We start from the raw sequence: 243,793 nt of genomic DNA, 5'->3' as shown, positions 1-243,793 counted from the left end.
GCAGCCTACTGACAGCACGATGGGGAGGATTTCATAAATCAGAGCAGCCCCTTGAACTGCTGTGACTTACGCCTACGGGCCACAGAGCCCTAAACTTCACCTAAATGCAGAAAGCAGCAAAGGAAAACTTGAGGTCACTTTGTCCTTTCTCTCCGAGCTACACTTACTGCAAGTTTCCTCCTGAGACTTACAGCAGAGAATCTGGCACATCAACATCACGTAAGCATTTCAATTAACCTAGATTCACAGTTTCACTTCTGTCTTCCCAATGCATCCAAGAAACCACAAAACTACCTTATTAACAAAAGCAATGTTAGTTAGCTGGGGAGAATTATGTAACCAATTAAAAGACAGGCAGAGACCAAGTCCTGCGTTATCAGGACACACCCAGGCATGATGCAGCCACTTTTGTTTCACACCTCCTTTTCTTGATCCTCTGGTATTTGTGTTTAAGATACTGAATTCAACACAGGACAGACAGTACCAACTAATATTTCCGCATTTATCAGCTGTAAATGCTGTTTGAAAGAGTGGGAAGCAATGATATCTGGCATACCTACCAGAGACAAAGATATATTCCCTCCCAAGCAGAAACAGTAGATGTAGGCCTTTACCTATAAAGTTTACCATATGAAGATATTTTCTTTAACATTTGCTTGATTACTTTGGTTTGCATTTAATTATACAGACGGCTGAGTGGTTTTGTAATTTTATAGCTGGCCTGTGCTAGTGATTGATGTGGTAGTGTCACTCTTACTGAGGGCTGGTTTGGAAATACATGGGGTTTGAAAAGCTGCTTGTATTTAAAGCCACTAGCTGCAATGCAACAGATGCTGTACTATGAATTAAACGAAAGAATGTTAAAAAATGTTTTTTGTGGACTTTACATAACTATAGCATTTGCACCAAGACAACACTGGAATCAGAAAATCAACAATGACGATGATTGTGGCTGACTTCGTGATTCCTTTAAAAACATGTGCTTTTGTATCTCCTAGATACAGAAGTCATGTACCTTTCTTCCCATCTGTTTTCATTAACCTAAAATGAAGAAAAAGGGGTTTATTTTTAATCCAGAAAAATAATTTATTAACCCTTAGACTGATTAAACACTAGCATGTCAGAAAGGAAAATAAAAAAAAACAAACCACGATAAACTTATATTCCTTTCCGTCCCCATTTCATACTTACGAATCTAAAAATAAAGACACCCTTATTCTAGTGAAGTAAACGTAAATTATTTTCTGGAGGTAGAATGACAATCTTTAGGTACAACCTCCAAAGTCTCGAAACCTCATTATCTCAAAAACCACCTCTTGTCCTATTTCCATCACAACAACAATGATCGACTCTGACATTCAAACCCTCAGTGCGGCATCCTGGCCGCCCCAGCGGGGACGGACGATGGTTATGCACCTTTGCCCGTAGCACTTTGACATGGCTTAATTTTGGCAGCTTTCAAAGACTGTGTATTTGCTTGGACTATTTGGTTTTTTGTCCTTCTTACTCTGTTGCCACAATTTGGTTATCATTCAGGATGAGAGTCAATTCATGTCTCTAGGCAGAGATAGTCCATGAGATCACTGGCAACTAACTTTTCTATGCATCTGTTTTCCCATATGCGAAACAGAAAAATGGACTAGATCCACATGAGATGCTAAATCTAAATTTTAGGGACCCTACCAATTAGTAGAATCAACTCCCTCATCAGTAGTGCTCTTATGCGCTCAATAAAATATCTGCAGAGAGTGGGAGCCTAAGAAGAGGATTTGCAAAAGCCTTAACTAGCCAGCAGCAAGTGCTAAAAACATAGCAGCCCTTTCTCCTAAAACAGATGCACAGATGGGTAGTTTGCCTCCTTTTTCTTCTTTTGCAATAGCTAGTAGTGAAAGCATGCCTGAGGTCCAGAGCTAAATCCCTCTTTTTCCTGAGAAGGCTTGATCCCAATGGAATACCGTAAAGGAATGACCTGAAGCTGATGACTTTTAACCAATAAGCCCAGTTTACCAGCTTCTTACAAACCTGCTCATAAAAATGCAGCCAGTTCTGAAATGGTCAACAGCAAATTCCTGACTACCTCGGGACACCTGAGACATATTTGGACCGTAGACACCTAAAGAGTTAAATGGCATTTCAGGGAGTAGAGAGAGAGGTGAAGGATCCAACTGCGGACTCACAGGCTTAAAGCTGCAGCATGCACGCTGGAAGGCTTGGACTTTGCCTTACAAAACACGGTAAATAACGTTTGACAATTCACTGCATCGGCCTTCAAAACTACCTTACACGGACCAAGTGAAAACAGTTCTTCCTTAGACGGTCATTGTTAGGGATAGGTGTTATCCTAAAAGACATGTGCCACTATAAGCAGAAAAGGCAGAAATGTAAAAAGACCGCAGAAGGTGGTGTTATTTTTCCCTTAAGACATGTTAAAACACTGTTTTTCGCAAATACCGAGGGAAGGATCTGACTTTCTGGGTACCCTTTTTGCCACTTAATCACTTATAACCAGCAATAAAGCTTCTGCTGATGATTTTCTTGAGGATTTGTGTCATACAAAGGAATTCAGCTGACTGCCCTTGTCAATTTGTCCCTGTAACAGAGTAAAACTTGTTTCGTCAGTAAACAGATATGTCCTGAAGGCTGGAGGAACAGATCTATTGGGCAAGAATTTCAAGAAGGTACTGTTTCTACACACTTGCTTTTGAAGTCACAATCACACTTTTTTTGTATGCAAAAAGGGCTGTTATACTTATTTAAGAATTTGTTACCTTTGTTTAAATAGCGCCCTGAACAATGTCACTAAATCATATAAGCCAGATAAAGTAAAGATTAGTTTTTACAAAGCTTATTTTATAGATAAGAAAAATGAGGAAAAAAGAAGCAGGTTGCCTATAGCCAAGGGGAAACTGAGAAGAGAGCTCAGATCTTCACATCACCTGGTGCTCGACTCAAAGCTCATTGAAATCACCCCCAAAATTGCTGTTATTAGCAAAACGCAGCACAGGCTCCTTAATAATCACTGGAGACACACTCCCCACATTTGGTCTCTTGTCCAAACCTATTTTAAATGGCTTCTTACAAAAACCAAAACATTTCTGCTGTGCCGCTTACAAGAAATTAGCCAATGAGTAGGCTGTACATGAAGAAATCATGTTTCTTTTAGTTAATTTAGAGCTTTTAATAGTTGACATGCTAAATGGTGTAAGTTCACGATCCTACTAGTACCCAAGTCCTAATCCTAGTAGCAACCCTACTAGTTGTTGCACCTACTTCTTTTATCTTGTTGTAAAGAAGTAAACTGCTCGAACAAATTATGTGATTTTTTTGTTGGTGTTGCAGTAAAGTGGATCCTAATCTGTTTTGGGGATGAAGTAGTCCTACGATATAAATAAACAGTGCCTCTCCCAAACAGATTTTCACCAATTCCTTCAGAAAACTCACAAACTCAATGTGGTTCACTGAAAGAAACGTGAGCCACAACGCCCAATTTGACTTTTCAAAACGTTCATGTGTGTGTGTGTTTCTGTCAGGTTTGGGGATTTTGATTCAGTGGACTGTAAAACAGAATCCAGTTATGGGGTTTGGGTTGATATTCAGACCTGACCTTCCCTTGAGTTGGGGGTTGTTCAGCGCCAGGGCCCTGACTCAGAATATCACGGAGAGTGATCTCACTCAAAACCATGCAAGTGACTCACGTATTTACTTCTCTTTTGACTCCCTCTCCTCTTCCTTTCAAGTTAAAATATTGGTCCATTTTTCTGACATCAGCTCTCTGACATCCAGCTATCAGCTGAAAGTCAACACAATAAAACTGTTAACCTTTCCTCCCCAAGGTCCCTCCACCTCTGCGGATGGCACTTCCATGGTCTCTGTCATTCTGCCCAGTAACGTCAGCCACATCTCCGGGCTGCTGGGACCACAGTTCAGACACAACCTCACTGCGTCGACCCATGGAGCATCCCTGCCGTCCAACTCGCCTCCTCCATCCCCGGAGCCACAACTCGGGCCGTCAACAGCACTCTCCCCGCTACAGCCTGCTCTTGCCTGGGTCTGATAAACAGCATCCTGCCCCTCTCGAAGTGCCCGCCGAGCGCGGCAAGGTGGCCGTAACCATGTCCAGCACAGCGCGGGGAGGTTCATCTTCCTCAGGGTGAATGAGGGAGGTCTGCATCTTCCCTGGCGCAGCTCCTCACCTTCTAGCTCTCCATCTTCCTTCTTGTATGTGTCCTGAGCACTGCCGCTCTACCTGAAACGCTGCTCACCCACTTTCTCAAATGTTTTTTTTTTTTTTTTTTTGGTGTGCTTTACGCTATACGGGCAGGATGATGTCTGAGCCAAAATTCACCCAGCCACCAAACAGCCCTTTCCCTCGCCGGCTGTTGTGCCCAGGCCCGGCCCCTCCGCGGGGCCTTGGCCGCAGCGGCTGCCTCGGGGACCGGCGAAGCGGGAGGTCACCTTGGTGCTGCGGCCGGGCGGCGGGCTGAGCGCGGCGGAGCCGCTGCGGCCCCGGCCCGGGCCCCGGGCCTCCCCTCCCGGCCGCGGGGCGCTGAGCTCAGGGTTATAGTTAGGCGGTGAGTGAGCGCTGAGCTATGCGCCGCCGCTCGCAGCAGGGCCTTGTGGGTAAGGGAGGCCGCCTCCGCGGCGCGGGGCCGGGGGAGGAGGAGGCCGGGCCGGGCCGAGCCGGGCGGGGGGCGGGCGCAGCGGCAGCCAGCAGCGCGCCGCGGGCGGGCGGCGGCCGCACCATGGAGTGAGCGGCGAGGCGAGGCCGGTGGGGATCGCGGCTCCCGCCCGAGCAGCAGACGAGGCGGAGGAGAAGGGAGCCAGAGTGCGAGTCCGAGGCGGCCGTTTCCCCCTTTCCTCCCCGCCTCCCTCCGCCCTCGGAGCGGGCGCTCGGCCGGTGCCATGGCCCGGCCGGCGGCGCGGAGCGGGCAGTGAGCCGGCGCCCGCTGAGGGACGCCCCGAGCAGGGGGAGAGGCGGGGGCACGGCGGGAAGCGCTCCCTCCCTCCCTCCCACCCACCTCTCCCTCCCTCCCACCCACCTCTCCCCTCCCCTCCCTCTCCCCGCGCCCGGGCGGAGCAGCGGCCGCTTCCCCGCGCCCTTCATGCCCGGGCGGCCGCGAGGCGGCCAACGGCGGCGCGTTGCCCTCTGCCTCCGCCTCGCTGCCCAGGCCCGGCCCGCCGCGGCCCCCGCCCTTGCCCCGGCCTCTCCGCCGCGCTAGGCCCCGAGCCGGCCCCGCCGGGCGACCCCGCTCAGTCCCCTCCTCCCCGGCAGCGGGGGACGGTCTCCCGCCGCCGCTAGGCGGGCCGGAGGATGAGCCAGCAGCCGGCGGTGAAGATGTCGGCGGCTCCCCTCGCGGCGGAGGCGCTGGAGTCGGCGGCGGGGATGCTCGAGGGCCGCCAGAGGAAGCTGGAGTCCATGATCCGCGACCCGCGCTCGCCGGTCAACGTGGAGAGCCTGCTGGTGAGGGGGGCGGCCGGGCCGGGCCGCGCCGCGCCGCGGGGGGAAGCGCTTGGCGGGGTAACAAAGGGAGCGCTGCCCTCGCCGCGGGCGGGCGGGAGGGGGAAGGAAGGAAGGAAGGAAAGGGCTCCCGCGTCCTGGAGGAGCTTTCCTGGGGGAGGACGAAGGCTCCTTCCCCGGGGGTGGGGGGGTGGCGCCTCTCCACGCCCCCGGGCCGGGCCGCCGGCGAGGGGGCGAGGGGCGCCCGGCCACCTGAGGGGAGGGCCCCGCCGGGCGGGGAGCGGGTGGGGAGCGGGCCCTCGCCCCGCGGGGGCTGTTTTTGGCGGGGGGGGGGGGGAGTGGAGGGACTGCGCCGTGAGCCGAAAGCGAGCGCTCTCCGTTTAGGTGCAGCTTATTTTGGGGAAAGTGAGAAGTGTCTCTGGAAAGATCTGACCCGGGGAGGAAAGCGCCTCTTTTTTCTCTCCCAGCATCGTTTACACCATTTACTTTCGCGCCTCGTAATCACAGCGTGTCCGTTCCCAAAGTACCTGCCTTTGTGTGCGCTGCCGGGCACCCGGTACCCATCCTTTCAACCCCCCTGTAAAACCGTCCTCTGGTATAGTTGAGGTTTGCTGTGCGGTGTGGAAATAATTCAGGAAGAGGACACACCTAAGGGAGACATGTAACTGGGGGGTCCTGTGGGGTCACGTTTATTTTCCATTGGGGCAAATTGATTCGTCTGTCTCCTCTTTCAAATAGCATTTTCCTGTGTGAGTGTATGAAATATAATTTCCTTTAGTAAGAAATCCATGCCCTCAGGAAGGAGTGGGAAGGGAGTTATATTTCCCCATTTAAAACATCCAAACCCTGGAAAGGCAGTGATTTTTTTTTTTTTTTTTTAACTGAACTTCAGGGTCTTCAAACCTTGTATTTCCAGTCTGTTCCAAGTTTTCCAATGTGTCCCAGTTATGAGGAACAGAAAAGGGGGGGAAAAAATCCCAGTCCTTCCAAGAGTTGCTCAAGGCACTTACACTGAGTCTTTTTTTTTTTCCTGCTTTCAAATGACTCAGTTCTGTTTGGCTAAAAACACAGGAACTGACTGAACAGTATGTATGCCTGTGCTGTGTGGAGAATATAGGAATTTCCTATAACATCTGAAAAATGTTCTTCTCGAGGCTTTAGTACTGTATTACTCCTCTCATTGATGTTCAGAGGCATAATGACACCCATAGTAGTCAATGAAGGGGAGTGGGAAACAGTGCTACATATCTAAGTGGATTCAGATAAGTTTTTGCCTAGGCCAAAGCAAAGAGAGCTGCCTCTGGGCTTCGCTCCCAGCATTTTCACTTTGGTATTTTGCTAGGAAAACTTTGACCTGTGGCCAAAAAAGACCAGTTAAAAATAGTACAGTCGTTCTGAAAAATGCATCAGGTTAATACTTAACCCCAGTAGACTTTTTCACACTCTCTACTTTTATACTCAACAGTTTGTTTCTTCTATTCTCTCGCCTCCCCTGCCTTGGACATAGATTAAATACTCTAAAAACTGTTTATGTTTCTGAAGAGGAATTGTAATTGCAAAATTGAGACTGGGCTGTTTAGCACTTGATTTTTTTTTTAATGTTTTGTATGCTTACAAGGTAGACCACTTCATATAATACATTGGACAAATCAGCAAACTATGGGAGAGTGTTAGCTGGATTGTAAATGCATATTTTTTTAATGGTAAAGGTCATCACTTCGCTCTCTGCACTCTCTCTGTAAGAATTGTTTAAAAAATTAACAGCAAGTAAAATATAATACTAATCAATCAAATTTCCTAGCTTGTGCATTTGACACATCTATGTATGAAATAATGAACTACTTCAGGTTTATTTACTTATTCTTATTTAGGAAATTCACAACAGATTTCCTTTAAAAGCCTTTTCTTTTGGGCTTTGGTATTGTTGCTTTATGCTATTTGACATTAATTTTGTATTGGCATTCTGCTAGGCAGTCTCAGTATGAAAACATATTCAAATTGCAAAATTTACTTGTTTACTAAACAGCTCACTTTCAGTGTAAATTGTCATAAGTGGAAATGTGTTTTCAGTTAAAAGTAGAAATACAGCAACAGAAACTTAAGAGTCAGGGAAAACGTCTTAAAAAGACTAGCTGGAATGCCACTATTTCATCCTCCAAAAATAACATAACCAAAACTAAAAATGTGGAATGGAATTCAAAATGGAATTCATTTCCTTACACTGTAAAAAGTCATAAACAGCTGCTATTCTGCATTTTGTGTGCATGCTTTATTTTTGGGAAGCCGTAAAAAGCAAAAAAATAACTGTTGATCTACAACACATGGTGCAGATTTGAAAGATGTGAAAAGCTGAGGTAATAAGCTGTCTTTCTCTAGATACCAGTTCCACTGCCTATCAAGAGATAATTTATTCAGCGGCTCTAAATGAAGAGATTTTCTTTGTGTACCTTCCTGACCACAGGATGGCTGACCACAAGCATCTATTTCTTTAGCAGGAGAATCTATGAAGCCAAATACATTGACTGATTATTTTCCTCCTATGCCTCTTTGGGGCTCAGGAGAGACCATTAGATTTCCTAATATGATTTTTGCTATATTGTATGCCTTAACACTTGTCTATTTATGCCTGTGTTGAGCATAATCATTTGTGTTTGATTGAAATGTATCTTTGAAAAAGACATGCAGTCTCAATTCAGAGGCATTAAAAGATGGAGAACTCGCCATTTAGTTTGTCCTGGTAGTTATGAAGGCAATGTTTTTGAAAAATGCAGATTGAAATGTGTGGCATGGTTATCACTATCCTTTTTCTGCTAAAATTTAAAAAAAAAATCATGGAGGACTTACTACTCATTAGCGTGGTTCAAATGCATACCCTGCACTTGGTGGGTTTCTTCTGGTTTTGGTCTGATAAAGAGATGAAAATGGGAACACTAGGACTGTATACACTGTTCCATGGTAGGTTTCAGCAAAGACGTCTACTAAGGGAAGTGGGTTTTGCAACCTCCTTTAGACATCCACCGAGTGCTCTTTTTCTCATTGTATCATGTTGAAAGCCCGTGTTACGTTGCCTATGCTAAGATAAATAACTTTTTTATTTGTCACAGCTTTCTGTGATACCGTCTTCTCTTTTTGGTCGTCTAACAATGTATTTGTGGTTATGAAAACCTGTTTTGTGTATTACATTTAGATTGTGCAGATCACTTTGTAAAACTACTGTATTCTTCTTATTTGCTCTTCTGCCAGTTTGTGTCATCCACTAATTTAATGAAGTGACATTTTTATGTGTACTGCATGTACACATTGATGATAGCACTAAATGGTATTTGACCTTGGGTGATCTATAAGAAACCCTTCTATAAATACATTCCTGCCAAATAGTTCCTAGTTGACAGCTACATTTAAGAAGAGCTTAACGGTTCTCAAATACATTTCTGTATTTATTCTTTTGTATATATGCTCTATCCACAGTATTAACTGAGTTGTTTTATATAGTATTAAATACATGTTATTTAAGCATGCGTTGGTAAGTGTTAGCTGAACGCTTAATGTGCTCTAAAACTAGAGCAGATAGGTCCATGTAAGCTGTGTAAAACTAATCCAGACCTCCACTTCCTTGCCATGTGTAACTGTATCACTTCAGCACATGCTGAAGTCAACTTTAGAGTTTTATGGTGGTGACAAACAGCTCTGATAAATCTTGTCATCCTTCTCCCTGCAGTGGTCTGCCTGGTCCTTTTGCTGGAGCTGCAGTTGAATGTGGTTGGCTAGAGAAAGGAACTGGTGCCTGCCCTTGCTCTTGTTCAGTGCAAGCCTTAGGATTTTAGCGTTAAGCTTGAACCTTGAGATTACACTAGAGATGTAAAGTGTTGGGTATCTTCTGCCTGCTCTGCTATGGTTGTGTCAGCCTTTGAAAGAAGGAGTTCTTAAAACTTTTAATTAGGCAGCAGCAGTGAAATTGTGAGCACAGTGCTGGGCTATGCTGGGAACGCATTCATGGTGGAATAAGAAATGGAGAGATGATTAGCAGGAGAGGGCTTAAGTGTCTCAGAATATACATACCTTAAAACTTAAAAAAACCCCCAAACAACCAAACCAAAACTGAACTAATTTGCTATTTATTTCTTTGTTAAAATAAAGCTGACAGGTAAACTGTGTATTTATACTAGTTTGAACATGAATAGATGTTCATCTAAGTTGATCCCTGCCATCGAGACCCTAGAATTTTACTCCTAACAAAAAGTGGGTTGCAGATACAGCTGTGACTGATCCTTTCAATAGGTGCATCTATGCATAGCAATCTCATCAACTGGATAGATACCAAGTTTATACCAAGAGTGTTAATTTAGCAGATCACTAGGCTGAGCTCTGTTAATACAGGGTCTCCAGGTCATCATGGCTGGCACACATGTATCCCTTTGCAGGGTTTTGGCCTTACGAGCTTTCAAAGTGTTTCATATTTAATATGAAAATTACATATTTAATAGGAAAGTTGTCTCATATTCCTAAGTTTATTGTCACATAATTTTGAATCAGTAAGAACAATCTGTTGTGTTAATTTGAGCCAGCAAGCACAGGGAAAAGCTGAAAATGTAGCAGTTAGCAGGATCTGATCTGAAATTCATTGCCCAGTAAGCAGTTGAAAGGCTAAATGATTCTCTGTTCTTGAAGATCATTTTTTTTCTTGTTTGTTATAGTTCTTGTGCTGTTATTTCTCTCTTAGCTTCTGACTCCTTCTATAAATTTTCTATTTTTGGTCTGTAATTTCAGAACATCTACTGCAGAGTTGAAAAAGATGAGCTTTAAAGAAACAGAATTGTCTTTTGTTCATTGTTCCCATGTGATGGATTTATATATAGCAATATAGTTAACTGGAAAAGGACAGTTCTATTTTCTGACAGTTTTACATGTTCTTATATTCTGTTTTATTCCACACTAGGATTAAAGCATTTCACTTTTAGTTTAAGAAAGGAGAAAAGCCAGTTTGCTCAGTTTCAATACTTTTACTGCCACACATGAGATGCATGTGAATTTTGTGTGTGCGTTCACAAGAGGAATGTTCACTCCCAATATTTCACCTGTGTTGATCAGATTGCAGAGTGGGTCATTAGTATCCTTTAGTTGTTTGGTCTCTGTAACAACTTACGAGAAGCAAAAAAAAAAAAAGGCAGCCACGCTATCAAATTAGCACAGTTCTCTTCTGCTTTATATGTGATGGAATAAAATTTCAGGAACTCTTCACTTTTCCAAATATTAGTAGTCTCAGTGTCAGTTGGGGAATGTGTGCAAATGCTGATTAAAACCTGGTTTTTTAAGTACATTTTCAGTTTTCAGCTAATGGCAGAGCAATGCCAAAGCGTTTGACTATTTGTCTAGTAATGCAATCCATAATAAAAGCTGCCTAATTTAAAAAGAAAAAAAAATGCTGCCACGGTAACCACTCTCTGCAGCTATCAGTTGATGATTTCTTGGCAGTGTTTGATCTACAAAATATGACTGGAATTGTATCACTGCCACAGAGGAAGTGACCTTGGATTTTAAGGATGAAAGTGACTGAAACTTGGTAGTAGAGTTTTACATAATGAAAGAATATTAAAAATTTTAAAAAAATATTTATGTTTTTATAGCCCATAAGGATGGGGTTGGGGGGGGGGAGGATGCTGTACTGTGTCTAAGGTTGTTCTCAACTGTTATACTGAAAAGCACCAAATGTTTCTGGTAACATTTATTTAAAACACTTTTTTCTTGGTACGTCCCATTGGTTAAGAACAAGAATACTATGTTTATATTGGCAGCCTTTGCTAGTAATAAACATATTTTAATGAGTCTTTCGCTATGTAAACAGAACGTTGAATGTAGTGCTCAGTTCCGAAGCCATACCTACTGTGTGTGAAGCTTTTGCTGCTACAGTAGTGAAACGTCAAAACACTCCCCATATTGCCAGCAGCAGTACATCTGCACAGCCAGCGACATTTAAGCTTCTTTAGTGCAGGTGAAGCGTCACTTGCATCCTTATTTTGGAACATTATATTAATTACCTGCTAACAAAGTTTTAAGACTGTATGCTTAAAACAGTGATTTGGCCACCTGGTACTGTGTAGAGACTCTATATTTGGAAGATTGTGATTCTGTGAATTTTGTCCAAATTTCACTAGGTTGGATAGTCTCAATCAGTAACAGCTGCTTATGTGGTGTGGCCTTAGCTTTTTCTTTTTTTCTGTGTTCATCTGCTATGGTTACAGCTATTGAGAGAGGGGCCTTTTTTTTCGTCTATGAAATATCATGGGGTTTAGTTGTTTTGTTTCACATGAAGGGATGGACACAAATTTCTTCGTCGGCTTGTGAAACATCCCTCCTGTTCAATCTCTGCTTCAGTTGTAGGATGTGGAAGGTGATAGACATGAAAAGAAAAACAATCTGGGTGCCACATACAAGTGGTTTTTCATTATGCCTGTCTTTCATTAATTTTATTTTATGTAGAACGACTTACCGAAGTCAAATATTTTGCAGACGGTCACCAATCGCATATTTTATGTTTTCTGTGTGCCCAGATGGAGACTACTGGGTTTTGATGTTAGTGCGCAGCATTGCTACTTTAATGCCATAGTCATATCATCATTAATTTTTGTTAGTAGGACGGTGTTGTTCAGATGGTACCAGCAGAGGGATAAATAAAAAGGATGGGAGGGTCTGAAGCCTAATGTAGTGCTGGCACTGCATGTCATCAGACAAATCTTTCTTCATTTCCAACTATATGAAATGGAGATCATGAAGCTTTTTTTTTTTTTTTTTTTTTAAACCTGTACTGGAGAAGAATTTAATATTTAGAATGAACTTATATGGTCTAAAAAATGTGATCATGAGGAAACTTTATGTCAAAGTGTTTAATTCTGAACTTTAAGGATTCAGATAACTGAGTGGTTGCTTTATTGCCTCTTGACTGTTCTAAATCATGGGTACTGATTTTATTAGTCTGTATTTCAAGTACAGAATAACAGGATCCTGCATAAAGCAGCATAAAGTTTGGGTGACTCATCCAAATACAAGAATTTTTTTATACTTTTCTTCAGGAGGAAATGAGGAGGAGGTCACATACAGACATGAAAGAAGGTTTGAACCACGATGAAAGAAGAAAAGCTAATCTTTACCAAATATTCCTTTTATTCTTTTTTTTTTAATCTCAAAACAAATAATGTTGACTGTTACTATTACCAAATAAATAAATAACGAGAAGGAAAAAATGCTGAAGTTCCACACTTTCTTCTGAATGGTATTTAAAGTTTAACTAAAATCTTGATTACTATTTAAAGGCTGCAATGCATAATTGTTCTTTGTCCATGTCTGTCACTGCTGTTACAGGTAGTTGTCCAAAGTCTGTAGCTTAGTTGTTGATTAAATATCAAACATTGCTCTCTCAACAGCGTAGATCTACCCAAGTATGGTACAGATATAGAGAAATACCTTTGGGTGTTCCTTGGAAATTACTTTTTAGTGAATGAGCTGTGAATTTGGAACACTTAGTGTACTTGTGTTTGTTGGTACTGCACAACTTGATTGACGCTCTGCATTTTTCTTTTGTTCAAAATGAAGAGTGCTGCATTGATAAATTCACTGTAGTGTGTATGTACATATCTTCAAAGAGATTATGCTCTAAATACTATAATAGCACAGGTTTTGGTCGAGGGGTATACAATCATTTGGCTTGCCTATGGTATGAAAATGTTCTGTTTCATATGGAGACTAGTTTTAAACTGGTTTTCCCTGTGGTTTCTGAAACTGGTTTGTTTGGGTCTCCATTTTCAGTTTAGCGCTGATTATGTTGAGTGCAAGATTAGGGAAGCAAGTCTTGTCGTTTGTTGCATGTATAGGACACAGGTTTTTATTTGTAAATGACTTTTAGCACCATCTGGTATATGGGGAAGTGTATGTTATGGTAGACTTCTAATATGTGCAGCTAAAGTAATTTGGAACAAGCTGTAGTAAGTAGATATAAGATGTTATGGGGTTACTTAATATTGTTTCTGCCCCTTCTTACACAATTTTATAACCATGCTTGAGTTCTGAACGCTTTTTTTTTTTGGTGGAATTTTTAAACTTTTGTGATAGAATAACCATGAAGTCTCTCGCCTTAGGAATAGAACTGTTCCCTCTAATAGTGCCAGAAAATGGAGAAGAGCAGGAAATAATACTGTGTTGGAAGCTGTTGGTTTAGTGAATAATGAAAACCTCTCTAATGCCAGCTGTATGCATGCATGATCCGTTTCCGTTAGTGAACATTTCAGGACCTTTTCCTCCAACAGTAAAAGTCAGCCCACTTAGGCATTAAGCCATAGTTTTTATTTTTTGGCCTATTCAATTTAATGACCTCTTTAGGGTGTATAAGCCTGGACTGTAAAGTACACCCCCCCCCCCTTTTTTTTTTATTCTTTCATATGAAAAGTGACTGAAAACAACTACTTGAATTACTTATGTGGCAGGGAGGTACTGACAGTTTATTATTGTATTGCAGCTACTGCTATTAATTTAAACATTATTCTATGTTTAATTTTTTCTCTGTGAGTACAAAGTAGTAATTTTGTTAAACTTAAGAGTTGCATCCATGCTGGTATTATAAGCACCTGAACTAAGCTCTAGATCTGATAGGGAAAGCTAAAAATAACTGCTTTTTCGAGATAAAAAAGTATTCCTATTACTAAATTGTAAAGTTTTGTAAACCCCTGTTTTTTTAATTGCTGTCAAGTTCACTGTTCAGTATTACTATGAATAAATTACTTCAGTTATATGAAATGTGCTTCTTTTTTATTTTATTTTTTATTTATCTTCCTTAATCCCCATCCCTATGGGTTTCCCCACTGTTCATCTTCCCAGAATTAAAGGGTCTGTCTTGACTCTGGAAATGGTGGCGCTTATGCCAGTGAGGGTGGGGAGCAGCAGAACTCATTGTCAACATTCTGGTGGCAAAACCTGAATGTAGCAGCAAATAAGGTAGCAGAAATACTGTTTTGTATGTGCGTAGTGTTTGTTCTGTTTTGGGAATATTTTAAGCTTGAATTAGAAGATAAATATATAAGAAATAATAAATATACTAATACAAGTTGCATCTCCTGAAAAATACTGTGCTGGCAAATCCTTTTGATTGTAGACATCTGGCTAGTTCTCTGTTTTGACAATAATTTCTAAATGTTAAGATTATGAAGAAAACCTCTAAATACGGACAGTATGATGAAGAACGGTTCGTACATGTAGAAGCCTGAAACAGTAGCGCCATGAGGTGTGAATCACTTCATCTATTTTAATGGTTGGCTGCTTCTGAAGAAAGTCAATTTAAGTGTCAAAATAAACTATTTCAGTGCTCTTCATTTTTTTAGAAGAAATACCAGTATTTTTTCCCACGTGTGCACTGCAGTGTTTCTCAAGTGCCAGAAGTCCCAAATGTCCCCTCTCTACCTGTGAAAACATCTTTGCCAAAATTTGGCATATTAAAAATGGAAAATGTAACTTTAAAACCAATTCTGTAAGGTATAACATTGCTCATTATTAAAAAAACCTTCTAGATTTATTTTATATGACTCTACTGCAGGACTTATTTCACTCAATCAGAAAGCCAGAGACAATGTTGAGCCTAACTGTCGAGTTTATTTTAAGTTTTCTATACAGTATGGTATGTTTTGGTTAGACTGTATTGCTAAAAGTATGTTTGGTAATACAGTATTCATGTTTTGAAATCACACTGTCTAAATTTATGAGGGAAGATGCACAGTGTGTCTTTCAGACTTAGATGTAAATTGGTGAAGTTTCAGTATACTTGCAATCCAAGTACTTTTTTATTAAATCAAAACCAAGCAATGTACAATGAAGTTATTTCTGTTTATCAACATGTAACATCAAATGGATGCTGAATGTGAGGGGGGAGAGGAATGGCATTATGTGTAAGCTGTTTTGTATTTTTGTAGTGTGTAGAAAGCAGGGTTGAAGAAAAGTCTTATCCACATTTTATTCCAAGGTAAAACTTTTTAGTTATATTTTGATTTCAAGCTTGATTTCTGGAGCATAGATATGATGTGATTGGACGCCTTTCTTGGCACATGGGAATTGTTCTTGGTTTTATACACCGAGTAATTTTCTGCATTGCAGAATTGGTATTGTTTTTACTGCCATCATGTCTTGATTTATTTTCTAATGTATGAAATCTTACCACTATTGGGTTAGTTGTCCTCTAAAATGGAAAGGGGGGGGAGAAAGAAACATGCTTGATGCTGTAATATTGTAGGGTCACTGATGCTGAAAATACATACAGATCATGAGAGGATCATAACATTTTTTTTCTTTGTGTTTGATTGCATGCAAAATAGTCATGAAAGTAAAATATTGCTGTAGCCTGTAAGTCTGTATCTATAACAGTAAACCGGACTGTGTCAGGGTCGTGCCGTGCTCTAGCTGGCATGGTATTGCCCGGTCCCTAGTGTTGTTTGGACAGCCTGTGGTTGTCCAAAAGCATGCCGTGGTTACAGCGTGGGGAATGGGGGTCTCACACCGGGGCTCAGGTGCTGCTGTTGTTTCGCTACAGATGTGGTCTTGGAAACCGTCATTCATGCTGAGCACTGTCAAGGTTCATTTTAAGCACAAATTGCTAGATTAGACATAGTGTGACAGAACAGACTAAGAAATACTGTGGTGAAATTCGGTATAACCATTCTTGCAGCAGAGCAAGAGGTAATAAAGTAGAGGCAGGAGATCTTTTAATCTAAAATAATGCAACTCCATTTATCTGGTCTTATTCCTGTGTTCACTTCTGAAAATGCTAGTCTGTGAGTAAATGGACGTAGCCCTATTCCATAATCAATTATTTTGTATGTTTGAACTCCCTTGGACAGTGAGGTGCGTATAGGTAGTTGTATGCAGATTTTCCATGAAGGGTAGTAAGGAATGACAAGAAACCCAAGTCAATTAGGGACACAACTTTGTCTGGAATGGCCTGAAACATTAGGGTCATGCTCTTACCTAGAAGATGTGGAGTGAAGCTGATAAACTGTTTTTTTGTTGATGTAAGGACTTTGTTTCCCCAGATTTAAATACTGCTTTAGCAGACAACTAGTAATAGTATCTGCTTGCTGTAGGGTAGTGCCACACTGGTGTGGCTGCCCTGTTCCTAGTTAGCTCATGGGTCTGTGCTCTGTACTTGTGTATATACATATAGGATGTGTGCTGCAATACTCTCACAAGAGACACATGTAAATTTTCTTCGCCCCCACAACATTTAGCCAACTCCATACACCTCTTCTGACCCTAGTGATCTTGATGCACAGGAGTTTTTCCTTCAAATGTAAAAAGTGATTCCTCGAGGAAGCATTGATTCCTTGGGAACTGATCTGCTCAGGTCTAATGGAAAGATGAGATAATATTTGCCTATCAGAATCACTTGTTGCCAAAGCTTAAGGAAATTTTAGGAAACATCACGTTATTATCTATGGGAAAACTATTTTCCACTTACAGAACCATGATGAACTTGAAATCTATTTTCTATTTTGCTTTGTTTTCCTAAGTAACTTGGGATATTCACTTAGCCCTGAATTTCTTGCCATATTTTTGTTTCACAATCATGGCTTTTTATTCTTTGTATTCCAAAGACAGATTTGCGCAGAAAGGGGAAACTGATCACGTTGGAATAAACACAAGCTAAATAAACTGAACAATATTCTTCCATTTTAAAATTTCTTTTGGCTACCATAATCTCAGCTGATACTTTTAATATCAGTATGTAAACAAATTCTGATAGAATCGTAATTTAACTGTCTCATTAAAGGCAGACATGCCTGTCTTCCGTTAAATGACATGGTGATTAAGGCAACATTTCATTGCCCAAATGTATGAAGATAATACCACTACCTTGCAAAGCTATTATCTATTGGAAGAAAATTTTTATACCTGGTTTAAGTTTTACAGTGCCTAGGAGTCTTTCCTTGTAATAGCTTTATCTTGAAAAGACTGTGAAATAGTCCTACAGTTCTGAAGATATAAGGTACTTAATTGTCAGACTGAGACCAAAGTTCCTGAGGATGTGGGTTCCTTTGTGAAGATCTCTATCAGCCATAGACAAAGACCTTTAGAATGTCTTTCTGTCTTTTCAGATAAACTCTGTCGTCATCTTTTAAGAGCCATGAGTAGTCAGGGGATTAGGGAAACCTTAAAATGCCATAGGATGCAGTATCTGTTTCTGAATGACTTCTAGAAGCAGAAAGATACGAGATTTTGCAGACACGAGCTTATTAAATAGGCGAGTATAGTCCCTGGGTCAGACAACTCTGGTCTGCAATGTGGAGGTAAATACAGCAGCAATTAAGACTAGCCTAGCTATTCTCAGGTAGTCTATAATGCTCTGAAGGAAGGAAGATACAACAAAGAAGGTCACCCTTTTATTTGTAAAAAAAGGCGGGCACAGCAGAGGACAGACATGCATTCTCAGTGGTTTAACCCCAGCCAGCAACTCAGCACCACGCAGCCGCTTCCCCCTCCCTCCTCCCAGTGGGGTGGGGAGGAGGAAAGGAAAAAAAGTAAAACTCGTGGGTTTAGATAAGAACAGTTTAATAACTAAAGTAAAAATAAAAATACACTACTAACTAAGAATAATAATAATTGTAATGAAAAAGAATACCAAAAAAAAAAAAAAAGACAAGTGACGCACAATGCAATTGCTCACCACCTGCTGACCGATGCCAGAGCCGCGATCCGCCCCTCCCGGTCAACTCCCCCCCTGTTTATATACTGGGCATGACGTTCCATGGTATGGAATACCCCTTTGGCTAGTTCAGGTCAGCTGCCCCGGCTCTGCTCCCTCCCAGCTTCTTGCACACCTGCTTGCTGGCAGAGCATGGGAAACTGAAAAGTCCTTGGCTTAAGATAAGCGCTACTTAGCAACAACTAAAACATCAGTGTGTTATCAACATTATTCTCACACTAAATCTAAAACCCAGCACTGTACCAGCTACTAAGAAGAGAGTTAACTCTGTCCCAGCAGAAACCAGGACAAGTGGTATCTATGTGCAAAAATTATTATTAATGGAGCCAACTTGGCTTTTCTGCCTTAGGAGTAGCATGTTTAGAAGAGGAATAGACATGATGGTCTCGATAATTGAGATAAGGTTTTCTGGGTTATTCTTTAATAGTCTAGATTTTGATTTTTTTTAAAAAAAAGGTGTGTATATTTTTGTATTTATTTAAGGGCTTCAGTCATTAAGGATAGTCACAATCAAGTTTTTATATATTTAACAAAAATGTATTTATCTTCCAAGAGTTTGTAAATGAACCAATAAAGTGGTACACTGTTGGAGGGAGATACCAAGCAGCTTTTAATATTAGAACAATAAATGTTCAGAAATCTGAAGAAGACAGAAGTTTTTCAGTATGGGAAACTGAACCTGAGTGATCTCAGAAACTTTTTAACCTGTGTCTTTCTCCTTTAGTTATATGGATCCATTTAAAAACAAATGGCTAAGAGTTCCACAAATAGTTTCACTATCAGTTAAAGAAGTAGCTCCACCTGCTTCCATGGGGCACCACCTTGATGGTGACACAAATGTTTGTGCTGGTGTATTGTGAATTGACTTGAGTAACTAATCTGGATTAAAACTAACCTGAATCATTTTCCCAGGTAATCCTGGCAGATTTGCAGAACACAATGATAACTACCACTGTGACATTTGAAAAAAAAAACCCAACAACCCACAATCCTAAACCTGTCCAAAACAAACTAAAAAATCCACAGTGTATCTCCTTTCCTCAAAGAACTAGGTTTCAAATGAATGGTGTGCTTATTCATTAAAATACGCAGCCTACTTTTTTTGAATGCGGGCCATCATCTGTGTGTCCTACCATGATGTCGGTAATGAAACTTTGAAGGGAGAGTGGGGACAAGAGCAAGGCTCTGTGTACTGCTGTGCAAATACTGTAGCTACTTTCAACATTGCAGAGAACTTCAATTCAGGTAGAATCTGCTAATATAAACTTAAAAGAAAAGAGAGTTAGAATAAAAGAGTGAAATAAGTTCTGCTATCACATTCAGACCTATGTAAGAAAGTAATGGGGTAGTAGCACACCATCTTACTAGCCTATGTACAGAGAAAATTGTAGAAACTGGAAAAGTTGATTTTTTTAAAGAAACTTGTTAAAGGGCAATTCCTATTAGTACTTGTCTATGTTTGAATTGAGGTAACAAACCTATTTTTTGTATTGTAGTCTGTTGCTTTAATCTGTTGTATCTTCCCCTCTGTTTTAGGAAAAAACAGGATTGTGTGTGTAAACAAGCTTGTTTTGAAGATGAATACTGGCTCATATTTTCTTCTGAAAATAGCTGAAAATAGTGAAATCCATCAACGTACGAAATGCCAAAATGACTAATTTGAGGTCTTAGCTGCCAGTGCTTATTTGGAAGTTGTTCTTAGTGCCATGTTACTATGGCTCCATCTCTAATACATGTGTTATGTTATACTGGCACGAAGCAGACTGATACCAGTGAAGCCTGCTTTGATACCTGACTGGATGAAATTATATAAATACTAATTTGACTTTACGCTTATGCAGTATTTTCTGATTTCATATTCTCACATCAGGGCAACAACATCAACTACATCATATTGAGTCAAGATTGTTTAAAGAAAAAAAGAGGTCACTTTTAGGTTGTTAACGGAGAGGTGGGTATGTTTATCACAGATAAAACTATTCTGAAGGTTCTACAGAAAATAAATGTTTAATTTTACAGTTGGTAAAAGAAAAAAGTATTTTTAATGATGGATACCATTTTCAAATTATTAAGAAAATAGCTGATTATTGATGTAGACAGTCTTTTTCAGTACTGATGACAGAAGTCTTTCAGAATCACAGAAGTGTTTGGGTTGGAAGAGACCTTTAAAGATCATCTAGTCCAACCCCCCTGCCATGAGCAGGGACATCTTTCACTAGATCAGGTTGCTCAAAGCCCCGTCCAGCCTGGCCTTGAACTTTTCCAGTGATGGGGCATCCACAACCTCTCTGGGCAACCTGTTCCAGTGTCTCACCACCCTCACTGTAAAAAATTTCTCCTTATGTCCAATCTAAATCTACTCTCAGTTTAAAAATGTTACGCCTTGTCCTGTCACCACAGGCGCTGGTAAAAAGTCTCTCTCAGTCTTTCTTATAAGCCCCCTTTAAGTGTTGAAAGGCTGCAATAAGGTCTCCCTGGAGCCTTCTCTTCTCCAGGCTGAGCAACCCCAACTCTCTCAGCCTTTCCTCACAGGAGAGGTGCTCCAGCCCTCTGATCATCTTCGTGGCCCTCCTCTGGACTCGCTCCAACAGGTCCATGTCCTTCCTGTGCTGAGGACCCCAGAGCTGAATGCAGTACTCCAGGTGGGGTCTCACCAGAGCAGAGTAGAGGGGCAGAATCACCTCCCTCGACCTGCTGGCCATGCTTCTTTTGGTGCAGCCCAGGATACAGTTGGCCTTTTGGGCTGCAAGCGTACATTGCTGGCTCATGTCCAGCTTTTCATCCACCAGTACCCTGAAGTCCTTTTCCGCAGGGCTGCTCTCAATCCCTTCATCCTTCAGTCTGTATTGATATTGGGGATCACCCCAAACCCCGGTGCAGGACCTTGCACTTGGCTTTGTTGAACTTCATGAGGTTCACGTGAAGGAACAGGCCAATAGTTTACTGGAGTTACAACTGGAATTGGTATTCTTGATTCTTTGTCTGAAAATCGTACAAAACTATGTCAAATACCGTTTATGGGGGGAATAGACACTTGCAGTGTCACCACAGTCAGTTTTATGTTCAATTTGTTTGCTATTTGTAGCCTGATATTAAGCAATTCAGAGCCCTGTCTTGGTAACAAAACAGATTGAGGGTGGTACAAAAAATATTTTTTCACCATTAGAGTGCAGGAACTGTGACAGGATCACTTTCTGTAGATACCAAATCTCCTGGTCAGACATGCTAAAGGAAATTTTTTTTCAGAGAAGTATGTATCCCAGGGGATGGTATTAGTCAGTTATTTTCATAAAAGTTCCTTTTTTGACAACACTAGTGTGAAAAATCAAATACAGCAAATCCAAAATCTGTATTGTTATACTGTGCAGATGTTCCTAAAACATGAATTTATCGTCTGTTCACAAAAAAGGTGACATGAGTTTCTCTATCACAGTGGGGAGTTTCTTTGAGTGTTTGTACATTCTCTCATATCTCTCTTTTATCATAAATTCCCTTCCCCAAGATAAACAGATTGGATAGCTAGACTAGGATGGTTTTTTTAATTATTTAACAAATCATGAAAGTGAAATGGATCCTAGAGAGATGGACTCCTGAAAGTCTTTTGAAAGGCACTTTGGGGCAGGGGGAGTGTTTTTCAGAAATATTGTTAGTGTGCAGTTTTACAAGCACTTACATGCATGTTTAGCTTAAAACATTTTTCGTAAATACAATTAAGTGGGTAGGACTACTTATGGGCCCAGAATTAGACATGAGGTTGTTTTAGTCCAGAGGACCGTGGATTTGGTGATTGTTGCCAGTGACTGTGTATTTTTTTTTATCATCTCTTTGATATGTAGGGTACTTCATGTACCCACTTCATGTTAATCTTTCTTGTCATCTTAGGGCAACATGGAGCCGTTTGCAGTTGAGACTAATAAATGAAGTCTATTTCCTAATAAAAATGTGTTTTGTTTAAGTGGATTCCTGATATCTTAGACCTAATGTTTGAATGTGTGTTTTGTTAGCATGTAGTTCTGTGAGCTTGGTCATTACTGCTTTGAAGCCAAACAGTTTACCTTATGTGAAATTTAGTAATACGTTCAGTAATTTCGTAATACATTCAACTTATTTCCATGGAATTCCGCCCCTTCTTTCTCAGGTATTTCATTGTATTTTTGGAGTGAGTTTGTATGCCTTACAGAGAAATAATGGGAGGAAGAGGAAAAGGCAGACATCCTGGGCCCAGTGATGATTTTATTTTATTTTTTTCAGACTCCAGATGTTTTATTCTTCTGTTACTAGAATATCCGGGTGAAACTTGGAGTGTAACTGGAATATTTGCAACTGTGCCACTGTGATGAAAATCACAGAATTAAAATTACTGATTTATCACATCTTTCAATATGAACAGGTTGATAGAACCTTTTTATTATTTTTCTTAAAGGGTTGTATTTTAAAGACGTTGAACATTTTCCATGGTACTGTCAGCTTTTCTTTGAGATCATTGGTAGGAGCTACAGCGTGTCTTGTTATGCGTATATATATATGTGTATTTGGAAGTTAATATTTCTTTATATTACTGAAAGTGAATTTTGGCCAGAGATTTGTTTTACGTGCATGACTTGAGTAGTTACAAAATGTGTTACTTTTCATATCCCCTATGATTATTTAAGTAATTGTTTATTTTCGGAGTTACTCATCCACCTTAACAAATATGAATATGTAACACTGGAAATAATAATAAAAAGTATTTTCAGTGGTTTTAGTGAGGAAATACATACATTACCTGTCTTTCCTTTCCTCTGAGCTTTTCAGTAGGTTTAATCAGGTGATATTGGCTGACAGATGGTCTGTCCTGTTCATCTCATTTTGCCAAGCATTTAGTGAAAATTACTTCAATTTTATGTATAGTTTGCTCATCTTAGTGCGAGCTGCTCTACCTTTATTAGGCTAGTCTTTGAAAAGCAATTTCAACCCAAACTGTCAAATAATAACCAGCTATTATCTCTTTTTCTCCCCTTTCTCTCCATATGCACACAGGTCATCTTTAAAGAATAAATATATTTTAAAATTTTGAGATAAATTATAGTATTTCCTAACCGCTTATTTTCTAAGTAATTGTGGTAACTGCTAACCTCTTTATTGTATGTAGGAGAAACTTCTTGCAACAAACTTCAGATGTTGTTGAAAGAACACACTTCAGTGTTATGAAATGCATTTTAAAAATGAGCTCAACATAAGCGAAGAGAACTACAGTCTGTCTCAGACTTGCGGGGCTGGCTGCCCTCAGAGCTCCTGCAAGCTCTTTGTCTTTAGAGTTTGGGGAATTATATTCGCTTTTCCATAAACTGTTATGCTGTCTTCCTCAACTATGATATTTGGAGACAAATCTTGTAGCGAATAAGCAGCATCTGACTAGGAAATGCAGCTTGCACTGGAGAAGTTGGTGAGCTTTTCTGTGATCCTTAATTTGTGTGGAATTTCATTACCTAGTTTTGGACCAGTCTCTCAAAAGCTTAGGCTTCTAGATAGAAATGATAAAACTCATCTCTGTTGTAGAAAGCCTCTTTGCTCAAGAGGAACTTAATTATAGACCAGGATCTTCAGGTGGGAGATTTCACCAATGTCTTGATACTGTAAGGTGCTGTTCATGACGACGGTGTTTCTCGAGAAGTCTAAGATCAGTCTTCAAAGTCTAAATCAACTACAGGAACCAAAGGCAAATGTAATGAGATGGCTAATCTGGCTATGGAGGAATACTGCAGTGTTTTGTACAGCAGGACTAGGCTCCAGAAGCCTTCATGTCCATAAAATTGTATGGCAGTACTCCAGCCAAGATTATGATAAGTGAATAACTAAGGCTTATCTGCAGAATGGGATAGGAAGTTGAGGAGGAAAAGTATCATTCGGATTTTTGCAGAGTGGGTTTTTTTTTGAAGGGTAGGGAGGGAAGAGATTTTCAAGTTGACAGCGCAGACACACAAAACTCAGGATAAACATTCTTTCAAACTACTTAATATAAATCCAAACAACACTTTTGAGAGGGGTCATGACCATTGTCTTCAATAGAAAAGGAAAAACTATTTGACAAGGTGAAATGATATTACCATTTCTCCATAGAGGATGAATCAATTTAAAATGGAATGATTTAAATGATAATAGTTCATGATTAATCTTTTCCCAAAATATATGCTTATTGACATAGCTCTGTGTGTTAATTTACAGCTGAATGTGACCCTTGTGCAGCATGTAAATATGACTTTATTACAAATTACCTTTCTCTTTTTCACTCTTTCTAAATTTCCTGCTCTATTTCCTAAGCAAAAGAAGGTACTATATTCATGTTTGAACAGTTTTATGTTTAATTATATAAATACTCACTATTTTGACATTTTGCTTTTTGTGTTTGTTTCTTTGTCAGGAAATAAAGGATGAACTTACTGGATGACTCTTTAAAATATGTAGGGAATGTTTGTTCTTGAGACATCTATCTGTCCACTTGGATGTGAACCATAACTCAGCGAAATGCAAAACATTTTCTATGGATAAACTAATAGCTATTGATAGTATGCTTAGCATATTTTTATTACAAAGTTATGAAAATATTTTCTGTTCTTAAAATAGATTGATTAGTATGACCAGAAACAATCAGTTCTAAAGACTCGATACATCTTCTTTTCAATTGAAGTTTTATCGGTAGAATAAAAGAAACAAGTTCTTTACAGTTTTTTGAGTTTGGGTTTTTTTTTTCCTCCCTCTCAGTTTTTCAAGTTTGAATGAAATGACATTTTCTCAGGAGTAATTCCCTGTGCATCTAGCTGATCTGTCTTCATTGCTATATTCTTTCTGCTGCCTTTCCACTGATTATTTTACGTATCTGACCCCGCACTGAGCAGGTTTAAGGAGCTAAATGGCCAAAAATGAAAACTGCAAAAGACCTGTCAAGTTTAGCTCCCTAAACTGGCTTGCTCAGGATGAGAAAGGCATCGCTACTGAGTCAAAGGAGGGGTGGGGATTTTTGTTTAGGGGATGGGGAGACTGGTTTAGACTGTCCTGGAACTTCATCCTCAGACCTTGAATAGATCATTGCTGTATGCAAACATATGCTGCTTGACTGGTTAATCTGCAGCCCTGAAAATTACTGTGGGTTGCTATAATTGATTTACTCATTGTTAGATGCCTGCAACTTACACAGCTTTGGAAGCAAATGATAATGTTAACCTGCTTTCGAAGTTTGTTTTGAGAAGAGTCAGGTGGAGTAAGTTCTTGAGGCATCTATCTTAACTGCTGTGGATATCACATTTCGCTTAACTGTAGCATAGGCTTGAGCTTCCAATTTCTTTGCAGTTTTTATTCAAATGCTTCTTGATAGTGTCAACAATGTAATGGCTGTTTTCTACAGTTTGGGGCAAATGGAAAGAAATAAGCTTCAAAAGGTTCTTTTACACTTGTCCTTGATACCGCACATATATTAGAATACCATATAATGATAATTACTTTATATGAAAATTACCAGAATTCATCAGTCTTAATGAAAAGTACAAGCTGTTCGCTAAATTCCATCTCAGAACCCCTCCCAAAGAACTACTTCTGATCATTTTTCTTCAGTGAATTAAAACAAAGCAATTACCAACATATTTTGCAATTTCAACATTTTCACATTTGTTATTTGTGGAAGTCCTTCAGGCTTTGTTAAAAGATGTAGCAAATAACTACTTCATCATGTCTTCCAAGAGTCACTTACTACAACTTCTAGGCATTTTCTCATTTTACCTTTAACACAATCCTATTTAAATGATTTTAATAGACTATAATGTGTTTAGACATAAGTTTCAAATTTATTAGCTTTATTTTTGAAAACTTGGATTTTAAAATAACTTTTATACATTCTGTATAGTTAATGTGTGCAAGATCTGTTATGATTTGTTTTGTATAAGCCAGATATTTTGAGATGTTGAGACCTGGAGGTAGGCGATATAGGAGGGATAGAGTGCATAGATTTTATTTATAAATCCCTTAGGTGCATTACTGTTAATTTCATGTTAGGGAAGGAATGTATAAGAGGGGGGAGAGCTTGTATTAATGTTCTCATTTACATAACCTTTTTAATGAAGGGCTTAATTGGCTGAAAGCTGTATCTTGTTAAAGAGGTGAAATGACATCACACAGCTAAAACTTAGATTGGAAAGACTTCTGTGTTAAACTATGAACTGCATTCCAAGAAATTATGGAAAATAAATACTATGAATGTAAAGCTGCAACTTCATATGGCCACCCAGGCGCTCTGTCGATGTTGGTGTTCTAAAATGCCAGCGGTTTATGCAGTGATGTGCGTCTCCTTAGGAGATTGTGCCAGGCTAGACCCTCTTTTGCTCCTCAGTCAAGTTTTTGAAGTGCTCTTAAATAACGTTTCTATCAAACATTTGCTGATTTACTGGCAGCATTTTTGAGTTACGTTGGGTACTTCTGTTGAATTTCACTGGGTAGTCTCACTCCAAAATTCTCTTTGAAGCGTATGGAAGTTAAATGCTTATAATAAATCTACAACTTCGCTAAAATTGTGTGGTAAATGTAATACTTTCACAGAAAATGCTGAGATAGTATCATTCCATGCAACAGACCTCCAGAACCTCTTTCTGAATGGTTATTAATAGTAGTTATTTAGAATTTCGCTGCTTTTGTGAAGTTAGTAGAGTGCCGTTGTTTAGCCGTGAAGTAGGCTTGACTTGTTTTTTGCCATTGAGTAGACTAAAAAACGAAAAACCTTCAGAGAGCAATCTAAAGAAGGCGCTACGTTCAAGGAAAAACAACTGGTGTCCTCCACAGGTCTGTATGTGCATCTATGGGAAAAAAGAACAGTCGAACTGTTGTAATGTAAAGAGAAGAATTCTGAAAATTATTGTTTAAAAGCTTGGCTTTCCTAAAAAAGTCCCCAATCTTCAAGAGTGTGTAGTCTTTTCACTCTGAAGATTTGAAAAGGTCTTTTACCGCGTGATCTGATGAGAAAAGCAGCATGCATTGTTAATACAGCAGACCTCTTCACATGTAATGAAGAAAAAAAAATAGTTGTAGGAAAAAATGACATGGCAACCTGGACTGTGTAGATAAGATGAGTTTAAAAAGCTGTAAATATGCTGGCTGGCTAAGACACTGCAACTCTGGAGAAGGCATACAACCATGGTCAAACATTTCATATTGAGATCAGTTAATGACAAATTATGGAAATAATACGAGATCAGTTTTGAGAGAAAGAAATCTTGTCTGGGAATCAAGCTGAGATGGAGCTATAGCAAGGAAAGAAACCCCAAGAAGAAAAAAGCAGGAGACGAGGAAAACAGGAACATGGCTTTGTTAAATAAGTGCTTTGACATTGTATTACTGACACAGTTAGAGCACCACTTTTTAAAAAGCCTTAAAGACAGTTCTGCTGACTTCAGTAGAAATAAAGTGAGTCTTGCCTGAAGTGCCTTATTGCAGCACGAAGTAGTAAGAAACTTTTTAGCTTTTCCTCCTTATTTCTGTAGCATAAAGATCTGGTGCAACTTGGTTTGCAAGTGGAAGTTGCGAAAGCGCTTATCTCATTTTCATGCCTGCTGCACAGAATAGCTTACCTCTGCATTTACGAGGACAGTACTTCATGTTCCTCTGAGTTGCCCAAAAAATCACAGCATAAATTTCCATTGATCTTCATGCTTCTGTCTTACATAAAATGTGCATTCAGTCCGTTTCTGTCTAGGGAAGGACCTAGATCTTTTAGTGGGACATGAGGTACCAGCGGGAAGGTTGTGCAGCTGGGAGGTGGCTGTGTCATGGGGCTTTCAGAGAGGTTGTTGAAGGTCTCTGAATGCTTCCTCGTTTTTGACTTGGTGAGAAAATTTAAAAGGAGGGAGTTGGTTTAGTAAGATCATGGCTAGTTGGAAGAATACACTTAATTACAGTGTGCCGTAATTATGTAGTCAGTCAGAAAGTGAGTTTGCATAAAGCATTGTGATTTATGTTGTCACAGCTACATTGAGTGTAGCTTTAGTTTTTTCTATTGCGAATGTCAGGGTTTAACAAATGTATGATGTTGCACTTTTAGTTTTAAGTTTGACTTATGCCTAGTTTGGATAAATTACAAGTCACTGTAATATTGTTAAAAATTCCTGCTTTTCACACAAACATCCACACAGTAGCTCATTCAGATGGCTATGTGTTATGTAGCACCTTCTTAAATTTGAGGCAGATCAGGAAATTAAGTAATTTTCCCATCTCATCGTGTACTTACTAAAGGATAGTATTTGAGCAGCTGTTCATAGGGGTGGGCAGATGCCCTGTTCTGCCTTTGTTCAACTACTTCCTGTAGTGAGTGGAAGATTTTTAAAATGAAGCAAAGTATGATTATAATTTCCTGAACATTTTAGAAGATGAAAACGTCATACTGTTAACTTTGCGCATACGATCTTAATTGCAGCAACTGAAGAGATAGAAATCAATGTATAGCAAAGCATGGTTGCCGGTTTCCATGTAGATTGTAAAGTGAGATTGGATTGCAAATTTCTAGGTAGCTTTAGAACTTGGGAGACTTGTGGAAATGTCTTCTCAGTATGATTTCCACTTACTGCTAATTTTCCCATACTAGATTTTTTTCTAGCACTTTTTTAAACAAAAAATCTAAAATTGTGCTAGTAAGAGGTTTCATATTTAAACTATTTCTCCATGACAAAGGGAGTGAGTTAATATCTTCATTAGCATTCTTGTTAATTGAATAGCACAACTGTAAATATAAAATTGATATGCAAAACAGCACATCCTAGCAAACAACCCTGATTTCTGGTAAACTGCATTTTGGTAAAGAAGGATAACATTTGTTCAACTGCAGTAGATTTCCATGTCAGAAATAAGGATAAGGCTTCTGCTGTGAGGGCAGCGTTGGCTTTCATGTGTAACTGAAGGACAGTCTCCTAGTTTTGAAAATGCTGGTCTCTGGGTTTGGGGATATTTTTTTTTTTCCCTTACCCTTTGCAGTTCTCAGACAGACAGATGTTGCCATGAGGTACAGGCAAAGAGCTGGCAAATACTGGCGGGAAAGCACCTCTGAAGGCTTCTTGGCACAGGGGCGGAATTCTGGTTCTTACTCCTGAATGTGTAAAGGGACGTAAAGCCCGCGCTCCTGACCGCACCTGTAAGTGTGGAGGAACGGGACCAGAGTGGCTGTCCTCTGGCCGTGGCCACGATTCCTGCTCTGCTCTCAGCAACGCGCCGTGTGTTGCACAGCCCCGGCTGCGGCGGAACAGGGTGCTGCTTCCCGGCTGCTGCCGCCGTGAGATAAGCTTCTGCGCAGCCTCAACTGGCAGGCGCGGGAGTGGCGGTTGGTGGTAAGGGTAAAGCGATAGACCCCTTTTAAGCATGTATTTGGATGTAGTATATTTTGCATATTTGTTTCAAGTTGTTTGAGTTTTTTAAAGCTAAATAACAGTCTGTAAAATTTCAGCAGATGAATTATACAGTAAGAGGGTCAACTTCCTTGCACATGGCAGTTCTGAATGATGGTGGTGCATGAAGATTTTTCCCAAGTTTAAAATAAGTTACAGGTTTTATTACTTTGGAAGATACTTCATAAAAAGATACTGTGCTTTCTTGGTTTATTTAAAGCACTCGTACTATATACAGCACTTAGCACTTTTAATGTATAAATGTATTTATACAACTATAGACAAGGGACACTTCAAATCAGTGCAAGGTTTCTAAGTGTTAAGTAAAGGTTTTCTTTTGTTCCTGAACTGTAGAAACTCCTGCAAAAGTGGGAATAAGCAGGTGATATAACAGAAAAAGATGCTACTGCTTTAGTTGCTTTCACTGCATAGGTGGATGTTTCATTGCATAGGTCGATGTTTTCTCGCTGATGGACGTTGCTGGTAAACATTTGCTTATTTTAATTTACAGCACCTTACAAACTTATCTTTGATCTTGTGGTCATTTGCTCCTCATTCAGTGTACACTGTCCTGCTGTTTTGGCTGATAAAAGGGTGGAAATGCAGCATTTTTGTTAAACTGATCCTGTTTCCCAATGAAGGAAGTTAATTGCTTACCAGAGTGTTGAGTTTGCGGCATGGATGAGGTATGAACTGTGACATTTGGTAGAGTGAAAATTAGTAAGAGGGAGGAGAAAGGAAGTGCATCAGTAATCTTGTGTGGTTGTGCACTTACTCCAGGCAGAAGTCTCTGTCTAGAAGTCTGCCTGTGTTTCAAGTTACAATGGGAAGTGCAAGTAACAGCTGTTGAGATCATCCACCTTTTTATTTGCAGTGCAGTGATAAGGCTGTGCTGGACTCTGGGCATAATCTTCGCTGCTGGTATTGCTCAGAAACATAGTCATTGGCGTAAATACAGCTATACAATCTGCGTGGGGGCTGAGTCGCTGCTTTGGGTATTTTCACTGGGGAAGACTTCACTGGCTTGTTGTAAAGTACCTTTCTCTGGGAACGCGGGGCACTTGTGATTCTGAAATCAGGGCTGTCTTCTTGGCAGAAGATAGGACTTTTATAGTGGGGTTTTTTTTGTTTGACCTGTACCCTACGCAGCCTGTGCTCTCTACCTGAAAGGCATCCCATTTGTCTGTGCCCTTGTGTCTGAGGTGCTGCCATCCCCACTCTTGCTTTGTAAGCCTGCTGGATTGCTTATCATAGAATCATTTAGGTTGGAAAAGACCCTTAAGATCATTGAGTCCAACCGTTAACCTAACATTACAAAATAACAAACTTCCATTTCCAGATTACTTATCCCCACATTATTCCCATGGATGTAATGTGAGGTATACTGGAAACCATTTACAAATAACGAATCATATACTGTGTGATGTACATGTACTGTTGAATAACCTGAAAGAAATCTGTCTTACTGGCTCAACAAGCAGCTTTAAGGCACATGTATTTTTCCCTGGTTGAAACTGGGAAGGACTCAGATAAGAGGTTGTAAAATCTGATTGTCAATTCATGAAGCTTTATTGGTGGGTTTTTTTTTTTATATATGTATGTAGGAGTACCTGCAAAAAAATTGAGTGGTCCTTTTACTAAAGAAATTTATGCACAAAAATTGTAAATAATTCTAACACTAGTTCTAGAATTCTAACACTAGTTTGTGTTAATAGTATTTTAAAATTTTATGGGAAAGCTCACTTTTGAAATAAGCAGCTTCAGTTTCTCCCATGGTATGGTTCAATGATAGGTCGGGAGTTAAATTTCCATTTAATTCATTTGCTGAATTTTTTAAAATTTTAATATCTAATTACGATTTGTCATATAGTTTAGTAGCTAATGGGATTTGAAGTCAATGCATAAACATTGGTTTATAATTTGAATTAAACAATTCAGATTGAAAAGGCCATTACAATTTTATCTGGTCCTCTCTTCCTTTTGCCCAAGTCTAAGTGATAACAATATTTAGAATTCCTTTCAAAATGTCTTTGGAATGATCTTTGGCATTTCCCTGTGTAATCCTTTTCTATCCTTTCATCTTTTTAACTGTTGACCCCCTTTCTTGTCTGCATTATGTCTGCTAAAACTCTGGCCTGTTTTTTCTGGTCATTTTACTATAAACCTGGATTTTCAGTACCATGATTCACTGTAGAAACTTGTCTGTGGATTTTCATTCTTCCAAATCCTTTGCATGAACAAATGGGATATAGTTTTCAGGCCAAACTTTCATCAATATTTGTGATGATTAATGTTTCAGGTCTTAAATATCTCCTAATTTGATGACCGCAGTATTTCTTAGCCTCTTTAACACTTCTTCGCCTACGCTTTGTGGAATGGGTTTTATGTTGCTGCTATTAGGCAAATACAGTTGTACGTACTTTTCAAACAGGCACTCCATGGTTAGTTTATTATTCAGATGTTTTTTAAGTCGCTGTAGGATTAGACAAAATGGCAGGGATTAGTTGCACATTGGTGAAGTTTCACAAATAGTTGTTATTGTGGTGAAAACAATAACTGTAATTCAGTGTTTCTGAAAAGTACATTTAAACATAGGTGATTTGAGCATATAATGAAGTTAGGTATATGCTTTTGAAGAACTGAAGTTATATTTCAGATAAATGAGTCAGCATAAAGGATTACTGCTTCTAGGAGTTCTATTTTGGTATCTAACTAAAGTACTTCCACTGAGAGTGACGGCATTCTGAGTGAAGAGATGGCTTAAATACAGAATTGCATAGTGTGTAGTACAGGCTGATATAAAAATTTAGAGATAAGTATTAGAAAGTAAGCTGCATTGTGGGTTATTGCACTGTTGTTTTAAGTGATTAAAATCAACACACCAAATTTTTATAATACTGGGTTTGTGCATTAGTATTGAGATGGGTTTTTTGTGAGTTGAATGTAAAAAGGGCATCCTTTTTATCTCTCAGCTGCAGACCTTCATCTTTCTGATTTATGTACAGGAAGTTAGGGACCAGGAACTGTCTTAAAGAGTAAAAGAAGATAAAGAAGCATGTCGACTTCAAAATGTAGTGGTTGTGGACAGGATTTTTTCTTGAAAGCTTGAAAACTTGTATGTCCATCTGAAAATCACATTACACATCTCATGGCTAAAAGGATGAATGTGCGTATGTACAGCAAAAACTTTAATTTTACTTCACCCATAATGAACAGAAGAGTGAGTCTACAATAACTCAGGAACATCTTCTTTACTGTGAAGAAAACACATTTACTCTGGTACTTCTGAGTTCAGAACAATTTCACAATACTGCTTGTGTTAGTAGAGATAAGTCTTCTTTTGAATTGGATTTGAAAATAGTAATTTCCTAGGTTGGTAAAATTGTGCAACTAATGCTAAATTGAAAACGGAGATAGTCAGTCTGTCTTAAAAAAAAAAAGACACTGGAGTTCTCTTAAAGATAAATCTTATATTTAAAATATTGCTACAACTTGAAACTGTTTTCACTCTTGGCAGTAAAAGACTAAGGAACTGCATTATGATTTTGAGTCTCTTCTAAAAAGACTACAGTTTCTTTGCTAATTTGATGTGATTCCTTTTCAGTAATGCAAACAAAAAGATCTTGTATACATAAGCACACCCAACTGTTTGATTTGCACCTACAGCTGGAACATTGGGAAGAAGAATGTTCTGGGAACTCGTTATGCACATGCCAGACCAAGTGTCCCACTGTATTTCAGAGTTACCATCTAGAGTATTACCGCAACAAATAGTCTTTTTTAACTAGAATGAGGTTTAACCAGCTGTAAAATTGATAATCAGTCATGGTGTTTCAGAAACTGCAGTGTGAGTGTTTTTTGCATTGTCTGTGCAGTAATGAAAATCAAGTTCCTAGAACATTGAATGTACTTGAAATGTTGTTTTCAAACTACCAAAGAGAAATTTTATACACTTAGTTCCGTTGGTTTTGTTTTCACTGAGCGAGAGATGAAGTTGCATCCGGGAAAGAGGACACAAAGCAATATTGCACAGCCACCTGTTGCATGCTGGAAGGATTATCATGATGTGGAAAGGGAAGTGAAGTAAGGTTGGGAACGCAATCTTTATTCTATTACATTCTAAGTTTTGAAAATTTTTCCTCTTAATATAGCTGTATGTGTATGTAGTTGTAATGCCACTCCCAAGATTTACAAGTTAGCTTAAAATAGATGCAGTATGACTTTAAAACGTCACTAAATGGTAAATAGTTTTCTTGTTCTGTGTATTGCTAAGATTAGAAAAATTGTTTTATTCCACATAGGGCTGATATTAAGTCCCTTCGAATGTTTTCTGCAAGCTCATAGCCTGCTTTATAGCAGTGGCACTTGGTTTGGCTGTTGCCAGAGCTGGCATTTGAACCCAGCCTCCATTTTCTCATGTTTGAGGCAAGATACAATGTACTGCTGGTTTCAGAATGGTTTCTCTCAGTCTCTGTTGTTGAAACTCTTCTCTTTTTCCTTGTGTATTTTTGAGTTGGACGTCAGGTGTCATCTTTTGTCCAGAGCATGTACTATTGAGGCTGAAAGAAAGTCTCTGTCATTTCCTTGTAATTACTTGCAGGGATTGAAGCAGTTTGTGTAGGAATAAAAAGACAGTTGCCCAAAATAATAACATTAAAGTGGATCACTAGATTGAATCAGGAGTTTGTCTAGGCTAACTACCCTGTTTCCAGCAATAGCCAATAGCTCAGAACTGCCTGGGACAGAGTGCAGGAGAAGGACTCTTCCCATTCCGTTACATTCTCTCAGCCTGTGGAGACAAGGCAGCTTGGGGACTCTCTGAAGTAGCTGTGGTGTTTTTTCTGTCTTGTAGCTCTTGACAGCTTTATCTACCTTGAGTCGACTGTAAACTTCTTGGCAGCAGAAACATCCCATGGCAATGAGTTCTAGCTTAGCTCTATGATGTAGAAAAAACCCCTTCTGTTTTGAGTCTCTTGCATGCTAACTTCATTTGCCTTCTGTCTTCCTATTAATGGGGATCCAGCTAGCCAGTGAGTCTGAGTCACCACATACATAGGAGACCAGATTCCAGTTGATTGCCTGTGATACTGTCTGATGTTGTCTCTGCTTATTTAAATTTGTGCTTATCCATCAGGCATCTCTTATCTTAGATTTGACTGCAGTACAAAACAAAACAAAGTCATGATCTTCCACAGACAGGCCCCAGTCCGTGATCGATGACACTGTGATAATACAATTCACGATTGTTGTGGTTTAATCCCAGCCAGCAACTAAGCCCCACACAGCTGCTCGCTTACTCCCCCCCAGTTGGGATGGGGGAGAGAATTGGAAGTGTAAAAGTGAGAAAACTCGTGGGTTGAGATAAAGACAGTTTAATAGGTAAAGCAAAAGCCGTGCGTGCAAGCAGAGCGAAACAAGGAATTCATTCACTACTTCCCATTGGCAGGCAGGTGTTCAGCCATCTCCAGGAAAGCAGGGCTCCATCACACATAACAGTTACTTGGGAAGACAAAGGCCATCACTCCGAATGTGCCCCCCCACCTCCTCCTTCTTCCCCCAGCTTTATATGCTGAGCATGACACCGTATGGTATGGCATATCCCTTGGGTCAGTTGGGGTCAGCTGTCCCGGCTGTGTCCCCTCCCAACTTCTTGTGCACCCTCAGCCTACTCGCTGGTGGGGTGGTGTGAGAAGCAGAAAAGGTCTTGACTAAGCACTGCTCAGCAATAACAAAAGCATCTCTGTATTGTCAACACTGTTTTCATCACAAATCCAAAACATAGCCCCATACTAGCCACTATGAAGAAAATTAACTCTATCCCAGCCAAAACCAGCACAACGATGAAATATTGTTTCACAAAATATCCTGTCAGCTCTTCTAACAGCAGTGTCTAGCCAAATAAGTTGTGGTATTTCTGGAGATTTACATGGCACCCTGTCAGTAATGGAGCTCTGGTTGAAGCTATTTTCAGAATTGAATAAAAATACTAATCATAGGATAATTTAGGATGCAAGGGACCTGTGGATGTCTTCTGGTCCAAGCCGCTGACATGCTCTTAAGCAGGTTCAATTAGATGATGTTTAAGAATTAAGTTTTGAAAATCTCCAAACACGGTGATGCCACGTCCTCTCTGGGCAACGTGTTCCAATGTTTGACCAGGGTAGAAAAAGTGTTACCGTATAGCCACTTGCAATTTCCCAAGTGGCAACTTGTGGCTGTTGCCTCTTGTCATACCCCTCTGCCACAGGGCCTGCTGCTGACTCACGGCCGGCTTCTTGTTCACCAGGACCCTCAGATCTTTTTCTTCAAAGCCACTGTCTAGCCAGCAAGTGTCAGCCTCTCCTGGTGTGTGATGGTATTCCATCCCACATGTGGGAGTCTACGTGTGTCTTTGAACTGCATGAGGCTCCTCTCAGCCCGTTTTCGCAGCCTTTCCAGATCCCTCTGAATAGCAGCTCTGCCTTCCAGTGTATTAGCTGCTGCTCCTGGTTATTATCCATGAAGCTGCTGAAGGTACACTGTGTCCTAGCTTTCGTGTCATTAGTAAAAACATTAAACAATATTGGTCCCATTATCAGTCCCTGGGGAATGCCAGTGGTCACCAGCTGCCAAGTTGGACATGATACTACTGATCGTGATGATTCTTTGAGCCTGATGGTCCAGCCAGCTTTCCACCCAACTGATCGTTCACTTACCCAGTTGGCCTACAAGATTACTCTAGGAATCCATGTTGAATACCTTGCTGAAGTCCAGATGAACAACATACACTGTTCACTCCTTGGGCACTGAAACAGTCATCTCATTATAGAAGACAGTCAGGTTGATTAGGCACAATTTGCTTGTGATCAATTTATTCAGTTATCTTTTTCTTCATGTATTTGGAAATGGTGTCCAGGGACCTGAAGTTAACTGGAATTCTGGCCTGTTGTTCTGCAGGTCCTCCTTGTTGCCATTGTTGAAGATGGACACAACACATGCCCTTTTCCAGTTAACAGGAACCTCCCCCAGTTGCCGTGACCTTTCAGAGGTGGTAGAGAGCAGCCTGGTAATGGTTTTGACTGGCTCCTTCACCCGCCTCAGGTGGATCCCGTCAGGGTCCCTGGAGTGGAGCTGTGTATGTCCCAGGGGACAGCAGCAAAAAAGGCATCAAGTGCCCATCTTCTGTCCCTAGGTTTCCTACCCCACGGAGAAAGTGTGCCCACATTTACTTTCTTTTGCCACTTTTTTTATTCATAGAAGCCTTCCTTCTTGCCCTTCATACCCTTTTATTGCCAGGATCTGAACCTGTCTTTGTGTGCGAGGATGTACATGTGTGCGTGTATATTCTGGTTTTCTAGGGGCAGTGTAATTCTAAGTGCTTCCCAATTTAAGAGAACAGGTTTAATCACAGTCATTCAGATATTTAGCTGCTCTTTTATGCTCGGCACAGGATGTTTTACAGTAACTGAAGTGACATAATATGCTTATTTTATTATGGTCTTGTATGGCATTTGAATCTCTCACAAACACTGATAAGGTTTTTCAATTTTTTCCCCACTGAAGCAAACTGAGGTGCTGTGTATTAACACAAAAAGTATTTATTGACTGTGGTTTGTCTGTTCAAGCTGCAATAGTTTGGAGTTTTTTCTTGGGTGTCTAGTATTATGTAACATTTAGCTTATTTTTAAATACAGTTCCTTCTGATATAACTTGCAATTAGCATTAAAAGCTTCTGTAAATTGATTCATAAAGCAGAAGGTATAACAAAACCCACTGACTGGAAGTTATGGCTAACTAAACAGATCAGAAGTCAAGAGCTGTTATTTTCTCCAGCTTGTGGTCAACTGTGGTTGAAATTTTGAATTTTGTAATTAATTCTTCTGCTAGCAACTTCTAAAACAAGGTTCTGCACTTACCTTGATGTCTTTTAAACTTTAAGTGGATTTTAGTGACTAAACAAGTAACAGTTCTTCCGTGACTAGATTAGTTTATTGATGAAGTAGTTGAAAAATCCTTCAGAAGAAATTTTCTGCTCTCTTCTATGGCCCTTTGCATCTCCTCCTCTTCAAAGAAAGAAGGGCAAAGATCTTAATAAAGCCTACCCACAACTTTGGGGAGCAGTTGTTTGCGATAGGAAAGTTCTGACTGATCGTGTAGGTGAAATAGCTAATTAATATAGATTTGTGCACAGAATAAACTTGTTGCTTAGGGACTTGAAAAATGAGTAATTACAGTGGCAGATTGCAATAGCTAGTCGCTTCCTCAGGCTTTCTGGAGTAAGTCTGTCAAAATCTGCAGAGAGGAAGTTCCTGTCAGCCACACTTCTTTGCTACTGCTTTACTTCATACTTTTTTACAGTAAAGAAATTCCTTATTTAAGGACTATCTTTATCTTCCGCTAGACCAGAAGTTTTTGGACTCGTTGATACAAAAACTGATTTTAATGGTGCCGACCTGCATATGCTCAGGTCAAGGGTAATTGTAGCATCACAGAATAATTCAGCTTTGAAGACCTCAGGAGGTCATCTGGGTTCAACCCATGCTCAAAGCAGCTACTTAATGTCTGTCCCAAGTGTGAATCCAGTCTCTTTGATACAGGACAGCCAGTTATGTGGGTCAGATAGGCAGAGGAGGGTTGTTTTTTTCCCTATTTTTTTTCTCTTTTTCTTTTTTGGCAGGTATTTCAGGAATAGGAAGTTCCTCCAAATTATTTTCAATGACAAACACAATCTTACTCTTTTTGTTCCGGTGAAAAACATGGGAGATCAAACACTTCTAGTTGGACTTCCAACTAGAAATCCAACAGGAAATCAACATGTTCCTTTCCAGTCCTAGAGGCTGAGGCTAGTGACCTCTTAAAATACCTTTTTATTATTGAAGTTCGTGAGAAAACTTTAATTCTTTGACAATACCTCATCATGATGGATTTTACGTATGATGGAATTATTACTCTAGTCAATCCCTAGAAGCATATGTATTGAGTTTCAGCAGAAATAATCCAGAAAAGTTCCTGTTCTGCTTTAAAACCTACAATGTTGCATTAGGAGTCCTGACACAGGAATTGGAATTGAAGTGTTATTTCTGTTATTTTACATATTTAAACATTTTTAATATTTACATATTTTAACATATTTACATGTAGGCTTGTTTTATGGGAAAATGCATTACCTGTTTGCGAGACAAAATTAATGGTGAATTTGACTGTGTTCTAGGGTCGTCAGTGAAGTTTGCTTCTAGGATGTGTGTTGGACTGTGGAACAGCATATCGCAATGTGTTTATTTGAAACTCCAAATGAATCTAATACTATTTATTAAATGGGAATTATGCTATGAGAACACACTGTTCTACTAAAAAAAACCCTAAAAAGCATTTCTTCAAACTGATTCCATAAAAACATTTTTTCAAGTTGTATGCTTTTTTTATCAATAATAGAGAAGATCTGTATTAACTAAGATTGTGAACAGATATAACTAATTTCAAGAATGTCAGTTAGACTTAAAAATAAGGCACTCATATTTCAAGAAAATACTGTATACTTGCTAATTAAATAAATTAAAATGATTATAAATAATTTCCTTCATTGTCAAATCCATTTCTGAGAGCACCATTTTCTAGGGCTGCTTAGCTTTTTTTTTTTTAATTAAAAAATAATCTCCTTACCAATCAATAATGCATATATATTGTTGCAAAAATAAAAACTTGTTTTCCTGATTTTGATACTCTCTTGCCCCATTTATTTTAGATATTGGTGACTGGTATAAATGGATATACATATTCATTTTGTTTAAATTCCATTAATTTTCCTCCAGTGTCATTAGGTAGCTACTCATGCAAAGATAATCTTAAAATAATTGTTTTGTCCATATTACTAGACAATAGACCAAGAGTAGTTTAAGGTTGAAAAAGGTCTTTTGACTCATCATTATTTAAAATTAATTTTTACCCCTTTTGTTTTTTTTCCATGTCTATTTAATCTTTCCTACTGTCTCTTAGATGCAAGCTTCCTTTCTTCCAGCAATCATTTTTACAACTATTGACTTTTCCAGAAGTTGTCCACAAAACATGTCCATGTGTTAATATGTGAACAGCAGCTAAATGGTAGGACTTCTCTCTGTTTTGACTATTTCTATTTGACTTGAATTGTTTCTCCCCTGGTATAGAATCAGTGCCTTTTTCTGCTAGCGTATGGATCAGCGCATCCCGATACCTGATGGATTGGTCTTGATATCTTGACCTTAAAAAAAAAAAAATCCATCTGTGGCAATAAGTGTTCTGCATTTCTCCATACTGCATCCGAATCCTGTACTCCAAAGTTAGATGTGATTTTGATTGCTTCAGTTTTATTCACCACTGTAACTGGAAATCTGGGCTCGTGGAATTATGGTGGAGTACAGCACTTATATTTTAAGAAGTACGTGGTGCAGCTGATTAGAATATGCTTCTGACATCAACTTTGAAGTTGGGCAGGAGATAACATGATAGGCAGGCTATTATTTATTGGGTTAGAGATATTCTAAAGAGTGATTTTAAACAGTTGATGGTATTTTTAGTACAGGGAAATTTTGTAATCATTTGTTCTGAATCAGTGATTAGAAAAATCAAGTCCTTTTATGACTTGTAGTCAATCATGCTTTTAGGGGAGGAGGATGCTAGACGGTATCTTGATTTTCCTTTCAAGCCTTGTTGTTTGCAATGCCAGTTACTGTAAAACAGGTTGTTACAGTTTTTATTATTTACTCTGATAAGTATCCTTTTTTAGTTATTAGATTGTGTTCTTGCATCTTATTTATCCAAGACTGCTAAACAGATTAATAAAAATATATAATATAATGCAACCATTTGCATTATATGAAGGAATATATAAGAAATATATTTATCCAAAAATAAGCTCACAGTGGAATCAAGGGATGAATGACTGATGGTGTAATGTGCAATGGGTAGTTGCTGAAACTAACTTCACAGACTGAGCTGTTTGAGGGTACAAAAAGATAAATAGCATGATTTTCGTGATGGAGAAGCAGGACTCTTACTTAATGAAACAAGGATGGCCTTGCGGTCAAAATAAGATTTTAAGAATAGACTGTACATCTGTCTCCTACCTTAACCACAGATGAGCTCCCTGACCTTTTATCTCTGTTCCTGGTGTTACCTCTGATTCCTGCAGCTGTAGCCTTTGAAAGCCCTGATTAGGAAAAGAGAAATGAATAAGAAGCTGTGTCTTGCATTTGGATTTTTATGGAACAGCAGGTAATTCCACTTTTTCAGCGTGTCAGAGAAACAATTCCAGGCATGGATTTGTTTTCTGTGCGTTTGTAGATAGTCTTTTTGCAGTTCTAGTACTTATACTGTTCTGCTTGATTGCTTGGGAAATCTTCATCTGAACTGATGCATAAATGGCTTGCTGCGGGAGAGTAACAGTCAAAATTACCAGACTGCTTTTGCTCTCTTGTTAAGGAGCTAAGCTTGCTAATAAAGGCCTTGGAGGATTCCAATGAATAGGAAATGATCTCTAGTGTTATTTTAACAGGTATGCAATTGTGGGCTTCAATGCACATTAATTTTTTGAAAGCAATACGAATTCTAAAATCAAAGGTAGCTGAAGAACCTGGAAATGTACAGTGACTTCAGATGAAAGCAGATTATGCTGAACTACTGAACTTTCCATGGCTACAGTGATAACCAGCAAGACATGCAAGACCAGTTTTATTTTATTAAGGCTTAAGGAGAAAATAGCAAAAACTGATTTGGAGGAGAAAATGTGCATTTTTGTTAAGTGTTAATACACTTTTTTAAAAGTGAATAATATTTTAGAGATTAAGTTGTATATTCACAGCTGCTGGCTTACTCCTCTTTCTCAGTCCTCTCTCTCTGGCTTAATTTACTGCTTTTCTATGTTTCTTCAACTAATTTATGAAGAGTTTCCAGGTAGGATTGGAAGGAGTTCTAGAGATCACTAGTAAAGTCCTCATCACAGAGGTAGGATCCACAGCTGGATCTACTGTAATAAATATTTAATCTAACTTGTGAATCTCTTGTGAAGATGATTTCTGAGCTTCATTGGGTCAGTATATTACATCAGTTCTTCACTACTGCTATTTAGAATTTTTTCCTAAATCTTCACTCCTAATTCAGCTAATTTTTTATGCTGTTTCTGGCGATGTGAGGAAATGTCCATCATCATCATTGCTCATAACAGCTTTTTATGTTCTGAAAGAAGTTGTCCTGTCTTCTCTTAGGCTAACCTTTTTTAAGACTGAAGTCTCTGGTCTCAACAGTCTTCCCTAGCACAAATTGCTTATCACTTCCCTGCTCTTGTTAACTTCCCTTCAGTTCTTTTCCAGCTTGTCTTTTACAATCCTCTGTATAGGGATTCACAGAGCTGGAGACAATATTCTGGCTTAGGCTATAACAATATCAGCAAATTATTTCTGATCTTCATTTACAAAAGAACCTTAGTTCTCTGTGAGCTCTTATACAATGCACCTCCTGTTTATGCATCCTAGATTGGACTTCTAGTCTGCTATAACCCTGTGTCTTTTTCTGTTATCTTCCTGTTTACTCATTATTCCTATTTTCATGTCCTGTGCATTTAATTTCTATCAAAAGCATATGTTGGTGGGCGTTTTTTCCCCTCTTTTTGTGCTTATCCTTTGAGTTGCATCTGATTGTATTTTTTTCAGATTTTTGCCTTCATTTCGAGATAATTTTAAATGCAATAAAAAGCATGGGCTCAGAACTCTGAGCTTGGTTCATTTGCTGATTTTTATTTGTTCTTAATAGATAAGTTTCTTATTCTGTTGCTTTTTTATTCTGTTGCATTTGTGGTAATGAAAATATTCTGTAGAACTGGAACAGGACAAACCCAGGGGAATTTCTTTTTGACACACTTTTCCAAGTCCTGATAATTACCAAACTCCTGATAATTACCTTTTGGACATTTTCTCCATGACTTCCTATACAGTATTATTTTGTGAGTCTTGTGTTTTATTCCTATGCTAAGACGCTTTGCTTTATCGATTACATCATCTATTCTGCCAGAAATCAGTTACATGACACTATTTTATTTTTGAGAAGAATACAAAAAACTTTAAACCCTGGATCTTACATGTTAATCTTCTAAGTATTTACGAGTTGATTAATGTCTTGTTCTAACTCCTTCTCCCCAAGTATTCTGACCTGTAGTTTGGAAAGCCCTCCCCCTTTTAATGGTAGTGCTTTGATTTGCCCTTTTCAGTCCTGATGACCTCTCCTGTTTTCCTGAGTTCTCAAAGAAAATTGATTAAGACAGTCTCCTTAAATATTTTGGAGTGAATTTCAGTTGATCTTGCTGTCCTCAGCAAATTTCTTCATGTATACTGATTTTCTTTAGGATTTTTTTTCATTCTTATCCCTTGTAAATATGTCCAGATATGTAACATTAAAAAAAAAAAAAAGTTGAAGAAAGCATGGAAAACTTAAGCCTTTCTGTGCATTCTTTGCTTTTCTTAACTCTTAATGGACTTTTATTTTAATCATTCTTATATAAAGTATCTTCCATTATTTCCTCTTGTCCTTTGTAAACTACAACTCATTATACACCTTTGGCTTTCTGATCTTTATTTACATGCTTTTGCTGTTCCATGGTGTTGTTCCTTAAAGTCCTTCTTGTTGCATCTTGAACAATTTTGTGATTATTCTTTTGTTAGTATTTAAGGATGAAGCTATTTTTGGTCCGTTATCATCCTATTGTTACAATGGAACAGTTTGACACTGTGCCTTTCAAATAGCAAGGTAAATTGTATAAAACCATTAAAATGTGTGTGTAGGATGTAGCACATGAGATGACGGTCCTTGAGGAGTATTGCTTGTATGATGAAGAAAAATTTGCATTTATTCAATAGTAGACAACATTAAAATAATTTCAGTCATTTAAATCATTTCAGTATTTGTTTACCTTCATATACAGAAATCAGATTGTAAGTAAAACCTGTTGTTAAGTATTTACATACTTATCTGTGGACAGCAGCTGCTTTTAGGTTTCTAAACTGTACATACTCAATACTGTTAAAACTTAAATCTGTTAATTAATGTAGAACTATTAAAGAAGTAGAATAGCAAGACCTCCCAACAGTAAATGTTGGCTGCATTATCATGCCCTGAATTATTCTTTCACATACTAATTATGCTTAAGTAAGATAAAAATGAATTGCAACATATCCTAATGATCACTGAGTAGGATAAGCTTGGGAAAATTGTATATTTGCCTTGCATATGACCTTTCAGTTGTTTTTCGTATTGTATGCTCTTACTGAGCTGTTCACCTTGTATCCAAAGGTAGCTTCTATGATACAGGGAGAAGTAATCTCTCAGGAAAAACCAGAATTATTTAAGGGTCCATTTGGCATATGGAGGAATATAGTGGGGGTTTAATCCTGGTGAATTAGATGGTCATTAGATGGTCAGTTCCTGTGTGCATAGATTTAGGAAGTTCTGCCTTAAAAAGCATGTAGGTCAAGTTAGAAAAATGTAATCTGAAATTACAGACTTTTCTATAGTTACTTTCTGCTGCAGCGTATTTTATTAAATTTTATTTGAGGATTTGGAAAGGGAAAGGAATAGTGTTTTCGTTTTCTTATATGTAATGGTTTAGTGAAGTTTTCATAGAATCACATGGGTTTGGGTTGGAAGGGACCTTGAAGGATCATCTAGTCCAACCCCTTTGCCACGGGCAGGGACATCTTTCACTAGATCAGGCTTCTTACATTTTTCAATTATTGCAGGATTATGAATTGTTTCCTGAAGCAACTGATACCTCTTCTGTTCAGTCGTCTTACTTTTTGGTCTTGAGTTTTACTTTTTTTCTCATCATGAAACTGACAAATAAATCGAAGTAGCCAAAGCTGTTGTGACACCCTGTGGAGTTTACATGTACATATCAATGTTAGACAGGTTCAAATAGCTATTTTAATTTCAGAAATTTGTATCAGCACAGCATGGTTTAATTTGGTGAGGGCTTCAGTGGGATTGCCTGGAATTAACATTGAGCTCGTTATTTAGAAGCTACCATTATTTTTCCCTATTACTGCCCCTTTTGTCAGAGACGAACATAAACATTTAGTTCCCATATCTCCTGAACTTTTCTTGCCTGTTTTTCCTTCAGTTTATTCAGGTCTGTAACAGTGCAAGCTGTTTGCTGGGAAAGCCAGGTTCCGTGTTGTCCCTAGAGGTGGTGGCTGCTGCCAGAGTGGCCAGGAACTCTTCTCCTGGTGTAAGAGGGTGTTGCAAAAATATCAAGTTTGGACTTTTCTCTTGGAAAGCAATCCGTGGAGAACATTTTAGCATGTTCACCATGAGCAAAAGGCTTTTGATGGGGGCAGAGCTGTCTTTGCCAACAGTGCGTTTGTTTGGAAGCTGCTATTTTTGGCCCGTTAGCTTCTGAGCCTTTTGTAATAGCAGAAAGAGGAAGCAAACAGTGAAATCACTTTAATAACATATTTCCTGGTTGAAGTGACTTATCTGTGAGGCCTAGACAGAGGAGATGTCATTTCCTGGATTACTTCTCTTCAGTTTGAATGGTCTGTTTTACTGTGTAATCTTTTGACACAGCTTCTTAAATGTAGCCTAATTTTCGTGTTAAGTAATGTAAACTAGGTCTTTTAATGAAAATGTAAAGCTTTAAGGAAATACCTTTTGACAAAATGCTAATGTGCAAGACAAGTCTTTCATAAACTACATGTTGGTATGAACTTGAAATCCCTTACCTTAAAATTATGTTCAAGAGCTTAAAATCGTGTCTTTAAAAGAGTATGATAATAAGGTTTGTTCAAAGGGATAAAAAAAATTTGACACTCTTTCTGTTCCTCGTGATGCTGATACTAATCACCTCTCTCTGACATCGGCTGTAGCTGACTGTCCTCAAGAGTTAGGATGCTTCCAAATAGTTAAGAATAGGCAGTTGCGCTGTTCTCAAATTTCTGTTCATTAATAGCTACTTGTGAAAATTGTTGCCAGAAGTCCATGAAAAGGAGGCAGAAAGAGCTAATAAAAAAATTAGTTGCAAATATGATTCTCAGTTTTTATAGCCCACAAAAACGGTGTGGAATCAGAATGACATGGGGAAAAAACAGTGACATCTGAAATGATAATATACAGCTCAGTTTAAATGGGAAGTTATGGTTGTTTTGGGCCTTGTAATCCAACTTTACTAAAATATCTGTTGGGGATGATAACTATTCTTTTCCCTGACTTTGTGCATAAGATATAAGTAGAACACACTATAAATGTTTTACTTGGTCAACCTTTAAAATATCTTTGCATGAAAAGCATTAAAGTATCAGGTGACCTCACCTCTCTGCCTCCCCAAAAATATGAAGAACAAAAATATGCCTTATTGATTTGTGTTAGCACAGAGTGCTTTTACATCTCCCTTAAAATGTCTACCCAGTTGTTAGTCATCATTAAAATATTGTTTCAATAGCAATGAAAGAAGAATGTAAAAGGAGTGATAAATAAGGTATTAGACTGTGAAGAGAGAAATAGAGTAAGAAGGTGCTCAGAGCTCTAGAGAACTAGTTTTTATTTTTGAATCTGTGCAGTAGAAATGAGAACTGTAATTCATCAGAAAAAATATGTTCAGGACCAGTTGTGAAACCCTAATTGCATTAAGGGATTCTAAAGAATAAGAAAGACTCTTACTTTGATACTGTAAATTTCTACTGGAAACTACAGTCATATTAATGCAGTTATATTGCAAATATATTAATGAAAGTGTAGCTTCAAGTCGTATTTGATGTTCAAGTTAGGTGTTGTGTGTAGACTACCGGCTAATTGGAATTGAGACTTCATTGTGCTAGGTAAAATCATAAAAGATGGCCCAGCTGTTCTCCATCAGGGCATTCAGTATGGTCCTTTTCTACGTGTTGCAAGGTGAAGATCCATATTTCTGCTGACACACTGTGCTACAGAATGAGATATCCTTTTTTGAAGGCAGTGTTTACTAAATAAAGAGTTTGGTATTACAGATTGTTACGTTATTTTGCAGGAAGTCACCTCGAGTCAGTACTTTCCGTTGGATTTGTCCAGGTTATTGGGCAGTTCCAGTGCAATTTGTGCAGTGACTAATCCATAAATATTTAACAGCTTTGTTACTTTGGTTTGGTTTTATTGTATCTTTTGTAAAAATTTCATCAAATTTAAGAATAGGTACTAAGTCTTCCGTCCCTCTGAAAGATGAGTACGATGTCCTAGTGCATCCCTCCTTTAACCTTAATGGGTTTTGCAGGAACAGTTATGGTCAAGGCTGAAATAATACCTATAAATATTGTTCTTAAAGTAACAAAGATTGATACTGTGTCTTCTTCATTGACTTCCTTTTTTGCTTATTGACACTGTTTTATGATTATTTTTGTAAGGAAGTTTTAAAATGTGATGTGTAAGACCTTCACACAGTTCATGTTACATAGATTCAAGAGTAAAATTCCACCTTTCCTCTGTGCGGCAGTGGAAATATTTTAGGTGTTACATCACAGAATGGTTGAGGTTGGCAAGGACCTCTTGAGATCATCTAGTCCAACACCCCTGCTGAATGCAAGGTCAGCTAGAGTAGGTTGTCCAGGACCGTGTCCAGTCAGGTTTTGAGTATCTACACTGATGGAGACTCCACAGCCTCTCTGGCCAACCTGTTCCAGTGCGTGACCACCATCACAGGAAAAAAAGTGTTGTGTTCAGGTAGAATTTCATGCGTTTTACCTTCTGGCCATTGTCTCTTGTCCTGTCAGTGAGCACTACCTTTTCTTCATTCCCTCCTGTCAGGTACTTATACACATTGATGAGATCCCCTGCCCTGAGTCTTCTCTTCTCCAGGCTGAAGAGTCCCAGCTCTCTCCTCTTAGGAGAAATGCTCCAATGCCTTAATCTTCGTGGCCCTTTGCTGGACTCGCTCCACTAAGTCCCTGCCTTTCTTGGTTTGGGGAGCCCAGAAGTGGACACTGCACTCCAGATGTGGCCTCACCAGTGCTGAGTAGAGAGGAAGGATCGCCTCTGTTTACCTGCTGACAATGCTTTCCCTAATGCAGCCCAGGATGTTGTTGGCCTTTTTTTCCTGCAGGGGTGCATTGCTGGGTCATGATCAGCCTGTTGTCCACCAGGACCCTCAGTCCTTCTTCACAAAGCTGCTTTCCAGCTGGTCAGGCCCCAGCCTGTACCTGGTGCCTGGGGTTATTCCTCCCCAGATGCAGGACTTGACATTTCCCCTTGTTGGGACTTTGTGATATTCCTCTCTGTCCAGTTCTCCAGCCTGTTGAGGTCCCTTTGAATGGTAGCACAGTCCTCTGGTGTGTCAGCTACTCCCCCCAGTTTTGTATTGTCTGCAGGGTGCAGCAAGTGTAATGAAGGTAATGAAGATGTTAAACAGTACTGGCCCCAGTGTTGATCGCTGGGGTGCAGTACTAGTGACTGGCCTCCAACTGGACTTTGTGTCACTGATCACAATCTTCTGGACCTAGTCTTTCAGCCAGTTTTTAATCCACTTCATTTGTCTAACCTGTACTTTATCAGCTTGTCTATGACACTTCCCAAGACACTTTCATTTGTTAGGAGGTAAAAAAAAAAAAAAATTGCAATCGAATCTCTTAATTTTGAAAATGTGCTTAATCATTAATGTTTTTTGTGGTGAAAAGCGACATCTCCACAGATGAGGTAGTCTTATTTGTGTATGTGCGTATTTAGGGCAGTCTGGCATTCAAAATGTATTTAATGATCTTGGGCCTTGCCTTTAACTCTATCCAGGTAGATATATTATTAGAATGAGTATTATAATTTTAGTGATATTTGCAACAAATGATCCCTTCCCAGATATATTCAGGAAAAAAAAAACCCAGCAGGTTGTTAGCTAGAGCCTCAGTTATTAAGAGGACTGAAAAGCTGTCTAGTTCTATTGGCTACCTATTAATAAACGTGATGTGGTCTCTGACTTAAATCTCTGTGATGCCCTGTCAAGGCTCAAAAACCTGAAGAAACCGTGTCAGGATTTTGTTCTTAGAGCAATGAACAAAGCTGCCAGTTCAGGCAGAACACTGGAGATGCTGAGTATGAATGGAGTCTCTGGCTCTTCTTAGTATCTGAAACTAATTTTTATTTTATTTGTCCCTGTGTAACTGGAAAGGGCTTTGTGTTTTGGAGAGTAATTTTTTTAAGTTTTTCTAGGTTGCTGAAAGGTGGAATTGAGTTAAGTCTTGTAACAGGCATTTAAAATACTATTTTTAGTTTAGATTTTGGTGATCTCATCCCTTGCCATTTTAAGAGGTCTCAATTGTTTTCTATGGAGACATTGATAATTGGTAGCAGAACAACATGTAGAGTTCTGGCTTGTCTTCTGTTGAATTGTCGTCTTAAGTTTAGGTCGTGTCTTGCTTCCAAGAAGAAAAATGTGCAGTTGGTTTTTGAATATCCAGAATGAGAAGGTAGAGAGGCTGTGATCAAAGCAATAATATGGATAATACAAACATAAAGTTTTTGAATATGCAGGAAAAGTGTAATGGAAATAAGAAAAACAGATTGACTGAACGGAGTATCTTGAATCAGTGTTTAATGAGTAAGATTACTTACTGGTTAAGATTAAAACTACTACTCCAGTTTAAGTCCCAGTGCCACTAATCAGTGGTAATGTATCTGTACTGTTTATAGACCAACTTGGAGCCAGTCGGTGTGTGTTAGCTCCTTTGCTGGTTTATAAACATACTTGAGAGCTTGTTTGATTTGCCTACTAGGAATGTAATGCATGCTTGAATAATATATAATCAGTCTCAGTGTAGTAGTTTTAAGAAAGTTGTTACTTAAGATTGTAGAACTCAATTAACTTATTTTTATTTTTTCTCAGGATGGCTTGAATTCTTTGGTCCTTGATCTGGATTATCCAGCACTGAGGAAGAACAAGAACATCGATAATTTCTTAAATAGATGTAAGTTGCAAGTGGCCTTTAACCAATGACATTGTTGTGATCTCAGTCATAGGAAGCTGAGTGGTCAGAAATGCATTGCTGATTTTCTTTTTACTAATTTTTATGACTCTGAGCTTCTACATTCAGAAGGCTTTGGAGGACCACTTATTACAGAGAAGTTTCATTCTGGGGAGCCATTGTATTGCTGAAAATATGTTGGAAAATACCAGCTGTAGATTGTAATTTTTCCAACTACAGTTGGAAAAATCCTTTTATGTTATTTTTTATCTTAAGTATGTGCAGCGACATAATTTGCAAAGCATATCCCAGTTATTATTCTTTAGGAATTAATTACTCAAAATGTCAACATTGTATATACAGTCTTACTTAATCTAACAGAGAAGCCTTCTGTTGATTTTTAAAACTAAATTATTGTACCTTAAAATCTGTTGGTGCATTTTTGAACCTTTGTGTAAATGTTTGTGATTCTCCCCAAATTGTAGACAGAATCTTGGAGTTTATTGAGCATATGAAAATAGGAGACTGTTACATCAGAGTAGCTGTGTTTTGTCTCTTTAAAGTGTTCTCTGTCCATGTATATAAACAACATTTTTTTTTCTTGTAAAAATAGTGGATTATTTGCTTTAAAATGGAAGTTGCAGTGAGTAAGCCTTCTTGGAACAGCTATGCTTTGTAGTGAGCTTATTTTGAGATATATATTTTCTAAAAAAACCTTTTCTATTGCATATGTCAAGGTTACTGCAGATGCAGTCTTACCAGCAACTCCTCTTTTGATTCTTTACTGGTCAGAGCTATGTGTGTCTGCCCTCTGTTGCTCTGGGACTCCTTTGAATATCCACTCATGCTCCTCAGTTAAATGGTGGCTGGTATAGTCATTTGTGGTTAGTTCTTATGTTTGGAATTCAGTGCTTCTCTGTGAGGTTTAGCAGAGCCCCACAGCTGGACATACAGCTTTACAGTTGCCAGTAAAGTCTCATTTGGAGAAGTCACTGAAAACGGAATAAGAAAGAAACAGCAGATTAGGAAGGAGAGGCATACCTTGGGGTTTTTCTCAGTTTCAGTTCAAAGGAATTCAAGCAGATATTTATGAAAGAAAGGGTCAGGAACAGCATTTTAAATAATTTTGTTACCTGCAACTGTGCATTGTATGTGTGATGTGAGGGAAAAGCCCTGTCTACAGCAAATATGAAAATGACGTAAATGACAGTATCAGTAATTTTTATGAGCTGTTCAGATTCGCCTTTACATTAAAATACTATTTTTGCAGTAGGACAAAATTAGAAACCTTTTTCTGATCAGAAGACCAGTATCTTCTGGCTATTAAAAACAGCAACTATGGGAAAACAATTTAACCTTAGGAACAGGTTTTTTGACTTTTTTTCTGCAGCCACTGAACTTTCTTGCTGTCTGTCTTCCCTTTTCTGAAGACTATCGCTCCTTCTCCTACTCTAGGTTCTCTCCCATTGTTGTAGTAAATATTATTAAGCATCTGATGTGGCCTGCAGGCTACCAGCAATGGCAGAAACCCAAAAATATACTTTTGCTCACAATTTTATTACTGCCTTTTTTTTTAAATCAGCTGACAGTTTACGCTTGAAATAGTCAGATACTAGTTAAAGAAAATTCTGAGATGCGTTACAAAAGAATTCACAGTAGTTAAGAGTTTTCAGGGGTGCACTTCATCCTTACTTGTTGAATTTTAAAAAAAGCATGTAAGAGCTGACTCCTTTGGCTCACACATTGTGAGGCCATGCATCTCTAAGAATCACTCATGTAACTTCTTTCCTGTTTCTGTACTGCTTAGGAGAGAATGAAAAATAGTGCTGCATATCTTCTGTGATTTACATTTAAAAAAAAAATATTTCTGAAATGAGAATTTTGTAAACATTTGAAGCTGGTAATATTTTGGCATTGCAACTGAAAGAATCAGTCCTGCCACAGCGATTTGTTTCAAAGTCCTTTCTGACACAGGTGTTTGTGTGGTTTGTTATGAACCAGATTGGGGAACTGAGCAGAATTAATGCGGAGTGGGGTGGTTGGTTTGTTTGTTTCTTTTTATTAAAACTAGTCAGGCAAAAGAAAAGCAAAGACCAGTTTCTGATTTTCATTTTGCTTCACTGATATTTGTGCCAGCATAAAGGGAGCTGCTCGGGTGCAGGAAAAAACAGGAGGACGATTGGGTTCTTATTGGCATTGCCATTTTATACAATTTAAAGTTGCTGAACCCATAGCTCATTTCTTTTTGGAAACTGTTCTGAGGGTAGGAAGTATCAGTGGAAAGGAAGAGTGTATACGTGCTTGCTGAAGCCTCTTGCTACCTTGGACTTGGAAGAAGAGTTGGGAATTGTAGTAAGAATTTATGGAACAGTAAGTTGTTGCTCTCTTAGGTTAGGGAACAGTGAGTTCTTGTCTCTTCTGATTTTTCTCAGCATCTGAAGAGCTGTGGCAAATGCCTAGATGAGAATTATTGTCAAAATGTTCTGACAGACTCTGATGAGCGGTCTGTGCCAGGGGCCTGGAGCCTGCATCCTCCTCAAGGCTTCCTGAGGCAACCGTGGAGAGGTGGCGGGGCCATCTTGTGAGTTAGCACTCTATAGCGCAAAGTGAAACAGCTGAGGCGGAGTCATTGCTTACGATTGTTTTAATCTATATTACACAAATCTTCAAAAATTGTGGAGAACACTGCAATAATCATCACACTTTCAGTCAATTTAATCACTTAATTCTTCCACGATAATGCTTTGAGAAGGAAACTTTTTTTCCTACCACATTCTCAGGGGTTTGAATACACCCTATTTCAGACCTACTGCAAGTCATTACTAATCAGGTTAATGTTTTATTAATAGCTTATTTTAATTTAAAAATGAAATAGTTTGCGTCTCAGCTGAGACATTAATTGATATTTAGCTCAACTCAGAGTTTCAAGCTGAAACTCAAATGTTTTAACTCATTTCACAAAGCTACAATTTATTAATTGCCCGTACTATAGGAGTTTGGTATATCCTGTTTCTGTGACCACTTTGCAGAAGCAGCCTCTTCACGTGTTTAATATGCAAGAAACTTTTTCAATGCCTGCTTTCCCTTACTATTCTGAGTTCTTACCACTTTCTCTAAGGCATTGAACCAAAGCAGAGCATGTATTTATTATAAGAGGCACATAAGTATCTCATATAATACAACCATTCCTTTTCAGTCTTCTGTATTGCTTTAATCAACTGTTAGGATTCTGGTTAAATTGCTGCTTTTTTTGAGCATTCATGGGACAGGAAAGCATAACGTAATATTTAATTCCCAAAACAATGAGAGGAATCTCATAGTCCTCTGAGCAAAAACTAGCTTGCTTATTTTAGAAAAGAAGCTTGAGCTTTCCAGCATGGGCTTGGTGTAACAAATCTTTTTTGGTCTTGTCTTTTCCTCTTCTGTCATCTAGGTTATGACAACACATTGAATAAATTCTTCCAAGTCACTTTTTCTGCCATCTGAGATTTGTCAAGTGTTGAATCATGTCTTAGTGGCTTGTGCCTTTTTTGGTGGTCTCCCATGCAGGTATTACATAGCCTGTTAGCTGCTTTAACTTCTGGGAGCAGACAGTTAAATAATTAAGCAACAGTTAAAAATATTTAATCATTTATAATCTTATTATCAGGAATAGAAGGGCACGAAGAATGGATTTTGAGGAAGTTCAAACAGCAGCACAGGGAGTGGTGCCATCAACAGGCCTGGCACAATCCGGAAGCCTTGACTCCCTAAACGGATCAGTGACTTCCTATGCGTTACCCAGCATCACTCAAAAATTGGAAACCTCTATTGTTAAAATGATTTGCTGATGTTTTGGAGGTTGGCAAACTTCTAGAGTGTAATGGCAATGGACGTATTTACAGTAGAAGGAACTTTTAGTACAGGTGTGTCACTCGTGCAGCAGCTTTGCTAACCCCTGAATAAACTTCCTGGAAAGTTGCTTTTGCCATTTTCCTCTCCAAGCAGACACTGCTTACTTAGAAGATTTATCTGTTAAGATTAACTTCTTGCAAAAGTAGCCGTTCTGGTTCCTTCCCTTACATTCTGTTATGTTGCTTGAAGTTGCTGAATCATATGCCAGCCATGCATTTACCAACAGAAATGCGTTATCTGGTATGGTGTTAATGCCTGTCATGACTGTAATTCTCTGTGCTCCATAGTTTCTCAGTGATACAGATGAACTGTCAGATGCCAAGAAGAATCTTAGAAATGTATTGCACTGTAGAACTTACACTGAGTTAAGGAGATAATTACCCCTCTGGTTTTCTCTTGGCTTCTTTAAGGCCACTCCTTGCCAGGTCTTTGCAGTTGCCTTGGCAGGTTGGGCTCCGGTTCCATTCTTAATGATATTGTTCTGGTAAGAGTAGCAATGGGAGAGGTATCAAATAAGCAACTTTTCCCAAGCAGAGCATGAATTGGAGCCACAGAGACAGAATGTCTTAAGATGTATAAATGAGTTCTATGTCAGTATTATTAACCACTTTTCCATTTGGATACTTTGTAGATACAAAGCAATTCAGTTCTGCCATCAGTCTTACTTTCATTAAGTCAGGGATGTGTCCTCTGCAAGTCAGAGGACTGCTGCTTTCTGTTGCGCTATCTTCCGCTCCTTCCGTCTATGCAAGACAAAATACTTCTTGTGTCCCCATTTCTTTCCTCTGGAGGGGGAAATGCTGGCCTGTCTGAAGCTATGCCTTCTAGTTTCTGTTGCTTCTGCAAGGTCTCCAGCAGCATCTTGTTCCTCGCACACCTTTGACCAGATATTATGTATGCACCCCTAATTACTTCAGTCTTTCTGTTGTGCTTTTTTTTGGTTTTGGGCGGGTGTGGAATTGCAGCACTTCCTGGCTGTACTTCAGTTTAACTTCTGGCTAGACTTTTGCCTAGGGCAGCAACTTTTGACTTAATGTACTCCATAGCAGCACTCATTGACTGACTGTGTCTGGTCTGTGGGGATAAAATTGCACTCCCTTGCATTTTTATTATTCCTATATACACACCCCAGAACTGCCTGATATGCGTTCTTTTTAACTTTTAAGAAAATAACCTGGATATGAACATTTTTTTTCCCCCTTAAAGAGCAGAAAAGCTTGGTTTTCTCCTCCTCCCCACCCCCCTTTACTCTTCTAGTCAGGTATTTATTCCATTTTCACAAGTACTTGTAACCTTCAGCCACATTCTTGCTGCCAGCTGTCAGTGACTGATCCAAACACACTGCCCTTTCAGAAAGTGAAGCTTCATTTGTTTAAAGGTTATAGTGCCATTTTCAAGTAGTAAATCAAAAGCTGTCTTTAAATACTTGCTGTACAGCATTCCTGGTCCTTCCTGTGTTAAAGAAGAAACCTGAGTCATAGGTGACGACATTCTCACATTTTAGGACTTTTACTCAAATGTCACAATATTTTTATAAGATTCCATTATATTCTGGGGCTGCAGAGTCGATCTAATGTCTTCCTTTAAACTTAACATTTTTCTTCTGCTGGGCTTCGTGCTGTTGCAAATTCATGAGGCTGTAAGATACAATCTGTGGTATCTGTGCATATGGATACCACAAATGTACAAACTCATCTGTGTGAAACCTTCTGAAAATTCAGTCCTCTACTAAAAGGATAGTGTTGGAAAGGTCTCCTGCACCTTGAATTAGATTGTGTTATGTGATACCTGAACTAAATCATATGATCCAGCATGTTGCAATTATGACATTGCTTCAGGGTTTCTCTGAGCTTGCCTTCTTGCAGCCCGTTTTTTGTTTCAGGTTAGTTCCATGCTTTGATTATCTGTTCCATATCTGTTAAATTTTATGACAAAATAGACAATCCGTCTGTATAAATGATACCTCCACAACACCTGCATCCCTAGATGATGATTATTGTCTTTAAGATTATTAAATATTATATTTTATATATTATTTTTATATAATTATATATTATATATTATTAATTATTTTTATATAATTATTATAAAATAACTACAATTATTAAATCTTAGTTAAAGGAGTTAGGAGGGGCAACCTCATTGCTCTCTAGAGCTTCCTGAGGAGGGGAAGTGCACAGGAAGGTGCTGATCTCTTCTCCCTGGTATCCAGTGATAGGACATGTGGGAATGGTTCAACGCTGCACCAGGGGAGGCTTTGACTGGACATTAGGAAGCATTTCTTTACCAAGAGGGTGGTCAGACACTGGAACAGGCTTCCTAGAGAGGTGGTCGATGCCCCAAGCCTGTCAGTGTTTAAAAGCCATTTGGACAATGCCCTTAAGAACATGCTTTAACTTTTGGTCAGCCTTGAAGTGGTCAGGCAGTTGGACTAGATGATCATTGTAGGTCCCTTCCAACTGGAATAGTCTATTCTATTCATCTTTTAGTAGAGCAAGCAAGATTTCTCCATAGTCAGCACTTCACAGGGATGATAAAACTGGTAACTCCTCAGTTGGTATCTCATTTGCTTACTTCATATATTGTTGGGTTTTTCATTGCTTAACTGCAGTGTTTAATGCTTAAGTAGTTTCACTGGAGCTGTATTAACATTGTTTATAATTTCTGTATTATTTTTTGAACACAGAAGTACTCCTGTGAGTTTCTGACCAATAATGGAGCTACGTAAAACTACACCCTACTCTTTCAACATGTTTAAATCCCTGCCATCTCATCTCACACATCTGAAAACATTTGAAACATCTCAGAAACATTTGAAAATAGATTCATGTGATTCCCCTCCCTTGTGAGATGTAACATTGTGTTCAAACATGTAATTGCACATTCTCTCTGACTTGAAATTTGCCAATACTCCTCTACTGCTGCTTCCTGTGAATTTGCATTTGTCCTCGTCTTGTGCCAAAGCTTCTGATCTGCAATTAAGTAAGCTTCCAAGTGCAGTCTTCCCTTCTCGAACTGCAAAATTAGTTCACATCATGAACAAAATAATAAACTTTGTGTGGGTGAAGCACTGTTGCTGTCCTATGCTTCCTGTCTAAGCTTTCATGATTCACTATAGAAAACAGCCTCAGAATTCTCTCAACTCCTTTTGCTGTTCACACTCTGGATTACTTCACAGTCTTATTGGTACACTGAATGTAGCAGATTTCTCTACTTTTGAGGTTTTAGTTGCCTCTGTCCTTATAACTTCACTAGCAGGCTCTTTTCCCTCATTATTAACTTTTTTTTTTCTTTAAATCTTTCCCCTTCCCCTTCACACCTAATCCTTTCCTCAGAAGAAGGAATTTTTAGTTGCGTTTTTGTGTTCCACAGGTTAGGAAGGACCTCTGGAGGTCAACTGGTCCAACTCTCTGCTCAAAGCCAAACCAGTTTTGATGTTAGATCAGGTTGTTCAGGTCCTTGTGCAGTTGAATTCTGAAAATTTCCAAAGATTGAGGTTTTGCAGCTCCACCGGACAGTCTGCTCCATTCCGCAATTCTAGGGGTTCATTTCCTACAAAGTAGGATTTCTGATGTTCCAACTTGTCTGGTGCCTCTTGTCCTTTCACTTTGCAGGTCTTAGAAGTAAAACCTCCTTTCGACTTCTGTTGAGGCCAACCATTTAGACTTCCCTAAGCTGAACAATTCTAGTTCTCTCAGCTTGTCTATGAGCATGTTATGGTCCCACCCTCTAAGCATCTTGGTGGCCTTCCATTAAGCTAGGGAATGTTTTGATATTTTTCTTGCACTGAGGAGCCCAAAGCTAGACATAGCATTCCAGATGTGGTCTCACAAGTGACAAACAGAGGGGAAAAATCACTTCCCTCAACCAACTGTCTATTTACTGCATTTACCAGTGCAGCCTGGTGTGCAGTCAGTGCAAAGGCTTGCTGCTCGTTCCTCTTTGTTCATCTTGTTGTCCACCAGGGCTCTCAGGTCCTCTTTCTCAAGGTGCCTTCTAGCTGGTGAGCGCCATCCTGTACTGTTGTGTGGTGTCGTTCCACCCCAGCTACAGGATTCTGCATTTGCCGTTGTTGAACTTTGTGAGGTTCCTGTCAGTTCATTTACCCATCCTGTCTGGATCCCTCTTAGGAGCAGCCCTGGCCTCCAGTGTGTCAGATTTGAACTTTGAACCACTGACCATGACTCCAGCAAGTTTTCCACCCACCTTGTAATTTCTCTGTGCAATCCATGTTGGCCTGGTTTGGCTACAAAGATACTTTGAGATGCTGTGTTGAAATTCATGCTACAGTCAAGGAAAGAAAATGTGTACTGCTCTCCCCTTGTCCACCAAGACAGACGTCTTGTCATGGAAGGCAATCAGGTTATTCAAGCACAGTTTGTCCTTTTTAGATCCATTCTGGCTGTTCCCGTCCTTTCTTGTCCATCAAGTGCTTGGAAGTGGATTCCAGAAGGATTTGCTCCATGATCATCGTGGGCAGTGAGGTTAGGCTGCTGTTCCAGCCTGTAGCTTTCTGGATCCTCCTTGTTGCCCTTCTAGAACATGGACATGACATTTGCCCTTTACGAGTCATCAGGAGCCTCCCCAAGTTGCTGTGACCTTTCAAAGGTGATAGAGAACAGCCTGGTAATGGTGTTGGCTCCTTCAGCACACTCACATGCATCCTGTGTCATCTCATGGCCTGGTGTATGTCAAGTTTGCATTATTGGTCCTTAACTCTGACTTCCTCTACTGCGACACTTCACTGCCCTACACTCTGCTATTAGCTTTGAGGAGCTGGGAGGCCTGTAAGCAGAGCTTGTCAGTGAAGTCTGGGGCAAAAAAGGCATCGAGTACCTTGATCTTCTTCATGTCCTTTTGCACTAGATCCTCTACCCCACTGAGAGCAGCAGGCCCACATTTGCTTCATTCTTTCTTTTATCGCCAGTGTGTTTATAAAAGGGTCTTGTTTCCCTTCATAACCCTGGCTAGTTTCAGTTTCAGCTGAGCTTGGCTTTCCCAATGCCATCCTTGCATGCTTGGGAGATTCCTGCTGGGTAACCCATCCCTGCTTCCATGTTCCAAACCTTCAATTTTTGTGCTTGAGTTGAGGCAAAGGTTGCCCATTTAGCCAAAGTGGCTCTCTGCCATGCCTGCTTGATTTCTAGCAAACTAGATGTCTTGGTTTCATCTGGGATAGAGTTAATTTTCTTCTTAGTAGCTGGTACAGTGCTGGGTTTTGGATTTAGTGTGAGAATAACGTTGATAACACACTGATGTTTTAGTTGTTGCTAAGTAGCGCTTATCTTAAGCCAAGGACTTTTCAGTTTCCCATGCTCTGCCAGCAAGCAGGTGTGCAAGAAGCTGGGAGGGAGCAGAGCCGGGGCAGCTGACCCGAACTAGCCAAAGGGGTATTCCATACCATGGAACATCATGCCCAGTATATAAACTGGGGGGAGTTGGCCGGGAGGGGCAGATCACTGCTCGGGCATTGGTCAGCGGGTGGTGAGCAATTGCATTGTGCATCACTTGTCTTTTCTTGGGTTTTATTTCTCTTTTTCTTGTTATATTCCTTTTCATTACAATTATTATAATATTATTATTATTAGTTAGTATTATATTTTATTTTACTTTAGTTATTAAACTGTTCTTACCTCAACCCACGAGTTTCACCTTTTTTATTTTTCCTTTCCTCCTCCCCATCCCACTGGGAGGGGGAAGGGGGAAGCGGCTGCGTGGTGCTTAGTTGCTGGCTGGGGTTAAACCACGACACTAGAACAGACTGTTCTTGTGCTATAAACATGTCGTCTTTGAAGATGAACCCACTCTTCTACCCTCCAGCAGCTTCCCACAGGATCATGCCTGTGAGTTCCCTGAACAAGCCGTAGTCTGTTCTCCTGAAGTCCAAGGTCTGCTATTTTCCTTCCTCAGTTCTGTCGGGGTCTTAAATTCCACCATCTCACGGTTGCTTCAGCCAAGGCTGCCACAGACTTTGTCATCCCTGGCCAGTTCTTTCTTGTTTGTGAGTAATAGATCAGAGTGCCTCCCTGATTGGGCTTGTTGCTCACTTGGGTCAACAGAAATGTTCTTGATGGTCAGGCATCTCCTGGATTGCTTGTGGCCTGCCAGGTTGCTCTTCATGAATATGTAGGAATGGTTGAACTATTTACTAGATGTTCGTTATCATTAACTCCCCGCTGACAATGTCATCTTTAATGTCGTACTGAATTAACTGTATCTCTGATCTTTTGTTTTTTCCTGTATTCAGATGTGAGATCCCCTTTAATGCCTTTCTTGGGATCAAATTCCACAGTCTTTGACCCTGAACAGGGATCTTGCAATATACACCTCTACTCCTCTCTGAATATAAGCATCCACAGCTTTTCATACAATTTCATGCTCTTCCCTGGTAGAGGTCTTGCTCCAGCCAACCTGTTTTGCTTTATTTTGTTCTTCCTCTAAGCATGTGTGGGAGCCATGTTGAAGCTTGTCAGGCTTAAGAAAGATTACCTCCAGTATTATGGATTCCATTCATTGCTCCCATTATCTTTTCTCCTTGTAATAAGAATAGATTTTTAAAATGCATTTAGCCAGGAATGCATTCACTAGCATGCTACATTTACAAAATTAAAGAGTCTAGGACCTTGCGTGTCTTCAGAATTTGTCAGAGGTCAGAATTTCACTGGTTTCCCTTACAGATTCCGATGACTGCCAACGAGAAAAATACTGAAAGACGGAGCTTTTCTGCAGAATATTGCCCCAGAGGATACTTGAACAGAGAATTGTAGACCTAATTTTAAAAAGTGTAGAACTACACATGCAGCGAACACTAAAAAGCACTTTGAGATGGCCAGCAGTTACATAGACATACGTAAACTTGAATTAGTATTTCATATGGATATGGAATGGAGGAGTGGATCTGAAGTCATATCCTTGCATGATCTGAAGTTGTACATGAAGGTTACTGAGTTATATTCCTCACCGTTTGACTGCTGTTGAACCCTCCAGGTGTGTAGGAGCAGGTTGCACCTGCAGTGCTTTTGTGCATACCAGGCACTTCACACTCCTGCGTTATCAGTGGAGTGTCAGTGGATGCTGGCAGCACGGCGGGTGGCAACGAATAATTGTCTGAAAATTCAAGATAGGCGTCTCTGGTTCTTTTCATTACCAGAGTCTTCCTGTAAGCTTGTGAATGATTGTTAGAGGTGTGAAATGAGAGTCAGCAAAATTCAAAAGACATTTCAGTTGTTACAGCTAAAGGTAGATGGTTAATGGTTTCCAAACAATAATGAAAGGGGATATTAATAGTGACTGCAGATTTCAAGAATTACCAAGAAGGTTCTAAACATTTAAATAAAAATAGCTTATTTTGACTCTAAATGAAAAATGTTAGAGAAAATTCTTGTATTCTGTTAATACGTGCATGTTCACAACTTTGATTTGATTTTTTTAGATGAGAAGATTGTGGAAAAAATCCGAGCTTTACAAATGAAAGCTGAAGACTATGATGTTGTTAAGGTGATTGGAAGAGGGGCTTTTGGAGAAGTGCAGCTGGTAAGAATGTAATGATTTAGTGATTAGACAGATTTACGGCTCTAGCCAAAACCTTCCCCAGTCTTGCATGCTTTATATCTAAAAATGCACTCTTATAAAGAATAAGTGTTATTTTCATTGTATTGTGAGGTCATTTCTGTGCATAGTAAACAGTACATCTGAGTTTAAAACATGATGGATTGGAAGGGAAGGACTTGGGAAACAGTTTGCTATCCTTTGATCAAAATGGAAGAGGCAGTTCATAGTAATTCTAAATTTTTTTGGCCACAAGCATCACTGTATAATAATATCTGAAAGCTTCCTATGAAAGAGCAAGCTAATGGTCCAACAAAAAAATTTTGGTTTGCTCTTATAATTGTGGTGTTTGCATTGTATTTAACTGATATGACTCATGTAAGATTTTTTTTAAGACTCTTTTCTTCACATTGTCCACTCAACATTGTATCCTATGTAATTTCTAATGTAAGAATGAGATTACTCTTAAAATTTATATTGCAGAGAAATTATGTTTTTAAAAAAAAGCAATCAAAATACAAAAAGTAACTTAGTATATCATGCATAGTCTGCTTTTAATTTAATTTTGATTTTTCCTGGACTTCCCAGTCATACTGTGTGATAAATAGCACAAAAATGTGAGCTTATGTATAAGATGGATTGATACGTCAGTTTTGAAATAAGCTATGGATGTAAGCACCAAATACAATTTGAGAATACAAACACCAGGGACAAGTTATCATGAGCTGACATATAACTGTGCACCAACTGATCCACGATAATTTTCTGTGTAAGCATTTTTAGAGGAAGAGCAATGTGAAGCCAGTCAATGGAAAGGGGAGCAACTAATTTGCAGCAATTGAAGCTTGTTATCTTGTTACCAGAAGGTAACAAAAATTACACTTTTGCTTGTGCCTTTTGATGTGGAACTGACATTTTACTGTTCTGTGCTAATTTTTCACTAGGAAGCTGGGAAAATCATACTGTCTTGTAATGTAAAGCAATTTTGGAAAATACAAAGTTGTTTTGTTGAGGAATGTGGCAAGATCTTATCTCTGAAGTGCTTATAGGAGGCACACAGTGTATAATGGCAATACATTTCTTATCCGTTTATAAAATTCTTTGTATTTTCCATACTAGTATTGGTGAAATTGGTTGGAAGTGGGGAAAAAAACCCTGTGACTAGCCTAACACTATTTGCGTGACTCATGAGTAATTTGCAAATTTAGATGTATTTCATGTGGTAGTTAAGAACATTTAATCAGAAATTTTTATTCATTTATGTAATTTTTTAAGGCAACTTCATCCAAGTGTGGCAACATGAGAACATAGCTCCCTCTTGCCTATTTGTTTCCAGGTCATTTGCACCCTGTTTTTATCCAGAACATTTTATGAAGTATGGAGAGGAGTATTTCCAAAGGTCCTCATTTTTGAACAAGACTTTAAAGAATTAATATATATCTTTATATGCTTTTATATCCTTGCTGGCAAGAGATTAAAACCAAAACCTTCAGCAGAACCTTACTTATTTGAGAAGGGGCTGCTGCAGGGAGCTTTGTAAGAAAGCAGTCTACTCTTTGTCTTTTCACTGACAGTCACGTCAAATGGTTTGTTTTAAAGTCTTCTATTAATCGTTTTTATCATTATATATATCCACTTACAGTAGCTAATAGAGATGCTCCTTTTTCATGCACTTGTATGGGAAGTCAGTGAAGAATTAAGTTGTAAGGAGCAGAGTTCCTCGTCCTTTTGGGGGGGGTGGAATGAAAAAGAGAAGATCCCAATAACAGAAGTCATGTGCGTTTTTTGGATCTCACACTGATATATTGGCTGGAAGCATCCAAGAGAATTGTATTTTTAATGTGTTTCAAAAATCAAAATACATTGTTTTCCTATGTATATTTCTAAGAACTTAAGGGTTTTTCTAAATAATTTTCATTTTCTTTTAACATGTCATTTCCGATACAAGTTCTTAATTTGTTCTGGCTTAGAATGGAAACTTTTTTTCTTAATTCACTGTGTCATGCACAATTTAAATTCTAAAGTAGAGGTGATTTTTCACAGTGTACGTACTGCAGTGAGGTAGTTTTGAGGGGTCTGAAGACAAACTTTACTTATTTGCCTCATCTTTATAATGTAATGGTAAAATGCATAATAACTTGGTCATATAATGATGTTTTTTGGTTTTTTGTTGTTGTTATGGGTTTTTTTTTATTCTTTAAATAAGCCCTTCAAGCCCCAAAATAAAAAGAGCTAAGAATGCTTGGTACTGGAAGGGGACTTCTGTATGTTCATGTAGAGCTCTTCTGTACCTGATGCCAATTTAAAAGAACACTTTTTTTTTGGAATGTAAAAATATAAGTAGAAATCATAAAGTTATGCAGTCTTACAGCTAAAAAGCAGTGGGTTAATAAATACAACTGTAGTTCTGAACTAATATTAGCTGGTGATGAGGGCATACATACCTAGATTTTTGCCTCACAAGGTATGGTACAAGTTTAAACTATTGAGCTAAGCTATATCTATTTCTACTCCATTCAGAATGTTAACACCACAGTTGCAGATGATGGATTTGCAGTAATCAAAATATTTTGCAACACATTCTGTGATCAAAATAGAAATTTGCTTCAGTGGGGGCTAAACGCAGAAAGAACCATAAATAAAACATGATTAAGTACATGGGTTAAATTCATGAATGTCATGTTATCAGTGTGTGCTGTTGTGCATAAATATTTGTAGCACAAATATTTGTTAAATATTTTTAATAGTTAAATATAACAGGCCAAAAAATAAGTATGTTAATATACAGTATAAAATAGTCAGCTATGACCTCCTTCATTTAATTTTGTTTCCCCTGAGCTTTCTGCTCCAGTATAGCATTTTCTTGTGAAAGAAGTGGTATGGAGAGATCAGCTTTCCAGATTCTAGCAAGAAAGGAAAACACATTCTCTACTGTTGTATCTTACAGCTAGATTAAAAAAAAAAAACAAAACCTCGCTTTTCCCTCCTTCCTCCCCCCAAAAAATTAAAAAATTCAGTCCAATAAAGAGAGATCAGATGACTCTGATCTGAGCATCTGACTTCGGTGGAAAAACAGTTTCCCTTATAACTCAAGAAGTATTAAACTCTGCTCTTGAGCTCTGGCCTCTGGCTTTGCTGGGTCTCTAGTGATGGGGAAAGCTAAGAAAACAATTGCCAGCTGCCAGATCGCTGCTTCTCTTATGCAGTGCCGTGAATAAAAGTGACTGGTGTCGAGGGCAGACAGAAAAATTGAATTACGGTGCTTAATATGTTACTTGTGGTTTATGCAGAAACAGTAATTTATGAAAGCACTTCCTGAGTACCTCTTGTTTGTTTTCACTTGAGGAAAAATCCTCTTGATTTGAAATTGAAACATATCCTCAGTTCCTTCTCCCAGGTCTAATCACAAAGTACTGCAACATTGCAGTAACAGAGCAGACTTGATCATGTACTGGAATAGAAAACTAAAGCAAGGCTAACTCTTTCTTGTATTTGGGTAGTAAAGGGTGGTCTGGGTAACAGTCTTTACTATGTGATTTTTTAGCGTTGCAAACCAGCGGTTGTCATGGCCTATGTAAACAGGTGCTGGTTTAGTTTTTTCCATTAAGTGCTTTGTTTATTAGGTTTAGTTCCCCAGCCACTGCTGATGTACACTTCTGTAGTAATGCAAATAAAGCAGTCATGGTCTATTACCTGAAAATTTGTCAGGACATAAACTTTGGTACCCTATCTGTAGTAATTTCTTATGGCTCTATTAAGTATTTTAGGATATTTGTGATTATTTCAAAGCTTAGAGTTCATTTCACAACTCCACTCTACGATCTTCATTTTCTTTTATCATAAAAGAGATGGTACCATTATCAATACTACGTACTCAATCTGATAACTTCAAATGGATACGTTATTTTCTTTGCCTACAGATTGTCTTCTGATGTGAATGGTGTAGAAATTATGGATGCATTTTGTGTGTACTTCTTTTTTGAAGGTCTTAGATTGATGAAGCAGAGTAGAGGGAAATTCTTACTTCTTAATGCATTTTCACAAGTTAAACGAGGCCATGTTACTCAGTGCTGATGGCACGAAGGGATTTTCCTACCTATTTTGAGAGTTACTCTGGTGAGCTGCAGTTTAAATTTGGCAGTTCATTTAAACAGCTGGAAGAAATTGAAACATCGTGACAGTTTAATGCATGAATAATCTGCTATATGAGCCAATATACGTATGTACAAATATAGCTCTGGGTAAAGAGCGCAGTGGCTTGCAGCTAAATAGGCTGTCTCCATGGGCCATGGTGGTGATAAAAGGAGTAATATCACCGGTAGGTCTGTTCACCTGTAAGGCACGCCAAGACACACTCAGTCTTTGGGTGTGCCAGTATGCTAGTTGTTGCTTTGGTTCCTTGATTTTTGTACAGAGAATGAACCTATCTTGAAATTTTGTCAAGAAGTAATTTAGCCAACTGATAACCTATTGGCACCACCTTAGAGAGGTGCACAGACTGTGATTTCTGGTCCCCCTACCCCTGTTTACTTTGCTTCTCCTATGCATGAGCTTGCTTCAGGCTCTGCTGACTTGGAGAATTTTTTTTCGCCAAGTAGTGGGAGACAATTATTCTTGTAAATGAAGGCAGCTATACTAACTACACCCAGGCAAGAGTGCACAATGATTTTAGGAATTGTAAACTACTGAATACCTCGCAGAGCTTTATGTGAACTTTCACAGAAAATGCGTCTTCAATTAAATTATATCTTTTGGAGATTGCTGGTCTTTATGTTTCTTCTGGTTTTGAGCAGGATTACAAAAGCTCTACTTTATGGAGTATAGTTTGTGGTGTACCAGCAAGTCTTTGTAAATAATCCTATGTGGGATTAGTAAATGGGAAGGAGGTAGTTTTCAAAATCCTTTTTTAGGACACCTCCACTAGCTGGTTAATTGTTAATGTCTTAAAATATACGTGCTTATAGAGTTGTTAATACATGTAGATAAAATGTTTCTGTTTTGGTGTTTGGTTGGAGGTTGATCTAGCTATACAGAAGGCTGTTGATTAGTGTTAAACTATGCAAGATACTAATCCTAAAACTTTTGTACCTGTACCTTGAGAGCAAAAATCCCCAATTTCAAGAACAGTAAGTTCATAAATAATCCTGTTTCTGTTCATGTTCTCACTCTTTCCAAGATTCCGCCTCCCCCACCTCGATGCTTCTCCTTTTTCTAGAGATCATTCCTGTTGGCTTCAGCAACATTAATGTTTACCACTCCTCAGGAGCAGGAGACTGATGCTCCCAGTTTTGTAGACCAAATAAGTGCCTCTCTGAAGCTTTGCACTGCAGACGTAATGGACCTGAAACATTTACAGCTGTTCAGGAAAAGAGCCTATTAAACATTCTTTCAAGTAGCGTAATTAAACTTGGACATTGTGTAAAACTAAGAGGTTGGGGGATATGGTTTATTTTACTAAATGTGAGGTTTTTAAATGCACCAGAAAATCATAACCGTTTGGTTCTGATTTCACAAATTAGTCCACTGAATTTCTGCTTTTAATGTGAAGAAAATGTGCAGAAACTTAAGATGCAGTTAATTTCTTTTTTTTGCTGACTCAGACATCTTACAGCTGAATACTTCTCACCTTGATTTCTGCAAGGAACACTCGAGAATGTTAAAAAACTGGTCCTTTAGTAGTTGTTTCATAAAGTAGCATAAATCTAATGTTGTTTCATTAACAGAGCAATGACTTTACAGTCTGTACTTTAAGGATTTTGTTTCATGTCCATATTGAGATGAATTTTTCCAAAATATTTTCAGATTTTGTCATAAAAGTTTTAATTTCAGTTTTTCAACAAGATTTATGTTATTAATTTTACACCATTTAAAGTGAATTTAAGAACTACTTAAGAAATAGGAGCAGTCTTTTTTGTGAAAAATAAAAATTGGAAGAGGCCGAAGTGGACTGCTTGCAGAATTTCAAACATGAATGAATGCAACGGATAGATGGTGTTCAGAATAAGAAAATATAAGCAGAGTTGCATTTTATTTCTCCTTACACGATGGAACTTTTGAAGGGGGAATAGATAAGCATTTCCTTTTTCTTCTGTAGACAGAATTATTTAATCTTTTTTTTTTTTTTTTTTTTTTTAGTGTTCTGGGTGATTTGAAGTAGGCACGTTCACTCAGAAAATGTTAAGAGTAGTCCAGTTCTTTAGAGAAAGATGGTACTTTTCTCATTCTGAGTTTTGGGGTTTTTGGGTTTGGTTTGGTTTGGGTTTTTTTTAGCAGTTTCAATTTGAGTAAGCAGACTACTGGAGTCAGTTCTTGTTTTTATGCTCCTAGCCATAGTGAGGAAGAAGATATGCTTGTATCAGTGCATCTTCAATAAAACAGCTACCTCCTAAGAGCTCCCGCAACCCTGAGGCACGTCCTTCTCATGGCCCTGCAGCTCCTGTTCTGGGCTTGCAGTGGCAGCTGCAGCAGTTGGCCAGGCTCTGGCATATCTTCCTTCATTTGGCATCCTTCTTGTTCCATCCCTGCTATGGTTTTTTTTGGAGCAGCTGTTAGGTTTTTCTTTCCAGATTTGGAAGTTCTCAAATCCTTACTTGTGTAGAAAATTTGGGTATATGAAGACGTGGAGGCATCGCATCCCAGAAAGCAGTTTGCGCATGGGAGAAGTATACTATGCTGGTATTCAGTTATTTACAAGGTATTTTAAAAAAGTTGTTTCTCTTCTTTCTCAACCAACAGGTTCGCCATAAAATGACACAGAAAGTTTATGCAATGAAGCTACTTAGTAAATTTGAAATGATCAAGAGATCAGATTCAGCCTTTTTCTGGGAAGAAAGAGATATCATGGCCTTCGCCAACAGTCCGTGGGTGGTTCAGGTAAGGAAGATATGTAAAAGTAAAATAATAATAAAACCATAAATCTTTCCCAGTCTTCAGCTGGTTTTGAATTTACATCTGAACTCAAATCATGGTTTAGGTTCAGATTTTACTTTTTAAAAAATACCTATTTACAGCAATTTCACTGAGCTTTGTGTATTTGACTGTGTTAGAAAGTAGATTAATTTACGTTTTAGTCACTACAAATGCATCATAAAACAGAAATAAACAGATTTTTGAAATATCCACGTAATTATTTGGAATAACAGGGAGGTGACCTTTCCAACTAAGAAAAATTCTGTATAGAAATGTAGAAACAAATGTCAACATTATTTCCAGTCTTTCCTTGTGATACAGTCAGTTGATCACAGGCAATTAGTATTAAGAGTGCTTTAAGTAGTTACTGTCTTTTCAGCTGCGATTTGGCAGATGGATGAGTGTACACTGCTGGTTTCCTGCAAGACAGGAGGTTGTAGCAGTGGTTTGCTTGAAACTGTCTTCTGTTTAGCAATCAGTTACTGAATCTCAGCTCAGAAGTAATATCCAAGTAATGGAGAGTTGACTTCTTCAGCTGATCTTGAACACAGTTGCTTGCAGCTGTCTCATGACGTGTATCATCATCGTGTTGGTAATTATGAATTATGCCTTTGGGAAGAATTAGTACTGAATATTGCAATTTGTTATAACTGGTAAATTACACTAATTAATAAAATTAGTAGTGAAAGCATAGGCTTAGAGAAATTGTTAGTACTTCATTTTGCTAAATAATTAATACATTTAAACGCTCTCACGTATATTGCCATGCTTCTGTATATTTAATAAGACTGCCTTAAGGTTTCCATATATTCTTATTAACACTTTACCTCATGTACGCAAGAAATGTTTTACAAGGTTTTTTTTATTTAGATGTTTTGCTCTTCTGAGCATATTCTGTGTTCTTGCCTATATTCAGCAGAAATACTTCACCAAATAGATGAATTTTTATTCAGTTCTTTATTTTTGTTCTAATGACAGTAGTTGTCCAGAATTATTTTTATTTTTCACGTGCAGTTGAAAGTAACAAGAAATGTATGACACTCAGTTTTCAAAGGGAAGTGTAGCAAGTGTAGCATGATATAAATGTATGTGTGTTTTTGTAAATAGCAAATGAATTAAAGTATAGTTGTAGTTGTGCCTTCTACGATGAAGTGTATTAGTGTGATATATTTAGGTAATGTGGTCCAGTGGGATAGGACGTCGAGCTGGTTTTAAGAAAATATAGGTCCTGTTCTGAGCTAGAAACTGGGACAGATCACACTGCTTCTCTGTGCCTTCTTTTTTATGTGAAAAACAAGTGAAACCAGAGCCCTAGATAATTTTGATTTTTTTTTTTTTTTTTTTTAAATAAAATCCCTTGAGGGCAATAGTGAAAGTGCTGTATAAAGGCATAGTGTTGTTATTTATTATTGTGTTATATTAATATCTTTACATGTGAGAATACAGAGACTGTTTTGGATTTTAATGACCAAATGCATGATCATATTATATATTGTATATACTATCCATTTGTGAAAACAAATACAGTGCAATATATATGTATTAAAAGATGTATTTATAATATAGGTCTTCTGTCACTAATATACAATAAATTTTAATCTAAAAGTCAAATCTCCGTAATAATGTTCCTGCCTTTCATGTTTCCTCATCCTCCACAAACTCCCTGGTTTTGATTTCCTCCGTTCCACGCATCCTCTTTTTCAGTTGCCTTTGAATTTTGTGTGGGTAACTTAACGATGTGAATGATTTTAGTTTTTAATGTAAAGGAACAGTATTCCCAGAGAAATAAGGGGAGAGACTTTCAGAGACTTTTTCACACCAGTCATTGAACATTTGATAGTAATGATTTTTGCTGGTTTGGGCCATTTTGAGACCTGGTGATTGCTGGATGAAATGTCTAAAACTTCAGCACTCTAGGTCTGAAATACATTTTAAGGAGACTAAACTTAGTTTCACTATCATGCTAGTAGGAAACATACTAGCTGCAACCTATACCAGACCGTTACTTTATTGTTAATTTCTTTGTATTGTGTTCTAGTTGTCTTCAGGAACATTTTTTTTTCTTTCTTATTTCCATGTGTTGATTTAGGACAAAATCAGTAGCGACAAGTGTTTTTGTAAATATGTACAGAGATAAGGAGATTTATAATATACGAAATTTAGAAAGAGTCTAAGATGCTATTCATTGTTGAGCTGTTTTCAAATTAATATACGATACTCCCTTTCTCAGATTTGATATTTTGCATTTTGACTCAGTGATGCTTTTTAATGCCAAGAAACATGGATATATAGAAGCTCATACTACTAAAATAATCAGGAAATCTTTTGCTTTCTTAAAAATGAAAATGAGGGGGTTTTGAAGTTCAGTAAATTTCAAGGTACTGTCATAATTAATAGAAAATGTAGATTACCTGAATATAAAAAATAAAGTTACTTTACATCAGTCTTGAAAACGTATGCTCAGGTTTAATGAAACTTCAAGATAGAGTGCTTTTTTCTTTTTCCTAGCTGTCTCTGAAAAGTAATTGCACTTTTTTCTTTTCCTTTTTTTTAATGTTGCAGCTATTTTGTGCCTTTCAAGATGACAAATACTTGTACATGGTAATGGAATACATGCCAGGTGGAGATCTTGTAAATCTTATGAGCAATTACGATGTGCCTGAGAAATGGGCCAAGTTCTATACAGCCGAAGTTGTTCTTGCTCTTGATGCAATTCACTCCATGGGCTTGATACACAGAGATGTGAAGCCTGACAATATGCTTTTAGATAAATACGGGCATCTGAAGCTGGCAGATTTTGGCACTTGCATGAAAATGGATCAAGTAAGTATGCAGCTGAATAATTTATCATCTATAAAACTGTAATTCTAAGGTTATTTTCTTATGAATTATAATACCCAAAGGAATATTCATCAAATGGTCCACTTGGTTGGAAAGCTGTTCCTTGTCTCCTAGTTTTAAATACAAGGGTACTTTAAATAGTGTAACCTTTTCTATAATAAACTGTTCTGGCACACGGAAGAAGGATATAAACTTACTTTTTGTTATTTTTGAAAGCATATGTGTTTATGAATTTCTGAGGTTCATTTTTTTGCCAAATGTCTGAAAAGCTTATGAGACGACAACTAGTTTCAACATTAGTAACCTTGGAACAGTTCATAAACTGACATTTTTCTGTAAATGAAATTATTTTATAGGCAAGATACAGTCCCTATTTTTTTTTTTACTGTGTCTAATTGTTCTTATAGCATCCTCTAGTGGTCATTAAAATGAGGTCACAGTAAGGCAGCAGTATATGATATATTGATTAAAATTTATGTTAGCTATTTGTCAAGATGTCATACATTTTAATTGTCCAGATTTTAGCATGTACAGCCAAATACAGTTTTCTAATGAGATTATATAAGAATATTTTATTTTTAACAGGATGTAATACTTTATATTATTAAAGGAGACTTAAAAATAAAGCTGCCTTTTGTAGTTTGCACTTTTAAAATCTTCCCTGACAAACAATGTTATGCTGTAATTTACACCATATATTCTTCCTGTGAAAAATTATAACAGAATCTAAACAAACTGTGTGTTTGTGTGTTATGATTTGCTTGGCCTTTGAAAAATTTCTGTATTAATGTTGGCAAGGATGATCCTTTTAAGCTTATTTGCTTCAATGTGTTATATTTTTTCCTGTATTGTTTAGGCAGTGCTTGGTATAATCTCTGCAATCTACTTAATTTGCATTTGCATCATTAAGTTCATGTCTCTTCAGCTGTATCTAGAAGTACTGTCTCTGGTTAGGGTTTTTTTTTTTTTCCTGTGAACACATTAACTTCATTCAACAACTACAGCTGTTTATTGAGGTTCAGTGGTTATTTAGTTTTGCTGATATTGTAGTTGTTATTCTAAAGGCAGATAGATTGTTTCCCTCCACTTTGATGATTTACTTGCTTGTATTTTAGGGGACGGTATTTAGTACTTGATCTCTTAATTTATTCCTTAAAAAAATTAATCTTGGTTTTGAGCCAGAAAACTGTAGGTCTTAAGGGAATCTGCTGTTCCTCAGAAGAGAAAATTAAAAAAGCATCAAAAACTTCATAATATAAATCTACAAAAAAGGGTGATCCTTTATGCTATTTTAGGGATCTCAGAAATGGTGAACCTAAGCCTCTTTTTCCTTTTTTCTTTTTCGTTGTTGTTGTTAAAAGAATGGAATACTAAAACGTGGTTGATCATATTGTAAATGTGAGATGTGCATGCACATTTCTCGTAAAGAGTTATAGTGAGCTCCAGTTTGGACTGGGCATCATCAATGAATCAGTGATCTCCTAAAGAAGTTAATTTTTTAACAGATTACATTTTAAGTTCTTCGTGTTTCTCAGACTCAGTGGAATGGCAAAAATTTTTTATACAGGAAGCTTTAGAAGTTGAGAGGTTCTGGATTGTCTCCAAATCTCATGCTACTTCTTACAAAACATGAACACATCCCAGCTGTGTAAATATAATATTGGTGTTGGCATGATGATTTCTAGAAAATATATGCTTACCCAATACTTATTTATGTTTTCTGATTTGGAGTTGTTTTAGCAGTTGTGCACATTAGCATCTTCCGTATGCTGTTGAGAGGCCAGGAAAATTCTGCTGCAATTTGGTGAGAGACTTTTTTGACCTTTGCTGTGGAATTGAATTCAGTGTCCTCTTAAGTCTTCCAGGCCAGTCCAGACACTTGCAGCAGAATTCCTCCTTACCAGTATGTGAAAAGAATTGCTAAGTGTTTTAGTGATCTTTTCCAACATAAAAGGAACTGACCTGTTTATGTAACTCAGTTGTGATGGTTTGGGGGTTTGTGGGGTTTTTCGTTTTTTTGCTTTTTTTAAAAATCTGCAACAAGATGAGTATTTCTATAATTGAATAAAGAATGGAGTTGGCCTCAAAGGTTTAGTAGGAATTGTGGTTCCCTTTTGGTATTTAGGTATGACAAGGTAGCCCAGGGCAGGTTTCACCGGACTCTAATCTTCAGGTTTTCTGTAAGAAACTAGACAGTAGTTGGCTTCAGTAGGTATTGTAGAGCCAGGAACTCCTAGTGTTGCCAGGCTCAGTACATAATGCTGTCTTGTGCTAACTGAGTTTTTAGAAGAGCACAGGTTTCAAGGATATCTGTTGAAAAAAGATGTGACTGAAAGAAGGGATGTTTACCATTTGGGATTACCACCTCGGCTCAGACAGTTTAGCTGAAAGAAGGAATGTATTCCTCTTTTTAGAACTCAACTTATTTCTCATTGAAGCTTGTCCAAGACTCTGCTGGATCCTTCTTGCTTCAGTTCATTGCCTGCAGCATGCTGCGCAAGCCTGGGTGCAGTGTTAACACCTGATCTGAGCTATCCTAATGTTTCCACGCAAGCGCTCTCCAGCTCTTGTTTACTGAAAAGAATTTCATGAGGGAGTGAAAGCCTGATTCTCGGCCTTGGTTCAAGACAGCAAGTCATTCAGGTCACATGGAGATCCTCCTGAGGATGAAGACTGAACTGCTTTGTCTTCAGCAATATAATAATTCTGAATGATGCTAGGAAACACTACAGCCTCACCGCCAAGTTGTCATAAGCTGTGAGAACATGCTGTGTCTCCTGGACAGCTTTTTTTAAAATTCTGCACTGCACATCTCTCACATAGCTGCAGGCAATGAGTTCCAAGATCCACCTTGATCTTTTGAGGTGGTGTGAAGTCTCAGGTGAAACACTGGCCTGAGACTCCCAAAAGGAAGCTCTGTATGAGAACTGCTATAGCAAGTGTGCTACTCGGGCATAACACAGAGGCTTAGTATTTGAAACACAGGAGTAGCACTTTGGCCAGAGAAAACGGCACCCTTTAGATCTCTTCAAATGCTGAAGTACAGAAGGCAGAAGTCATCATGCAGAATGTAGGGACTGTCAAGATGCCATGTACTGCACAGAGAGGACTTCCCTGTTTACTTGGCTTTGATGCCAGAGATTGTAGATGCCAGAGATCATAGAAGCTAGTCTGACTGTGGTATTAAGAGTATCCAGTACTTAAAAATACATACAGAGCAGCGCCCAAGTTCTTTGAAAGAACAAGGGTGTAAATGAGAGGAACAGAAATCGGAATATTATATTCAGATGATAATGGACCAGCCTCGCTAGGGACGTGGTAGAATCCCCATCACTGGAGGTTTCCAAGATGCGATTGGACAGGGTGCTAGATAATCTCACTAGACTCCCTCTCCCAAGAGAGGTTGGGCCAGATAATCTTTCAAGGTCCCTTCCAACCCGGCTGTTCTGTGATTCTGTGAATGCATTTTTAGATTTGTTCCTGAGACAAAAGGTAGAGAGTTTTACGGGGAGTGAAGTAAAGTACAACCAACTCCATGTGCTTCAGAGAGATACAGTCCATTGAGAACGGATGTTAGCACGCAGGGCCCTTTTAAATGTCGAAATATTTTTTTGTTTTGCTGTTCAGTTCTTTTACATCTTGTCTGAAAACTTAAGGCGTTGTTATCTGGGGTTCTTTAGCATCTGTAATGTCATTGGAAAGAACTCTCCTTGTTGCTACCTACCAGCCATCAGACTTGGGTAGGGCTGGCTTTTTTTTGGCACAACCTTTGCTTTGTTTGCATAAGACTTCATAAAATATCAACATGTATAACATATTAAAAAGTGTTCTTGTTTTGGTGTATTAATTATAGAGGAATGGGAAGTGGGGTGTTATTAAGTGCTTAGGTGTCGAGGTGATGAGGCTGTGACTGAAGCTGCGGTCTTCAGAGAAATCTTTCAGAACTGTTTAGGTGACTTTGTTTTTAAAGAAGCTTCTTACCCAGGGAGGGATTCAGATAGCTTCAGCCAGTCTTCACGGAGTGAAGATTCAGACTTTCCCTTGTTGTAGTTTTGCATTTGGATAAGGAAGAGATAGACGTCCACCAGCGTTGGAGGCCTCATTAAGATGCCACAGTCCTACTAGATCAGCAGAATCACATGAGCCTAGAGCAATTCCTCCAGTGCTCAAAGCAAAGAGAGGCTTAAGCTTCAGAAAAGACCTGTAGGTTTCTGCAGAGTGCTGTTATAAGCAGGATTTTCAAATAATAGTTCCTGCCATGTGCCAGATCCATTTTTGAATGTTCTCAGCTTCAGATTTCTGGAGTCTTTGGGCTTTAGTTTATTTCCCAGTGTTAAAATGTGTTCATCTGTATTCTTCTTTGTCCAAAGACTGCATTAGGTCTTCTGAAAAGAGTTAACTTCATTTTCTTATTCCAGGATGATCAAGCTACGTGCTATCTGGTTCATAGTATAGAAAGCAGAAGTTAACCTGCTCTTCATTCTGGAACTGAGAAGTTAAAACTTCCTTTAGGTTTCAGCTTCGGCATGGAGTTGTAGAAGATGATAGGCATTTGCCAGGAGGACATCTGAAGTACTCCTGAGGTCTCTGCAGTATTTAGTCATCACTTTAGTTTTTTGCCTGCCGGTTTATGACTTTCCAGGATTCTGGTTTAGTACATAAATAAAAGCTTTTGGCAGTTCATATTGTGTGTGAAAAGAAATATTGTAATGTGGTGTCTAATTTTTACATGTCAATACAATTCCCAAAGCAAAATGTTTCTCTTCCTTTCTTTAAATATGCATTTTGACTTTAGTTGTTGCTACTAATGTTCTGTATTAATATTCAGAATTAATATGTATTGCCATTCATGCTGATGGCAAAATGTACAAAGAACTTTGTAAGATGACTTAGAAAAGATTTCAGGTTGAGAGACAGAATAAAAGATGAGTGTATTTTTGGTACTTCTCTAACTTCATCCAGGATTTCATTTCATTCATCCATCTGGTCTCTCTGGAATGAATGTAGTGAATTTGATTAAAGGAAACAAGGCCTGTAAGTCTGAACCAGCATGCTGGCAGATCTGATGATGCTTCTGCGTCATTTAGCCCCTGCATTTTTAGTCTCTCAGTGTGAAGCAAAGAGGATGAAGAATCATTCCGTTGATACAACTATGTTAATGTTAATAAAAATAACTTTAAAAAAAAAAAAGCTTTGCTGTTCTTTAAAAATATTCTTTTCCTTTTATTTTTTTCCTATCTTTAAATAAAAACCAAGGTATGACTGTGAAAATTTACCTATAACTTGATTTATTGTCTGAATTAGACAAACTGTTATGTATCTGCTATGTAGGGCCTAGAACTCATAGCTTGTCAAAATTATTCTGAAGTTTGTCCCTGAATTCAGTGAGATAAGGAGCAGTCCAATATGGTGTGTAGCTTCATATTGAAACCAATGGTAAAAATAATAAGATTGGTCATTTTTGAAAGATGTAATCAAGAAAAACCACTATGGAGTAGGCAGGGGAGAGCATGTTACCAGGAACTGTCATATTGCTTCTGGAGTAAAAAATAGAGTCTTTCAAACACATTCCTCAAACCAAATATTTTAGGCTGTATTTTTTAAGGTTTTTCTGGTCTAGTAATAGACAAATTGTTTAAAGACTCAGAAGTATTTTTAATTGAGCTGTTTGAATTCTTACTGTTGCACAGACAGGTATGGTGCGCTGCGATACAGCTGTGGGAACGCCTGACTACATATCGCCCGAAGTTTTGAAATCGCAAGGGGGTGATGGTTATTATGGACGGGAATGTGACTGGTGGTCTGTAGGAGTTTTCCTTTTTGAGATGCTAGTTGGTAAGTAGCGATTTCTTCTGCTAATGAGATTATCATTGAGTCTTTACTATGCCTTTAGCTGTACTTTGCTGCAGGGGGGCTGGTTGTACCTCACTATCTAACAGCTTCTGACTTTTGGCTGATGCTGTTGCTTCATTCCTGTTCTCTTTGCTCTCTGTCGCTCTTACGCTGTGACAGCTGTTTGCGTGCTTGCTCAGTGATTAGTTCCCTGACTCGGTTCAGCTTAAAACTAATTCTTAGAATAGTTTTAACTGGGGTCAGCTACCTCACCATCTCATGAACGTTTGTGCCACCTGAGGGGCAGTACTGAGTTTTCAGGGATGAAGAGATGGGAAAGGAGTGGGAAGGGCAGGACTGCCCTTTTCTTTCTCTCCTTTTTTTTTTCTTCTTTCTTCCTTTTTTTCCTTTTGTCCCCCCCCTCCTCCCCCCTTTTTTTTCCCCAGCAGTAGCAATGGCTTCTGCTAGGTCAAAATAAGTATGGCTTGATTCTTTCTTTTATGCTTTGATTCTTTCTTTTATGCTTGAGTCAGGATTTTCCAGTAAAATACACTGGACTGCTATGGCAACGAACATAGAATATAATCTCTTAAGGAGATGAGTCATCTGCATCTTAAAATACAGTAAGGATCAGTATTATAGTCTAATAGCAAAATACTGATTATGGAACGATGGAATTGAGCATATAATTATTAAAAATCCAAATCAGCATGTTCTGGGAATATTGCAGATCTGCTGTTTCTGGTATCCTGAGCCAGGAAAGACATTTGGATATATGATGCTATTACAATCTCTGTGTCTTTCAGAATTAAGGCATTTTGACTTACAAAAAGTGTGTTTTATAATTAATAGTCTCTCATAAACAATTTTAGCAATAAGTAAAATTCTTCGGTTAGTAAAATATTGGACATAGCTGTCCAGAATGTTTTCTCAGAGCCTCTTTTTTTTTTTTTTTCCCCCCCTTGTATCTGAGAGGGAGGATTCTCCCCTTTTTATCCTTCTAATGAAAACATTTTTTTAAAGTGAAATCTTACTTAGTTTCTCCATATCCCACACATTGGTAGAAAGTATCTATTTTTGTTTGTGTTTAGGTATCAGATTCTGCCTATGGTCTTCTAAAACTTTATGCTTTAAAGAAAACACAGAAAGCATTCTGTTGTTTTGGTTTTAGTAAAGGCACAGTACTAATGAAAATGGTACTACTTTTTATTGTGTGCTTAACTAAAAGCTAAAACGTTGGTCACAGGATGAATCCTAACATTAATTCAGTGACTTAGGATAGTTTTGAGGAGTGGCCTAAATCAAAGCTGTTTCTGAGACTGAAGACAATTGAGAAGGGGAAGGTTTGGAAAGAGGGAGGCAGCAGCAAATATCAGTGATCCCCCTCTCCAATGTACTGGTATGACAACCTAATGAATTTACTGAAAGTCTAGAAGTTTAATTCAAGCTGGCGTGTACTAATTTCTTATTTTGCCATAAAATGACAGAAAGATGCTAAAGGTAGGATTGTTACATTTATATTCTTTTTGAAAGCTGAATGGTTTTTGTCCATTGGTCTGTTCGTACATTTTTCAAGTACCGCCTTTTGAAATTTTCAGTAGCTTGTTGGAAGCACGCAGTCAGCATGCTGACTGCCCTGCCAGGTGATCCCCACCTGCACGCAGCACACCAGGATGGAGGAAAGAGCCTAGCTCACGCGATTGATTGTTCACCTTCTCTATTAAACCTATGGATTAGTTGTGAGAAAGGATTTATATAAAAGTTGCAGCCTCTTGATTCCTGACCCAAACCATTTGTATATTCAGAATGTTGTCAGGTAACTTGAATGTCAGTTACCTTTATCAATACTGATTCTTTTCAGTTGTCCCAATTTTGCCTTTCTTAAGGATATTTGCAAAGCTAGACTTAACTAAAGCCTGTGCTGCAAACCTTTGGGTGGGAAAGGTCTATGATTTTAAAAGCCACCTGCCCATGTTAATATGGGCACCGAAGCTAATATAATATATCAGTCAACAAGATTTATTAATATGGGTTTAACAGTGCAGTAACACACTGTGAGGGCTCCTGCTCAGAGCTGACTTGCCTTAGGCAGCTCCAGGGGTAGGCAGGGTAGACCTGTGTGCCTCTGAAATGGTCTTTGGAGAGCTTTGATGGATTCTTTCCAACAAATGTGCATTAGCAAATCTTTAATGAGTTTCGGTCCGTTACACCCGTGGAAGCACTTAAAGATGGGGATTTATGTGGGTGTCAGCCATCATGTAAATTAGAAAACACAGTGATAGTCTTCAGGTAGAACAAAAGATGTAATTCATTGGGCAAAATTTTGGTAGTGATATGCAGGATGGAAAACGGTTTAGTTTGTCACACAGGCATTTTAGGGAAGGAATATTTTTAGTAGTATACATTATTTTGTACCCTGCATTCAAATTTTACTGTTTTTTTTTTAATAAAAGACTATTTTAGGTAAAACTTGTAGTCTTTTGTTTATGTCTTTTGTCTTTTTCAACTTACATGACTTGAACATGACTCAAAATCACAGTCAATTTACTATTTTATTTTCAGGCGATACTCCTTTTTATGCAGACTCGCTAGTAGGAACATACAGTAAAATTATGGATCATAAGAACTCATTACATTTCCCAGATGATGTGGAAATCTCTAAGCATGCAAAGAACCTTATCTGTGCCTTTTTAACTGATAGGTAAGAGCATGTATTATTCTGGTACTGTTTTTATTTTGGATGGTATTAGCACATGTACATTGTAAAAATTAATTCCTTCCATTACTTCTAATCTCTGTTCAGATCTCTTCTGCAAAATCTCCTGCTCTCTAGTTTTTCTTTTGGGGTGTTTTTTCCAGGTATTGTATTTTATTTCTATGAGCAGTTCTGACAGCTCTTGTTAACAACACAATTTGTGCCAGACAAATCCTTCCAATTGCGGTGTATAATACAGTAACAAACCTGTAAGGTTGAAAGTAATTTGTAAGCTCCAAGGCAGGGACCAAAGTGTTGTGCTCCGTGTCTAAGCGGGTGTTGCTTAAAAAATGAAAGCAAATACTTTTATGAAAATAAGCACGTATTTACTGAGTTTGTTTAAGCTTTCTTAGAATGTTTGAACTTTTTTTCATTTGCTTTGTTGTAGTAATTGACAAGTATAGCTAACAAACTAGCAAGGATATTGTTTTGGCTATAAATAGATCCTAGAGGTCTCCCTTTGTGGAACTGAGCCGTTTAATGATATTAAGCTGTGTAAGCTTGTTCTTGACCTGAACACTTACATTTTCTTTAGTTCCAGAAGGATCATCTTCAATTTCTCTGATTTAAAAGAATAACGCTGTAGGTCCATAGTTAACTCTGGATCGATGATGCCTTCTTATGCTTTCCTGTAGTCACCTGAACTTGGCTACAGCAGAGCATCTAGCCTTTATAGAATGAGGGACTAGGAAAAAAATTGCCTTATGGTTTTTGCATTCAAAGAGAGATTGATTGCTCTGTTGAGCAAGATCATGGTTACTCAGGAAGGATGTGCTTTAACAGCGTTTTTCACCCTTAGTAGCTGAAGGGTAGAGAGAAAATATGAGTAGAATTTAATAATGTAAATGTGGTGAGGTGTACTTCCACTACGTGTGTCCGTCTTCCTGTTTATATTTAATACAGTGCTCGGGCAATTTATTTGAAACAGATCCCTTCTTTCTGTATGTGTGATCACTGCTGAAGCGCTTAAAGAAGGAATAAGCATCGACCCTATGATTTATTAGTTCTTTTACACGCATTGTTTTTATGTCCTGTTCTTGTAGCTAGTTTTAAGAGAGACTATTCTGGTCAAACTAGAAGTTTTGTGTTGCACTTAAGATTTACTTCACTGCAAATATCAGCAAAAGATGTGTCAGGGTTAGTCATGGGGCACAGGATGGTATTCTTAAAATATTTATTTCAGTCCAGCTTTGAATAACTGTTCTGTGCAGTAAGTTAGACCTTCCTTCATTTGCGTCTTAAGGTTTGTCATGTGGTTTGGCAGACACAGAACTTCTGCAGGTTTTTTTTTTCCCTCGAGGCTGTTGGGTTTTTGTTTGTGTTTTTATTTTTTTCTTAGTTTTTGCCTCAGTGCTTGCTTTCTTGCTTTACTCCCCATGCAGCAGACTCCAAATTCTGGACATTTTAGCAGTCGCAGGGGGAGTGCATGCTAAGAAACAGAGTATATTTTATATAAGAAACTACAGATCAGTGGTTGGTGGTTTTCAATTTTTTTTTTATTTGACCGTTAATGTGGTTAACACAGGCAATCTTACTGAAAGCTTCTTTGCTGCTTATGAGCAAGTCAGAATTTAAATAACAAAAAGCAATTGCTATTTTTCCTAATGTGAATCTGGCTTAATTGCTACATTTAGGGATGTGCGACTTGGGAGAAATGGGGTAGAAGAAATAAAGCATCACCCTTTCTTCAAGAGTGATCAGTGGAACTGGGACAACATTCGAGAGAGTAAGTAAATTAGCTTAAAAGTTCTATTTTTATTCAATATTTGCAATAGTAGAAATTAAAAAAACTTTAGGCTCTATAAATTAAGTATTTTCTATCTATCAAGAATCTTGCTCAAACTTCCATATTTATCATTTATATTATAAAAACTCTTTATCAGTAAGGATTAGTAAATGCACATTTTTCCTACTGGAATTATCCTCACCTTTAACATGCTTTTGATGTATAGATTTCTGTTTTGAACAACAGACCTGGATGTTTCGGAATTCTAACTAAAAAGAATGGATGTTAGGTTCTGTTTCTTTGTGGCTTTTGTTGTTTTGTTTTGGGGTGGTTGTTTGTTTGGTTTTTTAACCTTCTGTAGTTAAGAAAGTAGTTTGACAGCGGTCTTGTCAGTTTTACTGCTTTTCATTTAAGGCATTGCGAACTTGATAGCTTTAGGCAAAAAAAAGTAGTATGTCAGTTCAAATCATGAGCTTGATCATAACTTCTAAAGTCCTAGATTTAATAAAGTTTGTTAAAATGATGATTGTATTTAGAGTTCTATTCGCAAACGTGATTACCTTAGCAAATACATTTTGTGCATTAGATATTCTGTGCATTAGGCAACTAGTGTAAAAATAGATTTCTCTACAAAAAAATGTTCACAGTAATATTTACAGAGCTGCTGCATGGTTAACACATATTTAACTAGCAAGATAACTTATATTATAGTCTTTTTAACATTACAGAGATACCAGTATATAGCACGTGGCTGAATCTTGGAGTGAAGTTGATCTTTTCTCCCCTTTTTATAGCTGCTGCTCCTGTTGTTCCTGAGCTTAGCAGTGATATAGATAGCAGTAATTTTGATGACATTGAGGACGACAAGGGAGACGTGGAAACCTTTCCAATCCCCAAAGCCTTCGTGGGAAACCAGCTGCCTTTTATAGGATTTACCTACTATAGAGACAATTTGTATGTGATACTTTAATATGCATTTTTAGAAATACACCTGCAGATTTTTCTTACAGCCTATCCTTTTTTTCACTCTAGATACAGAATTTATTCATTGCATTATATTCATTTATGTCCAATTGTGAAGATATAAAATGCAGAGTTTAAGTAGAATATATCATTTGCTACTATTTTGGTTATTTTGATAACTCTGATTAAACACAGTATTTTTATATGCACAGAATTATATATTCTTAAAAAAATCTTATAGGGTTAAAATACTGATAGATTTGTAATTTAGTTCTAAAATGGCTTCTTATTAGTAGCTTTAGAAAAAAGTTTACACAAGATAATAGCTTGCTAGGACTCAACTTGAATAGTTAAAAAATAATTGTATTAATTAAAAAGTTATAAGCTGCTATGGATTTGAAAACATACGTTATACTTCACTTAAGAAAAGATTCAAATCAGAAAGATGCACTCACACTGAAATAAAACAAGCTTCATTCTGAGAATAGCGTAGGACAAATTACGACTTGAGAGAATTGATTAAAATGAGTTGATTGGCAAGGTTGCCAGAGTTGTTGAAAACTTGAATAAGAGCTGGAGGGATTTGTTTTTGTTTTTGACAGGTTGCTAAGTGACTCCTCTCAGTCTTGCAGAGAAAATGAATCTGTGCAATCTAGTAAAAATGAGGTTAGTGCCTTTTTTCGTAAGTATTAATGGTATGATTAACTAATTTTGTTAAGTCCGTTAAGAAAAGACAAAGTCTAAAATAAGTTTTCAAGAAATTTTGTGGGGGGCTTTTTGTCTTTCAACAATCCTCAATAAAAATGATATTTTCTATTTACAGGACAGCAAGGAGGTAAGTATATTATTTGAATTATGAAAGGAATCAAAAAATTCCTACATAATTTATGTGAATGTGAAATATCTTAAATGTTTATTCACCAAATTGTTAACAGTAAAGCAGTTGTATTTTGAAACAGTTGTACTCAAGCATTAAGGTACTGTAGCATAAAGGTGAATGAATACAGATTTTTCTCGAATTCTTTTGGCATCTAGAATTTGTTTGGAAGACAAATGTGTAAGGCTCTGTTTGCCACAAACAACATCACTCTTGGGAAGGTTGTGAATTTTGGCTCCACACTTGCCTGAGTGATTCATGACTGATTTATTCAGAGTTTGGAAAAGTAAATTGTCACCTGCAGTGATAAAGGAATGTTTAAATCGTGCTCTCAGTTGAAGTGAGTGTATGGAGCATGTTTATCCAGCTTTAGAAGATAGACAATTGAATTTAAATTTGCAGGTGACAGGAGAATGCTATGGAATTTTCATGTACTTACTTCATTATGTTACTTAAACATTTGTATTAGTCAAGTGTAGATAGTATGTTGTTAACATTTCTTAAAACTTCAAACTCCTTTTCAAAGTAAGTTTAAAAAATAATTAAAGGAAATGCATTATGTATTGACCAGCATAAATTTAAATGCAAATGTTGATTAGACTCCACTTCATTCCTTCCTGTCATTGCTGAATAGATGAATAGTTTCAGACATTGCTGAATAGATTAATAGTTTTAGAGTTTCCTTTTTAAAAAGAAATGCTACTGCTGTTTAAAATACATAGCGTCACATTTGTGATACTTGGTTTATGTTGTGATAGTAAACGTAGTTGGTAAAATTTTGTATTTCACTTCTGACAACTTTTTTTATTTGTATTTTCTCAAGCAATGAATCTCTGGTTTTAATGTCCTTTTCAGTGTCCCTGTTCCAGGAATCTTCTAATTGTAACAATTATAAAGTGTTTTAGAAAACCACATTTTTACATTTCATGTTTGGGGGGTAGAGGAGGTGGAGGAAGGGAGGAAAACAAATGCATTTGAAAGCCTGAAGACATGAGACGAATCCAAAATTTATTATTTGTAATTTATTTCATGAATATTTGGGTACTTGACTCACAATTTCTTTCTAATATTTTAGTAAGCCAAACAAAGCATTCCCAAACCTGAAAAGTGTTTGTTAGCTTCTGTATGTGTTAGTCTTAAGAAATTCTTCTTATGTGAGGTCATTGAGCATGCTTAGTAATATTCTCTGAATATAGTCCAATTTGATCATGTGCCTCCCTTTTTATTTTTTAATTTTATTTAGAAAAGACTATCCCAAAAATTCTGCTGCAGTGGAAAGTCTCTGTCTACAGAGAAAGAATACAGCAAAGGGCCAGTAACAGTACTCTCTGCCCGTAGAAATTTTATGACTCACCATCTGTGGCACATAATTCTGTGATGGTTGGATTTAATGTAGCATGCAGCAAATTTCGTTGCTATGGATCTGTATCTTTAAAATCATCAGGATTAATACATTGTAAAGATGTAACCTTCTAGTGATGGTTTTAAAATAATATAGTGGAAGATTTGATTCATTTTCCTCGCTTTCCCTTTTTTTGTTATTTAATTGAATTACACTTGTTTTATGTGATAGCATTTTTTTATGTGGGCCATGCTTTTTTGACATTTTACACAGTTTCAGAAAAAACTAAGCAAGCTAGAAGAACAGCTCAGTAACGAATTACAAGCCAAAGATGAACTAGAACAGAAATACAGGTGAGACTGTTTTGACATGTTTGGTATGTTTATAGAAAAGTTTTATTACACCTTTTGTTTTTGAATGCTTAAAAGCATTTTAATCCACTTTGGGGGTTCCTGACCCTGCAAGCAGACCTCAGTGTAAATTGCTGGCTTAACTCTTGCTACTCCTGTTACTACTGTTTTGTTTCTTTTTTTTCTTTTTTGGCCTTAACTCTCCATGAGAATTTCTCTATTGTTTGAGTGATTTCCCCAGTCTTTGAAGTTTCATGTGATTGCTGAAAATAAAGTATCTTACATAAAATTAATGAGACAGATCCAAACATTCTAATTTCTGTATAATCAGCAGGGTTTAAAAATATTTTTCAAATTTCTTCAGGTCTGCTAATACTCGTTTAGAGAAGATAGTGAAAGAGCTAGATGAAGAGGTAAGTTCGTAGTTATTTCTTATTGGAATCAGAACTTTAACATTTCTGTGTGGCTTTTTTCCTTAGGAAACAGCAAATTACTTTTGAGTAGCTGTGTATTTATAGTGAGTAATACCAGTTGATTTCTTGATATTCAGAGGCATGAAATTGTTGTCATTGCTAAAATATTTTCATTGTGATTTCTGTACTACAACTACACATTTATTTCCAGAATTTGTTTTTTACTGTGTTTTTAATTTGGAGGACAGCATGATATAAATATCCCGTATACGATTCTAAAAATTGAAGATGTGAGAGTAATGTTGCTAGAAGAGGAAGGCCGTTCTTTGCATTGTTCAGTGTCAGTAAAAGGACCCTAGTTCTTGCCCAGCTTTGCACCTTAGTGCTACTACAAATTTCTCATATCTTGAGTGGATGTGCACAACATGTACCGCTCATCCAGGCACATGTCAAGACCTTACATTACATGTATATTTCTGTGCTTCTGGAGTGGCTGCTAGGCAGGTTTACGAGATTTGTCAAATCCAAACGATCGAACAGTCTTTAAATTGTAAAAGCTCCTGGCCATAGTCGTCCTGGGCTGGATTTGACCATGTGTTCTGATACGCTGTGTTTGCGGCAGGCAAATCAACTGTGTGTTTCTCCATTACAAACTAAACCGAGTGCGTGAGCTGTCTTTTTATCATTTAAAGAATACCACTCTTCTGTATGTAATTAGTGGTGTTTTTTTTAAATATATCCAGATAACTTCAAGGAAGAATGTAGAGTCTGCAGTCAGACAGTTAGAGAGAGAAAAGGCTCTTCTTCAGCATAAGAATGCAGAATACCAGAGAAAAGCAGAACATGAAGCAGATAAGAAACGCAATTTGGAAAATGAGGGTATGTTGAACCATGCTTGAAGGGTTCCGTTTTGATGTGGGTTTTTGAAAGATAAAATAAATGAATTATGGTTCAAATTGAAGCTTTTTCATGACAGTGATTAACAATGTTGAATTGTTTTTGTTATAGTTAACAGTTTGAAAGACCAGCTTGAAGATTTAAAAAAGAGGAATCAGAACTCTCAAATATCGAATGAGAAAATCAATCAGCTACAAAGACAGGCATGCCAACTTTATATATCTATATTTTAAAATAATAGCTGTTTGAAGTACAGATGTTGTTAGTAGTGGAGGGAATTGAAATGTGTAATGGAGTTTTAAAAGCTGTTCTTGTCATGTTTTGGTGTTCGAAAGTAATCTTAAAATACACTCCTTTTTATTTCTTTAATCCATAAAATCTAGTATTCTGTAGTGGAAATTGTAGTTGTTATATTTTAATTGTTTCTGAAGTATGTTTTTATCAATCTTTAGTTGGATGAAGCCAATTCTTTGCTGCGGTCTGAGTCTGATACTGCAGCCAGGTTAAGGAAGAACCAGACAGAAAGCACAAAGCAAATCCAGCAGCTGGAAGCTAATAATAGAGAACTACAAGATAAGAACTGCCTGCTAGAGAATGCGAAACTCAAACTGGAGAAGGACTTTCTCAATCTTCAGTCAGCTCTAGAATCAGAAAGGAGAGATCGAAGTCATGGATCAGAGATTATCAGTGATTTACAAGGTATTCTTGCAAATCTTCTGAAGTTAAGCTTGCTTCTCATTCCAGAAGTAAAAATAGGTTTTGATGATGTTGTTTGAGCTTCAGATTGTGACTAGATTAGTGTGCTGTTCTATACAATGTTATGTAAATGTGGACACAGATTTAAGAGAAAAGGTATGATAACACTCATAAAATGTTGTTGATAACTTTTAAAATCACCCTAAAGGGAGGTGTTCTCAATAGTCAGAATTAGAAGCTGTTACATTTGAAAAATTCTTTTTTCATACACTGCCCAGCCTCATTGATGTTTTGGTCATTTTTAGGTCGAATATCTAGCCTCGAAGAAGAAGTAAAAAATGGAAAGAGTGCATTAGTCAAACTGGAAATGGAGAAGAGACAATTGCAGGAAAAACTTACAGATTTAGAAAAGGTAACAGCACTTCTAAGTGAACATTGGTGTTACATTCTTATGGAATTTTTAAATGTGCGCTTTTATTACTTGAGACGTGGAGACAAAATCTATGCACAAAATAAGCCTTGTTTTCAGTGTTTATTCTTTTTCTTTGAATTTTTTGTTTATTGTTTTTGCAATTTGAGAAGTGGGGGGAAAAAAGACATCACTTCCCTTATGATCATAATACATTGTACTTCTAAAGTACATAATAATGTACTCCAGTGTGTAGCTTAACAATGCAGTAGTAACATTTGATTTCATCTGTTGGGGTTTTTTTTTTAAACTCCTAATATTGCCACAAATAAAAAAAGCTTCTGCTAATATTTTTGTTTGACAAATTTGTCATTGAAACAAAAGTATTGAAAACATTCTTCAACAAACTTAATCTTTGGGCCGCTCTTATTACAGAATGTTGGTTGGTAAGGCAGTAATTTTGTAATTGTTTGCAACTGGGAATGTCATTGTGCATTTTTGGAGCGCTTTGCCATCCATAGAAAAACATTTGTAGAAATGAGTTCTCAGTTAGCACCTTAGAGTCTGAGCTGTCTCTTCTACTCTTAGCATACTTCCAAGGAGCGTGTTACTGTTGTCCACAATTTTGTCTTTAACCTGATGTATTTAATGTTTTATTTCAATGTAATTTTTTCTTTAACAGGAAAAGAGCAACATGGAAATAGATATGACATATAAATTCAAAGTTATGCAGCAGAACCTTGAGCAAGAAGAAGCTGAACATAAAGCGACAAAAGCACGATTAGCAGACAAAAATAAGATCTATGAATCTATAGAGGAAGCAAAATCTGAAGCCATGAAAGGTATGTATTTGACGTCACAGTTGGACTTAGGTGTAAATTATACAAAGTAGGTAATATGATCTTTTGATGCTAGTGGAACCCTAAGTGTAGGCTTTTTTTCTTGATTCCCCTGTTCTTTTTAAATATAATTGGTGTCGTAAAAATCAGTTGTAGTCCCTTTGTCCTTGCTTTGCTAGGTTAAAGACACACTGGTTTAGTCTTAGAGTAAAACAGGTTCTCCATTGCACACACCACTAATTCATTTTCTGTGCTAGTGTATTCTGAATTATTTTTCTTAAATTTATATTACTAAAACCGCTTGAAACATTTCTCTTAAGAGCTTATCTGTGTTCTTACTCAGTTTACTCATACCTTTTTGTGTCTTCCTAAATAAAATATATGTCAGCAACTTAACAATTTAAATATGTAGACCAGATAGAGTTAGAAATAGCAAGCCTTTGCTTCCATAGTCACCATGCATATTCTGGTGCATCTCATGACAATTGAAATCTCTTAGAGAGAGGGATAATTATCAATTCCAGAAGATGGCTCTTACTTTTGAACTAAATGGCTTATGTTTATTGCAGCTACTTAAAAAGCTGCCTACAGATCCTGTCTTTCCAATTGCAGAGCATTCACAAAAATTTTGAGTATGCAGTTGTTCAAAAGAAGCAAAAATGATTCAATAATAATGGCTGAATCACATCAGGTTCCTGAACAGCTTCAACTCTTTAAATGATTTCAAATTATCATAGTCAGTAGATTTAGATGGATTATTTTTACAAATCCATCCTTTTTATCCATCTCAGATGCATTGCAGAGAAACTGGAAGTTATCTTGAAACTCAAAAGTAGGAAATAGCCATCAGTCAGGAATACTTGCAAAAGCATCCTCTGGGTATGGGTTTACTGTGAAAATTTTAATGAATCACTTTTCAGCAATCTTTCTCTTCAGTGTTAAAACGATAAACATGTTGTTTATTGTTAATATGGGATAGACGTCCTCCTCCCCTCGCCCTCCAAAATCCGCTGGTTTACACTGACTGAAGTCTTAAATCTCTTACTTCACAGAAATGGAGAAGAAACTTTTGGAAGAGAGAGCTTTAAAGCAAAAAGTAGAAAATCGGTTGTTAGAAGCTGAAAAGCAACGCTCCATGTTGGACTGTGATCTCAAACAATCACAACAGAAAATCAATGAGCTCCTTAGGCAAAAGGATATACTAAATGAAGATGTAAGGAACACTGACAAAAGGAGTGTTGAGTGGAACCTGGTTTTCAATGTCCTAATATTTTCCCTGTTATAGCTATATTTAGGAAAGTTTGTGAATGAGAATGGCAGCAACTTTTTCCTTCTCTGTATTTGGACCTTCAAAAAGTCTACTTTATGGAGTGTGGTTTCATTTTTCTGAAATATTTCAGCATTACTGATCTTAAAAAGTTTTTCTTCTGGAATGTAAAATGCTGTGAGATTGACATGGAAAAACTAGCTTATTTATTGTGTGCTAATGCCTTTATTCAGGAAACAGCTTTGACTTATCAAAAGATGTGAGCATGTTGTATAAAAATGTAGAGGAAGTCAGTAAAAGACACTGTTTAAATGTTGCTTTCTTCTGTAGGTCTGTAAAATTCACAGGTTTCTGTTTATTTTTCAGGTAAAAAATCTGACATTAAAAATAGAGCAAGAAACACAGAAGCGCTGTCTCACTCAAAATGACCTCAAGATGCAAACGCAGCAGGTCAACACCTTGAAAATGTCAGAGAAGCAGTTAAAACAGGAGAATAACCATCTTCAGGAAATCAAATTAAGTCTGGAAAAACAAAATAACGAACTCCGCAAGTACGCAGAGTTGCTCTATATTTTTTAGTAATGTTACTGATTTGTAATTGGTTTGGGGCAAAAGCTGAGAGCAATATTAATTTTAAAAATTTACTGCACAGAATATGCTATTCTACAGTGCAAAACTTAACTGTTGTTTAAAATAATTTACAGTGACTCTAGCTGAGATTTGCCCTAGTCATTCAGCAATGTATAGATTTGTAGTAAAAGATGTTTGTTATCCTGAAAATCTTAAAAAAAAAAAAACAACAGGTTAAACACAAGAGTGTGAGGACTTCAGAGAAACACTTATTTAACAAAAAGTCTAGGTACTTTTTTTTTCAAATGACGTAGGACTTCAGTGAAGAGGAAAGTTACTGGCGTTATTAGTCCAGGAGAACTTGTTGGAGTTGGAAATGAATGCTAATACAGAGCTGTGAAACGTAACCACTGGAAATATCTAGTACTAAAGATGTTTAAACACATCTGTTGGACCTTCAAATAGGAGTTGTGTTAAATCCCAGCAGTTCTTCAAGGTCTTACAAATAATATTTGCACCTGATAATAAATAAAGAAATAATTTTTATTTTATTTTTTTAAAACATAAAGAACATTCTTGTGAATGAAAAGACAAGTTTAGCACATATGTCAGATGAATTTAATTCTTAGTTCCTTTATGACTTCTGATGGTTTATCTCCTTGTGCTTTATCTTTTCTGTCAGCAAGATGCAGTTACTCGCGTAGAAGGTGGCTACATGTGACGGTTGCTGTAATGTGAAACACTGGCAGAAATCTTTTCTGTTACATTACTATTCTTTGTTATGGGACTGACTAATTGACTTTCTGAGTTGTTTTAATAACAGATGAATTCAAGAAATGATGCGTGTCAAAGAATACAGACATGTTTTCACAGACTGAGCTCTAGCAAACGAGAGACCCAAACCAATCTGTCAGATCAGTGACGTTTTACGTGGAAATAAGATTCTGTTGGTGTCTGTTTGCTTTATTAGTGTCTCTTACTGGTTAAACTATGTGACACTGTTGTAGTTAGTGTGTTAACAGTATTAAACTTACTTCTTACTAGTGCGGTGTTCTCAGCTGTACAAGTGAAAAAGAGAGCTGGTACCCAGAGGAAGCCTCAGATTTAGTTGCCAACCATAAGAGTGTGAATGCTGTCTTTTCTATTTACTGGTTTGGAATATCTTCATATCTTTTCTTTTAAAGTATGTTATTCCTTTCTAGGGAACGTCAAGATGCAGATGGACAAATGAAAGAGCTTCAAGACCAACTTGAAGCTGAACAGTATTTCTCGGTATGTTTTATGCTTCTTTATTTTTACGTTAATCTGTTTACTAAGTACAATGTTAGCTTTTCTTCTTCCTCCTCAGCCATCAGGCGTTTCACATCTCTAACCTAAAGCTAATTCTTTTTCTTGTGTCTGTCTTCGGTCTTGTCTTGCAGCCTTATCATCACTCCTTGTTCTTGATCACTGAGCAGTGTGAAAGAGCTCATGTTAAGAAATGTCGTGGCTTTGGGAGGGAGTCCCACACACAGTTCAGAGGGAGGGAGGAGTCAAGCAGCTCATTTTGCCACAGTGTGAATAATTTTCTGCATGTTTCAAGCCTTTTCCATTCAGCATCTCTTCCATGCTGCATGGAAGAGAAGAGCTATATTCTCAGAATCACGTGATGTGACAAAACATGTGCATTTAAGGCTTGGAAGGAAATCTTTGCTTTACAGCCAAACTTGGTAGAGGTCTGTTGGAAGTTTTTGCTTTATTGTGATAAGGTACAACAGAATAAATAGTTATTGTACTTAAAAATCGTCACTAGCATATGGAGGTTAATTTATATTAACAGTGCACAGCCAGTCGCACTGCAAGTAGAGGCCAAAAGGCTTGTTTCAGAGTTAAAAGAAACTTAAGATATTACTGTGGTCTTTAGGTCAGTGAGGAGAAGGACTATCTGAAGTTTTAGTAAATGAAAAAGTTGCATACATTAAAGCAGAGAAAGGGAGAGTTGAGGTCAGTTGACTGCTGTGGATGGGCCAGAGAGACAGTCTGTCTTGAAGTCCCTGCAATAAGTCCACTTGCAGTTGTCTGTCACTTCACCTGTATTCAGTCATTTGAGTGTACAGAGCAATATAATTTTTCTTTCATTTCCTTTAGAGCTCAAGATTTGTATCAATTTCACAAAATTTTGAATTTCAAATGCTTTTCTAATCTGTTTTTCCCTTCCTCCTATACTTTTTTGCTCTTTAACTGTCATGTTATTTTCATGGATTTGTATGGTTAAAGTCTAAATTCTACATACCTACCTATATCAGACAAAGATTTAAAATAGTAGAGAAAAATAAAGTAATGATTTTCCTTGCTTCTGATACTTCTGATTTTCTATCAAATAGTGATTTTCACATTTAGAATCTCTTTAACAGTATGTTTACAAACATATAAAATGTATATCATACATCTATCCATTCACAAATATACAAGTTACAAAAAAGAACAACAAAAAAGTAAAATAACCGAAACATATTTGTGAATGATGATCACATTTAGTTTAGAGAAGACATTGCACAATTATACTCTAATTGAGTGTATGATTAAAGAATTGCATAGTGTCATCTTGTATCATTTTTTGTGTACCTTCAAGCTAGAATATGCCAGTCACATCCTTTTCTTTCCAACTTTAAATTCTAGACTCTGTATAAGACACAAGTTCGTGAACTTAAAGAAGAATGTGAGGAAAAGACCAAACTTTGTAAAGAAATGCAGCAAAAGATACAAGAGTTACAGGACGAGAGGTGGGTTTTACTAGCTGTACTACTAATACATAAAGGATTAGGATGACTATTTCTTGTTTTCTTCTCCCCCTCCGCCCCGTAACGTGCCATTTTTATAAGTTAATAATATATATCAATAATTTGCAGAGATTCCTTGGCTGCTCAGCTAGAGATTACTTTGACAAAAGCAGATTCAGAACAACTTGCACGTTCCATTGCTGAAGAACAGTACTCTGATCTGGAAAAAGAGAAGATTATGAAAGAGCTGGAGATTAAAGAGATGATGGCTAGGCATAAACAGGAACTTACTGAGAAAGATGCCACCATAGCCTCTGTGAGTGATATGAATTGTAATTTTGATAGAGGTTTACATGAGCTTGAGTTTTATTTGCAGTTTGAGTTATCCATTGTTATTTAGCATACTTAGAGGTAATTGATATGCAAGTATATCTGACATTTTAAAAATACTTATTTTCTGTGAATGAAATTAAAAAATATATATATCATGTTTCTTCCATGCATATCTCTGATCATTCTTTCTTCTGTGCCTCTAGCCCTCTTACAGCTAGTCCTCTTATCCTGGTTTCACTCTGAAGCATTTCCTTCTGTCCTGTAATGCTTTCATATGCCAAATGGGTTCTGTTACATGGTCACATGTACTTTTTGTTTTGTAGTTGGAGGAAGCAAATAGGACACTAACTAGTGATGTGGCTAATCTTGCTAATGAGAAAGAAGAACTAAACAATAAACTGAAGGAAGTACAAGAACGTATGTATTCTCTGAACCAAATGTAATTTAATTTGAAAACGGTTTTGTTCTTTAATAGGACTATTTTCTCTTGTAATGAGCTTTCATAGAATTTTTTCTTAATTACCTTGCTACAGAAATTACAAAGCTAAAAGAAGAAGAAGCAAATGTAGGAAATATTAAAGCACAATTTGAGAAACAGCTGTTGAATGAAAGAACACTGAAAACCCAGGTAAGCAAATGTATCTAAATGAATGAAGAGATAGTGTTCATGAATCAAATAATTTTTAATAGAAAACTTTCAATGGTAAACTATCTATATGTACCGTTAATGCTTTATTCTTTTTTGCCCCTGAAACAAAATATCAATTTTTTTTTTTTTTTTTTTTTTGCTTCTACTAAGTAGACTTTCAGTGTAGTGAAACTGCATCCTCATGATTTATTATAGAGGAACTCCTAATCCAGATGCAGTCCACCAGCAAAAATCTTCATTTCAGTCAAATGAATTATATTTTACTGTTTTCCATCTTGATTTATTTTCCTCTATATGTTCCATAAACCAGTGTATTTCTGATTTTAATCTGGATTGTTTTTTAGAACATGTGGCATTTTAATCCAAAGATACATTTTGGGGCTAGCTAATGAAAACAGAAGGGAATTTTTAAATGAGTAGAAGTGTTCTCAGCTAATGCTTGCTTAAAGTGAAAATGGCATCATTACCTTCTTTTCAATTTTAAGTAATACATTGAATTAAAGCAACTTTATAGTACTGGATTGCAGCGGTCTTAGTTTACAGTTAGATTAAAAGTGTCTGGTCGTGGATAGGAGAGAAGACTTTATTTCTTCACAGTATAACTCTGTGTATTTATTGGTGTGGGTTTTGTCATTTTTTTCTTTCCCATGGGAAGGCTGTGAATAAATTGGCTGAGATCATGAATCGGAAGGGTCCAGTCAAACGTGGAGCTGACACTGATGTACGGCGGAAAGAAAAGGAAAATAGGAAACTGCATATGGAACTGAAGTCTGAACGAGAAAAGTTAACCCAAATGATGATCAAATATCAGAAGGAAATCAATGAAATGCAGGCAGTAAGATCCTTTTGCAAATACAAACATTGATAGCATTTTCTGTAATTCTCATTGAATTGATACAGGCTTTAAGGTAGTGTATACAGTCTCTATTCCTGAATTTCCCATGACCAAAAGAAATATGCAGTATATATATTGAGATTGGCTGCAAAGTCTGCGTAATTTTCTACTTATATTTTCTCTGAGTAACTGAGTATTGTGATAATAGGGAATCTTGTAATTCATCCTGACAGCAAATAGCAGAAGAGAGTCAGATACGGATTGAACTCCAGATGACTCTGGACAGCAAAGACAGCGACATTGAACAGCTTCGTTCACAGCTGCAGTCATTGCACATTGGCCTAGACAACAGTAGCATAGGCAGTGGACCTGGAGATGCTGAGGCAGATGATGGATTCCCTGGTATGTTAATTTTATTAATATTTCTGCATTAATTGGGTTTATATCAGTGTTTCACCATAGAAGCTGAAGTATTAAATTAACATTCTGATGATTCTGTGGCTTTTCATCTTCATGTGTTTCTACCATCTTATCAATGCTTTGATAGTGATCACTATCCACCTACTAACTAAATCTGTCTGTAATCATCTTACATTTATTTAAAGAAATTTCTTCAAAAAATTCTATCATACCCCATTACAACTAAGTATTTTTTTCCACTTTATTGTGGTGGTTACTTTGCAATTACTGTGTTATGTGATGAAATGTAAAACTAATACTCTCTTCTTAGAGATTGTATTTTGACTTCTTTTCTACCTTTTTCCTCCTTTATGCTTTATGTTTAGTCCATATCACTCAATCCCACACTATGGAATCCATGTCCTTTACCTACCAGCACTCTTCTACCTCTGTCAGTATTGCCACTAAGCCTTCCAGTTCTCGCATGCTTCTCGATTCTGATTCTGACTCAGAGGAAGAGCCTTTGTCTCGTTCCCACAGCCCTACAGAAGTTGATAGCACAGGTGACATCCCTGAGAACTGTTTGGTTTTGTTCTTACTGTGTCCTTTTCTCTGTTTCAAAACTAACACTATTAATACATTATTAAAAAAACCCGAAAAATCTGGCAGTAAAAACACTGCAGTGGCAGTAAACATTGCCATCAAAGACATGGAAAAGCTTGCATGAACAAATAACTGGCCTGTTTTCTCTAAATGTTTACAGATGCTTGCTGCCATTTATAAAACCACTGTTGTTATTAAAGCATTGAATAAATGAGCTTTATGGCCTTGTTTTTAAGGTAGCCTCTATCCAGTATCTGCAGCTATTTGTATGACCCTAAGATATTGGATACCAAAGAGTCAAATCTTTGTGTTTAAGTGAAGTGTGGAGACATCTAACTCCTCACCATCTAAATTTACATTATTTGCTTGTAGAAATTCAGTCTTCTGAGTATTACATTGTTTTGCTTTAGTTTGAATCTTATATTTGATTCTTGTATGGTAAGGCAAGCAAAATTTATTCATTTTTCCAGATACATAAAGCATATAATGAAATGATATGGCTCTGGTAAAACAGAGCTTTGTTTTACTAATTCTATATTCATTTTATATGACTACACATACGCTGCGTTGAACAAAACTTCTGTTTAGTGTTAATGTCAGAGGTGGGTTTTTTAATTACATTCAAATTTCTGTATTTCACTTGAGGTTCCTTTAAAGTGTGAATACCTTTCCACTGAAGGCAAAACTTGTTTTGGGATATTGACATTACTTCATCAAACTAGAGTAAAGAATAATGCATTTCCTCTATTTTCTTCATTCTCTGGTTTTTGCTATGAGGCTTCTAATAAAAGAATCGTTAAGTACATACACTATTTTTTACTTGTTAGCTGCTGTTGTGTTATCTGCATGGTTTTGTTTTGTTCTAAAGTAAAAATGATATCTAAGCTAGGACATTTTGCTGACATAATGACAACAGATTTGAGGTATGATGGTTGTGTTTTGTTGGTTTTTTCCCTCCTAGTGCTTTTAAGCATGTACTGTGAAAAATTTGGAATATTCTGCCCTTTCTCTGATCTGTTAGTATAGAATGGACACCAGAAATGAAGAAGTGTAATCAGAAACTCATTTTGTCCAATTTCATGCCATAGTATTAGAGATTACAGAGAAAAGTAGGAAAAATATTAATGCATATTTTTTTCACACCATTAACAAACTACACATACTTCCTGGATGTGGGGAAGGATTTTTTGCATCAGCATTATGCTTGCTACCCTTTGTATCGGGTGTAGTTGAAAGGAACAATTTAAAGTGGCAGGTATGAGGCAAAATAGACGTTATAGAACTACTTCACGTGCTTGGTATGTACATTAAAATGTGTCATCAACAGCAATGCTTATAGAGCAATAAACTTCGAAGACAGTGTGTATCTGAATAAATAACCTTGCTTCAGGTCTCTCTAGACAAAATGAGAATTCTATGAATATCTAATAACTATTTGTTACGCTATGTTAAACATGGGCAGGAGCCTGCAAATGCTCTCTGATGAGAAAGAAAATAGCTTTTGCAGTTTTGGAGCATGTTGATGCTCCTTTCATGGTTTTGTGTTTGTTAATACTTAAGGCCTCAGTATTTTTGACTTGGAGGTTCCTCAGCAGCAGTAGAGGTTTTCTGCTAGGGTGGGAAACTCATTAGAAAAATATTGAAATTGAGTAGTTCCTCTTAATAAAACATAGGGGAAAGAAGTGCTTGTATTAAGTGCAGCTATAAAAATAGGTTGAAAGGCTATGTGATACTAGGTATTACCAAGCACTAGGAAAGTGTGATCCTGGTGAGCTTTTGGTTACTATGGAAATGTGTATGTCAAACAACAGCTGAGCTGTTAATACCATTGGTAAATCCAATCTGACTAATGTGCCAGTGTAATATAAAATATTGCAAGCGTGTGAAAGGGCAGCTGAATTTAGGCAAGGCATAAGGATTAGCAAAAAATGACTTATTTTGGATTAGAAAGCCTAGGAGATATAGGCAGAATTAGAAAAAAGAAAAATTTATGCAGCAAAAAATATGAACTACAGTACTAAACTTCTGAAATTTTACCCGGCGTATAGAGGATATAGGTTATTTGTGGTGGTAGTTTGCCTTTTTTTGTCTTGAACTGGACGTTGTGTGGCCCATACTAATATCTTCAGGTGCTGTTTTAAAAGGTAAAGGTTGATAGACGTAAGCATTTTAAGTCTTGAAAAAATTACTAAAGGGAATGTGTGTGCTATAACTGCAAGTTTGCTCTTCCCCTTTTTCCTCATGCCTACTACTTTTTTGTGATTGCATTGTTGGTTATTGGCTGTATTCAGGAATACACAATTTAATTTATTCCTGAACATTTACTGTGATAAACTTTGCAAGACCTTGTAGTTTTAAATAGTTCATGTTCTCATGTTTGCTCTGTTGCTTTATTATTGAACTTCGATAACTATTTTAAAATGCAGAGTAGTCTCAAAAATAATGTTTTGTGAATATTTATGTTCTTTAATATATATCTTTTTTTTTCAGAATCAAGATTGGAAGGTTGGCTATCACTGCCTGTTAGAAATAACACTAAAAAATTTGGATGGGTTAAAAAGGTAAGAAAACCAGATTTATGATCTTCTTTCATGTGTAGTCTGGATTTTAAACTTACTGCAGGTTTTCAACACTTTAATTTTTCTTTGATACATGTTCTCTCGTTACTTAAACGTATAAAATATGTTAGCTGGTATAGCTGTGTCTGAGAGGAGCAGGTTAAGACAATTGTAATAGGTTAAGACACTTCTTTGTCCAGCCAGAGGTAAGAACAGCCATTCATGATCTTAAAACGTTTGTACATTCAGCCATAAGCATTCCCAGCAGTATTACGTAGTTGGAATTCAGCAGAGTCTGGGAGCAGATGCCCTTGACAAATTCTATATTTAGGAGATAAAACTAACAACTACTCATCTGCCTTGTGCAGCCTTCACTTGTTTACTGCTTTTCAGTAACCTCTTTGATGGGTCTTTGCCCAAAGAGGAACATACACATTTTCATACCAGTTCACTTACTGCTTAGTCAAACTGTTCATTCTGGACAAAATTCTGGAAATAGGAGGTCTTCTAGGTAACTAGGGTTTTTTATTAAAATTGTTAGCAATGCTGGTAAGTGTAACAGTGATCTTTGTGAGCATGATCCATATTAGTTGTGAACTGCACATGTAAAATAGGCATTATAAGATGATAATTACTCTCGCTACCAGTCCAAGTGAAAATTAAATCAGTAAAATAGAAAGGAAAAGCTTTTATCTTACTTTCTTCCAGACTTTCATTTTTATCTCTTCATAGATACTTAATCTATTTAAATGTCAATTAATCTGATAACATAAATTGATTCATCAGGTAATCAGAATTTTTTTTGTTGTGCAATGAATTTATTGGCAAATCATGGACTTAGCATACGGTACTACTATTGTCCATTTAGCTACCATTTAATAAAATTGTAGAAAAATATTGCTGTGACATCTGTGGTAATTGCTGTGACATCTTTGACATCTGTGATGAGCTGGATTAAAACGTATATTTTATCCGTTTCTGTCTCCTAACAGTATGTAATTGTAAGCAGTAAGAAGATCCTGTTCTATGACAGCGAACAAGATAAAGAACAATCTAATCCCTATATGGTGTTAGATATAGAGTAAGTATTATCACGTGAGATTCCTTCTTCTGATTTGTAGGTGAACTTTGTTGGAAAGACTTTGGCAAAAGGCTTTTTGAGGTCCAGTCTGGGAGCACAACATCAAATGGGGCGTACTTTTGTAATTTGAACTACAGAGCTGGGACCTTAGGTATGCATTGTAATGAAGAATTGCGTTTGCTGTAAGCAGTGGTGCAGCAGTAGTGCGGTGTTCAGTCTCACAGGGAGCTCCATTGAGCTCTGATGTAACTGAACTGTTTCCACTAGCTCAGCTAGACCTACCTCACATGCACATTGTAGCAAAAAACATGAAGAAAACTGTAGCAGAGAGGCTAAAATTTTCAGTGTATGTTTTCACTTACAACGTGTCATTACAGGTGGGTTGTATAGTTAATTTATTTTCTTAATAAATGCAGAATGTGGATATTCAGAGGTTGGAGCGTGGGGAGAGGATTGTGTTAGGCAGCTACCGGCAATCGTTAAAGTCACATGATGTTAGTTTTTCAGTGCTGTCATTTTTTTCAAAAATACAGCTGGATACTTGTGACTTCTTTTTATTTAGGGTTTTTGGAAGTTCATGTGCAGGCTTGAAAGATAGGACTTTAATCAAGTGATGAGAAATTTGTACTGACAAATCTTTAGTGGCTCTAAGTCTTAATTTGGTATGTTGTATCCTAACTTAATCTGTCAATTTAAATTTATCATTTTGGTAACATTAATTTTTGTCCTTATTGAAATAATTTCCTATAGCAAACTCTTTCATGTCCGACCAGTCACTCAGACTGATGTGTACAGAGCAGATTCCAAGGAAATTCCTAGGATATTCCAGGTATTCAGTAATAAATTAATGTTTCTAGCGTAACAAATACGGTATTTCACACGTTGTCAAAAATATTTTCATAACTTTGTCTAATGAAATATTTACTAAAAAATTCTTGAAAAAAATCGATTCCAGTGTAATGCTTCAATCTTTCTACTTAGATAATTACTCTGAATTTACATGTGTCATCTAGGAGTACTGAGATTATTTTGCTTTGATTCTAGATTCTATATGCTAATGAAGGAGAGAGCAAAAAGGAGCAGGAATTTCCTGTGGAGCCCATGGGAGAGAAGTCAAATTACATTTGTCACAAAGGACATGAGTTTATACCTACTCTTTATCACTTTCCAACCAATTGTGAAGCTTGTATGAAGCCACTGTGGCATATGTTTAAACCTCCTCCTGCTCTAGAATGTCGCCGTTGCCATATCAAATGTCACAAAGATCACATGGATAAAAAAGAAGAGATTATAGCACCTTGCAAAGGTAAATAGCAAGTATTTGAGTATGCGTATAGTTGCTAGAGTCACAAGGTGTTCTGATAGATCAGAGGATTTTAGTAATGGTCTGACACCAACTAAACATAAACAGCTAGGTTTTTCTTTTATTAGTATGTAGCTGTCAGAACCTTTCTAAGGGTGTCTACACGAGGATCAGCTCACTCCTGTGAATTAATGGCATGTGGTCAATATAAGTATGTACCTATTGTGTTGTCAGCCTCATGCAGTAAAGCATGGTAGTTGTAAGACTGCTCACACTGTGTGTTGTGCTGCATTGGTATGCGAAGCGATAGTGTTAGGGCGTGTTATGAAATAGAAGACATTCAGTGAAGTTTACGCCTTGTGACTCGCGTTACATAGTTTCTTGGGCTCAGGCACACCTCTTTGTGTTACCCTTCCTTGTTTTTTTCCGTGTGAGTGTGTACCTTCCATAGTACTAAGTTGTTACCTTCTAAATGGAAGGAGGAGGCACTATCAGCAGCCAGGATACTTAAAGTTTGGCAAAATCTGGTTCACTTTGCTTTTGATTTCTCTGCTGATTTCTCTTTGTGTTGACTGTGAGAGTATGGTAATCTGACAACTAATTTTTGATGTGGGGACATGTTTAGAATAATAACAATATTCATTTTTATTTTAAAAATTCTTATTACAGTGTACTACGATATTTCAACGGCAAAGAATCTACTACTGTTAGCTAATTCTACGGAAGAACAGCAAAAATGGGTGAGCCGACTGGTGAAAAAAATACCCAAGAAGCCTCCAGCACCAGACCCCTTTGCTCGGTCTTCTCCCAGAACTTCCATGAAGGTACAGCCAAACCAGTCCATCAGACGACCAAGTCGACAGCTTCCTCCAAACAAACCAAGGTGACACAAGAGCTGCTGTTTAATTTATTGTTTTAAACATTTTACTACAATTAATGTTGTATATGTTGATAAGGATAATTGACCAGAAATGTTGTTGACTACTGAAGTGATCTAGCCTGTCATCTTCTATAAACCTCAGTTAAGTTATAAAAGCCACTATGTGTGTTCCCTTGTTTAAAGGACCTTGCATTACCTGTTAGTTAACCCTACCGTACTGATAATGTATCCTATTGCTCTTACGTGTAATAGGCAGAACTTGTAGTATTGTCTGTAGCCTAATAGTTCCTGTGAACTGGCAGCTGGTAGGGAAAATGGGGTTTAACTAGGCGAAAAGTCAGTGAGAGGGGTGTGAAGATTTAGAAAAAGAAAAGAAAAAAGAAAAAAAGGTTTAACAATTTTCAAGGTGGCCACTACTGTACCTGATTTGAAGTTGAGCAATGAAGTTAGGTGCTTGCAGTTCTAATGAACCTTGGAGAGAATTAGGTGCCTTCAAAAAGCAGTCTAGAAGGCCTTACACATAGCGAAAGACTACATGTCTTTTTGTTTCTTCTTGCTTGGTTTTCAGGCATGTGTTTGAATTCCTGCCCTGCTCTAAGGTTAGACGCCTCATTGCAGATTTGTATGTTAATATGTGTTTCATCTGACCAAATGTATATCTCTCTCTGTCTGACTCCATTTACAGCTGATGTTTAGGAAGAGTTGTTCTCAGGATTCATGTCCTCCTAGTGTAGAGAAGGAGCACACAGCATACTCTTGGACATCTACAGTGAAAAGCTAGTTCAGCTGAATCTCACTTTTGCATGTCTGCCCATGCAGGTTCCACAGCGTGGAGCCCGTTGCTGCAGTGGTGGGCACCTGTCTGAGCATCACTTATGCTTTTTGAAAGACAGCAGGCAGATGGGAGGCGGGGGGTCACCATTTGGTCAAGTAGCTGGAGTACTTACCAAAGGGTGGGAGAATTGGTTTCAATTCCTTATTCAGCCTAGAAGGACTCATGCTCATGTCTCATGATTCCTAAAAGAATAATCTTACCAAGTTCCTCTGATTTGGGAAAAAAAAGTCCATACAAAAACCAGTAATCTATTACTGGATCAGTTTTAAGGAGCAAAATCCTATACTGTATTGTGGAAGTGATAAAATTCTGCAGGTAGTGCTTATGTGATTGCACAGTACAGAATTTCTGGGGTTTTTCAGTTTGCTTTTTTCATCACCTAGAGTACTAGCTAATACTTGGTTATATCAGTTCCCAGTTGTTGACAGCCTGTGAAAAGTTTGGTCTGGCTTGTTTTGTTTGTTGCAGTATTCCAGCAGCAATGGACAGTTCAGCAAAGGCCTAACGTTTTTCCCCAGAGAGGTGATTTGGCAGTGGCCAGACAGCATTGCTGTCCTTGTTTCTGTGACCTGACTGCCATCAATATCTAAGCTGGCTGGTTGCAAAGCGGGTTGGGTGAGTTGCCATAGTCACAGTGGGGAATGCAGTGTAAGCATGCTCTTACTGTGACGCTGTTGTTATCACAAAACAGCCTTATGCTATGAACAGTTACATCTTAAAAAAACACTGGTATTTTAATGTGTGGAAATGCATAGTGAAAGGACTCAAAGTAACTTAATTTCACTTCCCTCCTAACTTCCATACAGTCTAATTTTTAGTGATTTACTTTACAAATTTAAAAGAAAGTCAGACTTTATAATTTGGATTTTAAATGATTAGATTTTTTTTTGTTATAACCATGAAGGTAAAAAGTTTTTTAATCACTACTGTTTAGGGACAGATTATTGAAGAGTTTCTTTGTGCAAAACTAACCAAAATATCAATGATTGGATTGAAGCATGAATCAAGGAAACATTCATGATAGCTTGGGAGACAAGTAGAATGCTTTTCTTCTGCATAGTGTTTATAGTCTCATTCAGTAGTGTTATTCTGTTTCTTACTGTTGACATACAAAGGGTATATTATAAATTCTGATTCTTTTTCCACAGCTATTCTTAGGTGTTCTGAAAATAATTTTTCTCCTTCTAACACCTTTCTTTCAATCTTCATGACCTTTTTTACAAAATGCTTTCATAACACGTATTTACTCTTACCATTCTTTTTAGTTGTGGTCCTCCTGTACTACAAATCAGCCCTGAGTGGTTTTTTTCCCTATCTGTATACTTTTCTATCTGTATATTTTGTAATGGTGGGAAAAGGAGGAGAATGAATATTTTTGTGTGTAAACCATTTTATTTTTGCAGTTAAACTTTCCAAGTTAGCTTTGCAGATGTACCTAACAGATGGAAGAGTGTAGTTCTGTGAGGTCATGTCACCTATCACCTTACTAATGCAGGTCTGTCAAACCAGTGGAAATTTGTACGGACTTAAACACTTGTAATTAGAAACCACATACTTAGAAATTACTGTAACTGCCACAGCCAATTTATATTTGACTGGTGCTTCTATGATGCTTTTGTGCAAGGGCTTCCCATATGGAATAATTAATTTTCTGTTACAAACTTTATCAAGAATGAAGATGTAGTTGCCAGTTAAATCTGGGGACCGAGTGGCTGGGGACAAGCTGGAGATGAGCTGCAGTGGGCCCTGGCAGCAAGGCAGGCTCTGGGGCTGCACCAAGAGGAGCACAGCCAGATGATTGAGGGGAAGAGATTATCCCCCTCTGTTCACTCCTTAGTCTGCAGCGAGATACTGCCTCCGCGTTTCGGCCCCCAAGTTGAAGCCAGACATTGACAAACTGGGGAAAGTCCAGCAGAGGCCACCAGGATGGTCAGAGCAGAGGCTTGAGGGAGCTGGGCTTGTTCAACTCGGATGAAGGACATCTCCAGGGGGGTATCATAGCAGCCTGCCCCTGCCTGTGGGGAGAGTATCAAGGAGACAGAGCCAGGCTCTTCAGTGCTGCGTGGTGGGAGGGTGAGAGACAAGGGGCTCAGTTGAACCAAGAGAGATTCCAAGTGGATAGAAGGAAAAGCCGGGCAGGGAAGCAGGCTGGTGAGGCTGGACAGGCTTCATCACTGGAGGCTTTCAAGACTGGACAGGACAAAGCCCTGAGCAGCCTGGGCTGGCCTTGTAGCTGACCCTGCTTTGAGTGGGAGGTTGGGCTAGAGACCTCCTGAGCTCCCTTCCAACCTGCATGGTCCTAGAAATGCTGTCCCCGCTAGGAATTTCACACAGTGACTGTTTATCCAAGGTTTTCATGGCTGTTGTTCTTCATGATGATTTAAGAAAGGGCAAACCAGTTTTTGATGCAGACCACGCAATTTCTGCTTATCCATTCAGCTGGATTGTGCCAAAAGGATAATTCCAAATGGAAAAAAATCAACTTTAATATATTTTAATGCCTAATAAATTCTTTAAGTGTTTTAGAGATTACAATAGCCATAGTTCATATAATAAATGAATATTGAGCCTTTTCAGGGATATATCGCATTTAAAAGTGTAAAAACTTTAAAACCTGAAAACCCAAAAACCCCCTGAAATCCATTTTGTTTAAAGCATGTGATTAACTATATTAAACACTGTAGCATGTTTTAGTTAAAACACACTGAACACTCTGTTAGGGTAAGGTTTCTATCTCTGCCTCCTATGGTTGGCATATAATCCTGATTTAAAATCCATTGAGCTCACTGGAGAGATGACTAGACTGGGTTTCATTTCTTGTAGCTGTAGCAATTGAGAAGTTAGTACTTAAGATATTTGTCTAAGATCCTTTGATAACAACAGAAAGAGATGAATGCTTCTAGACAATGATTCATCCCATCCCAAAATAAATGCCTAAAATAGGTAAAATGACTCATTTGCTGACAAGGTTTGCCTCGCTTGCTTTCTTTGTTTTATAGTGACCATAGAAGGAGTGCAGGCAGCAACGCCTAGAGAACAAGTTGATATATCTTCTTTTTTGGCATTGCTTAGCTTTAAATAACAAGTTACAGGATAGCTGTATAGTGTAATCCCACTGTATTTGGGATATAGTTATATTTTATATGATGTTCTGTTCAGCAATCAAAATTATTTGATTTTATTGGAAAAATTGTAAGCCTTGCGTTATTGTCTGGAAAGGGATGGCAGGAGAGCATAAAATGCACCTCAGTCAACAAGAACAGCAGCAAAACAACAGCTTATTTTATGACATGTAGATGTTGGTCTTTTCTACTGAAATGTTGGGGGAAAAAACAATATGGTAAGTGTTCTATAGAATTGAATGATGTGTGAGATCAATTTCCAATGAATACAATATTCCTGGCTTACCTGAACACTAACTGAATCTTCGTATTCCATGATAGGCGAAGGAAGGAACCCACCTACCTCAACACAGACTTTTACTTAAAAAGGTTTAGTGATAACTAATGGAATTTTGAAGCCTTTTCTAGAAGTGTCACACACATTAAACATCAAACCCTCCTGTTGCAGATTACTTGATCTGGCATTTAAGGACTGGGATTGGTCATTTGATGATGTTGATGATATTGATGGTGATGATGATGACGATGTTTTTGATTTCTGAAGAAGTATAAGGGGTAAATCTAAACAGAGAGGAATGGATTTGTTTGCCTTTGAATACAGCATGCTATGTTGGATTTTGTTTCTCAAAGCAGAGAAGATATGAGATCTCATTTTAATATTTTAAACAGTAAAAATGAGATTCTGTTCATGATGTTGATGAATTTTTAGAGGAGTCATTTTCATTCAACCGAAGTTGTTGCCTTTGTCAGTGTTATTTTTCTAATTTTAGATCTTTTTTCAAAATTCATGTCTGCCTGCCTGAAAAAAAAAATATCTGCTGTTGGCAGAGTAGTTGCTCATCTATAGTGCTAATTCTGCTAACCTCTGCAGATAATTTTTGAAGGCTAAAAGGGAGATTGTAGCAGTTGGATGTTTAGCTGAAATAGAATTGGTATTTACAAATACTTTTCATTTTTAAGCTTTTAACATAAACTGACTGGTCTCTGGCTAGCAGACATGAAATCACTGGAGTTCTGCATTTTGCTTTTCTACCTGTGTTATGAAGTGAATTTGACTTGGCTTTCCTTTGCAGTGCTGTGCTTTTTGGGTACCTAACCATGCATTTGAAAACTACGTAAGCAAATGGGCTTTGCAGCTTCTGTGATACGGTTTCCATGACTGCTTTAGAAAAGATATGACAGTTTTATTGATCTAATTTGTCCCATGGCTTACTTAAATATGCAATGTGAATGTACTGGAAATAGTGATACCTATTTTATAGTTTTCAATGTTTAATGATTTTACGTGTTGATGCAATGTTATGTTTACACAGAAAAAAACCCTAAATGTTAAATTCCTAAGAATTCTTTTAAATAGTACGTAAGGTGTGTCTCTGCCTTATAAAAGAATGGGCGATGACAGCAGCATTAGGGCTGTACCTCAGCTGTGTACTCAGTTAACTGAGATACCAGCTCTTGTAGAATTTAACTGGCTTAGTGTTTACAGTAACAAGCATTACGTTAATTAAATATACTGCATCTTTATGTATTAAAAGCTTACAAATTACTAATCTTTTAGAAGTGACTATTACATTGTGCATATTGTACTTTACCCTCATATATTACAAGGGGGTTTAATTGATTTGGGATCATAATGCGTAAGGATGTACTATACTTAAGTAACGATGCTGTTGAATGCAGAGGAATGACGTTTCTCCCAAGTATGCTGATGAGCCCATCTTAAATGAAGACTTTGAGGAAGTATTTTTTTGTCAGATTTACATTCGTTGCATTTACTGACCAAACTTCCTGCTTCTTTTTCAGCTAACTGCTTTCCGTGAATGCAGACACAATTCAAGGTGATAATTTTCTTCCCGTTACAGCAAGACTGAAACATATCCCAAAATATATTAAAAAAAATATATTTTCCTGAGAGATTGTGCTATATATATCAGAGGTTTACATTTTTGCTGCAATATAAATTACTAATCTCTGAGGGTTTTCCTGTATTCTCCTGAGTGACTGATCAAATGAGGAATGGTTGGTAAATAGTAAAAGGATATGTTAGGTAACCTTTTAAACTCTGTTCCACAAAAGCTTTCTTGGCAAGACACATACACTACATTTCATAAAAGGATCAAGACGAATGAATATTAAAATGGAAGAAACTGACTTTTCAGCTTTCGTAAAGATGCCACCAGCATGTCTGCAAGAAGAACAGGAGGAAGATCCACCATAGTGATATAGACTGCATCTGTAAGAAGTGACCATTATACTGTGTATATATATTGTACTGTAATACTGCAAGAGGGTTTTAAAAATCTTTCCACTTTATTTTTTTATGCTTATTAATCAGATACCGTTACTTATTGCAGTTGCAACTATGCACTTGTATAAAGCCATAACGTTGAAGTTTGTATCATTCATACACGTCTATCAAAAGCTGCATGTCAGTGTTCAGCAGCTAGTATAAGTTTGAAGTATATACTAGTTTCAGCTACATCATCATGGGCGGTCCTGTTTTACCTGTCTAATTGCCTTAATTTAATTTTTTTCCAAGTTTTTTGCCCATTCTCTCTATTTAAGGAAAAAAGAAGGTTTACTAGCTCTTAGGATGCAGTTTTGCTTTGTGGCAGAAAAAATAGTGCACTATTTTTACACCTAGTAAGTATATCAATGTCAGCCTATTTTGAATGTATATCGACTGGTTTTAAGGGTGGAGAAGTGTTGGTTACAGAAACAATGTCTGATACCATTGGAATTACTAGACCTTTTGCTTGTACATGTAACTGCTCATCCAGCCCTTTTTACAAACCTCAATATTAGTTATTGACTTATATTAACCCTCATTAAGTGCTATGAAACTTCATTTTGCCTTGTTTTTGCATATTCTCCTAGATGTGTTTTTTATTTCTGGGAAGAAAAAAAGAATCTGTGACTATTTTTACATTTCACAACACAGTATCCGAGGACTGTCACAAACTTTAAGAAAAGTAAAACATACTGTAGATGTATTTTAAAATTTTAAATCTGGTTCTCTAGCACATAGCTGTAGGCATAGATAAATATTTCAGTAGTGTGTTTTGAGAACTGATAGCTGGGAAGAAAGGGCCTCAGAGGCACTTAATCTGACGTTTGTTTTTTTTTTTTTAACTTGGAGTTGTACAAAAAAATATAATTTATGTGGGCTCATTCATGATGTGTTCATAATTATCCCAGAAAATGCATGTTTTATACAACTACAGTATGCGATGTTAAACATATTGACAGTAAAAAATGTAGTCTCCTATTTGGTCTCTTTATATATATAAATATATATATATTTAAAATATATATATATATAAAAATATTGTGTGGGAGTGCAGTAATTTAAAATATGATCTAACACTTCAATGAAGGAGGACATTTCACTTTAAAATTTTGTTTGTTTGTTTTTGTTTTTTAAAGAGTGTTGAAATGTTTGGAAGGATAGGACCATGATTTATTTAACACTATCATGAAAGGTGGACTTGGAAACACTGAAATACTGAAAATTAATAAATATATTTACATTTTGTAACCTCTACTACAGTTCAGCTTAACAGAGCCAGAATGTATTCAGTCTTCTATTTATGCACTCGCAAAGTAAAATGTTGTTTGTGAGTTCTTAAATTCAAAACTAAAACTTTCGTATCATTTCTGTTAGGTATTATAACCCAGCACACAGCTACAGTGTTTTTTCCCTGCTTGTTTTGATTTACAGAAGTACGGTATATTTTTAGGTAATGCAGATTTGCATAGAGTACAACATTAAAAATGTATACAGTAAAACTGTTTCCATTCACTGAATGCATAAATATTTTATATATATATATAAAAAAATGTTACATTGTGGGAAGTTCTATCCTTTTCTGAATTGGAGAATATTATATATATATTTTTAAATAAACTATTTGAGTAAGGTAAAATAGTTTCTGAACTTGAGAAGCTGGTAATTAATTGAAATATTTAAATATATAGGCAACTACTGTGGCAGATATGGGAAAGGCAAGGGTTGCTCAAAAGGAAGCCAAGCAAAGACTGTGTGTGGAGGAAGCTCCAAGGGAGCTGTTTTGGCAGGCCATCAGGTGCTGGGGCTGGATCTGTTGCACCTTTCTCTCCTTGGCTTGCCCTCATTTACTGTGAATCCTCGGGGCCCTGTTAAGCCTGACATTTTAGGAAATGTACTGTATTATAGTATTTACTAGCCACAGTTTATACATTCTACGCTTGTACAAATAGTTATTAGCTATACATACAGCAGGCTGTATTGAGATGGTATCGTAGAACGATATGGGCTGATAGGGAGCAGTGGAGGTCCTCTGGTCTGGCCTCTACCTCAAAGCAGGGCTAACTTAGCATAGGTGCCTCAAGGCTTTTGAGTTTTCAGTGCCTCTAGGGATGGAAGTGTCATAGCACTCCTCAGTTCTCCTTCATGCAGTTTGTCCCAAAACAAAGGAACAGCATGGGCTGTGTTGAGCTGTAATGTGGAGATCATTTGGCCAATGGTACGATGTGCACGAACCTTGTTTTGTGCCCAGGGCACAAAAGGCAAAGCTGCTGCTCTTTTCTTCTCACTTGTCCTTCTGCTCGAGACAGAACTTCCATCTACTGATCTGTGGAATGCAAAGAACTCTTAAACGTTAGTTCCTGGAGATTGTGTTGTTTCCTTATTGTCCAGTGGCAACCTTTTAAAATTTTTGAGAAGAGCATATTCCTGAACTAAGGAATATTTGTCTTAAAGTCACTGATGTTTAAACGCTTCCTTTTTGTAACAGGACTGTCCCAGCAAACAGGACATTTTTATGGCCTGGATGACTTTATCTATAGAAATTCTCTCATTGCAAGTCCTTTTGTTTCACAAGAGTAAACAAATAGCATAGCCAAGCTGCAAATTAACCTTCTGGAAAAATCAGGGGTCAAACTTGGAGCCAGAAGCTCAAGATACTTGTAGGGAAGTTGCTCTTTGGTTCCCATCGAAGAGCTCACCAGCATGGAAGCTGGACAGGAAGACCCCATCGGAGTTAACATGTCAGTTGTCACAAAGACCTTTCTGCAAGGAGATTTCCGCTTCTGTCCTAGTTGTATACTGCAATTTCCTACTTCTAGTGGTTCCTGCCAAAGCTCATCCCCTCACAGTGCTGCCAGCAATCCAGCACCAAGTCTGCGTACTGAAGGAAACATTGTGGTTCTTGTGCTTCTTAGCATGGTTGATGCTGTAACCAAAACGTGACATGGACCTTGGCAGTCAGTGTCGGTATCGTGGCAGTCAGTGACAGTGGCCAAATTTAAAACATCACTGAAGTTTCACTGCAAGTGTCTAAATCTCTTACTACCTCTGTTGAAGACACTGAACCTCCTACATTTTTGACAGGCATTCGCTGGCTCTCTGAAGTCACCAAGGCCAGGAAAGCTGCTGCTAGAAATTATATGTTTTCTCTCTTTAGTTTCTCAGCCAGTGTCACATGATCATTAGAAATTTGAGCATTTGTGTTTATAATCTTACAATGTACTAGTTTCCCATCTAGCTTTCAGAGAATCATCCTTGGAAGAGGATCTATATATCTTGGTCTCAAGTGCCTTCACCCATCCTGTGCTTGTGAGGTCATATTTGGGATGCTGCTGTGAAAAGGGGCAACTTGTATGAAAACAAACTTCTTACCTGCGTTGCCAGGTAAGAACCTTACCACCTCCTTATTCTGTTTCTAAGGCAGGAGAACATAACAGTCCATGGTCCGGTTCAGGGAACTGGGAGTATTTCAGTATTCTCCGCATTCCTGGATAGTTTGCCTCGGCATTCCATGTTAAAATAGTGATTCATTTATTTTTTCATAGCATCATAGAATATCTTGAGTTGGAAGGGACCCATAAGGGTCATTGAGTCCAACTCCCTCCTCATACGGCTAAGAGCATCATCCAGACGCTCCTTGAATTCTGACAGGCTTGGCGCCTTTTCAGTGCATTACAGTTGTTCTTCAGAATATTTTATGGACTATTATCTCGCACATACCACACTTTAAATTGAAAACATTATTTGTTATTTTTTAAGACGATCCTATAAACCACTTAGGGGATTATCAGCATCCCATGGATCGTGGGTTTTTGCCTACTGCTTTGAAGTATCCCTCGTGAGAGTGGGAAGGAGTTTTCTTTTGGATCTCTGTAAAAGATGTTGATGGAGTGGTTCTGAAACAAATTCATGTTCTTTGTTGAAGTTGCCTATAAAGCGGACAATGATGTACTCAGACATGCTCATCTGAGAAATGAGACAGGTCGACTGAGATGTATGTGGCAAAAAAGAACACTGCGTCTAAACACATTGAATCTAGTTCTCCCCAGAAACTGCTACAACAAATGGAAAAGCTCACCGTAAAACCATAGCTCCAAGAAGTGGGGACTCAGAGGAACTGTAATTTATTAGCACAGGGATGCTAATTACCAGGCCTTGTTATGAAGATTGGGGTTTTGAATCTTTGCCCCTTTGTAGGCAGGAAGCATTGTTTTATGTGGGTAAGAAAGTCAAGTTACTACCTGATACTTGCTATTGCAAGTGTGAAGCTAGATTTGACCACTGCTGCTTTTGCTCCAGGAATCTTACAGAAGCTCCAGGATTAAAGTGGTCTTTCAAAATGAAAGTCACAGTGAAAGGTAGCAAAATTACAAAGTTGTAAGTGTATGTAGTCCTGCATACCTCAAAGAAATCTGGAAAGACACATCTTACCCTGAAAAGAAAGGGCAGAGAGCGCAGCAATTGCACGTCCCTGCAGCCCTTTTTAGCTTGCTTGAAGGAGCTACATGGAAATGCTTTCACAGCCAAGGCAACTGCATGTGATGCTTCAGTTGTATCACCCCATTTTGAGGTCTAGGCCTTCAATATTTGTTCAGAGATGTGAGCCTACTTGTATGTATAGTCTTACATTGTCGTGTCCCAGTGTGCCTCTTGGGTCATCCAGTTCTTCTTGTCATTTGTCACCACCCTTGCTAGCTCTTCGGGATTTTTTTTGCCCAGGATGCTGTTGCACCACTTGGTAAGCAGGGCCACCCAACAAGAAGTACATCAGGCTTGTGGGATCACTGCCAATCCTCTTTTCCTTTGGCTTGCCAACTGCTTAGACTTGAAGCGCTGAATTGCCATGCTAGCAATGTATCTCGGATATGTGCTACTTTTTATTAACGAGTGAATTGGTGGAAACTTTTTTTGGAGGTATCTGAGATATTTAATACCTTAACTGTTTTAAAACAGTTTTAAAACAGTTAAGGCTGAAGGAGCCAGGAACCCCACCGTCTGAACCCTTTTTCACATTCGCTGGCCCTAGTGTTGTCTCTTACGTCAGCTGTGTTCCATTTTTCAAACAGGCTCTCTCAGCTGATCTCGTAGCTAGGTGCAGGTCTGGCTGCACCTTCAGGACTTGCATCTGCTTGCTGGATCCCATGGCCTCACGCGTCCGCATGATGTTGTCCAGCATATTACAACCCCTATGTGCTGGGGGCCAACTGAGATTCAGTGGGATCTGTGTAGCCACTTGTCCACTCTGGAGTGATGGCAGGGCTTGATAAATACAGTAAGGAAGCTCCCCTACGTGCTTCGTATGCCGTTCAGAGCTACAGCAATGGGAGTTTTATTACTGGGAAGGTGGGCATACGTGCAAGCTTAAAACAAACATCAGCACTCAGAGAGGGAAATATCCTCAAGCTCAGAGAGACCATGAGGACTGTAAGTCATGCTGACGATGCATTTCAGGGAAAACAATTTAAAATCTCTCCAGATCAGTGACTGTCTTGGAAGTCAGCTCAGTGGAGTCTGTATGTAGTCAATTGCTCAAAGGTGAAAGAATTTCTTTACAGTAATTGGGTAATTTAAAATATGCTTTACACAAGCTCAGTTTGTGCTTCATTAGAGTCCTGATGACATGACAGAGGGGACACTGAGGCATAGGAAGCGTGTTCTTCCATTTACACTTTTCGTATAGTATGAGAGAGGTCAGCATCTTGGTACCGCTGGCCAAAGCCTCCAAATTCAAAAGCAGAAATCTTGCATGTCCGGGAGTAGGCATATACACAGATGCCTTGCGATTACAATAAGGTGGTAAGTAGAATTTATTTTCAGCATGGAGCCATGTTACTATTCAATTTGAATCGTAATCATTGTTAGCTAACTTTTCTTGTCGCATTTCAGGCTGGTGCAGGTTCTGTCCTTTAAATTAGTTTCCACAATACTTGACAGATAAAATAAGATGTCTGCCCTCTTAAAGCTCCCTTCCTGTGAGTCAATAATACCGTATAATATACAGAAGTACTTGTTTAGGCTACTGACAATTTAAGGTAGTTATGAGCTGAAATAATGAAACAAAACAGGGCATGAACAAAATGATGACAATTATTTAAATTGTCCTTTAGGTATCCCCAATGAAATTTCATCAAGAGTATCGTGTAGTGTAAAAAACCTCTTATTTTACCCCTGGCCCAAAAACTGGATTTTTTTCCAAGACAGAGAAGCTGCTCGCCCCAAACCACTTCCAAGGTAGAACGGAATAGCTGACATCTCTAACTTGAAGATGTCTGTATGTCTGTCTTGCCGTCAGGCAGGAAACACCTGGGGTCCATCAGGACTCAGGTCTGTGAGACTGCCAAGGTCTTGCAGTCGGATCCAGCACAAGTGATGAGCTGGCAGGTTCTTGAGGTGATGTTTCTTGTGGCTCCCAGACATCTATTTGACATCAACAGCCATCATCTCCAAGAACTCTCAAGTATCTTGGAGAACTCTAGCTCAAAATCAAGCAAATTAAATTCAGTACAAACCAGGAATTTAATAACATCCTATTTTAAGGTTTTTTTCCAGCTTCCTCACATTCCAAATTGGGACATCCTTAGACCACTATTAGTGATGAAGGCAACATTTCATGTTCTGCTTCATACATAAATACGAATCTCAAGTATTGAAGAATCTGGAAGGGAATGGAACAAACCAGCCTGAAAAGAATTAGCAGAGAAGTAATTATTATTTAACATCATAGAAAATACATGACTGGGAAATGACCTCATTTGAGTTGATCTCCACATCTGTGTAGCTTTTCATTTATAATAGTTCTTCCTGTGGGCTCTGAGGTGTTATTTCCTTTCCCCCCGCCCCCCATTATATATGTCCTTAAATGGATAATGATTGTTTGGTGGAGGAAGAGTAATTTTACCTCATTTAAAGGAGTGAATGAAGGCTTTCTACAAGTTGTAAGCTGTTTGGGACCTTTTAGCTAATTGTGAATGACTTTGTCCAAAGAGTGAAACTGCTCTAAAATCCAGCTTCTGCGCTCCAGCGGCTGAGGTGTGTGTCCGCCTCCCCACCCCACCCCTTTCTCTCCTGTTTTAATAGATCAGATTAGCAGAACCAGGTGAGGGAGCAGCTACGAGCGCAACGTAAGCCAGCGGAAGAGGCTCATGGGTCAGACAGGGACAGGGACTTCTGAGCAGTCCGAGCAATAACATCTTTTGCTGGATTAGAGTAATGCAAAGAAACACATCTATGTCTGCGTAGTTTTACTCTGCGCAAAATGCGAAGCGTTACGGAGGCCCGTAGGGTGGGGGAGATGATGGGTTTGCATTTGTGTAGGACAGTTCAGAAATAGGCTTTTGGGAAAAGTAAACTATACACATCTTCCACTGTCTACATCCTCACCTTCCGGCCCGCAACCTGCTGTCTCTGGAATCGTGTCCTCATTCTCTTTTTTTGGATAGTAAATCCCACGATAAATGTTTTCTCTTTCATACTGTTAAACTGAGCTTTGTGGCTAAGTGCAGCTTGTAGCTTATCTGTTACCAAACGCACAGTCATAGTTCATCATATCCACAGCTGGAGATATTTGGGGTTATCCAGTGGACTGTACTGGAATTCAGATCTTGCCTTTTCACAGGCAAGACAACTCATACTCCCTGAAAGCCCCGACAGCACCCGCACTTTATCAGCCAGGAGCGGAAAGGCTGTGTTACCTTGTGAGCATGTTGTGAACGGGTGCAGTGAGACACCGAGCGTGTAATTCAGCACTTGTACAGATCTGTGAACGGAGACGTATAACTTCCAGCCCTGTGGACAGAAGTTGCTTGCTGGCTTACACACGCTGCAGTAAATCCAGGATGCTCTCCCTGCCTGTCTTTGGTCCGCTGCTGCACTGCGCAGCAAACAACTTGCTTGTGCCCGCCCCGATGCTGTTGAACGACAAGTTTAACAAGATTTATCCTCCCCCTGTATCGTGTCGAAAGCTGTTGCCTTTAATCCAGCTACTGAGAGGATTATGGTTTACGTACTGGAAAACCACAGGGGGGCTTGCCCAGGACTTGAGCGTACGCTTACCTTACGAAAGTGAAAGAAATTATTCTCTGGGGAAAGAAAGTGTGTAAAACTATTTACTGCTCCCTTCTGATTTGTTCCATATCTCTTGCAGCTTGAATGAGAACTCATGGTCCAGCTTTCCAAGTCCACAAAATTACTTTACCTTAAGCTTGTGAATTACCCAGCTTTGTTTCTTTTCCTTAGTCGCTTTTTTCCCACAGGTTTCTAAGATGACTTATTCGAAATATGTTAAGTAACCTGTAAAGAACTTTTCTTAAATGCATTTTCAGCGTTTTATGATGAAAGAAACCAACTTGAAGTGCTGATCCTCAAACTGAAAATGGAGTGTCTTATTTTGCTACAGCATTGTACTCAGGAGTATGAAAGACGTCAATAACAGAGAGGGTTCAGACTCTACACAAATCTTTCTCTATCAAGAAGAGGCTTTAATTTAAAAAATGAAATGAGAAATGTGTTTTTTCCTTTTAAGATGCTGGAACTCTTTAGCATTTTACAGGTTAATATACAGCCTGATGCTTCAAATATTAAGGTGAAAGCTGCTCATTAATGACCTGTAATGAATATTTCATTTTCTCTCCATATATGGAAACAGAATAAAAAATTAAATCTAATGAAAATTAACTGTAAGTATGACATTAATCAATCATGAAGAATAGCATTTATTAATATGAACTGGAAAACGTATCATATGCCACCTGCCACTGTTTAGATCACGTCAGATATTTTACACAGCTTTACTAAGATCAGCAATAGGATGTTTACAGTTATTCTCTCAACCAACATAGAAACATTTATACATTCTCTTGGAGCAGTGAAAAATCTTCATCTTTGAACTTGCTCTCAATAATGTGAGATACATGACACGGTATGTCCACAGACATACCTCTCCCCACCCCCTCCCGCTCTAAAATCAGCGGTTACACAGCAGCTATGTTTTCTGACGGCGAAGGTCTCGGTCTGACTGCTGAGCGTACACTGGCGGAAACATCTGCTGTTGCAGATCCCGCTCTTCACAAGAGTCCAATGATTTAGCATGTTGCAAGGAAAACCTGCCTCCAATGTAGTCAAGGCAGTCTTCCCATAGTTTTCAAGGGTGCCAGGACCAAGGGTGCCTTGGTTTTAACAGTAATACCATAAGAACTCTTTTGAAAAGGCGTATCTTTTCATTTTGGAGCAGGCAGTAAGAATTGAAGGCAAGCTATATGATTACTTCTGTAACTTTGGGTTGGAAAGGCATTACTTCCAAAAGCAAAATCCCCCGTTAATAGTTCTCAAGAATATCCTTTTCCCCTTTTTAATATACCTACTAGAAACTGATTAGAATCTCCAAACTAAAAATTTAAGTGAAGTCTTTATGTTCTTCAGCACGCTTGGCACAGACAGGCTAAAAACTAACAAAGCACAGAGCAGTATCATCAAAAACTGCGAGCCTGCTGTGATGCATCAAGCTGTACGTGTAAACAGGTCACGGTCAGTATGGATTGCACGTAGGGATTCTGGGTGTCGGTTCAGGAACTTCTGCTTGAACATGATTTTTAACTCTGTTGGTCAAAGTTTCATTAACTCCTATACATTATAGTCTCTGCTGTTCCCAAAACAGTATGTTCAGTGAATGAGAGCTCAGGATGAAAAAGAAGAATTCATAGTTGAGTTTTTGCTCTTATCCTAATAAAAACTGGGTATATTGAAGACAGTGACCATGGGTATCCTGTACCAGCTGTATAAATTGTACTATTTCAGTGTTGCATGTAAGCGCTACAATCCCAACTGGATTTGTGACTTAGTAAAACACATTTAGAACCTTATTTTGGATTGGGCCTTGTCTCAGATTTTCTTCATCCTAAAATACAGATAGTTACTGTCTAACTAATTGAGTTGCTTGCAAGACAAAGACAAACATCTGTTGTTTTTCAAACTCGCAGCAGATGCAAAAAGATGAGTTGATGTTGGTGCAAAATTGCTCTTGTATAATTGAAGAAAATTGCTTATATGTAACCAGAAAGTACGGAAGTGATACGATAATATATGAACATCTAAATACGAAATACCTTGTTCATTTAGTAAAAAAGTCCAGAGAAAATGTGCTATCAGTGAAACTTGTCTTAAATGACCAATAAAAATATGCTGCTTAAATTAAGTATCTTATCAGAATTATTTCTAAGAGAAAATAAGCGTGACTGTACTAATTGTGCTTAGGGATAAATACTAGGCTTAAGAGAGAGAGAGCCTCCTCAACCTTTGTTCTGTTGTTTAAGCTTAATTATATCAGGGTTTTTTGATGGTAACTATGTTGTGTGCTGATGAGTGTCTTCTAATCAGTCTTTTTAGTTTTCCTGTAGTGCAGGATTGCGGCTGTGACCCAAATATTGAGAATGAGCATGGTTATGAAACGGATGAGAACTAAAAGGGAAAAAAAAAATCTTGTAAGCATAAATCCAAAAGAATTAACTGCTGTCATTTTCAGAAGACACGTTGTTTTGTAAACCTGCAACTCTTTTCAGTCAATTAGTTTAAATTACCATGTTCAGGAACACAGAAATTCTCAAAGTAAATATAGCAGAGAAGAGAATTTAGCACTTGCGAGTGATATCTGAAAATACTACACTACAGTACCTTTAATTCCTTTGTGACAAAACCAGGAGAATAGTACAAGTTTGAGTAGCCTCATATAAATTTATATTTATATAAATATAAACCTAAAATTAAACTCGGGAGCCGCAGCTCATGTGTCCTTTAGAGTTGCATGTGTTGTTTATAATGAAAGGATTATTCTCTACTGCCATCTGTTAAGTTTAGACTTCAGGGAGACAGGAAATACTTGTCTCTGTCAGATTTTAATGAGAGGAAATCTGACAACTGAGAAAAAAGCAGTTTTTCAGTATCTTGATTAACTTTCAGATTTTTTTTAAACCAAAATAAGCATAGTATCTCTACCTGTGAGACCACAATTTGAAGTATAGGTATATCTAATATCTATTTGGTAAATGGAATATTCACAGAAATGTACACAAAACTTTGTTTCAGAAATACATGATACTTGACAGTTTCATACATGTGTATGAAACCAAGATGAATGTGCCAAAGTGTTCAGTGTTAGAAGTTAACTGGAAACATTTTCCATTAGAGCAGCACAGTATCAATGTTTGCTGCCGTCTCTTCCATGTTCCAAAGTGTATTGCCCTATATTTTAAAAAGCAGCTGTAACCAGAGCCAGCTTTACTTTCAAGAGCCAGCTTTTTACTTTCAGGGTGTTTTTCTCCTTTCCTCCCTCCCCTCAATATACCTCTCTGGCTTGTAATCAGCGTGTGTAGCTGTGGGTGAACTGGACTCGGTAACTGACCCGGACTAAATTTCTGTGTGTGCATTATGCGAGTTTTTTGGTGATCCAGTTAACTGCATGGCCCCAGAACTCTTACTCTGGCCAAGAGAAAGCAGCAAGCACGGGGATGAAAATGAGTGATTAAAAAGGAGACTTCCTTTTCCAGTGAAAGAGCCACTTGAACTGCTTATAAAACTAGAGCCTTATTGTGCTGCGGAGGACTGCTGGGGGGAAAAAAAAAATCCATTCATATGATGTTTCTGACGAAATACCAGTTTTGAACTAGAATAAGGATCCACCAAATAAAGTACAATGTGATTTTGTTACTGTTTTTACATCTACCAAGTCTTGATTTCGAACCGTTTATTGAAAAAGCTGGTGCACTCCTTAGCTCTTTCAGTTTTGTCAGGCTGCTAAGCAGCTGTTAAATAAATTTGCTTCATAATGAAATCACCTGCAAATTATGTATTTTAAGCCAGTTATTTGTGAGTTTCTTACCAGCCTACCATTTCATTTTCAGCCTGACAAACATTCTGAATGTTGTGCCTAAAACTATTCATGTACTAAGCTAAACTTTAAATAGTTTTCTAGAATTTTGTAATGCACAAACCCCACAATAAGAAAAGGTAACTCATTATTTGAAAAGCTATCACTCAATTATTACAGATTAAGTTGTATTTTGCTAAATTTATTTATTTAGGTATTTAAATGTGAAAGATTGTTAATGCTTTATTCTGCTATTTTCATAATTCAGTTAATTTTGTAGTGCTTTTGCCTTTTGAAAAAAATGGCTTTTGGACCACTTGTCACCATGCGCTAAGCGTAAGCAGATTTTTTTGTTTTCTCCAGGTATTTGACTGATTTGTAATCCTGTGCTACTTTTTTAGCAGTAACTCCTTCCCTCACTGTGCTAACCCACCAGGTTCATGGTTTGTTCTTCTGAGACGAGATAACTGCTTTTACAAAACAGCTAAAAACTACCATGGCAGCTGTTATCTTGGAAAGGTGGGCAATTCCATACTTTACTCACCTGCGAGATCATTCGTAGTCATTACAGTTGTAACTATTCTTGCTGTAAATTGAATGAATTCTGATTAGTGGACTAGATATGACATGTTTGTACCTTCAAAAAATGATGAAATATCTATTTTTCAATAGAGGATAATCTTGCATGAAAATATACATTGTATAGACATTCCCACTTTTAGTGTATCCACTCCTCATTATTTTAGCTTCAGAGATCAAGCTCTCGAAGCTGCGTGATGCTGCATTAAGGGTCCTTTTTAATGAGAAAATCACTGATATAATTAGAATGTTTATCTATCTGTCTGTCTCACTAGATTGGACATGGTCAGAGTTTAATGCTTCTTTTTCTGTTCAGCCCCCTCCTTCAGTAGTTGATACTGAGCTACACCCACAATTGACTTGGCATGACTTAACCATTGTGAATGTTCACATGCATGCTTTTAGGCTTCTGCAGATATGAGGAATTCAGCTTTCCTTCCCACAACAGATCTAAACATCAATTATTTCACATTTGCAGCAGACTAAAACCATTTACAAAGTTTATTGCCATTGTTCAGCGAACATACCACAACTTCTAATTATTGACTTTAAAACATTTGTTTCACGGGGAAATAGATCCAGCATCACTATGTTTTGTAGTAAGAATATTTTAAACAAGTTTTGTGAATATGACAAAGTCATTTCTGACAAATAGCTGCAGAAGAACTGTTCATGCAGACCACTAGGTAATTAACACATGAACTGTACAAATCACTTTTCTTGGTACGTTCTTAAATTGTCCTCTCTTGAGAAATGTATTTACATGTAGTCATAGAGTTACAGGTATTTAGCATTAAGTGTGTATTTATTTGTAGATAACTTTTCAAAATTAGTGTTGTCTGATTGTCTAACTCAAAATTTAGCACCTTTTCATGCCGGATCACTAGTAATTTTATTAAATCCTGCAAGATTGAAATCTTTTCTTTGTGAAGACGCTCCTTCAGTTATTTCAGCTGTATCAGGTTCCCTTGACCCTATTTGCATGTTTTTGAAGTCGAAGTGTCATTGTGACTGAGCTGGTGTCAATGATAAAACTTGATTTCAAGAGACTGTGTGGTATCTGAGTCTCAGAAGTCAGCACGAAGGGAAACTGCATTAGGCAAGATATTTACCTACTATGATTGAGTGAAGACTTATTGGAAGAGGCATTAGGAGGAGATACGGCTTTAAAAAAGGAAAACTCAGTGCTTCACACCAAGTTGCCCATAGCTTACTTGCGCAGGTATATGCAGACATACTCCAGGTCAAGGCGCTCACTTGTCCAGAATCTTTTGTCTGCCAGAGACACCGCAGCTGAGCCAGCTTACTGGCTGCACTGATGAATGTGCACAAATTCTGAAAAGCAGTTAAAAAAGAGAAAGAACCTCTGCCCCTGCCATTGTATTACCTGAGTGTTTAGCTTGTGGCTGTTAGTATGTAACTTACTAAAAACCAGGACTAGCTTTTTCATTTAGAACAAAATAAAATACATACTTTTTCAGTATTTGGCAACCCAAGCGTTTCAGCTTCTTGCTAAGGAACCGTGAAGCAAAAAATTGAAGTTGCCAGAAGCAAGGGACTGATTTCTGAGGTACCGCCCAGAAAGAAGCTCAAAGAGCACAATTGCTACTGTTGTTGGCAGATGCTTCATAGAGGCAAATACAATAAGAAGCAAAGAAATAAAAAAGCCTCTCAACCTGCTACATAAAACTGTTTAGGAAAGTTAGCTAAAATGAGACTGAGCTAGTCTAAACAGCAAGGTTGATTCAGACCATCTGTTACCATTATGTCTGGCAAACTAAACCATAAAAGAATGAGAAAACTGACAAGAATGTGTGGAAAATGAGTCCAATTGGTGGGAAAAAATAATGAAGGGAACAGACTATTCACTCTGTCATCCTTTTAAGGGGGATTTTGCAAAGGCAGCAGGTAGAGGGGACACCCACAGGGGTCTTTGTGCCATGCCTGGATTTCCCTTGTGAGTAAGGATCGGTGTTAGGCTTAGAAGCTTTTATCCCCATTTGTATCATCTTTTGCATTAGCAACTCTATCTCAATTAAATTTTAACTCTTCTGATAAAAAGGGCAAAGACCATCTTTAACCTACATAGGGCATTATCAGATGATATTTTTCTTGCAAAATTCTAGGACTAAAGGGAAAAAACATCTTGTGAAATATTTAACATTCCCTATTTCAAATGCTTTGACTGATGCTCTATTCTTTTACTCTCATATTACAGGTTTATTAATGGGGATTATGACATTAGGACTAAAGAGGCAATCTTTTTTCAACATCTGAAACCTTTGCTAGTTTTAATTAAGGCACCACAGTTAATAACTTTACCTCAGAACATTTTTTTTTTTTCATAGAGTCTCTATTGCCAGTGCTATGTTTTCCAGCTACTCACAGAAGTGAAACAGCTGTATTTGAAAACTGGGGTTGTTCTGAAAGCTAACCCAAATCATTAATTCTTCCAAGGACAAATATAAGGAGAGATTTCACTGATCAAGACATCCAGAAAAGAAGTTATTTCATATGTGGACCTAATTTCAAGTAATGATGCAGCACTTACCATGGCCAGGTCTATTATCCACTTCTGCAGTGTTAGCATGTACCAGCCCGCCCAAAATCTTACATTATGTTAAGTTTCATAGCACTGAAAATTCTAGGATACCAAAGCTCTCGAAACTGCCTGGGGAATTAGATTTTTTTTTTAAACATCTGGAAATAATCTTACTGAAACTTTATAACAGACTATACAATCTAGATAAAACATATTAAGCACTGGTTGAAACACTAAGTATTCCTGTTTTTGACACTGTCTTTGGTTGAACAGTGCCTGGAGTTTCTCAAGACCTGCTCCAAAGCACAGGACTTGATATGTAAGCCCAAGTCCTATTTTTTAAGAAAAGCAAACACTGCTGTGTTCATCATAGCAAGTACAATCTGCATGGGTAGGAATCAAAGAAAAAAGATTCATCATTTCCACCCTGCATCTTTAGCAAAGATGTAAATTAAGAATTGGCCTCACTCCTTATCAGCTGTGGGCCTTCTAAAGCCCAGCTACCTATAAAGCTTACTTCTCGTAGAGATTTTACTGTGATCTCAGAAATCAGCATGTGAATGTGGCATGCATGTTGAGGGGTGGCTGAAAATTATTTACAATGGTAGCACAAAACAAATGATGACATAGCTGCTATGCAGAGAACTACCAAACAAGCTACATAAACCAAAATTCCCAGATTTCAAAGGATACGTGACTGCATAGAACAAAGCTCGTTTCGTGTTTCCACTGAAATGCAGAATAAACAAAAGGAGAATGACATCTGAAAAAAATAAAAGATCGCTCGTGACAGAAGGGAGCGAAGGGGCCCAAATGCAATCCTAGCCAGTTCCACTGGGCACCAGGTCTTCGGAAATTCGTTTCTTACAGGTTTTGCCTCTCAAATTTGATTGATGTCCAAAACACTGCAAGCTCCAAAATGAAGCTTTTCTTAGAGTCTGGAGCGTTCATAATGTTTCTCTCCCACGTGGAGTCACTGGATAAAGGATGAGCTTACACTGCAACTCTGTGTGTGTATTAATTAGATCTTTCTCCTCCACCTGACCATCTATTTTCACAAAATTTATAAGAATTCAATTATATTTGAGCTGTTCAGTCCCTCTTCCCCCAACTCCAGCTAGAATTGGTCAATGGATTCACATCACTGCAGTGGAGTACTGTACCTACATGCAGAGCCTTGGAGTGCTGAATGAGCCCTGGTTTATTTCCAAAACATGGCTTAAAAAAATTACCTTGTGCAATGATGATGGGATATTCCAGGTATGTCTGCAGAGGGTAACCGTAATAGATCTGGTACCTCAGAAACACAAGGAAGCTGAACAGAAAGACACAAAACAGCATGACTGCACGAAGGGACAGGACAGCTCCTTCACAACTGCTTTTTTACTGTTTTGGTTGTGCCAAAAGGCTCCAGATAGGTGTAGCTGTCGAACTGATCAAACAAATATGAAGACAAAGTGCAAGCCTGATGATTCTGTAGTCTATTTCTGTTACCCTCAAATAGAACAAAATGTAGAGAGCTGCCCACACTTCTTGTCAAGGTCTTTGTGTCGCAATGTGTAAGGCATAATTTTATTAATTGCAACTGATGAGAAAGAAAGAAAGGCTTCCAGACCTAGAAGATACCTTCTCTTTGCAATTGCCTCGGCACCTCTGGGATAACTCTGATTTCTTTATTTATGTCTGTAGTTCAATCTATACATTAAGCAAGTTGTACAGGAGTAGAAAACATCTTCCAAGCTGTCTAGACTACACTGTTACAAGATTGCCCAGTGTACCTGTACTGGTCAGACTGAGAGTCTGTTCTTAAGTGCACCAAACAATGGCAATTCTCCTTCCTGCCTTTCCACAAGATAGATAGTATCTAAAAGGAATTGAACTTTTATCACATTTTCTTTACTTTCTTCAACTTTCATGCAAATCCATTGGGTCAGACAGAAACTTTGAGGCTGCAGAGAAAATAGAAAGGACTCTTAGGGCATAGTCTTATGTAAGGAAAAATTGATGGTTTCCAGCGTAGAAAGATGGCATAAGGAACTGCCTGCCTTGTAAGAAACTGGCTTTTACAGTATTCAGAATTTAAACATCTGAACTTCCTAGAAGTCTTATTTGTTGTAGGGTCAAATTAGACTCCTTGCCATCAGCACCATGCTTCTATGTCACTCCTCTGCCAGGTCACTGCATGCTGACTCTGCAGAACCATCCCAGTTTGCACCAGTAGCCCCAAAGCTCTCTGCAGCTGGACTCAAAGTCTTTAAAGGTTGCAGGATAAATAGTCCTACTAAATAAACAAACAGTCCCAATAAAAGTTTCAAAAAAGCCTCGTTGCAACTCTTCCGAAATAGTTTTGCCCAGAGCAGGCGCAGAACTTGCAGCGGTGTGGGTACTGTGGTTATCACGCAGGTGCTGAGGAGACATTTATGGCTTCTCCATGCTCATCTGAAACGCTACTTATAAAGCCTTTTCAGTGCACACCAACACACATGAATTATTTTAAAATGCTACCACTGCTTTTCGGCTGGGGCTGTGGGGTAAGTTATCTCTGCTGAAACTAGAATTTATCTCACTTACTCTGAGGTGTATTTAAGGGTAAACAGCAACAACGGAGGTTCAGTGCCATGGAGAAATGTGGGCAGCGAACGGCCGCAGCGGAGACCAAGGGGATTCTGCACAACTACGTGCAGAAAGGTGTCTGTACACCTATGCCTCCGCAGCGCCAGACTGGGGTCAACAGCTGTGCCCCTCACTGAAGACAAGGCACAGGCATGTTCAGAAACCACACGCCATTTTTGTGAGGTGATTTTTCTGAATAAAAAGCCCTTTTTTAGCTTGGCGTGGAGAGCTAGCAGCCATCCGGCTGGATGTTCTGGCCACCTCCATCCCTCAGTTCGGCAAACACAAGGCTCTTAAAGGTATTTTCTCTCACGTGCTTGTACCCACATTTGAATGTACATGCACGTCGTTTATTTAATTTTCATTCCATACAATCCTCTTTAAGTAAGATTTAATAAGTCTAGCCCATGTAAGCTTATTACACACTGACAAATCTCTGGAGTTTGACACGGTTTGTAATTTTCTTAAAGAATGATTATGTTCTACTTATTTGGGTGAGAGAAGCCTGTCTAACTGGTACAATTACCTGCACAACAGGGCACACGGACCATCTAATAACCTAAATACATAGCTTAAACCCAACAGTAGGTGTTGTCTCCAACTACATGGATGGCCCGGGTTGGTTTTGGGAAAGTTAAAAAAGCCGACTTTCCCTTTAACCGACAGCGCGGAAACGCTTTAAAATAGGAAGTTTCTGCTCCGAAGAGTTTGTATGCCCAGTGAAGGCAGGACGCGGCACCTGCACGACAGGCGGGCCAAGCGTCAGCCGGCTCAGCGGAGGCTAACCGTGAGTTATAAAAGGGAGCGGTTTTAAAACCGAAGAGAGCAAGGACTGCTCGCCGCCCCCTTCAAACAGCCGCTCAACACATTCTCATGCGTGACCAGAGCTGTGAAGGAAGGAACTTAATTATTAATTGCCGCAGCAAAGCGTGCCCCACCGCCCCGGCCCCCCCTCCTCCCCGCCCGCCGCTGAGGGAAGCCCCGCTGAGGCAAGGCGCTGCCGCCGCACCCCAACGGCTCCTCCCGCCGCGCGGCCCCCGAGCTGCGCGCGCAGCGCCCGGCGGGGGTGGGGCGCTCCGTGATGTCCCCGTGTCCGTCCCTCCGTGTGTCGCCTCCCCCCCCCCCCCCCTCGCCGCCTTACCCGGCCAGCTCCAGCAGCAGGCTGCCCGTGCTGACCCCCCGCGCCGACCTGGCCGCCAGCACCGCCGCCAGCTGCGGCAGCTTGATCACCGCGCACACCGCCCAGGTGCTCCAGTGGGCCAGGTCCAGCAGCGTCGGCGCCATCCCGCTGCGATGCGCACCCGCGGCAGCCCGGAACGGGGAACCGGCGTGGCGTGGCGGGGCGGCGTGGGGTGGGGAACCCGCCCCTCCCGGCCCGGCCCGGCCCCGCTGGCGCGGGGGCAGCCGTCACGGAGCGCTCATGGCGCCCGCGCTGCCCGGGGCGTGGGACGTGGAGGCCGCCCGGCCTGTAGGGAGAGGAGAGCCGGGCCCGGCAGCAGGCGTCCCCGGCTCCGCATCAGCCTCGGGCCTCGCCGGGCCTGAGCGCGCTGCCGGGCGGTTTGGCAGCCCCGGGGAGGCCGGTGCGGCTTCCTCGGGAGGGGGAGTGCTTCTCGTCAGCCGCCTGCGGGGGAAGGGGCCGGTCACCCCCCCGGCGCCGTGCTGGCGCGTTGCCGAACGCCGCGGTGACCGGGGGAGCGGGGCGGGGGTCTCCCGGGTCCTCTCCGTGCTGCTGGTTGAGGCCTACTCACAGCTAACGCTCCTCGGCGTCGGGGCCGAGAAACGTTAAGCTCCACGCTGAGGGCGCTGGTCCTGAAACTGCTCTTTGTTACCGTAACGCACAGAACAGTACTCATCAGATGGAGTGTTGGTGTAAAAGGTTAGCCACGGGTTGTGTTCGCTTAGGAGTAGTGTAGGTCAGCTCTTGGTTTGGAGCTGTAGGCTGGATTTCAGTTTTCTCCCCCAAAGTGGAGTCTCCAGTGCTACAGCTCCTGTGTTTTTTGGGGATCATGCTGTCTGGATCATTGTGGTGCTAATTCCTGCAGTAGGGATGGCGTAGGTTTGACAGCAGCACTTCTGGTTGTGCAGAAAGTAAGTTCATCAAAATTAAAAGTTCCTGAATGCTGGACTTGTCAGATTATCGGAGATGGAGCAACTTCCCTGGAACATACACCTACCCACCATACACAGTTATACACAAAATGGTAAAGCGTGGTTTTTACAGATTTTGTACTTAACCAGCTTGTCGGAACTAAATAAGACCAATTATCGAAGGAGTGTGCATTTGTACTGATCACACACATACAGAATCTTGGCTCTTTCATGTCTACATATGGCCAGGACTACTCAGGGTGTCAAATCCATACCATTAATTCAGATTTTTACCTACAGCATAATTGCTTTAACATTAGGGGTTATACACAGGCATAAAATCTTTTTTCATTCTTACTGAGGTTGCATTTCTGTATGACTAATAGTTCTTGCAGGGTTTAATTTTGACTCTTGCATTTCTTGCAAGTTGTTTTCTGTTGTTTTGATAATATGTTTTGACAAACAGGTTTATCTCATTCATTCCACATACCTTTAGTGGTATTTTAAAACACTAATGCTTAATTTGTAAATCATGTTGCCCTCTGTAATTGGGTCATAAAAAAAAAAGGCAGGTATGTAGGAGTACGTAAAATCTCAAAACACTGATTGAAATAAATGCCCGCCCAAATACAGAATTTTAATTTAAAAACTGTGTTTCTGTTAATATAATTCAAATTAATAAAGCTTTTCAAAGACAATAAACTCTAAAAGAAGAAAAGAAAATTTGAAATTACCTTAGCATAACTGTTCCAAGATTTTCTTGATCAACTGAGTTCTCAACCTTGTGGGAGTATTGTGTACTTGAAAAAGAGTTGAGTAACCCATCACACAAGATGAAGTTATATCTCATTTAAAATTAGGTGCGAGGTGTAGATGTGTCTGTCATTTCAGATAATCTGAGAATAATAGAGAAATATTTAAGGTAGAGTTGCGTATCTGCATTACTGTGTGGATGCTGATCCAACAAGATGCTGTAAAAATATCAATAATATGCACTGCCTTGTATCCTACTGGAGTAATCAAGAAGCTGAACTGACTTCAAACCATTAAGCAGGTCCATGAGCATATTTTGTTCAACTATTTTTATATTTAAAGAAGACATAAAATGTTTACCTTTAGTCAGCATTTCAACTTTAAAAAAAATACATCCTGCTTTGCATTGCAAACAATCAGTTAAGCAAAATGAGTTACTGTCCTTCCCCTGTCCTGTCTATGTAATGATATTGCTCTATGTCTGTCTACTGGCCACTTAAGTAGCAGCTTAGGGAAGGAACAGACATCACGGTGCTGGACAGCCCTGTTCAAGGTTATGACCAAACAAATTAATCTATGAAGAGTATAAGAAATTCTTCCTCTTCTGTTTAAATTATTTAGTTTTATATCAAATTTCAGACTCTTACTTGGTAAGTTGCAGCAGAATGCAGAACCACTTTAAATTACAGTTCAGTGAATAAATTCATTACATTCGAATCTACAGTGCAGATTGCCTGTTTCACAGCAGATGGGCAGTGGTTTAACACTGCTGCACCTCAAATAGGAATGCAAATGTTGATTCCTATTAAAAAAAAAAAAAGGGAACATAATCTTTCTGTAATAACCAAAGACAAAAAGCCAAACGAGAAGTTTTGTTCCAATAATGATGTTGGCTTATCATAGCTGAGTTTTTAAGCAAAATAATGCCTTGAATTTTGTGGTTTTGCAAGGAATGCAGAGACTGCTCTCTTGCTCGTTAATTCCACACCCTACCATGCTAGCAGGGAATAGTTCATTTTATAGATAATTGGTGTTTTAAGCTCCAGCTTAAAAGAAAGGAAGTTACACAACTGGGGAACCTGTGGGCATAGAGACAATCCCCAGGAGATGTGTGGAGGAAGGCCAGGGACAGCAGGCTGCAGGAGGCTCGCTTGCTTGCCCTGAGAAGGGGGTGTGACAGTGTGTGAACACACACAGCCCGGGAGAGAAACCGGAGAAATTAGACTATCAGCACAGTTGCAGAGCTGTGACCTCTTTGGGATCACAGGGACAGGGTGGCATAGCTCATGACGAGTGCTGTGATGGAAGGATACGCGCTCTGTTGGAAAAGCAGGCAGGGAAATGAGTGGAAGTTGTGTTCTACACAAGCATCTCTCTGCCTGGAGCTTTCCTCCGCTTTGGAGCGAGCAACGAGCCAACTGAGATCTGAGGGGTTGGGATCGGTGGGGAGACCAGCGTGGGGAACATTGCGGGGGCACCTGCTATAAATTGCCTGATCAGGAAGCAGATCAAGCCTTAAATAACTAGAAGAAAGCTCACAGTTGTAGGCCCAGGCTTCTTTGGGAATGTAAAATTGCTCTGACATCTGGAGGAGCCACCCGGTGGGGTAAAAGCAGTCCAGCCAATTTTTGTGGGAGGGGGCATCAAGAACTTTTTTTTGACCCAGGTGCTGGATTTGTTACTCAGAAACAAGGAGGAACTAGTAGGCAATGTACAGGTCAAGGGCAGCCTTGGCAGCAATGACTCCAAGACCTTGGAATTAAGATCCCAAGAGAAGTAAGGAAGGCAAATAGCAGAATAAAGATTCTGGGCTTCAGAAGAACAGAATTTGGCTTGTTCGGGAAACTGGTCTGTCAGGATCTCTCAGGAAACTGCCATGGGGAGCAATGGAGACTAGGAGGGTGCATTGATACTCAAAAACAACATGCTCATGGCACAAGAACAGTCTTGTCCAGTGAGCTGAAATTTGAGCAGGCATGGCAGAAGAACAGCTTGGCTGAATGGGCAACGCTTTGTCTAAACTCAAACACCAAAAGGGAGGGTTTGGAAGATGGAAGCAAGCATGAGCTACCCAGGCAATACAAATGCATTGCCCAGGCATGAGGGGATGGAGTTCAGAAACCAAAGCTCAGCTGAAGTTGAAATTGGCGAAGGATGTGAAGGACACCACGAAAAGCTTCCGTAATTACTTGGACAACAAAGAAAGGTGAAGGAAAATGTGGGCACACTGTTCAACAGGTTAGGGGACCTACTTAAGAACGCTATGGAAAAAGCCAAGGTGCTCAGTGCCTTTTTTGTCTCAGTTCTTACTAGCAAAGTCTCGCAGGCGTCTCGGGTTCCCTGAGCCTAGTGGCACAGTCAGAGCAAGTGAAATGCTAACCATAATAGAGGAAGACAGAGTTGGGGACTACAGAACCAAACTGGACAAAGACTGCTCTGTGGGACCAGATGGGATGCATCTGAGGGTGCTGAAGGAGCTGGTCATTATTACTGCAAGGCTGCTGATCATTTTTCATCTTTGGAAGGTTGTGGTTATCAGAGGAGATTTCCAGATGACTGGAAAATGGCAAATCTCCTGTCTTTTTGCGAGAAGGAGGATACAGAGCACGATAGGCTGGTCAACCTAACCTCAGTTCCGAGGAAAATTATGGAGCAAATCCTCCATAATGGCCTCCTCTTCTGCCCTTTTCAGGTGCATGAAAAACAAGATGGTGGTTGGGAACAGCCAGTTTGGATTTACCAAGGGCAAATTGAACCTGAATTGGCCTGATTGCCTTCTCTGAGAGAGCTGGCTTGGATGAGGGAAGAGCAGTAGATGTCATTTACCTTGACTTTAGCAAGGCCTTTGACATGGTCTCACTTAGCATCCCTGTGGTGGAAGTGGGCAGATACAAGCTGGATGGGAAGACAACGAGGCTGGTGGAAAACTGAGCAGCTGGGCTCAGAGAATAGTGGCTAGCAGACTGACATCCAGTGGGTGGCCAAACTGTGGGTGGTGTTTCTCAGGGGCTGATACTGGGGCCAGTACTGTTTTAAGTTTTGCATTAACAACCTGGCCGAGGGGTGGAGTGCGTTCTCAGCAGATCTGCAGACAATACCACGTTGCGGGCAGCCTTCGACACACTGGGCAGTTGAACTGCTACTCGGAGGGGTCTTGGCAGGCTGAAAAGATGGACTTGATGAAAATTAATGCCTGCAGCCTGTGACAGAGTAACCCGATGCATCAGTAAAGGCTGGAGGCCAACAGGATCAAAAGCTGTTTTAAGGAAAAGGACATGGGGGTCCACAAGTTGAATGTGAGTCTGAACAGAAGCATCACAAATTGAATGAAAGTACTGTAAGCAAAAAAAAAAAAAAACCCAAACCCTGTTGACTCAGTGTTTGCTCTGTGAAATGGTTTATTGAGTTAACTGAAGGCCTGAAGGCCATTCTGGGTAATGGCATGTTATCTAAAATAATACGGTTAGCTAAAAAGTAGTACTGAAAGAGCCTAGAATACCAAACACAGACTTAAAAACCTAACCCAAAACCTAACCTAAAACCTAACAAAGCCAAAGAACTGGGAGGAGCAAAAGAGAAGGAAAATATCTTAATTAGTTTGTACTGGGACTCCTTAAATTGATTTTCATATTAAATTTAGAATTGTCCATTTTATGTAGAAAATCTATGTTGAGCTTGTAGCCCAGAGAGGGGGTTGAGCTGTAGCATTTGGATCTGGAACTAGCGTTGTTCTAGATCCATGCTTACATCTGAATTACTCAAATGAGAGGCTTCAGTAAGAGTTGAGAGTGTGAGTACATTATGGCAGCCCTTACTAACGTCCTGGTGTGTGATGCCTCCTGCGTTCTTGCTAGAGGTCTTATGATTCTCCCGGAGGGTGCAAATGGATCTGCCAGCACTGAGGGGCAGCTACAGTATAATCATGCTTGTTCCAGCAAAGAAAATAGTCAGCTCACCAGATCTGAAACACCACCATGCACTGGTTTTGCCCTGTGGCTTTTATGTTTTTCAGTGCAAATCAATTCAGTAGCCCTATGGTAATACACTGCTAGCAATGTGTCAGCATTTTGTTAAGTTTTACTATAGAAGAGTTTATATAAACATTGTGTTTTCCATCCATTTGGCTTTTAAGAGAGAGAATCATATAACTGCTAATAAGCATTGTGATAGTTGCAGATGGTTCTACAGTACATAGTTGGTTTGGTTTGTTTCTCTTTCTCAGCAATACCTGTAGTTGAATTAAGAGTTACTGCATGAATACACTTGTTAATTCACAGATTATGTAAAATATATCCAGTGATGATAATTGATCATTAGTAAATGGGGAAAACAGACAGAATTTGAAGTGATCAGGTCAGAGTCATAGAATGAAACCAAATCTCATCATTTTTATAGCTATTGTGCCTGTATATTTGCAGATTACTTCTTAATGCAATTTATCAATCAGTGTATGCCAACTGAGAGTTTCCTCTGGGCATTCCCCAGGTTAAGAGACAGTTAAGAGACATTTGCAGTGGTTTTGCTCCATCAGCCTGGCATAAAGGTCTTGTGCTGCAGTGAGGCTGTAACCCCAGATACTTGGAAATTCCATTTCTAAGTACTGGTGGTTTTGTGGATACATACGGCTTCTGAGAGAGGCTTTGAGAAGGTTACAAGCTGAAGTCAGTCTATGGCATCTGTGCCCTGTGACAGAAGAGGGCTGTGGGCAGGGCTGTGATTGACAGAACTGTGCAAGTGCCTCTTCAGCCTTTGGCAGAATTTGTGAGTTTCTTGGAGAAGCATCTGTGTTTCAAGGAATTCATCCAAGCAAACATGAAGTTTCTGAAGAGGGAAGAGCATACCTGACGTGGATTCAGAGTAGCGAGTAGAGTTTTTAAGAGAGACATCCTGCTTTAGGAAAGGTTTACTGGTTTCTGTCTGGGCAGGATTTAGGAAAAGCAACTTGAGGCCCTAACAAATTATTGTTGATTTCTAAAACCAATAAACCAAAAAATACCCTACTTCAGAAAACTATTGTCTGCTTTAAGATGAAGTTAAATTCAGAAATTTTGTTCTATAGAGTGTTCTTTATAGAAAGCAAACAATGTGAATGTGTATGTACGTAATACATACAGACATATGATGCCTGGACTGGCAGTATTGTCCATCTAATGTTCATACATAATTGTCCTCTCCCTTCCCTGTTCTAGGAATCTTACTGTTTATGCAGTAATTTTTACAGCATGATGAGACTTTCTTTGTAGGAAACCCCATTTAGTTACTTTGTTTACTTTAGAGTAATTTAAAGGTCAAGAAATAGTTTTAAATACAGTTTCTAAGAAACACAGTCATCACTGATCTTATAAAACAAAACTTTACAGTTAAGATGCCATCTGGGAACTATATACAAAGACTTTTAAAAGTATGAGAAATACAGATTTATATGAACTTACATATGTTATGTTAAAAAATACATTTTTCACACTTTTTTGTTATAAGTGGAACTCAAAATGAGAACATACAAAATTAGGAGGCAGTGGAAACATCTGTGCAATTAATATTAACAATCCTTAAAAGTCCACCAGAGAAAGCAGTGTATCTAACTGAGGAATTAAATTAATATAGCTACCCACTTGTGCTCTTTATCTGAAAGAAATACAGAAAATAAATTGTCTAAACATGTATAATCTCTTGTTGGAGATCTGGCAGCAATAGGGAAAAAAGCTTATAAAACTGAAGCACAAGTGATACATCATAAGAACTCTTTACAAGACGCTTACCACATAGTTTGATATCTACACAATCTCTTTAATAAATGGAATTTCCACTGATTTTTTACAGATTTCAGTGCTGTTACCATCTCATCCAGTCTTTCCAAGAGACTCTGCTTATGTAAATAAGGATTAGTTGGAAAAGTTAATTATGGTAAAAGAAAAATGATTGTTAAACTTGGGATGAAAATGGTGTCTAGAGGATATCTGTTTGCTGCCTTCTGTTCGCAGATGCTAAGGCAGTTTTGATTAGGACCTCAGATATTCCCAAAAGGTCTTTTCTGGAGGTTGCTGTACATGGTAGAGAGATCCAAACTGACTTTGGAAATGTAACGCTGGATACCAAAGGAGGGCTAACTGCAGCAGCATAAAATAATTTGCATTTCCAAGGAAGGTGTAATAATTGAACAAAACAAGGTGTCCAGCTCTACACAATGTTCCCATATCACATGGATTATCAGATCTGTTCCACATGGGAAACTTCTGTTCTCTAAACAGCCACTTTCCCCTTAGAGATAGTCGTTAAGATGTCAAGTGCTTGAGAGTTGCTATCGGTTTCAACAGGTAATAGGAATGAACTGGAGTTTGGGGCGTGAACAGAGCTATTCCTATCCAGTTGTTGCCCCCCTAGTATTTTAGAGGCATTTCAATGAGCTTAATCAGAAAGTCAAGGTATTAACTTAATTCCACATCAGAAGAGGCAGTGCAGTTGTGGATTGCTGTGATACTGCAACAAGGCACAGAGCTACACCTTCCAAGGTTGCACAGTTCGGTGATTAAGCCAAAAATCCTTGCATGTTTTGGCTCCACCTCAGGTATACCTACAGACTTTCCTGTTGTGATCTATTGGACTGAAGTGACCTGTGCAAAGAAGTACAGCTGAGAAGCAGTGCAAGGGTGTATAAGGGTCTTACTGTGCTGTATACATGTAATCACTGCAAGTACCCACTGCAGGAACCGCCTGGCATCTCAACGGGTGCTTTACCTGATTAAGGACACAGTCAGGACTACACTTCATTAGTAAAGGCTTCATGAAGTTGTTGAAAGAAAGTTAGTTATCGCCATTCATACACGTGACATATGACATGAATGTGCTTTTTGAGAAGTGTTCTTATGTGGCTGTCAGGAGGACACTAGTCAAGCCTCTCAGATGTGTGCGATTGAGAGGCATGTCTAGACTTTTTGAAAAGCATTTTCTATGAGTAGTTAGAAGAATTAGAAATATATTTTCTATTAAAAAAATTAGGTGATTAATCTGTATTTTAGAGGTGCAATCTATTTAAACCTGGTGTAATTGAAATAGGATTTTTTAAAATTCTTTTTGAAAGTGTTTGAAAAGTCATGTTTGCAAAGTGTGTTCTGATCCCAGCAACTCTGGTGTAGTCAGAGAACTGGTGAAAAGCTCTTCAGATGGTCATTCAATTTATACACTAAAAGACAAACCCTATTAAATATGTCATTCTTGGTGGATGTGTGTGTTTAACCTTCAAAGGTGGAGATTCCTCAGGGAATCTATTCCAGTGCTGGATTAGCCTTACCACTAGCTTCCCAAAAAGTTAACATGATTCTTCCTTGCTATAATTTAAGCCTGCTATTTTTACTATTGTCTGCTACTCACATGAAGTGCAAATGGTTCCTTTTCTCATTCCAGAGCTATGTATCTAAAGACTGCTATCCTCTTCCCAGACTGCTTTTTCTTCTTCAGGTTAAACTTTAACAGTCTTTTTAATCTTTCCTCATAAGACTTATCTTCCTGCATTCCAGTTACCATCACTGCTTCTCTAGACTCTGCTTAGTGTCCCACATCTTTGGGGTAAGACATGGAAGGTCTTGTCCAAAACTGGGAGAAGTGCTTCAGCTGAAACAATGCCAGTGCTAAGTGACGTGGAAGGATTAAATCATGCACTGCTTAGACCATCCTCTTTCCCATACCCTCCAGTTTGCGGGAACTCTCTGGGAGAAAGATTCTCTGGATTCACACACAGCAAACAGAGTCAAGAATCTGGAATTATTTAATGTCCCTTGAAATTAAAAAGGAATTGTGTAACACTGCCTTGCTATAACTTAGTGTCCTTTTCAGTGGATTACTTGGTGTGGAGTGAGTGCCATCTGGAGGTTAGGAGACATGGAGCTCTGTATGCTTTCATGCTGAAAAACAAAGTCCCCATGCTTTATAAATGAAATGTCCTTACATGAATAGGAGCTTGAGCCTGACAATACTGAATACCTGCCACTCAGTATAGAGTTTGTGACCCATAGCAAGACTTGAAGCTGCTTAGTATGTCTCAGTAAGGCACGCAAGTATAATGACTTTCACTATTATGCAATCACCAATAAATATGTAACCTTGAGTGGCCTGTGCAGTTTTTGGAAGAAGCTCTGGGCAGCACAGAGACAAGGAAAGGCCTGATCTGCTCTCTCCTCTCCATCTTTCAGATGTTTGAAGACAAACCAGTTCCTGGTGCAGTTTTCTGCTCACAGGAGAGAGCAGAAAGCATTTTAGCTGAACAAGAAGATGTCTTTTTTAAAGAGTAGGTTCCCATTTGGTGTGTCTGAACACAGTTGTCTATCACAATTCATGTCTGCACAGAGTGGAATCACTTCTCCTCACTTGGGCTGATTGCATGATGTGGTCTTCCTTCTTTAGGTAGCTTAGCTGTCATCTTGAAAGCCTTAATCCTCCAGTTCTTGCTGCATCAAGGAAGCTAGGAGGAGAACTGCTTGGTGCCATGACTTCAGTGAGTGGGATTTGGCTCTTCTTTCTGCAGTGTCTTTTTTTTTTTTTTTTTTTTCTCTGGAGACCACTTGGATGTTGACAGTGATCACACTGTTCCATACCACCTCTTGTGCTTTTGAACTGCCTTCTGCTGCTGAAGTCTAATCATAAAAACAAATAGCCTTAGTTGCAAAGCATAAGTATACACCTCTCCACCTCAGTCTGGTGAGAGATTGCAGCCTGTTGTATCAAGGCAATACTAATGGCTTCTATGTTGATTTCCACCCAGGACTGAGCATGATCTACAGAAGCTACATACAGTTCAAAAGGCAGATATTGTATGTACACTTTCCGTGCTCTGCTGATTACTGCTTTTTCCCTACAGAACAACAGGTCATAAACAAAGTTTGCACCTATGGACTAGTGAACAGGCTTTAGGCATTGTGTCGATTTAGCTTGATGATGGTTTCCCTGGGCCATCACAGATTTTGGGAACTATGAACCTGTTAAATTCAAGGTTGATGATCCTAAGAGTGTAAGACAGGTTGCTGAGCCAACACGCCTTCAGAGCAAAATGTGAAAGCCTGCTTCCTTGTCAATGAGTTTCCATCGGCTAAACCAGAAAAAAAGAGTAAGAGAAGGGAATTTGAGAGCAGCAAATCTAAAGAAACAAAAACCAGACCCTAGTGTGAAAGAAATTTGGTCTCCCTCCCTCAGCAGGGAGGGGGAAAAAGCACAGAACACGTCTCACATGCCTTAAATTCTATTCTTTAGAGCAAGCTTAAACATGCAGATGACAGAGGCTGATGAATCCTTGGCTAACTACATGAAATGCAACAAGCTGCTGCATTTTATTGCGCTGACTTTCAGAATTGAAAGTATGTTGTTTATGTTGGGACTCATCTAAGCGAGTCTCCATTAATTGTTTATCTTCAGGAGATAAAAATTCAGGAAGAAATTGCCTTTTGGCTGTAATATTATTCATTCTGATGTTAGTGGCAACTTTACTGTAGACTTGCATGGGAAGATGGATGAGATCTGTAGTGCTAACTCTGTATATGGCCCAGTCACCCCAAATACGAAGAGGATTGTCTCCTACAGCATTGTTGGACAACATCCATCTTTGCTCTTGAAGGAAAATCCATGCTAGACAGTAGTATTGGTCTGTCTGAGAAAAAGATTGAGGAATTTTTTACATGCTGTGGAGTCTGTTGGCTAGAACCATTCAACTTGCCTTGTTACTGTTGTATTTTTACTGAAGCACTAGGAAAGCTGGAGCTCACCCTCCAGTTTCCTCTTTCGTGCTCCACTGCTGAAGAAGTAATCCATGTTTACCAGAGCCCTGCCAAGTTCAGTATTCATTCGACTGCCAATAGTCTGGTTGGTCGAGTTGGGAACTTTGCTTGAGAACACAGGCATATAGTTTGGCAGTGGCTTCTGCTCCTTTTTCTTACCCTGGATAAAACAAAGGCCATTAATAAGTTTTCAGAATTACATGCATTGCTTGTTACAAAAATATAAGTTACTGAGATTATTTATATCATCAGCACTTTTGCTTTTGAAATTAGAATTTGAATGTACTTAAAAATGTCATACTGAATGTACATGAAAGTGTTGAAGAAATAAAGTAAAATTATTGTTTTTTCCTGTCATCTTACATGAGAATAGGATAACACAGGGAGATTAATAATTTTCAAATGTGTTGCATAAAATGTCAGCTGGGACAGAAGTTAGCCTGCTTTAGAATGGTCATGATGTGGAAGGTTTTTTGTTTCATGTACAAATTTGTTACAAATTTTCTCCTAGGAAGTTGGTTCTTCTAGCACGTCTTTCCGTGGAGTTGTTAATATTGAAATAGATTAAACACACGCATGTACTGTATTTCTTTGTGGCATAGGTAGCAGATGAAAGGCACTTCAGTTCTCCTATTTTTCCTAAAGATTTTGGTCTTAAAGCATTTGCCGATTATGCCTAAGTATGCTTCAATTTGAAATATTAGCCTAGCTTAAATTGACGAAAAGTAAAAAGAGCCTGGATTACAGTTGAATGTTTGTTTGAAACTTACCATTTGGTCATAGTCCTTTAGGAAACTCCAGTTCTGGTACCTTGGAATAGAAGTAAAAAATGCAGTGTAAAATTTTCTGTCTTTAAATAAAATAGTTAATGTTGGTTGTATTTGAATGCCTATTTAGCTGCTCAGTTTGATACTTAAAGCCCAGCTCTTACACCTGCCAACTCTTTGTACTGAAACCTGTGTTTTCTGTAGTGAAGCCCAGGGTTTTCTTTATTCCCATATAGAGCCCATACTACATGAAGAGTGGGGTTTTTTTGCTAAAGGACGATGAGGATAGCATGTCCACAATGTATTCTTTGCGCGAATGCAGATAAATTAGCAAGTCCTGAGTCACTCTAGCAAACTTCTGTCCCAGGCCTTGAGCAAGACACAGCTTCTTATTTTTTAAATGACCGATACTTTGCTGGCAGCAGTCCCTGGTAGGAATTCCTGGAGCTGTATTTGCTGCAGGCAAACACCCACGGGAGTAGTTTGTGCAGACAGGCAGCTGTGCTAGGAGCAAACTGAATCAGAAGACCTGAATTTTGCTCTTCAGCTCTGTTCTGTACCTGGTGTGGGACTACAGGGCAAGTCCTTTGATTTTCTGTCCTTTGCTTTCCCTGGCCTGAAATGGAGAAAACGAAAGTTCACCTGGTATTGTAAAAGTACTGTGAGGTCAAGAGGGGAAACAGTTATCTACAGCTGTATTTGCAGCAGGGCTCGAGGGACACCTGGATTGCCTCTCTGAGCTGGTTACCTGTGTCTATACAGTGCTGCATCGAAGCTCATTGATCTAGTGCTGAAGCTCTACATCCTTCCGAGTTGAGCTTGTCTGTACAGCACAGCCATGTACCACCACGTGGAGCTAGGAGTATTGGATTTCTGTGCTGCACTCCCCTGTCCAGTGCAGATATGCCTAAGTACAAATAAAAGCTAATTTATGATTGTTGTGTTTATCACTATATGTCTTGGTATACCAGCACAGCATAGAGGTCCTAAAATTTTTTATCTTGCAATGCCAGCCACTATTTGAACATACCAGATTTGGATGTTACTGGATAGTGCTAATTACTGAGAAATGCTTGGGTCTCAGACATTTATGTATATCCACTTCAAGTCAGACAACCAACACGTAGCAGCCTTCCTCATCATTGTTTTTGGCATGGGGATGTGGAGCTGAAGGACAGTTCTCTGCAGGCTGTAGCATATGTAGTCTGATGAATCCAGCTTTAGGCATCTGTCCTTCACATGTCTGTCCTGCCCTTTTACAAGAGTTTCTGTCTTCGTAGCTAAGACTGGAGAGCAGGACATGCATCAGCTGTATGATGTGTTATCTTACCCATGAAAGTGAGTTTGCACCAATATCCATGACTGAACCTCAGGGGGAAGGCACAGACAGAGAGTCCCTCCTGCTGCCTTAGCTAGGGAATGGGTATGGAACATGCTGGGCCCGTTGGGGAAGAGTCTGAGTGCATAGCTGGGAGAGAGTAGTGTTCCCACCATAGCCCTGGCTTTGCATGAGTCAGAGTCCTGGCGTCAGCCTTTCCCTCAGGTAAAAGGAGCCAGACGAGTGCAAATGCGTCTCTGGGGAAATCAGAGCTGTGATTTGTGTGTCCTCCAGAAGGCTGAGGAGGACGGGGGTTTTCAGATGGTTTCTTTTCCCATCCTAAAAAATCCTGAGAGTGATGTTCTTCTTTCTCCTCCCTTTAGCTTAGCTAGTGCACTGTCGGAACTGGATCTGATTTTACTTTTACCAAGGATATTCTTCTAATAGGCATGCTCGTGCTGTGTACTGAATTACGAACATAAACACTTACTCAAGATATGTGGCAGAGAAAGATTAATTAACTAATTAACTTAATTTCAGGTTCCTTCAGGTCACTGGTGTGTACACAGTCAAAGCTTAGGTTGTATGTATGCAGTTCAGTCTGCTGAAACACTCTAACAATGGGGCATGTTCAGTAGATTTACAGATTGGAAATACAAAATTGTATTTTGGCAGAACACTCTGTTCAGCTTCCATTTCAGCCATTTCCAAGAATACGAGAAGAGGTGATAATATCAGTGTGTCTGCAATAAATTATAAAGGTTGGCACATTTATATCTTCATTGTGGAAATCTCTATAACGCTAAAAGATACTTAGCATGCAATTCTTTGCATCTCTTTTCAGCTTAAACCCAGCATGCCAGGAGATACTAGCACAGATTTTGTGCAGTGAACGAAAACAGAGATAATATAATCTTAGAAAGAAAGATGTTAGGGTCTGATCCAAAGTCCCTGCAGAAGAAAATTTCCTTTGATAGTGTAGGCTTTGGATCAAGCCCTAAGACTGTCAGGGAGCATCAGTACCATTATCAAGATGAGTAGAAGAGGCATGAACTGGAACGAGTGACTTACCAGATTTTTCTTCCTCTCTGTTCAGCCTCCACAGACTCTCTCCAGATCTTATCCTGTTGAACCTGGTCCTGCTGCAGTGCTGCCTGCTCGTTTTCCCAGACCCCAGTAGCTGGTTGTGCAATGACGGGTCTTCTGGGTTGGGTGCTGCCGAGATACACAGATGGAGCTGAGGCTGGTTGCCCCAGAGGTGTGGCTGCCAGTTGCCAAGACCTAACCAAGGTATTTCTCCTGAATCCAGCACTCTTTCCCAACTTGTCCATTTTGAGACTCACTGTAGCCCCAGTATTGTTAGGTATATCGTGACTGTTAGGAAAGTTAAACCTGCTATTGTTTGCACTTTCAAAGCTCCTTCTCTCCTAACGTTTTCTTTTAGCTGCTGATTTGGAGTGCTTTCAGAAGACAAACGTGGTGCACGGCAGCACTGACAGGCAGTGCTCGGCACTGTTTTACTTCCCTCTTGTTTAATGCTCGTTTCCTACTGCTTTATGTTGCTTCATTGCTTGAACGCTGAAGGAGTTTTCATGATAACAGCAATTTTGTAAGAAATGACTATTACTGAAAGCCGTCAGATCTCCAGCTGTAAACAGCAAACTCTCAGCTTACGAGTCGATTACTGCTCCTTGCAGCTGAGACCACCCTCTATTCAAAATCCTCAGAACAATAAAGTCTGGTTTAGTAGCAGAGGGTGCTGTGGAGATTGCTGCTGAGTATATCAGGAAGACTTTTGTTGTGGTTATGTAGCAGAAGCAAAATCTCCTGAAAGCTGCTGGTTTCCCTGGTGTGTTTACTGTCTCCGTTGGAAACAAGTCTGACTTGTGAATATTCACCAGAAAGGGAGCAGAGCCCCAGTGGGACAGCTGCTGGGGCCTTGAAGTCTATTTGGGGCAGAGCTTTTTTGTTTAAAATAAGGTATTTCAACGAATCTGTGCTTTGAAAGCTCCTTATTTTCAGATTTAAAAAAAAAAGCAGCCAGAGATCATCAAAAGTCCTTTTTAAGTACTTAGAGATTTCTGCAGAAGGTATTAAGCAACTATGAGAAGTAGTTTTTAAGTAACTTTAAAGGGTTATTAGTATACAAAGTGAGAATTTTCAAAACAATGTCCAAAATGTCAGTGCTTGTCTTTACAGTCAGCCTGTTGGGCTTTTGTGGTATGAAGCCACTTCCTCAAGTATTTGTGACCTTGCAGGAAAACGGAGTATTTTAAGTATAAATTTCCTCTGAAATTCTTGACTGACTTGTTTTTGAGTAGTGTGGATTAGCTCCAGATGAATTCTAGCCTCTTGCTTCATCTTCCTGGTAAATGCTAATGAACTTTGAATCTACTTTTTTAGGGGTTTTTTTGGCAAACTTATTTGCTTGCAGTATTGGGAAATACATGCTGAATTTGGCAAATAATTTCTTTTAAAATAGTTACAACTATACAACAGTCCAAACACTTCATGTAGACGTATTTGAGCAAGAAATACTTCTGTATTTGGAAAAATTATTCTGACTTTGAAGATTGCAATAACATAACTTAAGAAGAGGTAAACTCCACCTCAAATCACAATGTTTGCTTTGAGTTTGAATGATATTGTAGTAGACTTTTTGTTTGTTTGCTTGTTTTTCTGAGGTACTTGAAACCTAAACAGTGTTTTTCATCTCTTTCAGCCAAAAAGCAAAAAAAGTCATGTATCCACACAGCATTATCATGAATTGAAGAAATGAACTGTTTGCCAACCCGGCCTGATAGTTGTCTCTGTTCCTCTTGTGGAATCTGCTTATCCTGCTGCATTTGTTCCAGGGTCCTCTCCGAGTTGGAGTGTGTGCAGCTGGTTGGAGAATGGGATTTTAGCAGTACCTAACTGCTTTAAAAGGAAGCTGAGGCACGTTTGGAAGACCCAGTGCATTAATCAGCACGCAGGGGATTTTAGCTCCTGATCACGTCAGGAAACGATCCTGCTGTGAAGTCCATTCCTGTGCATAAAATGCTTTTTAATTCTTGTTACAAAGTTCTTGTGTTATTTTAATTCTAATTCTTCCTTCAAGTCAATTTCTGCAAATTAAACATAATAATAAACTAAAAATGGTTACTGGGCTGAGTACATAGCTTCCAAATGACTACTTGTAGCCACTGAATAAGCTGGACGGAAAGATTACAAGCAGGTGTGTAAAGTCTGCCATTGAGTGGTGTCTGCAAAGATGCAGGAGTTGTAACTAGCCTGGTTTTGATGCAGGGCTACGAAGTGCCTCTCAGAACATCTTACTGAAAGTGAACTCATAGGTTAAAGCCAGATCTGTTGGTCTGAGACCCCACGACCTCAGACAAGAAGGAAGTCTTAACTGTTTAGGACTTCTTTAGGCTTTAAACAAAAGTAAGCTATGAGTCTACATGCATTATTGGACGCTTCATAGTATTCAAGCCATTTCTCTGGAAATAATAGATGGGAATGGGATCGTGACTGTTTAAATAAGTTGGGTTTTTAAAAATATTATAATAATACGACTTTAAAATGTAGCTGCTGTTCCAAAAACAGATCACTAAAAGCTGATATTTTGAAAATTATCCCATTTTCTGTTGGGACCAGAAGTCACAAAGGGAGTGGTTATGCACCATTAAAGCACATCAAGGTGAGTGCAAGGATGACGTTTCTGGGTGTTACTTTAGATACTAGTAGCCCATTTAGGCCATTTACTAGATTAACAGCTCAGCAGAACTGCTGCAGATACTGAACTCTTTCCCCTCATATTACCATCTGCCAGTTTAGCATTTGTTCATTATAACAACGGGGGGCGTTTAAGCAGGGAGCTCATTTGAACTGGTACGACTGATTTACTGTGTACTTCTTTTCATCCTGTAGTAGAATAGGTTGATGTTTATTGTGGCTTCATGCCATATGTATCTATGTAAATTGATTATAGAATCTTTATTTTTTCTGGGGACATGAAACTTGAAAAAAGTTATGTGTTTCACTGTAGGAGATGCCTTTGCTTAGTTTCGGGTTTGAGTTTGTTTTGGGATTAGTTTATCTGACAAGCAGTGTCGGTGCCCATCATTCTGAGGAAGAACTTGACTGAGGTTAGTCTTTTGTTGTTGCCAGACAAGTGATGATACGCGCTACAAATTCATCTGTGAAAAATATGTGAGTTATTTCCCCCTGTCAAAGGAAAAGATGTCTAGAGAGGCTTTTTATGGAGGAAAAAGTTCAGGTGTTTAAACAAAACATTTTTATTTGACCACAAGAGGGTATTGCAGTATCAGTTATGCAAGACTTGAGCTAATGTTCAGCTTTATATGTGCTGCCTTATTTTTAAAATACACACTTCTCGAAATTGATCATTTACATTAGGCAGTAGTTAAGAAAACCAGGTTTTGTATGCCAGTATTTGATGTCTTTCCCCAGAGGCAATTTCTGAGCTGTTTTTTCTAAAAATTGTTGTGTTTTTTATAGTAACAAGTTTCTTGAAGCTCAAGAAGTTCTCGTAGATTTCACTGGAAGACAGAGACTTCAGAGGCTTATTCCAAAACACTGAAAAACTTAATGGAAATTGCTTGGTTAAATGCAAGAATACATCAGTTACAGAAGGGAAATAATAACAGGGGATGAATGTGTTGCTGCTTTGGTTGGAAGTGCATGTTGGTGCTGGATGGGCGCTGTCAAAGTCAGTGAGACTCTGATCTGATTTTCCCATGTGGTCCTACGTGCAGGAATAAGGTCTGAAATCTTTTTTAGCTCATTTGTGTTTCACAGATTTCTCCTTTACATCCAAGTCTTCTACAGTATACATTCAATGTTGGTTTGCACTTTTCTTGTAAGTCAGTACTGTGTTGGGATACTTTCGTACAGAAGTTATGTCTTCTAAACTTTAAGGACTGTGTTGCCAAATGTTCATGCCATGTTTTGTACAGTTCAGACCATGGAAGAGGGCGCTAGAAGGATTTCTGGATTCTCCGACTCCTAGATCTGCTGCTGAATGTAGGAGAAGATGCATGATATGCCTGCCTGTCTCTCAACAAGCCCACTTGTAAAAGAAGAAGGATCACAACCATATCACATTATCTATGAAGAACAAATTTCCGAGGGGTGTTATTGTGATTTGATGGACAGCAAAGAAATTTTCATGTAAGAAAGTTTGTGTTTGTGAGATAATGCAGAGATTTAAGAAACACACACATTTAAAAACACAGGCACAGCGTGTATGTTATGTGTGAATAAGAGGCAAGAGCAAAATCGTCAGCTGGAGGAGAGGGCAGCTCTCTGGAGACCAGCTTTTCAGAGCAGATCACCATTTGGAAGACTCTGCCACTTCATGAATGGGATGGGGACCCCCATGGAAATCTTTCAGTACGAGCAGTGTTGCCAGCCTCAAATAGTGACATCTGCATTGTCATCGTCATCTTCCTCAAATGAATAAAGATCAGTCAAGTCAGTCAAGATTGCAGGCTGGAAGATGGGTCATGTCGATGGTGAGCAGAGCAGGGTGTTAGATGATCGGTCAGAGGACACTGAGCACCCAGCAGAGAAGTGACGGATTGCAGAGCATTACTGCGGTGCTTTCTCACCGGCCCTGGGCATTAACCACCACGGGCCCTAGAAAGCCCGGAGGTGACAAATCCTGCTGACAAGCCGTGTCTTGGTCTGGCAGGAGCAGAGTGCCTTGGGTCGCTGTATGCAGCCAAAATGAAAATAAATCCTGCAAACTACCAGTTTGGAGTAAAACTCCTTTTAAATGATTATGTAGCTGCTTGATTAAAGGTCTCGTGTTAAGTTTTGCTGTAGCTTTCATTAAAAAATACAAACTTCTTTCTTGTTATAATGCAGTTCTGCTGAGAGAGCCTGGCAAGTTGAGTGTCTGTTGCGTCGGCAGCGTACAAATACCACCGAGGGAATGTCTGCTTCCAGTGACACACAGTCTGACACTTCAAAATAAAATCAAAGCTGTAATGCAGACTGTAAGAAATCTGTTGTGATATTTTTCATCCTCTTATATTATAAATTCTAGTGTTACAAAATATGTTAGCTACTGATATGCAGTTTGCTTTATTTGAAACAAAAATTATTTATTTGAAAAAATACTATTTACTTGAAAAAAAAATTAAACAGCAGCTATTCCATAGAATATGCAGGCCTGTGACATTAGAGTCTTCTGCTTAAACCTGCCGCCTGAGCAAGGTGATGGGATTTCAGGGAGGGAGTGCTGCAGCGCTGGTGTGTGAGTAGGGATGTTTGGAAGTATCTGGTTAGAGGAGAAAGAACTATAAATACAAGAAGTGTTCCTCGCTGGCTGAGGAATGTTTTCAGTTGCTATTTCAGATAATTTCGGACTTGGAGGCTAGATCCTGTCAAGAAGTGCAATATTGTATGGACAACCAAAGTTGTCTTTGTTAGTCAGAGTTGTTCCAAGTCACATCCTCACCACGGCAGGGAGCTTGGTAACTGCATAGTGGAGCTTGGCTTTATTCTGCTCATTCTCACTGTTTTCTTGCAGAGTTCATTAACAGGTCTAAAGAGAATTTCAGTGTATAAAGTGATTAAGTACTTCTGAAAAGGCTGTGCTTCATACTGCTGAAGTACCTAAGGCAGCAGTTTGACCTCTGAAGTCTGGCGTAGCCCTGCTTTTCTGTGCTCCTGTGGTATGCAGCTGTTCACGGTATCAGCTTACAGGTCAGTTTCTAACAGCTGGGGAGAAGCTGTTCACAAATACTACAGACATCCAGTTTTCTCTCTCTGCTACCTGTGGCACTGTTGTACTTACAGATTTATCCTGTGAATTACAATATTCCAGGTGTGTATCGCTATTTATTGCAATGCTCAAGATGCTGTTCAGTTATTTTTTGGATTATTCTCTGTTTCATAGCTATCTCCTCCAGCAGCTAAGAGTCTTACTTGTTGATCTGCACTTTAATACACTACATGTTTCATTTACTATCTGCTCACCATATTCAGAAAGGACATTAGCTTTCTGGTTTGATGTGAGATACCAAAACTTCTCTGCTGCAAGTTAGGCAAAGTTTTCAAATCAGGGTACCTAAAATTTGTTTTAAATTGTGTCTCTGGTTATTAAATGAGAGAGACCTGTTTTTTCAAACGTTCTTAACCTTTGCAAGTTCTGTTGGCTGAGAAGTGAGCTACTTCCTTTTAGTTTTTTTCAAGATAACTGTCAGAGTCTAAAATTGGGAAGCCTTGTCTGAACATGTCAATCACAAGCTTTATCTGTTTTTCAGCAAAGCTTTTAGGTTCTTTGTTGCAGCTGTCGGGTTTCTTTCTTAACTGTAGAAGCTAGTGTTAAATCACACTTCAGGCTGATGTTTGGCCAACTCTGACTGTTGGGGATTAGAAGGAAGTCCTTCCTAAAGGCAGGATGTTCCCATAACTGGATGTAGGGGGTTTTGTGTATAGCCTTTTCTTTGATACGCTAGAATCTGGTGGCAAGTTTCCTGTCTGAAGGGACCTCAGGAGGTCTCTAGCCCAACCTGCTCCTCCGAGCAGGGTCAGCTATGAGATCAGACCAGCTGGTCAGGGCTTTATGCCATTGGTCTTGAAAGCCTCCAAGGATGGAGACTGCACAACCTTTTTGGGTAATGCATCTCACCACTTGGCTGTCCTCATGATGAAGAAGTTTTGCCTTATATACAGTCAGAACCTCTCTTGTTTCAACTTGTGCCCATTTTATTTCATCCCCTCACTGGGCATGGCTGTAAGTAGCCTGACTGTGTCTTTCCAATAACCTCCTTGCGGGTACTGGGAGACTGCTCTTGGGTCTCACCACAGCCTTCTCTGCTTCAGGCTGAGCAGGATTTGATCACCAGTCGCATTGCCTGTGTTGTTACACAGATCTGTCAGACCTTTACTTAACTCGCTCCGTTCTCTGTCCCTGCCTGATTTGACCACATACACTGCTCCTGCCCGGCAGGGCGGATGCTCCGTGAGACCTAGAAAGGAAAGTAACAGAGTGTACCAGGAAAGCACAGTCCGTTTTGCCATTCTTTTCTTGGATCACCAGCACTGTTCTGTAGTTCAGTTCAGCCTTATTCCTTCTACGGTTGTAGAGAGCTGCTTTGTTTTGCTATGGAGCTGGAAACTTTTGCTCCCTGAAGAAGTGGACAGCCAGAACAATGTGAAATCTTCCTGGATGTGTCTGGAGCTTTGTATTTTTAGCTCAATTGTGCAACAGTTCACATGCGAATACTCAAACAGTAAGGCAAAACCGAAAGGAAAACAGCTAGACCTTAGGGCCAGAGCAGCCAAACAGACTTTGAACAGCTCTCAGACCGGACTTTCATTGTACCAGATGCTTCATTAAAGATCCTGTTACGGTTTAATGAAGAGAATGGGAGCCTGGCTCTTAGGATGGGCTGTATTCCAGTTTTCAGGACAGGTCCCGGTTTTTAGGAAACCTTTTGCTTACGTTACTGCTTAAGTTTAGAAAGCTTCCAAAGCAGTAGACAGCTATGCAATTAAAAATACAGTTGCAGAATTACGATAAAATCCTACTTTCTTACAACTGACCACTTAATGAGAAAAGGGCAAGACCTTGTCCTACTTTTTGTGAATTATCCACATAATCTACACACATGTAGTACAAGGATTATATATTTCTCTTTAAAAATCCGGCTTTGATCACAGCGCTGACATGAGTGCACCTACGAGCCTCTTCCACGTAGACATCATAAAAAACTTTTCAGCAAAACTGAGATTGTGCAAAATTGTTGACCTGTTCAACCTGAAATATTTCACCTTGAAGTATGTGATGATTGAGGTCAGTGAATCTTTGATGAATGAGAAGCAGGGTTTCCAAAATGCTTCCAGGATCTGGAGTCCCAGGACAGAGAGCAGAGTAAAGCCAGCAGCCTGACAGCACGGGGAACCCCGTGTCAGGTGAGGTCTTCTACAGCTTCCAGCATTCCTGCTGCTGAACAGCAGGAATCTCAGAGCTCTGGGATATTGGGTGACCCACATCCTTGGTTTCTGGGCAGACTACTCAAGGCTTCCATATGTTTTTAAAAGAGTGGAAAAGATAGCAACCAAAATAGGGATATTCAGATGTGCTTTTTCGTTCTTGATGATAGGCTGCAGCATTCCAGGTCACTGGTAGTTTAAACCATGAAAAGAGCATTCTGCAAATCTTGGTTCTTGTCTGCTGTGCGTGCTAAGGATCCTTTAAATGTATTCTAAATTGTTTAAGATTGACTAACCTGTGCAAGGTTAGTTGGGTCAGTTGAGTTAGTCACACACAGAGGCATCTACTGCCATTTAAAAGTCCTAGCATACTGGAGAAATCCATGCAGGGCCAGCAGACCCATAGCTAAACCTGCAAGAGACCTATGTCTTTCTCTGACAGCAGGAGGGAAAGGCAGGAACATCTGGCTGTCAGATTGCACTAGATGACTATGAATGCATCAATATTCACATCTGACTTCCAGCTAAGAGTGTTTTTCAAGCAAATCTCCCAGTCATCTCCACTTAGTATATTTTGGGTTGTGCCACGGGGTGGGCTTGGAAGATGCAGGCTGTGGGGACTCCTGGGTTGCCGCTGGGGAAGGCGAGCTGCACCCGCTCTCCAGCTGCGCATGGGTGTTAGCGCTGCGGACCAGGAGAGAGCAGGCAGCCCCTGGCCCGCAGGGTGGATTAAACGTCCTTGTGAGTCCTTAACAACAGTTGGTTTTGCTCCACAGATCCACACTACCTGCTATTGCAGACATGTTCCCTAGACCTCCCATTACCTGTAAGGTTGGTGGAGATACCTTTATGGAGTCCTACATGCAGACGTCAAAAAAGAGATTTCTTGACAGGAAGGAAAGGGATAACTACACCTACACTAGGAAGATAGTGCCGGGGCCCGCTCTCTGGGTGGGAATCGGAAGCATTCCCCACCTTAGTGGAAGAAGTTTATTATTAAGTGATTGCATTATATTGCATATTTTCTGTTATTTATTTGTTGTTTAAAAAGGGACTTGTCCAGGAGTAAAGGGAGAAGTTGGGTGGGGGACTTCGTAGAAAAATAACTTAAATTTCCTGTCTTATGTTAGAGGAAAGTATGTGGTTTTTTTCTATTTGATATGGTTTATATTCCTAATTCTAGCCATTCTTCTTGCATAAGTGTTTTGTTTATATACTTGAACCTGGCAATTGGAGGGTTAAGGATGTGTTTGGACTGCCTTTTTTGCAAGTCTGATTATGAAAACCACCTATGCCATTAGCATAAAATAAAAAGCAGAAACTTTCTTATGCTTGTAGTTCCAGTAGGAGAGCAGTTCACAGGAGCCAGAAGTTTTGCTGGTGAATGAGAAGATCTGTTTTGGAAATAGCCTGCACTAGCTCCGTAGTTAAAGTGGTACCATACTCTTGCAAAAGGCTAATTTAGGGATTTTGCAAGAAGCATCTCTGGGCTGTATCTGTTTGCTGTTTGCTCTTTGCCTGTTCCCTTTCCTCCAGGGTCTCATTAACTTGCCGTAATGTGAATATTCACCTAGGCTGCATACCTTAACTTGCACAAACCTACAATTTTGCAAGACGACTAGAAAACAGCAACAATCAAAGCAGACTTTCCAAACTGCTGCTTCTTTTTAAAACTTGTCACAAAATACAGATTAAAATACCATTTTTAACCTTAAAAAAAAAAAACTTGTCACAAAATACAGATTAAAATACCATTTTTAACCTTAAAAAAAAAAAAGTTTTATCTTGCTTTTTTACATACCTTTGTTTATGGTGAGCATTCAAATTCATTTTCTTAGAATAAGGACTTCTCAGCGCCATGGTGTGTGATGGCTGCTTTACTTTATACTTTCTGTTTTATGGACTCCACTATGGGTACTGTTGTTAGCTGGGAGAAGTAAATAGACTTTGAGCAAAAGATCACACCATAGCAACCCTCAGCTTTTGTTTACAGTTCAAATAAATGTCCGTGCCATGGAAATTCATGTCCTGAGGAATTTTCTAAACCAGTACGCTAATTGGTTTAATAACAAGAGGATTAATGCAGATAAGTTGAAGACAAATTTACACTCAATATTTAAATGGTGAATGATTTTAGTTTTTAAAAGCTGCCAATAAATAATACATCACAGCCACTCAGTAGGGAGAGGGTATTTTTTGACTTATTTATTGTACTAGAAAGTGCATGACAGTTCTGAGGGAGCGGTTCATGTAGGTATTCAGCAGAATGAGAGTTCTCCGATTAAAATCAATATTAAAACTCCCTTTGTTTAATGGGAGCAACTCTGTGTGTGTTTTGAAAACTCAGACCTCTTGGTTTATAATTTCCTCACCTTTTGGTTAAAGAAGTAGCTTTTACTCAAGCAAAACTTCTATTGACTGAGCTGGACATTTTGCTCAAGAAAAGCTAGTGGAGTAAGTTACGTGCCTCTGAAAATCCTGGCTGCAGGGGGATTTTAGGCCTTTAAAGGATATGCCAGGAAAGGACATTTTTTCCTTTCTGCAACTGATACTAAGACACTGTTGCTAGCAGTGCTTTGGGTTTGGGTTTTTTTTAATATGCAAATTGGCAAGATTTTATTCTAAAGTGTAAGCATTCCTTATTCCTTAGAGATTTCACCCATACATGTTGGTCCTTCAGCTGGCTAGCCTTTATACTTGGCCAGTGGTGCAGAAAGCATGGTCAGGGGAAGGGTCCGTCTGGGATGGAGTCACCATTTTGGAGGATCTTGTATCTGGTGAGGCCCTCGTGGGTTTTGGCACAGAGAGTGGCTGGAGAAGCTGATTAGGAGGCAGGGCAGGGTTAGGTATGTGATGATGTCCTGATTTGGTTCCTGCTCATGTTTGTGCGTACTGTGGGATAATCTATGTTTTAATTTAAATACAAATGTGGTATCTGGCCAGCTGATGGCGTAGCTTCTGATGATATCACTGGACAAATGAAGCATGTGTAATCCCAACCAAAACTGGGCTAACCAACAGGTCCAGTGGTTGTGAGCTGGGTTCACTGTTCAAAAAATGGTTGCTTTAGCACAAAAAGCTGTGTTGCAATGCTGTTTGGTGTTCTTAAGCAACGTGCTAAATGTAGCAACGTGCCATTGCATAGTTGGAATTTAAAAAGATAATCTAAGTAGCAAATCTGACATCTATGATCCTCAAAAGAACCAGATGAAATGTACCTTGTAGAATGTTATTTTATCTTTTCTGTATTGGGGTGAAGAACTGAGGGTCAGGTGCAGCCCTTGAATTCATTCTGGACAGCATATAGAGCAGAGGGACTATGTATATAGGAACCAGGGGCCACCAGATACAGGATAATCTATATCTGCACACCCTAATGAGCTCAGCAGAGTGGAGTCACTTTTTAGGCTGGGGGTGGTGGGCCCAGTGTATCTCTGTGTGGTATTGGCACAGAGGGGGTATTGGCTGGCTGGTACTGAAGAGGTGGGAAGCCTATGGGGCAGAGCATATGGGGCAGTCCTGGGGGGGCCTAGAGAGGCTGGGGGGAGCTGTGGGGGGAGGTATGATGTGGGTGGTGGGAGCCAGGTGTGGAGGTGTTGGGGTAGTATTGCAGCAGGGGTGGTACTGATGAATATTTTGGGGGATGTGGTATGTGGCACCCATGGGGGGGCCGTGCTTGTGGGCGTGAGCACCAGGAACAGCCCCTGTCAGCACAGGGAGCTGAGGAACAGAGGTGGTTTTAATATGGAATGGCTGGGAAATTGGGAAATCCTCAGGTTTACCTCCTCCCTGATAGAAACGATCAGAAAAAATAATAGCTACAGAACATCAGTGGAACATAAGTCTTGAAATCCAGGGGTAGCTGATCCCCCCAGAGCCTCCAGTGCGATGCTTACGCAGAGCCCACCTGCAACATGCACAGATGCAGCTTTGTGCCTCTTCTGTCCCAACTTCCTTACACCATGTAAAGATTACCTAGGTGAGGGAAAAGTCAAGCTTTTTATATAGCGCCCGCTGCTATAGAAAGCGCTAGCTCTTGTGACAACGTGCCCTGCTATGGAGGCACAGCCGGCAGCAGCTCCGGACTAGGGGATGCTGTAACCTGCACTGTCAGTTTTTGGTATTTTCGACCAAAGCCCAGCTGCCTTCTGAACCGCTGTGTGTCTTTCACTTCTGGAACATGCAGCTTTTTAACATTGGAAATAAAGACACCAAACGTCTGGAGTCGTTTGTACTAAAAAAGAAATCCATAGCTTTGTAGTATAAAGGTTTATCTGCTATTTTAAGTCTGTTGCAACGTGTGGATGACATTAAGCCTCTGCTGGTTTGAATTATGGCTGTAACTTTCCCCGGAAAGTCACTTTCAGCCATCTCTGTGTCTCTCCAACACGAAAGAAAAGGCAGCATTAAAGGAGGTGATATATGAAAAGCATTGTGTCTGCTAAGCCTTTCATGATAGTGTTAAGATAAAAAGTCTGTAAAATGACTGTAACTGATGAATATTTCTGAAGTCAGAGGAGGATGGAGCTGTCAGCTGTGAGGGGAGAATAGCAATCTAGTATTGATCCTCAGTCAATAGAGCAATCTTGCTAATGCTTGTAATTCTAATTTCTGTCACTAGAAAACAAACAGAACAAGGAGAAAACAAACGTAGAGCATCCCAAAGACATCTGAAGTACTCTCTGCTAAAAAGGAGATTGGATTCATGAAGTGTATTAAAGCAATAGATGTGCTTGCTTCTTTAGAGGTTACAAGATTTCTAAATGAAGAAAAAGGGAGCTGCTTTATTAAAATCCAAGTTCTGGATGTTACAGCTGAGGCAGTATCTCAAAAGCATTTACCTGAGAAATGGATCTGCAGGTAAATACTCTGATGAGAACAAAAAAACAACGTGGAAGATACAGTACAAAATAAAGCTCTCTTTTTCAATGACCAGGGTCAGCTTGTCTTGAGCACAGTCATGTGGTGTGTGTCCTCGCTGAAAATAAATGTCCAGGAAACCTGAACAGGAGCTTTCTGCAAAGGAGAAGAAGATGAGGATAGGCAACAAGGACGGGGTCTAAAAACAGTTGGTTGCTTCCATCACCAGTACTGCCTCCTATTCATGCTTTAGCCTCCCATCCTGCAGAGTGGGCAAGGCAAGGTAGAGGCCAACCTTTTTTTTTTTTCCTTTCAGTGATTTTTCCGATGGCTGCACTATGTTTAACTCATGCAAAACAGCATCCCAGGGTATGGGCAGGGAAGCTGTAGGCAGGTGGTGTCAGCAAGATACTTTATGGACAGGCAGAGCGGGTCCCACCTGTGTCTGGCTTAGCAAAGCCTCCTTCTGTGATCCAGCCGGGTGCATTAACCCAGCCAGGGCCCGGCTGCTGCTAGCCTGAGGACTTCTCACAGGAGACAGCATTGCCCCAACCTTGTGCCAGGACCCTCCCCAGAAACGCACACAGATGCTTGTTATAGAGCACCAGGGTTTGTTTGGCTCCCAGTGTTAAGTAATTAATTGAACACCTTTTGGTACTGGAGGAAAAAAAGCCCTAAAGAGTTTTACAAGTATTTCGCGGTACCCAAAGCTGTGACTTGCTCCTCTTCCCATCGTTTCCTGTTCCACAGAAACACGCTCGCCTCCAGAGGATCTTTACCTTCTATAGAGGTAATCTTCCGCTTACAGCAAGTTTATCTTCATTTTGCTGTTATCTATTTCTTTCTTCTTCAGATGTCCTAAACTAATATCCAGAGGTAAGTGACTGGTGTGGTTTAACCCTAGCCGGCAACTAAGCCTCACACAGCCGCTCGCTCACTCCCCCCGGTGGGATGGGAGAGAGAATCAGAAGAGTAAAAGAGAAAACTTGTGAGTTGAGATAAAGACAGTTTAATAGGTAGTCCTTGACTTAGTATAAACACTGCTGAGCAACAAGTAAAAACATCAGTGTATTATCAACATTCTCATACTAAATCCAAAACACAGCACTATACCAGCTGCTAGGAAATAGACACGTCATAGAATTCTGCAAGCTTTTACATTGCTTTATCCAGCTCCTCTCCTTTCAAACACTAGGACAGACCATGCTATATGCCCAGCAGCCTTCCCTTTGGGGAAGAAATGTCACAGGGGAAGAAATGTCACAGCAAAGTGTCAGTGCTTCTCCAGGTACCCCTGAGTACCTTCTGCAAGCCCAGGATGTTCTTGAATTGCGAGACCAGTACAACTCAAAACACAGGCAGGCAGACACGCGGGGTTGACAAACTGCTGTACATAAGCTATTGGAAAGTGCATGCTGAAAGAAAGGTACAGGCCCACCATCTCTTCTTTGAAATCAGTAGCCTATGATCTCAGGTGTTTTCAGAAGTAAAGATGCTCTAGAAGTATTGAACTTCATCCTCTAGTAGGATGAGGATTCTGGCAAACTGCAAAACCAAGTCACTCTAGAAAGGCTGCATGATTTACACACCCACTTCTTAGTTTTGAATAATTTAGGATTATTGCTGCCAGACAAACTAAATTAGTCCTGTCATAAGCTCTCAAAGCCAGGCAATAGCAAAATCAACTCAAGGGGTTTTGTTTTCTTCTTTAATTTTTCAGGGCTTTGCAAGCTGTGAAAATGATGAAACACCTAAAACAGTGTGTGAGAAAAGATTGTATAGGATTATACTAAGTAAGCTTTCTGGTGGGAAGCATGCAATTATATATTATGTACTGTCAGCACATGGAGCGTGATGGGACTATAATTTTACCTATGTTATTTCCCCTGGTTGCCACAGAAACCATAATAAGAAAAGTCAAGGTGCTCCCGTCCTTATTGATCTTCTTAACAAACTCTCACAAACAGCACCAGATGTGATAAGTATTTTCTCTTCACTAAGCTGATATCTGATGTCACACATACCACTGTCAAAATCAGCTGGTTTACCGGTGCAGAAATCTAGACATAAAACTATATAAAAAAGCTACACTGAAGGAAATGGAACAAGCACATTAAATAACAGTAGTCATGCATATGAATGCTTTCCTTTGCCTTTCTTGAAAAGCTTTATTGATGCAGATAGAAATGAAAAAAAAGGGCTGCCAAGTCCAAGAAAATTAATCCTTGTCAATTTTAAGGTGAGTGAGATGGTGATGAAGGTCTCGTTGACAGCCAGCTGCGTGCACGCTGTGAGGAGCTGTGTTCGGGGAAGAGCAGGAGCTCTTTGGAGACCTTTGCTTCTGACCACAGGCCAGAGCAGGTTTGCTTGGCAGCCTTGGGAAATAACGGTGGTGTCTTTTGGATGGACTTTAGGAGATGCAGGACAGGGAGGACAGTGGCAGGGACCTGCTGGAGGACAAACAGCTCTGGGCGGCAGTAGCAGTAGGGAAGAAGGAAGCCAGAAGGACTCTTCATCCCCTCTCCCTGTGGAACCAGCAGCTGAGAAGGTGGCTGAAGGCTTCCTCCCCCTCCTCCTCCTCCTCCTCCTCCTTCTCCCTGCCAGAGTCCCACAGGGAGTGGGGTCTTTGGGGCTCTGTGGAGGAGCGGGGTAATGGGACCACACCAGGGGAGTGGGGGAAAGCTGCCCATCTGGCGGATCCTGGAGTTAAAATTTAGTATGATTTTTTTTTCCCCTGTTCCTTTTCTGTCCTTTGGGAAGGGGTGCTCTGGGCCTGAAGCAGCAGTATCTCCATGATTGATGCAATCATATTTTTTCGTCCAGAAAACTGAGGGTACAGATAAACAAGGAGTGATGGTTAAAATGAACCTAAACTGGAGTGGCTGCAAACATGTCCCATGCTATTTCTGCAGCCTCTCGTAGCAGTGGCCTGTGGCCCCACACCTGAGAACCTCTGCCAAATTGTAGTTACAGAGAAAAGAGACTTCTTTTTGAGTCTTATTATTACCATATAAATAAAAGCACAGGAAGGCCAGAGAGGAGGAGTTTATTTTGTAGGGGAAACTCAGCAAAATATCAGATTTGGGCTTTAGTTGTGGGACTAGAGAGGTTTGTGGTCTTTTGGATCATGCAACCCGTGGGTATTCCCTCCCTCAGGTTCTCATGTTCACCTGCAAAGTCTCCGTGTCCCCTGTTGCCCTCAGATAATGAGCAATCGCTCTCTCCCTGGGGAAATACGGCTGTCTGGGGAGGCTGGGACTGGGAAGGCAGGTCTCTCAGGTCAGGAGAGTGCATGGCATTGACAAGCGTAGCATACCCCTGGCTGGTCTGTGACCTTTGTCGGGAATTGCAAGATAAAAATGCCAGTTCAAATTTATTCGGGGTGGTGAGTGCAAAGCAAGTCCGAGCACTTGGGAGCCTCCAGTGAAAGCTGAGAGGTGGACATGCAAGCAGAAATGTTAAAGTTGGGTTTGTGTGCATGTGTTTGTCTGTCCTTTCCTAAAGCTAATGGAAAGCGCAGGTTTTCCCCTCATTTTTGGAAGGATTTTCTCAAGTAGGTTTAATAATATGTGAAGAAGAAATGACAACACCTCCCTGCCTGATTGGCAGCCCGCAGCTAACTTGTAATGAGTTTTTCTTAATAACGTTTCAATTATTCTCCTTCCTACTGAGAGTGAGTGCAAGATATAACGTAAGTAAAATTATTACAGCCCTATTTTTAAATGTCCCTGTGCAGAGTAACAGTTGGGGTGTCGAGTGGCTCTGGTGTTTGGAAATTATGTCTGACAGCCCCAGGAAAGCGTGAAAGAGAGCTGTCCTCTTGAAGCCTGTGAATAGTCATCCCAGTAACAGGCATAGGAACAGCCCAGGTTTGTGTCCAAGAGAGCTTTTTTGGTCTCTTGTCTTGATGGAGATTTGATGAAACTGAAAAGAAACCATTTTTAAGTAGGTGTTTGGAAGAACAGAAATCATTTTTCTTACTGTATCATATAATTAGTAGAAGAAATGAGGTGGCCCCAACAGGCGAACCTCCCTGCTGTAAATCCTCTCCGAATAAAATTTCATCAGATCTTCAAAAACATCTTCAGAAACCTTTCACTGCTGAAGGAAAGTCCCTAAACATAGCCAAATGGTTTTCACATTACCACAGTGGCTGCTAGTCCTGAGAGCCACTTAGGAGGGTGGAAGTGGTTTTCAAATTATTTCAGCCTCTCCTCCTCGCATGCTGGTTTAAGTCACTTCACAGGGCATCCGTACCCACCGCTCAGCATGCAAGGGAGGATGGAATTACATGCTTACTGCAAATGGACTTTTGCATCACGTAACGCATTGAACAAATCATCAGCCATGGGACTGTGGTCAGTGGCTGGTGAAACTGGATCTGAAATTATTGCAAGACCTATCATTAGAGGCAGTTTTTATGGTATATAGACTGTTCTCCGCATATACCATTTTCCCATTATTTTCTATTTGCTATGCAAAGTGTCTCTTTGTTGAAACATACCATCTTATCAATCAACAGCACTGTTCATTATGGCCATACTGTGTATTTTGCCTGTAATTGGTACAGGATCATAACTGTGTGACTGACACAGCAAGCAAAGTGGCCAGCCATTTATCATTGCATTTCTGCGTGCTTTTATGTCGGGGCTTGATTTGTAGCTTAGTTATGAATGTACATAAACCTGATCATTTTAACAAAAAGTTGATTCAAACAACCACGCCAGCATTTTGTACTATTTTTGTTTTCTTCCCTTGTTTCCTTGTACATAATGTCGGCCCTATTTTGTGTTCAGGCAAGTGGTGAAATTGAAGTTCTTTACAATTTCAGTATAATAAATCTCTCTCTGCTTGACAAAACATTAAGGATTTTTAAAAAATGTCATTTACTCAGTATATGTAATTGAACACATATATGTTCTATGAATCAATCTGGACACATGCATTATGCATGAATGCTCCCATATTACACAAAAAATGTTGAAACAAACCAGGTTTTGACCAAAATCCAAGGAGATTCCAGGACCAAGGCAGCCTCTATTCTCATTTTCCTTTGGGTGTATGAGAAGCCCTGAGTTTTGTGCCTACATACTGTTTCTGTTGTAGATTTGGGCTCCCATTGAGAAGATGCTCACTGAGCATCGGGGATACCTTGCAGGCAGACCCCACCAGCTAGTTCAGATGCAAGAAGAAGATGATCAGAAGTCTGTTCCTGCACTGCAAAGCTCTGCCAAAGGGGCAGTGTCTGGTCCCCCAGGTAGAAAGCTGCTCTGAGAGACGCTGTTCCTGGTACGCAGGACAGCTCTTCGGCTATTCCTACTCTGCAAGGTGATGTGTTATGCTGGGCAAACACATTCGTAGCTCAGGACTGCATCTATGTGCCTCTGGAAGACACCCTTATCCCTGGTGTTTAAAAGTTTTAAGAGTCTTATTATTCAGGGCATACATAATTTAATACAAATAATAGTAATAATATGAATAATAGTAAGCAGCTTCCTTTCTCGGCATTGAGCCAGGTAAATGAGACTTCTTTAATTTTGTGGTATCAGAATTGACTCAAAGCAGACCTCCTGTACTTAGAAAGAAATGCCCTTCATACACAGTGGAGTTTAAGCACTTTCCTTATTAAAAAGTCATGCCCTGTTCTCTTGAAGTCAGTAGCAGAATTCCCATGATCAGAAAAAAAATATCAAATCCCTAACCAGACAATGTAAAAGAAAAGCACGCTTGAGTTATAGTTGTTGCTTAAGGATACAATCAAGCCTTGAACGTGCTGCCCTGTTTTCGGGACGCAATCTGAGAGCAATCCTAGGCTCCTTGTCTGGGGAGCGCCTGCCGAAAGCACATGGAGCTTTGCTGGGTAGGAGGGTTGCTGCCACGTATTCTCCCAGCAGGTCCGTTGAGCTGCTGTCGTCAGTAGGAAGGGTGTTACTAGCTCGTTTTGGGCAGTGTTTTGACAAGATGCTGGCTGTGCAATCTCACAGAAGGGCTAAAAACAGCAGTGTACTCTCAGCACAGACAGGCACTTTGTAGAGGTTTGCTGCCAAACTCTGAAGTCTCTTGCTGCTTATGGGCGGAGAGGCATTTTTTGATTCTGAGTTTTATAACTTGGCTGCATACTTTCTAGCTGGTGGTATAAAGCAGTTCCCGAACACATGCTGCCAAATTTCAAGTTTCTGCTGGAAAATGTTATAGAAAACCAAACCAATGCGCAAATAATATGAAGGAGAAAAAAATTCTGCTCTTCCCTAAATTAATTTTCAGAAATTGCTGAGCTGTTTTGGTAGAAAGTTAAAAAGAATCGATCTGAGGTAGAGATCTGACAGGGAAATTTTCAGGCATAATGATTGAAGTTCATAATCACAATAGTTAGAATCACAGAAAACCTGGTGTTTACAACGGGAAGGTCAAGACATGCTGACTCCAGGCGGTACAGCCAGTCCCCCTGCAAGAAGTTATCGGTCTCTGCGTAAAGAATTTGTGAAAATTGCTTTCAAGTGCACTTGCCCTTGCACAGAGCCGTGCAAGTGCTGATCACCTGCCTGGAAGAACATCGTGTCATGATTATTAGCAGTTTGGGCCCTTGGTGCTTTTCAGTTGGCGGATAACGGCCCCTGGGGAGGTCTGGCCGTGGCTCCGTGCCGGGTCCGGGTACCAGCCAGCAGAGGGGAGCCGACAGCCGCGCATCCATCTCTGCCTGGCGGAAGAAAGCACAAGCTGCAGAGGAATGAATGAATGAATGTCTGCCTTCGCATTTCCAGCTGCTCTGATTTTTAGTTTCCTACTGTGTTGTGGAGGGGCTGGAAGTGGGCTTTCTAGTGAATTAGGAAATTTAAAAGTGATGCGTTGATGACATAAATATACATGAATTCCCAAAATACTGAACAGTACACGTTCATGCCCTAAACATTTTATACTAGAAAACACGACAGGAAACTGTCTCAGAGCCTCTAAAGGAGTCTTTAATAGAACAGCAGGTCAATGAACCAACATTACAGAACAACATTACAAGATCTGTCACAAGATCTTGTGAGAGAACTGCATGTCTGATAATCACATTCCTGCTAATTTTATTCTACTGGAATATTCCAAGTGTCTCTTTTCATCACAAACCATAAAGGGCCAGATATAAATGGACTGGAAAATACCATTTAGCGGGCTGTTTCTGTCCCTTGCTTATGTGATGACTCTTGCCTCGTCTTCAGTTGGTTGAGGGAGTTTCTGATTTGTTTTGCCAGCAGATTTAGCCTGCACAGAGCCTGCAATTACCTGCTAGATTTAAGGGGTAGCAGAAGGGCCCTGCTCTGCTCACAAACCACGCTCCTTTTCCCAGTGGGAGCAGAGGGCAGGAGGGCAGTGGCAGGAGAAGCTCCAACAGTATGGGTGGGATCGATGGAGAGAAGGGCACTGATTAGGGATGAAGAGGGTGCAGGGTCAGTGGTTACTGTGCAGCATCAAAGGAGAAAGGGAGGATGCACCTTTTGCAGTGGCACTTTCACAAAAGCACTTATTAGGGAGAGAGGGGTGATATGGGAGAAGGGAGTAACACTTAGAAATATTGGTGTGAGCGGCTTTTGGAGTGGATGGCAGCTGAAGGTGGAGAATATGGATTGGTGAGGTTAAAAGAGTGGAAGGCTGAAAGAGGCAGATCAAAAAGTGAGAGGGAGGAGGATGAACAATGACTGTGAAACAGGAGAAAGATGAGCACCAACCAGTGTGGGTTTCTGGTGGTGCCCCGATGCCTGAGGGCAGCGAGTTTTCTCAGCTCTTGCTGCTCCTCAGCTTGGCTTTTATAAAATGGTGGTGGCTTGGCTTTGTGGGATCACAGATTATTCAAGTTGGAAGGGACCTCATGAGATAATCTAATCTTTGGCATCATCTTCCCTTCCCCCTCTCTGCCTTGTCTGATTAAGGCTTTTCTGTCTCTTATAAGTAGTGTTACCACAATGTTTTTGTGTAGATATAACTGCTATATTACAAATAATAAAAAAAGCCCTGTTACCCAGAGAGCTCAGGCTTGTAGATGCACAAGATCTTAGCACCTATGTAAGGGAAAAAAAAAAAGACGAAAACAAGAAAAGAGGAAGTGTAACATTTCTTCTGACTTTAATGTGGTTGCATCCACGTTTGCGTAGCCTAAATTCCTGCTGTAGCAGCAAACTTCTGTGTTACCTAGTGAAGCGTACTTCCTTGTCGTTCTGTACAAACTTCATCACAAGTATAATGCAAATGAGAGGTGCAAATGACACACATATCTTATGGCATGGAAGAGCTTTGCATCACAGCCTCTGCTCAGGCCCAGATAAATGTGATTCCTGGAATGTAGCACTCGCTTTACAAAAGCAAGCAGTCAGCTTCCCTAAATTACCCGACAGTTCCAGGAGGGCTGTGTTCCCTTTGTGTTTTGTATTATTATTCTCACTATTATCATTATTATTTTCAGACTTGCTCTTGCTTTCTGAGATTTGATAGGATACTCCTACTAAACACCACAATTATTGCTTTAAAAACATGCTGCCCTGCTGTAGTCAGCAGGACTGATGGGCTTTGGAGAAACCAGCTGTGCCTAGAAGGTGGAAAAACTGCTTCTCTGGAAGAAGGAGGAAAGTATTTCAGAAGGAACAGGGTGTGCTTCATCCTAAAATACCAAGGTCATCCGTACGGAGAGTAAGACGAAGCAGTGATTCTCCTCTCAGCTGGGGTGGGGGCAGCAGGGGTGACTGCCCAGCCCTTCCCTTTTCCCTCACCAGCCCCACGGGGAGGTTGGCAGGACTTCTCTCCCCAGGAGCCACAGTTTCAGGTAACTTTGCTGGAGGACTAAAGCACTCCCTCGCAGGGCTGCTGGGGTTGTCTCGGCAGCCTGTGGCACGGTTCCCGGCACCACAGCCGCTCAGATCAAGGACGGGAGCCGAAGCATTGACTAACCTGCTTCTAATTGCCTGGATTGCTGCACGTTTTGACCTCGTCAGTGGGGGTTCATGATTGCTGTTGGAGAGGCTTTCTTGCTGCAAACAAGCGTTTATACAAGCATCTAACTCTTCTTTTATTCAGGGGAATTGTGCTCTGGAAAGACAAAGTGTACATGCTGAATGCGGAAGAAGAAAGACACTGATCTTCTGCTTTCTGCCATTCTTTATTAAATTCTCTCTTTCTCCTCAAAGTGAGCTCTGTTTAAGGGTGTCCAGGAACCAGACAGACGCACATACACATACATATATAGAAACAGTACCAGTGCTCATACCCATCATTCCTTCTGGAAAGTAATTTTAGCTCCCCTCCCCATCCACTGTGGATGATTTTTAAAGGGCAAATGTCATTTGCTCAAGGCAGGTTAAAAAGCCTTTCTCTGACTAAGCCTTTCAAGTGCCTTTGGTGGGCCACAATTAATGAAGAACAAAAGAATAATCATCTGGCTGTTTAGAGAAAATGAAATTATAGACTGTTACGAGCCAAAGTGCTGTGGTTTCCCCAATGTCTCTTTCCACTTGATCCAAAAGAAAATTCTTAACAGAAAGAAAAGCTTGCACTTGAATGTTTAGCTGCTATGAGTGGTTAAGCCTGGATGAAATATGCACACAATTTTTCATATTAGAAATATACATTCCTTTCTGCCTCCTTTTCCTGTGTTTTCTGGAAAGTGAGATGGGGATGAAGTCAGCATCAAGTCAAATTTTGAGTTGTGAACCCTCATCTCTGAAGATTATTAAAATTTGGCAAGATGGGTTCATCCACCCTGAGCATTTTTGGCTCAAATGAGCCAGGGAACACTGGAAATACTGGGGAAAAAAAAAATCGTAAGGCCTTCTGCCTGATTTTCCAGACCTAACTGTGAATGAGCCTCTGGATGTATTTCCAAGCCCACTTTGGGCTGCTCTTCACTGCTCAGAGAGATTTCTCCAAGATGCTTCATTATCCACAGGGTAGGCGGATGGCTGAGCAATGACTGAGCGACTGTGCACTGTAAAACAAGAAAAGGCAATAAACTGGGTTTCCTGTAAAACAAAGACTCTTCAAAAGTAGAAAGATGCTGTTTGCATGAGCACTCGCTGAGAGGCTTGAGTGTTCACAGACCTCGCGTGAGAGCCAGGCTCTGGCTGAGGGGCAGAGCGTGCCATTGCACAGCTACAATCTCAATTATATTTTATTATCCAGGTCACGATAACACAAGTGACTGAGGATTTTTGTTCAGTGCAGATTCACAGCCACACAAACAAAATCTTTTTTAAAATCTTCCGTCAGCATTCCCTAAGGTTCTACCTCCATCCCTTGAATTTCATAGACATATTTCTTACAGGCAGCAGAAATGGAGCCTGGCCTTTGCTGAGAAGGCATACCGGTACCTTCTGCCTTGACCCCGAGTCTGCTGTGTGATATACGTATCGGTTTACAGAGGTGTACTGAGATTTCTCTCCAGTTCTCCTTCCTAGCTAATCGGGTTCTATGTCAGTACTACTTTAAAACTGTATCTCTAGAGCCCGACTTTCATGAACCAGACAGACTTTCTTTCTCATGCTCCACATGTCTTCACATGTGGCTTTTTTTGCATTGTAGCTGTAATAAACTCTCGGAGGAATATCCCTGGCAGTTTGGCCACATCGCTGCTGGCAGCCATCTAACAATAATCTCAAATGTTGTTCCAGCATCTGGGATGACTCATTACTGTAGGAATATTTGAAATTCTCCCAGTCCCATCACTCTGGACCAGCTATATGAGAACAAGTTACATTTCCCAGAATCTCAATATCAGGTTAAAAGACAACTGTTTATTGATTCTGTGTCTTGACTTGATGCTGGGAGTTCAAACATTTACAGACTTCCACCTTGTAAGACTCTTTTCATTATGGAAAGTATGTCATGCAATTTAAAGTAAGTGCAAATTAATGAGATGAAGAGCTCAGAGTGTTTCTCCGAATTAAAGAAGCACTAAAATTTTATTAGGCATATAGGTGCAGTTAAAGTTAACAAACGAACAAAATTTTGATTCAGCTTGGTAAATCCTTATTATCCAGCCACAGACTACCGAGCACTCCGTTCTGCAATGGGACTAGTTCCATTTTACCTGAGTGTATTGGGTTTGCGTGGCAAAGTTTTGGTAGCTGGGGGGCTACAGGGGTGGCTTCTGTGAGAAGCTGCCAGAAGCTTCCCCTCTGTCTGATAGAGCCAATGCCAGCCGGCTCCAAGACGGACCCGCTGCTGGCCAAGGCCGAGCCCATCAGTGATGGTGGTAGCACCTCTGGGATAACACGTTTAAGAAGGGGGAAAAGTTACTGCACAGCAGCAATTGCAGCCGGAGAGAGGAGTGAGAAGATGTGAGAGGAACAACTCTGCAGACACCAAGGTCAGGGAAGAAGGAGGGGGAGGAGGTGCTCCAGGCGCCGGAGCAGAGATTCCCCTGCAGCCCGTGGGGAAGACCATGGTGAGGCAGGCTGTCCCCCTGCAGCCCATGGAGGTCCACGGTGGAGCAGATATCCACCTGCAGCCCGTGGAGGACCCCACGCCGGAGCAGGTGGAGGGTCGAAGGAGGATGTGACCCCGTGGGAAGCCTGCACTGGAGCAGGCTCCTGGCAGGACCTGTGGCCCCATGGAGAGAGGAGCCCACGCTGGAGCAGGTTTGCTGGCAGGACTTGTGACCCCGCGGGGGACCCACGCTGGAGCAGTCTGTTCCTGAAGGACTGCACCCTGTGGAAGGGACCCACGCTGGAGCAGTTTGTGAAGAACTGCAGCCCATGGGAAGGACTCACGTTGGAGAAGTTCATGGAGGACTGTCTCCTGTGGGAGGGACCCCACGCTGGAGCAGGGGAAGAGTGTGAGGAGTCCTCCCCCTGAGGGAGGAAGGAGCGGCAGAGACAGCGAGTGATGAACTGACCGCAACCCCCATTCCCCGTCCCCCTGAGCCACTGGGAGGGGAGGAGGTAGAGAATTTTACTCCACTGGGAGTACAGTTAAGCCCGGAAAGAGGGGAGGGGTGGGGGGAAGGTGGTTTTAAGATTTGGGTTTATTTCTCATTATGCTACTCTGATTTGACTGGTAATAAATTAAATTAATGTTTTCCCCAAGTTGAGTCTGTTTTGCCCGTGATGGTAGTTGCTGAGTGATCTCCCTGTCCTTATCTCGACCCACGAGCCTTTCATTATATTTTCTCTCCCCTGTCCAGTTGAGGAGGGGAGTGATGGAGCGGCTTTGGTGGGCACCCGGCGTCCAGCCAGGGTCAACCCACCACACTAAGTTACAATTCCTCTTGCATATCTTTTACGGTGTCATCTCTCCAAAAGCTACTGAGGATTATGCAAATATAGTTTTGCTTGATTGGAAATCCGGGGGTTTCAGCATATGGTTGCATTTTGGAGCTAATAGATGAACACAAAAATCAAATTAATGTGAATTATTTGGCTGCATAGGTGGTTTGGTAACCTATAGAATTTTTTCTTGCATCATGTCAAGTCTCATTTTTCATTTTGGAGATAGATAGTGTGTTTTGTGAGTCCACCAAGCCTTTAATTGACCTCTACTCTTCTTCAGCCCTTGCTTTATATCCCACATAAGTTTCTAACTGTGATAGTCTCTCTAGATGGACTTGTAATTTGCTGAGCAATAGGTGAATTAAGCTAGTTTTTAACTAAGTCCCTATATATCAAACCAGAATGTATCTTTACTAATATGTTCTACACATTAGGAAAAGTGTAGATGGACTCACTTTGCGGTGATTGGACATTCCGAGCCTCATGCCACTGGCCACCATCCTACACAGAAATCTCCTGAAACAGTTTTCTCTCCCCATTGTCACTTCTGCTATATGGGAAACCCTCAAAACCTGCAGAAATAGAGGGAAGTTTTACTAAAAATACTTGTCTCCTAACCAAACAACTCCCAAATGCTCCCAGTGAAAACAGCAGCAGTTGGATGGAAGTCCCAAGTGTTATTCCCCTTGTTTGTCCTGATTCAGCCTTGTACAATTTGAGATCTTGCCAAACCACCTTAATCGCTTGGGTTTCCAAGGAGTGCTATATTAAAATTCAGCCTTCAAATCCCCACTTTATTGCCAATTGTGGAATAGGCAGAGAAAATATAAACCCAAAAGAAAATCATAGGAGCAAATCGTATCACCCCACAGCTGGATGAGCAGAGATCTTTCTTCCTGAAGTTCAGCATATGGAGAGGTACACTGCAAATTTCATTGCTTATCTTGTTTATTTTGCAGTCTTGAGAATAATTAGAAAGGGTGATGGGACAGAAGGAAGGTTCCTTTCAGAATTTTGATTTCAACTCTCAGCTAGTAATGTGCTTTTCCATTTTCTTGTGTTTTCTGGGTTTATTTTTCATGGATGTTTCAGTGCAGGTGGAAGAGTAGCACTTCCAAACAAAACTCACTGCATCCTGACTGGTGTTGGTGTACAAGTAGATCAGTTTACTTAGGCATGCTCAACCTGCGGCTGACAGCTTGCTTGCAGGGGCAGCTCAGCAGCAGTCTGGCTCTGATGGTACTATAGATTAACCCCTCTGGTTATACATCTGCTTGTGCATGGGATGCCTGTGCCCAGTGTGCAGAATGCCCTGATGATCCTGGAAACACTGGGCTTATTGCGGGCATCCTGCACATACAAGGTGAGCGCAGCATTTCTGGGCAGTGCTGGACTTCGTACACCCACGGCCTTTCAGCTGTACCCTCCAGTCTTTGCTTTCTCTCAGTTCTTTCCCTGCTAGACCAACAAGACCTTTAGTGCCTGCAACTTCTTCCCCAGGGAACTCCTTAAATACTGTAATCAAGACAGCAATCTGAGAGGAGGATCAGGCCGATTGTAAGTGTTTCTCCTGTTATTTTTCGCCCATTATCCCTTATATTGCATTGCCCACAAAAGGGAATTGGGATATTAACAGTTCACAGCCTACCAGAAACACGCTGAAACAGGTTTGGCCACTCAGAAACACCCACAAAATGTTCCTGACTCCCGTTATTTTTTGTATTTTGTGACCCACAGAAGACCAAATCTAAATGTGAAATATAAAATTAATGCAGAAACCTTTAAAAAAAAAGGTTCTGTGTGCCCTTAACATGCAAATAACAATAATAAATGATTCTGTAAAGCATTTGGATCATTCAGGGTTGTTTCTAACACGTCTTTAGCACTGCAGAGGCTCATATCAATATCAACCTCCTCAGTGTCAGACCAATCTAATCTCACAAATAATCGGATCTTTCTCATTTCCTAAATATCAAAACACTCTTCTGACCTTCCAGATTCATTCCAATATGACAAATTAACACATCTCAGTCCTTTTGCTTAGTTAACAAGTGCTGAGGTTTGGTTTTGTGGCAAAGGCAAATCATTCCTCCTTCCACTGTGGTAATTAATAGTGTCCTCCACCAGTACAGGCTCACAGGAGACCTGTCACTTTCTATGACTAGTACAATTATGATCAACATTAGAGAGTACATTCCTGATTAATTTTCTCAATGTTGAGCACCAGTTCTTCTACTGTGACTGCTGAGGCTGAATGGATGCTTTTTAAAACAATAATTGATGTGTACAGTACTCTTCATTGGCATCTTTTAAATGCTTATTCTTAAACATTGGATAGCTGGTGGTACTTCAAAGTCTACCTTGGACCTTTAGATAAAATGTTACTGTCTTTCTGAAAGCCTGAAGAGGCATGTTATACAGAAGCTGCAGAAAGTCAGACTTTAGTTGAACTATTTAATAGGTAGTTTGGGATTTCACTGGTGTAGCTTCACTGGGGTCCTGTGGAATCAGGCTTGCTTTACAATGTCCATCACTGGACAGACACAACAATTGCAAATATGACATCATGTTGCAAATAATCTGGAGGCTGTTAAAATCTGACGCTATTGCTTTAAACCTGCAGCATACTCTGGAAGACCTCAAATCCTGGAGACCTTCCTACATGCACAGTATGGCATGTAACTGCCCTCCCGGCGTGGTGTCTCTGGAAGGAAGAGCTCCAGCGGCTGCCTCCTGCTTTAGCAGCTTTGAAGTTATAATTTTGGAGGTACTATGCCTTCCTTCAGAGGGTCTCAAAGACCTTCCCATCTTTACTGGATGCAGTACAGTTAGCAGCCATGGCAGAGCAAGACAGTTGTGTCTCTGGATGAAGTTACAGATATTAGGGCAGGGATTCCTTCTGCTACTAAAACACGTAAATTTACCCTTTTCTGGGTAAGCATCTATAGACATACTAAGGTTTCTAAGCTCCAAGTTCCCAATAAGCTCCCAGTAGAAGCTGGTAGCTGGAGGCTGCAGCAAGTTTTCCATTTCTGAGCTGCCCACAAGGGCTGGGGGAGCATCTCGCGTTTCTCTTTGAATGTTTCCTGAGGCAGCATCTGGCTGCGGGGCTGGAGCACTCTGCTCACGGCATCTTCCCTGGGTCCCAGGGCAAGGTGTGGGGTGTGGGGTGGGAGAAGGGTCCTTCTCCAGGCACAGCCATTGCCAGTGGGGAAGCGGCACACCTGAGAGAGCAGCGAGTACAGAAGGAAAATGCTCAGCAAAGAGTTTAGAGAAAAGCAGCACAAACACTGCTGATGGGTGTGTAAGACTGGCAAAGGATTTACCAGGGTTTATCATTTCTGTACAGAAGAGTATTAGAAAAGGTTTATTTTCTGAAGCTGTGATTAGAGGGAGAATCCTCAGTGTCAGGTTGATGGTCCCTTGGGTCTGGAATGATTCCCAGAGTTTGAAAGAGCAAAGGGGAGATTACAAAGAGAGAGCCCAGTAGAGACCTTGACAAATTGTTCAGCATGTGGTCCCTGATCCCCAGGGAAGACTGAGGACATGGAACAAACACTGGCTGAGAAAACGATTGCAAGGGGAAAACAAGAGGAGAAAAAACCCCATCAGCTCGTTGCATTAAAAGCCGTCAGAAACAGAGCCACGTTCCCCGGGGCTGCACATCACTCAGTCCTGCGCTCTCAGGCAGCACAAAGCTCTTCCTATACCTTATCCCGTGGCTCTGAGCTGTCTGAATAGTTGCCACACTGCAACATTAAATCTGTCTGTAGCTAGCTGGAGGTTTAGAATTAGTATTTGAAACCTGGCCCTCTTCTTTTTTTGTTAGAGGAAATGGTTTCATAGGGAAGAGTTGGCAAAGAAGAGCTCACATTTTTTGAGAAACTGTCCTGACAGCCATCCCAAATACATTTTTGGTTAAGTTTATCTCAAGTAGCAGATATGATCTAAGGTCTTGTTCAAGACCAAAACCAGCCAGAACAAGCGGCCAAGGAGAGGAACTGATAAAAAATGTCTGAAGGTGCACACAGAAATTGTGAGGCCGTGATAATCCTGAGAAGGCTCTTGAGATGTACCTGTTTCTATAGGTGGTGGTGGTGATGAGGTATATTACTGTCCTGCCCATATCATTGATTCCAGATGGGTTCTTTCCAGCCTTCCTACTGGAAAAAATAACTTGATGTGGCACAACTGACTGCTTTCAGTCCCTAAAAGGCAGCATGGCATGGTCCACAAAGGTAGCACGCATGAGACCTGGACTCTCTATTTACCTCTGCTTCCAGCTCACCACATGTCTGTGGCTGAATCCCTCATCCTGCTGTGCCTCTGGCTCTCTTTATGTATTTGGCTGGGGTTTTTTTCTGGGTTAGCCATAGGCTCCTTAGGATTCACAGCCCTGGGCTGGCAAGCCTTGTGTCTATACAGCACCCAATGGGCCCTGGTCTCATCCACAGCCTTCGGGGTAATGGCGATGGCACAGTCATGCCAAAGTGATCTGGGGAGAGAGGGGCCACTGCTGTTTTCCGAAACTGAAATCTGTATGTTGGGGTCTCCTGCATCTCCTTTACTTTGAACTGAACAGTTTGCTGCCTATGAGTTGTCACCCTGGTCTCTCTACTATGCTCAAAAATACGTCAAGTAAATGGGAAAGAGAAAGATTTTAAAGCATCCCAAACCTGTCACCCCTCGTCCTCCCAAATTGGGCCACCTTGAGGGTACCAAACCCACAATTTATTTAGGTTCAGGCCCTACTGAAAGTGAGATTTTCAAGTCTGGGAGCAGAACAGATATACTGGGTGACTTTTAGGTGCCTACTCACTGAATTCACATATCCACTTCTTACCATGAGCAACTGTTTATTCATCCACAAGGTGAAATGTAATAATTTAAAAATGCTAAAACAATTGCAAAGAACAAACAGCAAAAATTATAGCTAGATGATTCACAAATGGAAACAAATAAATACACAACATAAATTATGCATTTCAGTCATTTGTTCAGCTACAGTAATAATGTTTTTGTAGGCAGGGATAGTTACTCTTACAACCTGTGCAAAAGAAAAAAAATGTACCCTAACAAAAACATTCCCAGGAAATTAATATTTATTCAGACTATGACATTACTAACCATTTTATGGAAATGTGGAAAACTTTTTAAAACATATTCAGTAACATATTTCTTTTAGGAATTGGTAATGCAATTTTATTGCCCTCAGAAGGTATGGTATGTGGGATCTCTTTAAAAGCAACTCCAACGTTACACTCCCCCCAGCCCCAAACAAGGTCTCTTTCCCGGAGGCAGTCCACTAACAATGTAAAAATGTCTCGTGTAAAAGCCGCATGTCTTTCTGACCCTGTCAGCTTGATCAGATGCTATAGCATTAGATATATGTGTGAATTGCCAGACCCTGTATTGCCTTATCATCGCTGTCTCTGAAATACTTCATTTCACTTATAATTGTGACTCCAGGTCTCTGAAACCATCAGCAGCTTTGCTTCCTATCATGCCCAGTTATTTCTGCCAGTGCTGTGCTGGGAGGAAAGGGGTTTAACACCAGCAAGCCTAGGACAGGCTTCAAACAGGAAAAATTTGGAATTGGTTTAAAAAAAGAGCCTCTGAAAATGAACCGTCCTTGCAAATGTGGTTTGGCAGGGCCCCGCTGTGTAAAAATGGTGGGTGCTTCACTAACTGCCTCCAAACTGCCTGGGACTATTAATCCTCCCAACACCGCAGTGGCTTACAGGAGGATTACCCTTGCTCTCACACGCCGGCTCACCTGTGCTGTACAGGAAAGCATTCAGCTTCAACAACCAAGATTAAACCTCATGCAATCCCATCACAGGGCTGTGCACGCACAGCTCTCCTGCATCCCATACTGTCTCACTAAACCACGGTCCTTCACTATGGTAGCAGACAGAACATCCCTATTAACACATTTTTTCCTGTAGCAATATGTTTTATTTTGTTCAGGGAAAATCGGGATAAAAACAACATTCATTAATGAAAACACATAGGAGGAAATTTCAGAAACTGCTTCTGGGCAATTTTTTTCTTGGTTTTGTTGTTGTTTTGAAAGAAAAATTGAAAGATGTCAAAGAAAATATTTGACAATAATGGGAAAATATTTATTACTGCCACCATACTTTCTGTAGGCAAAATCCAGTAATTTCCTTCATGTCTTGTTCATAACGTACTTTGCTGGAGCTGGGTGAAAGAATGGCTCCCCGGTGTGCGCAGAGCGCTTCTGGTGGGGCGGGCGTCAGGCGTTTCCATCAGCACAGCTATGGCAGTGTGGGACACGGAGTGGGACCCATTACTGCATGGTGCAGCCGCCGTCATGACGGCAATGCTGTCTTCCCCAGCAGCTCTTGTTGCACTCAGCATCACCCGTCTCAGCTCGTGGTCACATATTCAACTTGTTCCTCCATCGTACCCACAGCGTTTCCAGTTTCCAGTGTTGATAAGAAAACATTTCCCTTCCATTGTAATGGGATAGAGGGCTTTTGTCAGTGTATCCAGTGAATAAGCACGTTAGGAGGGTAGATGATTGGCAATAACTGAAGCCCTAGAATTTTGCAGGAAGGAATTAAATGCCATAGCTACCATTATGCTGAGATCACATTTGCTACATCTGCTTATTAGCTCATATCTGAGAAGCCAAACGGTGCCAGGACCAGCTCTCTGTGCAAAACTAGTGCAGACTAGCCCTGTGTTTGGAGAGGAGGAGATCCAGTTTTGGAGCATGGGAGTGCAATAGCACAGCATGGCCTGGCCATGTCAGTAATGTCATGCTCTCTTCTGCTTCAAAATAGGGACTGCATTGAAACAGAAGCTGCACTGAAATCGCCTGCTGGAAGTAACTCCTGGAGATCTCTCTGTGCCGACCCCTGAACCCTTCTTAGGAATTGCTTGGGGTGATGGTAGGTGGCCTGGGCAAAACTGCACCTAAGACCCTCCTACCAAGGTGACCTTCCTAACACTGTTCAATTTACTAATGTGAATGTGGTTGGTTTTGGCAAAGGAAAAGAAGAAAAGAATAGCTGAAAAAGGAGACAACCACTAGGGCTAAAAATGCATGAGAAGATGGCAGTGGAAAAGAGGCAGAGGCTGCAGAAACACTAGGTGAAAGGAACACAGGGACAGGTTTTGCAAGGGGCTTTAGAGATAGTACAGGCTGCTGTTGATAAATGTGACAGATGTCGAGGAAAACAGGAGATTTGTCATAAAAATGTCCTTGGGATCCAGAGGCAAATTTTTTTGGAGTAGACAGTAGCCAGCTGTCCTTCCCTTTCACTTCCATCACTGCCTCTTCCAGTTACACCCGTGATTTAGATCAATTGCAAACAATGCATGATGGATTAACTCCTAACATCAGTGTGACAGTGAGAGCTCTTTGCTAACCTTCAGATGAGCAGCTGCTGTGAAAAACTAAGCTCCCTCTGAGCCACACAGGTTACGTCCGTACCAGTAAACTAAAGAAGAAGAGGACATGGGGCAGCGCTGGCACATGGCTGTCCATACTGTGGGATTGCTGGCACGTCCCTGGCACAGCCTTGGGGCAGCTCCGGCTCTGCCACGCAGCACCTGGGCACGGTGCATGGGTGAGCAGGATCTGTCCGTCTAGGCAGTGTGGGTGCTGGGGATAACAGAGTTTAGCTGTACAGGTGCAAGCCAAGCCATGCCATTCACACTCCAAACTAGACAATGTTCTGGGCATGGAATGGGTTATTCACTAATGTGCATGTAGCATATTTGGGCCAAAAAATTTAATTCATGTTTCCGTGTATCAGGACAGCAGTGGAAAGGCTAACTCTGTTTACAGAATGGTTCTTTGCTGCCTACGAAAGCCGTGCTACAGAAAGCTAGTTGAACTACAACATAAAAATGAGACTTGTTCTCTTTTGTCATTTTGTATGGCTTTCACCTGGGTAAAAAGATTCCTTAAAAAGCTTCTCCCCCCTCCCCCCTTAGTTTCTAGTAATTAATAAAAATCCCCATAGAAATGCCATCCACTGGAGATAGCATCTCAGTCAAATCCCTCCCTTGGGAAAAAAAAACCCCAACAACCCACAAACAGAAAAAATTAATGGTATTTCTTTGAAAACTATTGTGTACACACGAATTGTTATGTCCTACTTTGTGCACTTACTCTTCTCCAAGAGGCAATACCATTTGCCGCATATGGTTAACTTCTTAAAAGAAGCTATAACTATTTGCCCATCCTTCTTGTGACCTGAAAAATGTAGTGAAGTGTTTTTATTTTTCCCAGCAGCTCAATGTTCACAATTTTCACAGTGCTCATGATACTATTATGTTACAAATTTTTTTTATTCCCGGCACTTTGATTAGAAAAGCTGCTTCTTCATACATAAAGTTGCAAGAACTTTATGTGCTTCTGATGCTATGTTGCCAGTGGAACACATTATAAGATTTTGTATTATATGATTTTCCATTAAAAATGCAGTGCAACTCATTGTACTTAGAGGAACTTTAATATCCAGCGAAAACTGATTATTATAATTCAATTTGGTATCCATTTCACAGGAGGAATTTCATGACCAACAATTAATTATAAGCAGGAGATGAGAACATGCAAATAAACAGAGATGTGACTAGGATACAGTACTCACAGCAGCTCATCGCCTAGGCATGACATTTGAAATTTGTATCCCAGCCCTAATCTCTTGGACTTAAATCCACATGTAGAATAAAAATTAGATGGGGCAACGGAACTTGAAATAAGGGATATTTTCCAACTAGGAATTAAAGGTATGTTTCTGTACATGTGTAGTGGTTACTATTTTCCAGACAATATTGATGGGCTCATCAACACGGTGATGTACCTTCAACACACTCAGTGGGGATGAAATGGGGATACTAAAACTGACCTGCTGCCCACTGGCATTCAGTGACATGTATAAAGTTTCACAGAGGAAGCACAAACATATTAGTGTCAATAGGTAGTTTACAGATTATCAGCAATACACCACGATCCTTTCTAGATCAGAATGAAAACCACCCCAACTTCCTTCAATTGACACTTAAGGCATACACTGAAACCTGTTGCTACGCATGGAGAAGGGTTGGTCCACTTCAGTTGATCATCTATTATTTGACTTTTGCTGATTCGTGACTGAGAACCCAAACACCCTGCCTTCACATGAGCCAAATAACAGTGATCAGGAAACTATTTATAATTTTTACTTTCTCCTGCTAATGGAATAAATGCTTTATGAACATAGGGAAGGGAAGTGCTACAGCTGGTGCGAAACAAAGTTTTTTGTTCCATAAGTTTTTCCTTTCTTCTTTGTGTTTATTGTGTGCAGGAGGAGAACACTCCCCAGCAAGCTGGAATAATCCTGACATAAATCATAAGACCATTTTTTCACATTGTTTGTTACAGCCAGTTCTCATTAGGAGGATGTTAATTAGCTGACAAGATCTAATGATCTGCATTTGTTTCTTTCATAGCTTACAAATTGCCACCTTGTAAGACTGTCACTTTAGAGATTGTATCGGCTCTTTTTCTGGTGAATTCTTACCCCACTGAGAACTGACACACTGGGAGGTGTCCCCACATCTGAGCCCAGGGAGGTGCTCGCTCTCCTAGGCTGTACCTACAGGAATGACTGCTTGGGCAGGACTTCATAAACAGGCCCTGTCACATCATGGAGAAAGTACACAGGGCGGGTATAGTACCACTTACTGTGAAAAAGGATCCCGATGATACCCATCAATATTGCCTGGTATTGCCCCTGAGGACCCAATGCCTATGGGTTCAGCTGGAGTTTGTCTGAAACCCCCACCTGCCTGTTTCTTAGACTAAAATCTCAATTCTGTTTTACAAATTATAATTAATAAGCACTCGTTATTTCCCTTCTCCGCACTTGGCTTTCTAGAGTCCTGGTGTAGGTGCCCTCAGTCGTGACTTTTTCAGGCTGGAGAGTGCAAGTCTATTTAATCTCTTTTATGGACCCGTTTTGTACTTCTCCTCATCCTGTTCCCTAGTACAGCCGCTCTGTGCCACAGTGGGGGTGGAGCAGAGACCCACACATGCCCTTGTTTTAGGCATTTGTGTAGCTGCACTTCAGAACTGCTGTTATTTCAGTCATCCCTTTCTATACAGAGGTGGGCTCGGTGGCATCCCCTGTGCACCTGGGGTGGGACACTGCAGACACTAGCCTGAGGAGTCACTGAATAACACTTGAACAAATGAACTCTCCCTCCCTGCTCCCTCCCAGCCATATTAAGCTCAATTCTCAATTTAAGCACAGAAAAGACAAAGAAAAAAGTGTGAACTACTCCATATACAGTCAGAGAGGGACAACAGTCACATTTTTTAACCACCAGAAAGCTACCAGTTTGTGCCTGATCCAGTGAAGCCAAGTTTCCATTACATGTCTGTTAGGCAGGGTTTTAGCGCTGATATCAGTGAATGCAGGATCAAATGTCATCATTATTTTAGCTACTCATGAAGCATCCAAATACCAAATTTAGTAAGCTTAAAGTATCAATAAGAGAATGAGAAGAAAGAGAGGGCAGATCCTGAGCTGGTATGAACTCTCTTGTCTCTACTCAACTGATCTCAAGGGAGCCTTAAGGCAGGTGTGAGGTGGTCTGTATGGCCTCTGCTCCAAAAAGTTTCCAGCTCTGCTGTACATACCATATATCTTGCACAAAGACTGTAATTTAAGGTGTAAGCAGGAGCAAGGGTTAAAGCCTCTGGCCGTACTCTTTCTTTGCAGAGGGCTCATCCACCACAGAAGTTCCACGTGTGTCTGTTTACTACAAATGTAGAAAAAACCTCGTGGAGAAAGGCCATCCAGCGGAGCAGAAGACTGTGACATATTTAGTACAGAATAATGAAGACTGGAAGAGGATAAATGTGTAAAGTAGGCGGCCATCATTAAGCCCTCATAAGAACTAGAGGAGATTTCACACACTACTTTAAGTCATACCTCTCTAGACCCTGATGCTGCAGAGTTAAAACATCTTTCTTTGTTTTAGATCATCCAACACAGTAATTCATATTATCTCACTTCTTCTGGATGCTGTGCAAGAAGTTAATTGTGATTTTGAAATGTAATAATACAGTATCAGTATTAGCAATGTTGGGAAAGTTAAACTTATTTCAGTCAACTAATCTCTCCCTAAAGGACATTTTATTCAAAAGTGATTTGGAGTACATAGAACATTAAATGGTATAAGCAGGTGCCAATAAAACTGTATTCATGTACTTTGGGTCTGAAACTGGACATTTAAAGTCTGCTGGTTTACAGTGGAAGATTGCGATGCTATTTTTCATGCTCTAATTTTGGCCATTTCCGTCAGCATTTGCCACTATTTCTGTATAAGCACGGGAATCTTGCCTAGTTTGACATCTGTGGACAATCCTGTAGCTTTGCCAGTGGCTGTGCCTGATGACAGGAGAAAAAATTCCTCATCAAGCCAAGCATCCAGGACCAAATCTGTGGTGAAGACTTTGCAGTAGCGTGAAAGAGCTACATTAGAAGTCTGTACAATTGGAGTAACAACTTGCTCCTTTCTAGAGCACTACAAGATCAGAAGATGAATTTGTGTTTGTATAGCTGTAGCACAGGACTGGCAAATACACAGACAAATGCCACACAAGAGAGAAAATCATTTTAAGAAACTCACCTACATCGTGTTAGATGTTGTAATGTATGAGTAGTTTCGGTTTTTAACGTAGTATGATGCAAAAAATTACTTGTTTTTAGCAGAAAGTGGATCTTGTGTCTCAGCAGCAGCAGCAGAAGAGACAGATAAGCGGACACATGGATCACCTGTTCTCCTTAATCACCATCAATAGCCTTTTCCTTGGAGACGGACAGGCAAGGAAAAGCCAGGAGAGGCTGAGCCTGTTCACCCACCGCTCATGCTGATGCTGGCAGCCTGGGAGCCTGTTGGGAGGCGAGGGGCTGGCTGGAGAGGCTGAGGATAAGCCCACATCTCCCTGTGCTGTGCATTTCCCCGTGTTTCCCTGCTTGTGCCTTCGGAAAAGGCCCGGGGGAGCAGACCAGGGTGCTCTGAAAGTGTAACGGGCTTATACAGAGCTTGCTGAGCGTGGACACGCATTTCCCTGCCACTGGGCCCGCTCACCCCAGCGAGAGACCACCCCAGCACGGAGACTCAGCCCTTCCTCGCCTGCCCGCTGAAGCACTGGGGCAGACTGAACAGCCTTATGTGATGGAGAAGAAAGCCACATTCATTTGCAGACGGTCTAGCAGTTGCTATCCGTTTCTGTTGCCATGGATACAACAACGAAGCAATAACTTTATTCAGGATTAGCTATTTTTACTGTAGTTACACAACAGGAAATTATTAGACTATTCTTCTCTCCTTCTCACCCATAGTTTATTTATGTGATGCTTCAGGTGCCTGTACTGAGACACCGAGTATTCAAATGCTTGCGATGTGGGTCTGCTGCTCTGCCGGGGGGTGTGCAGTGCTGACGGCTTCGGGGGTCCAACGGCTCTGCTCGGCAGAGCAGGCAGCAGACTGCAGGCAGGAGCCCACCCAGCAGCACCATGCAGCTGTGCTGGAGCCCAGCACCGCGGGGGACTTGCTGTGGCCCTGTCTGCAATCAAGAATGAGTGTTGATAAATACATTTTTTGCTGTGGAATGAAGTGAACTGCAGAGTTAGCAGAGATTAGGATCAGGCCTGCTTTGAATCGTTCTCCGGGAGGGAGGTTGGGATTGCCCCTGAGCCTGCAGGGCACAGGCTCCCAGCAGGGCAGGACATTTTACTGCCCACCGCCTGGTCAGGTATGGTGTGAGCACGCAGCTGTGGTTTTCGTTGATGGGTGGTTAAGCCTCTCCATGAGTGTCAGGGCTTGTACAAAGCCATGGGAGCTGCATAGAGTCCTCTTCTGAAATTTTGTTCGGGGGTGCCACTGTGCACACTGCTGCAGGGCTTCCTAAATCTTTCTCTGGCCATTGTGGCATGTGGCTGGAGTAGTCCAGGTCAGTGGTAGATGGTAGAAACAAGGACTTAACCCTGATTTTTTTATTACTGTGATTCTGCAGGGTTCCTCAGCCTAAGATCCCTATGAGAAAAGTCCTATAGAATTTAACAGAAAGTAAAATATCTATAGATTTCTGTAGATTTTTAACAACCCTGTAAGATTCAGCTATGGAATTGTACAGAACAGCAAAGGAATGACATAAAAGATAATGCATTTTTGTTTGCTTCTGTTAGGCTTTAGAAATGTTTTACTTGGCCACTGCCTTTGTTTTTCCAGCAGTTGTGTAGCTGGTGGGTACAGCGGCTTGTGTCTGTCTCTTCTTGCAGCACACGCAGGGGGACGGGATTGCTAGCAGTTCTGTGTGAAGACATGTCTATGAAAGTAGAGTGGAGGGGAAAACCTGTCAGGCAGTTAGCATTAGGAAGTGTGACTTTTTGCCAGCAATGATCAACAGGCAAGTGAACACACTGCACGGTAACCAAATGCTGATGAGATGCTCCGGGAGGGGAGCGGAGGACCGTGCAGGCACCTGGGGGCTGGAGTTGTATCCAGCCCAACTGTGGAAAAGTGCATCAGGAAAATGAAACCCAGGCACTCCAAGCCTCTTGAGCTGTCCAGAGGAATCCAGCCATGGGTTAATCCACACGTCATCCTGCATCAAATGTAAGAGGAAAAAGTGTTTTACCATGTAAACCACAAGCAAATATCATCTCATAGCATGTGTCTCCTGCGACCCAGGCAGCTCTGTGCTGGACTCCACATCTACCTTAAAATTCATAAAGAGAAAAAAATCCTTAAAAAAGGACCTCGAAAAAAAGAGCATGAAACCCCCCATCACTGGACATGAGGAAGTTTTGTCATTGCACCTACCACTGCTGTGGTTTAGGAGTGATGAGTTTTTCGACTTCTGCCACACTGATTGGTTTTGACCATTTTTTGGCCATTAGCTATATTGATCTAATAGAGAGAGGATGTTGAGCCAGGATTTGAGAGACATGGATTAAATTCCTGAGTTTGCCCTGGCCTCCGTGGGGCTGCGTCTGACTCAGTTTCTGCTCCCTGCACCAATCCACCGCCTTGCACCAGCCACACTCGGCTGCACAACTGAGCCCTGTCCGGAGCCCCCCAAATTTCCTTTCCTTTCACCTCTGTCTTGTATTTGGTTATGGTTCAGGGAGAAGACTGTATGCTCAAGGAGTCTAGTGGCTGCTTTCACTGGTTAATAATAAAAAATTATTTTAAAATTGCCCCAAGGAGAGTGGTATAAAAGGACATTTGAGCTGATGAAAATTTTGGAGAATTGAGTGCTTTATTTGATGCTTTTTACTAATGAAATTTCTGGTCTTGATGCCATTTTTGTAATTTTTCAGCTTACAAAAAGTGATTGAACTTAATTTACCTAAACTTTCAGCCATCTTAAGGCATTTCAGGACTGCATTTTTCATAGCTGATGAGAAATAATAAATGCAAAAAGAAAATGGGATGAATGATTCAATGCAGAGCATTAGAAGCAATTCCAATTTCTGAAAAATAGGTATTTAGAAGTGAAATAAATACGAATGAAAGAAAAAACAGGTAATTATCCTGTATGAGAGCCCTGCTCCAGCACTGTTGCTAAGTCATAGGGAAAATTTCAGAGAATTTGTAATTACTCAGTAGTTTCATAGAGAAATGCCACTAAGAATGTGAAAAGTGTTGCATTGAAAATATGTTTTAGATTGGTACATGGAAATTCTTGGCTGTATGTGAAGAAACAATGAAAGAAATAGGAAGGTAATTGAAAAAATAATAGAGGCAACTGCTAAATTATCACCACTGAGGTGTGTGAACCGCATCAGGTTATAGGAAATGCAGAATAGGGTCTGTTGCCTCTACTCTGACTTTTTTGTTGCCATCAGATAGACCTGTCCCAAATCTTACATTTCATTGTTTAATGTTAGAAACTGACTCTATATTTGGCCATGTGAGTAAGTGTGACCTGCTCTTCCCTTTTGCTGAGGACCAGTTCGCTAAGCAGAACAGAGATGGAGATCCAGCTACATTTAGCTGGTTAAATTTAGGCATCTTATGTTTGGCATTTAGCTTTCATTTGATCAGAATTATTTCACAGGATGTGCTGTCTTTCTCTACTAAGGCACATGCCAGCATTCACTTTACTTCCATTAACGTATCACTCTTAATCAAAGCCAGTGTTCAGACCTCTCTGCATCTTGTCATCTTGCCAATCATTAATGCTCTTCACAGGAGTATATTTTTGCCCTACTTAGTATGCCAGATAATTTTGCCTGAGTCCTTCGAGACCCTAGTGGGACACATCCCTGCTTTCAGTCTGCTTGCTGAAATCTGCAGGGCTGCAGTTCATTTGCACTCCTCTGCGAGACCAAGCACTGGCAGGAGTCTTATCTGTAAGAAAAAAGCAGACTTTTCATGGCCTTAATAGTAGGACTGAGAAATTGAGTATCTAGTTATGAAAGGCCAAGCTTGACAGTGCCCTTAATCCAATTAAAACTATGTCTGAAATACTGTTGTTATTTTGGCCTAAGTGATTAAGCAGTGCTTGGAGTCTTGCATTAGGACAATCAAGAAATAAATAATGATTAGGATGTGACAGAAAGATCTTGGGTTTATAATCAGTTAAGGCCTACAATCGATTAAGACCTATAAACCCAATTATCTCCAAGAACAGAATTCTTCATTTTCAAAAGACCAGTCCTGTGGTTTAAGTTTGTTATCACTTTGTAGCAGTGGATGTTAGTTGAGCAATATGAAGATTTTAATTAGAACCAGAAACTTATATATGAAGAGATTAAAATAAAGAAGCAAAAATGGGCTGTTTAATATATTTTATCAGTTTTAAGGATTCTCTTAAAGCACTTGATCCCTCTTTCCTCAGGTCACTGCGCTTACAGATTTTTCAAAATTGTCTTTTCATTTCTCTTTTTGGGAGCCAATTAATTTTTTTTAGGGATGCTCTTTTGATTTATATTTGTCAGTGCACAAAGCCACAGATCCATTGCTGACAACATTTTCCCAAGTTGAAGGCACATTTTAATAACTGAACTCTACATACCCAATGGCAAGGAAGTTTGTGCAACTTCAATTTTACTTGACAAGTATAACAAGATTATAACTATGTGGAAATTACTTTAATGGACACAGATTTAGTGGTTTTAGACAGAAAGCTAATCTGGAGGAAATCTTTGTGGAGTTCAGTGGTGATAAAAAAGTTATATTGTGAAGCACAACAACATCTATTTGCAGTTTCCCATATGAATTTAGCTCTTCAAACCTTTGGAATTTGCTCCATGGGAATTAGCAGGATTAAGCCTTTTTATATTATTAATTCAGCAAGGAGTTCCTTTCATTCTCTATTCCACGTAGCTCTGTCCCTACCTTGCAGATGCCATGGTACTTTGAGTTTTCAGGTCTTCAGATTTAACTCTTCAGGTTTAACTCAGAGAGACTACCTTTCTCTCCCTCTATCTCTTCTCCCCAAATTTATCATCAGCACCCATTGCCTAATGATCAGACTCACTTTTCATGTCAATCGAAGGATGTTCCCATGGTCAAGGCTCTGTGGCAATGCAATTATATCTTGGGCTGCGGAAAAGCCATTGCAGGAAAACCCACTGGCTGTGTTAGGGTGCAGTTACCCTGGTCTAGAGTAGGTCTGGCTAAGAGCTATATGATCCAAACAGAGTGCCAGCTGTTGGCTTGGGTTGGTCTGGTTTTCTTCTCATTTTTCCTTCTCACAGAATTGATTTTGGTCACATTTGCCCATATAAAAACGGTTACCACCATTGGTTACCATCAGTGATTGCTAAAAAAATCTACATTCTTGTGCAGAAGACTGCAGGTGGGAATGTAAGGTGTGGGAGGAAGATCTGGAAAACCAGAAGAGGGCAATGACAGAGCTGGAAAATGTGAGATAAGGAAAAGAGTTTGGGAGGGCAAAAGGATGTCAGGACAGTGAGCAGCTGGGAAAAACTGCATGGAGTAAGGCCAGGGAAGAAGACAATGGGAAACTCGAGGGACCCTTAGCAGGAACAGGAAGAAATACCATGAGAAGACCAGAAAGTCTTGCGGATGCAATAAGAAGCAGATGTGGTTTCCTTTTCATGAAGGAAAATGTGTACACGTGACTCACTGAAGGCAGATTTGCAGGTAAATGTGACTCAGATCTGCTATCAAGTGAGTTAATTTTCCCCAAGCTGAAGTTCTGCCAGCTGCAGCATCCAATTGTCTCTGGCTGTGTCTCTAAAGTATTTGAAAGGCATTCTGAGGCTAGCTGTGTTTACCTGCATTGTATCAGGCCAGCAACATGCAGTGCCTAAGATTTCTGTGTGGGTCCAGCCTGTCCTTGTGATCCCATTATGTGAGGATGTTGGGTGTATCACGACGTTGGGTGCCCATAGCCTGATTAGCGTTTTGTTCTGCAGCAGGTGGGATTCACAACAGTCTGGATTTGACTCAGTTTGGATGTACAGGTCAGTGGAGACTATGCTAGACTTACACCTCTCCCAGGACTGGCCAGGTCACTTACAGCATAGACAGGGATCCTTCCTTTCCCTTTGCAGACCAAGTGGAGATATGACGTCACTGCATTTCCTCATGGCGTACACCAGGTTGAAGGTCTGAATTTCAGACCATTTTTTTCATTCTTCTGTTATGGAGCCTTCTTTGGGGATTTTGCAAGATTCCTTCCCCTGGGACATTCTCCCACCATGCAACGTGAAGTGGAGTTCAACCCAGATCTCCTCACTGGGGCAACTGAAATAAATTTGGCCTAGGTTTCATCTGAAATCACTGTAGAAAAAGAGGCACCTTCTGGTAGCGCTTATATCTTCTGTTATGGATAGCTAGGACAGGTAGTGTGCTCCCAGGTTGGACTTTGGGGATGGTCTGCATCTGCTAAGGTTATATAGAGAGAGGTGAGAAAGACTGACCTCAAACTGGCTGCCTAATGCAGACTAGATGCCCAGCTATATAGTTAAAATGTGGTGGGATAAAGCTCAGTGTATAATATGCATACACATTTATTTATTAATTAGAGAGTTTATTTCAGTTTGTGGTAGCAACTCTATTAGGAAAAGGTGTGGTTTTGTTCCCTATTGTGGGATCAGAAACAGATAGTCTAACATTTTAATGGAAATTGGTATTACATTTAAATTTGTGGAAGATTAGATTGGATCTTTTGCAGAGGTACGGTCATTTCTTTAAACCTACTTGGTACTTCAGAGTTATCATTGTTGAAGATCAAACAACCATGTTCCTCCCTCACAACTTCTATTCTTCCTGAAGGTATAACACATATTAAACCACAGCATTTTGGGAAATGTGCTTGTATTATTCGTATCAGATTGTTTGTGAATAGTAAGTAATTGTTTTACAAAAAGGTGGATTACTTATGGACTAGACTTCGGTATGAGCTTGGATTTCTTTATTCTCATTAGGAGTTCTATAAATAAGAAATGCTGCTTTGTATTGTTATCTGTTGTACCAAACATGGGCCTCTTCTGAAAGCATTTCTTCCAGCTAAGTATTAATTCAACAGAAATTCCTGTCTCTCTGTTTTCAGCACCTTTTTTAAGATTTGTGAAGGCAAACAACTAGTCCCTTTAGGCTCCCTTAATAGTCAATGGAGAAAAATAAGCACTTTTATGATGCAATTCGATTGTCCTGTTGTGGACATTTAGTTGTGAATGAGATATAAATCACACCCTGTCAGTGACTGTTTCTCTCCAAGGGAGTATATACTACTAGATCATAGACATTTCGTTATGAGTCCACCCTTGTTTTGAAGATGTGTTATATATACACGTATATATATATCTATATATGCTCTGTGTGTGTGTGTATATATATATACACATGCACACACCACATATATATGTTATCTCTTAGTTTGAATATATGCTTGAATTTTATAGTCTTACTACTCCTGAAGCATAATTTCTTGGTCATCTCCCAGACTTTTGCTTCCTTTTTCTATGCAACAATATGATCAAGCCGAAATCTTTTCTTTTCTTGGTGAGATGAAAAGGTCTTCTTTCATATGTCTTTGTGCAGGACCAGAAGTCACCCCAGCCTCAGGGTAGGGGGGATGGAAAGTAGAGCAGGGAAGCTGCACAGCTATGAAGCTGTGACCAACACTGACTAGTAGGAGAGTTTGAGGGCTTTACTCAATGCTTCCCATGGGCAGAGGGGAGGGAAAAGCCCCTCAGGCTCAGGAAAACTAACAGTTGAATCAAGCACTTGGGGTTTTTTTTTAGATTTAGAAAGGAGCTTCCATTGGAAAGATGCTGGTATGTTTTTGAGGTGGTATGTCCTACCAAGAGTGCATGCATTGAAGTGAGATTTCAAATTAGTTTTGTCTTCTATCCTTAACTTCTTAGGCAAGTTTTGAAGCGCTATGGCTGATGGTAGCTTCTTCTGAATTGCTTTCAGACTCTTATGACTGGCACTGGATTTGGGCTATTTGCTGTTTACAAGTCAACAAATATTTGGGACATCTATTGTTCATTTTTTTTTTTTTTTGGCATGTATATTGTGTCTGTAGCTAAAGGGCAGATGTCCAAAGACACAGCATGTCTCTCTCTCCTCAGGCTAGTTCATTCAGAGATGTAGGGAGAAGGGAAGCCAGAGTAGGTATTTGTTTTCTTTATAGAGAAATCTGTTACCCAGGCAATTAAATTAAATGCCTGGGCATGCTAATGAGTCTTTTTTTTTCCCTCCATCTTTTTAAGACATTCCTGTTCTTCCTCTTTTTTCTCAAATGTCCAAATGTGCAAATAATTAGTTGCCTCTGTCTGCTCTGCTGTGGTTCATTAACCATTGCTGGGTTGCAAACTGAGATTCAACACCATGGTTTCCTGAAATCAGAGCAGGCTGAGTCATTAAAAAACGACTGAGTACACCATGTGGTGGGATGTAACTTTCTGATCCTGTCACAGATAAAAACTCCTTTACAGCCCTCATTAATGACTCATGCAGTGTCTTTGATATCTGGAGAATTTGTGACCATTTTGGTTACTGTTCTAAATATTATCAGTTGTGAGTACTTACCTTCTTAATGTTTAGCATCTTGACTGAAATGTCCTGTTTTTCTGGAAAGGAGAAAAGCCTGGAGGACTGGAGTCTTCTCAGTTGCTAAAAGCAGCTAATCCAGAAAGCCTCTGGTGTTGTTCTTTCATTGCATCAGGAGCAGAAACTCTGCAATGAGTTCAATCCTTCCAGCCAAGCACAAAACCAGCAAAAAGATCTGCCGCATGCCCCTAGATGCTTTTGCGGCACCCGAGCAGTCACTGGCTGGCGCTGTCTGCTTTTGCATTGCAATTAGTGCTTGTCCTCAGCAAAAAATTTGCAGATCCACCAAGTTTCATGCATTATACATGAGACTAAGTTATCTGGCCCTCCTCACTCACCCCCTCTGCCATATTTCTGTCTCACGTATTATGAGTGATGTCTTGCAACATCTCACTCTCTATTCCCATTTGCCACACACATCAGATCAGCGTGTATGTGATCTCCTGATCACTTGTATCCAGCAGGTGACAGCTCAGGGCCAGAGAGGCGGTGATGTAGCAAAGCCTGGAAGGAGCCTGTCTGGAAAAGTATCCTAAAGTTATGGAAAAGTTATTCTATATTTTTAAGCTCATTTCTACAAATCAGGTTCTTCAGAGAAGGAAATTGCTATTGTAGAAATTTTCTTTGGCTTTTGTAAGTAATGTGTTGGTGTCTATAACACCATTTTTTTTGGTATTAGACTCTATGTTCTTTACACTTGTGTTTCCCTACCATCTGGAGTGCCAAGCCCTCGTTCATCTTCCCTTTGCCTGTAAGCAGGCAGGTAATCAAAAAGAGGCACTAAAACCACAGAGAAATGGAAACTGTCCAGAAGAGAGAAAACCGTGGGTTAGCTAAGAGAGCTGAAGAGACCAGGGAAGAGGAAAATTGGAGATAATCTTCTATATCCACCTACCAAGTCCTTGAATCCTTAGTTCCTCATCTGTTTGGGGAAAGAGATGTAACGTAGGTAGCCTCATCCAACTCTACTGCTAGCAAGAAATAACAAGGACAAGAAGACATCTCTCTGTGCCTATTTAAGCCTCTAGGATGAAAGAATGCATTGAAGACTGGATGAAAAAAAAAGTAAGTTTCTAAAAAAAAACCCCAGTAACTCTTGAGCCTCTCAGCTAACAGGAACAAAAGAGACCTGAAAAGAGATTGAATCTGCTTCTGAAGAAACCATTATGGGGATGGAAATGGTCACTGACTCCTCAGATATCACTCAAAATAACAGCTACTCCTTCCAACAGCACCACAGCCATCCCAGCCCCAGCCCATTCATGCTGCATATTTTCTGCCCTTTGCAGACCTCCTTTTTCCTAGGGGGTTGGAAGGCTTAGTGTGACACCATCCTAAGGTCTGAAGGCAGAAACCCTCTGCACAGAACCTTGAGGGACACAGAAACTTTGAGTCAAGGAGCTGGTCTGACATCTGGGGAGAGATTTGGAGGAGTAACAGCAAGCAAAGTTTGGGGAAAAAAATTCCCCCTTTTTGGAAATGCCTAGAGATCTGTGAGATAGACAAGAGAACATCCTCCAAACCCATGGTGCTCACACCTTGCTTGTCCAGCTGCTTGTGCTCATCCCTGTGCTGAGCGTGAGGCACAAGTTCAGGTTTCCCCTGTGCTCACGGCTCCTTTGAGCTGCAGGGGCTGGGAGGAAAGGAAAGCATTCAGCCTATCCTGCAAAATGAGCCTCACAGCAAAAGCAGCTATTTTCAAGGCGCTATTCTGATGTCACTCAATTCCTCTCTTGAAGTCATCACTTAATGCTAGTTGCTATAACAACCTGTTAGTCTTTTTTGCTGTTACTCATGCAACACAAATGCCTACAGGTGTGTCACTGTTGTGAAGTTCACCTTTAAAATTTTCATTTAAAAATATCTCTCCTATGCAATATCTCACTGGGACAAAGCACACAGCTTTACAGAAATACTATTTTTGAAGAAAAGCCAGCTCCAACTCATCCCTTGCTGTCTGAAGAAAAAAATAAGTAAACTAGAGGAAAGAGCATTCTTTGAGTGAACCAGCATTTTAGCTGAATACTTTTCTCTTTTATGTTCAATATTTCCAAAAGGTTTTTCAAGAGCTCATTTTAACCGCTTAGTTTCTGTTTTTGAAAGTCTCATAATGTGTAGGGGAGTTCAAACAAACCAGCTTCGACTATAGTGGTCAAGCCTGCGGCTTTCTGTATTTGTATTTTTTAAGGAATGGTGATAAACAGACCAAGTGCCCCAAGGAACAGCATTTATCATTTTTCTGGGCATTATTAAGCTCATGTGAAATACATGTCACTTTGGTAACACTAAAGACTAGCAGGAAAGATACTGATACAGCAGGTCATATTATGGATGGGAAATCCCTTTTAGTGGTGTTTGAAATGCTGGTGCTGGTCTGGACCAACAGTTAACTTCATGGAAGCAATGAAAGTGTGTAAGAATGACAGTAAGCCAGACAGATTTAATCATCTTCTTGGAAATATCTTCAAACATTCTGGGGTGTAAACAAGCTCATTGAAATATTTATGGTCTTGCATTGTCTCTTACTGCAGTGGAGTATGACAGTTGAGGGGACCCCATGACCATGCTGCCACAGACCTCAGCACTTGGCACTCGTCTCCTGCTCCTTTCCCAGTCACACTCTGACAGCAGACACTATAGAGATTGCTAACAAAAGTCTAAAACAAATGGTGCCAACAAGCATGGGTTGGTCCCTCAGAGATGCCTCTCTCTCTCCATTGACTATAGGAGAAGCCTAGGGAGATAAGCCTCTGATTTCAGGGCCAGATGGAAGTGTGCAAAGCTCAGATGGGATTGTCCCGGCCTTGGTGGCTTCTGCCTATGGTGTGGAAGCAGCTACGGCTGTGCTACCTTTTGGGGCATTGTCCTTTAACTGATGCAATATGTGTTGCCTGAGTGTCAGAAGTTTGAGGGATGAGTAAAGTAACCACTTTCATGAAATATGCACAAGCTTTCAGACACAGTATTTTTTAAGGGTTCATTTGTTATTTTGACTTAGAGCTTTTTCTTTTTTGTTTTTCTTTTTTTCTCAAATTTTAAAATGTATTTTACAGTTTTTGAAGCTTTTGGAGCTCAAGCTGATTTTAATTTTACTTCACTTTTCTGTAAAGGGGAGCTATGAAGTGCTGGTAAAGAGACATCAGTTTGTCCCAGTGAAGCTGGGTACATACATGAAGCTTACTTGCATCACACTGGGACTCCAGTCCCCACTAGCATCCCTGGGGGTGCAGATCACTGATCTGGTGACAGGCGTACCTGGCAGGGGACGACTGACCCGCAGGCAGCCCCCGTGTCCCAGCACACAGCACAGGGGTCAGCCTGGAGCTTTTTATGGGGTGACACTCAGATGAACCCTGCCTCTGATATCATTTGCTATTATGTCTCCAGCAATAGATTTGGCTCATGTCTTGCCAAATACAAGTGGGCTAAACTCTCCAGAGGGGGTTCTGGGAAACATCATAAACACTGGAAGTTAAAGCCCAATTCTTTTGTCTCTCAAAAAAAAATGTTTCCTCATCTCCGAAATTCATGGAAGCAGCTTATGAAGTGGTACACAGATTTCTCCTGTGTGAGGTTCATGCTTTGAAAAGAAGTAAAAGTAAGGATAAGAGGTACTTAAAGACAAGTCTTATTTCAGAGGGGTAAAACTACCATTAATGGCTTCATTCTTCCAGTTTTCAGTCAGATAGATAAACTTACTTTACAGTTTAAAGGTGGTGCTCCAGTCAGGGACTTATAAACTATGAATCCTTTATTTTTCCATTATAGACAGATATTTCAGAAAAAATGCCATGGAATCAGTCCAAAGAAACATATTAAATAGATGGAAATAATATCAAACAAGTGTACAAAACAGTCTTACACCTCAATAAAAATACAGAGTTCAGCTTGCGTCCCCATGCAGTCATATTCATGTAACACTAGTTTAGCTACAGGATTCATGAGTCAGTGTTTCTACTGTCAGGTTTCTGAAATGTGGGCTGACAGCACTGAGCTTGGCCAGTACAATATCACAACATCCAGAGTAAATGACTGCTGAAATTTTTTTCAGTCCTACTTCAAGATCAGGGAAAGAAGCTGTAGGAGAGCTGGTATCGCCTGATTGCTGCATCTGAGATTAAGACTTTTAAAATTCTTGTTTCCATGTCACTATTGCTTGTGCACACTGTTCTTGCGCTCCTCCATTTTCCTTCAGTTACATGGTCTGACCTCAGTATTTTGTGATTAACATTGTTAGTGTCATAACTTACCTGGGAACCGGGGAGGATGGTGAGATTTGAATGGCAAGGGAAGAGAAGAAAGTACTCAAGAACCCACACATCAATGATATGAGCACAAAACAAATGATTGTCTCAGCTGGGCACATCTGGGTGCACATTTTAGCCAAATCCTTCCCCAGGTTGTACACCCCACTCCAAAAACGGCCCCTACATCTCTGGCTTTCATTAATGTACTGAATAGCCAGAGATTTGCAGCAGTTCTTTGCTACTGCCTTAGGAGGCAGCAGGAGGATGCAAAATGCTGCAGTGGTCCCATTGCATCTTTGAAGCTTTTTACATCATTCTGGACTTGAGAACACACAGAGATATTAGGAGACTTCCTGAACAAGGATTTTATAAAGTTAGGGGGGAGGAGGAAAGAGAATGGTGCCCAGCTGATGGCATAGCCTTGGCCATGTTGGCTCCATGGTGTGGGCAGGAGGGGGGCTACAGAGAAATCAGGAGCCTTGCTTCACTGCCAGAGGGACGTATGACAGGGAGGAAAGGAGCTGCTAAATGGGGATGCTGAGCAACTTCAAGCATGATGTCAGTCTCTGCTGTGGAGCTGAGACAGGCTTGCTACATTTTCAGTACGTCAGCTCTAAAAATGAGGCAGATCTCTGTGGCAAGACATTGGAGCTTTAAAAAGGGTGATGGTCAATCTCTTTCTGTGGTCCAAAGTGTATTCCCTATTTAGGTGCATGAGAAGCCTGTCAGAAGAGCCCTTAATTTGCAGGTGAATGTTAAAAGCTGTATATGGAGAAGGAGTGTCTGGGGAACAATGTCCATGGGTGATCCCTCTGCATGCACCAGGCAGGCGCAGGTCCAGGGGCTTGCTGCAGCAGTCAGGTTTCTTGCTTAGGGCGTCTCATCAGCTTTCTCTGAATTACCAGGTAGCTTCTCTTTCTACAACAGATGTCAAATTATGCCCAAATCAGCTATGCATTACCTGAAACTCTGGTAAAGGCAGCACTGTGAAAGTCTTTGGGGCTTATTTCCGTCACGTTTGGGTACCAGTGCCTCTGTGAAACCTGAACTTCAGTGTTCGGGAACAAACCCCACAAACGCTCCTTCCTTTTCTGCTTGTAGCTGAGTCCTCACCAATTCATGTCCCTCATAGCCGTCAAAAAGAAACACTGAAAAGAGAACGATGCCTCATCTCCAGGTATGTGCCTGTTAGACTATGAGCATACTACTGCTTTCTCTCTCAGTTCCTTTCCATGTATTTACAGGTATTGCTCCTTGTTTGATGAATTTCTCCATTTGCTGTTCTCAGATTTTCAAAACGGATTGTGACTCTCACAAATGCATTGCAAGTAATTGCCAGATATTTTTTATGTGCTGTACTTGAGCTGCAGCTTAACCATTGAAGATCCTTGTGGAATTTTGATTAAACTTTATTTCATAACTTTAAAAAAACCCTGCTTGGAATGGAAGCAGAAATCATGTGGTAGGTTATAGTTTACATTCATGTCCCCATTCATATTAACAGGTACACTCAATAGTCTGTAATATTAAAATCATAGAATCATAGAATTGTTTAGGTTGGAAAATACCTTTAAGATCATCGAGGCCAACCATAAACCTAACACTGCCAAGTCCACCACTAAACCATGTCCCTAAGCGCCACATCTACATGGCTTTTAAATACCTCCAGGGACGGTGACTCAACCACTTCCCTGGGCAGCCTGTTCCAGTGCTTGATAACACTTTCAGCGTAGAAATTTTTCCTAATATCCAATCTAAGCCTCCCCTGGTGCAACTTACAGAAGATTAAAAAATATAAGAGATTTTTATGACAATCTGTGTCATATTGCTATAATGTGCTATCAGGTGACTTAATAAACCTTTAACAGGACCCTAACATACATTATTTCTCCTGGACAGTGTATGTTATGAATGAATATTTCATCAGAAAAGGATGTCATGGTTAAACATGCAAACATGCATTTGTTGGTTTGTTTTGGGATTTTCTGCATGGTAAAACTGTGATAAAAAGCAGTCAGATTTGTATTGCTTGCTATGAAAGATTTATTAATAGTTCTGATTTTACCTATAAAGGATGTTTTTTCCACAGTAAATTCTATGTACCCAGGAATAAAGGCATCATAGCTACTCTTGAAAACTAGAGGCAAAATTTGGCTCTCAAATCAGTGAGGGTTCAGCCATGGATGTCACCAAGGCAAGCACAGACCATAGGTTAGCATGCTGCTAGGGATTTTGGAGGCAAAACTGAAAGGGGCTGATACTTCAAGTAGAGGATCAGAAGCCCAGGTTGTCCCGTCTCCCCGTGTGCACACAGCTGCCTGGTTTCTTTCAGGCTGGGTGACTCTGACCGCCAAAGAGGAACTGTTGCTGTTTTACAAAATGTGTTTGAAATTAATCTCTCTAAAATTTCTCTTCCTAAGATCAAAACACTGACTAATTTCCCAACCCACGAATGTTCCTTCTTCATTGTCAATATATTAACTTTCTTTAGCCCATGGTACCATGCCTTCTGGTGGGCTGGTACCACTTCCAGCCATTGACTATAGTCAAAAAGTATTCAAATGGCTGTGCTCTGACTAGTTTTGAGTTACCTGTGATCTATAGAATATGGACATTTTTTCTGTAAACTGGGATCCTAGGCATTTTTTCAAGAGACAGTGTTCAATTCCCAATGCTGCTGCAACTGTACATCCTTCTGCCATCCGTATAATCTCTTTCTCTTCTCTAAAGTAAGGGTATTCCTGTTTTCCTCCCACACAGCAAGGTTCATTTTTCCACAATACAGGACTACCCTGTCTGATGGATTGTCGTTAGCCCTTTAGATATATTAACCCACAGATATATTTCTTTCTGTGCTGGTAGCCAATGTTACTAGCCTCTAAGACAATCCTTTCACATTGATGAAAAACACACTCTAATACCTGAATTTTGAGAGGAATTACAGGTACTCAAAGGATGGGTCTGCCAAGCAGATAACATGCTGCTGGTGTGGTCTATCAAATTATCAAATTCCTCTAAGATTAATCAACTGGCTTTAATGGATACAAGAAATCTTTTTGTACCATGGCAAAGGGTTACATTCTCAATTAACACAACTCTAAACAAAATTACTAAAGAAAAATAACAAAACATAGTATGTGTTTGCTTCTTTTTTTGAGTGTTTCAGATGGTTGGGAACAACTAACAACCTTTGCTCTCTTAGGCTTGATGTCCCTGGTGAGTTTTTAAAGTTACCCGTCTGTGCTTTTGTTTTTTCTGGAATTGCCCTGCCTTGCCAAGCTCACCTCCTGATCCTCCTCTAGTGGAAGTCAGTCTTATGAAGGGAGACAGGAGAGCTCTTTTCAACTTGTCATCTTATACACTTGCCCATGCCTGAAAGCCTCTGAATCAGGTTTCTTCCTTTCTCCCTGGTTCTTTGCACTGGAGTTTTCTCATCTTCTTTTTTAAAGCCTTAATGATCTGAGGCAAGAGCCCATTGGGTGCTATGAATGAAGCATCCTGGGTTTTTCTGGAGGTGGAGATATCACAACAGATGCAAGACTTCTTTCAAACTATCTAAATTATGCATTGAAAGCAGTATTCGCTGTATAAAATATTCATTATACATGGATCTTGCCAAACTCATATTTTCTAGTTTATTATACCCTCTTCTTAGAGATAGCATGTGACATATAGCACCAATTTAAAATTTGACACTTAGACTACTTTCAAAGTTACTCTATCCCTCTCTGTTTCTTTCCTTTATATCCAAAGGAAGAGACAAGAAACCTTGAAGTAGGTAGCCTAAGATAATCAGTTTCTAGGGTAGACTCCAGTAGAGACTAAGGCCTGAAGCATTCAGACAAGGCTAAATCACAGAAATGAAAAAACAGTCCATGAGCCACAGTTCAAAAAGCCCATCATCAGCCCTTTCTTTCTAAGAATCCATAAGGTACATCTCTCAAGCAATACAAGCGCATTTGTCTTACAGCATCTTCACATCTTCGTTAAAAGCAAGGAGTTAATACATAAGTTCTCAGATGTCATAAATACAATGTCATTTGAGCAGTAAGTAGCCTTTAGATGTTATGAAGGAGAGTGATAAAAACACTATTTAGCTTCTTTTAATATTCCTTTCTTTCTCTTTTCTTCCTGCTTTTCCTTTGTGCTCTGTACAATTGGCATCTGGATTGCTTCCAGAATGGGAAAATCAAGTAAATGTATGACCTGAGTGTATCAGTGAAAAAAAATGTTTTGCCACAAGGTTTGGGTTTCCAGAAGGAGAAATTATCTGTTGCCTCCAAAAGTAAATATCCATTAAGGATCTGCCTTGCACAGTGCTTTCTTTTGGATTTGGGAGATTCACTTTCACTGAATCATAGGAGCATTCAGGTTGGAAAGGACCTCAGGAGGTCTCTAGTCCAGCCTCCTGCTTAAAGCAAGATCAGCTACAAGATCAGACCAGGTTGCTCAGGGCTTTATTCAGTCAGGACTTTCTGTGAGTTTATTTTTTCATGTTAGATAGTGGTGGTGTTCTTCTAAAATACTGTATTCTAGCTGTTTGGAATAGAAAAATCTGCAGTCCTAGTTTCTTATAGACTCCCTTTACAGCATAAACATCAGCTTTCACAAGTGCCCTGGTCATTGCTGGCTTTCAGGTGTGGCAGCCTGAACATTCAAACAGAACACCTCAGTTAATGTTAAGGGATAATAGTATTACCATTGTAATGGTCAAAGGATGCAGGGAAGCAACGCTTGTAGGTACAGGTAACACCTACATTTAATGCCTTAATTGACCAAATGACACAGTTGAATAAAGGGATCAAACTTTCTAGTTGAGTCTCTTTGCCGTCTTCACTTGAGCTCAAAAGAAAAAACCTTTTAAACCAGCATACTTAATATTTGGTGAATAGAAGAGTGTGGACTGAAGGAGGAAGGACAACATCATTTCCTTTGGCAGTGGCAAAGTGCTTTGAAATCCTACATGGAAGATGCTGGAGAATGTAGGTTCCCTGCAGGATTTCTCAGACATGTTTGACATTTTAAACTCCTTTAACTCTGAGTAGCCCCACTGATTCTTCTGCAGGAAGATGAATACTAAAGCACACTGAAGTCAACAAGACATTGGGAAACTGAGAACCTTAGAGGACAGGAAACAGCAAAGTGACGCCAGAGGAGAAATGGAATTGGAATGATCTGTGTTTCCCATTTTGTATTTACAGAGTTTAATAAATGTAAGCTGTGGAAAAAGCTTCATGGGGAAAGAACATGAAGTGACATCAAATTATACACAGTCAGATCAAAGATGTGACTATAAGAAGCTTCACGTTGCAGTAACTCTACTCTTTTGTGGGATACGCAGAGATCTACTGCCTCCAAGTTGAAAACAAAGGTAAAACTATGAGAATGATGACCATTTTTAGCACCAAAGGTGGCCATTGTAAGCTACTAGCAGAGAACACAAAATTCTTCATGCCCTTCAGTCTTTGATTTAGAAGAACATCCCTCTTGCATAAATGTTATAGAGCAACCACAGGTTTGAGTGTATGAAGGAATTATTGGAAAAAGTTCTGTTTTCATCTAGGACTGTTCTAGCCTAGTAACTATCACAGAGGGCCTGACAATAATAATTGTTCTATGAAAGACTCATTCAAGCTTGACATCCACTCAAACAACACTCAGGCAGACCTGTTGTGAAAATGCCAACATCACCCGTTATTACTGATTGTATTGACAGGGAGGTCTCACCTTGGGGGCAGCAAGGGCTGGCTGCTCCATGGGGAGAGACAAGCTGGGAGCCAAGCATGACCCAGTGCAAACCCTGCCCTCACCCACAGGCACAGTCCCACAGGAGTTGATAACGGGGTCCAACAGCCCCTGACATGGCAAGCAATGAACCAGGGCCAGGATAGATCCAAAGGCTCCAGCCAGAAGCAGAGGGAAACAGGGCCAGAGACAGGGCTGAGAGGAAGCTGCAACATGGCTCCAAAGTTCATCCATACGGGTACACCTACTGTGTCACTGAGGCAGGTATCGACAGCTGAAATGGGGCTAATCAGGTGTAAGTGCAATAGAAATTTTTTGCAGTTGAGCAAAGGAGGACAAATACATCTTTATATCACAACAGTTAAGTGTTCGTTTTTGTCGAGTGTTATTCCAATATCAAACAGTCCTCATAAATAATCTACTAGTATTGGGCTTTCATCATAAGGTCACTTGCTTAATCACATGTAGGCAGTGACAAATGGCAAGCTGTGTCTGACTCAACCATGTCTCTCACACCCTCTCATTATATGCATTTGAAATAAAACTGCTCTATACCCTGCTGAGTAACCTTTACAAAGCATGCTGCTTGTCGGGTAGGGTTCAAGGAAAGACAGAGCAATTCAGACTTTGCATGAACAGAAGCCAACTTTTAACTGGATTGAATTTCCACAGTAAGGCTAATAATTTTGGTACTAAAACGCAAATAATTACTGTTATAATTGTTTTCCAGCATCCACAGGTGTGCTGGCTGCCTCTCAACCTGAATGAAAGGACCAGAACTCCTGGTTAAAAAGCTCACAACGTTCCTGCTTCTGCAAAGTTCACTGGAAGCCAGTGGGAATAATTTTCATAGGTGCATAAGTCTCTTTATGAAAGGCCACAAACTTTACATTCACTCAGGTGTCTGGGAAAATTTATTCAAGGTTAAGGTTAAGTTACCAGGCAAAGAACATACTTGGTCTCTGTGAATGAGCTGGAATTTAATGCAGCCCTACTATGTCCCATAAGAACATGAAAATGGTCATACTGGTTCAGAGCAAATACCCACCTAGCCCAAAAGTGCCTGTAAGCAGATACCTAAGGAAGCAGAAAAGCAGAAGTCTGTGTGATATTTCTTCCTGCTATCTTACCCCACCTCCACTAATTTCAGCTCAAAAGATTTCCTCTGACTGTCCTGGCTTGTCTGTTCAGTAACCTCCATGGGATCTCTCTTTTATGGAATTCCCCATTTTCCTCTTGAAACTGTTGTTTACCTGATATTTCTTTTCTTTTTCTTTGCTTTTTTGACTTCTACCAAACACTGAGCTGATGGTTTTATGGAAATAGCTGCCATTTCCCAAGGCCTCACTACTGAGTGGTTATGCTCTGCTCAGAAGCCAGCATTTTATGTGTGAATCATTTGCCATCATGTGCATCTTTTTACATGTATCTATATCGCACTTCATCTGGTATCTTACCGCCTTGTCACTCATTTTCCTAAGGTCATTCCTAATGCCACTCTGTCTACCTTTGTCCTTACTACTTTGAGCAGCTCTGCATCACCAGCAAACCTTTCCAACACTCTGACCTTACTGACCTTATGAATACATGATGGAGTTGGTCTGGAGGGCTTCAGGGCTGGTAACTTCTTAGGTGTGCTCCTTTTATCACTCGTTCAGGTTCTTCCTGCACACAGGACTATCTTTTCTTTCAAGCACACTCCCTGCATAAAACACATGCAAATTTTAAAAACAGAAATTTCTTTTAAATATTTTTTTGGCTTTTTGTTTCCCCAAATGGATTGGTATCTTGGCTTCTCCATGTTTATTTATGAATATGACATTCACTTTGCCCAGAAGGCAAATTGTATTACCTTCACAAACAATGTTTTTTTGTATCTTCAGCATGCGTACATTTCTGTGTGTTCTCAAATATGTGTGTATGGAAATACTGAAATTAATATTTAATGTGAATGCATTTGACTCTAGTCTCAGAAGGCAGCAGTCTTTTAATAATTGCTATACTTTCAGATGTGGCTAATATCAGAAATGTAAGAGAACTAAACTACCAGTTCAACATTTTGCCTTTCCCATGATATTTTGTTTATTTTCACTTCATAGACGAAAGTGTGACTACAAGGACTGAATGTGCTGAAGACACAGGCTTTCCCTTATGAAGCTGCAGCATAATGGACAAATAAAGTATTAAATTGCTTCTCTTATATTAATTATAGTTTTAATTTTTAGAAAAGCAAGCAGATTGAGGGTCAAATAAACTTATCATTCACCAATGCATGACTAGATTCAAAACAAGTGTCCATGCTGCTCCAAAATGCAATAATCTATGTATGCCACTTTGTGACCACTGCTCAGCTGCATGCAGAAAGAAGTTTTTCTCCAGGCAGATAAAAACCAAAACAAATTAACTTTCTTAAAAGCTCAATAAATCCTAAAGCCTGGCAAATATTACTGATCTCCTTATGCTCAGTAGTGCTGCTTAAGAAGGGAGATACCATTACAATGTCTTTTTTTCAATGAAAGACTTAAGCTAGTTCAATGAAGATAAAACAAATTTGGATTAACAAGCTGCAGTCACACTAATAAACATTAAGTCTGTTGTCATGAGCCATTATAAATTGTCATCTTATACAATTCATATCCACACAAGTTTCATGCAAAGACTATAAACTTCATTATATTAATAAATTCCTTTTTACTCATTACCTCACAGAGTTGAAAATATTCCTTCTTAGACCTTCTACATTAAGATTTGAACTACACTAGCAGCCACCACGTCTACCTTGCAAATGCTCTGCTAATGTCTCTGACTTCTGAAATCAGAGACTTCTACCATGTTCTGGCTAACACTAATTTAGTAGTTTTAAACCACATATAAGTTAAAACCTTGGAAGCTGTCACACTTCATCAGACAACAAGGAAAAGGTGTTTCAAAATGAACAGGGCAGTGGTTCAATCCAAAGACTGGAAACATATAAGTTGAAGACCAAGATTTAAATATGTTCAGACATCTGTATGTCCTATGATTGCTAATACCAGTATTGCAAAAGTATCATAAGTATGGTTTCCCACAGTGTATGTCAATGTTTTTATTTAGGAATGACATTGAACATTATCTCTACTAAAATATGAGACCCTGCCTCAGAAATATTGCTGTGAATCTTTGAAAGAAGAAACCTGATGAGAGTGTTATATTTAAATTGTATAATGGGTAAATTTTATTCTCTCAAGACACTGTTCACTGCTACTGCCTTTATTTTAGTTAGCTACTTAAATATATATTTTATCCTAAAGTTGTGCTTTGCATTTAGCTAGATGTCTGGTGATGATGAAATAAGATACACATGTATGTAATTACATACATCATATGGGGCCTTAGTTTTTTAACTCTTCAAGCTTCCTCAGATGCTCATGTCTACTCACGAGAAGATAATCTGTCTTCAACCACTATGTCTTTACTCCCTCCATTAGACAGGCTGAGGGCACCTGCCTGTGGTGAGAGCACCTCCTGCATAACCAGGGGAGTGGGTTTGGGGGAACCCAGCAGCAGTGTGTCCCACCACAGCTGCTTGGTTACCTGAGGCAGATGATGCTACAGCATTTGGCATCCAATATCAGCACTGCCAATAACAATGAATTGGTGTGAAGCTTCTTTCACATGAATTGTGTTAGATTTGGAGATTATGTGATCCGTAAATATTCAAGTACAAAACTGTATGAAAGACCAAAGATGGTTCTGCATGCTAGAAAAAATTCTTCCAAGGCAGTCAGTGAGTTCAAGGGAAGCATATGAATGAGAAGTTGTAGTCGAAGAAAGATCTGATATGATGAGAAAAAATAAATTTAGATGATATAACATAAATTATATGATATAACATAAATTAAGACGGTATAACATAAGGTAGGATTAAGCATGGAGCTCTCCTGCATTCATAGCTATAAATAATGCATGATTAGGTTATTGCAAAATTATTGTATTGCTACCTTTTAGCTGTTTTATATGGGTCATCCTCTAGTGCTTTGGGCTGATGTGGTCTTTTGCCCTTTTGGGCAATTCTGCAGCTTCTGGATGGAAGAGGCAGCTTCAGGCATGGACAACGTGTTAATGCTGTCTCTTGGGAGAGGAACAGGGAAGGCGGTGGGCAGCCCGCTGGCAGGACAAAAGCACGTGCCTTGTATTTCTCACCAGAACAGCATGTCTCCAGAGCAGGCAGAAAGGACGCTGGGGAAGGAAATGAGCAGGCTGTATTGGGTTTGCATGGCAAAGTTTTGGTAGCGGGGGGGCTACAGGGGTGGCTTCTGTGAGAAGCTGCCAGAAGCTTCCCCTGTGTCCGATAAAGTTAATGCCAGCGGGTTCCAAGACGGACCCGCCACTGGCCACGCTGAGCCCATCAGCGACGGTGGTAGTGCCTCTGGGATAACATGTTTAAGAAAGGGAAAAGAAGTTTCAGGGGAGTAGCAGTTGCAGCCAGAGAGAGGAGTGAGAAGATGTGAGAGGAACAACTCTGCAGACACCAAGGTCAGGGAAGAAGGAGGGGGAGGAGGTGCTCCAGGCGCCGGAGCAGAGATTCCCCTGCAGCCCGTGGGGAAGACCATGGTGAGGCAGGCTGTCCCCCTGCAGCCCATGGAGGTCCACGGTGGAGCAGATATCCACCTGCAGCCCATGGAGGACCCCACACCAGAGCAGGTGGAGGGCCGAAGGAGGCTGTGACCCCTTGGGAAGCCCACGCTGGAGCAGACTCCTGGCAGGACCCGTGGCCCCGTGGAGAGAGGAGCCCACGCTGGAGCAGGTTTGCTGGCAGGACTTGTGATCCCGTGGGGGACCCACGCTGGAGCAGTCTGTTCCTGAAGGACTGCACCCTGTGGATGGGACCCATGCTGGAGCAGTTTGTGAAGAACTGTAGCCCGTGGGAAGGACTCATGTTCGAGAAGTTCGTGGAGGACTGTCTCCCGTGGGAAGGACCCCACGCTGGAGTAGGGGAAGAGTGTGAGGAGTCCTCCCCCTGAGGAGGAAGGAGCGGCAGAAACAACGTGTGATGAACTGACCCAAACCCCCATTCCCTGTCCTCCTGTGCCGCCTGGGGGGGAGGAGGTAGAGAAAATGGGGAGTAAAGTTAAGCCTGGGAAGAAGGGAGGGGTGGGGGGAAGTTATATTTTAAGATTTGGTTTTATTTCTCATTATCCTGCTCTGATTTGACTGGTAATAAATTAAATTAATTTTTTCCCCAAGTCGAGTCTGTTTTGCCCGTGACGGTAATTGCTGAGTGATCTCCCTGTCCTTATCTTGACCCACGAGCCTTTTGTTTTATTTTTTTCTCCCCTGTCCAGTTGAGGAGGGGGAGCGATAGAGCGGCTTTGGTGGGCACCTGGCATCCAGCCAGGGTCAACCCACCACACAGGCAAAGGGAGAAGTGATGGTAAATTCAAGCTATGGGACTGAACAGCCTCTAGATACTCTGAACTCATCCCAATTTGGAAGTGCCACTGAATCCTTCTCATTTCTGTGCTGAGCCTCCAGAGCCAGACAAGTCTGCCCTGGGGTGTCTGAAACCACAGTTGTGGCTTAAAATGGCTTTCTGAGACTAAGCAGGGACTGAAAAAAGACTCATAACCCCTCAGTCATGGCAGTTAAGTTGTCCCTGCAGAAACGTGAGACCCCAGCTGGCCCAGGTGCTATTTGGGGTTGGCAGATTTCTCACATGACTTGTGCTTTCTTCCCAAAAGGTCATTCTCTGTGGGGACAAGGCGAGGGGGCTTTTACAGACTGATGCATGGCTTGGCTTGCAGTGCTGCTCGGGGGCAATCTGCCTCCCCGTTCCTGCTCCTCCAAGCTCCACAGGCAGCAGATGGAAGGTGGGCATCCTCTGCTGAGCTGACGGACTGGCTCCTTGCTGCATGAACCAGGCAGATGGAGCAGGCTGCAGATGAAACCTCGGCTGGGGTGGGGAGGTGGAGCTGCACTGAGCCATGTTTGCATCCCGGATTGCTCCAGGGGTGCAACCTATTCCCTGGGCTGGACTTGCTGGTCTCTGGGGCTTAGCAGAGAAACTGGAAGGGTTCGGTGACATTTCCGTGTTGAGGTGAGTTCAGATTACCTAGAGACTCTTCAGCCTGTAGTTTGAAACCCTGCCCTTATGGCTGGAGTTAATAATTTCCTGATGTCTCCCATATGGTGCCAGTGCCTAATATAATCCAGAAAATAATTAAATGCATCAGAAGTCCTTCAGTTCCCTCTTGTGTTAGCTTAATCTTCTGTAAGCTGGCTGTTTAAAAACTCTCTTTTTGTGTCTTTCCTTAGTAAATATTAGAGCAAAAACTTGCATTGTCCCATCTCAAGTCTTTTCAGCTGGAAGCACCATAGTTCTGCAAGGAGGCAGCATAGATGGCAAGGAGGAACACTGGAGGTAGACCAGAGAGTCAACTCAAATTGATAAAACTAGCTAAAGGTAATTGCCAATTTACATTGCAAAGTGATTATTCCTTTGGAAGATATTTTACCCACAAATGCTGTAAGTAACTTCTATCTAATATAAGTGAAAAAAAAAAAAAGACTAAACTTTTTTTGGCTCTGTCATGGTACAACTTTGTACACGGTCACTGCAATGCTGGGAGCAATTTCTCCCATTACTTCATTTACTTTAAAATATTTTTACATATGATACAGAGAAATCAAATATAAACAGCTGGGAGGTGCTTAGTATTATTTGTTGCTTGCAGCCTGGCCCAGGAGTCCCACTTGGAGCTTCAGGCTCCTGTGATGCTAATTGTCATATGTGCATGCAAACGGTGATACATTGGTTTCTGCCCTAAGGAGCTTAGAGCTTGCTAAAAACAAAAAGGGAAGCTGTCTCCTCCTTGTGCATTTACATATTACTGATCTGTCAAGTCTCTCATGTTGGGGAGAGGTTCCCACAACTGGCTCGTCCCACGTTCCCCCCACGGCTATGCGCTGTATCGCCTCTTTGCAGAGCTGCAGCGTCTCTGCTGTGATCTGCCCGCTGCCGGTTGGTGGTGTAAGGCACACGAGGTGCAGGAATGAAAGAAATGCCACAGAGCTGTGCAGGGATCAGCAGTGTGCTGCCTGCCCTCAAAAGAAGATGGGGTTTGAGGTGCTGCTCCACAGGGCCGGCCCCACCGTCATGCTGCTGCCCATGCTGCTGTGGCGTGATCTGATGCAGAGGGCTGCATGCACAGGAAAAGGAAAAAATCAAGAGATCTTTGCACAAGAGTATAGGATAGGAGATGTCTTAAAAGATATGAAAGGTTGTTGGACTTCAAGGACAAACACTCTATGTAAAAGCATGTTTATTTGTTTTAAAAAGTTACTGGGGCTAAATTGATACTTTAGGGACTGGATGTTAAAATCCAGTACATCACAAGTGGATTATTACTGCTTATCGTTACTTGCTTCATTAATGGTTACAAACTCCTTTGAAATCCCCAGATGATTCCTGAGGAATAAACAAGCAGACATTGTTCTGTATTGCAAAAAACTTTAGTTTCTAAGACATGAGGTGTTTGTTACTGACCTGCAGCTGAACCTGAGGTGAAACTACCTGGGGCAGTCTGCAGACTGTCAGGGTGGATCTGCAGCCTGGCAGACCATTTTTTTTGGTTTAGTTTGACCTATTTCCATTTTTTTGCAAATTTCTATTTCAATTGGCTCAGTCTTATGTCTGGGCTTGCAAGGGCCAGGGAGGGGGGTCACCTATACTTGCCTCAACTATATTTGAAGGAAAATCTCTCCAACTTTAAAGGAGAAAGGGTGCGAGGAGCTAACCCCCATGAGGCCATTGGATTAATGGATTTCAAAAGCAGGTCTAGGGGAAACTGGAAAAAAAGGGGGAACAGCATCCAGCAAATAGGTGTGATAAACTGATTTCTGGAGGCAAAACTTTTCTCTTTGTTTCTGTCTGTCAGGGAGCAGCAAGGGCAGGCTGCTCTGCAGGAAAGGGCAGCTGAGAGTCCAGGGCAGTGCAGGGCTGGCAGGGCAGCAGCCTCACTGGCCATAGCACCAGAGCAAGGTGAGCAGACGGGGTCGGACAAGAGTCCAGCAAGCACCCAGAAAGTCCTCAGCAGCAGGGCAGGTCCCAGTCAAGCCAGGGAGCCAGGTCCACAGGTCCAGATCAGGGAAGTATGAGACTGGATGCAGACGTACCTGTGATGGAGGTGTGATGTAACTCTGTTAAGGACAAAGTGCAAGACCTTCAGCTTAAAAGAAGTCCACAAAGGTGGGGAGAGCATCTGCAGACACTTCCTCCAGCTCTTTCATTCAAGGCCACTGGCTGCCCTCTCTCATTTCACCCTGATCCCAGGCAACCAAATCCCTGGGATGGCCCTCAGATTAACAGCCCAAATCCAAATGGCTGTCCTGGGGCCAGGGTTTTGCCAAGGGTCAGCAGATATGCCTGAGGAAGCCCTATCTCACTGCTGCCAAAGCTTGGTGGTAAACCCAGGCACCGTGGATTAGGTGCAAGCTGAAAGGGAGGCAGATGATGGTAATCACCTCACAAGTTCCTACGGCTTCTTATTGCTTCAATCACACAATTCAAATGCATGACTCAGTTGTGTAAAATATTCACAGTTTAAGTCTATTGACCAAATTTTTCATTAGTGCGAAATATTGCTTCTCCCTGCGTTCACTGGAACCACAATAGGTTATGGAGATCTGGCTTATATACTGGTTGCAGGCTCTACTGCAGCTACAAACAGACTTCACAGTATAAAGGCTGATCTTTAAAAAATGAAGAGATATCATCCCTGTGAAAAAACCCAGCACTTCCAGAAAATATATTTAAGCAAAGCTTGCTTCATCTGTACATATCCAAAAAATAAGTTACTAAATAAAATGAGACGTCAGGAAAGTCAACAAAAGGTTTTACCCCAAGTGATTTGATGGCATTTCGTATTGACTGAATGGTGCCCTCCGGGGCTCTAATTCTAAAATATAATATAGATACTCTCTGAAGTAAGACAGTTTTAGAAATCTGGATGGAGAGAAAATGCGGAGCTCTATAGATTACAGCACAGCATCTCCTCCAATCAGCCCAGCGCCACTGATCCTGACATTTACTGTATTGCTTTTATCTGAAAGAAACAGCATCTTGCAGCAACTGCAAATAGGTCTAGTGAAATGCAGAAGATAACACTTCTAAGGTGCAGAATTAATGCTTTGATGTGCACTTTTTAAACCATTATTTTGGATAGACCTCTGCTTTCAGACTGAGAGTCCAGGTGTCTCTTTTGATCATGACAATCCTCTATCCTATGTGTATATCTTTCTAGGCAGCTTTCACACACTATTTGTGGCGTGCATACATTACTTGGGACCTCATCAATAGTAAAGAATCCAGCTACATGAGCTGAAAATGTGAGATTTTTTCTATTTTATGTGCAATGAGACTGAGACACTCCTGCACTTTAAAGGGCATGAGTGAAACCTGACCATTGCTAAAGGCAATTAAAACTCAAACTGAGGGAGAGGTGTGGTTGCTGTGCCTCAGGACCTCATTGCGATGCAGTGGGAAGGTACACGGCTGGCAGACACAGAGAACCAGGCTGGGGTGTGAAAGTCTGGAGTAAGAAACCATGGCTTTTCCCTCAGCCCTTCTGGTTTCACCATTGCTCTCAGGACAACTGAGGGAAGTGAAAAAAGTCATCAAGAGACAAGCCTGAAGACAAGACTTCTGGGTTGTACATACACTTTCCTACTCTCACACACACATTCCTTGCAGAAGGCAGTGAAATAAATTTTGTTGAGTTATAAATGGAGACTGGAAATACCTTTACTTGAGTCAGAGAAAGGAGCAGCCCTACCCAGAGCCCTTGGAGAAGGTAGTCTGCAGGAGGAGACTGTCCCACTGGGGTTGGATGCTCAAGCAGGCACGTGTCTGAAGTGGTGCTGTTTTCTGCATGAGTAACTAATCCCTGAGGGTCTTTCAAAATCATCGCTGGCTCAACTTCTCTCTCGAAATGCAGTCATCCCCGTCACAGGGAAACTGCTGAAGAAAACACCCAGAAAAGGTACACATTAAGGATTCCCTTCTAAAAAAGTATTTAACCTCTGCTGGAGCCCCTCAGACACTCCTGGTTGTTCTTCCCCTACCAGGGTCTCTTTATGTAAGGTAACCTCTGTGGTTTAACTGAGAAGACAGATCAACAGACCAGTGTTGTATAAAAGCTCCTTTACCATCTACTATCATGGAACCTTTGGCATTGATAGGGAGCTGAAGGGCTTCTTGCACCACCAGCATCGCACATTTATACAGCAGCTGCAGTGCACCCGCGGGTGTTTTAGGATGCCTTCCTTGTAGGTGCTTCATGCGCTGCACGTTAGTGGGGGCCGAGCCAGCGGTGCAGGAGCGAGCAGCCGGGGCACCAGCAGGGCTGGATGCTCTCTTCCCTTCCCAAGCAGGTGGCTGGGACCTCAGCTAAGCATCGGGTGTGCAAGCAATGATGGGCTCTGAGCCAGCGAAGGCTTTCACGGGGTGGGGGGACTGCGGACTCTGGCACTTTTTGGTATGTCCCGTGCATAAGAGTTTTCCTCTTTCTGCAACTTCTTTCTAGTCCGTACGTGGCACCTAGACCTGGAAGTTTCATGGACTTCAGCTCCACCTATTTTTCATGCCAAATTGCCACATCCTCTCTGATTTTATGTCCTTAGTGGGGCGAGCAGCTTGAGCTATACCTTACCTGTCACACCACATTTCACCTTTCTGAGGAGCTTCTGTGAACTGTACAGGTTTACTTTGCCACTATACAGGGATATACAGCTCTCACAGTTGGTGTTAGCAATGTGTAGGACTTTAACAATTCTTTTTTCCTTCTACTCCTTTCTGTCTACTTTTCCTTTTTCATTTCCTTTGTGAGCGAGCGTGGTTCCCCTTGTGTGCTTTGCAGCTGTACAAATGGAATAATTCATCGGTGAAGAGGTGATGAAACCATTAAACACTGTTATTATCTTTAATGGAACTATGAAGATAAAACTATATGAGCCTTATTATCTGGTATTGTATGCACAGACTGTGCAAGCATAATTGCGGTGGACTATGGTTATTTCATGGAAAGGTTTCAGTGGAAATATTAATGGATTGAATAGTATAATCAAAAAGAAGGATGGAAATTTCATAACATTAAAAATGTATATTTCATTTTTTTAAGAGAAACTAATCTCTCTGAGCATGATTCTGGAAACATTTTAATTAAGCCTAGCAAGTTTTAATACCTGCCCTTTATTTCGCCCCTTTCAGACAACACAAGGAGAATTGTAATTACTGACAACTTTTAAGTCTAAAAGATCAAAAATGTGACATTTCTTATGGCAAAGAACATGAAATAAGATCATTTGGAAGAATATCTATATATATTCCTCTGACATGCAATTCTAGGAATTCTGCTGTTTTCTTTTAGGTAAAATGTCCTTCTGGGAATGAATGGAGTGACTCGGGGAATGTATTGTACACCAGAAATTTGTGACTCTACATTGTCCCTGTATCATGCTCATTTCAACCAATCAACCTTAAAATATTCCAGTGAATGATTAGATGAAAAAACATTTTTCAATTTTCCTTTTTTCCTACCTCCTGACCCTTCTGTAATTTTAAAGATAGGGATTTATGATTATATTTTAAAATGAAATTTGCAAGCTTAGAAAAATAATTCTTAAAACAAATTCTGCTTCTTGCTTCCCCCTTCCCTAAATGTCACTGTTTATCCACAAGAGTGGGTCACACTGCTTGGCTGGATAAGTCTCCAGCTAGTCATGCCATGACCCTTTTTGTCACATATAGTCATCTAAGATCTTCTGCAGAGGTAATTTAGGTCTCTTGATTCTTCCTATTGGAATACACGTGATCTTTCTTCTAGGTGTGTGAACTCGTCCCAGCCCTGGCTATGCCCCAGATGAACCTCCAGCCAAGTTGCAGAGAATTACAGTGCCTATATTCAAATGCGTGGTGGGTTACCACTGACAAGACTGTGGTGATTTGTATAGGTACTCTTAAATGCTTTACTTTCTAATAGATCCTCATTTCCAATTACAGTGAGTACACTTCTGTCTGGTATTTACAGGTCTCTGAAATGTTACAATAGTTGTGTCACATCTATAGATTTTGGATGGCATCTGCCAAGGAACATGCAAGTCCACCTACAGTTTCAATGCAATGTCTCTAATTTTTCAATAGCAGTATTTTCTTCCTGTGATGCAATTACTGCTGAAGTGACATTGTGGCATATTTTGAATGCATACTTTACAAACTGGTATTGTAAATGAGCCATCACTGGCACCAATACAATAAAAGCTGTGTTTGGAAGTAAGTGATGACTCAGAGCACACTGATGATTTTCAATTTGCTAACTAATGACTTGCTCAGTTACAAAACTTTATCTGAAATTCACCTTCTGTATCTGAGAGACTTTTGTGCCTCCTGGACAAAACTAAAATTTTAAATGATGCTTTTCAATTATAAACCAATAAATATCTGTTATGAAAACAGCAGTGTACATTCAGTAAAGTGCCAAGTGTTATCCACAGCCTATGGATGTGTTTGGCTTTACAGAGGGTGTCTGGGGCAGATTCCCTCCCTCATGCTCATGCCTGGTCTGTGAATAGCAACAGGAATCATCTGTCACAGTGATAGAAGAGGAACTCCTGTAATATAGGTAATAAACAAATGCTGTATTGAACTCAAAATAGCATTCACCAATGAAGGATTAAGAAGCAAGGTCAGAAAGAAGTAACACCAGACTGAGAGGGGCATAGACAAAAATGTATCTTTTATGTTCTGCTAGGCAGAATTTGGGGGTAATAACCTGATTTTGTGTGCTAGCGAATACCTAGTGTTATTTTCTCTCTGAGACTTGATTATAAGCATGAATGAGAAGATTTATTTTAAGGGCTTTTGATTGATTGGACTGGGGGTGGGAGGAGGTGCAACCTGTTTTAGAGAGTGAGATGCAAAACTGATACAGTTATTAATAAGCATTTGTGGTTGCATAAGCTCGGAGCGGTAGCTGCTGGCACGAACACCACTCTGTGCAAGGTGCTGTACAAATGTACAGGGACTGACAGCCCCTGCTTTGAAGAACTGACCTCAGAAACGAGGTGTCCACTTCTGTTTCTCTACCTTGAGCTTAAGTTGCCCAGTTGGGCAACCAGGTGCCTTCCCTATGGTCACCAGGTGTCTGACCCTGCTGTGCCCAGTTTACATGACCCTGCATTTAAGGATTCATACAGCTGTAATGATTTTCATACAGCTCTTAATATTTTGCGCAGTGGCAGAACATGCCCACGCCGTGTGCAGGAGCCCTGCCATAGCAGAGGTTGTGCTTTTGTTGTTGCTTGCCCCAAGATAGTTTCAGGCCAGTCAGTTGTTGTGTCTTGGCCTTGGGCTGTGGCTGTTGATGTTGATTTGTGCAAGACAAGAGAGAGATGCTCTCTCCTGCTGCACAGGTCCTCCCAGCGCATGGAGGACCAGCATTCCCTAATAGACCCTCCGCACCACCTTTTGCAGAGGACAGTGTGCTCTGGTCCCTTTGGAGGGGATGTGCAGAGCAGAGGACTTCTGCTCCCACCCTGGGCACCATAGCTCCTGCAGCCTGGCTGTGTCTAAGGCACGTCAACAGGTGAGAAAATGATTTTTAAGGTTGGGCTCCTGTGAATCTGCTCAGAAAAGAAGAGTCTAAAATGAGCTGTTTAACCTTTTCACACACTCTTTTGTAGCCTTACATCTGTGAAAATAAATCCTAGGGACACAAGTATATTATGATATACAAACTCACCCTTTTAGCTCCAGTAAGTCTATTATTCCACTGCAGCGCAGCACTGTGAAGTCAGAATATATTTCTTATCCTCAAAGCAATGCTTTTCTGTGCTGAAGCACCTGCTACTTCCTGGCACTCTCTCTTCTTTCCTTGCTTTTGTTTTTAATTGACTGTCTTTTGACAGTCAGAAACAAATTGATGCCATTTAAGCAAAAAAAAACCCAACCCCAAACAAAAACATCCCCCCCAGATCTGTAGCTGGTTGTGAGATTCTTGCCACCTACAAAGAGCACTTTCTATTTTTCCTAAGACTTTGTGATAAAACACACTCTGAATTTGTGCTCTAGGTTTTTTTTTTTTTTTTTTAGCTTAATAGGTCTTGAGGAGATTAAACAGAAGAGTATCTGAGAGTGAAAAATCCAATGTCAGTCACAGATAGAAGAACATGATTTGTCTCCAGTTAATCCCCTTAATCCTTGACAGGTTTATTCCTGCAGGTAAGTTTTTCTCATTTCCATTCAGGATGCTGAAACAGAAGTTGATATTATCTTAGCATGTAAAACGTAAAGCCAATATCTTTCTTTATCTCAGTCACAGGGCACTTTTAAGTTAAAAATATGAAAAAGTGTAGGACAATGAATGAGAAGTGGCAAACTGGTGGCATCCCTGGAAGTCAGCTGAGGGGTTCCTGCTGATGCTTTTGGGCAGGACTGGGGTGCTCTGTTGCTCACCCCCGTGCCCGGCTGAGAGCGTGGCTGTGCCAGGCTGCGTGGGGGGGAGGCAGAGCAGCGTGAGCGTGGCTGTGGGTGCTGGGGGTGAAAGGGGCTGCAGCCACCAGTTCTTCCCCCAAAGGTCGGCAGCTGATACCAGTTCTGAATTCAGAGAGGAGGAGAGCTTGAAGAGGAATTTTTCTTCACTCCCTTCTGTAGGTAATGATGGTGTTTCATTTTCTCATCTTGGCTTCTCTTTTTGAAATAACTGTTGTCTTTTTCTGATTTCTCTTTCACTACTATTTCCCTGTCTGGTAATATTTTTCCAACTGTTCTTACCTTCTCCTTTTTAATATTGCTTCCTCCCATCCATCTCAATATTTCCTCTTAACTCCCTCTGTCCTTTCTACTTCAATCTTTCCATATTCCCTCCTCTAGTTTCTTTGTTATTCTCTTTCCCAGGTTCTCTTCCCTCTGTGTCTTGCTCTATGCCTCCTTACCAAAGGCTGGGAATGGTGCTCCTTGCATGCATGATCGCTACGACAGCTCTGGACAGCCTCCACCTCCATAGGCTCCCTTTGCTGTCTTCCCAGCTCTTCCAGTTAATTGCAGGTCAGACAGATGAGGGACTGTATAGTCTATCACACAATTTACCTCTTTAAACTAAGCTTAGCCTCTAAAAGCCAAGAAAAGAAGACATTAGTTGAGCTGCACAATAGAAGCTGCAGAACTTCCCTGAATTAAATGCTCATGTCTCTGACAATGCCCTAAAGCAGATTTGTAGGAAAAAATAAGGGAATAGGAGAAGCACGTGTTATATTTCCTCTGAGAATTTCTAGCCTCCGTCCTGCATTGTCAGAAACTTTTTGAGCCTGCATTGTCTTTATATATTTCTCCTGAATGCATAGTACATGCTGGTGACTGTAAGGCTGAGGAGAAAATGTTATCTCCTAAATGAATCCCTGCACAGCTTAGCTCAGGCATTATGTCTTCCTGTATCTTTCTACAGCAACTCACAGAGAATGGCAAGGGCAGCGATCAGTGCTCTCAGCCATTTCCCAAGTGAGGAGAGAGAACACGATTCAAATCGCTTGCACGATGCTTCTATTTCCATAAAGTTAATGTAAGCCTTTCAGTGCTAAATATGGAAGGTAAATTGTTGCTACCTCTAATCTGTGATATTGCTTGGGTTGCCATTGTAAGAATTGGATAACGTTTTCTTTCAACAACACAGTTGTGAATGATTAGCCAGTCCCCACCTTTTAAATCACAGCACGGCAGTGTGCCAGAATGCAGAAATTAGGCACTCAGCCCCTAATGCTTCTCATTTCCTCTCTGGCATCAATATAGATACAATCTTTGCTCGCATTTTTCCAGTGGTAGCAGAAAAGTGTTAGAATCTAGGTTTTAAGTAGTTCCTTCTAAACTCTGTGTGTTTTTTTCACTGAACTTTTTATTTGCTAAGAAGAAATAGAGATTTGTTCATCCCAGGACTATGCATGAATTTAATGAATTGTTTTGGTTGGAAAAACGTTTTTTAGCAATTAGATTGTCAGTATTGGAGCCTTGTGCTTCTGACCTTGGTTCTACCCATGTGTTTTCCCCTGTACTCACTAGACACAGAATGACTAGCCACCCAAAATGTACCACATGTGGGTTCATTTTTTTCTCTTTGCCTCAGTGGGTGCCTTCCTAGAAAGTGGCATTGTCTTTCTCTCAAATACTGCTTCTAATACAGCCAGTGAATCAGAGATATCAGTTTATAGGTGGCTGAGTGCATCCCTGGATCCCTGCCTCTCCCTGGGTGAAGCATTTAGATCACCTGCATGGCCCCACGCTCCAAAGCCTGGATATATTTGTTAGAGCATATTGCTTGTTGGACGCTTTGTCCTCTGTGGTTGTTGGTGTAGCCTTCACAAACAGACCATCATTCAGCCTAATGACCATGAAGACTTTGTCCTTGATAATCCTAATGGATCTTTTTTCCAGAGTCTCACTCCTCTGATGGTGGGAAAGTCTCCTAACCGCCAAACTGCTTACATGACCCATGTACGCCCAACCTTTGCACTTGTGCATGCACGTGTTTTTTGTTAGCTCTTCTCTGTTCATCCTCCAGCTATGCTTGTGCAGTAAATATCTTGTTCCAGCGTTCATCATGCTCGGCTAAATAAGCCAAACTGCTAAGTTTCATCTATAAAAAAAGCTCCTCTTTAGCCTAGTCATCTCAATTATCCTTTGTTCATCTCTTTGAATACACATGACTGGAATACTACATGCTCTTCAGGATAAGGTACAATTTCATTGGAGGAATCATTTTGTCTTGTTTGACCTTAAACAAAAACTCTTATCTTTTATTTCACTTTGAAAAACTTTTTGCTGTTGTTTCTTGGTTTCTTTTTTTTTTTTTTCTTAATTGGGTCGATGTCTCCAGAAACTGCTTTTAAGTGTTTTGTTTTGGCACCTGAATTGATAAAACAATTGTTATCCTGCTAGGTGCTTGCAGATGTTGTTTGCTTGGTCAGTGCACTTACAAGTATTTTTAAAACCTTGAAATGCTTCTGCTTTCTGCTGATCTAGCCTTCCCAGGGTGCTAAAATGCCAATTAGGCCAGAATCCGTGACCTATCAATCTAAATAGGAGAGACACCTCAATACCCATGGAGATCTAGGCCCTTGTCATGACGCCAGTTTTACAAACTCCTTGGAGTGTGTCTAAATGCAGTCAGCCCCGCAAACCCTCCTTACGTTGGGCTAGCAGATGCCATTTAAAGTCTCACTCTGAAAACTGTTCTGCTGCAGCTTTTAGAAGACAGAAATGGGGGGGGAAGAGCTCTGTCCTCTTGCACACTGGATTCAAAAGCCCTTTGGCTTTCATGCATTAGCAGGTGTTGCAGCTGTCAAAACCACAGTTCTGAGAGCTATCATCTCCACCCCTGTAGATGTAATTGGGGATAATGCAGCTGAGCAGGAAACACTATGAGGAAGAGAGATCTTCAGACATGTTCTGTTAAAGCTCCAGAATTCATTAAGCTTTTGGTCACAGTATTTCTGACATTGCAGGTGCTTGCAGATTTATACACAGGAATGCTTCCTCTTTCATGCTTTTCTCTCTCTCTGTGAGTGCCGGTAATGTGAATGCAAACAATCATTTTCATGGACACCGAAAACCAAGCAATTATGGAATAAAAGCCCTTCTGCTTCTGCTGGCAATGGATGAAGTGACAGGAACCTTAATTATGCTCGAATGCACAGTAATATAATATTCAGGAAGTGAGAAAATCATCAGGGCATGAAAAAATGGGCTTTTTTGCTTTTTTATGATATTGTGAAATTGTTCTGGACATGGGCCAAATCCACTTCTCAGTGATGCTGATGTAAATTAACAGAAACAATGTTTACTTGCGGTGAAACATTAACTTGCATCAGTGTAACAGGAAGCCGGGTTTGCCACATACCCCAATGGGAAGGTAATTTTGACCAGCATGTAAAGCAATTGGACAAATTGTCCTCCATATCTTTGAAATTTGAATTCAGCTGAACTGTAGTCTTAACTTGCCACTGAGAGAGGCTGCACAATGCCATAGAGAGATGCAGTCTCTGAATATCTTTGAACTGCAGGGGTTGAAGTCCATAACCGAATGCCATTCCTTGAGTCTCCCTCGGCAGGAACGGGAGGGAACTCTGCAGTCCAACTAGAAAAACAGCATGAAACTCAAATACAGCCAAGTGGCCAATAACTATATCAAAGTGAGTTAGAGAGATGCTGATCACAGAGTTCCGTCTAGAAAGCATACTTCAAACAGCTATTCATTTTTGTCTGATCTACATATCTGTAGTCGCTTTCTAAATCATTGTAGTTTATAAAAAAACCCGCGACACTTCTTTCTGAAGTGTGAATTAAAATGTATGGGTCAACATTTTCAGCAATGAGTGGTCTGCAAAGTTTGCAATTGTATCTGTCACCATGTTTTTACTGGGTGGCTTTTAAAAGTGCAGATAATTGACCTCTGAATTGAAAAGGAGAAAGAAAAAAGCGAAAATGAAATGTGGTGGGATGATCACAGATGGGGTCAGTTCCTGGGTGACATGAGCAAGTCACTTCAATCTGGTGCAAGTACTGGAGTTTTTGTGGGTCGTAAGTGCATCAGAGCAATTAATAAGAAATTACATACTATTATAAAGTATGGTTATAAAAGTTTTTGTTAAGTGAAATGGCCTGTGGAAGGCTAACCTATATAAAATGTTCCTTACAGTATTACTTAATTAGAGCTTTACATTGCGTTCCTGAACTTGCCAGCTGAATGTCTCGCTAAATCACTTTGGAATTACTAAAAAGCCAGTTGTTTCAGCAATTGACTGATGCTGGAAAAATGTAAATTTTCAATATATCCAATGCTCATTTTTAATAGGCATAATTTCAATCAGAACTGCTCCTAATTTCCTAGTTCACAAAGTGGGATCCTGAAGCCAAGTGGAGAAATGTAAGTTATTTCTATTAGAATAAGACCAGACCTTTAACATAAACTGTGAAAAATCTTGTTCTTGTTAATTTAAAGCACTTTTTTCTACTCCATTTTGTCCTGGTCTTATCTTTTTTGCTTTCTTTGGGATTATAATTGGGCTGAAAATGAAACTAATTGGAACTGTTTGTGCAAGATGCTGGGAGTGCCTAGCTGACTGATCCACCCAATTATTTATAAATGAAAACAAAAGGAACACAAGATATATTTGACTTAAAAAGGTTAACAGCCTTTAAATATTAAATGTTTTCTCTATACAATGACACTGTCTCTGTTTTCAAACAGTTTTCTGAAAAAGCCCTTTCAAACACCCTGTATTCTATAAGAACAGGATAATGTAAGCCCATAGTAACAGAGCTGTTGATTCTGGCTGGCCAAACAATGCTTTAAAAAGGTTTCTAAAAGTGGTTTTATCAAATGACCTTTGACGAAGAGACAAAGATAAACCAGATGATATAAACAACCAAAAGGGAGAATTGAAGATGACAAAGAAAGCCAAAAATCACTTGTCTAACTTGTTACAGTGTCTTTGATGAAATGCTTAAATGATCTGTCAATAATAAAAATTTATTTTTAATTTTTTTTCCCAAGTTGTACATTTGGGTAAAATAATGCAGAAGTACTGAACGGTATAGAACTGAGCCTGTGTTTGGGTACCAGGCAAGATGAAATGACTTCACTCTTCATGCTTTCCAAATGCCTTTTCTTTTTTACATTATTTATTATGTGGAATAACCCTCTTAAAATCTTGAATGAGACAGTGTTTCAATCACACACCAGCTTGTCTGTCAAAAGGTCAGTCTCTCTAAATGTCAGCTGGCTCTTCCTTTTGTATTTATATTGAATTCAGTGATTTATCTGGTGTGTTTCCCAGCAGATCTGTCGTTAGACAACCGGGTTTAAAAAAAAAGGCAGTGAGCTGAAGAGAAGCTTAATAAATGGTAGATGGGGGTAGAGGACGATTTGGAAAAACAGTGCAATTTTCTCAACTTTAGCAGATTGAAATTACATATTATTTTAGGTACTTCATTACTGCAGTTTCTGCATACCTCAGGTCACTTAGTCCCAAGAGCACTATGTCAAACAGGGAGGTACTGCTTCCTTCAAGTAGTATATGGTTAATGAAGCATAGACAAAGAGACCCCCAAACCAACTAAAATCAGAGAAGTCTTAAGGAGGGAGTTGTCTCCTTGAGACAAGTCTGCCTTTAGAAGACATCTCCATCTGAGATTGTCACCTATGGCTCCCTTTGCGGTCAATGAGAGGACAGGCACTTTTGGGGCATGAGTCCTTACGTCTGTGTAAATGTCTACCTTAAGATGAGAGGAACTGGATCTCAGATGCATCCTGTTCTTCTAAAAACAACCGTAAAAGGAAGGTAGGTGACTCACTGAGATGCAGATGTTTACATTGGAGACCTCAGGGGGATTTGCATCACATCAGAAGTGACCTGTCTGGACACAGGAAGGGCCTGGCACCCTGGGTTACGAAGTCCCGACTCACATCCTGCCTGAAGGACTGTCCTTCCTTTCTTAACAGACAAACTGTCCTGGTTTCAGCTAGGACAGAGTTAATTTTCTTCCTAGTAGCAGGTATAGTGCTGTGTTTTGGATTTAGTAGGAAAATAATGTTGATAACACACTGATGTTTTCAGTTGTTGCTAAGTAGTGTTTATATTAAAGGATTTTTCAGCTTCTCATGCCCAGCCAGCAAGAAGGCTGGAGAGGCACAAGAAGCTGGGAGGGGACACAGCCAGGACAGCTGACCCAAACTGGCCAAAGGAATATTCCATACCACATGACATCATGCCCAGTATATAAACTGGACGAATTGGCTGGGAGGGGCGGATTGTGGCTCGGGAACTAACTGGGCATTGGTCGGCGAGTGGTGAGCTATTGCATTGTGCATCACTTGCTTTGTATAGTCTAATTCTTTTAGTATTACTACTGTCATATTATTATTATTATCATTATTTTTCATTCCTTTCTGTCCTATTAAACTGTCTTTATCTCAGCCCACGAGGGTTTTTTTTTCTGATTCTCTCCCCCATCCCACTGTGGGGGTGGGGAGTGAGCAGGCGGCTGCGTGGTGCTCAGTTGCTGGCTGGGGTTAAACCACGACACAAACAAACAAAAAGACCCCAAAGAAGAGTGGGAATTTGTGCTTTTGGGTCAATGCAGCACCACAGTTTTGAAACACAACTGCAATTCTGAGTGTCCAGCATACAGAGATCTGGCATTTGCCGAGTGCTCAGCAATGCTGAAGATACAATGAAAACTGAGCTGCAAAATTCTATTACCCACACTGGGGATATGACTAAGGATCACTTTTCTTAGAAATACCAAAATTATATACGGTATTGAGTCACTTTAAAAAATAGGTGCATGAATTAAGATCCTGTCCATTTAGGTACATGAATTATGCTCAGCTCTTGGTATCTAATGGAGCACCCTTCCAAAAGTGAGTGCCAGAATTCACTTTATAACTAACAGGGAAAAGTAAGTGCCTTTGAGGACCTCCAGAGGGAAATCCAGCCTGCTGAAATGAAGGCATCTAAATTAGATGTCTGGTTCCCAACCTGTATAAATAGCTGCTATATCCCTTCATTGCGGTAATATACCAAGCAGATAGTAAAGGGCAATGACCTGGGCTCAATTCAGTTGTCTCCACATATACATGTAGTGCAACTATACTACAGACACTGTAGGGTGTCCTATCTAGTCTTCAGTTGCTGCTAGAGAAGAGCATGGGTCTTCCATAGATCCAATGTATTATCTGCACTATCATCACATGGACATCTCCAGTGCCCTCTCCAATGGCACTGCATACCTGTGTGTGGGCAATTGAATCATGCCCTAAGAACGATTCATCTTGACTAAACTGAGATTTCTGCACAGTAGAGGTCTATATCAGCACTAGTTATGCTCAACTGTCTTTATAGTCCCTGAGAGAAACTGGCACTTTGAGAATGCAATTCATCAATCTGTTTCAGAGGTCTACATAAGGGTGCAATAAATTGCACTCTGCAAGTGTCCTTTCTGTCCACCGAATATAAAGGGAGTCTAAAGTTATCAGCTCAAATCTGTATAATTTGAGTAAATCAATCCTATGCTAAATTACTGATTCAAAAGCAAATCAATAATATAAAAATAACAACTGGCTTTCTTATCATTAATACCCTGAGTCAATCTGTCTTGACATTTTTCTCTTTAAGGAAATTGTATATTGAAAAATCAACAAAATATGAGTGTGGTTTAAATAATCCCATGCCTATTGGAATCATTTTGCCCTACTTAACGATAAGAAAATAGTTACAAATATGTTCCCATACTCCCACTTATTCCTTTTATGTTCAATTGAAGTTTATTATTCTATTTTTTTCTCCCTTTTATCTTTCAGCATGTATTTTCTTTATAAGTATTAGAAATTCTAGGGTGGTGGGAGGGAATGAATTTAAATGGCTGATCTGGAAGTTTTACCCAATTTCTCTTTGTTTGCCATTCCAAAGACATTTTTTTTGTTGGTTTTAATAATTTGTACTAAATGGTTTTAAATCTCTTTTGATTTTAATTTGTGAGAAGTGTCCTGTTGAATATTTATCATTCCCCACCAAACAGATGATTACAGAGCAGTTTTGTTCTCAGTCCGAAACAGGTCATCCCATGAGCTTTTAAGATAAAGTCTAAAGGATGATGAAATTACATTTAAACTGAAAAAGAAATATTAGTTTACACGTAAGTTTAACATCACAGCTGCAGATTTGGTCAAAGGAGAGTTCCCATTTGACTCCTCTGACACAGCACACAAAGGCACTTATACACTCCTTCACCGTCAGAATTTATAGGCTGCAGTCAATGAGTTCAGCTAATTAAAGATTACTCTGGGTCTGTATGGCTCTTGTGTTGTCTCTTTAATTCTTTGACAGGTTTACTCATCCAGCTCAGAAAACACACTTTAGCTACACAGAAATTTTCCTGATGTATTAAGATCAGAAAGCTTGGTATGTGCCCAGTTCAACTGCAAAACAGTTTGCTTTTTTCCCCTCCCACTATCCCCATGGGAAGATTGTTCCACAGTCCTACTGCTTTAAGGAGTAGGAAGTCTCTTCTGATATCCACCTTCAGGTTATTAAAAGAAGATTGAACCCAGGTGTTGGATGCACTGGTACCTGCTGAATGAAATTAGTATCCTGTCAGTTATGGTTTTGTCCAGATTACCTGTGCTAATCTCACTCAGCAGCTGTTGCTGTCGCAAGAAGACTTTTTCACGTCTGACACTCCTTATCAGTGCTTCTCCAAATTAAAGCAAAAACATCCTGATTTGCAGGAATTTTCTTTTGTAAATGCATTTGTTGTGTATGAAAAGAAATTTCAAAACATTGCGATTTCTTTTTAAGTGGAAGTCCCAAGCTCTGTTCAGCGCTGTTCGACAGCTCAATACCAATTATGATGCAGACTAAGACTGAGCCAGCGAATTTTCTTTGACCATGCCTGTGCTGTGTGTAAACACAGGTCTTTATGTGCCCAGAGTTAGCAATCTAGCAGTTTTCATGCGTACTAAAGAAAGATTCACTTAAAGAGATAATGTTACAGAATAATGAATTGTTCCCACAAACCATCTGTTCTTCTCCTACACTGAAAAAAAAAAATCTGAATCCGATTCCTTTGTTTTGATTAAAGGTTTCTTTGCAAATTATTGTTTCTGAACTCAAGAAACAGAGAATGCCCTAATGAAACCCTGGATTGGAAAAGAAATGTAATTCTTCCCTGTATGCTGTTAATAAATGGATGTTAGTTGTCTGTGGGTTGTTAACAGTTTTAGAACCCAAACCTCTGTATTTTTGCTGTAAAACAGTGAAGATATTGTTTATATCCATCCTGACAGAGAGTTCAATAGAAAGGGAGTAAGAAAATCCCAGGGTACAGGATCTGCCATTCGTGAGAAACTTCAGCACTACTTACAAAAAGATGCCTCTCTGATTTAGGAAAGGAACATATTTTTAAAAGACATGGGTTTTGTGCCATACTTCACAAGCTGTCTCAAAAAGCCTATCTAGTTTTCTCATCTGGGAAATGCTCTGTGCAAGCCTCAAAGTTCACAAAATGCAGGACCTAATCCTTCCTTGCTCTTCTGGCTGGTCCCTCTCTCTGCTCTCTCTCCTTCAGCCAAGCTATCCTACCACCAAAAGGCTTTCCAGTCTGTCATCAAAATGCCCCCCACTCTGGTGACCCAGGGGCGTAAGAAGAAGGGTACCCCCACAGTGACACCCTCCCTGACACCAGCCATGCCAAAACGATGCTGGTTGAGTCTGTCACAAGATAGCCCCAGCACAGGTCTCTCTGTTGGCCAGGGCAACAAATATGAAAACCATATTTCCTTAGTACCTGTCTTCCATAGCCCCACCTTTTAATACCTCAAAACAAAGAGTCTTAGTATATGTAATAAACATAATACTCCTTGATTTTCCTGTGAGTTGGGCCCCAGAAGCAATGCATCTCAAGGGAGTGAGGATGGCTGACGGAGGAGAACCGCTAAGCCAACAGAGTCCTTGCTGCGGCAGGTGAATTTCTGTACCTCTTACAGATTTATCTTTCCTCCCTGCTCCCCCTTCACATCTTCCATGAGTTGAGACAAGGGTAGGAAGGACAGCTTGCCTCATCTGCAGCATCCTCATTCTTTCTGATGGTATTATTCCTTTATCGTGTGCATAGTAGAAACTAGACATACCACAGGAGAAGGTGGAAGAGAAATACCACAAGCTCCTGGGTATCTTGCATCTTGGCCTGTCTGATAAGACCCACACAGTGGATAATTGCAGAGCCTGTTCATGAGGTTCCAAGACCTGTGAAGGAGAGGCATACTTTAATTTCTAACCTGTGTTACAACTGCTTATAGCTACTCCTGTCCAAAAACCAGCTGAAACAGCTGATGTCCATTGAGCCCATTATGTAAAAAGCTTGTTCGTCTGCTAGTTTATAGATGAGTACATCAAATTACTATGACTGCTTGTGTTGATCTGAATTAGGACAGAGGGTTTCAGAATCATCAAAATAAAATCTTTCATGAATGAAGAGCTGATAGTTTCTACTTCCCTACAGTTACAAGTTGGATGCATTCAGTGCAGTAGACTGTATTTTCCACCTCTGTAATGATGGGAATATTTGCCTGGATCCAGTTCTCGGGTATTCCCTGGGATTCCCCGTGGCCCAAACCACAAGGGAAGACATCCCTGTTGAGAGCAAGGAAGGTTTACAGTTATCAAATGGATGAGGGTTTACATATGCCTGTAGATATCAAGATTACTTATCACAGTCTGTGAGCTTTCCTTAGGGTCACAAAAGCAGCAAGATCATAGACTTTCTGTAGGAAACACCTGTCTGCCCAGTACCATCAGCACTCTCAGAGGATTACAGGATCTGTCAGGCACAGACAAGTTATCAGTGTCAAGAGCATGACAGAATCTCCTTTAATGTCCTGTTTCCTTTCAGACTTTCTCCTCTGGCTAATGTGTTTTTCAGGAAATATGAACTCCAACATGTCTTTGGAGTGCTAACAAGTATGGTGCTACTCCCTTCCTAATGTCTGTTGCTGGAAGAACTGGCCTCCATAACACTGTCTTTCAGCTTCTCTTTGAGGCTGGCTCATGGATCTATCTTAAAATGTCCATTAACCTGGAATTATTTCTAATCATATGAAATTTAGTGCTAGTAGAGCTTCTTACTCTTTTTGTCCTTCCACAGCACCAAGGAAATCCCCTAAAGGTCACCTCAGCAAGTGGGCATCTTGGGTGCCATGACCGCACAGCTCTTTCCCGGGTTGGCCTTGAAAATCAAAAGAAGAAAATCTACCGTTTATCCAAGAAAAAGCATCAAGTTCATAGCGGTTATTTTGGATTCCAGGCCACAGAGAGCTTCTCTCTCACAAGACAGGTAAAATCCTATCATGTATCTATTCTGAAACCTCCAAGCTCAACAGCTCCAGAAGTCCCATTCTTGGGAAAGAGGGTTACTGTAGAGGAAGTCTGACAGACTTCATCTACAACTTTATCTATACTATGGACAACAGATTAAACAGCTGTACCATACTTGCCTCAGCAAGACTTTCTTCCCCTGTGAAACCAGTAGGAACAGTTAGTCCAGCTGTGCAATGAAGGGCTCCTGTCTGCACTCTTAGTTACTGATCACGGACACCTCTACTCTGGATAACGTCTGAACACATTTGGGCCACTAATGCCATGGGCCTCAGGATCATTTATTGGCGTGCAAAGCCTGTCTGTAGCCCAGGGGTCCTAATCCCAGCGACACTGCAGGTTGTTCTTCATACGCTGAATAGAAGCAAGATTTGTATTGGGTGAGAAGTTGTATTGTGCAAGTCCCCCGAGATGCACAAGTTTTAAAAACTGACTACACAAATTAAACAGAGAGAGACTGGAAAATATCCACCTTTCTTGTAAAGTTAATGACATTCTTTCTAGCTTCCAAAAATATACTACTGGTTATATACTTTGCTGTCAATAGCCTAGTTCTGGGTTTTTTTGTCTCCATGCTAGATCATGAAGCTGTTCATCCTTAGCTCTTTCTACATCATCCATATCCTTAGCTCTTTCTACATCACCCAATGTACATAAAGAAAACATAACAGGTTTGCACCTTAACAAAGCTGTCTTCTGAGTCCTAGTGAACGTAAATTAGGATAATCTCCACTGAAGTCAGCAGTGATGTATCAGTGAAACCAGTGCCGTGAAGATAAGTTCAGAGGAGAGACAAACAATAGGGGCTGAACCAAGAGACTCTGAACATTGCTGAGAGCTTAATACCAATGTTTCATAAACATCTCCTTTTTGTAAAAGGCTGGATTGCAGGGCTGGGGAAAGTAGGGTTGGAACAAAACCTCTGGCAGTGTCTGTGCTAATAAGGCAGACAAGACTGCTAATAAGGCAGACGAGGAGTCTGTTCTCCAGCAATGACAGCCAGTGGCACAAAACTCCTTGTCTCCATAAAAATAAACTCCCTCTTGTCCCAAATGTGACCTCATCTGTACTGCATAGAGGGATATGTATGTCCCATATTATCCAGAAGTGTTATCTAGGAGTGTGCTCTGGGCACCAGAATAAACTATTCTAGCATGAGCAATATCAATTAAACAATGTGGATAATCTTTTAAATGTGCGGGTTCTTAGACCCTTGTTCCAGCACTATTTAGTTTACAAGCCCAGATGCAACTTCATAAAGCCCCCCAGTCAATCCCCTGCCCCAGGACAGGATTAGCTCTACCACCTATGATATTCCTGAAAAACTGCTGTTTAACTTTTTCTTTAAAAAAAGGTTGCATTGGAAACTCTACACCTGCTCTAGGCAACCAACTCCAAAGCGCCGTACACATATCAATAGAAATTTTTTCCTATGGTCCCACCTAAGTCTTCCACTCCTTCAGTTTACGCTCGTTATTACTCATCCTGTCCACTGAAAGTGCAGATCCAAGTATAGACAATTTGCAGCACGTATATGCCATGATTCTGGCCCATCACTTGCTTACATTTAAGTGTGGAAATATGATGAAGTAATTCAAATACCATTGTGAACACACATTCTCTTACATGCCAAAGGAAAGGAGCAAGTACTATGCCATTTAATAAAGTCTAGTTCAAAATATCATAATTTAAACAATTCATCCTAAGATAAATAAACTGTGAATGAAAACTCTCCACAGTTCCACCTAGAAAAAAAGATCCAGCACTAGAGTGCAGGAATGGTCTTTACTTCTGTGAAGCTCAAATGAAACTGGGAATGTTTCTTTTGTGACTTTGCTCATTTATAAAGTGCCTGTTGCCATAGCAGTTAAATGCTAGTAACAAACATGGATAAACAGAAATTCTTGTTATCAAAAGTGTGTTGTAATAGTTAATGGTTGATTTTATTCCTATTTCCCAACTAAATACGCATGCCATGATCTGACACATATGAAAGCATTGGCCATTGGGATTGCAAAGGCCATATATAGCGACATTTTCATTTTATTCCTGTCATTCACCTGAATTGATAAATATAATCCTGTGGAAGTTTCCACTGCCATTTAGCACTTCAATAGAATAAATATCTGTAAGAATGTTTTGGAAATTTGTTATCTGGATGTATAAAGCACTCAGCTCTTGGGATGAAGGACTACATACACTATCAGTACCGAATGACTACAGTCATGGCCTAATTTGGAAGTGGCGTGTTAAGGAATATAAAAGCATACACCAATGATCTAGAAGATCTTCAGGCCAACATGAGCTTAGGCAAGCAAAATGTCCCGGAATTATGTCCCCTGTCAAAAGGCCTCACGATGCCAGTCCTCCGAAACTGCATCCAGACGTCGCAGTGGGCAGAAGCCGTTGCAGGCAGGGTGTCCTTCGCCCTCCACCCTTGTGTGCATCGAGCCACCCTCTGAACTCCTTCCCAGGGCCGTCTCTTTCTGCCAGACCCGGACCTGCCCCGCTGCAGTGGCAGGAGCACAGCCCTGCATAGAAATTGCTTCCCAGGTGAGTTGTTCATCAGCTCAGACAATTCTGGAAAGAAAAGCAAACAGCATTTGGCAACAAGAAATGGCAACGAACACGTCATTAAGGCATTCAGGGTGCTGTACACCTGACTGACCTCTTTGACCAGTTTTTTCATCAAAATGGCGTTTGGGACACATTTGTCCAAAGCAAAGGCCTTGCAGATCTTCTATGGCAGCTTTTTCAGGAAGCCGGTATCAGCTTCTGACAAAATCAACGTGGAAAAATGTCCCATCTGTTCAGATACTGGATGCATAGCTGGAATTGAGCACAGGGCTGAACGGCGATGCAGGCAAGGAGAGGAGTACAGCAAGGCAGCAGAGCCCAGGAGGGGCCAGGGGATATGACCAAGCGTCTGACAGCATTTTCTCTGCAAAATAAGTAGTAAAAAGATTTCTGTCTTTTTCTGGCTATGATGGAAATGTAACACCTGGAGCATCCTGGTTTGGCCAGGTTGCTTACGCAGCTGTGGGGTACCAGCTCATGTCAGTCGGTCACTTCTCTCCTTCACAGGGTCTTTCCACCAACACATGTTGGCTTACACAAGGCTTCCCTTAGCCCTACAGTGCGACATGGGCTTCGTAGTGCCGGCACCCGAGGACACAGGAGGCAGGCTGAAGCAAAGCCTGAACTCCAAGCCTGTAGTCTCAGCTGTGCCTCACAGCCCAGGAGAAGAGCATTCTGTGATGCACCCTGCTGCTGGGATTAAAAGCCCATCTGTGGGTGGCAAAGGGCTCACAGCTGGGCGTGGAGTAGGTCTGTAGTGACAACACCTAGATTTGCTCATCAGTGGGATTACAAGGCAACTAGTGAGTCTCCTGCTGAGCCTGGTGGCACAGCTGTGCCCAAGAGGGATTCAGCTGCTCAGCAGCGTAGCTGCAACCTTCCTGGGGGACTCTGCCGAGGAAACACTCCTGGTAAGGTGAGAAGTCTCCTGCTGGCCCTGGCACTACTCCTCTGACTTGCTGCTTTCCATGTCACTAATTTGCTCAAGCCACCTCAAATGGGATAGTAAGTGTGTGTTGATTTTTACACTATTATGCATTGTTTTGCATTATGATGTCCCAGGCAGGCTGCACCACAGGGACATGAATTCTCAGCTTCTCCTGGAGGTGCACTGAAGAGCCAGTAGAGCACGTAACGGGGTATGTTAGATCCTGGATTAACTTATATACCCTTACAGACTATGGTGGGTTGACCCCAGCAGGCAGCTAAACCCCCTCCCAGGTGCTCGCTTACTCCTCCCTGGCAGAATGGGGGAGAGAATTGGAAGAGGAAAAGCTGAAAACTTGTGGGTTGAGATACTAGGTGAGAGTTAATAGTTTAATAGGTGAAACAAAGCTGCACACAGAAGCAAAGCAAAATAAGTGTAAAGCACTTATAAGTGTAAGCACTGCTCAGCAATAACTAAAACATCCCTGTGTTATCAACTGTGTAGTCACAAATCCAAACCACAGCACTATATGGGCTGCTGTGAAGCAAATTCACTGCATCCCAGCCAGACCCAGCACATATCCTCATATATGTTTCTAGCACATAAGTCCCTTTGCTTAGTCTCTCTTACCGCTTCTTAGGGCTTTTTTTTTTTTCAAACCACAGTGATGGTGCTAGTAATGTTGTTAGCTATGGGTTGTTAATTCAGCACTAGTATAGAATAGCTAATGCTTTTTCATCAAAAATGCAGAGCTTTTTTCTTACAGAGAGCTAACCAGCAAGGGGCTGTCATTCTTTGCAATATCCCAGCTGAAGACTTATGCACTTACAGCATTTTCCTTTAGTAGCTGGAATTACATCCTATAGAAACATGTGGGTAGGAGGGGTTTTAGCTAGGAAGGGCAATGTCTGCAATAACATCACGTATCAGCTGGGAGAATTGGAATAAGGTGCACTTTATAACAATTAGAGACTCATCACTTAATTTGACCAGATGCACATTGTTTATTTCAAGTGGAAGAGCAAATGAATTAGGTTTGACTTTGATTAGTCTGCCAGTAGTTTGACAGAAGAATGTTTCTGATTCATGAAACAACAATGATGTTATTCAGTCTGAATGGTTCCTAGATATACATCAGTAACATATTCCAAGAATAAGCAGTTTAAAATAACTAAATGCAGAACCCAGTCTTAGAAGCAGACAGCGATGGGTAAGGCTGATAGGTTTTTAATCCTTGTATATACGAAAGGGAGAACTTCATTTATTCTTTTATTCTTTTTGCCATCTCTGTAGTGACCCCAAATTCCTTTAATAAGACTTTGGTATATGCAGTTGTATTTCAAGACATGAAATGCTTGCTGATGGGGAGCACCAGTTAGTGCAGTGCTGGAGGAGGACAGTGGTGACAACAGTGCCAAACTTCTCTGTTGCAAGAGGGAAACAACCCGTGGAAGGAACAAAAAATACTTGAAAACCACAGAACATCGGAGAAGAATTTTTTGCTAGTTTTGTACGTCATAGCAGGCTTTCCGTTACAGGAAAATATCCAAGCATTTTGTCATCCTCAGGAAGATGCTATCAATGGCATTTACCACCATAATCTGCTCCAAAATGCCTTTCCTCATTTGGTTCCAAATTTAGTTCCTCATTTGGAGGCTACATTTGTAAATGAAGCAGGATCCCAGTGCAGACCTGATCTCCCAAAGTGGCCACAGAGTCCCTGGTAGTATTCGGGCTCGCCACAGGGATCAGCCCCACCAGGTGCTTTGGGTGGCTGTGCTGATGAGAAGACGTTGGTCAGCCAGTCTGTGGCAGCTGACCTGAGGGCCAAAGCATTTTGTTTCCAAGTCAAGCTGTAGCCAGAGAGGAGCACCCAGAATGGAGCTGCCCTTCTCCATGATGGAATCTTGAGTTCGTCTCCCTTCACCATCGGTGACGACCTGACCTGGACTCCTCTGCGCTGCCTCTTTGGATGTGTTTGCCTCCCGTCTACGGCATGGTGAGGCTTTACTGTGCTGGGGGGATACCAGACAGCACACGGCCTGCAGGATTTCCTGCGTTGCAACCTCATGTGCTATCACCCCTAAGAAAATACTACTTTTACTGCACTTTCTTATCTGTAAACAGGACTAAGGTCCTCGCTAAGTGACAAGAAACCTCCCACTTCCCTCTGCTGCGTGAAGCTTAAAATACTGAGCTGGGGGTGGTACCCGAGCCGGGGCACAGGGAGGATCCCAGTTCTGCTGTCCTTCACTGAGCAGAGGTGCCCCATGCTGCTGCTCTTGTACAGCATCTGCTCCATCCCCAGGGCTGGGGACTGCGTCGCACTCGCTCCCCTTCCCGCAGCAGCTCTCTTCTGCCACCGCTCCCCTGAGAGCAAACCTGAGGCTTCGTCCCTCCCTGGCTGGTGTGCACAGAGAGCACTGTTACGCTGCCCAGCCTTGCTGCTCTCTGCCTGGTGTTTTCCAATATAAACCTAGTAAATCCACAGTGCTGAACCAAAGCAAATGCTGCTGAGCTGCTGCCACCTTGGAGTACCCACAGATAGCTCAAAGGCCCCCAGCACTGACCTTTACTCTCTATATCCAAGCAGGTAAACCCCAGGGATTAGCAAGAGAGTCTGGGAGTCACTGTGGGAGAGCAGAGCAAGGAGTCCAAGCAGCAGACTGTGAGCTGTGAAGTTTTGCAAAATCCAGGAGTTTTACAAGGCCACAGGTTGTGTCCCTTCAGAACGAGCTCAAAAGGGGAATTTCAGCCTGTAATTGAGAGATGCTGTTTCTGTGTCAATATTTTTAAAATTTTAAAATGTTTGAGAAAATGGGCAACATCTTCCTGGAGGAGTTCATTTCAAAGCCTACAGGGAAAAAAAGAACTGTTCAAACCAAGAGCAGATAAGATTAAGGTGGCAGTTTCTGGAGAGGAAAGAAGAACACCGTGAATGAGCAATGTTAGAGGAAAGGATGCAACACACCACTTGAAAATCCACAGTGCTGGAAAATCCTTCTTTTCAGTAATTATTCAGAGGTATTCTTTTAATTGGATGCTTGCCCCTTTTTTTTGCCTCGTTTGAACATCTACGAAGAGGTCTGAAGGGTTTTGAATAGTGTATGTTTGCCCTCTTCTCTCCTTTCTTTCCACTTGTGGCACCCCTCTTTTTCTTTCAGGTGCTAGGAATACGAAGCCTGGTTGTTCCTGGGCCTGCCTGGGGTACTCTGAAATGGTTATTGCAAATTTCACACTTGGGGAGCTGAGGATGCTGAATTCATAGCACAGAATTCTTTTGCTCTTCATTAATTACCAACAACCAAGTACACAAACACAAAGATTGAAGTTGATTAAGACCCTATTTTCACTCTTACTTTCAGTGATTTTATATGTGCCAGTCACCAAAATATTTCCAGAACAGAGAAGACTCACGCTTCTGATGTGAAAAGCAAGTAGGAGATATTTTGGACAAATCTTTGGGCTGCCTTTGTTCAATTAGAAAGGTGAGCACAGACACCCCCCCCAGACACTTTCCTCTCCTTTTGCGATCCACAGCATTGTCCGTGCAGCTAAAGCATGAAGGATATAATCTTTTAACAATTGTAGGTAAGAAGGGTAAATTAAAGCAAGGTGAGATTTGATTATCATATTTTCCCCTGACCTTTGAAATGGGAAATGTCCTGATACTTCCGTCATTTAGTCTATGGTAAAGTGTTAAAGCAAGTCTTTCATCTGGGCTCACGAGGAGTTTATATGTATCAACAGAGGGGTAAATAGCTAAACAAGAGAGAACAATGGTGAATCATGTCAGTGTGAGAAGGGAGTGCTGTACTACTTCCAAAGGTTTTGCTCTCCATCTCCAATGGCTGTCTGGCTGCCCTGGTATTTACATCAGCTAATTTCTGTTCTCATTGGATGCTTATATCATTCATCATGATGTTTTCCAGCGATGCAATTTTTTAGGAAAGAGCTCTAATGTTAGTGAGAGATCCTGTGTTGACAGTGTAGGAAATCTTCATTATTTACTCCAAAAAGCAGGAGTGCTGCAGGGCATTGCAAAGCCAAACCCATCCCTAGCCTTGGCCTCTGTCTGTTCTTGTGGAGTGATCAGCACAGGAAAGGTGGACATTCAGTCCTTGGGCTTGGGAATTGGACATTCAGTCCAGTTCAGTCCTCAGGCTGCTAACACTAAAAAAGGGGTCAGTGAGTAAGAAAGATGGCTGTTTTTAACTTCCATGGGAAGATTATAGAGCAGAGCCTCCTGGAAACCATTCCCAAGCACATGAAGGATCAGAAGGTTTTGGGGAGCAGCCAGTATGGAGCTCCCAAAGGCAAGCCATATCCAACCAGCCTGATCTCCTGGCATGAGATGGATGCTTCAGCAGATGAGGGACAGCAGCAAATGTTTATCTAGACTTTAGCAAGGCCTTCAACGCACACCCACAGTATCCTCATAGCCAAATTGGTGACATAGGGGGTGGATTAGTGGATGATGAGGCTGGTAGAAAATTGTCTGGACCGCCCGGGGTTGTGATCAGCAGGATAAAATCTACCTGGAGTATTCCTCAGGGACCAATGCTGGGCTTGAGACCATCCAATGTCCTTATTAATGATCTGGAGGACGGGATGGAGCAAGTCTGTGCATAAACAAAATTGGTTAGTGGTTGATATACTGGAGGGTAGTGCTGACATTCAACAAGACCTGGACAAGCTGGAGAAATGAGCTGGCAGAAACCTCCTGAAGTTCAGCAATGGCAAACGCAGAGTTAAGCACCAGGGTTGAACTAAATTATCATTCTGTGATTCTGAGTGAAAGACATACTTCAAAATAAACTAAAAAAAATTTCCCAAAACAAACAAACAAAAAAAGCCTGTCTCTGAAAGTTGTAAATTGCAGCATTAGGACATCAATTATCTTACCTGAAATTTCTGCCAGCTCTTCATGCATCTGGTTAATTGTGAGATTTGATTGTTTTGTTTTGTTGTTAATTAGCTTGTTTTCTGGCAAAAAAGGAGGATGGCTACTCTGGTTTAACTGGGGTGCATGGAGGGTTTAGAGAGGGCATTAGAGAGTTATAGCCCTAGGGTGACCAGAGTATTTTTTTTTAATAGGGGATATGACCTCTTCATCAGACTAGGCAACACAATTTTGCTTGTCTGCACTGAGTTAGAGATCTCACCACCAAAGCTGGGGACAGTAATCCACTTCCGTACCAAGATCTTGAAAGTATATCGTGTCTTTGAGGGACACATAGGGAAAAATCCCATGTCCTGAAAAAAACAGAAAATAGATGGTTTCCCCAAATTTTCCTTGGGTAACTGTGACAGCAATAATATTTTGAACTTTTTTAGAACTATTGGCTATAGCATATCCCTTATGTCATCTGATGCAATTGTGACTGTGTGGTTATAGAAGATCCTTCGAATTGTCCACCATTTATCATAAAACAATTTAGGCAGAGGTATCTGGACTCAAAGCAGGGCCAACTTCTAAATCATGTCAGGTTCCTCCAGGTCTTTTTTGCTCAACTTTTGAAAATCTCTGTATATGGCAGAGCTGGCCTTGGTTATAGTTTCTAAATGTGAAGTCAGGTTTGGGTCAGCAAAACCTGGTTGTCATTGGCTATGCAGAAATCGAGAACCATATTGGTGCTCCAAGAACTGAATTTCTTGCAAATGCAACAATTTCTATAAATTTCATTGTAGTTCAAATATAATACAAATTTGTGGGATTTTTTATGAATTCATATAACTTCTGCCTGTTGTGCCTTTTTTATTCTATTGAAAGAGTGCTTGTCACATCGCTGAATTTCATTATTTGAAGCCTAGTAATGATTTATTTGTTCTTTGTTAATATAGTTGCATGAACTATACGGGGAGCTGCGCTGGGGTGTCTACAGGGAACACGCTTCCCCTGGGAGGCAGGGGTGGAAGGGGAGGCAGATGCTCCAGGCTGCCTCCAGCTTACGGCCACTGTCTGTGGAGGGGCCAGGAACAGCTGAGGCAGGTGATGGTGCATTGCATTTCTCCACCACCATCAAGGTCAGTGAGAATTTGGTGCCTGCTGTGTGAATGCCTCAGACAAGTGCTGTAAGTAGCTATATCTTAAAAAAAAACTGTCTAAAAAAATTTTGTAGTTAATTCCTGTCTGGATGCTGTAACCTTGAATCTTCCTCTCTTATTTTACTCTTTCACAAAGTGTAGAAGTCAACAATGTCCCCCAGGGTGGATGTACAGCTGAGATGGGGTTCCCTCCAGCCCCTCTGAAACCCTAACTGCTGAGGAGGCAAAGTGAGATTCATGTTCATATTAGAGCAATCAGAGGCTGATGTAACCTCTTTCCTGGGACCTAGGGAATCCTAGATCCTGGTCCTTGCCCCCTCAAATGGCTTCTGTATATGATCATTGCATTGATGTATGCCCATGGGAGAGTGCCTTCTAGCACTCTAGGCTGAGAGTGCGTAAAACCAGGCTCTCTCTGAGCAACTGGCTCTGTGATATCGGCACCCATGATGGGAGAGGCTCAAAGCTGGTGTCCCTCCTCCAGCCTATGCACTGTACTGGGAGAGGAAATTGGTGCGTGTGACCTTCCCTGTGCGAGAAGAAAGCTGAATCCCAAGCGCTCCTCATCCCTGCTTCTGCTCCTCACTGAAAAGCAGGTGCTGTCCCCAGCTGCTCTGGCTCTCGTGTTTGAGTGAAAGCAGCTGTAATGTATGGTGGGTCATCTGCAGCACATGAAACACCCCCCAGCCTAAGCATGCCTATGGCATTGGCCACCAGGGAGTGTGGGGTTGAAACACTTCATTTGTAAGTCCCAAAGGGATGGGGCATGGGTGGGTGCTGAGCTGGTGGGATCTGCCCGGGCAGCGCTGTGAGGGCTCTGGGAGCCTCCAAGGTCCCACCACCTTCCACCGTGTAGGAAGGTCCTCCAGGTGCTAAGGGCTCGGGAATGGATATGGGGACGTCAGCAGCAATATAGCACCTCTTTGGCTGTTGCAAGAAGAAAAATCTTGTGGCATCTGAAGTACTTTGTTGTTCCTGAGTCAGTGGCTCACAGTAATGACACAAGGAATGCCAAGGGCACAGCTGTATCTTTGCGTGACTGTAAATATGCTGCCTTTCCCCCAGGCTGCTAACATTGCTGAGTCACTGTCTGCATCCTACCTCATACCACCTTGCCCTGGCCCCAGACCCTTGTCCTGGCCTACCGCGTGTCCTGGAGATAAATATCATCCTTAAGGGTTTTCAGCAGCTGGAGATTCAAAACAGCTGATGGATTAAAAAAGCTGAAAGTATCCAGCTTTTTTTTTTTTCTTTTTTTAACTTCTAGATGAGCTAGCAGAGCAAAATCCACTGCTGCTATGAGTTGCTGGCTTATGCAGTGTGGAATACATTCCCCTACAAACTGTAAAAGTGTTTCTTGAGGAAACCTCAAGCAAACAGCTATATTCAATGATTATGTGTTAGTTCTGCAAAGTAAAACAATGAAGTGCAGAGAAACACTGCGTAAAAAGCCTTGAACTCAACAGTGGTTTAATTATTTTTTATTTTTTTATTTTTTTAATTAACTTTAAATAAATTGGTGTGAAAGCAAACAAATTGTGCAAAGCTTGTTCCTGGCTGATTTACCAGTGAGGGTGTTTATAACTGTACAATTGCATGTAGATCCAAGAACTAGGAAGACAGTCTAGCCCCAGGCTGAGAGCTGGTTTATAGGCACTTTCGAGGTTTAATGACTGTTGTTATTGCAACGTTTAAACCATTTATGAGATAAATGGCTGAGATAAAATCCAGGTATCACTGTTTCTTAGAGCTGTGGGGATACTTAGATGCCTAGACAGCAACTTCTTACAGATAGTTTGTGGAAGGTGTTTGCTTTTGAAAACTCACTTAGGGTATCAGATCCTCTGTCTCTGATCACATTCACCCAAAAACAGGCAACAGGAGTTTGGTGCCCTGAATAAAACCCTACTCCTAATTCATACCCTCTCTATCGTGGTAGCTGACTTCTGAAAGAGCTGGGTTTTAGGGTACCATGGAGAACACAGTTCATCAAACTTTTCCTCCCACCATACCTCCCCATAATAAAGGGAAAACGCTGCAGTGGAAACTTTTCACAATGTTCCTTTTGGAAGAAATGGTATAATGAGATAACAGGAGAGTTTGTCTCTTGCAATCTCTGTCTAAGATCAGTGCTATCTTTGAAGCTTGGCTTGGAGAGATGTCACAGCACTGGAACAGGCAACTGCTGTTGTGCTGTCTGCTTTCAAATCTATGAGATACAAACAGGGGAAAAATTCCTTTATGACTTTTATCAATGACTTTTCTACAGGAGAAAACCCAAGTTCAAGGTCTCTGAATCTTATAGGATTTTGCATGATGGAATTTGCCCAGGGATGATATCTGAGACGTGAAGGACTAGAATTGGGGCTAAGGGCTAAGTGTTCATCTGTGCTATTTAATTAAACTACACTCTGATCCCTGCCCTGGGTCTTGGTTGTTGATTCTGCTCACTTGTGAGACTGGTCGTTGCCATTGGTTCAGCCACACCAGCTAACTCCCTCCCAAAAATTTCCCAGTCATGGTCTCCAAAATAAAAAAATATTTTCCAAGTGCCAGGCGAATAGAGAGGATGAGAAGACTTGGACTATGAGCCCATGAAAGTTATCATTCAGCTTTGTTCCTGGTGCTAAGGGGGAGGCAGGTCTAAGGGTTCATCTTGCCCATGGGAAGCTGTATATCAAAACCACATTAATGTCTGTCATGGTGGTTTCCACTTCTGATTGTCCAGCTGGGCATCATAGGAAAGACAAAATAGTTTCTAAGGAGCCATTTGAGACGGAGAGCTCTGTTTGAGGAAAATGAAATGACAGCAAAAGATGTGTCTGAGAATCAGCCTGATGCAGGGCTAGTTAGCAAGGCAGACGTAGGCTGAAAGAGGAGGTGTAGAGCAGCCATGAAAAACATGCTTTAAAAGCCCAGAGGTACTCTTCTCCTAAGCGTACAGCAGCAGAGCATGGTTATATTGCGGGGTGATGGCAATTTCTGCACAATGGACAGGGTGTTCCTAGTAATAATGTGCACTTAATGGGGAAATATCTTCCATCAACCTAAAAGATGGATAGGTGGTTTTGAAGAAGAAAGAAAGGAGATTAATGGTGATATAGCAAAGCTATAAAAGGTTATTGAGCCATGCAAAGTTACAGTCTTTGGTCTGTGTCACTGAAAACTGCTCTCTAGGGGGTTTTCTCAAGCAATGCACAGCAACTTGAATGCTGATGACAGCAGCTGAGGGCAGAGAATGGTGCTTTCAACAGTAGCTGTCTTACTTCGATGAGACACATGCCTATAAGTGGCTTGGACACTTCTGAAAATAGTGTCTGCTTAAATGCAGGCATGCTAACACACGGTACTCAGGATGAGCTAATACCCTGCAGTGTTTAAAATGTGATTCAGCTGGGCATCTGCACTGCTCCGTCACTTGAGAGGGCATCCTCTTCCCTAAGGTGCTTTTGCAGCGTGCCCAGAAGGTCAGCAGCTCGGGATGGGTTTGGACTGGGGGTGGTAGTAGTGGGGTTTTTTTAAATTATTATTTCTTCCAACTTCTTCCAAAATACTCTGCTAGAAACCCCATCTAGCCAGGACAAAAATGTGCAGAGTTTCTCCAGTGGCTGCAGCTGTAACAGTATTACCACTCCTATGCTGTACCGTACTAAAGAGCTGTTAGTTAAAAATGGAAATGGCTCATGGTCTCTGGCTCTGAAGTTGTATTTGATAAGGATCAAGAGGCTTTGGTGATGAAACTAAATAGGCCAGTTATTCAAAGGTATCATTCCTGAAATAAAGGGTGCAAACACTTTCATGTGTAACTGATGCATTTCAAATGCCACTTGCACAGGGAAGGAGTGTTAGTGTCAGACCTAGATTCTTGTCAGGATGATGATGGGGGACGAGGCTCTTCAAAGAGCTCCGGTGCACTAGGATGAATGGAGTTTAAAACTCATACAAACTCTTTTCTTACTTTTCTTACCTTTGAGAAAGTTTTCCTTTAGATAACAGGTGAACAATAAGAGCTAATACAAAGAGTTTCTGGCTACGAGAAATGATCTGCTTCTGGTGAGTTACGAGCATTGCAAATTACCCATGGGAAATTCAGACTGGAAGTAAAATTAGTGAGTATACAGTGACTGTTTCTGAAGTTGTTCCAAATAACCATCACTCTTGTGTTGTTTCTTTCAGCCCAGGTTTTAAAGCATTTTGCAGACATTAATTACTTCCACCTACCATGTGCGAGGACAAGAGAAGAGATGATGACGCAAGGAAAAGTAAGAACAGTATGAGACAGTCTGCATGACTGTTAGAAGATACCCTGACTAGGCTGAGGTCTGTCCCTAATGCATCGTGGCCTTCAGTAAAACAATGCCAACTTCCAGTTATTTTCAACTGGATTCCTCAAATGTTATCCACTTCAATGACACTATATACATGAATGAGACAAGTACAGGAAATAGTAAGTTCAAAAGAAATGTAATTAGAACAGTTTTTCTTTTGGAAAATGTATAAACTCTGGGCCCACTTACAGCCAGTTACTTAGCAAATGTTTAAGTGCTTCGGCTATATGGGAACTGTACGTCTGAGTAGCCCTAATTACTCTTCATTTCCCCTGCCTTGGATTATATGATTACCCTTTAAGAGTCATTTATCTACTAAAGTGTCTTCTCACTTTTAAAAATCCCATGTATGAATGAGTGAAGGGAGAGAAGGGAATATCCCTCTTTACAAAGTGACCATGGCCAGAGTTTCAGTACTGAAGGTTTGGGAGCCAAAATGGTGTCAAATAAGGCTGTCAAGCATCAGAGAAGCTGCTTTATCCTCCTGCCCAAAGGCAAGGTAATGCCATGTGCCAGGAGCATTGTCCTTGTCCAGTTTCTTCCTAACCTCTAGAAACAGGGACTGTACAGACCCCCCTGTGCAACCTGCTCCCATCCTGCACTAATTTCTCACTCCAGAAAGCTTTTAGCTATTGAAAGCCTCCTTGCTGTAGTTAAAGCCCATTAAATTAAGTTTTCTACACTAAACACAGGGAAGAACATGTTCCCTTATGTAAGTGAGTGCTGGTATCTCTCCCCTTGGGCCATAAGGTGATAGTAGGTTTCCTTTGATGGCAAAGCTGGTTAAGAGCAGTTCTGCTCTCCTTGCTGTAGAGTAGTCCCCTCTTCCCTTGCTCGTGCGAGTCCCTGTCTGCCTGAGGCTCTGCAGGGAGTTCAGCACAGTGACTGAGAGCTTCTTCTCTGCTTCTCTTACAGGGAGTTATCTAAAGATAACCTCAGACCTGGAGCCCAGCCCAGCCCTTGAGCTATTGATACCAAACTGTTGTGGAGAGGCCACTTCCAGTGGCTTTACACCTGAGGAAAACACTACAATATTGATACTCTGTCTTCTCCAGCTTTGACAGCCCAGCTATGGACTCTTTGCAAGTGTGTACTCCTTGAAGCACAGAGCCTAAAGCAGTATATGATTTGTCAGTCCCCATAACTCCTCACTGGTGTGTAGATTTTTTTCCATGTCTGTTAAAACACAACACCCCTCTTCGTATTTCCTTGCATGCCCCTAGATATGTCTTTGTCTTCCATAAAAGTGGTATAGACTGATTCACATTCAGTTTGTGACCTACTGTGTTTAAATATGTATATGTTGACTATGTCCTTGTGTTCACCCTAAGTGCTCTTGAGTATACAAAGTGTAGTTGTTTTTCTCATATCCTCTGCACAACAGGTTTATTTCTGCCTGAAATGAAACCTGTATACAATATCCCACTATAGGGAAGAAATGTCCTAAAGAAAGCCTGTTTGCTTTTTAACTAAGTCTCTTAAATGTCAAGGCCTGCGTGAATGCTCTACTGGAAACTCTGAATCGATGTGGGGTTTTTTCCTGGAGTGGTTTTTTGGGGGTTTTTGTTGTTGTTGTTTGGTTTATTTTGTTTTAATATGGGGGCAAAGTTTAACTTGGCTTGTTAGACTGCTTAATTATCAGGCACATAATCCATCAACATCATTCTATGAAGTAAGTGCAGTCCTGTAGAGCCCACTCCCAGAGCTGTGAGGAGCTACATGGAGACAAGCTCGAAGCCTCTGGCACAGATCTCCCCCTCCTCTGCCCCCCGGCGTGGGCGCTGGCAATGATGCGGTGTCATTGGCAGGAGGTACTGCTGCCCCGGGATGGACAGGGCTGTACAAAAACAGCCCCTCTGAAATCCTGCCGGCCCGTGGCTTACTGTGCTCTTGCATCTTACAGCAAAGCTTAAGAAGGAACCCTCGTGTGCTGTGCGAAAAGGAAGGGAGCTGCTGTAGTAACGTCACCCTTGCCTTTTGGAGATGTGCTATGAAAGAGGAAAAGAAAATCAAAAGCTCCTCTGACAGATCTGTCAACCTGCATTTTTTTCCCAGCAAGAGTTTTAGGAGATCCAAGAGCTTCTTGTGGTGTTGATGGTGACTTTATACCTTTTTTTTCCCTGAATTATATTCAATAGCAGCAGAACAATCAATAAATATCACTTTCTAGAGAAGTGGAAAGATTCTATTTATTTCTTAGAAGAGATCTACTTGCTGCTTGTCAAGACCAAAATACTTCTATCAGGGAAAACTCAAAGCATGTAAACAGCTGTGATAGTCTTCCTTACCAAATAAAGTAGAATCACAAAAATGGGCTTGCTCATGTTCTCTGTTGTTGCCAACGCTTGAATCACTTCAAATTGAATTAAGGTGTACTTCACTTGTGCTTATATCATTAGCAAAGGGCTTGTGTGTGCAGGCTGGAATATGAGTAAACTTGAGCTTTTGATTCAGCTCTGTCTTTAAGTGGCATGTATATAAAACCTACTTGCTCTGGAGTACTTGAAATCTGATACTTCATTGCCTTGCTGTATATGCCCTTACACATGTACGAAGGTAAATAAAAGCCATCTTTTCAGTGGAGAGGGTGCTTTGCTTGTAAGCGTAGGTCTCACTTCAAATGGCCTGTACGCTCAGTGGTCTCTTCTACTGTTGTTTTATGCAAAGGAATAAAGTCTTAAATATTTTCAAAATAGTTGAATCATTCTCCTTAACTCACTTAAAGGAGTCTGACAAAGTTATTTATAAACATTTAACATATTTTCCTTCTGAAACTTACGATCTTGGAGTCTTTGTAAGATGCTTTGAAACTATAGGGTACTAGTAACTTATACTGGCCATGAAGATCCAATTCTTCACAACAGTGACATGGGTACATATGCATCTACATGTATTCATATCTATATCACACTGGAGGTTTGGTGTTGTAAGGACTTGAGTGGGAAGCTTTTATTTAGATGAGCTGGCTCACATGTGGATTCCAGTATATCAACATTACTAAAGATGGGCTGAACTGCAAATTTTTGATCCAAGGTTAGGGTGCATATTTGGACGTTGGGACCTAGCTTATTGTTTTAATTTTAGTAACACAGATATGAGCAGAACAATTCATGCACCTTGCTCAATTCACACTACAAAAGTAGCCAAGTATTTAAATAGATCTCTATTCTTTATACGCTTGTGTAAAGAACTCTCCTCAGTTCTTGGAAGATTAGAAATGAAAAAAAGGACCTAATTTCACAGCAGTGTTCCCTCTCTGAGTTCATTCAGCAATTCTGATCTTTCACGGCTGACCTACAGCAGTCTTCCCTCTGTAAGTTCATTAAAAAATTTCTGATACATGTTGTAAGACCAGAACTGAGCTGGGCATATTTTGCATTCTGTCAGAGAGCTAAAAGCAGGCAAGACTTTGACAGAAAAGGTGGCATCATTCATTAGTGGAAAACGACCTGAATGAGCCTAATATCTTAAATAATTATAACTGTGTACCTCTTCACTGAGACACCTCATATTTTGAAGGCTAGTAACATCAAAATAGAAGCTTATAAAGAATTGTTGCCTATAAAACTGACAAACTTCAAGGATGCATGTGAAACAAAGCAGAGGAAATGTCTCTTTTCCTCTTTGAGGAATAACAAGCTGATGGAAGATGGTGGCATAAACTTAATGTTTTGGGGTCAGGATGGAATATTTTATATAATATAAACCATAATATTTAATGATATTCATTCAGAAAAAGTCTTAAACGTGTCACTTAGTAGACTACTTTATGGCCATCTTAAGTTAAAAAATGTGGAGAAAGTAATAGATCACATTTGATACCCATTCAAAGGCATAAACCAATGAGGACAATGTTGAGACCTGTGGGAAGGATCAGTGCTTATAATAATAAGCACTAATCACTAATAACAGGGCAAAGTAATGCTCTCTTGACCTGAAACTAGCAGCAGTGAAATAAAAAAAATTTATGAGGTGCCCGTCAGTGTACTGCTCAGCAAAATCTCCTCAAGTTGGTAGAAGAGACAGTGAGTACAACCACTACTGGCTCTTCAGCAGTTCAATCCTATGTCCTTCCCCACCTGCCCCTTCCCTTGCCCCACAAAGGAAATTATAGTAGATAAAATATCCCAGATTTCCCAGTCTCATGTGTGAGTGACCTTGGTCACGCAGTTAGACTACGTCAGTTGTTGAAGTAGTTGCCTTGATAGCAGAGAATGGCAAAATGCGGGCTTACACCTACACCCTTCTTGCCTTCACCCACCCTTTCTAAAAGACCTTTCTCCAGGAACTCCTAGTTAGTTTGAGAGTCATTCTTCCACTTTATTTTTCTTAGCTCCATCAATAAGGTCAACAAAACTAAAAAGTTTGTATGAGTAAGGGCTGACAGATCCATCCAGGCATCCCTTGTCGATAGCATCCTGGGCAGCAATAAGGAAGGTCAATTATCAAGTTCAAGTCTGTGCTTCAAATTAGACATAGGATCCTGGAGTACCCAGTGTGCTGACAGCCCAGCTACTCAGCACCCCTGCCGACCAGCCACCCCGGCTCTAAGCATTAGCTTTTTTGGGCAGTATAGACCATCTTGAACCCCACTGAAGCAGGAGAGCAAAAGCCATGTCTGGTGTGAGAATTGGAGCACTTCAGTACTGGAGGGCCGAGTTGCTCCAGTGTGTTGCATCCCTCAGCTGCTCTTACAGCAGTGCTGTGTGTGCTAAGTTCCTTTCTATTTCTCACACTGAGCAATCAAGTGGGTTTTTTATGAGACTGAGGTTCCCAAGACCCTTAAGTCCTGTGGATGTTACATGAAATGGGCTAAGAAATAAGCCTACTTCTCCCTTTTGAAAAGAGTTGGAGTGTTGTTGACTTGTGAGTGGGATCAGGAGTGGTAGGTGCTTAGTACCTGGCAGAATTCAGCCCATCAGTGAAATCTGACTGAAATAAGGGGTAAAAAAGTGTTTGAGATTTGGTCAGAATGGCTGAATGTGCAGTGTAGGCCCTTAACATCCTACCTGGTCTGCTGTATTTCTCTTACTTTTCTCTGACAACTTTGAACAATGTTCGACAGGGAAGTAGGGTTGACTTTTGGAGACTACCCAGAAAATTCCTGGGTATTTACAAGATTGAAGTTTAATTCTTAACTGCAGTACTTGGTATTCTTTTCTGTATCTACTGAATTTCTACAAAACCGTCATACTGAAAATTTTTAGACCAGAAAGTAATACATGTACAGAATATTATATGAAGTACAATTCCTCAGCTTTCTGTAATGGTGCTGCTGCATGTGGGGTACTGTGAAAGCTTACTTTTGTGAGGGAAGAAGAAACCTCTCTTCTCTTTTAAGATTATTGGAAGTTGACCAGTGTGTGAAACCCAATTTACAATTTGCTGTCATAATTACTTGAATTTAAATTGTAGAAACAGTCAATTTTTGTTAATATTTGTGAAAAACCTTCCGGATAGGAACTTTTGCTTTTTAGCAGTTGATTTTGGACTGTCTTGCAACCTTCAGACAAGATCAGTAGCCTGAATGCAGCAAAGTTTCAAACTGTTGTACGTCTCCTGTGGCAAACTAGCACTTCTATGAATTTATTCACTTGTCTTGCAGAATCCCAAACAGACGGTTAGGCTGTTCCGGTTATGAGCAAAACCATGCTTCTGTGAACTAGAAGTTACCGATGCATAGATGTACCTTCTGAAAATCTGCAGTGTGGGAACATATACTTATTTATTTTGTTAAACTCAGGTGTCTGGTGGGAATGACTTAAATGCCTTATAGCAACTAAATTTCTGAAGTGGGAATAAGATGATGTCTTTGCATGACTTGCCAGTGAAAAGTTGTCATCAAACTGTCCTGTAGCAATCAGAAAAACTTTTGAAAATATTTAAATTTTGCTAATAACCTAAAAGGAGTTTATTCTCCGTTTGGATGCTAAAACAAGGCTATTTTGAGTAAGTTCTTGGAAGCCTGTTTAACCTGTTCATTCCCTTAACCAAACTCCTCATTTTCAGCTCCATTGTGAGGTAGACTTAACCTTCCCACATACTCTGCTGCCCTGTTACCTGTGATCTCATAGCCTCGAGGGAAAGGATTCTTTTTAAAAAAAGCTAAGGAGAGCTAATAAGGAGCAGCATGTTGTAAGATGGGAGGTGCACACTCTGGGAAGTAAAAGATGATGAATAATGAAGGATTAAACTATAGCCAAGTCCCATTTGATCATGCTGGTGGGACTTTTCGAGCCTCTTGATGTATTGAGATGTCTTGAGAGAAAAGTGGTGTGGTGGGTTGACCCCAGCCAGCAGCTAAGCACCCACACAGCCGCTCGCTCACTCCCCTTCCAGGTGGGATGGGGAGAGAACAGGAAAAGCAAAAGTGAGAAAATTTGTGGGTCAAGATTATGAAAGTTTAATAAATGAAGAAGAGAGGAAAAAGAAAACAAATTATGCAAAGGCACTTATTCATCACCACCTACAAGTAGGCTGATGTACCAGGCAATGGCTACCTTGGAAGACAAAACTCCCCATCTTTTTATTGCTGAGCACAGTGTCATACAGCACGGAGCATCCCTTTGGCCAATTTGGATCAGCTGTCCTGGTTGTGTTTCCTCTCAACTTCTTGCCCACTCCTGACCTGTTCACTGGGGTGGGACAGAGTGAGAAACAGAGAAGGCCTCGACGCTGTGCAAGAACTGTTCAGCAACAGCCAAAACACTGGTGTGTTATCAGCGCTGTTTTGGTCACAAATCCAAAGCACAGCACCATATGGGCTGTTATGAACAAAGTTAAATCCATCCCAGCCAGTGCCAGTACAACAACAAATTGGGGACCGCATACCTGATGATAACATAACTTTGGTGAGCAAGCTGGTGGCAGGTGGATTTTTTTTTTTTTTTTTTTTTCATCATTTCCAGCAGGCAGTAGATTTTGCATGAACTGAAGCAGGCTTACTTAGCACCCATGCTTTTTAGAAGACATCATATACAGAATTGCTAGAAAAAATGGTCAATTTCCTTTTTTTCTCTACAGATCTCACCTTTCAAATTACCTTTCATTGTTTTTGGAGAAAAAACTCTGATGGAGTTTCTCACACATGTTACTCCAGATCTTTAAAATTTGTTTTTCTTGTTTTAAAATCTATCCTACCTCATTTATACAAGCACGCCCTCAAAATTCCCATGTGCTCCATATAAAGTAGTGATAGACTGGCAAAGTAAACAGAGTTTGAGTTTTCTGTCTGTTGGGGTAAATGTGAAGGGATCATAATACTTTCCTTTAGGAACAGGGATAAAGTCCCCATCTCATGGATAATTTGCACTCCTGTCAGTTGCTCTTTGTGGGTTGCCTGTTTAGTGCAATGATGTGGTAAAATGTGATTGTATTTACTGAAATTACAGTGCTGGCCTCCAGCCCTTTCTGTAAACCCTGGTGCAAGGAGACTTCCAATTACTGCTTCTTGCCAAGTAGTAATGAAATTAGTTCATAATGTGATGCTCTAAAGCAGTTGGCTCCTCAAAGCCATTTGGCTAATCACTCTAATGCAATAAAAAATGAAAGCTTTTCTGTATTTAAAAGTGAATTTGGAAAGCTATTCCCCTTGAGGTAATTGCCCAATGATTAGAGATGGGCTGAAGTGGAGAACCTGGGGACAGGACATTCCTGGGGTGTGGGAGGGCTCTCCCTGCTCCCTAAGGGCCAAAGAGGTTTCAATAGGTTTTAAAGGTCAGTGTAATATCCAGCCTCACTGCTAGCTCCAGTGCAAAGGACACAGCTTGGACTGAAGTTGCAGGCCTGGAGGAACACACCAAGTGACTGATGAGGTGAAAGTTGAGTAGGTTAATTTTGCACAGTCTTTGTTTGACAGATGAGGTCCTGGTACCTGGTGAAAGCTTGCCTTTTAAAACCCACAGCTTAAAATCCACAGCCAATACACAGGCTTACCCATAGCCTGCAAACTGAGAGAGGCTAAGCGGTTCATAAGGTCACTGTGGATGACTTGTCTTCCTTGTTTTCACCTGGTGTTCTCTTCATTTGCATTGTTGTATCTCCTGCAGTGCTATGGACAACTGCATGGACCTTCTGCCCAGGCAAGAGCTTCTACTGGTGCTACATAAAATCTGGGAAAAACCAAAGGTTGGAAAGGACTTATCCCCAGTTCAGAAGCACTGGAATCCTCCCTTAACAGTGTATGCAAATAAAAGGCAAATCAACTTTGACTCTGAGCACCTCATTGTCTTTTTGTCACCTCCAAAATTTGAACACCCCCGACGGGGCTGTCACTTCCTTCTGGACTTGCCTA

At 40.3% G+C, this 243,793-nt stretch overlaps 3 protein-coding genes across 5 annotated transcripts; 1 reads left to right on the top strand and 2 right to left on the bottom strand.

Annotated features, from left to right (window-relative positions):
* Positions 1 to 5,358: 5,358 nt before the first annotated feature.
* Positions 5,359 to 108,908, top strand: ROCK2 (Rho associated coiled-coil containing protein kinase 2). Of its 2 annotated transcripts, XM_050892996.1 has the most exons (33): positions 5,359 to 5,461; positions 49,419 to 49,500; positions 60,824 to 60,924; positions 67,675 to 67,812; positions 70,411 to 70,671; positions 76,380 to 76,524; positions 79,084 to 79,222; positions 80,911 to 81,002; positions 81,797 to 81,956; positions 82,568 to 82,631; positions 82,789 to 82,800; positions 84,458 to 84,537; positions 84,899 to 84,947; positions 85,691 to 85,826; positions 85,956 to 86,047; positions 86,297 to 86,543; positions 86,846 to 86,952; positions 87,632 to 87,791; positions 88,841 to 89,001; positions 89,422 to 89,606; positions 90,828 to 90,897; positions 92,284 to 92,387; positions 92,514 to 92,700; positions 93,041 to 93,134; positions 93,251 to 93,345; positions 94,022 to 94,201; positions 94,435 to 94,603; positions 97,694 to 97,764; positions 98,754 to 98,842; positions 99,593 to 99,671; positions 99,887 to 100,148; positions 100,815 to 101,028; positions 106,786 to 108,908. In XM_050892996.1, exons 1-33 carry the CDS (start codon positions 5,384 to 5,386, stop codon positions 106,787 to 106,789), a joined length of 4,107 nt encoding a protein of 1,368 aa, XP_050748953.1. In that variant the 5' UTR covers positions 5,359 to 5,383; the 3' UTR covers positions 106,790 to 108,908. The 2 variants fall into 2 exon arrangements, with proteins under 2 accessions (XP_050748953.1, XP_050748952.1); XM_050892995.1 differs by lacking the exon at positions 82,789 to 82,800.
* A 7,301-nt stretch (positions 108,909 to 116,209) lies between these two features.
* On the bottom strand, positions 116,210 to 126,144 carry SLC66A3 (solute carrier family 66 member 3). Of its 2 annotated transcripts, XM_050893773.1 has the most exons (7): positions 126,002 to 126,144; positions 123,480 to 123,562; positions 122,941 to 123,010; positions 122,257 to 122,314; positions 120,920 to 121,040; positions 119,671 to 119,712; positions 116,210 to 117,721 (listed from the first exon to the last, which is right to left on the bottom strand). In XM_050893773.1, exons 1-7 carry the CDS (start codon positions 126,142 to 126,144, stop codon positions 117,633 to 117,635), a joined length of 606 nt encoding a protein of 201 aa, XP_050749730.1. In that variant the 3' UTR covers positions 116,210 to 117,632. The 2 variants fall into 2 exon arrangements, with proteins under 2 accessions (XP_050749730.1, XP_050749731.1); XM_050893774.1 differs by lacking the exon at positions 119,671 to 119,712.
* An 11,286-nt stretch (positions 126,145 to 137,430) lies between these two features.
* On the bottom strand, positions 137,431 to 150,359 carry C3H2orf50 (chromosome 3 C2orf50 homolog). The gene is made up of 4 exons (XM_050893975.1): positions 150,301 to 150,359; positions 140,619 to 140,966; positions 138,233 to 138,272; positions 137,431 to 137,622 (listed from the first exon to the last, which is right to left on the bottom strand). The coding sequence occupies exons 1-4, from the start codon at positions 150,357 to 150,359 to the stop codon at positions 137,431 to 137,433; spliced, it is 639 nt and encodes a 212-aa protein (XP_050749932.1).
* Between the last annotated feature and the right edge of the window lie 93,434 nt (positions 150,360 to 243,793).

The sequence above is a fragment of the Gymnogyps californianus genome, chromosome 3, assembly GCF_018139145.2.
Source record: "Gymnogyps californianus isolate 813 chromosome 3, ASM1813914v2, whole genome shotgun sequence".
In the NCBI taxonomy this organism is placed as follows: domain Eukaryota; kingdom Metazoa; phylum Chordata; class Aves; order Accipitriformes; family Cathartidae; genus Gymnogyps; species Gymnogyps californianus.
The sequence above is the reverse complement of the archived record's forward strand: the minus strand, read 5'-3'. Positions and strand labels throughout refer to the sequence as shown.

Bases quoted from the DNA above. Each gene is read 5' to 3' on its own strand.
- SLC66A3 (XM_050893773.1), bottom strand. From the start codon at position 126,144: ATGGCGCCGACGCTGCTGGACCTGGCCCACTGGAGCACCTGGGCGGTG. The intron at 123,563-126,001 runs GTAAGGCGGCGA...CTTTCTGTTCAG, and splicing joins CTGCTGCTGGAGCTGGCCGG to CTTCCTTGTGTTTCTGAGGT. The intron at 122,315-122,940 runs GTATCCTTTGAA...ACATAATGTAAG, and splicing joins GCTTTGTTCTATGCAGTCAC to ATTTTGGGCGGGCTGGTACA.
- ROCK2 (XM_050892996.1), top strand. From the start codon at position 5,384: ATGCTCGAGGGCCGCCAGAGGAAGCTGGAGTCCATGATCCGCGACCCG. The intron at 67,813-70,410 runs GTAAGGAAGATA...TTAATGTTGCAG, and splicing joins ACAGTCCGTGGGTGGTTCAG to CTATTTTGTGCCTTTCAAGA. The intron at 98,843-99,592 runs GTAAGTATTATC...AATTTCCTATAG, and splicing joins TATATGGTGTTAGATATAGA to CAAACTCTTTCATGTCCGAC.
- C3H2orf50 (XM_050893975.1), bottom strand. From the start codon at position 150,359: ATGGCGCTGAGAAGTCCTTATTCTAAGAAAATGAATTTGAATGCTCAC. The intron at 140,967-150,300 runs GTATGTAAAAAA...TTAGGAGAGAAG, and splicing joins AATGCTCACCATAAACAAAG to GAGCTTTGAAAGTGCAAACA. The intron at 137,623-138,232 runs GTAAGTTTCAAA...TGTTTTATCCAG, and splicing joins TAAAGGACTATGACCAAATG to GGTAAGAAAAAGGAGCAGAA.